The sequence below is a fragment of the Grus americana genome, chromosome 6, assembly GCF_028858705.1.
Source record: "Grus americana isolate bGruAme1 chromosome 6, bGruAme1.mat, whole genome shotgun sequence".
NCBI classification, from domain to species: Eukaryota; Metazoa; Chordata; class Aves; order Gruiformes; family Gruidae; genus Grus; species Grus americana.
Window position 1 is genome coordinate 31,439,899 of NC_072857.1, and position 234,819 is coordinate 31,674,717.

A 234,819-nucleotide genomic window follows, 5' to 3' on the forward strand; every position below is an offset into this window, starting at 1 on the left:
CAGATAGTTCTATTCTTCTGAGAATACTTGTCCGGCATACTTAGAGCCCCCTTATTTCACAACATATAGTTAAAATAGACTGTTTTGAGGGGAGCAAGTTTCTTTCCTACCCACTGCCTTTCATCACCTCTGCTGATCTGTGGTTAGACTTTCCTCAGGAAATTTTACCTAGAGAATTTGCACAAAGCTTTAAGATAGAGCTAAGATGTCACCTATGAAGAACCAGTCTCATACTTAAATTCAGTGACCTCAAAACTCAAACTCCTTAGCTCTGCACTGAGTGGGGAGGCAGGTGCAATGTGCCCCTTGCAAATGTGGAGTGATGCCTTGCATGTGCTCTTGGATGAAGAGCAGTCACAAAAGCATACTTGAGCTTATGGAGCCTTAGAGCCCACCTGCTTTCTGCCCATACCAATGGCTAGTAGCTCAGCTCTACCATGGCCACAATGGCACACTCCATTTAGCAAGAGCTGAGGATATTTGCTAGTAGGTGGGGCTGCCCAGGCCACATATCTGCCCAGCCACAGACAAAAGCAAACCTGGCTGAGGTCAAATACACTCAGGCCTCCAGAAAGGTCTAGACATCAGGACAAAACCTCCTCTGCTCTAGGAAGACAGTGAGCAAGCCTGCCTCAGAGAGCAGGCTTAGATGTTGTGGTGACCGAGCTGACAGCATGGCAAACATGATGGTTTTATGGATCATTGTAATTAAAGCAGGTTCATTTCTAGGAACCTCATTGCAATATTCCAGTAGAAATTGTGATAACCTAGACATGCAAGCTTTCAGGGCTAGGTCACACCTCAAGGTCACCAACATCTTGCCTCAGCCTTCTCCTGAGAAACAAGCAGTGAGCACAGTTCCTGAAACAGCACTAAAATCTGTACTCACATAATGGACATCTGGGTGCCGGGTGCACAGAGCACCCAGGAAAACCTTGTTTCTGACTCGATGGTCTCAAAAGAAGGAAAATTGTAAGTAATTAGGTCCAAAAGATGATCCAACTTCTTGTCCAATATTTTTGTTGCAGAAGACAGATAATTGTTATAATCAGCATTTGAATACACCGTTTCTTGGGGCATAAAACATTGTGTGCAAATGGTGCATTTAACATCAATGCTGAGCCTTGCACACCTGGTCACACAAACCTGTCTACTCACCAGATAATCTCTCTGAACCTTGTGGGACCCTTCATGAAACAGAACCACCACAACCTTTGAGCGCAAGGGCAGCACAACTCAGGTTACTGCTCGGAGCATGGCCCAATCTTTATTAAAGATAGTTCAGTGAGGCTCCTATAGAGTTACTGCAAAGCAGGTTTTTGCCATATAGCTTGAATATTACAGCCCATGAGACCTGGCAGCAAGTTCAAAGGAAGTGAAGCATCCAAGTTCTTTTCCGTTTTGTCTGCAAAATGTGATACATAACATGTTTTGCTTGTGATCTGCTTTATTTGGCAGGCAAGACAAAAGGATTCAGTCATTGTCCAGTAAAGCTTTCAAGCAGGAATAGCCAGGCAATCAGTGCAAGAAGAAAACAAACAAACAAACAAACTGCCTAGGATTCTCCAACCCTAAGGCAAGGCAAAGTTTATGCTCAAAATGCAACTTTTTTTTTTTTTGCAAAGAATATCTTGGCAAGAAGAAATGGAAATTTAAAAGCACCTTTGGCTTCAGTCAGATGATTTCCGTCAAGGCCACCATCTTCTTCCTTTGTATACTTGGTTACTGATGATGTGTTAATATGGGACATTCATCTTGTTTGCTTTCTGAACTGTTTTTGGAAGAAGCAGACACTATGCATGCTCATCCAGAAAGGGTAACGGTACCACAGACAGCTGTGCTGGGCCATATCCATAAGCAGCACAAAGTGGGGACAATGAAGACACCACAGGCATGAATAACTGAGCAACCAGCAAGGCAAGGTCACCACGAGTTTCCCAAAATGAGCCCTCAACACGCTGGCACTCAGGCTGCCCCAGAGGCTTGCCTAGTGCTCATGGTGAGCCAGGCAAGCAGCAGCCCCTCTGCTTCGGTGGCACGAGAAAGAAGTGAAAACTTCAGTGTCTACTTCAGCCGCAGATGCACACAGACTTTTATGTGTTTAGACTAGTTTTTCCCTTAGGACTGGGGCTGTGTTGGAGCTGCTGGCCACCTGTGTCCCTTGCTGCTGCCTTGCAGCATTTTTCAGAATACTCTGGGAGAAGAAATGCAAATATATTCCTGGAAGCTATGCAGTGATCGGTACAGCTGGAACATCCTTCACCCAGCCAACAGAGCTGGCTTCAGTTTTATTTCAGCTCCAGCAACATTGTTCAGCAGAGCTGTGACAGTATTAAACCTGTCACTCCCTACCCTGGTGCTGCTACAGCAGCCAGGGCACTGGGTGCCAGACAGGCTGTTCGAGTCAACCGCTGCTTCTGCTGGGTAACAGGTTGGCCACGCTGGAGGGGACGTGCACACGTACAGCTGTTGTGATTGTAAACACATGCATGACTCCAGTTCCAGGGGAAACATATCCATATCTGGGTTATCTCAAGGCTGTTATCTGTTTGATCTATTTTCTAAAAAAAAAAAAAAAAAAAAAAAAAAAAAAGTGACTTTTTTTTTTTTTAAAAAAAACCCTATTTCATAGTTATAATCCCAGTGGCTCAGAAGCGCTGCTGGGACAGTTTTGAGGCCTAAACCACTCATCCATCAGCCACAGGACAAGCAACAATCTTCAAAAGCACTAAGAGCCTGTAACTCAGACGTAGTGTCAGTTGGCACATGGCTGAATAACCTTGGCCCACAATCCAATGTACTGATGACAGAAGCTGTTTTTATATGAACTAGTTTTGTACTTTCCACATCCTGCATTTTGATTTTTACAGCTATCCTTCATTTGGAGCAAAATGTCTCCAGACGAGATCAGGATCCTGTGGTGGCAGGACCTCAAACATACAGTATTGTCACTGCCAGGAATGGCTTGCCACAGACGCAGCCCAGCCTCATTAGGAAAGTATCAGTCACACTTTGAAGAGGTGTGCAAGGATTAGGCACTTTCCCAAAACAACTCGGGACGTCTCAAACTCGGCTTTATGCTTCAGAGGGCCAAGTCAGTGCCTTCTCTACAGGCAATTCTTCCTCTCTTGAATGACAGAGGCAGATTTTACAAAGTTGCAGCAAAATTTTCTTTGGGTTCTGACTGATTGGTAGAATTGCCCTGCTAGTGGCCACTCAGCAGGAAAGCAAACACTGCAAGTGGGCTGTTCTACATCACTTCAGATCTTTTAATATTTTAGTAGTGGTGTCAGTAGGGAACAGGAAATCTCAGAAGTATTGAAAATAAAACCTCTACAACTCCTTTATTGCAATACACAACTCTGAGTCATCAGTGGAGTTTGCCCTCAGCTCAGAGTTTTTGCATTAAAATAAGCCCACTGAAACCAGCTGTGATCAGAAGGTCTTTGTCCTGTATCTAATTTACCCTGTCAAAGCATCTTTTCCATCTGAGTCTCTGCAGGGAAAACAGAGTCATCTCCCTGTGATTCCACCTCTAGTCAAATCCCCTGTGCTCTACTGAAGATGACAAAGATAATATTTTCTGTAACATCCAACAATTAACTGGTACTGCACATTAGGAGTATCACTTAGTCCATAATCTCCCTCTTTTATTCCAATTTAGGTGGAAGCAGGACAGGTTTTATCCTGCAGTGCTTGAGAAACTGTTCAAATACACTCCCATTTCTGAACTTTTCAAAGTTCTCTGCTGTTCTGTTCATTTTTGCCATATAAAGACATAACATTTCCTCTAAATGTCACAAACACAGGAGGAAAATACAGGCTCTTCAAGTACCTCTGTCTGCATCTGATAAAATGTAGTCTCTGAGTTTGGAGTGGTAGTGTTGCTATTTCTACTGTACTTCAAAAGAATGAAGCTTCTCTTCTGTCAGAAATTTTTCTTAGAAAAGTGTAAAGCAAAATTAATATTTTGCATACCGCATTCCCAGTGGCCAAGCTTTTGAACAGTAAAAAGTCTATGTTTTCTGAATAGTCCAACTGCTGAGATGACTTCTGTTAATAATTTGTCAGAAGGATTTAGGACAAGCTTCTTGAAGGCATATTGATCATTTTGAATCAATGTACAAGATAATAGCTCTGGAACAGCATGTACAAAGCTGCTGAGTAAAAGTCATCCTTTCAGATAATCATATTCATGAGGTCAGCAGAGGACACCAACTCTCAGCACTTTGCTTAGTTTCCACATGATCTCTTCCCCCTGGGGTGTGAGATTAGATGGGAGAAAAACCAGTTACCGCTCATCTCCCAACCGGTCATCAGCACTGAATCTCACAGTACCGCTACTGCGTCAGCTACAGATTGCAGCAACCTAAAGTCACGGCCAGGGCACAGAGGGAGTGAAATGAAAGGACCAACCGTGGTGAAGTGCCTTACCCCTTCTTTGTCCATCTGCCTCTCTCCTGCACATCCCACCCAGGCGAGCAGGGGTTCATGGCACCCCAGTGTTCATAGGTACTGGCACTCACTGCTCTGGCCATTGTACCTGAGGAGGACTGGGGTCTCCAGCAGCTTGAAGGTAGAAGGTGGATTGAGATTTAGGGGCACAGAGCTGGGAAGGGCCATCGGGATCATTGGATCCAGTCACGCCATGGGGCTGCTTGGAGATTCAGCGTCCTCCGTTGTGCACAGATCAGTGTGACTTACTAGGAGCCTGAAGTACAATATAACGGCTCAGCCATCCATCACAGGACAGGGGTACGCAGCTCATCAGTCTGCAGGAGAGCCTGCTCATGTGGCGGGGAGCAGGGCAGGCAGGCACGCACATTTGGGATGATGCAGCTGGCTCAGCCAGCCAAGCTACAGAGGGGCAGAAGTGCCTTTCGCAGAAGGAGAGAAAAGCAGAGGTAGAGATAAGGCTCTGTTATCTCTATGGCAACTGCCAGGGACCTGCACCACGCTCACTGGGGGAGAAGGGAAGAAAGGGAGAGGGGAGAATAAAACCCGGAAAGCGTGGCCAAGAAAATGCTTAGCAGGGACAAATCCACAACAAAGGGAAAAACAGAGCTGGGAGAGGAGCAGTGCAGCCCACTGCTGCTGAAGGGGGAAAGCAAAAGGCTCACAGTAACATCCAGGGAGGAGGCTCTTAAGCTCCCAGCACCAGGGCAGCTCCGCCAGCCTCCCCATCTGCATCCTGTGGCACATGGACTGCTGCAGCCAGGCACTGCTGTCTGGCAGGCCAGCAAAAGTTCTCCATCATTTTCTAGGACACATCAAAAAAACGTGAGAGACTCAAATGACTGCACAAAGGTCATTAAGCCTGAGATGCCAGCAGTGCTGCAGTGCATGCATAATTTAAGGCCTGAAATAGTCATTTTACTCAAGCCACAGATTAATATTAAGCTCAGATAAAGATGCCAAATGGGTGGTGAATAAATTATATTCATTGAAATCCATCTGAAACAATGTAAAATAAATATTGAAAAACAGCAGGCTCAGGATCATGCCAAAGTTGTACAACTTGTTTCATGTTTGCATCAGAGTACAACGAAAAGGCAGTTTTGATTCAAAGTAGCCACATTTGTTCAGCTCTTCCTCATCCAGGAAGGCTTCATTCTGTACAATCTGGAAGTCAAGGTGAAAAATTCATTCCTTGCTTCCCACACAGTCACAGCATGAGAAGTTACTCCCCCCCAAAAAGGAAAGTTACTGTGCTTGCTCCAGGCCTCCAGCAGACTACTGTCCCTACTTATGTCCCCTCTGTTAGTCAGCAGTCATTTGGATGCCCTAATGGTTTGAGAGAAAGTATGGAAGACAATTCCTAGGGACTTCTCTTTACATAGACAGAAAGAGCTCATTTTAAAACTTTACCTGTGTATGTGATATGGGCTCTCTAGCTTGCCCAAGTTTCAGTTACAGCAACAGAGTGGTTTGCACCACTGAACTCTGTGATTCAGAAAACACGAGTGCAAAAGCCTTGCCAGGCAGAGGAATTAATAGCACAGCCCCTTCCCAAACCAGGAGGGCATTCACTTAACACAGAAAGTCTCTCAGCTGCTCATGCAAACAGGACAGGCTGCTCGCTCAGCAGCAGGTCAGACACTTAGTCCAGGCTGAACAACGCATGAAACCTAGAAACTCCAGGCTGAACAACATGCTTCCCCACAAAACCTAGAGCAAGGCTTCACAGGCTGAGGTGCATCTATACTACCCCCAACCTCCCTCCAAGATGAAGGCAAGAAAAGCTTTTCCCCAGAGGCGATGGGAAGCAGCCAGGTTACCTGACATAGGCATGGGAAATATTGCCCTCAACTTGGTGCCAGAGGAGATGGAGAGGTTGAGGTAGTCATATCCCTCGACATGACCATGGGCTGGCTTGGATCCCCAGGCTGCGTCCTTGCTGCTGCAACCTCCTCAGCGGTTGCCTTTCTGTGAGGGAGAGATGCTGCACTTCAATGAGGGCCAGGCTTAGCCAGGGCCTCCTCATCTCCTCCGGAGGACAGGAGCAGGGAGGATGGTGAACACTCAGAGCGCCCCAACCACCAGCCAGCACCTCTGTGCTCCTCTCTTCCTTTGGCAAGACAAGAGCAATGAAAGCATGATACCATACTGACTGCTGGGGAGTAACTATGCAATAATCTGCTGCAGCTTGCATTGCCATCCAATTTATCAACACACCAGCTAATTTACCAGCAGGAGATTGGCATCACCTGTGCCCCAGGGATGAGCTGTGAAAGGAGCTACTGCCATATGGCTCAGTCAAAGCACGAGGGGTTATAGTGACAAAACATGGCCTCACAGACTGTGGTTTCTTTGCCTCAGAGATTTTTGGTTAACTGCCCTGTTCTCTCACCTTTCTGCCAGTTTTCAATCACTGAGCAGCAGCCATGCATTACCCTGCTGGGAGCTGCCCCATATCTATCCATGCTCAGCACTTGTCAAACAAGAAATTTAATCTCCATTAACTAAAAGTCTGAATTTAAGGAAAATTTGTTAAACTGCATCAAACGCTGTTGGGGATACCCACATTCATAATTACTTTAGCCTTAATTAGGTTGATCTTAATTAACTTTCAAACGTATGCTCTGTGGAGAGGACGCTCTTGTCTCAGTAAAGCAAAGCTAGCTGGGGATAGCTTTATCTACACTGAAGCAAGCCTCTTTTCCATGATATGAGTGTCCACATGGCATCAGGCTTTGACTCACCTCCTTCCCCCAGGAAGGAAGACACAATCATGAAGGTACCACTCTGCAGTATCCCCACAAGTTCACAGTATAGGCTCCCTTAAATGTTGGAAGCAGTTCAGGTGCTGGAAATAGCTCTAAATCCCTTTCACATGGCAGGTGAAACCCCTGAACTCTTGTATAACCTTTATTTTTTTTTTATTCTACAAGAAGATTCATTGAGCTGAAAGAAGGATTACTAACTGAAAGACATTAGATTTAGGCTACCAGGCAGAAATCCTTGCTAATCTTGGCTAATCTTATGGCTGCTTAAACTCTGCTTTAAAAAATTTCTGTTCAATCAGTTACAAAACAACCTACATTCAAAGGACAGACTGATGTCATTAATTACCTTTATCCCTCATCATATCTCTCTCATCAGTCTTAAAGAAAAGCTTGACCCCCTACTTAAAAATTTTCCTTCGACTTAGTGGTTCATGGAAGATGGGGAGTTGTGGCCTGCATGGGGAAGGTGAGGGCTGCGTTGCGTTCCCAGGAGAAGTTTGGTTCCCTGCTCTGCCACAGACTTCGGGTTCCTGTTAGTCGATCCCCTGCACTTTCTGTCTGCACATCCCTCATGTACCCAGTGAGGGCATGCCACCTTGCCTGATGGACTTGGGAAGCAGAAATATTGCAGGGTGCAATAGTGTTAAAATAATGACAGTCCCAGCCCCAGGAGTCCACAAGTCCCATGGGAGCCCTTCCAGGAAAAGAGGACAAACCTCTCCACTCCTTGAAATAGGCATTACAAAAAATGGTGATTTCATGGCCTATTTCCCTGCCATCTGGCACAAACCAACCACTCAGCAGGGATCTCACAGGATTGAGGTGCCTTCTCCAAGTGGAAGACATTCACTTGCTAAAATGTATAGCATGAGACCAGAGGCTGCACAACTTCCTCCCCACCACCCTGTGTCCTTGCAGCCCCCTGTGCCCATGCACTGTCCCGCAGTACTGAGCAGGGCACATGCCAGGCTCCACTGCCCCACTCTACCCATGCACAAGGGCTGACCCTCCGCCAGAGCGGGAGGCAGAGTCATGGCTGTGCTTCGCACTGAGTCTCTCTGGCAGAAATAACCACACAGGCAATGGCACTAAATCCTCGTCTGATATCTCAGCCATTCTGGATGCCGTTAGAGGCAATTTTCTGTCCAGCTGCCCGTTTTAATGGGATGTGCAGTTAAACAGATTCATCCTTTCAGCTTCACTCTGCAGAGCCTTCACTTTCCAGCCGCCACCACTCCCATCCCAGGGAATTACAGTGCTCTCTGTGTTTCTCTCTTGCAGGCAGGCATGTTGCTCAGAGAAGTAGCTCTTGCCAAGAAAAGTGTATAATCTAGAAAGCCACCTGCTCAGTGTTCATTCTTTGAACTCCCTACAATCAATTTGCCTTTCCCAGGAGAAGGTGCAACTGTTTTCATTGCAAGAGGAAATAGAGGATTCATGATGTGCTATAAACGTACAGCCAGTCCCAGGGAAAAGGTTAATTTGCCTCACTGTGGGGGGTGAAACCCGTTATGTGGGAGCAGCAGAGACACCCTAGGATCCTCGGTGCTGACCTTCCAAATTTCATGACACTGTCCTTCATTCTCTTGAAGATTATCTTCACGTTCCCATCAGTCCAGGTTGCAATGTTAGCACCACACGAAACAAGATATGGCACTTTACCTTCCCTACAGGTCTCCATTTCCTCCCTGTGGCTTTGCTCCTGCCAGAAACGCTGCTCTGTTGCGATGGGGGTGTCTGGAGTTTGATAGAGGGGATTCTCTTGGCTGGTCACCTCATGGTGGTGCCACAGTCCATGTCAGACCCCAACCTCTAAAGCAGTGAGTACAAGGTCTGTGGAGCTGAAAATCACCTTTTCTCCTTGTCCTAGTTTTTGCAGATGTGAGGGTTCAAACCATTCAGCATCACAAAACATTTTTCAGTGAGCAACAATAGCAGCATCTGCCCCTATGTCTTTACAGGATAACCTGAATCCCCACAACTCCACCATCATCTTTCTTGGATTTTCTTGGTCAAAGAACACAAAAAATGACCAAAGAGATACATCACTTGGCCTTGTACAAGTGTACACCTTGTGACAAGCTGTCACAGCTAGCTATCTTTTATGCAGATAAAGGCTCGATATCTCTTCAAGGGTTTCTACTACAAATACTTGCAGGAAACAGCATGAAGCAGACACTGTTAGGATAAAACTAAATTCTCTCCTAAAGTGCACAGCTAAAACAGGTGGGACAAATTGCTGCCTAAAAATTACCTATTTCAGCACTGAGAGTTTAGCTGCCCAGGAAAATCTGCCTTGCCTGAGATGGCTGGCAGCCCTGTGTGCAGAGTTGCTGCTACAGGCAGTGACCGGCACTGCTGTCCCCAGGAGCCCATGGTCTCCTCAGGGTGAGACGTTGCTAATTGTGCAGCTTCTCCAAGCAGGAGCCCTTGGCCCCCTTTCAGGGAGCTCCCAGTGTTTGGAAGGTACCATGCAGGGATGCACCGAGCCTCTTGCAGCACCGAGCCTCTCCAGGATACAGCTCAGAGCACCATCTGTGTCCTGCTTCCCTTCTAGGAAAAGGCAGGTCTAACTGCTACCTGCTGCCTTGGGTACTAGGAACACATGAGCTGTTTTTTCTTGCTGGATAGCTGGGATCCAGAGGCCCCAGCATGTAATGCTACCCAATAAAAATTCCTCACCAGGCCTAAGGCTCTTTCCCATGCACATCATTACTAAATACTATTTAGTCAATTTTCACATCCAATTTGAATAAATAATAGGAGGAATCAAAACTGGTGCCATTTTGTCTTCATTAACACTGTTGTCTGACTCCACATAGGAGACTTTCATCTGTCCTTAATTTGATGCCTGGTAGAAACATTTTTCCTGTGGACATCTGTGTTCATTTGATGTTAATTGTGACCTTTAAGCATTAACAAAAAAAAATCCCCTGGCAACAGCCTCTGTGCACAAAGAGAGTGTGACAGACCCAGTGTCAGTTTTCACATAACACATCTCAAGACCTGGGAGAGACAACTCCAACTGAATCATGGCTGCAGGTTTATTGCAATCACCTTGAATATCAAGAAAATATCAAGTTAGAATCAATTAAAAAAAAAAATTCTCCTCTATGGAACTGACACATCCCAGCACGAGCAGAAGCATCGCACTCAGTAGTACCATTCAACGGCATTAATACTCTGCGCTCACTGTAGCTCTTCTAACAGACCCCATGATGGGAGAACACCGCTGAAATAAAAGTCACAGTGTTTTAAAAGCACCCAGTGGCAAGGGCCAAGCAAGCCACAACAAGAAATGCAAGCATCAAGTGGCAAAGCATTTAGATGAAAGTCTATGTGTGGTTTTCTGTATCTCAGCAAAGAGGTCAACTGTGCCAACAGATGGTGCCCAGCTCACTGACAAATAGCCCGAGGTAATTCCTCTATCCCAGTACACTGGCTGACAAGTGGAGCAGCACAGACGAGATGCAAAGGCTGCTCCTGGAGGGCTCTCCCTGGCCAGCCCTGCGACACTGCCCCAGGGGCTGAGCTCTGCAGACGGCCTCGGCCCATGGAAAAGCTTTCCTTTGCAAAATGGTCGATATGGCATGGGTCTGGAAGACCAGAGAGGAGCAGAGCATGGCAATGCTGGAAGTTTTCACTGCTCTTGACTCACAGATAGACCTGGGTTTGCTGATCCCCCCAGCCTGCTGGATTGCAGGCGGTCACTCACACACATCCTGTCTCTGCTCAGACCCCAAATACCACAGCAGGCTTTCCAGAAACACAGGTTCAGCATCTGCTTGCTGTAAAGGACACGTGCCTCGCAGCAAGTCCTACCCAGCCTCACAGTTTGCAAACCTGATGCAGTCTCATGGAGTTGGTGTTTTGGGTTTAGTCTGATGTCAGTTCTTCAACTCTGCACTCAATTGCTTCCAAAATGTTTTGGGTGATCTGACAAGGGATACCCTACCATGTCATCAGCTGCCTGTTGCTGTACACCTCTAGACTGTTTTCCTGGCCAATCATCAAATACCTCAGAATAACTCTCCACCCTCCCACTCAGGAGTTGGGACAAGGTACCGCTTGGTGAGGCAGTGAGCACCAGGAGGCTGGGATGGGCCTCAGCAGGAATCAATGGACCAGTTTGTGTGGGTGTCTGGCTACTTACAGACCGGCAAAACATAGTCACAGCACTAGCAGGTGAAATCACAGTTTGGCTTTGGTAGGAGCTGAGCCCACTCACGCTGCTGTTGGTCTGAGCCTCCTAAAACCAGCCTCACTGGGTGGTCTCTGAGTGAACCGCTCCAAAGCAAGCTTCTGCCAGCCCAGGACAGCCCCACACATGCCAGAGAAGGCTCCCTGTGGCCCTGGGCTGGATGCCCACCGGTCCTGCACAAAAGCATTGCACAAATAATCTCCTTCTCACTGTTTGGACTCCATAAAACCTAGAGACGACCAAAGAGCACAAAGGAAAGGAGCAAACTAGGTGTCCTCTGGTGCTGAGGGAGAGCCAGTGGCATGGCTTAGCTGTAGCTGTGCTGCCCTGGCTTTGGAAACACCCTGTGCAGGAAGGCTGCTGCAGACCAGCAGAGCATGGCTGAGTCGGGGCCCATGAATCCCAAAGGTAAAGGCAGGAAGGACAGTACGTCAACACCAGCAAGCAATGGACTTACCAATATCAATATGGTCTTCAATACTCTGTTTCTGCCTCTCCAACACACTCTATTTCTTTATTTTTCACTTTGGGAGAACCCAGCTATGAAACGCAGCAGTGACCAATACCTTGGCCTATTTGCTTAGCGCAGGAGGGAGCAGCAGCACCACTCACGCTCTCCCCTGCGCACGGTATGCTAATGCTGCAACTGCAAAGCTGCAAAACTCCCACTGTGCTTTGCTGCCAGTACCCTTCTCCATCCATCAGCATCATAAATAATCATAGCAGCTCCTGCTGTCTGAATCATAATTTGTATCTTGTTTCTAATTGTATTATGTGTAGCTGGTCCACCAGACCCTATCTGAGGAAGCATATAAATAATTTATCTGTATTCCTCCATTCTCCCCATATGTGCTTCCAGACAAGCCATATTAATACTGGTCTTTGTCTACTTCTAATCTCATCTCCATCTCATATACCTAGTATCTTATTTAGCTGCATTTTCAGCTGCCATCTGAAATTAATACGTCACCTGGCATATTCAATCTCTTCCCATATTCTAAACTCTTGATTAAATACACTCCAGAGACTAAGGATGAACTATAGGCATTCAGTCAGGTTGACTTTGAGGACTAATACTTTTGGGTCAAAAAAGATCATCAGTTTTGTCTTACTAAAAGTAACACCTGATACATTACAGAAGGCAGAAATATCTACAACACTCTTGGTGGCACATTATATCACTGAAGCACAGCAATTTTGTGATTTTGCATGCCAGCATCAAATGAGGTAATTTAATGAGATGTCACTCAAAACTGATTGACACCTGCAGCCAGAAACCATGTTGAACAGCACTCCTACCCACTGGGCCACAGCGACAAGCTGCTTGCATACAGTGTCATCAGTGCCGCAGGCCCAGCCACCGTGAAGCTCCAGGAGGGCTGCGACGGTGGGAATGCCACTAGGTCCTGGGGGCTGTGGCCAGGGACTCTCCCATTCCCTGAGGGTTTCTCCCACAGCCACCCCACAGCCACACTAATCCATGGGTCAGGGATGGGACCAATCACCATGGCCACTGTGGCCCCAGCCCTCACTGAGGTCTGTGCAAACTTTTGTTGGTGGAAACCAACCCCACTGGTTACCAACCTGCTCCCTGCCCAAACAGCCCTTCACCACCACCACAGGGAGGGTGACAGCTCCTCCTGAGGGCTCTCAGCCAGCACTCACACCCACGCAGACCTCCACAACCCAGCATCCCTCCCCACACACAACATGCCGACACGCTACCTCTTCTCCGTGCTCACTTTTGGCCTCAAGTATCACATTTGCTTCCCAACTCTACTGTATTCATATCTTAATAAATGGAGTCTCTGCTGTGCAGTTTAACAGGGAAAATACTTCTAGCACCACCAGTAACTCAAACTTGCCTTTGCAATCATTCATTTTTCTTCCAGTTTCCAGAGTAGGGTAGTGTGGACTGTGCACAGCAAACAGCTGTCAAACGTAACACTGCCTCCTGCTCATGCGGTGTCTGCTGAGATTTTGATTTCTGCACATTTTCGTGAAACTACTCCATGAATATTTTCTGCAAAACCAATTTATTCATAAACTGTTTCAAATAATCAGAGAGAGTGGAAAATCCTCATTTAAAACACGACCTGTTTGATTGGGGGTGTGTTCACACAGTACTTTCTGTTGCAGAGGAACAGCTGGTGGGACAGAGTCTGCATCACATTCCTGGCTCGGTCACGCACATCTTGGTTACTGAACTTGTGTATTCCTCAACATTATTTTAACAAGGAAACTTTTTTTTCAGGAACCTGCTGTGGAAAGCAAATGCAAGACTGCTCAGCCTGAGTCTGTGCAAAGGCAACCCAAAGGGACCATGCCAGAATAGTCTCAAACAGCACTCGCGCTTCAGATCTGGGAAATGCATCCTGGCGGTACTCTCCAGCTGTCTGGGGAAACATACTGCCTTGTGCTTGGTGTGGCAACATGGAGAAATTTTACAGGTACAATATTATGGAAACCCTTGGATTTTCATGCCTGCCCAGGGAGGTGAGAGGGGCTGACAAGGGAGGGCGTTTGGGTGCCTGGTGTTTGCTCTGTTGCCAAGTGCACATTCACTGTGCCCAGATGTTTTCATCCTTCACAATCACCTTTCCCCTGCTAAGCACTGCACTTTCCAAGAAGTAAATCTCAGGTTTATTGAACGTGTACATCATCTACTGCTGTTGCAATATGAGCCGGGGCCACCATGCTAAGTCCCAAAGCAAGTGGTGGAGGCAAGAAGAGATCGCTCCTGTAACCCCCTCACCTTTTTCTTTTTTGAAGCTTCCCAAGTTAGTCTCCTGCACAAGGCTGCTGTCTATTGCTACAGGAGTGGGACAGAGGCCAAGGAGGCTACGACCTAATATTTTAGTCTGAACAGATAGATGGAAGAGATGGATTATTATACAGGAAAGCACTCTCTGTGCATGCAATTATCTGATAACTATCTATTTTGGGAGATGAATCTCAAAAGGAGGAACATGCAGAATTCTCACCTTGTTTGCACTGGGAAGCTGCATTATCCCTTTAAAAATGGAATAAAATGCATGAAAAATTATACAGAAAGCAGCAGAATAGCATGGTGTTTTAACTCGTGCTGAGCTCAGGAGAGAGAGGGGGAAGGGGTCAGTCCTGCTGGTCATGCCAGCATGTGAAATTTGGTAAAAACCATTCCTGCTGATTTAAGACTAATCAGGTCTGTGAACAGCTGGACTAATTCAGCCTCTTCCCGTGCCTCGTGGCTAGATTCCTTCATGTACATTAGAAGCAAAATCCAAGTGAAACCTCTGCATCCACCTTTCTCTTGTGGGTCCCAGTGCCTAACACACAGGCAGAGGTCACGCTGCAGCCTCATGTTCCAGGGAAGGTGCTGCTGGGGCCTCTCTGAGCCACTCGCCCCATCTTTGCTTGGGAAATCTGCAGCAACTTAACACCTTTGAGGTGGCTGCCCCTCTGCCGTGCTTGACCAAAGATGCTGGATCTGAACAAGTATGGCAAGTTTTACTGAAATGGTATAAGGTATCTGAGTTGCAATAATACAGTTCCTATTAAAGCAGGACCTTCTCTCAAGCAATTTACCCAATCTAACCCACCTTTATCCAAGTCTCACTGGTTACCTTCTGTGTTAAATCACTTTAAAAACATGGGTCAAAGTTGTTTCATAGCTTTACTCTCTCAGTAATGTGCAACATGAACATAATAGTGTTATTAAGAAGTCAAAAATAACTTAACACAATAGCTATATAAGATTCTCCAATGGTCAAACTTTCAGCAATTACTTTTTGTTAAGTTCAGAAAATTAGCATATTTGTTAATAAAATTAATTTAAAAAGTAGCTTTTCAAAATAAAAGCAATGCTTTAAATAAATATAGTCTTTTTTTATAACCATAAAACACTTAGTCCTGTTAAAGGTTAACACAAATACTACACTCAAGCACAGTACTTAAACAATTGAAATGAATGTTGTGAGCATACATGAGCTAGACACTGGGAGGAACGAGGATGCATTGCTTCATGACATTCTCTGTCTCCTTTCTACAGCAGCACAAAGAGGCATCCAATTCTCAGAACTACCCTAAGCATATGACATGCGTCAGGACATTGGTAACTGCTGCACAAAAACGCTGGTACCCTGTTTTTACCCCAAGCTATTTCTCTACACTACATCTATAGCAGTTCTGCATCCTTGCTTCAAATTTCTAGCACAACATGACTCTTAACCACAACAACGTAAGGCCAAATGCTGCTTGCTCCATCCAACTGACTTTGACATCTGAGCAGAAGGCAGCAAGCAAGATCTGACCTCTTGCAGTAAAGCTCAGTTTGTAAAATCTGTAAAACCTTCCTTCCAATACTGGCACCACTGGGTGTTTCAGAACGGCCTGAAGCTCACCTTCAGAGTTCATGATCACCGAAGGATATTCACAGCTTTCCTTGTAACTATGGGGCTGACTAGCTATGTTCATTACTACACGAGTTAATGCCTGTCAGCAAAGACTGTAGCTGTCCTGAACATCTACAAGGTAGCAATGATTTACTGGAATGAAATAAATCAGCTAGTTCTTACGTTAGTATGTGCTATCTGGGTGCATCCTGAAGAGCAGTTTGCTAAAATTCAGTGAAATATACACCTCAAATCTAATCATAATCTATCCAGCAACTCTGACCATTTAATATCTCATTTACTTGAATTGTTCATTAAAAATCACATTCAGGATCTGCAGCAAACCACTGGGTTTTCCCCTCACAAAAACAGCTGTCGGTGACATTTGTTGTTGTATTTTGTTTTCTTGTTTAAACAACATAACAGTAATGTAACCTATAAGTTAAATGATAAAAGCTGGAGAGTAAAATAAAGCACAAAACTGATACAAGTATTCTCTATTTGTTTTGATCTTCAGAATGAACAGGCCTATTCAAAGATGACGAACAAATTAGCAAATGGCTAATGTAATGCATGAAAGGGCATCTATAGCATTTGCATGTGCACGCACACATACATGCACTTGTATACAGACAGCTTGGCTTCATTAGAAATCTCACTACCAGAGTTTAACTTAGATAAATTAACTGCATTAAAATACTGACATTGTGAGGATTTTAATACTATCAACACCCTGCAGAGGGCATTCCTGTGTGAATTTTTAAATGCTTTAAAAAAATAGTTTAGAGTTATTGAAATCTGTGACAAATGTGACAGCTCTGCCTCCCCTCACAGTCTCCCGTTCTCATCTCCGGTATCCTTCTCCTGTATTGCCTCCAGGCACCGCTTTGACTTGGCGTCTGCGTGCCCACTTCCAGTTTTGCTCAGTCCGCACGACAGGCATGCCAGCTGGATCTGCTTCATGTTCTCCAGGGCTTCGTTCTTGGCATTCTTCAGGAGATCTCCTTGGCCCTGAGGATGCACAAACAGACACGCAGGAGAGAGTCAGGGATCGCACACATCGCTCAGGACCAAAAGTGGTAACACTCCTCTCATGTCTCTGCCATATTGTTTGGTGCCATGGAACAGGATCCAGGTCTTGTCTCAAATCCTCTCTGCCCCCTGTGAATGCCAGCCCCCGGGGAAGGGACCAAAGCCCCTTCCGCAGCCTGTTACCCAGCTCAGTGGGCACGGTGAGCGGGACAGACACCAGACTACCCCCACTGCCAGGTCACCCCTTGGGAGGTAATTTGGGCCTGGCCTTAAGGAGCCCGCGGGGGAAGGTATTTCCTCTTCCACAGCCAACAGCGCGGACCTGCCAGGGACAGGGTAGTGATGGCACATGGTACCCCTCTCCCTATGCCACTGCTCCGTCCTTGTGCCCTGGCATCAGATCCCACATGGCAATGGCTGCGCTGGCTGCATATCCCCAGCCAGAGGTGCCCTACAAGCTGTGAGACCCCTGGTTACTCACCCCTCCTTGCACCCAGACTTGCTACCCAGCCTTGCGCCTCGCTTTAGCAGAGGCAGGCCAAGCTGCACGCCTGTATGAAACACAACATCCTGTAGTACTACAGTGAATCCATCTGAACCATTTTGTTTGGGACCTTCGAGCAGGCAAATGGGAATGAGAGACTTCATGAGCAAAGGCCTGCTTCTGCATCTTCTCGGAGCATGTAAAGGTGAGGTGACTAACAGGGTGTCAATCCAATTTGTAACTATCAGGAAAAATATGTTACATGAAATTTGTATTAAGGAGTTGGTGTTCAGAAATGCCAAAATGAATATTTATGCAATATTGATATCTCAAGTGCTGCAAAGCGACAAGATCCTGGTGCTAGAGGACACAAATAAATAAAAGCCAGGAGATGCATCTGGTTATTAAAATTCAGTATCACTAAGAACTTCGGCAGCTCTTCTCCTAATGTCACCTGAAGTACAGCTTAAAGTACACCACCCGCTGCAGCTGGTTATACGCATATTCAGATGGAATACCTCCACTGACTGAAATGTCACATTTGCATCCCTGCAACCTAACCTGACCTCCTGTGAACCACAGATGCCTCACAGGGTCTCAGAGGAGACAACAGATACTACAGCAGGACCTGGGGGCACACTGGAGGGGCAAATGATCACCGACCTTCCTTCGGTTTTCAAAACAAACCAGATGTGTCAGAGGAGTCACAGTGCGACACCTTGCAGCAGTGGGAGCATCTCTGCTCTCCCTTTCCCCAGAGCTAAGAGGAAGGATTCATCCCACACTGATGAGCACAGTCCTCTTTTCGCCAGTGCCTGGCACTGGACTTGCACCGCCTGAGCTCCTGTAAACAATGAAGAAACAATGGTGGCTTGAAAGTTCTGCTGCACTGGTAAACACCACATGGGAAAGCACGTCAGCCAGGGATGGCAGCCCGCGCCCGAGAATGTGATTGCCTCATCTCCTGGTGACATGAATTTGTCCCTACTGAACAATGCAAATTGCTACCTAGATGCTGGGAATCCAACTCAATGTAAGAATAACAAAAAGCACTGGGACTGCGCAAGTGGCTCTGTGCTATTTGGTATGAGCCTCTTTTGAAGAGATTTGTATCTCAGCAGCATGACAGTTATGGGAATACACAAATAGCTTGGGATCCATTGAGCACGGTTTGAAAAAACAAAAGAAGAATAATTTACGCAGCACATATTTCACATAGCTGTGATCTTGCTTTTAGGACAGAGGTTGAGCTTATGGTTAAAGGTGGTAGGCAGGAATCCAGGAGCCCTGTAGCTACCTCGAGCACCCAGCACACCCAGGTCTGCTTCCCTGTCTGCGAATGGCACAGGAATTGTGCCAGTGCCGTAGTGGCAAGTATAACACACTGAGGCATAATCAAAGAGATCCAACAGCAGTATCATTAATGACATGATAATGTTATCAAAAAAGGTGGTAAATTCTTTCACTACACAAATGCAGTTTTGAATAATTTGTTTTTAGGATGAAACAGACCCAGCTGCAGTGGGGCTGCTGCTTTTTCTTATCATGCATATGGGACTGAAGGCACCAAAGCCTGCACCAGCATGCAGACAAAAATCGGTGTGATGATGCTTTGCAGCCTTAACTTCTCTAAGTCAAAACCTGGTGCTATGTATTTGTGCACAAGAACAGAAAAATCCTCTCAGCACAACAACCAACTCAAAATAGACATCCCGACAGCACCAAGAACAACTAAGCCCAAAACCTGGGAAAGCCAGTGCAACAGAGAGGTAAAATGATGACAACGAAGGCCCAGTACCCTGAAGCACCCCGGCATCCCCTTAGTTGGGGTGTCCGGGGGAAAGATTTCTAGGAGCTTGTCCTTTGCTGTGGCATGGCCAGCATCTCCCCTGGCAGCAGGAACAATCACCCATGCCGTGCACAGAGGAGGAGGAGGAGGTTTCCTGTCCTGCAGCAGCACAAGATGGATACAGCTCCATAAGCTGACACAAAGACCTTCAGTTGAGTCTCTGTTGCCTTCTTCACATCCTCTTCCTCCTCAGGGAACCTTTCTCAGGGTGGTCCACAAACAGCGTCTTTGCCTAAGGACTCTCTGAGACACTCATTTAAGGGAAGCTACTTAGGATTTGATACACCCCCGCTTGGAGGATGACAGCCTGAGCCCACCCTGCCAAGGCTCGTATCTGAAGTCCCCAGAAGCCAAGGGACAAGCTGAGCCACTTGTTCTCCCTTATGCATATTCTGATTTCACATTTAAGTAACCAGACAATTCAGATTACAGGTTTCATCTGAGACAATGCACAACATGTCTAAGCGTTCCAAGAAGAAAAACACTCCTCCTGAGCATACTTCAAATATTTTGAAGACGTTCTTATTTTACAGCGATCTAAAAACAGAAATGGATTTATCAAAAATAGTGCAATTCCATTCATGTGCAGACCAACTGATTTATGTCTTAGTCTCCTTGTATTTTTTTTATTTTCAAACAGCTGGTTCATTTGAGCAAGCTGAAGGAGCAAAAATTATTTTGAATCATCTATCACAAGAAAATTAACGACAAACTGGCCCCCTCTGACAGAGCTGTCATAATTCTAGAGACACCATAAAAAATAATCTGTGGGCATGCTCTGTTAGAAAAGCCATCTGTTTGCTTTGAAAAACTGGCTGCAAGCATAATCCACTTGAGAAAAATGTCAGCAAAATTGTGTCAACACCTAAACAAACTAAATACTGGATAGAAGCTGGAGTAAACTTTAAAAGTACGGTTGCATTGAAACAACCTTCATATGTCAGTCATTGTGATCATCTCTGTGCACAGAACAACCCTCTTTGCCCTTACAAACAAAGCATCGCTCTTCCAGACAAAGAGAGATCACGACGGTCCACTTCGGCATCTATCCATCTATCTCCCTTCTGCTATTGATATCATCAGCCTTCCTGAAAATAAATACTTGTGAGAAAGGTTAAACTCAGCATTTGGCAGGACACTAAATTAAGCCAGAAGAGATTGATCGAGTGTTCTACTTGAAAAACTGATCAAGGGGACCATTTTTATTTAGAGTTAGGGAACATTAGATGTCAGGTTTCCTACACCTAACTACAACTAACTGTGGAGCTTCAGCACCAATTAACATTACAGTACAAATAATTCTGCTTGTCAAGCAAGTGTAAGATTATAAGCCTTTACCTTGACAGGCTAATACTACCTAGAAAACAGGGATAATCTGACATGACTTTAAATATTGCACAGTTTTAGTGACAACCCATGAAAGGCTTTAAGAAGTGTAAGTAGTTCTAGATAGACACTGGTAACAGCCACAGATTGGACAGATTCTGTATGCTGTTGTTTGGGAGTTTTTTTGTTTGGTTTGTTTTTTTCCCCAAATCAAACTCCTAAGTTTTTATGAGTCAAGACAACAACTCATTATACCCAACAGCAACCCAGACTCTGAGCTTGGAGAAATGAGAGGAAGAGGTGGGTTAGGTAAGAGGCACCATTTTGTGTTTGACTCCATAATTTTAATTTTTTTTTAATATGTTGCATGTATATTTCTACATAAATATAAATATATGGGCAGGGGTATGTACATTAATAAATCATTGCTATTCTATTCCTATGCTTTCTAGGAAACACCCTGCAACATGTAGACACATCATGACACTGCTAGTTCTAGGTACCCAGCAGTACTGGGGACTGCGGCTACCACACAGGTAGGACCCAAAGCCCCTGTGCTGGCAGCCGCCTGCACCAGCATCGGGGGCTGGCAGGAGGACCCCGGCAAATCCCATGTTGAGCGATAGGGCCATCCCGGCATTCAAAACTGGTTGTGTTTTCAGGGAGGCCGAAAGAGCAGCTGCGAAGGCCGTTTTGTAATCTGCTTGCTAAAGCAGACGGTTGCTTATCTCCTGGCAGACACGTTCTCTGACAGCACATTATGGGAGCTTTCCTCTCCGCTCCTCGAGGGCTGAGTAAACAAACAATAAATATCAGAGGTCTTACCGCCCATGTCACATTGTGCTCATGATATTACTGTTATTTTTTAACTTTTTCTCAAAGAAACAAGCTCATACATTATTATTTAATCACAAAGTAAAATCTTCACCCCGGAGGCTGCCAGTGGTTGGCTGAAAAAGCCGGACACAGCCAAATAAAACAACCGCAAGCACTGCATCGCTCCACATTTCAGATGTAACATGGGTAAGGTAACGGCACCAATAGTCAGTGCTGAGGGACTCAGAAAGCAGAAATGCTGGTGAGCTGCTGTGATATTCAGATACTCTGTGTGGAGGTGGCATTGACTGCAAGGGGTGCATTTTCAAAGTGTCAGAGTGGGACTGTAATTGTGTTTAATATTAATAAGGAGGCACACAATTAAAAGATCGCACATGGCTTTCAAAATGTAATCCTGAGGAGGAAATCATTAATGAAATGATTAGACTGGTATCTGAAACTTATTATGAAAGGCAGATATTTTTCCATGACTCTTTCAAAGTTAAATGTGGGAACAATGGATATGAATTTATGATACATCCACATTTCAGAACGGAGTGCTCCAAAAACATACAGACTATTTCTGTATTGATGCAGACTTTAAAAACCCACCCTTTTCATTACTACTGTGTCTTGTTTGTCAAGAGCTTTGCTTTATTCTCTGTGATAGAGATCATAATGCACATGTTGGCATAAAAAATTGCTATACACAAAGATTATACACAAAGCATATAATCACTTCTCGCACGCTGAAAAATAAAGGATTGCAAAAATTAGTTACCCCAAGAAAAAGCAGGGACCCAACATTATTTGCCAATTTATTTTAAACTCTTGCATAGTAGAAATTCACTTCCTGTCAGGTAAATAAAAAGGCTATGAATATAAAAGATGGTAGTTGAATGGCACTCCTCGTGCCACTGGTGTATCATTTAAGGTCTGGGGTTTGGGGTAGCTTCCCACATACTCAGTTCTGAACCAAATACAAGAGCTTGTTTCTACCTGGCTGAAGCCAGCACCAGCTTTGCCACTGAGTAAATCGGGCAATCTGACCAAGTCCTCGCTAGGGCCTGAGTCATCGCGCTTCTCAGTATGTGCTAGTAATTGCAGATGTCAAACTCAGCATCTCATTTTGGTGTATCAGCATGTTACTGACAGGCAGAGACCTTGTCTCCCATTTCCCAAAGCAGGGTCTAGCAAAAATTTGCAAGAAGGAAACAGAGCTGAGAATCAATTATATCACATAGAGAACAGATCTGAGATGCATGAAAAAGAAGATAGCCACCCAGGGAAAGGCAGTCATCATTATATGAAGTGTTAAATCTCTGTAAGCAAGAGCAGGAAAGAGAAACTATTGTGCAATAGATTGTTGTGTGCAGCTTTGACACAAGGTTACATGATTAAAACAAGGTGATGATGACCGTTAAAATTGAATCAAAGGTTGTGCCAAGCAACAAGGTCAGAAGCTCTAGGGATGATCTGCTCAACTCATTGTAGCCAGCAGCTGGGACACCTAGGACAGCAAGGATGAGGAAGAACACAGAGAGGAGGAGGAGGAATAGTTAACAGGAACAATCTCCTAGTATTTCTGTATCTAACCCAGATTACTTCTTTCTTCATCCTTTCTCCATTTACTTCATGAACCATGCTGGCTTCAGGCTTTCCTGCCTGTCTCTTGTTACACAGGGGGCTGAGTGGGTTCAGAGAGCAGAAAAAACTCAGGAAAAATCCAGGAGAAGCACAGAACCAGCCTTGGTTGCACTGTATTTCCCAACTGTTTTACTACTTATGCAGGGAAAAAATTCCTGTTCATACCTGATATTTGCGTGAGTCTCGGAAATTAAACCAGACCCACAGGTAACACTGGCAGCCTCGAGGGCACTCCCCCGTGGCCACGAGTTGGACTACTCTAACACACTCAATGGTTTTGTGACTCAGATGGGTACTCTGACCCAGGTGGGGAGCCTGATGATAAAATAGTAAATGTGGTGTGTTAAGAACAGTATCCAGGTTACCTGAAAAGCAGTTGCATCTGATTTTAACTACTAATATTTAAACTCCCAAACTAGACCAATCTGCCAATTGTTCATTATTAGGCTGTCCCACACAAACCCCCAAACTTTTAAACAGATTTAATTTGCCATTTGGGTCTCACCCCAAAGGTCTGCATTGGAGAGGATGATTAAACAGGGATCTACAGAGGTGCTAGTGGTTACTTTTCTAGGAGACTAGTGACACTTCATTGCACAGCCAAGTAGTCCATCCCAGAGCACAAGGTAGTGACATGAGCAGTTGGGAAGAGGGAACACCAACTGCCTCTGCCAGTGTGGCACCCCCTTGGAAAACAGCCGTGGCATTTTTTGCCTTCTTTTCCAGCTGTTGGAAAGGTGCAGTTAAAATTTAAATGGCTGTGCTGGATACTGAGACAGCCCCCTTGGCACCGCACTAGGCAAGGCTCCCCAGTTTATTACAAAACTGTCAGCCCACCACTTGCATAATCCCAAATCGTGGGACACTGCCAAACGCAAACCTTGAGGGCAGCCTGGGAGATGGAAATGAACAAAACACCTCTGTCCTACAAGGAGAACCTCAAAAACAGTCATGCAATTAGCAAAAAAGCAAATACTTAGAAACCCTTCTGATTCTGGCTGCTGGCCTTGCCTTGTGCTGCCTTGTGCAGCCATGGTAACTTAGGAAAGAGGGTCTGTATTTGTAATTCTCTTACAGGATTTGCCTAATGAAATAAAGGCGAAGGACATACGTGGCCAGCTTGCTTTCTGAAACGCAGTCAAGTGCCCTCCCAAACCCTACTGGCCCTAGACCAAAGTCTGAGAAGGAATTAGCGTCAAGCATTTGCTTGAATGCCTAAGTGGCAAAAGCACTCATGCTGTAGCATTCCCTATTGATCTTTAAACAGAGCTCTCCACTGAAATCCATGGGCTCTTGCAAATCAATCGCACCATACAGCTACTAATCTATTCCTTCAAGCAGGCATTTTATGTATAAAAAGAGTGGGCTTTTATTTTCATTTTTTTAAAAAAATGCCTCTTGCTTCTCTGTCAGCTGGGCGTTTAAATTAAATTACCTTATATCAGGCTGTCAAAAGCAATGAATGTGAACATCGACTGTCTGTAACTGTGTTGCAGCAGGAATTTGCTTTCAGAAATAATGGCATTAATTTGATGTTAGCCATGTGCTGAGCAGTTCAGCTGCTCGTGTCTCTCTCAGGCACTGCATCTAGCAGACAGTTTGCAAGCACAGCCACAAATGTATGGACTCTCGCTGTCAACCCCTCCACGCTAGGAGCCTGTGTTTTTTCTGGTGATAAGTTTGAAATCCAAGGGTTGGCTGGGAGCCCAGGAGTGCACAATCGATACTAAGATAACCTCACATCACTGAAGAAATTGGGGTATTATTTGTTTTTGATACACAGCCATGAGATGGAAATCAAAGCTGTATGTCCAGGCATTTATTTCTTAGTCCTCCTTTGGTCACAAAACCCAATTGCCCACATGTACCAGCACTAGTTGGTAACTCCAGTAAAGTCCAGAGCACCCCAGAAAAACAAAACAAGGGGAAGAAAATTGAGGCAGAAAGGGCAGACTTGCTCTGAGTAAAAGGACCAGCTGCAGGAAAAGCTATGTTTTGCAGCTAGCAAAACACCTGTGCAAAGCAACCCCTGAGCAAAACACTTGGCTGGGAATAGCTGGCACCCCCCACCTCCCTGCTCCCCGGTGCCCTCCGTGCTGACTCACAGCCGCTCAGGCTGCAAGCCACACAGTTAACATCAAAATCATGGCCTCCATCACAAGTGTTGACAGCAAAATGTCCATTAACTTTGTCAGAAGCTGAAAAGGCTTTACTGATTCTGTTTTGGCTGAATACAACAGTGATCTGCATGGTTTTGGGGTTTGGAGATTTTTTGTTTGGTTGGGTTTTTTTGAGGGGGGAGTGTTATAGGAGATGTAGCATAAATACTCACTGCTCTCCTAGGACCACTGCTTAGGAGAATAGCTAAAAAAAATTAAAAAATAAAATACCTGCAGCTGTGTTTAATGCTAACTGAAATAATCTAATTAAGATTAAATGAAATTATGCCAGTCAGAGCACAGAGTTTCTGGACAGGTAACAGAGCATACTCATGCAGTGCTTGCTCCTGCGCACAGCTCCTTACGTTCTCCTTGTCTCTGAGTAACCACCTGGCACAAACACTAATTTCTTAGCAACTATATGGTTTGCAAATCCTCCTGCTGTGGCAGCGGCTGGCAAACATCACCAGCTGACTGGGGCACAGGTATCTGCAGAAGCCACCTGAGCTCCCTGCTCTTACCTGGGGACAGGACACCCCTCTGATTTGGCTGCTCTCCTCCCTTCATGCGAGATGCCATGGGCAGTCAGTTTCTAACTTGTTCGCAAGCAGCACAGACCACAAACAACTTTATGCTGAAGCAGAAAGCTTTAAGCTGAGACCAGAAACGCCAAATCACATGAAAGGTTAAGTGAAGAAAGAAAAAAATAACACAAAACGCTGTCTAACTGCTAGGAGGTTACAGAGTTTTAGCAGATCCCTAAGCAAATGCTCTGATCCACCTCACCCCTGTCAACTGGGACAATCCCTGCCCAGGGACCAGCCCTGTCACTCTGGTCCCCTGCAGCCAAAGGCAGGTTTGCTGGTAAGACAGGCCAGTGAGCTTGGTAAAAGCAGAGCTGAGCCACCTTCTCTGCTCACGTTCCCCTGGCCAGAGGTCAAAGAGGCTCCTGTGGGCACAGCGGCTGTGGGCCCCGCGCTAACTGGGCTTGTTTCCCTTGGGAGAATCCCAGCCTTGCCTGCCCAGTGCAGATGTGAAACCAAGTACAAACATGAGCGGGTACAGTTGTTTTTGTAAGCAGCACACTGACCCAGCAGAGAGCTATCGAAACGAAGTGACTCGGAGAGGAGGACATTATCTGGAGGGGTCAGAAACAGGCATGGCGTGAGAACCCTCGGTGAAAGACAAGAATGGAGACACAAAGCAAACCGAGTGAGCCAAGCACAAAAATAAGTGGTGCAGGATGGGGACCGCAGCATTCACTTACACATTCATTGCCTCAAAATGTCAATGAGGGAAACTGAAGCAGCAAAATTTCCGACCCATTACAATGCCATGCCACAGAAAATAAGAGGCTTTTTGGCAAAATTGGACTGAATTTTTAGGCCTGATACAGAGGGCTGCAGTAATACCTCCACAGTTGCAGGTGAGAGTTGGAGAGGACGACTTTAGACTACCCAGCTTCAGACCACCGAGCCACCCTCTGAAGGAAACAGTCCTCCTGATGTCACTGGCAGCCTCAAGTCTCAGTCCATTGATCCCAGACTGCTAAATCAGGCCCTTCAGGCTGAGCTGTGCAACTCCCACCACCTTTGTCACTGCTTGAAAAGGTAAAAAAATTTCTAGGTGCTTTTCAGTGCCTTCACGTGGCTCTCCCTCTCCCCACTGCTAGGTACACCAGCATCGCCAGGTCACAGGTGCGATGGAGCAGGAGCCCAGGCAACACTGAGTGAGACCACACAGAGCACTTAACTGCAATTATCATCACTCCCTGCTCTGTCAATTCAGAGTGACCACAGCGTATCAGTAAGGCTCCTCCTGCCAATATGGGACCTATGTCCGATCAGTAACACAGGGGATGCTGGAGAAAGAAACTCCTCTTAGTCTGACTGTTGTGTCTTTTTAGTATGCTCTCTCACGTACACAGCCTATCTGACATAAGCAATGCCATCTTTTTATTTTTGTGATCTAAAAATAAACAGCAGCTGCCACAGCAACAGAATCACTGGTCTTGTCTCAGCTTTTCTCCCCAAATGGATCCCACCTGTACCTGGGGAAACAACCCATAAGAAAGGGTCCTTCAGCTCCTGCAGGGTTCATCACCTTGCACTTGATTTTCTCCGACCCAGGAAAAAGACGACTGTACCTGTCAAGTATACAACATACAAGATCGCAGTTTCCCAATCCCTTGTTCATACAGTAAAGCTTTCTTTCACCCGCAGGCACTTGGGCCTCTCATTTCCCTAGCTCCCGTGCAAGTTTTTGGGAATGCCTGCCATATTTAGGGCTTAGGGGATCTACCATGGTTGCTGGGGAAGAATAACTGCAAAGCAAATGCCTGGTTTCACTGAACATCTATAACTTCCACTTAATGTAGTTTGTGGCTTTCAACTAACTGTCCAAGCCCTCCCTGTGGATCTGTATTGCCAATAATCATGTATGTTAACACAGAACTCTTGACTCTGCAGATGCTGGTGGCTCCAGAGTACAAAAATGAATCAATACCGCCACTGAGTTAAACAGCATTTTTCTTTAACCTCAGCCCTCGGAATATGCTAGTCGTGTGGATGAACGTTTTCTTTTTTCAATATCAGGAGGCAGTAATGGAAGCTGGACTGGCACCATGAAACGGGGAAGGTCATGCCAGCAAATCAATGCCTGCTGGATTCAGAGTTCAGCTCCCCTGACTCCTGAACACAGGCAAGCACAGAAGTCGTCAAAGGTCCTGGCTAGCAATGGTACGATGCACATCCCAAAATGTGGAGAGGATTCCTACCTATGCTCAGGAGGGAGAGGGGGAGGACCTGGCATGCACACAGAGACATGCTAGCCCCTAGCTTCAGCAAAGCCCAAGGGTCAGGTGTCACTCGCTTATAAAGTACGTTACCGGATTTGATGAGGCCACTGGCAGTGCCAGGGGAAACCCAACCACCATCTCAGCAACAGCAGAGGAGGAAGTTTGGATGGAGCAACCAGCAGCTTTCATCGCCTCCTGAGCTCCCCCAGGATATTAGCTTAAATTAGACACCCATTCCCCCACAGGGAACGGGGCTTTGTAGATGCTGGCACATAATTCACATAACAAAAGGGGCAGTCAACTTCCCACCATTTATATAAGTGCTGGGAAACGGTACCGCAACAAGCTCAAAATATACCACAACAGTAATTTTTAGAAGACATTAAACCTCTTGGCACACACCAAAGCTTACATTCAAACATAACCGTTTCAGGCTAGCACCAGTTTACAGCTCCCAGAGAACAGCACAATTCAGATTTAACAATAAGCAAATGCTGGAGAAAAAACAATGTACAAGCAATCCTCTCTTAACGTTTCCGCCATGTACAAATCAGTACCCCACTCCCTCCCTGATACTCAACAGCCCTACACAAATTCAGAAAAAATGACTGTGGGTGGAGGCTTCAGGCAGCAATTCCCTCCTGCTCTGTCCTGTCATGGGCCACCTAGAAACAGAGCCCTTCACTCAGACTCACGCTCCTTCGCACGACGGCAATGCATACACAGGCTGCTGAACGGAGAAGCTCCCCGGTGGCACAAAGAGCCATGTTTAAGTGAACCGGGGAATTTAACAGTGTAGGAACACGATTGCTTTGGGTAAAAATCCTCCCAGAGCCCATGGGTTACCCTGACTCAGGCAGAACCCAGAGCCGACACACACAAGCTCCATGTTTGAAGGAAAACAAAGGGAGTTTTCTCTACCTGCATTTCGTTAGCCCTGAAGCAATCATGGCTCCGACAGATCTTTACCAGGACACACAACACTGATTCACAACGGCATTCGACAGTTTAAAACACAAGGATGACAAAACACCCTGGCAGGCACCATCAGTGTCATCTCTAGGCAGGCCAGAAGCAGCAACATGTGCTAGCTGGGGAGGGACAAGATGAGTACAGCAAAAGCAAATTCTAGGTTGTAAAGTGAATTTCCTAAATAATGGAGATTAAAATACAACTGAAATTATTTAAAAATGTAACAAGTCTTTTCAATAATAAATAACCATGCAACTGAATCTCTCTTCTCATGTATTATTTAAGGGACATCAGGAATCCTCCAAGTCGCATGAAGAGACAACTGGAGTTTTCTAAGCAGTAGTCAGTCCCAGAGTCCAAGAAAAACATCCATTTTGTGTGTCACAACACATGAGAAATACCATGCTGCTTAACTGACCACCCTGAAACAACAGTGAATGTAAAGGAACCAAGGAAAAGACCACCAAGGTCTTCAGCATCGTGAGTAATCATCCAGGTGAAGCACCACGGGACACTGCCAACCTGGGAAGGAAGAGGTCACTCTGAGCCCCTCACTAGTGACAAGCGCTGGGGCAGGAGCCCTGTGCCACGCCACGTCCGGGAAAGGACCCGGAGGAAAGGCTCCTGCCCCTCCAGCACACTGCCTCGCTGCTCCTGCTGTGTGTAGCAGAGCTGGCAGCTCGGCTTGGGTTATAATGCAATCTTTAACAACTCGCAGAGGCAGCTGCTCATTTTCTTTCTGTCTTTGTTAGCACAGCCATTGACAGATAAAAGCAAGAAACGTGTGAATCTGCTGAAACTTATACTTTCATTACAGCCCTTTTAATTCCTCTGAATGAGATCATGTTGTCAGATTGGCACAAACAAGATTCCCAACTTCCATGTCTTCCAGGTTGTGTTAATTAACTCCAGCGCCAGGTACGGCAGTCTTTGATATCCGTGTCTCAGATGAAAATGTCACCGTTGCAGGGGAGGGGTCGGTGGCAGAAGTTGCTGAAGTTCCTACGCCACTTGCAGTTCCTGCCTTCACTGTCTTCTCCTCCAAGGAATGGGAGACGACATTGACCCTGTTTTTACACCCAAGCAATCCTCCTTTAGTGGGGAGCCATCTACAAACATTATTCCATTCAGTCATCTTCCCTCCAACCCCCCTTAGTACTGCCCATTTTCCAGCTCAGTTCTGCTCAGGCACACATACGAGCAGGAGTAGCTCCTTTTCCTCAAAAGATGAGTTCCCTCAAGGAACTTGTAATCCTATCTGTTGATTTTTCAAATAACCTCCTCATGGGTGATAATCTTGTTATTGGTCAGAGCAGCAGTTGGAGAACAAACTCTCTCTGTATTCACACATCATCGTTACCTGAATGCTAGTAATTACTTTTCCAGGTGCACAGGCTTTGGATGGGATGACCCACACCCCTGAGAGAAGCTGGCCTTCACACCCCGGTGCTGAAATCCCTGCCAGGTTGGTAGAGAAGAGAGATGCCAGCAGCGCAGCTGGGGCTCAGGCTGTGATGGGGTCTGCCCCACCAGCAGGAGCACAGCAGAGAGCCAGATCCCGCACAGCTACCCCAGGGTGAAGCTGGCACAAATACAGAGCGATAAACTCACGTGAACCGCATCACAGGTAGAGACAGCTTTAGAGTCATGAGAAGTTTAGTCAAAATCAAGGGTGGGAGAGATTCGGACGCACAGGTAGGACAAAGAGCGCGGTGGTTCCCCCACTGCTGTAGCGTGAGGTAGATGATACACACAATTGGGGCGACGCAAAGGGAAGTGGGATTTGAGGCTGGGGAGAAGAGACAGGAAAGATGGAGACGACAGCGCAGCACAGGGGGGTACCTGAGACAGGACAGCCAGCTGAGCAGGGGGCTTCACTGAGCAGCCAGCCTGCACAAGGAGAGGCATCTATTCTGGCAGACTAGTGCTATTTAAACATCTTGACAAGCCTCCACTTGTGAAGCAACGCTAAAATTGGTTTTCTACACACAGCACCTCAGTGTGCCGACCCTCTGTCAGGCTTGAAGCCCATGTGGCTGAGGTGGCCTTGGCACGAGGGGCAACAGGCACAGTGACCCTGCGAGCTCCTGGCCCTGTCCCCACCACCATCGCTGCAATGCCATGCACCTCGCCCTGCATGCACGGCCAGCGGCTTGGCATAGGGTCCATGGCTTTTGGCAATTTGTCACATCTCAAAATAAAAGGCACATCACAAGATTGTTTGCCATCTCTCTCTGGCTTATTTTAGTCAAATACAAGGAAAATGGGCTAAGCAAGGTATCGCTTGAGGTTTCTCATACCATCTCTCATTTCTCTAATCTGTTCTTTTTGTCCCAAAGTTACTGTTGCTCTGCATATATGTTTGATGGCCTGTCTCACCTCCTGTATACATATATGCACGTGTGTTTGCACACATACAAACCCATCCCAGTGGAATTGAAGGAATAATATTTATACCTGAGATGCAGAACTTTGGATTGCAGTCCAAAGGAAAACAAAAAAACAAAAAAAAGGTTTACAACAAAGGAAGGCAGCTCACAGCACTTGTTTTCTGGATGAACTTTGGTGACTCTCCATTTTTGGTCTGTTCTACGCTTGAGTCCCACACTGATTGCAAGAGGGTCTCATCCCTAAACCCACTGTTGTGAAACACCTGCAGGAGCAGAGCCCCCAATGCTGAAGGAGGAAGAGAGGAGTGAGAAAGATGGCAGAGACCCATATTTCTCTCTGGTCATCAGCTCTTTCCCCAAGTGCCAAGTGACTCTGGACCCCTGGGTCCCCCGGACACTGGGTGTCACCATGGAGAACACCACAGCATCATACCAAGCACCTGCCACGCCAAGTATCTGAGCAAGGCTTAGATCCACAGCAGGTAAATATTCACTTTGATCCTGCACTGGGGCAGCAGGAGGAACTATATAGCCTCTCACAGGCCTTTCCTATTTTCTATGCACCCAAATAGCTGTTAAAGGCTGGAGAAAAGTCAGAAAACGGTCCGTGCTCCCTGAATGAACAGAAACTATTAATTGGGCTTGGTCCTGCAGGGGCCGTGCAAGGTGGGGAGGTGAGTGCTGCTCATCACAACCACCAGCACTGCAGGCAGGCAAGCGCAGGTGCACATGGATCCCTGTGCCTGGACAGTTAAGCACCGACTCTGCCTGATCCGAATGTCTGGACAATCACTTCCTGCCAGTATTGGGCAAAAAACCAGGAATAACCGACTAATATGGGACAAAGTCTCTCCTCTTTGTCAAGCCATCCTGGGACTCCATACCCTAACACGGCTCCTCAGAAACTCATGGTATCATGAAGGAGCAAGAGCTGTGAACCCTGGCAGTCATTGCTCTCCCTTCCCCCATTAGTCTCTGCTGTTGCCAGCATTTACTTGCAGATTTAAGATTGCCTGGGTGGCCTTCATGTATATTTTAAACACACGTGAATATTTAATTTGCTCTAAATCCAATTCATGTCTTGAAATTTTCCTTGGCCAAGAAAAGAGAGACCTTGTCAGAAACACCATCAGGGCCTCAAAAGCTCGCAGGGAGCCACCAGGTACCCAGAGAGGCCATGCTGTACTTGTTTGAGACTGCTCACTACTTCCTCCCCGGAGCAGCGCTCACTCGGCAGCATGGCTGACAGCCAAGCAGAACAGGATATTCCACTTGATTAACTCGTACTACTGAGAGACTGGGATTACACTCATTTTACCCTGATACACACTGTTGAAGTAACTTGAGAAGTTTCCATCACCAGATGCAACTGACAAAATCCACCGAGTGTCTTTTAAAGTACTCCGGTTCCTGCCTTTGGGCTTGGGCAAGAAAGGCAAAAGCCACTGCTGTGAGAGCATGGGGGAGAGCTCGAGGAGGCATTTACCAACCGAATCAGCAGAGAACAGCACTCTGCTCATACAAGAAGGATCTGCCTACCTCATAGTTACACAGTTTGGTTCTATTGGCTTACAAAATACACCGATCAAAACAGCTTTGCATGTGAATCACACACTTTCACCTCCTTATCTTGTAAGTCAATATAATTTAAAGGACTCCAAATCCCCCTATCCCAGAAAAATCTTGAAAGAGCTCCCCATAGACAGAGGAGCCCTGCGGCACGGCCTGAAGGCCAGGAGCACAGGCTTTGCCCTCCCATCTGAAGGATCTCTGGAGCTGGGAGCCTCCACTGCACTCACCACGACATTCAGAGCATGCGAAGGGCCCGGGAACGAGTTGCACTCCAACACTGCTCCTCCAGGCCCTTCACATGCTCAGAAAGGAACAACCTGAACCTATCTCCTTCCTCGTCTTTCCTTCTACTTTTAAATAAATCGCTTCAAGCTAAGCAGGTTGGTATTTACACCAATAAATGGATGTTGACCTTGCTGGACCTTTTCACCTTCCCTTTAGCACTCTCTCAGAAAGCTAGCTGTTCTGTGTTATTTTTTTCTTTTTTGTCCTTCACTTCATGTGTAAGAGACCAACCTGATCTAATGACCATGTGAATAATTAAAGCAGCTCTGCATTTCCTCATATGTTTTTAAAATCTGTCACCTCATCAAAGACTGATTGGCTCAGCCAATCTCAACTGCTGATGAGCCAGTCTCAGAGTAAGGCAGCAGATCCTTCAAAAGTAGCCAGGGCACAGTCTGGAGAGGTTTAAAAGTTAGAAACACCACTCTGAACTGCATCAACAAAGGAAATGCAAACAACCTAGGGACTAGATAGCAGGAGAGGCATTTAACCTCTCCAGAAAAAAAGCCTTTGGGGTAACCACATTCAAAATATATTTACCAGGGAGATCTGGAGACAAGTAGACATGGAACAATACAACGAGCCTTGCATTTAAAGAGAAGTGTGAAGTCTCCATGCCACGCAAACCACTCCTGCCTACTGCTCTTGCTGGACTATCACTGTCACAAGATGACAGCAAATCACAAGAACTTGTTGCTAAGCCATTATGGCTTAGATTTCATCTATTTTTGCAGTTTCAAAAATTGAGGACTGATGTGCTTATGTCCACAGAGATAGATATACGCTGGGAAACGGAAGGGCATAAGAGATGAAGAATTTGGGGGCGGGGGCAGGAGGAACCCTAACTGACACTTACAGGGAAAGAAATATACGGTACACAGAATGCAGCAGCTTTATGGGGGCTCGTGAATTCACCGTGCTCTCACTTAAGATCCAGACAGTATAAATTGTTGTGCAAATCCTTTGGCAGCAGTTATATAGCATCTGGTAGAATATACTGTTACCATTGTGTTCAATTACACAAAATGCCCCCAAGATGCTGCCATGCTGCTCTTTTGTCCACTCTGTAGCATGCCAAGGAGCGAAGCCATGGTTCTTGCCTAACTACAGGAAAAAAGACTGATGTGAAAAGACCCAAATAAATCCTACTTACAAGATGGTAAAGAGTACTGTAGAGTATCCATTAAAAACACTCCCATAGCACACTATAATAATCCTTAAATTAAGCCTGTGAATGGACCTAGATGAGCAGCAACTCTGTGTGGTACCATTGTGCATAAGGTGCTTTAGAATAACAATCACAGTCCACTATGTTGCTTTTCTTCCTTAAGAAAACTGCTACTTTGTAGTGATGCTAAATTCAGCTCAGTTTAAGTGAAGCCACGTAAGTCTATGGCTGTCTGTATGTACATCTTTCATCTGGCTTTTATCTCTCCAAGTAACCTCAAAGTGCACATTTGGGGCTCTGCTACCCAAGCAAGAGGTCTGGATGCTGCAGGTCTCCCAAGCAACTGAAAGCTGATTGCCACAAATGACTGCGATGAAGAAACAGGCCAGTTCTGGACATGATGCTCCCAAAGTGCTATCTGTGCACAGTTTCACTGCATAAACAGCAAAACTGGAGCGAACATTGATCACGAATACATCATAAAATTGTGGATTTTTTCCCCCAAAGAGTGAACTGCATTAGCAATTTAATAATTGTACGCCTTCTGCATTCAGCAACCTCTCTCTTTATACATCTAATCAGCATTAATTTAAATGCAGGATAATTAGCACACACACTCATGGACGGGTGCTGAAATGATCCCTGAAAATTTAACCACTTGATGTCTTGTAGCATGCACTAACAGTTGGAGCCCTAGTAAGACAGAACACACGGCAGCAGAGACGAAATCTTATCATGGGCAGCAAAAAAGATTTAAAAAAACAGGAATGCATTTCAGAGCTGAGACTAGATTCCAACATTTGGGTGTTTTGCCCTTCAGTAGAAGACCAAAGCAGTAAATGCCACTTTATCTTTGTCTTCCCATGTTTTGTCTACAAATAAGTCAGTATGTTGGTATATTTACTATCTAGATATTTACTATCAACATGCAGGCAATTATTTGGTGGTATGGTTCCTAGACTTTGTATGTGCTGATCCAGCAAAGCACAGATAGCCCAGCAAAATATGTCTGCAGACAGACAAAGCATGTCCACGTGACAGCAATAAATCTGAACCACAGTCAACACACTCGAACTTTGCTTGGCTTACTTGCCAGGCTCTTGGGACTCAGGCAGATCGCAACTTCTTTGCCCGAGTAAACACCTCCTCGTAGTCCATGACAGTTTTGCCTCAGCAAGGAGAGCAGTTTTTGCAGGCTACAACCTTTTTTCCCCCAAACATTTTCAAAGACTCATAAAGTAGTCATTAAATCAGTGGTCTGCACATGTGACAGATGCTGAGAGTGCCTCAGTTACTGGAAAACGCTTGGGACAAGATCCCACAGGAGAGGCAGACGGAGTGGGCAGAAGGGCCCTGGGAGAGGCAGCAGCCGAGAGGGCTGGAGCAGACCCAAGCTGGCCCTGCACGCACGCTGCACGTACATACGTGAGTGTACCTGACCTGAAAGCCGTCTAGTGCTCTATGGTGGCACAGAGTGCAAGCGTCTATGTCCCAGCTCTCAGAGGATTCATTGGCTGAAGGCCACAGCTGCCTAACGAGGCTTCTCAGCTTCTGCCCTACAGGTCTTGGTGCCCCCCTCTCTCCAGGCGCAGGCAGGAGGAGCTCACGCCTGCCTGCAAAAGCGGCCACACGTGCCAGAGAGGAGGTGACCTTGCCAGGGGAAGGCAGGAGGAGCACCAGCATCTGGGGAGAAACAAGCACGAGCCCGTGAACCCCTTCACTCTGTGAAATGGAGAGCCGCCTATTTTAAAAATGGGCAAACATCTCACGAAAACGAATTGTGAACTTTTGATGCAAAGAAGAGGGTCGGCCAAGCCGGGTGGTTTTGTGCACTCGTTAGGATGAAATGAACACACCGTGGTCCCCATGAGATGGTAAACAGAAAATTTCTTTTGCTACCTTTGCATTTTCCTGGCACTTAATTAAATACAGAAAAGAAAACAGAGGCACAGAAACGGTAGTGCAAGGAAATAAAAATGAGCAAGACTAAATTTGGGATCATAACCTTTCCTGTAATGTTGCTGTGAGAACATGATTCTTCTGTCTTTTGTACTGACATTGTGCCTCTCATTACTGACTGCAAGCCTGACAGTATTTTACATGGCATGGGACCAAATAGGAAGATGTGACATTTAAAAAATATGCATATATGTCAAAGTTGACTGTCACCAAGTTATAACACCCCTGTTCTTAGTAACGTTTTTATGTTCTGGCAAACAGTTTGTCCTTCTAGTGGGTATTACTAATATGTAATTAATTTTATATAAACTAAGGAAGAAAATGACATATTATTTTGATTCATTCTCGTTAGGTACCTCTTAAAAGTACCCCAGGGCATGTTTAAACATGAAGAATGCCCACAGTTACGATTTTTATAAAATATACTTTAATCTTGCACTCTGTAACTATTTAATGATTTTGCCAGTAGCAATTTCTTATTGCATCCCCTCTTTGTATTCAAAGCTTACCTATTGCAACGAGTCTTTATAAAGAAATACATTAATTAAATATGTCTTGGCTTCACTTGCCTAGGAAAAGGCTATTAATCACTTGGCAGGCACAAGCACAACATAATACCTGCTATTGCTCATGGGCACCTCACACAAACGGACTACTGCCGCATGATGTAATTGCCTCCAACCACCCTGAGCACACAAAGAGGCTTTCTCTCATCGGCGTTGTGCCATTCACTCACCTCATCTACTGTAAAGCACCTGATGCATTTGCGAGATGTATTGGGCTTTTTATTTTTTTCTTATATTGTTATACCAACAACTAGTGAAATATATTTGTAGTGATCGCCCTGACACTAGACATACGGAGGATGGGGCAGGGTTGTCAATCTCTCCGCACCAAATCCTCCTGGGGACCTCTCACCAGCACAGAGGGGAGAGTCAGTGTCAAACACAAGATGCAGCTGTAACCAGCAAATAGGTTTGGTATGGGCAGGGCCACTGAAATGCAGTATTCTTTAAGGAAAAAAAAAATAAAAATTGAAAAGTAAGAACAATGACTGATGGTCTCATATCAGACACCTGAGGTACAACCACATTCCCAGTTTTCTAAGGTCATTTCTGAGCTGGACTTCAGTCAGAATGAGGTGTTTCATGTGCATTTATACCCACGAGTAGTTGCCACAAACACTGTTAATATTTTATTATGTGAGAAAGGTAAAAAAAAGTTGTGGCTTAGAAATGAAACACGTCAATTATTCTTTGACCTTGATTAGATGTTTGAAATGCTCTTCAATATGTTGACAATATGTGCTAGGCAGTAATTATTTTTCATGGAAAATGTTTCTCTGATACTCTACTGGTACCTTCATTAATCATAGGTCATCCTCAGAGGTCCAAACCTCTCATAATTTGACAAATATCTAAAAATGGAAAAGTTTGAGAGCAACCCTGACCATGTTTAGAGTAACTCTGAGCACGAGGCATTTATTTTACCTAGCACACCTAAAGGTATTCAGATTACTGTTCAGAACTGCCTAGTCGTTTTTTCTTTCTTTTTTTTTTTTTTTTTTTTGTCCTCTTTACCTACTTGCCCAATTATGCTGTGTGGAAAAGGTCAGTCCCTTCCATCACGTTCGAACTGGTTGCCTTTTCATCAGATGTCCTATTACCTGAACCTGCACTGACTCCATTACTCACTCTCCCTCTCTCTCATGGTGAATCAAAGTACCTGAACCACAGGTGTCCCCCAGGTCTTCTCTAACCCTTCTCTACTACCAACAGCCTCTCCCACTCATTTTTGCCCCTCAGCTTCTTTGTTCCTAACTCCTTTTTTCCCTCTCCTGCTCAGAATGTGTTAGTGTTCTTTCCATCTCCACGACACCGAAGCATGCATCTCCTACTACTCTTGCTACCGCCACTGCATGTTATGTTTAGGTGTGTATTTGTTGAGGAACTTTGTAAAAATTCCCCTGTCATCAGCTGGCTCCCTGGGATGCCAATGAAGGGAAAGGCAGTGGGGGGGTCACAGGGAGATGCTGTCAGACAGAGCAATCTGCTTAATGGGAGCTGGAGGGAGGGAGCAGCAGGGACAGAGTGAGGGGAAATCAAAGTGTGATCTATCAGAGCAAGGTGGGAAATGAGCCTGTGAAAGGCGGCGAGAGCTGAATGCTAACAACCTGAATGCTTGGCTCAGGTCTTCTCCTTACCATCTGTGGTGGCTGCACCAGATCCTCTCCTCTTTCCATCTTTGGCTGTCCCGGTGTAACTTCACCCAGGCTCCGACATCCAGCTACTGTGGCAATTTGTGGCTGGTCGGTGCCAAACCAGTAGCTAAAGCCTGGTGAGTAACATGCTCGCTGTGCAGCGTGTCACTGCACAGCCAGGGTGAAGGGATTTTCATCCTTACCTTTTATAGATGTTTGGATAATGCTCGACTTTTCTGACATTTCTGCAGAATCTACAATATTCCTCATGTTTTTTCATGACACTCCCCCCAGCCCCATCCCTTCCCAAAGGGACGCACTAGTTCTCATTTTACAAAACAAGTATCTGAGACATGGTGACCTCAGAGAGGTCACATTCAGGGTGTGTGGGGCGGAACAGACAACCAAAACCAGGTCCCTGGGCACACCAACCACAAGCTATCTTTCCTCTTTTGTTCAGGCTTAGATAAATTCACTTCCAGAGCTTCCACACCAGACGTGGAATTAGATATATTTGATAAATCTCAATAATTGGGGGTAATTTATACATCCCATTAAAATAAAATGTTGCTTCGGTATTAGTAATAAGACAGTAGAAATAGATGAGCTAAAAGAGCAAAGATTTGGTTATAGAGTTAATAGGAGACACAAGGTGGTGTTTTCTGTGCTTACCTTCAGCACTGTGATATTCCATGCAAAACTCTCAATGGCTTTGCTTAATTTTCTTCCTTTCAAACCTTCCTTTGTCCCGAGGTTATGAAGTTCTTCGTGGAATTCCATTCCTAAAAAAACAGATCACTATATCACCCAGTGCATGATTGATTTCCCCTATAAAATGTTCAGTGAGCTTTTTCAGTCTCAGAGCCGGTACTTCCTACAACCTCATCCCGTGTTTCCCCCCCGTTTCCCTGTTATGACCACATCCCTGCAGAGCATCTTCCAGAATAAAAGGGTCATGTGCAATCTTGCGGTTGTGCTTCCACTTTGCACATAACTCTCCTTTCCAGCGCTGGGGTCCTGCACAAGCACGTGCCTGGTCCTTGCACAAACACTCCTCCAGCGCTTCTGCTTGCAGCCTGCATTGCTGGCAATATCGCGACAAAAGGCAATTGCTTGTCACTCTCCTTCAACAGATGATTTTGTACCTTGGAAGGCAGTCTGACAGACGTGGAAGATACCTGTTCAGCACAGCAAATACAGACTCACATGCACAGCTCCTCATTAATCTTAATCACAGTCATCCAGAAAAGCCCTTGTACTTCACAATGATAAATTATGTCAGAAATGCATACTGCTAATCACAGGATTGCTGTTCCTGCAGCCTAGAGAACTGAGGCTTTCAACCATAGCCCTGGGAATTGTTACATTTCATTGCTAGTTTCTGTAGCAAACGTCTGCAAATCTGTTGCTGGATAGAAGAATTCAGAAAATCTGTAAGCAGATTAAAAACCTTAATGACTCCAATTAGCCCACCAATTCTGCAAGATGTGCACAGTGTATGCAAACATTTCTCTGAGTCTGGTGTGGATTAAGAGACAAAATGGAGAGCAAGCTGCTTGTGTTCCCTTAATCTGTACCTTACAAAGGCCAAATTGACACTCAATCACTCCAAAATGTCTGAAGCCCATCCTGGCTGAACAAACCAAGTTCCATCTCCAGTTGTTTCATAGCTCTCCCTCCCCTAATGTTTTAAGGCAAATGTCACTCCCAAATCCAAGCTTCATTGAAATGACATCAAAGAAATGCCCATCGAGAGAACACCTGCACAGAGTAGACGCAGAGGGCTGTTTAGTGGGTTGCTGAAGGAGTCAGTCCTTTGACAGCCCAAGACAGGCTTGCACTCGGCATAGCTTGCCTGAAGCGCTCCTGGAAGACTAACAATAGGTTTCTTCTTGCCTTGCACAGACTCCAGGAGCTTGACAACACTGAGGCAGTTCAACCCCACACAATGCAAGATTTCTCCACTGTTTATTCTCCAAAACTTCGCCCACTCACAGGTTTTGCCTGTCTAGGGTAACAGAGCTCCTGCAGCACTTCCTTTGGAAAACAGTCTAAATAATTGCACCCCAAGCAAGATTCCCCTGCAGGTGTGCCTCTGACTTACAAATCATTTCACTTCAGTAAGTGAAAGAAAACCTTCAAATGACTCGCTCTGTCCTGCAAAAAATATGAAGGCTAATGGTGCTCAGCTCCGCGTGGACAGCCCTGCCTTTATGCAGCATCCTTTTAGTTATTTTTCCCTCTGGACCTCACTTCCCCACCTGTAACTTGGAGACAGCGCTGCCCTGGAGAGAGGGAGCTACAAACATTTGTTATGCTGTGGGTAGGAGCACCAACGAAAACGTTTAGCAGTTCAGTCCTCCAAACTGCTGCTGACCAGGGCTGAGACTGCAAATGAAAAAAACCAAAAAAACCCAGCCACCTGAGAAGCAATCTGGGGGAGCAGGCAGGACCCTGTGACACAGGGAGCCCAGACCAAAACAGGCTATGATGTGAAACAAAGCTCTGGTGGGAACAGGTGTTCAAAGGGAGCAGGACTGGGGTGAGGTGAAGGACAACATCACAGGCAATTCTACCTCTGACACCTCCTAATTTTGAATGCTTCATCTTGCCACATTGAAAATGTTATTTGAACAATTTGCCCGGGCAGCATTTGCAACAAACTAATTGGCAATTGAGCGTGGTGAGAGATTCTCTCTCTCTCTCCTGCTCCTTTCCACTTCATATCTCTCCAGCCTTCTTCTTATTTAGAAATGATATTTTAAGGCTAACAAAGCAAAACAAATGAAAACACAAGTAGACAGAGCAGCAAAGAGAACAAACTTGAGAAATTAATCTTTTTTGCTGAGGGAAGGAAGGAGAGGGGAACTGCATGAAACTCTGGACATCAGTGTGGTGGCATGGTCCTGTGTTGCATTCTCTGTGCACATCTCCAGCCCTCTGCTCACAAAGACGCCAGTGCCCAGGCAAGTGTCACAGGTTCTTCTCCCTGTGCACAGAGCAGAGTGGGCAGAAAGCTGGCTGATGCTGCTGAGGGTCTGTATAATTTAGTGCAAAGTATTGCTCTTAAACGACACCAGCTAGAAAGACCCCCGGTGCTGCATTTTCCTGCCATTAACCCATTCCTAAACCCTCTGCACCTGATGAAGGCTTTGGGCTGAGGATATTTATGCTGCTTGTGCAGATATGCAGGAGGGGGCAAGGCATGACACCGATGAGGCCCATGAAATCCAGCAAGACATAGCTGCTTGTCTCTCCTCCCTTTGCTACCACAGCACCAGCATGGCTCCACAGCTCTGAATTTCAAAGAGCAAGGACTAGCTTCCACCCTGGTCTTGCACCACAGAAAAATCAGTTAAATGCTACTGTTGAAAAGTTTCCAAATTTCCTCTAATTAAAAAGATGAATTAAAGGATTTACTACAAAACATCAATTTCATTCATTATTTACATTTAATAGAAGCAAATGGATGTAGCCTGCATCTCTTGCCAAATCCAGAAATGCCTATCAGAAACAATAGTATTTATGATTGTTGTGGTCCCAGAAGACTATGCCCAAGGACACAAATTAAATGCAGTAGCAAGCGTTTGCATTACTGATGTTCAAGGCTTACTACAGGTTAGGAAAGGTGCAGCTGTACAACTAAATGAACTGCAAACAGATTTAATTTCTGCAGTGTAAACCCCCAATAGGAATACACTGCGTGTATTTATTCAGCATGGTTTCTGATATGTGAAAGTTGATGGATTTAGTTGTAGAGGATTACCACTGCCAAATTTGGATTCTTGTATCTCTAGCAGGGCTTATTCTTGTGTATCAGTGGAAGCTACAGGAGATGTGTCCCTGTTCAGAGCCTAGCCCGCTATCCTGAACAAGTGATGAAGAGCGGTTTGCATGAATCAGCTGAAGCGGGTGGCCACTTCTGACACCACCTCTTCCCTGTCTACTGGTGCACACGAGACAGAGCCCTAGTTCAGATAAAGACATCCAGTACAATACACCAGCAACATATGATCTACTTTAAGCCTACTCACAGTGGTTTGCACCCATATACCTGATCTACATAATGCATAGCCACACAGATTCACTGTGATACAACGGAATTATATTGGCATAAGTTTCCAAGGTCTAAAACAAAGTTAAACAGCAACAGTAAGTAAAGGTAGACAACAGAGCTTGGTCCTGTGGGTTTTGAAACCTCTTGCTACCTGTGGTTTTAAAGGAACGATTGTGGTAGAGAATGGAGGTCAGTAAAGGCAGCGTACCTTCTCACTGCCTCTCTTTAACTGAATGCCTTTCTAGTTCATTTGACTAATTTAAATGCTGTCAGACATTTCAGAGCTGTAGAGCAGATGGAGCTGTGAAGGTAAAAGCTGAGGATTTTTCACTGATCCCATGCCTGCATTGCTCCTGAAGGATGAGCCTTCAGGAGGGTGGAGTCTGCCAAGGGAAGACCAGGATGCTAACCTAAATCCCAGGTGAAAGATGCTGCATTAGTCACAAACTATAAGTCAATCATGGCACATCGTTTTCCATCTCCCATCCAGAATTGCACAATAAAGAAGGATTACCTGCTTTCTGGCACTGAACAATCTTGTCGTGAGTGATGTCTGCCGTCTCAATGAGAACCCTGCTCTCTTGAATCATCTGTCAGAAGATAAATGGTAAAAAAGCAGCATGACTAGGGTTTCCTGCACCCTCTAGTCCACAGAAAAGTACAATGGTTCAAACTTAAAAAGAGCTCTGCTTTGCAAGTAACACTATAAAGATTGGATCATTCCTTTATATCAGGGCTCCGAGATCTGTATCAAGCTAAGTGACAGTTGCTCAGAAAACGTTTTGCTCCAGAAGTTAAAGAACAGCTGTTCTACATCAGTGGGATACCACTGCAAATAACGTGAAGGAAACAGAAGTGATTTCAGGAGAAACCAGAGTTAGCAGACAAACAAAATTCATTCTACGTGAAACTGAGCCCTTTCTAATTAGAAATTTTCTTGAAACAAAGAGACAAATAAGTATAGTCCTTGACATTAGTGGTTATCAAAAACGTTACCAAGTCATGAATAGTGCTGATTTCAAGAGGTACTTATGCCTGTGCTGAACTTTATGCACTACAGCGGTTCAGACAGCTACAGTATTTCTTAGGCTTCTCTTTTTTGAGAAATTCAGATCCAAATTCTATCCTATCCTCAACATTTCTGTTGAAGTTTAAAAGAAAAAACAAAGTCTTCCCAGAGTAGCCCATTAAGAGCAAACAGATGAGGTGTCCATTACACGACAAGTTTTCTGAGCCTCCCTTCTTGCAAATGCTATTCTCCTTTGATAGTAACAAACCTTCCAAGCCCCTTCAGAATCCCAGGCAAGCAAGCAAATTGTTCCAATGCTATATTCTGTGAAATTGCAAGAGGTGGCACATACATCTGTTACAGAAGGCAAGAACATGCTGTGTAACAAACTATCCCTGAGAATAATCTCACTCTCCCGGGACACACACGACAAACCTCAACCAAATCCAAGCAGCTTGAGAGCGGTGCCAATTAGAAATGAAGCAAACTGAATACTGCCTAATGTTACATCCTGAAAATACAGAAGCCGCCATCTGAAAGCTTTGCCAAAATGCTAACTACTACTAAAAGCCTTCCTACTTTCAGACACACTAAATATGAAAACACAACCAGTAGGTTTCGATGATTTTAGTGGAAGACAGTGTAACAGTATTAAATTAGCACTTACAAATTAGCATGTCTTATTATTTTAATTAGACACAAGGGAGGAGAGATGCTTCCACTTATCACACCCAAACTCCAAATTCTGGAGAAACTCAGACCCAAATTTTGTTCCTCATGCCATCTTCATTTCTAATTAAATCTATTAAGACAGGCTTCATTTAATAAAAATACCTATGTCTTTGCTTTGATATAAACAAGAGCATGAGAAAAACAAAATCCATTACCAGCTTCATGGGCAGAGAGAAAAAGGCCTGATACATCTATGGAGTGCAAAATTGTTTTTTAACAGAACATGCCCAGTGGATATGCCAGAGATTGAAATTGCTTTTGATAGTATCCTTTGCCTTTCATTCTTATTACTCGCTTGTTCATGCATCACATTGATTTTTTCCTCTTTGATATTTTTGCTTGTCATCTAGAAAGAAATGACAATTTCTACCTACCCTCTGGCTTTTCTGTACCACAGCACATAGTCATTTTGTGCTGAAGGAGCCGTTCAGCTGCCAACTACAAACACTGAAGCTGGTCTGGGCAGTAAAGAGAGTAAGAATCCCGATAAAACCTGCACGTCACTACAGAGGCAGCCAGAGGCTGTAGACGCATCTCCTGCACTTGCAGACACAGGGCCCATGAGCCACTGCCCACGCTGCTCGGTCCAGCCAGGCACTGCCGGCATCTCCATGGCTGCTGCCCCCCCGGGCACCCATCACCCTGGGCTTTGCCCCCCCATGGGTCTGTGCCTCTACTTCCTACCCAGCAGCAAGGTTTCGCCCAGCAAGGTCAATATGTCCAAGCTGGGACAGGATATCCAAAGCACCTGATGCTCTTGTGCTCAGGTCTCTAAAGTAGAACTTGACTTGTGAGAGGTTTTTTTTTTAATATATATATATACACACACACACACGCGTGCATATATATATCTATATGGCCACAGGAAATTATCCTACCATGCACCAAAAAGAAAAGAACCTTGAGAATCATGCGATTTGGTAATCTAAGTCTGACCATACCTTCCTTCAACTACTGGACCCGCTCCCAGGAGTTTCTGGCATGCCTGTTTTAGGATTCTCAGACATGAAGGTATTACATCCATTTTTTAAGAGAAAAGTGGCAATAGGACGTCAATTTTCCCTTACTGCAGAATAGGTAGAGCAGCCCTCCGCTCCTTTGATGCCAACATCAAAGTCTCACTGCTCTCAGCTCAGCCAGAACAATTAAAAACAGATCATATAGCAGAATTTAACCTGTTCCTGTCTTCCTACTCGGCAGTAATTTTGACAAAAATAAGCAGCTTTTGTCCCATGACAAATCGTGACAGTGGATTCAGAGTTCCTCAGCTCAGTGATTGGGGTCAGGGGATGCCCTTAGTGCACTACCTGGCATCCCCCCCCAACAGGTTCCTCAAGGAAATAATGCACTACGTAGAAATAATACACCCTGTGCCAACTATGATATATGATTTCGGCCGGCCTATGGTGTCTTTGCCACCTGCGATAACAGCGTGCAGGACCCGGTGTGTCTACGTGACAGGCCAGACCCTGCTCCCAACAAGAACCGTATGTGCATTTTCAGCGTGCACGAGATCCTGCTCCTAACGCTGCCGTAAAAGGTCGTAACAACGGGCTAGTGCAAGGACGAAGTCTGGGTGTTCACTTTGAAGAACCAGAGACTGATTCATACAGGTAAGAGTACAACGGGCAAGTAACTGCCATCCAGGAATAAAATTACAGCATAGAGTGTGGGGTATTTTTTTTGTTTGGCTTTGTTTGTTGTTTTGTTTTTTTCTTAAAGCACATCACCATAGATGCTCTTGAAAGGATTCTGTGCAAATTCTGGCAACAGAACTAATACAAGCCTCAAAAAACAGCCAACGTTATCTGAAAACCCACTTTTTTTTTTTTTAATTTTATCCACCTGGGGCATATTTACTAAGTAAACATTGCAAAGGTCACCTAAAAAGCTAAGTTACTAGTAACTGTTTACTGGAATGAATGTTAACAATTTGTCAGTATTCAATCTAATGTGGGTAAAAGCCTCAGCTAGAAACTGGGGCCCCGCACACCCTTTCAGGCTGGACACAGGACAGTTCTGGCAGGACTCCTGGCTGCAGTGGAGGGTGCTGGCCAGGGATGCAGCATGCTGGCCATAGACACCTCTGCTTGGTCCCGTCCGTCAGCCACTGGGAGACTTTGCTACCATGGCTCTGCTCATCAACAGCTCCCGCTCACAGTCCTGTGTCACGGCACCTAGATACCCTTTTTCTTTTCTGGCACTGGTTCTGAAATGAGTTCATGGTCTCCCAGTCTGAATGGTGCCCAGCTTTTCCACCTGGCATCACATCCAAAACCCGGCTTGGGGATGCCACCTACTTCTCGCGGTGCCAAGACAAGAACCAGAAGCCCCAAACACAACACGGACGGCTGTGAGATTTTCTGCTGGGAAGGTAACCTCATAAATAACACGATAGACTGAGACTTCCAAACCCAGTTTTGCCAGTAATGTTTCAAAATCCACCAACCTGTCCCAAACGTGAAGAGTGAGCTTTCTGATGTTTGCAGCATGAACTTCCATGCACCTTTACTCTGCTCAGACCCACGCTGAGTTGTGTAAGTCCCAGCCATCTGCCTGGAGCCCGTCAGGCTGCTGTTTAATGTCAGCTCCCAAACGGCAACTCGCTTCGGTGAGTGACTCTTGAAGAGCGAGAGACATCCTACTCCCTCAGGAGACTCATGCTCCACCAGAGTGTTAACTCTTGAACGTTGAGCTTTGAGGGATTAACCTCCACGTAACATATACTAAACAGCAACCTTTAGGGGACAGATGCTGGTATCTGGGTCCACTTGGCGTCAATGAGGAAAGTTTTAGCAGCTGCTGAAGCTGGCAGGATTGCTCAGAACAACTTGCATTTTCCATGTCAGAAAGATGATGATAAACTTTAATGAGTGATGTGTTTAACATAATTACAGGGGGGAAAAAACCAGACAAAAATTGGAGTAAAACCACACAAAACCTGACTCGGGTATCAGGATTTAAAAAGCTACCTTGCTGACCAACAGTATATACCTATTAGAGTAAGCAGAAAGGAAGAAGGCTGAATGGGAGAAACTACCACACACCTTGACAACATTTGGGATCCCGCTAATGTCAGTACTGGGCTCTGTGTCCTGAGGGCCAAGACCCGCGGGGAGGGCGCGGGGTCCCTTCTGCACTCGCTCTGCAGCTGCAGCGGCGCAGAGCTCTGCGGGAACAAAGGACGGCTCCGCTCCTCCCATGGGGACCCCTGCCACGTTTCCATGGGAGCAGGGACACAAAGATTTTTGCAATCCTGGAGGTGCTAACCCTCCTGGAGAGGCTGCAGCGCCAGAAACACTCTCACAACAAGAAGTGAATAAGGGGTTGTTCGGATTGACAAAAGATGCACATGGTACCAGTCCCAGAAGTACATGTCACATTTAATAAACTAATGGGAATGAGGAATACAAAACCTCATCTGCATAGGTTAGGTTAGCGTTTTTCCTGCAAAATAGCTCATTTAATTTAAATATTCTTATAGAAATGCTGAAAGCAAGAAGCCTAAACTCAATTTGTCTCAATCCACCTGAAGCACCCTGTTACCATCATGCTGGTTTCTCACAAAGGCACGGGAAGCAAGAGCTGGCACAAACCTGGGACCTATCTCTCGTCCCGTATGTGAGACCCAGAAAGTGGAACAGACCATGGACTGAAAATACAACTGACCTGTCTGCTTAAGGGTCTAAATATAGCATGTAATATCAAATTTAAAATTACACTGCTTCACAGAAAGAACTATGCTTTACTTTGTCTCTTAAGTGTTAATTACAAAGATAAATTAATTTTAAGTGAAATTTAAAATATCTTAATACTCAATGCATTGGTTTTTTACTCACAACAAATTAACAAGCTTATTTCTTGTAAGCACTGAAGGTAGTTTAATCATATGATCAGTACAAATCAAACAAAAATGTTATTTCTTTTTACTTTAATGAACTCCTGTGATAGAGACCAATTTCTTCCTTTCTACAAACTGAAAAGGGGAGAGGAAATTAATACAGCGGAGTCTCACAAAAAAAAACCCCAAGCCCAAAAAGACAGGAAAAACTCCTGGTGGCAAATTAAAGCACTGCTCCTGCTGGGAAGATAAATGATACAAAAGGGACAGTTCAAAGAATCCTCTCATAAATATTGCAAAGTTTAGAACAGAAACCAACTGAACGTCAAACTGAAAAAAAATAATAAAAGAAGCTTTCTCTCGGGTGTCGCCTCATGGCCATTGTCCCAATCTCCTATGCCTTCTATTGACAATGAAGCGTTTTGCCTGGCTAAGGAATACCATATCGTACCTCTATAGGTAAAAAACCCCACCCAAAACCCCAAACCAATCCACAGCGACTGCCCCCCCCAACCAAACCCACCGCCACCAAAAATAAAAAAGCTACAAAATCGCAGCCAATTTGGAAAAACAGCTGAAGAGCAAATTGAGCTCATGCAAATTTGAACAGGATTCCCTCTTCAGCGTTGAGCATTTCTTGCAGACATTTGGGACAAGAAACAGCCAGGCAATCAGTCGTGTGCCAGCAAGCCTTGTAAAAAGGGAGGATGTGCACGTGGTGCCAGGACGTGGGAAGGAACACTGGCCACCAGTCCACCTTGTCTCTGCCCCAGTAAGCTCCAAGCCAGGTTTCCGTATCTGAGCCTTTTCCTGCAACAGCCCAGTAAGAGGAACAGTTACCCAGGATGGTCACATCAGCTGGAAACACCTTATGCACACACATTGCAGAAGGAACTGAATAAAAGTCACCTTAAATTCTAGTTTCATGTTTTCACTTATAAATATTTCTGGGGAAATATGGTGTCAGAGTGTTGTAGGATGTGATCTGGTGCACGAAGACTAGTCGTCTACAAAAAGGAGCAGTAGAGGAACAGGGAAAGGGGTCAGCTTTCAATATGCTTGTGTTAAAACAGAGCAACTAAAGTACCCACGTGGAACTTCATTCTGCAAGAAAAGTTCTGATCTGACTATTTTCAGGTCCTATTTTAGAAGGGACTAAGGGACATGGCTATCAGAGACAGAAACTGAGAGCGCGGTGGGTAAATGAGAGTGAATTATAAGAGTGGAGAAAGAAACAGTATAATTGCTTTCCCAGTCTATGTCCAACTTTGGACGGAAAACTCTTTAAAACAGATACAAATTCAAGACAATGTCTATGTACTGGACTGTGCTTGACGTCAGTGCATTATGACACTTCCTTGGCAGTGGATGTTCTGCTCTGCCTATCCCTTGTACTTAGCTGCTCAGAGAATTGTGAAAAACGGTCCTTTGGGGATGACTCTGTCCCACTTGAAATATGAATTTCAGTGGAAAGGCTTACAAAAATCTGTTTAGTCATTTTGCATTGATATAAACTGGGAAAATAGATTTTCTCCTTGGGAATAAAGAGCTGTCGTGCCTGCATCAAGACAAGGAAACCCAAAAGACTGAGTCTGAAAGGACAGCAGACAAAGAACAGTTCCTCTCCACACACACCGCAGCAGACTTCTGCTAGGGTGCATGGACCAATACCTGTGTCAACAAAAACACTGCCATTAAATGCATCGACTTATTCCCCAGCAGCGTCACAGATATTACTTCTCCAAAATTCCAAATCCATCTCCGTGCTGGCCGAGACATTCTTAACTCTAACTTGCCATCTCTCAACAGTACCTACAGGCATGCTGTCCTTCCATACCTCTCTGTTCCAAAATAACAAGATCCATTCCAGTAAAGAGACTTGAATACAAAGAAAAATGTTAATGTCAACATGAGTTTATATAACAAATTACTTCTCTGCTCAACCTTTTTTTTTTCCTTCACACTTTTTGTTGTTTATGATTCAAAAACATGTAAGGATACTTGGGGAGCTTCTATTTTTGTAGAAAAATTTCTATATGCACACGAGCCAGGAGACTGGGTAAAACCAAGAACATTTATTATCACTTGTTTATTGCTTTTCATTTGCAAATGATTCCATCATTTGATCTTGGAGGAAAAATAATACTGAACTAATAACCGAAAAGCAAAGTGCACAAGTGTCCCCGAGTTCATGCATGCTTGCATCAGCAAATGAATATATCATGCAGACAGAGAGACCACAATCTGTTGGTGAACAATTCTCAACCAAAAAAAATCCTAACTTCACAGAATAACTGTTTGCAATGAATAATTCAACCATCTGTCACGTCCAGCTGGGCCCCGTCCCTTCTCTTCACATTGAGTTTCTCCTTTTTTTAGGTGTGATCAATGAACACCGGCACCAATTTGACAGGTTATAAGGCACACCGCATGCGCTGCCCACCTGAGCGATTAACTTCCAACGCCCAGCCATCGATGAGGGGGAGAATACAAGCAGAGGGGGAGAGACACAGTCTTCCTTCATGGGAAAGCAAAGGTCTGAAGAACAGCTCTGTGAGTGACACACTACACTTCCCTAGGATGTATGTGTGGGAGTCAATGACAACATTACCAGAATCCATTCATCATACTCTATGTATGGTATCTACCAAAGCTGTAAGTCAAAATAAATCGTTCTAAACTGTTTTTCTGGTAGTTGATATACTTTTCAAAAATGTTTTCTGTGAATTGTCAATGGTCCACCTTATTTTCTTGTTTTCAGCAAATCCCACTCCCTGTTCCCTGCAGAAACTCCCATACCACCCAGTGTCATCAGTGAAGCCTCTTCCTCCAGAAGACACGGCAACAGTCAAGTTCCACTAAACCACTGCAATGCGATCGTAAAAAAAAAATAAAAAGAGTCTTGAAAAATCATTCCAGTTCCTTAAACAAAGCACATTACATTTTATTCTAACAAGGCCTCTCTCAAAAAAAAATATTTAATGTGGAACACAATGGTGAAATTAATTGCCCAGGAAAAAACAAACAAACTGCACAAACCGGTCTTTGTCTATTGCGCCTGCTGACAAAGGCCGAGCAGGAGGGAACAGACAGTTAATTGTTTTCCACATCATTGTGGCAGGTCTCCGAGCATTTGCACCTCCATTTGCCTGGACTGTCAGCCCTGTCTATGCCCCATTAAACACATGGGCAGAATTTATACTTTCCATAAAGGAGAAAAAAAAAAAAAAAAAAGTCTGTTCAGTTGGCAATTCCCTGTAAAGGGAAAAAAATCCAACACATTAGGACTGTTTTTATCAGAGATTATTTTCAAAGCAGACTTTTTAAAGAATGTGAAATACGTGGCATTTTCAGAGGTGTCGAGGAAGGGTTTGCCCAGCACTCACACTACCTGTGTGAGTGGAGCTGTGGAGCCCAACAAGTGAGGCAGAGGCAGACCTGCAATCACAGTTTCCCACTATGAGATTTAGGGCCAAACTTTTTTCCATTCTACCATAAAAGGAATTAAGAAGTACAGACCATTCATACAAGAGAGAGGCCAACATCAACAGCTTTTGTTTTATGTATTTAAAATTGCTCTCAGGCCTATTCACTCAAAAAGTGCTTTGAGGTGAAGAGATGTTTCTGGGGAATTAAAGAAAAGCAGCAAGCAATTGTAGATCCATTTCCTTGAAGCTGTATTTGTCAGTAGCTTAAAGGTTGAACTGTAGCATATCTTGAATAGAAACTAATAAATAAAAAGCTAAATTATTTTCTATTGCTTTCCACCAACATTTCCTTGTGCTCTCATTTGCACCAAAAAAAAAAAAAAATTACCATTTAAAAGAAATACACCCTGGATTATACCAAGTCACTACAAACATCATAACAAGGAAGAGTCCTTTCTCAACATTAAAACTGCATACTGTATTTTCAAATATCAAGATTGATAGAGACAGTTCATTTTTTTAAATACAGAAAAGACTAAACAGATTTTAAAATTCTGCTGCTGGCATTGCCTCAAAAGGCAAATATCCAAAATGTATCAAAAACATTTATTAAAGTTGGCTTTTGCTTTTTCAGAAGCAAATAGTTTTAGCAAAGTAAGAGGCAGTCGCAGCCAGACAAAGAGGGTAAAAATAATTTAAAGTAACATGTTCTCATTAACCAGAATTACATCTCAAATCAACCCTTGCACAGGCATGGAAGAATTCCCTTCTCTTTCTCAGCTCTCTGATTTTAAACTTTCTGCACTGACATTCAAGGTACATCTTCCTCCATCAGAGACAAATGTGAGAGCAAACATTATTGAAAACAGTTATACAAGTGTTTTTGTCTGCATCTGAAAGATGCCTGTCACCTATTTAAATTGAAAAACTGTTTCCAAAGCACAAGGAGGCCTTGAAACATCCCATGTGTACTCTTCAGTATGTAATTACAAAGATAAGAGGTGACACATTCATTTTGGTACAACTCCATTAAGGAGGCCTCCAAAGACAGAAAAATCTCTTATTTATGTATTTGCTCCTTCAGGCAGACATCACACCATGTAACAAATCTATGCCAAAAAAGTCCAATCTAAAATATGGCAATCAACAGGATTTACAAATCCTCATTCTAGTGGTGTTACAGTTGGTATTTTTTTACCACATCTTCATCATCTTCAAGTAATATGAACTACTTTGGAAGGAACCCAAAGGTTATTTCGGAGTATTTTTAGTATTTCTCTTTTAATCAACATCAGCATCTCCCTCTTGCCTCCAGGCTGACTTTCTCCTGAAAAGTGTGTTATAACAGCAAAAATGGGAGAGGATGCGAGCATTTGGCACATTGAATAGCTAGTCAAAGATGTGATCACTCTTTGCAACACTTCAGGGGCTCTGGCAGTAATTTGCTACCCTCAAAGTTATTCACCTTTTTATTCCTTACAATCATAAGCTGCAGAAATAACCGCCGTGCACTGAACATTCATCGTGACTTAGTCTGGTTGCCACAGCGCAATATTTAAGTCAGGGTTTACAAAACTACGCAGCTTGCTATTGGTTGCTGCAGACTGTCTACTAAGGACGGGAAGCGACGGGGCAGTCTCGTAGCCCGAGAGGCACAACGTGACGGCAAGTCCTGCTGCTGGAAACCGCGCACAGCTGTTGCTCAGTCACACACAGCAGTGACATATGTCATACAAGGCTGAGCAGCAGCATTCACCTGGAATGACTTTAGCTTGTCTCTTTACCTTTCTGTAAGTATTCCCGTACCATACTGACCTCTCCTTCCCCATGCAAAAAAAATAATGGGCGTTTTAAAACTTCCCAATGCCCTTCCCAAGGGCAACATGGAGTTGGTTTGGCAGGGACACGGGCGCTACTTAACAGTGCTGCTGAAAGGCGTCAGGAAGGGGATGGCTCAGCTTTGCCTGGGAACTCCCACGCTACAGCTCCCTGTCTAATGGCCTTGCCCTCTGCTGCGGGGAGGCGAGCGAAGGGCAGTGCACAAATCTTGCTGCTTCTCAAGGACAACAACTAACAGCTGCCAGTACACGCTGATTTGCTGCTATTTTTCTAAATGAAATCCCTCCTCAAGTGCCAACCTATGCTAGCCACAACTGTGTTTAAAAAACAAACAAAAACCCCAAACCAAACGAATAACCCCCAAAACAAACAAACAAACCAACCCCAAACAAACAAAAACCTCCAAAACAAACACCCCCCAAACAAACAAACAAACAAAACCCCAAACACTAAAAAGCCTAGTGTGGTGATTTTTGGTGATTAGAGGACACTTTTGCATAGCTTAAGTCATTCGAAGAACCTCATTCATTTACCTGAAACATCTGGGTGCGTGAAAGCCAGCGAGCATCGCCTGCCATGTTCAGGAAGGTGAGGAAAGGCTGAGGTAGCAGTGGTAAGTACCTACCAGGTCGTACGCTGCCAGCACCTTTTTCTGCACATCGGGCATGGTCCCCAGAGGCTCTAGGTAAGGAAACGCGTCCTTCATGCAGAGGGTAACAGAGGGTGCGTTGTCGCTGCTCACGAGCCGCGAGGACAGAGTCAGGATGCATTGCTTCAGGCTTGCGATGGGCGGTAGCCCACACAGCTCCTTGACAGACACCATGGCGTTCTGGGAGAAGGAAAAGAACTACTTAAGCACATGTTTCTGCTTGCCACTCGGTCCCACCTGCCTGCCAGTACCCCATCAGCGCCTGCCTGCTTCTCCCCGCTGATGCGGGGCAGTGGTACCCCACTGCCTGCTGTCCCTGGACCCGCCATGGGCCCCGGGATGCCAGCGCACTCAGCAATTCCTGGTCAGCCCCATTCTTGGCTCCCCAAGCCTACTGCCAGCTCCAGCTTTCCCCAGGCCCAGGTATCCCAGCTCTGCAGCTACTTTGCATTGCAAATCCAGTCCCAACAGGGACAAGCTCTGGTCCCCAACATATTAAACCATTAGCCTAAAACGCTATTTCTCTTCCCAAATGTGCAGACTCCAATTGCTTTTGATGCTGTAATTGCCTCGTCCTCCCATCATTATCATCCTCCAGCTAGAACAAGTTCGACAGACCTTGTATTTCCCATGGGAAAGGCAAGCAGGAAAAAACCACTTTGTTTTCAGCCTTGCATTACCATATCATAAAGAAACACAAATACTCTTTCCCCTTCATAGCTCACATGTAAGAAAATCAATACTGGATATACAGGTCAAACCAAACTAACATACCAGGATTTATTTATTTATCAAGTCAGTGGATGTACGGCTGGCATGCCCTCATCATTTAGCTTCTTGAGTCATACAATGAGTGACCAAGATGCACAAAATCTAAGAGACCCGTACCTTGTAAATGTTCCCCACACATCTTGCTGAAAAAACAGTCATCAGAAAATGCCCCGCTAATTCGTAGAGGCCTTTCTCATTAATCAAATACATTAGCATGCTGTTAAATCTAATGACTGTGTCTTTATGAAGCATTCCCCAGAACAAGATCTAGTACTGAAATTTCACTTGGAAGGCACATTAATACTGATTCCGAGTCAGATTCAGAGTATTTTCTTTTATATAGTTCACATACATAAGCCTGACCTAGACAGAAGGTGGAGTCAGCGGTTCAAACTAGTTACTTTCAAGGCCTGCAGGAAAGGAAAGGCTGGGAAGAGTTTCCCATTCTTAAAAATATGCGCAGACTATTCCTTTGGGAGTGATTTAAAACTTATGTCATTTTGTAAACTTTTCCAGCTGCCAGCATTTAATTTGCTTTAGACTCTGTCCAGAAGAACGGGGTCAATGAAGTGCTATGCGTTTTTCTCCTGTTTTCAAGAAAGAAAAATGAATTGTTTCTGTATCTTTACCAAGGAGATAGTTATGGATGATTTCAGCTATTTATTAAAGAAAACTCATTGTTTAATGCTACTCAGTTTTGTTTCTAGGCAGCGCCTGGACCTCTGAATTGAGCTGCCCCTTAATCAACACGCAGAGTCACCCCGGCCACGGAGAAGAGCACCGGGCACGCTGGTTCTTGTTTGGCCTCGCTGCCACTTCACCTCCTGCCGACCATGAAGGTCTAACCCGGGGAGTTGTGACGATGCTGTGCACCTGGGCCCTGACACCCCCTGGCTGCAGTGGGCTCCGGCTGCTCTTGGAGCATCACAGGCAGGTGGACGCGGTGCCAGCAGACTGCTTGAGCCAAGATATGGCACCGGTGTCTGTGCCGGTGCTCAGCCAGCCAAGATAGCACAGCTATTTAGCAAGGAGGAAATTGCAATCCAAGTGGCATTCAGTGCCCACCTTGAACATCTGCAATCCTCAGGCAAACGGTGGCAACACGTGCTGCTCTCTGTACATTGGGTTTCTCTAGTGTAGGCAAGACCTTAATGACACATGCACTGATTGCTTCTTACACTCACCTAGACCAAGAAAATTAAGAGCATAGCCCTCGCTCACTTAGCAAAACAGAAGTTTGCTCATGTTTTCCAGAACCAGCGAGGAAATGAAAATTTTGAGACCTGAGGACACAAATGTACCCTCAGACAAAAACAACCAGTAAAGCATGTGTTTAGAGAGGGCATATTGATTTTTAAAACATTTCTGCCTAATCCCACATTTGCTTTTTAGTTAACACCTGTAACTATGAGCCTTCTGATGTCTAGTTAAAGGCTGACAACAGCTGTGGGTCTGGAGCTTCACCAGCTTCAGCACGTTTGCCTTACCAGCAGCTCACACCAGGACTTTCACTTCCCCATTCAGGACACACTAATACACATGATGAAATTGTCATACCTGCATATTTTCTCTCATGTCAGTAGCCTCTCGTAGCGGATGCACTGCCAGCTTAAAGATGTCATCGATAGTCTTGAGACCAGTGTTCCTCAGCATGGTGTACTCTCTTGCTTTCTTTCCTATCCTCACTGAGAGGCTGCGCTTCTGGGCCTTTCCACCTCCACTTCGGTTGGTTATTGCAATGTGAACAAAGAGGGTAACGTGCTCCATGATATCACCAACAAAAGACCGCAGCGGTATGTGCCTGTAGCCAGGCTGTAAGCACTCCAGCGGGATGGTATACTGCCCTATGAACTCATCCCCAATGTAGTCATCATCCAAAACAACAAAACGGATCATGGCCAGTTCTGGTAGATTGATCTGGAACTCAAAGCTTTCATCAAAAATGGGGTTATCACTGTTTTGCTGAACAGTTTTAGTTCTTTGTTCAGTGCAGTCTGCAGGAATCCCATGTATTTCTATGCAGACATATGGGTCTATGACATCCCCTTTTGCACATGCACCCTTGGGCTTTGGAAAGTTCTGACCACTGATTATTTTGACATGTAGGACTTGGGGAGAGACGCCCGGAACAATGCCCTTGGTATTTGCGCTGAAGTAAGACACTTCGTCACGCATCACTGAAGGCCTGAGAACGTACCCGCATCCCCCGTTCTGTAGAAACCAGCCAGTGTGTAGGTCCATCATGGGCCCCGGGGTCTGATAGTTCATTGCCACTATCTGGCAACCGCAATTCCAAAAATCTTGCGGATTTAAGTTACTGGAGTCTATCCTCATAGCGCTCGGGTACACCCTGGACAGAAACTTTTTGTTGTAGTTGACAAAATCTTCAGGGTATTCATTTGCAATCCGGCTGGCTTCTGCCTCACTGAAGGAGCACATTTCCCAATAATTTTGAGCTTTCATGGATGTCTCAAAGTCTTTGTATTGGACAGATTTGCATAGGGACACCAAGTCGGACAATTCCCTGCAGAGCCAGATCAGCTTCGGTTCCCTCGAGAAGTCCTCTGAGAGTCTCCGGGATATTTCAGCTTCTTCATCTTCATCCGTGACTTCCCCTTCTAATATATCCTGATCACAGGGCAGCTTCTTCCCCTTCACAATGATCTTCATTTTCAGTTTCTCGGGTGATGGGAGGTAGACTTCCGAGGATAAAGGTGCCTCTGTGTATAGTTTGTTTCCAAAGATCCTTTTCATGTGCTGCACCACTACCTTCTGCTGTTGTACTGAGCAGTGGTTCCCCAAGCAGAGAATAAGGGGGTATTCTGAAGCAAAGAAGGCCAGTTTGTTTATTACCTCAATAACATTTCGAAAGGCAAGTGGCGATGTCATGTTGTTACGGTTACAAATAATGGGTTCATTATCCGGGCCGTCACAGACGTCTAGTTCAATACTCCGACAACTCATTTTTAATGCTCTGACATAACCATTGATATCAGCTGGCCCTCTGAGCTGGTCTTCTATTAGATATGTATTGTGGGATGCGTTGATGTAGTAATGTGACAAAGGCTGTGTCATGTCCTGGACAATTTTTTTGTGCTCTGGGTCAAAAATATCACATTCTGGGGACAACAAGTATTGAGTAAATCCATCAATTGCAAGAAAACCTTTCAAACGCCCTTCTTGAGAAAGCTCATACCTGCGTATAATATCTAGACACATTTCTTCTGTTATGTGCGTCACTCCTTGCTCAGCCTCTAAAAACAGCATGAGGTCATTGGCATCTAGATATTCTTTGTTTTTAGATATCTGCACGAGTAAGAAATAAACTTCAGGTCGTGTACAAAGTTCACTGAACGCTTCACAAAATTCCTCTTTCGTTACTCGTGTTGTCAGTTTCTCTTTGCTCTTCTGGATTTCCTTAAATTTTAGTCTAATCTTTGATTCCTTTAAGGTGGGGTTAAGCTTCTTTATTAGCTCCACAGACGTATCTTCTAACATTATGCCATTACCATCAACATCTGCTGCTTCAAATACAGTTTTTAGCCAGGCAAAACGTGGGGTATTATGGCTGCTTTCCATCAAATCCAGGGGTTGTTTGCTACGAGAAACCAAGTACCTTAATCCTGATACCCAAATATTGGCCACATCAGCTGAATTGGCAACCAAGTCAAGGGACTCATAGTTCTCTCCATGAATTACCGACAGTGCACAGTCCTCAGAAATCTGGTCTGCAAGTCCATTATTCCTGAATGTTTCTGTGTTCTTCCCTAGTCTGATTTCTTTTATAGCAGAAATATCAAGCTTGGCTTTCTCAAGGTCCTTCTTGGAAGGCTCCCAACGAAGAGCCTGCATGTCAGGATCCAGAGTAAAAAAACGGTTATAAATCCGGGAATTTGGACGAACTTTCTTCAATTCACACCCAGCCTGCATAAAGCTGATACAGTCGCTGGCGCTGCTTATTTTCTTCTCTGATGGCATGCTACTGAAGGACACCGTCTTCTTTCTTCCACATTTTTGGTTTGAAGGATCCTGTGGAATAACAACATTAAAAAAAGAGTAAGTTTTCTTTGGCCATTCCACAAGTGCATAAATAATAGAGAAGATATGTTTATGTAAAGATAATTCATGTTCTTCTGAACCTCAAAACACAACATATTATCCCTTCCCACAATTCAGTTCCCTACTGAGCTATAAAATATACCGAGCTGTACAGCGACTTGATTGATTGCAGCATTATTGATACCAAGTTTTCATGAGTGACATCTGCAGCTATTAAACTGCCTTCCAGATCTCAGCAACTCGCTACAGCTGTGAGGAGGTGGTATCTGGTTCTGTCACGTACATTTTCAAAACAGATATATATGTGAAGAGGGGTTTCATGGGAAGCTCCAGCATCTGGTTAAGGTCTGCACCACCAGAAGTGGGGTGGATCTCACCAGGATTTGAGAGATATGAATAAAGGAGGAACTTTGGGATAAAAAGGCATAGGAAAAGTGTCTCAGCTGATGTGGGAGGAGAAGGGGAAGAAGTCTCCGAGACAGTGCTGGGAGGAGAGCCTGGGACAGGTCAGCATGCCTGTGAGGCACACATGACAGCTTAGTGCTCGGCAGATGAGCGTCCTGCCTCAATTCTGCCTCTTTTTTGCAACCTTGGACACCTCAAGCAAAACTAAAACAAAAACCAAACAAGTCATGAGTCAGACCCCTGAGATACACACCCAGGAGAGAGTCTGGGCTTTCTTATTTGTGTGTTTTAGTGTCCTTTGGCAAAGGACATTCTCACTAGGCTGAGAAGCCCATCTCTGCTGCATGCACAACCACAAGGCTCTCATGGCTGCTCTCATGGGAGCCTCACTGCTCAGCCCTAACCTACTTCACACTCTCTTGCCTCCCCATTTACTTTGAAAAGTAGCTATTCTGGTCATTTCTGTGTACCAGGACCACAAAGTGCTGTGGGAAAACGGACAACCAAGCAAGAAACCCAAAGCCTTTTTCTCCAAGGCATAGATTCTAACTCCTCTTGAGAAAACACTTAGCCAGGCACGTGTGACTGTCTTTTCAGTATCAACTACCTGCTTGCTGCTGGATGTAAACCCAGCTGCCTGCAAAGCTTTGTGTAATTTTAGTGCAGCAACTAAATTTAAATCTTTTCCCACATATTATCAATTAAAAACATTTCACAAGAATTATAAATTGCAAATAATTCTTTTTTCTCTGCATATTTTCTATCTACTGCATTAGTATATAAACTATCCAACAGCTACCAAAAATATTTTAAAACATCATTCAAGGCTGTAATTAATAGTGAGACACTTGTTCAAATTGCTTTCCCTCCTATTTCCCTAGCCATCAGCAATACTTTCCCAGTTCTCTGCCTTCTGCTGTTGAAGAGACTTTTGCTGCCTGGATTTTGAGTAGAAGAGGAGTCCCGAGGTGAGGAAATGTTGATGCTGGGTATAGGCACACAACCCTCTGCCACGCTGCCCTCAGGCCCAGCCATGAGATGTGCACCAGGGACCAGCTACCCAACAGCCCCTGGGGACCTGCTTTGAGACACCAAAACCCCTGACTCCCAAATCCTTTGCAGCCTGGACTGCTCTCCCCTACCCCAGGAACTGGTACCCTGCAGGGTCATTCACCCTTCCTCAAGTCATAGTTCCCTGCAAATCCTAAATGCAACCCCTGTTCTAGCAGTGCCCTCCATCCACCCATCTCTGTCCTACTGCTGCTCCACACTGCCAGTGCCCCAGCAGGACTTTGTGCAGCTCACCCAGCCACCCAGCATCAGTCTTGGTGCCTGTAAGAGCGTCTCCACTCATTGTTTGCATAGATACTTTCAGCAAATTAGTCAGTATAAATGTTTCTACAAAATTGCTGTTGTCTTTCACTCCATTCAATAACATCCAAAATATTTCCAAACCCCAGCCAGCCAACAACTGGATTCAAAGGCATGGAATCTGCTGGGAACAAAATCAAAACCTCTAAACTTCTTATGCTAAAGATTTCTCATTAAACTGATACAGCAACTTCTACTGACAAGAATAATTACTCTAGCCATTTATTGTAGTACTTATTATGAGAATTGGTCTTAAAAAATAGGAAGAAAGTCAATGAAGTGAGTGCTTTGGGTCAGCTACTTTTTTAATTACAGTTTTCTGCTAAAATATTCTGTTCCTGCATTAACATACTGTGTTTTAATACACAGCTATGGCCATGAAAATCTTCAAGCAATAGTTGCTAATGAATACAAACGAATGCAGCCAATTACCCCACAGGTTCTAAAAGGGCCTTTTCTTTCTTATTTTTTCAGGTTTACAGGAGAAATATTTAGGTTTAAGGTTGATGATTAATTAAGATTATTCTTCTCATATAGGAGATGTATTAATGGCCTTTGAATCTGCAGTGATTCATTCCTTGATGGAGAGTGGTTCCTGGGGGCCAGACCTGGAAAACTCACCAGAGCAGCATAACTGATTTAGCTACAGGTCTGCTGTTTTTTCTTTGCCAGAGAGGTGGGAATTGTTACGTGACTAATTTTTTTCTGCAGAAAAATAAAAGCCATTTATTTTTAGTTCCAAGATACCTGTAGTTTTTGATGAAAATAAGCCATGGAATTAATTAGCTATTTTCAGGTATTAAGGTGGGAAAAAACCTAATTTGCCACATGAAGAATCAACAAAAGTTGCCTTTTAACATTCAGTCTTAACCTCTCAGGGATTTTGGAGGGAATTAGATTACCCTCTGCATCCTCTTGCCCTGCTTTTATTTTTGATGGATACTTCTGGTTTCATAGTTAGTGGTATGTAAAGAACATCAGAATTGTATAACAGCAGTTCTTCATCTCTGAGTAGGACTTCCCCATATCTTTCACTCAATTGAAGAGAATTCAAGTCTAATCCATGGACTAACTGCCTAAAATTAACAAGATTTTATTATTATTGACATTGACAGGATTATTTCAACTAATACAAACAACTTCCCCAATCTACTGTATAATACACCCAAACCCTGCAAAACTGCAATTGCTAACTGAGCTTATTATCAGCTATTGCCTTCTGGGGCTCTACAGAATAGGAACATACTTAGTCTTTCAAAGTGAGAGCTGTTAATTTAGATTTAATGTGACAGTTTTCATTCATAATTATCAAAAAGTTATTTATTCTAGTGTTGCAAAAACTCAAAATATATTTCTGTAAGCTCAAGTGCTGTCTTCTCAGCCTGACGAGCCAGGCACTCATCTTTGTTCTACCACATTCATGTTGCTTGAACAAGCACCTCCAGATCCTGACACCACGGTTTGGCCAGGCCACACACCTCCAGGTCCGAGGGATCACCCTGGGGAGCAGAGGAGTGTTTTCTTCAAGAAGTGTCCTCCCTCCACTGGGCTCCACCCACATCAGAGCCTGGAGAAGATGATTTAAATACACTTTGCCTCCCCATTGATCTTATGCTGAGCTTAGTTCAACTGGGCCTACAGACTTAGGTTGCTAATTTTAGTTTAGCTATTATCTGTCTTTAAGTCTCTACCTTAATCCAATTTTCACACATTGCTCTTCTAAGACAAGACATCCAGCTAAGAATACTTCCGTGCTGCAGGGTCTCCAGTGGCTAAATTTCTGCTCCGTTTTACCTTTCACTGGATACTAAAACAGGAATAAGTACTAAACTAAAAGCTGCCAGCATCTTATGTGAATAAATAGCAAACCTGCTCTCTTGCACTACCTGCCAAAAACATTCACACTGCAAATTATCAAAAAACCTCTCTATAGTGTTCACCCACACAAGAGCATTTGTTCTCCTTCATTAACCAAAGCAATAGGAAAGCACGATAAGGTCCCTGAATCTTGGAGGAGAAAAGTCTATCTTTTTCCAAGATGCTAAGTCCATCAAAATTGATCTTGCCACACAGTAACTGGCCTAGGACTGCCCTTTATCCTCAGTCACTTGTACTGATGCCACTGAATTTCTTGTGGCAATGAAAGAAGGAAAGGATGATGTTTGCCAAAAAAATCTACATCAGTGTGAAAACAAGCAAGTAACTTGTAAATTTTCCACCCTAAGACCTTCTCTACCAGAGATAACCTAGCTCTACACAAAACACTGTTATTGGAAACAAACACAGCCAGTTTGCATGCAATTCACACATACAAAAAGAAAATCCCTACTTATATGGGAAACCTTGTGCTCTCCAAGGCAAGACACTTCTTTCATAGTGACTCAAACTATGGTTTCCTTCAGTTCTTTGGACACAAGGTGAACTAACTGGCTGACTCCACCTCCTGCTCCTGAGCCTGCATAATAGCCATTATGCAAAAATAACCCTAGACCTCAACCACAGAACCACTTCAACATGTGCTTAGCTTTCAGCGTATGCACAGCTGCTCTGAAATCAGCTAACAGCAAGGAGACATATCTGAGTGCTGCCCTGACTGCATCCTAGCATTTTCTAAACATTTCTAAAGGAGGGATTCAGAGCTGCAGTCTAAGCACGGTCCCAAAATAGGAGAAGCTCTCCTGTTGAACACATCAGCCTCATCAGAAAGACTGGATGTGTAAACAGTGGGATCAGTAAGCCATCAGCTGTTGTGGGAAAACTCCACCCCATCCACCCTGACCTTTGACTGTTCAATCTTCTGCTGTTTAAATCAAAGAGCTAACAGAAATAAATATGTGGGATTAAAAAAAAAAATGAATAAACATGCTCTCCACCTCATCCCACCCCCTTTGTCAAAACTACAGGACAAATTGTTGAGCTGAAGTTAAGAAACAGGGCAGTAATAAGAGCTGTATAGCAACCCTCCACACGGAAGTCAAGCTCATGAATTATTTGTCTGAAATTAAGTTACCTGAAGGGCCTCTGAAGCATTGACAGCTTTCCAGGGTTCTGCTAAGGAGGATGAGGATAAAAAGCATCACTTATCCAAAGACACGAGAAGCCCTTAAAGAGCTGCAGGGCTTCTGTGAAAGGATGTGAAATTCAGTAACAGCTAAACTTGTTAAGTGTGGTTAAGAGCCATTTCCCCAAAAAACAATTCACATTTTCACCAGTGCATATCACCGTTGCTAAAAGAGAAGCTTTATTCTGATCTTTGCCATTTCCCATGAACCTAGCACTAAAAAAATCAATAATAGACAGCTTAGTCTGTCCTCACAAATAGATTATGATAAATGGTGCATCCTAAAAGCTATCTGCTCTGGAAACTCCAGATGATCCACTTAATTGGCCAACTGATTACCCAAGTTGTTGTTTTGTTGTTTGGGTTTTTTTCCAGGAGAAACTAATTAACTTTACAGGGTGAGGTTTTCTAGGATGCTTCTAGATATTTTCGCTATACACAGACAAAATCCCAGTCCCTGAAACTCTTAAAGTTTTACACTACTTGTGGTGGGAAACTGTACTTTTAAACATTAAATGAAGAAGTCAGTGAATCACTAGTGGCACTCAAAGCACCGTGTTGACAAACGATGATGTAATTTTTCTATAATGAAGTCAGAGCAGGGAAGGTTTATATAAGCTATCCAAGAGAACACAGAAAGCCAATGTTAGGGCCAGGGCTGCAACCAGATCTCATGCGCGTGTGAGGCTTAGTCCATCTGATCAGAGATGAGACTCAAAGCTTGAACCCACAGTACCAGCATGTGATTGCTACAGGTAGCAATGATCATCGGAAACCGATATGCATTACTAGGACACAAAGATTTCTTCTGTGCATCTCAGCCATGTTCTGGCCATCCTCAGAGAGCATCCCAGGATTGCCCGCTTTGCAGATTTTATTGATTCTCCTCACAGCCTCTGCTATCACAATAAATCATTGAGTGGAACTCCCTCTAATCTTCCTTGGCAAGGCCTGTAGGATATAAGTATCAGACATCCACTGTGACGACCCACAGGACAACAAAGAAAAGGTTACCTACTCAAAATTCATCCATGCTGACAACTCATGGCACAAAGCAGCTACCTTTGCACAGGGGCTGAACAACCAAACAGCCTCATCGCTGGCGCAGGCAGCCACAGGGACGCTGCCAGTCGCACTTGGGCTAACTGCACAGCTCAACAGATTGCGAGAGCAGATGCTAATGCTGTGGGATCGACCTCCGCAGCCTCTTCAAGGCAAAATTCCTGCTAATTCAGGGATTTGAGCACATGTGGAATAAAGACTGGATCTGAAGTTTAACACACACGCTCTTAAAAGCACGTAATGGAAAAAACAGAAAATTTAAGGCAGACCAAAAATATGACATGGACAGAAACATGAGAAATAGCTTCAGAACGCAGTGTCCAACAATTTTCCAAATACTAAAATAGTTATGCTGGCATGTCTGCAAATCCAGCTAGTTGTCACTAACCAGGAGTTTAACTCGAGCTCAAGCTCCACGCAGAAGCCTGAGCACTATCATCATTCATGAAAGAGCAATGACTAAGGGATCTCAGACACAGGGGAAAGAAAAGCATCACGGGGAACAATAATATTAGCATTTACAGGGAGCTTTTCTCAACTCCCCAGGATTACCCAAACATTGTGTACAGGTAGTGGACTCTGACCAAGATCTATCATAATGACTTTACAGTCAGCTTTTCTTCAAAAGGGGAAGAAATATCGCCCTGCAAAATGGGCACCCTGAGGGCCGGAAAACAGAGTGAAGACAATAGTTTGACTATTCTGGGATGCTGAATAGTCCCTGCTGGAGAAGTTCAACAGGAGCTTGTTTGTTTTCCTCCTTCTCTCCATTACTAAAAATCCCTTTCAAATACTGGACTGGAGGCTGGAGAGAGATAGCGAACGTCTGGAGGAGATCTTTTAGAAAAACATCTGAACCAAAATGATTTGCTGTTCAAGGAATGCTTGTTGTATGTTTGCTTTTTTCCTTTTCTTTTTCTTTGAATCACTAGCATTCCCAAATTTATTCAATTTTACCTTGAAGAAAATTTACCTTTGCTGTTTAAATGACAAATGAGAGCAAAAGAAAAAAAAAAAGCAGCACATAAAGACTCCATCTGGAAACACTTTTTGGAAGTGAAATCCATGCAATGCAAGAAGGGTTTCTTTTCTGGCATGGTACCACACTGAAGTTACTACTTCAACTTGTTTCTATAATTAGGGCCATGAAACCAAAGTCAAGAAGCTTCAAAGAGCACAAAAACATGAATAACTTTTCAATGCCTGTAGTGAAGCTACCACTTCATGACTCCTTCTGCCATCATTGTTTCTGAAGTTTTCCCTTTACACTTCATCATCCAACTGGTTTCCACAAGGACATCCCTTAAATAAAGGTGCAAGTGTCTATCCCTTCATGTATTAAGCAACAATCTACAGTGAGAAAAAAATTCCTGTATGACACTTCAATACATACACATGGCACCTCTGTATAACCCTATGGAAGATCTCACCTGATGCAGAAGATTTTTCATGTTTCCTCTTCATTCTCCCTGTGGAACAAAACCTTCACTTATGACACCCTAAGTTCTTTCAGTTTGGAAGGGACTGACTCAGCCCACCGGACGTAATGTCTCCAACCACTGCCACTCCCAACCCCTCTGTTATTTCCAAGTATTCGGGTTCCTTGCAGGCTGTAATGCTTATGAGTCTCTGAGGGCACCTTGGACATGGATTGAATTTATCCCCACCCTCTAAGGGAATATAAACCTGAGAAAGACAGAAAGACACTTTCTGTCTTCAAGCAGAAGCAGTCACAGCAAGCCCTGGGAAAATGAGATCTTGGCTGCAGCATTCCCAGGAGAGCTCCATCGTACAAACCCTCGTTCTTTTAGAGATTCTTCTTTGAATGCATCTGAGGCAAAAATTTAAAAGCAGTGCCTACTTAAAGCAGCTAACCCTACAGCAATGACACACCTGCCTTACAGAGCTCCTCCCTCCACGCAAAGCAGACCACAGCTATCAGCCCCATCTGCAGATAAGCAAGCTGTACGGAGCGGTCAGTACCAGAGCCCAGTAGATCAGTGCTGTTTCAGACCACAGAGGAGAGGTGAGTAACCAAACCAGGGGTCCTCGTTAAGTATCCATTTTGAGTATTTGAGCCAATCACTCTTACTAGGTAGCACAGCAAACGAGAGCTTCTTAGGTCGGAAGGTCCCAAGTTATTTAGATATAATAGATCAAATCTGTGCCTTCAATCCAATCTGGAGACAAGTCAGCACCAAGAATAACTGGTGGCGTTCAGACAACATGAACTTCCCCCATTTATAACTACTTAAAACTCTTTGATTGATTTCCAGTTTAAAAAGGTGACTGCAGTGATGGGGCCTTGTACCGACCACAGCTTGGATCATGGTAGAAAGAGCTACATCTGAAGAAAATGGCCCGATGCCCCACGGAAGGGATGGATGGGAAGCCATGCTCCTGGCCGCTGCTGAGGCCATGTCATTTAGTGAGGCAAACCAGAGAGGGAGCCCTGCTCTGAGGTACATTTCTAAAACTGAGTAAGAGGACTTTCCCTAAAGCTTAGTGAAACTTATTGTGGCGACAGATTTGTGGGGCTGCATTGCAAGGAATGTGAATCCCATTCATTATTATACCTGGGTAAATGAGCAGCTGGGTTGATGCTCCTGCAGGCACAATAAGCAGTGTATTTGGAAATACACAGCCCTTGCGTTTAAAAATATACATCCACTCTTCATAAAGACATGGAGCAAAGGCATTACAAGTGCACAGGGCATGTAACCTGTCTGAACCTGCAGCAGAAACAAAGAAGATCCAAGATCAAGAGTTGGGAAACACCAAAGATCCAGCGTCTCAGCGTTGTCCCAACAGCTCTGAGCACTGTAACCGGGGGGACTCCAAAACATCGCTAGCAAACACTGTGCAGGCTCACTGAGAGTCACAGCATTACCCTGACATAAGGGTTGCCGTGGCCCTGGGGAATACGAAAACGAGTACTGCAGTATCTGTACATCTCAGCACAGCGTTAATTGTTCTCTTCTGCTAGTCAGAGATACGACAGCTCTGCAGCAAGTGCAGAGGACACTGCCACAACGTCCTTCCAAAACACAGAGACCGGAGCAACTTCCCACTGTCTGTAGTTGAAACAAGATCTTGACCTTGCTCCGTACGTTAGCACAGGGCTGGGTGCAGTCACACCTACACCTGTGAGCTAAGATGGACATAGCTGACCCAACTTCAGGGCTGTCACCCACAGTCCTGCTAGCAGAGAAGCCACAGCTTGCTGTGCATGCTGCCATGGCCACCCTCCTCACAGTGCCCAGGTCCTGGTGTGATTGCACAGGCTGCACTCCCTGTGCAAAATAAATGGTGGCAGTAACCCCAGCGATCCACAGGACTCAGCGTGCTAGCAGTCAAATCAGAAAGAACCTACAGGGCTTGCAGCCTTTGAAACTATAGAAGATGAGCTTTTTATTTCCACGTCACCTGGGAGTACACATCGTGCACTACATCATGCTACGCAAAAATCCAAATGTGAACACAACACACTATGCATACACCTTCCCGCAGGCTTTTACCTGCAATGATTTTGTTTATTTCTGTATCTCTTCAAAACAACATATGCTTTAAGTATTTTGAAGAAATTAGTTATTCAGACATGGACATTAAATCAGAGCAAGATCTTCTCTGCAACCCTTGTTCAGAGGAGGAAAAAAAAACCCAACCAGCCAACCAACAACTAAAATTAAGGACTTTCACTGAGAGGGAATTGCAAGAATCTGACCTAGCTGAATTTGAAAGATTATTTTTTAATTTTATTTTAGAGAGATCTCCACTGCATCTGTGGAAACTCCTCCCTCAAACCTGACAGAAGCGGATGACCTGTAGGTAAATCTTCTAAACTTCCTTCAATTAATCCATGGAAAACACTACCTGAGCCAGCCAAGAAAGAAAGAAAGTTGTGCTGGTTAAAAACAGCTACAAGGAAGCAATACATTACAAACTGAAAATAAGAGAAGTTGTTGGTGTGGATTATAAAGCAAAGTAAGGAAAACAGGAAATTAGTAAAAGATGAAAAAATAGCAACCAGAGGAGTTGATATGAGCAGGAGAAGGGTTTGGTGGCAGGTGGTAATTATAGCAAAAAAGGTCCAGACAGTTGATTTGAAAATATAAGGAAGAGGCAGAATCCCACCAGCAGTCCATCACTGAGTGGGAACACTGGTGGTGTTAACAGCACAAAAGAGCACTGAATCATTAAACAACAGGAAGATAACTCCAGCAGTAACTCAGGAGGAGAAGCCAAACGAGTTTAAAAAGACCTGGTTAAGGAAAAACTTGCCCCACTGGTGCTTCCCTTCATTACCCCTCTGAATGCTGGATTTGCAGCATATCTGTGAGTGGATATTTCACTGTCAAAATAATGGAAGAGTTGAAAAAGGATTTGATTAAGAAAGAATAAAAAGATGATTAGCATTAACTATTTCCAACATTATGGAAAACAGAGCTTGTCAGACTAACCCGATATCTCTTTTTATGAGATTAAAAGTTTGGCTGATACACATAATAAAGTCATTGTAATATACTTAGACTCTGTAATATATTATGGTTTCTGCAAAGTATTTGACTTGGTACTGAATGACATTTTGATTAAGAAGATATAACAATAAAAATAGACTCAGAAGACGTTAAATGGATCAAACATGAGATAAATGATGTGTCTCAAATGTAACAGTAAATGTGAAACACTCGTCACGCAGATATGCGTCAAATGGGATCCTGCAGGGACCTGTTCTTAGCCCTGTGCTATATGGCATTTTTAGAGTGACCTGGAAGAAAGCATAAAATCAATATACATGGAATCTGGAGATGATACAAACCCCCAATATGAACAGCAATGAATAACAAAGAATACGGCTCAGTGATCAAAAGTCAAAAGACTGCTTGACAAGAAACCCAAATATGTTCCAATAAGAACCAAATCATGAGGTCATAAATGTAGAAACACAAGGGGCAGGCCTTATTTACAGGACTCTGATCCAGGAAACAATAATTTGGGGGAGAAACCCTAACTTTGTCATCACAGACGATCAGCACAAAATGTAACAAAAAGACTGCAAATGGTATACTTGGTGGTATAAACATAATATCTGCTAGGGTTAAAGAAGTTCTAATATCTTTGTCCATCATGTGATACCCTCAGTTTAGAAATTGCATTGAAAACTGGAGAGAGTTCACAAGCACCACAAGAATCAGGAAGATTTTGGCAAACACATTCAAGAAAGAGATTCCAGATTCTTTTAGTTCGATTTAGTTCTATTGTCTGGTTGAGAGCAATTGCAGAAGCTCAAATTAATATAAGGAATAACTTTAAAGGACACTTCTTATGTCCTAATAAAGGCTTACCTGGGCACTTTTATTCAGAATGCAATGGTTTCAACTCAGTAGTTTAATTAAATAGTGAATCAATTTTTTTTAAGAAGTCCATTAAATTAAGTTTCCTTATTGACCCCACAGAAACTCCAGATGTATACTGACGTTGTCACAGATTATAGATGTTTATATAAAGATCAGTACTGTCAGGCGATACATCCTTTCACTACCTGAAAGTCGACACATTCAAAGTAAAGCTAAAACTTAAAAGAAACAAAACCAAAACTGAATCCACAAAAAAACCACCCCTAAAACCAAACCAAAAAGGATCCACAATGAGGACAGCTGGCGATGGTCACAACCTCCAAAGAATAGCAGGAGAGATTCCATCACTACAAAGGCATTCATCAGCACCTGACTCCTTCCAAAAGGATGTCACGTGAGATCAAACGTGATTTCATTTAAGCCCTATATAATGGAGAGCAGATCAGATTTCAGTGGCATCTTCTGGCCTGATTATTTGGGTATTTACTCAAAAATTCAATCCCTTATTTTGCCAGAGAAAAAACTTGAATGTGACTACACCTTCTGGTCTGGTATCGTGGCACTGGAAACTACCAGGCACTGGGGGCCCAAAACAGGATGACCAATTTAATTTCATTCTGAATCTTACAACAATCCTCCAGGAATAAAACGTGTAATCCAATAAGCCACCCAAATCTCCATGGTCTAATCACATTATTTTAAGCCCTTTTTAATCAACTTAAATTATTTCTTCATTAATCACATTTAATGCTGATTCAGATCAGCCCAAATCCTTAAATTTTGCCATGAAGTTACAAAAATCAATAGAGTAAGGTAATCAAACTGTTTTAATGGGAATTTTTAAAAAATTCTGATTGTCATTCATAAACGAATTCTTAAATAAGCGGAGATAGAATACATAAAGCCAAACAGGAACTACGTGGGCAAGCTAGCAGCATTGTTTTAGTTGGTCTATAATGCACTTGTGGGTGAAATTTTGCCTCAAGTGTGCTGTCTAAAGGTCCCAGCTTTCTGTGAGAGAGAAAAGCAACTTTCAGCATACTCAACAAATGCATCAGCTCCTCCAAGGAAATTGTTTATCAATTTAGGAAAGTGTCCTTGAGGTGTAGGAGTCTGTACAGCTGGTGTGCAGATTCTCCGCGGGGGTACAGGCACCACCTCCATGGGAACCCACGAGACAGATCCCTGCAGCAGCCCCAGCGCTCCCCAGCTCGCCCGGCATGGGTGGGCGTGTGGTCCACCTCACCGCACACGTGGCATGCCCATGGACTTGGGTTGTCCTATTTGTGCTTTACTATACCTTGTCAACAAGCTTCACCACAAAGCCAGGATTCAGCAAAAATTCGTGATTGCTCCTCTACAAAGCGTATATGCGGGTATCAAGGCGTGTCTGTATGTATACACATGCTCAAAAAATTCAAGTATTTTACTCCCATCTACAGTTTTTTAGCTTTGCAACTATGTGCACAATGCATACAATATATTCACCTTCAACGTCCTTAGGCTGAAAAGCTAGGTTGTACGTATAAATCACACCTGCTGATATAAGAGCAGATTGTGCCAAGCCATGAAAGATGCCGCTACACTGACAGAAGAGCTGACAGGGCTAAAAGCGACATACAAGTGAAACAATGATTTCAATGGTCTACTTAGCAGCAGGATAACAAATTAAATGTCTCTCTTAAAAGCAAAACACAGATTTCCCCAATAATACAAAGGAAATAAGTACTCAAGAGACAGCTGTGGTAGCATCATTAAATCATATTATGTGAATCTAATAAGTAGGCGTATTCCAAATTTTTACCAATGCAGACGCTGAATGTTTGCATTACTCATCAAAATCAGGAGTAAATCATGCAGGTTACGAGCACTTTGATAAGCCTTCACAGCAAACTGCAGCATCATAAACATCCAATTTATTTAAAGAATAACTGATTTGGTATGGTGATGTGTTACAATTTTTATCACATTTCTTCAAAGCTATCCACCTTCATGGGCAGAACTCTCCTACTTCCAGGAGCTCAAGTCTTAGGGAAAGAAAAATTGGTCCTTTTTGTTTTAATAAATACAGGACTGCAATTGTAATATAATTTTATTCTGGTCATATATTTTGCTAAATAATTATAATTATTTTTTCTCACAAGTAAATTAGCTGCATGCCTGAATATTATGGTCCCTTGGGTTTCACACAGCACACGCATTGTTAGGGTTTAAGTATATCACCAACCTGGCATAATTGCTTCCATCCAGCTAATATTTAAACATTATGAATTAGCGGCAGTAGGAGTATTAAAAAAAAAATCTAACCACAGTATAATTATAGTATAACTGCAACATAACTTAGTACTTTATGATAAGAAAATAACACCTCAAATCTCCAACAGTCCTATACACTTGCAATGTTTAGAAAATGTTGTGCAAGAAGAAAAATGTTGGGTTTGCTACCGGAAAAGCAGGAATCCCCCGGCTTCTAGTTCTGCTCACAACCCCAGGAAGACCCCTTAGGAAGCACTACCTGCTCCAGATTTGGACTCATGATTTCCGTAAGACTCAAAAAATGTTTCTGAAGCACAAAGCTCAGTATCTTCAGAGAGAAGTGTGTCTCTGCCAGGGTCTCCGTCCTTCCCAGCACGGCACCACGATGCACTGCGAGGGGATGCACCACCACCCCTCTGTCCTGCACTACCAGCTGAGCTGCTGCCACCAGCCAGGACCAGTCTGTTGTTTCTGGTTTCAGCTATAAACACTTCAAGGCTTTCAGCCAAACAGCACCATTACAGAAGAACTGCACTACTGTGCTTAATGCACCCAGCTCAATATTGCAGATGTTACGTGGATTTTATTAAAGAGGAGGTCACCTGTTGTGCTGAGACACATGAAGGTAAGCCACATTTTATCCCTGAGCACTGTGGCATGTCTCCAGCTGCTGGGAGGACTCACATCCACACCAGATGACTGATCCTTCCCTGCAGCACCTGGGGGGAGTTGGGTGCATTAGATGGGGAACCACAAAAGCAGAGGTGTTAGACAGGAGTTTCTTAACATGTGAAGAGAAATACCAGGATATTAATTAAGCCCCACTTCAGGTGTTTGCTCCATTATTACAGATACAAGAAGAAGTCTTCTTCACTTAAATCAGAGCTTAACTTCATACAAATTTGATGCCTAAACATTGCTTTCAAAGACAAGCAAAGGGTCATCTCCTCTGTCAAAAGACTGAAGTGACAGCAAAACCCTTCTGGGTGGTTGGCACCCAGGCTGCAAGGGAGTTGGGTTTATTACTGCTCGAGAGCTCGTAAGCCCCTGAAAGCAAGGCCTGATTCACCATCTTTGACATACTCTGTAAGGACAGCTCTTTAACTCCTTGCTGGTGATACTGTGCCCCGTGTCTGGAAGTGTGAAACTGGCACTGTGGTGCACACAGGGTAAGGACGGGTCCCTACCACAGCAGCTGCCATGCTCCCCCGGGGACACGAGAGTGCCAAGTCTATGCTCCTCACAGCCCCCATCGCTGAGGCTCACATTCTCTGAGTGGGTGCCATCACCACTGGACTTCGGTCACACTGAGCACAAACACCCCCAATTCACACTCCCCTCCCTCACAGCTGTGTGGCACACACGTCTCCAGCCGTGGTGTGCACTGTAGGAGTCCAGGGACAGCCACAGGAGCACCCTTTGCCTGGGGGTGATATGCACGGCAGGAAAGGGGGCAGTTAGCAGTAGGGACAGGAGCAGCTGGGCCAGTGGTTTTGGGAAGCTTTTTGTTTCGGGAGGTCCAAGTTTTGTACCTGCCTTCTTGAGGACAGAAAGCCATTGCTCGCCACTGCTAAACCACAAGCTTCCCTTATCATCTTGCATAGCTGCCATTAACACCAGCAGGCACACTTCCCAATGCAATTCGAGAAGGACCTAAAAGACATCTGTTAAATACTGGCAATGTTTAAATTTGCAAGTGTGCACAAACGATGGCAGGAGTGTGGCATAAATGAACTACGGCTCAAAAAGCTGGGGCAAGATGAGCAACTTACAATTATGCTGCAGAGAATTAAGCCAAAGCCATGTCTGCCAAGCAAACACGACGCTTTCTATGTTACTACACAGTCACAACAAGGAGGGAGGCTATTTACAAGAAGCATAAAAAACCTGAAGGAAAGGTATTCACAGGAAATTGCCGCTAACCACTAGGAACCGCTTTTCCATGGACAAAAATCAGGTCAGAACTCACAGTCCATTCAATGGGCCCTTTAAAATAGATTATGATTTGCAACAAATGTGTGATTTAGCAGTTGCTCATTTTAAGCTTTAATGTTACAAACACTTACACGCACATTTAGTCCCTGTGGTCACACTGTTCATTTGTTAATATCCTATTCAGCATAAAACAGGTGTGCCTGTGTATTTGTTCACCCAACATCTCCTCAAGTCCTTTTTAGACATCAGTGCTCTGGCTTTGCAAGACTTTTAGAGCTAATCCCTCCCACCAGGGAAACACAGATTCTGAGTTTGACAGTGTGGTTTTTACATAAGCAGATATGGTGAAAAGATAACTTTTAAGGAAAAGTCTTTTTTTTTTTTTCCCTCTAAAAGAATTAGCTCCCTCTCTTGTTTCTTGTTATTTTTCATCAGTTCCTTTAGGTGGGTGAATGAACATTGAACACTCCCCAACAAGTTGCTCCAAGGTAAATAAAGGATAAAAGAATACACCTCCATTTAGCTGCAGGACTTGCTAACTTCTGGAAAAAGAGACCAGAGGTGGGCAAGAAAGTGCCCTGGCAGGGAGCCGGCAGCAGTGAGTGCTCCAGGGAGCAGGGGACATGCACTCATTCTCAGGCTGGACTGCTCCAAATCCAGACGACCTGGGAGAAGCCAAGTTTTGAGCTCCATTTTTACAGCTGACACTTTTTTTTTCTAGCTGATGGCTGCAGGAAAAATCACATTGCTGTAAATATGCCATTTTGCTATTTTTTAATGTTTCTGTCTTAATGGCAGACTAAAAAGGACAATAATTAAAAAATTATATAGTTTTCAGAAAATTATAGAATTCATTTGCTTTGCCTGTCAGCTTTCAATTTCAAAGCTCTTCATGAAATTTCCAGTCTTAACCCTAAAGCAAAGCTTTATGCAATGAAGGGGAGATATAATTTATATCTGTTTAATTATAATAATGAAGACTTTGGTAATGCATTTAAAAGAACTACAGTATAATCAGGGCTGTATCCAGAGAACTGCTTTGTTGTACCCAGGAGAATTTGTCTGTCTTAATTAAGTCTCCTCTCTCAGACACAGAACACAGAGACTCCTTCATCTGAACTACCTTATGTAATTGCACAACAACTCTACATTGTTTTTCAGTGCAGTTTCTACCACTATCATCATGCTTCTTAAAGCAAAAATTAAGAAAACATAGAAACCAGTCTGGACAATGTCTTTGTACACACTGAATGACACGCACATGCTTCAGTCTTGTAGTTCAGCAAGGGGGGGCAGAAGTACAATATGAATGCCCTAATGCTATTATTAATTTGAATCAGAATAAATTCTCTTAGTTCACACAAAGCAATTTCTCTTTACGTATCTGGATGTAAGGGAAGCAGAAGCTAGCCCACAGGAGCAATGTATGAGGTTCATGGAAATCCCACTCTTAATTATACCATATTTTCTGGCTACATTCTTCTAAGGTATATTTGGAGTCAGGAAAACAGTACAAACCACTGTAGTAGCACCAGATAATTTAAAGGTAAATTTAAAAAAATAAAATCTATTAGAACTACGATAGACAGTAAACTCCATAGCTCATTAATTTCAGTGGGGTTTGCCTCTGCTGTTTTCTGATTTTGAATCAATATTGAAGATTATAGAAAATATTTTCCTCCTGCCTATACATGAACAAAATGAATTAAAGTTTTTTTCCAGACAATGTTTTCAGCTGGGATCATTATTAACTGAGAGAAGAAAAATAATCAACTCTCCGTATGTAGTAAAGCGGCAAACATTTTTTAACTATGGACTTTGGAAAATAACACATTTCTAACTCATTTTCCAAAACCAATTAAATTATCTGTCAATGAGTTCTTCAGCTGCTAGGTAAATTGAGGCATGTCAGATACTCTGCAATTGCTGAATGTTCTCTATTGATCAAAGTACACTGTTGTAGCTCAACGAATAGAAATGGCATTATTGCCCTCATGAAAAATGAATGCTTCATCCTGCAACCGTTTGCCAGTATCTGAAAATGCAAACACCAGTCTAAGTGCTCCAAGTGAAGTGCAGTCATTCGGCAAGCGCTGTGCACCACCACACCAAACACAGAGATATTTCGGTTGTGCTGTTTCTGTGTTAAAAGGTCGGCACAACCCCACCTCAATCATCGGTTCCTTCCTAAACCCTGACAGAAAACATAATTTTCTCCTATCAATAAGAACATGCCCCAGAATAAACTCAAATACATTAGAAAAGTATATGAGACTACGAAAACCACACCATCCAGAAATTAGCCAAAATATTAAATTACAAAGGATAAGTTTGGAAGGAGTCTAAACACATCCTTTGATTTTAGGGTCAACATGGCTATCGATGGAAGTGGTAGATGGGAAGTAACTAAACCCGTATAGAACTTTAGGGTAGAACATTTTTAAGAGTATTAGCTGAGCTGGGCCGTTACTTTCCAGGGTTTATAGCTTACTTTTGGTGGCACGCTCATTCTGGATACCTTAACGCTAAACTTGAAGAGTTTTCTGTTTCTCTGCTGCCTGAAAACACAGGGCTTGAAATCAAATTCTGAAATCTAAGTTGGAGAACATACAAGTCTGGATATGAAGCAGGTTTTCCTTGCACCCCATTTCTGAAAAGCTCCGTACAGATGTCACATGTCATTGTACATGGAGTTAGAGGTACTTACATATCTACCACTGAAGCAACAGATCCGACTCCAGAGTAGCATTCACCTAAGCAGAAGTTCAGTTACTCTGCTTTGCATGAAGCGTAGAGCTGATGATACATCCCCAGCTCCTGCTGAGTCAATGAAATGTTTAAACACAGATCTACTGTATTCAGTGAAACTTAAAAGATATTTTAGCGTTTTGCTGATCTCAGACTCACCCACAGTTGTGCAGGAAGTAGAGGGCAGAGTACCATGAACGCTGCTGACACGTTATACGGAGCCACAAAACCACCCCTCTGTTTTCAGAGATTGCTCTAAATGTATGAAACCTACATGTTTCCTGAATCATGTCTTCATGGTGGGATTGTATCAGCATGCAGTAAAAATAAGTCAAACAGTTGTCTTAGTAAAATGAGGCATTTCTTTGAAAGTGCAGAAAAGACACTGCACACCATTCCTGAATGCTTTTTCAACTAGACTGCTTCAGATACCTACAAAAAAACAGGCTACGTATCTGAAGATAATCCTTTTGATTTCTGACGATAAACATGATCTGAGGGCCAGTAGGAGAAATGGACTTGAAACTTAACCTAAACCATATTCTTTGACCATAAGTTCCACAATAATGAAGCAAGATGTAAAAACGGTTCAGTTTGGATAATACCAAATGTTGGTTTTGTACTTAAATGTTTCAGTGTAATTGTTTTGGGGTTTCTTTGAGTGCTCTTGTTCATGCAATACCAGAAGAGATATAGAGATGTGCACTGTTACCTCTGCCGTTTCCTTTTTATATGCTTCAATAGTGATGACACAAAAAATGTTTATTTCAGCAGAGTTTTGTGTAGAGCTGGTCCAATGCAAAAGCAAAATGAGGTTCACAAGCAGTCCAGATGTACAGCCTCACTCAGAAAATGTCACGCTGCCCATAGTTTAACCAGAATTTTCAGAGACAGAAAATGTCTCTTGGTCTACAAGATGCAGGTGTTTATGCAACAGGGAAGAATGGGACTAAAAGGCCTGGAAAATCTTTTTCTATTTAAGCCTGTGCAGAGACAGACAATGTTTGGCAAATAAATGTATTTTAAATACACATCCTGGACATGTTTATATTCCATTTGTGAATAACATAGGGAATTGAGAATAAAGCTGTGTTAAGTCCTGTGGCTTGAGACAGGACACGTGGGTACGAGCACACAGGCAGGAGCAGAGGTGTGCAGCTGTGCGAGCACACGCCACGCACCAACACACACCTAAGACAGAGCCATGAGGGGATTTCACCACCTGCTTTCCAAGTGCAGCCTGTAAAATTATAAAAACCTTGGTACATTCTGAGCCATTTCAAGAGCAAACATTTTCTCCCACACAAATATCTCCTTGAAGCCCTGAGAGCAATCATGTCTTGCCGGGATGATTAAGCAGCATCCAGAAGGGGAAAAAAAGGCAGAACAAGAGAGGAAGAACTCCAGCAGACACGAACTGGGAAAACCAGCACAAAACTTCTTTTAATTACCTTAGTAGAATAATGGCAGAATTATACAAAAGGAGCAACTGGAGCCCCTTCTAGCATACATTGCTACTGCTTGGATTAATCAGATAGAGCTGTTCTTGAAACCGATACATAAATTGACATTAGTTCAATCTGCATGTATAATTTCAATTCACTCTCATTTTTCACACCGAATGATGTCAGATTTTAATTAAAATCTTTTAACTGAAAATTAAAATGTCAGTGGTGATGCACAGATGCTGCTGAACAGATTTATCTTCTCCCTAATGTAAATAAAAAATACTAAAAAAAAAGGAATCACCTAAGAGCAAGAATTTCAAGTGATACTTTGCTCAGCCAGCATCAAGGACTGAGCACCACTGAATTGAGCTCCAGGGCTGTATTTTCTTTCTGAACATACCTCTTGCTGCCAGTTACATGCTTGCAGGATCAGGAACTACCCAGCTAAACTCTATTATTCAAATAGCAGGGGAATGTAAAAGCAAATAGCTCCTAAATGCAGTATATCAGCATGGTGCGTGCCTAATGCATGACTTAGAAAACTCCAAACAGCTTTTTCACTCATCAGATAAAAGATGGCCCCTTAGCAAAGCTGAAGCCTTGAACTCCACCGCTGGTACATCACCCCACGCAAACACACACAGGTGTGCGCTCATCTGCCTCGGCTTCCCCCAGCCAAGGCACTGCAGGCCCACGTTTGGGTGGGACTCAAATGCGATGGCTGAACACTACCTTCCATCTCTTCAAAAACACTCATCAGTGAGTTTCACCGGAAGAGGTGACAATGGAAAAGCCACGTGGTGTGACACCCATTTTCCAGAGCCGCTGCTCTAATGAAGCCTGACTCCACTTCTTCTGACTGCTGATTGCTTCAAATGAGCTAACGTGGTCTGACACACCAGCAGTCATTTACTAACAGCTTCCAAGGGGCTTTCCCCAAGGTCCCTTTTGGCCCTGCTACTACCATCAAACTCACACCTATTTTAATCAACACGCTGTTCAATCTACATCCAAGGTCCACAGGATCACTGGCATGAAGTGAGACCTGCAGCTCTTTTCTCCAAAAGCTGCTGTTTCTGATGTTTCCAGAGGTTCTTCTGTTTGGTTCAAAGGAGGCAGTTATAAACTTTGTTCATCCACCTCAAAGTAGCCACCAGCTTCAGCCTGAGTCTCTAAATTCACGCATGGTTTGGCTGGACCCAGCATAATACACAACCAGGCCCTACTGACGTTGCTGGCCATTTGCAGAAACACTTTCTCTGATTCCACAAATAAAGCCCATCCCATGGCTTAACTTCATTTTCTGGCTACAAATTAAATAAGAGAGATAATAAAATGTTGTATATTGCAATGTACTCTTACAGTGAATGGGGAGCCCTTAAGCAGAGTGGGAACATAAACAAAAATTAAGGCATGAGTCATAGAGAGCAAGTCAAAGAAAAAAAAAGGAAAAAAGAATACTGATACGCAAAGGAGGTGAAGAAATTATAAACACAAGAGAAAAGTCATAAATGGAAGCCTGCGTAGAAGTGGCTCTCAGGCATGGCAGCACAGTGCAGAAGTGGACAAGCTACAGAGCTTTTGACACCTTGCTCAGTCCAACCTTCCCTCCTCATTAAAAAAGCACCTGAAAAAGGAAACCTCCATTCTCCAAGGAGCACATTTACTTCTCAACAAATGCTACTGAGACTTGCAGTACTGACGTCAATATAAGGAGGGTAGTTTAAGCACTAGAGCTAGTTTTGATTGCTACTGATTTGAACCTAATGGTTTGAACCTAATTTTCTGATAATTTGTTTCTGTGTTCTCAGTGACTGTCTTTATCCCCCTTTCCTGATTCCTGAGGTATCTAACATCACCGTACCTGTCAGGTGCTGGGAACAGAAAATTATTTCTCTGCAGTATTAAAAAGGCTGTAAAAAAAAAAAAAGGATATTACTAATGTGCAGCTCCGGCACTGCTGTTCATACAGGATATGGCAGTTCCACAGAGCTGAATTACATCACATACTTGCACAAGGCAATTTGCACTGTACAGGAAATACTCTTCTCCATAACTGAATCTTGCTGTTAAAACAAATCAGCCAGAAAAAAAAAAAAAGAAAGAATATAGGTCAGAATGAAAGAAAAGCCAGCCTGATCTTTTCAGCTGTCTGCAGAGCACAGGCACATCCCCACTAACCCCTCCAGCCAGTGCGCTGCGGTACGCACCACGCAGCCGTGCACAGCAAAGACGGGGAATGCAGAAGGCGATCAGCAGTTCTCGTCCTTGAGACCAAAGGCCAAATGGAACCAACCCCTCCGGCGGCAGCAGAGGCCCATGGCCCCAGCGGATCCCCAAAGACAGAGACCCACCGGGCAGCCAGGCAGCACGGCGACACCCAACATGCCACCGCTTCGCCAGCGACAGCTCTGCCCTAACCTGTCAACTAACCCAAACATTTTGTGCAGGAGTGTTTCCCAGGGATGGTTCTCCTACTGCTCATCCTCTGCAGATGTAAAGTGTCGGCCAGCCGAGGGGAGCCCGGCAGCCAGCACAGAGACTGCGGGCACAGCCTGGCTGGCCCATGTTGAATGGCAAAAGACATCCAAGACACCCCGCACTCCGGCATGCACACAGTGATTCACAGCATCCATTTCGGTTGCCAAAACTATTTAATAAACCACTAGTAGACTTCAGGCTTGAAATTTCACAGGGATGTTTAGACTGAGAGCTCATACAGTGACAAACTTCTGGCTTTGAAAAAGACTGTTAAAACCTATCTTTGGTCGTTTACACATCCTCTCTTTTAGTGTGAGACCTGCCATCTGCCTACTGCAATTTGCCAGTTAGGCTGCCGTATCACCAGCCACTGTGCTGCTGTCGCCGTGCTACTATAAAGCAGACAAAAACCCCTCTTGGTGTTTTCACCCACATACTGCTTTTGGACTGTTGCCTGAGGAGTGAGTGGCATAGGGTTAGAGGCAGAGAGCAGGGGGATTTGGTCATTTCTATCCCAAGCACTGCCATACAGGTAGGGTCTTCCTCTCCAGGAGCAGCGAGGAGCACCAACGCCCCTGAAGTCCGAGCGGGGAATCTCAGTGAGCTGACACCCCTCCGCTGGCACTGCAGAGAGACTGCACAGCACCAGCCCCTCCATCACGACTGCAACCACCCCTGCATCTCCTCTGCCCTGCTTTCGGGACACTAACCAAGGCCCTCGAGAGCTGATAAAAATGCCAGCCCTCCCACAGACCCTTCATCTGACCTTAGACACAGTCAAATTCTCCCTCCTTGCATCACTTCATAACCTGTAAGATAAAAATCACTCACGTGATTTCCCCCCCGCCTCCCCCCACAGAAGCCAGGCTGGGGGGAGCAGCAGATGAAACAGCAGCGGCTGTGTCTTCAGACAGGGGCTGTGCCTTCAGACAGGGGCTGATGCACATGGCACACATTAAGTTCATGTCCTCTGCTCCTTCCTCACCTGCCTGAACCCAAATGCATACAGCAGACTGTTTAAAAACAGAGGTAATATGAATTAAATAGTAGTCCTAACACATTCCAGGAACATTCCTGAAAACCAAGCATTTGGATTAAATTTATTCAAAGGCCTCTGAACAAACACCCAGCTCTGCTGTAACACCGCCGCCCTCGCCTCGCCTTAGTAATTCAGTTCCCACTGTGGGGGGCTATTTATCTCATTCCCCTTGCAACATAAAAGCCATTTCTCCAGTCAAACTTCTACATTATAGATGGTTATTTTCTCCTTTATCATAAGCCCACTAATAGTCTATTTCATATGGAGGCAAAGCACACAGCTGAATGATGAAGGCAGCAGCAGAGAAGCAATCTTGCTTGTGCAAGGGACCTCTCCCAGGATTTTAAGCTGTTTGAGAAGGCCTGACTCCAGTGCCACACTGGCTGTACATCACTGTGATTACACTGACTAGGTTATTCTGATTTACTGGAGAGAGAGAGAGAGAGAGAGAGACGGAGAGGCAGGAAATTGGCCCAGCAATGATGTACTAATGTATACTCCTCTCCAGAAGCTCAGTGCCTCTAAATATGAAAATGTTAAAACCATGTTTTTGATAAGCATGACAAATCACGTAAAGTCATTACAATTTTATTAGAGGAAACATTTTCAAATGCATTGATTAAATTACGAATAATGACTTGGACCAAAAGATATAAACCTCTAATCTCATCAGCACTAATGACCTCCTGAAATAGAAGGGAGGAAGTCAGCATCTTCAGGGCCGAGACAAAGAGCACACAGCGCATGACACCAGCCCTTTATCAGCCTCACTGCAAAGGGTAAAACTGGGGGAGGAGACAAAGACCACGGACAGTCAACTCACAACCCACATGTTAAATTGCTTCAGCTATCTGTGATTTTAACCGCTGTTTAAAATGACTGAAGTCTTGGGCTCCAACAAACATTGAGACACAGTAATAAAAAAGCAGCCTATCTAAAAAGCAGTAAGCGTTACTCCGTACATACTCACAATGAAGCATATGGAAAAATAAACATGTTCAACCTGTAATTGTTTTCCCAATGCAAGTGGCTTCTGGTGTGCACCTTCCAATGTATAAGTTGCATGCAAACATCCCACAGAGCAAACTGCTAACCCCAAACAAAGAACACACAGCAAGAAGCTAGTCGTAAGGTGGCATTAACCTTCCCACTCTGCCGTACCACCACTCTTCTCTCACAAAAAAACCTGCTCCTCCCTGCTATAGACCCCAATCTCCCTCCAGAAGCCTAACGAGAGGAGGAAGACAAGGGAAGGTGTAGACCTTTCATTGCACGTAGAGCCCAAGATTGATCTAATTGCCCCTTACCTCCCTGATACTGACTGGCAAGGAAAAGACATCATCATGGAGTGGGCCTAACCTGTAACCTGTATTTTGAGATACCATTGTTAAGATCAGGGAGACCTGAGTTTGGTAAAGAGCAAGAAATGAGCAAAGATGACTGTGCACCTTCTTAAATGTTCTTCTGGGTCCTGGAGGTGGCCAGGGCTTGTTCTCATCCCTGCTATGGTTGAGACAATCTCAGGGACATAGGCAACCTAAACTCGTCTCCAAATGTCTGCGCACACTCAGCAGACCAGACGGAAAGCAGAGCACACCAGCAAACAAAAGAAGCTGCTGATGGAAGAAGAATTGTTTTAACAAAGGTTGTATCTTTAAATTTAACATTACTAGGAAAGAATAAAATAGCAAATAGTGCCGTCATTGTGGAAAACCAGCGGAATTATCTGAGTGCTTTCCCCCACCTTCCCTCTTTTATGCAGTTTGTAGATTTATGTACTGCTCTTTCTCACAAGGACTACATCACAGGATAATGCATGATTCTTTCATTTGTTCATTAAACTTCAGCAGTGTAGCTTCATCTGTCAGGTAAATGGGAAGCACATACTGACAATATACAGCTGTGCATTAACCCTATTTCTGCCTGTCTCACCATGACAGAGCTGAAATCCAAATAATTAGCCTCACCTCAAACAGGGTGCAATGTAGCTTAACCTCCCTTCAAGACCCAAAACTCAGGCAACACCCTGGGCCCCCATATCAGAGTACCCTGTATGGTGAAAAACTGAGTTTCAGAGGTTGGCCTCTGAACTCCTGGGACGCGTGAGAAGCCAGGAGCTTGCTGGCTACAGACACCTTCCTGCATGCCAGAAGCTAGAGTGACGCTCTTCTGTGCACCCCTGTAATTTCCCGGAACACAATACAGAAATATCTCATGTGTGTATCCAGGAACAGGAGAGAATGATACACCTTGCACATTTTATGCAAATTGGGTCTAAAAGTCCACACAACTAACTACTTGAAGTAGATCGCTATTCTAATTTTTTTTTTCTTCAACTGTAATTCCAGATTCGAGGTACGAGTTTGGTTGCTTTTTCTTCTCTTTCCTTTATTACAAGAATAAAACTTTCCATTATTAGTCTGGATCTATCATTAAATTTGTAGCGTGTGCAAACACTGATGGGCCTTTTTTTGTTCTATCAATTTCTGTTCTGTTGTAACAACTGGGAATGACACCTTATACTGCATTACACATATGAAATATTTAGAACAAACAAAAAGAGAACACTGGCTACCCACATACATTAAATATCTGATAGTAAAGTGAAAATAATACATGTGGTAGTGCAGCTGCACAACATTATGGTAATTGAATCTGTCCTCCACCTCTCAAGCCACGGAGTTTCAGCCTTTTTCAGTACTCTTGAGTTATCTTTTTTATTCTTGGTAAGTAAAGAGACTTCTTTTCTAAGCTCTTTCCATCTTAATTTTTTCCCTTGAACGCACCTCTGAGAGGCTTAATGAGAACAGAAAATTGATCAGTGAGTACACTTTATGCCTTATTTGAAGGCACATAATGTTTCTCACAAGTCCTTTTTGTAGATATAGATGTTTCCAGCAAGTCCTTCTCTTCTATAAAAACATTAAGAAGAAAGATGGAATAAAGAGACATTGCAGCCCAGGACCTAGGAACAGACCTGTGCCATTCAACTTCCACAAAAAGATTCACTCCAGGTCTACAGGTTTGGTGGGCAAACCACCATAACATAACACCGTTGTAGCTGCCACTGCTAGAAACCATGACCGATCTGTTATCATTCCGGGGTTCATGGCTCAACTGCTGTTGTCTCACAGGCACTTTTAACCACAGTGACTGCTCACGTAGTAAATGGTGCGATGGCAATCAACAGATCACCACCGGAAAGGTCTGTGCTCACACCTGAGCTTGCACAGGTAGCTGCAGAACTCCTCTGCAACTTTCATGATACACATTATCTTGGTTGTTTACAACTGGCAATAAGGAAAACCCACCTACCAAAACAACTCCCAAATCAGCTGGTCATGAACCTCCAGTGCCCCAAGTAACTCACCTGTGCTGAAACGTGGCTCCCTTTGAGAAGCACAAGGCTCAATCCTGTTCTGTTTTGGGTTTATTAAATTAAAAACAAAACTACAAATAATGGTTTGTGTTCAAACCCAAATCTTTACCCATCTATGGACCACTATTTACACGTGGGGGTTTTTTTCTCCTAGAGCTGTCCAGTTCAAAATGAATTCATAGTCTTGTCTTCAGAAACAAAACATTAACCACAGAGTGACAAGACATCAGCATGGGAGAAATGAACAACCTTTGGCAGAACACACTGGGGTCCAAGTTAGCTAACATGCAACTACAGGAGTAGCAGGAAACAAAAACAGCTAGTTACCCTTAAAAAAAAACCTCACAGTGTGCTTAAAGCTTTCTTTTCTATTGCTTACTGCTATAATTAGCGGGTAGTAAATATTTGTGTGATGGCAGCATCCAGATGTTGCAACAGGGAGTTGGACAGCACTGGGGAGATACCGTATGAATAAAAAGAGGCAATAGTTGGTCTAAAGGGTTGACTGTTAATATTGCTTGCATCATTCCCATTTCTGAAAAACAATCTTACTCAGAAGGAAATTTTTAAGAGCACTTAGAATATACATTGTCTCATCAGTTAGGATATTAACGCAGAATAACTGCGTTAATAATAAATAAAATTTACTCAGAGCAGTAACAGTAAATTATATAGTTTGAGATAAAGCCTAATAATAGCAGTGGTTTTCTTATCCATATCACTACATGCACTGTTTGTTGAACAGGGCGGAGGGTTTAAGACATTCCCCATGTTAGCCAGGAGTCATTTTTAAATTAAACTGGAAAAGAGTTCGTTAAAAATGAAAGTATATTTAATTACAAAATGGACTGAAGACGTGCATTAAACCACCTAATCTTATCAGGCTCCATTCATCTGTAATTCTCACCGGCAACAAAAATGGAAAGCGGGTAGGAAGCTGTTTAAAGTGCCTTTAAGCTTCCCACTGACGTATTTTAAACAAAAGGTTCAAGGTTTCTGCGGGAGGAGTAGCGAACTCACCAGGACTTCACGAAGGGTGCGTGTCCTCCGTTTTCCCATGAACCCCCCTGTGCTCTGAGCGCCACGGCTGTGGGAGCGAGGTGGCCTGCCTCATCCAGGGCTGCAGCTGGCTGCGGCCGCGCAATGGGACCCCCTGGCTGCAGGCAGTGCTGTGTTTAGCATGACCGTTCACAGCAGCCTCCAAACACACTGCTTGCGCTAAATTTAACATTTGTACTAGACTGTTCAAGATCTCCTTTTAAACAGATTGCTACATGCAAATTTTTATATTAATTTGCAAGTTACAAAACCCAAAGGTTTAAACCATGAATTCAGCTATGATCATTAACCTGTAATTGATTTTCCATTATGCCATTTTAATCTTTTCATGCACCTACTATATCGTAGACTAAAACTTAGTCTCTTCAGCAAGCCGAGTGTGCCCACAGTCAGTCTCTTGAGCAGAGAGAAAGCCTTCACTCAGCCACACGTACCGTTTGTGGAGGTCAAATGGCACAGCTTAGGCACGTGCTATACCAAAGTGGTTATAGTCAAGGATAACATGAATATTTTAAGAAAGGACATCCAAGCCTCTTCACCCAAAGTAAACCCCATGCCTGGAAGAGATAAGGGAAGGAGCAGGAAGTCTATCCATCCAGTGAGGATAAGGAAGGGAATGGCCTTGGTAGCTGGTCGTGCTGCAGCAGGAACACCCCTGCCAGACTGATGGCAAGTCCCAGCCCAAGGGCTGCAGTTCCACAGCCACGAGGGAGCAATTGCAGGAGGACTGAGGGAGGTGAAAGGTAGACAAGGATGCACCATTCCCCTTCATATGGGATTAAACGCAGCCCATGCGCAAAGCAGTTTCACAGGTGCATTGCCAGGGTGCAGCGAGGGGAACACAGCATTTGGCCCGCAGGATTGTACCTTTGGAAAACGTGGGCATCGTTCCCACCCATCTGCCGTGGAGTGCACAGGGCCTTCAAAGACCAGGAGGAGCAGCAGGAGCCCGGCCCCACCACTGTGCAGCACTTGGGCAACAGCTGCTGCCGGGCTTCCCAGGGGCTGCATCCAGCTGCACGCACCAAGACACCCTGCTCTTGGTTCTGCCGGCAGGGAGATTTGCCAAGGGGAAGGCAGCTGGCAAAAGTCAGTAAATCCTTCAGCTGAAGCTAGCAGAGATCCTGCTGGGCCCCTGCCAGTTCAGATGGTGGGTCAGATAAAGAGCTCTGCGCTCCAGGTAGCTCATAAAAAGCAATTAAAGCAACACAGTCAATGAGACAGTTTCCCTCTATTTACCTACTCGGGCAGAACAATTTCCCCTCCAGATTAATTTCTGCCTTCCTCTACTCAGTGGAGGCCTTGATCGGGAGGCACCAGTGTGTCCAGGTGGGAGGCATGGGAAAGCCGCAGCCAGAACAGAGAGGGGCACAGCCAGGGAGGCTCTGCATCCCTCCTCCGCAGTCATCCTTCTGGCACTGGACCATTCCTACAGGATGAGTGTACTTCCTGCTGTGGCAGGGACACAGACCCATAGGCTGCCATGCAAATGTAAATGAGTGATTATAGAAATAATTTAAAAAGCATTTAGTTGTCACACAACTAAACAATCATTTCCATGGCGTTTAGAGAGTCCATCCAGAATGACTGTGGAGGTCCATCAGACTGTGAGATTTTCTCCGCTCCTCGCAAGCATGGCTTTGACTGACGAGGGAGCACGAGACAAGCATTAGCAACGTGCCTTGTTAAACTTTGTCAATAATGCAACAAGGAAACCAGAAGACACAGCTGAGATGTGGAAAAAACCAGACAGAGATTCTGCCAAGATAATGCTGCTTTCCTCGAAAGACAGCCATGACCTACCCAAGCTCCAGGGATGGTCATCTATCATGTCAGCATTCCCATCTCCCCCAAGAAGGGCAAAGCTAGCTCCCCAGGGCTCAATATCCCTTAAACCTCTCCATCAGTAGGGATAAAAGAAAAAAAAGAAGTGATAGAGCAACACTGTATACCAGCCATGCAATTACTGATTGTACATGCTTTTCCCTAAAATTTGCAGAGCACGACCCAACTGAAGTCTACATCAACAAAAGCACTCGGCAAAGGGAATCCGCTGACCAAGCCTCATGTATCAATCTGCACAAACAGTTTTAAAATACAGAGTTCTGCAAAGGAGCATACACACCTACTCTTACATCCACGTGCCTAACATCTGTGTTGCACTTCATACCAGGCAACTAATTACAGCAGGACAGAAACACCAACACCCCAGTTAACCGGCTACTTAATGAATCAAGGTTTTGTGGGTGTTAGTTGACATTTCCAGGGAAATACAGTGTAATCATGAAAAATGGTATGTTACAGGATTCTCTTCAAAAGCATTGTTTGTTTTTCCAAGCTGAATAACTGATAGGTTAATACCTCTAATGCACTGAAAATATTTGCTGAATAGTCCCCAAGAACCCCTGCTCCCTTTAGCACAATCTGAGGTTTCTGTTACTGCACCAAGAGTCTCAAAAGAACAGTAAGATAAAGAATCTACATTCTCCTATCTACAGCATCTCTATTGTAACTGCTGCTTACTATACTCCCACACAGTGCCTCAACATATTTACACCTGGTTTTGCATTTACTGTAAGTTCTTTAACAGATCATATTTCTGAACTTTATTCCCTGTAGAGAAACTTTCATCTCCCAATCTGATTCGAGCTTCTGTCATGTGAAAGTTAAGTACAGCATCTGAGCCCTGAGGTCAGATTATTAAAATTTATTTCAAGATCGTGCATAACAGAAAGCATCAGCTCACAGCAGAAGCCTATGTGAACAATTAAAAACACAACAGAGGTGCCTTTCTCAGCTGTCAAGTGGCCATTCATGTTTTATTTAGTCTGTTAAGCATATTGCTGCTGGTTTGAAATGATGATCAACGGTTTGCGGACAAACATACTTTTGTAGAAAGTAACTCCTGTGGAACTGCAGAGGCGTGACACAATAGGTTTGGCCTCACCCCACGATAACGACAGGCTGTTTTGCCCTAACCCCTGCCTAACACCATCTTCTGCCATGCACTTCACCTTCAGCTCCACCTTCTGGGAAGAGCTACAGTGTTATTAATATACTTAATATACTTCAGATTCACTGAAACCAGCTGTAGCAACTCTTGAATCGTGCATCTTTCAGCACTCCACTCCTGTGAAAGCCAAAATCAGAGACTTCCCCCGAGCTGTCTCTGGCCCATGCTTATCTGGAGCTGCTGCACTGCTCCCACAGCCGCAAAACATCCCCTGTACAGGAAGGTCACTTTAATTAGCAGATGACACTGAGATGGTTTTGGAAATGGAGAAGTCTTACTCTCTCGTTTTCTGTTTCACAGCCTGTCCCCAAGTCTCTAATTATATAGATTCACACCTCCACATAGAATTCAATGGGAGTGGAAAGAGATTGTTCATCTGCAGGCAGCACATCATTTTTCTCTAAAATGTGGAAAGTTAAGTAAAATGTCACTAGGAAAGGAATTCCAGGTGAGTTTAGATTATTTAACTGTCCACGCAAAGTCTTTGCATACACCTTGAAATGAAAGGTTCCTTTCCATTAAAAAAGTACATATAATTTTAAGAGTTTGCAATTAAAAATGAATTGAGAGAATGCTCTAAGCTGTTGCAAATCTTCATAGCTTTGCTCATTTCAGCAGAGCAGCATACAACAAAAATACTTTTAAGTGAAAAAAAGTCAGTTAAAAATATTTATTCAAGTCCTTTATTTCAAAGTTTGGGGAAGAATTACTCACACCTAACTCACAGGAGCTTTGCTAAAAAGCCAAAACAAAACCAAAAACCACCCCAAGATGGAAGGGCAGCAGCAGCCTCAGAAAGCCCATGACAAACAAAATTCAGCAGAATTATTTGTTTTGCTTCTAGCAAATTAAAATCCACCACTCATGTTCTTCTAACAAGTAATTCCTGTCAGGTGACTCACTAGTATTTTTACAACTTTGTACAAATTTATTTTTTCATCTGGAAATGTTTAAGGGAAGGGGCACTCAATAAATATCTCAGTGAACTACACATCCATTTCTTGATAATTTGCTGAAGAGATAATCCCTGCCAGTTACAGAAACCTAACCTCCACTCTCTGAACACTCTTTGAATTGGCTGGTTTTTGCACCTCTGACCAGCGTGGAGTGAACAGGAGACCGAGGAAGGAGACATCAAGCAAAACAGGAAGTTTTCTTTACCACAAACTGCTTTCTGACACAGGCTGTTCGAAAAGAAAAAGCTACAAAGTGGGAGGACTTCACTGACAAATTACATTAGAAGGATTTCACTGAAAGGGGACGAAAACCAAGGAACCAACATCAAACAAGAGCCTGCTACCTCAACCTCTACCTGGCACAGGGGAAAGGGATGCCTGGGGGCACTCTGCGAACCGGGGCTCATGGCAGGAGCGCGTTTCTCCTACAGCCGGAGCAGTGCTCACCGATGGACAGGAGCCACCGGTACCCCACCGGTGACCCTGCAGCTTCCTGAGGGTCATTTCCACCCCCCCACCCCCTCCCCGCAAAGGGTCTGGTTTTGGTTAGCACAGCTATAAGCTGCTTCTTTCACACAGACACTCTGGGACATGTGTCCCTCTCCACCCACGGTCCTCTGAGCTCCAAACACAGCAGGCACCTTAAGGACTTATAGGGCGCATCTGCAAGCTCCACTGAGACGCAGTTGCCACAATCTATAAACACAGTTTTTACAATGCAAGGCAGGGCCAGCACCACAGAGCACTTGTCATGGACCTCAGTCCCGTTCCTCATTTGGCAAAGTGGCAATGTGTAGACTATCTGCCTCCACCCCACCACCTTTCCTTGGAAATGGCAGCTGCAGCCTTCTGAGAAGACGGGTGGTCCCATCACACAGCTGAGAGCTGTAGGTCCTGGTCACCTGCACACAGGCTAACAGGAGGATGCAAAACTGACATCTGCCCTCAACCACTTCAACATTGGGATATTCAGGTTTGAGGCATAAATTTTACAAGTAATGGTTTGCTGGTTTTCTAGTTGGGTTTTTTGTTGCAATAGCAGGTTCTGTAGGTCCAGCTTCCCCCAAAAACCCTTCTCAAAAAAACCCCATTACTACTGCAAGCTGAAAAACAACAGCTATTACTACGACTGTTCAGCTACTCAAGTGACTGCATGTTATAGATGGGTCATCCTGAACTCTGCAAGCCAGAAATACATTTGCAGTGCTTTTAGTTTATTCAAAAAAGGTCAACTGCAGTTCTGTGGACAGAGCCTACCTCCAGCAACAAGGGCCTAAAGTCACGAAGTGAGCTGGAATATGCATCTCCCAACTACAAATCCCTTAGTAATCTCAAAAACAGGAAATGAAACAAAAGCCCACAAATAAATTGTATTTCAGTCACTGGTCAAAACATTGGAGATTTCTTCCCAGAACCTATGACCTTTACTCAATATCTCACGGAAAATAAAGATTCAAGGGATTTCTGCTTAGGATCACATTTTCTTCTCCTATGCATATTTTCAGCCCTCATGTCAAAGAAACCTTCTTAGGAGCCAGAAACTGCAGTTGCCTCCAGAGCTCAGCTCACTCACGTTGTTCCTCCAGCTGCCTGGAAGGAAGCCCCTTCTCCCACCCGGGAAGCCCTGCATCCTGGCCTCGGGGGCTTCCACCCAGGCAGGCGGCTGCTGCTCCCTTTCCTTTCATGATGCTGCCACAGCAGGATGAAGGCAAAAGTCACTCTGATGTCTCAGTCGTCTACCACGTTCGTGCCCGGCTACTCCACACCCATATGGTGGACAACAAAGATACCAAATGAATCAGGCCTTTCTCCTTCCAAGTGACATAAGCTTTTAGCAATATTTTACCAAATTCCTGCCAATATCTACATTGCAAGATGTCATCGTACTACCTTTAAACTATCTACTCATAGGATCATTTTCCAGATGTTCAGTGATTAAAATGAACTTGCTCTGCTAGCCTCCTTCTCAAAGACACGAGAATATGAAGTATTAAAGTATTATTGAACCCAATACTTAAGATATTAAAAACTAATTTATTTTTGTGTGTGTGTGTGCAAACACTTCAGTTTAAATGTAATTTGGGCTTTTTCCTCCCTACTCGCATGGAACATTCTCCCTCTGTTTTTATTTTTACAGGAAACAATAACCTAGTGTTTTCCCTGTGCCAGAACAGTCTCCCTGCGTGCTATTAATGCTGCAGGTTCCTCCTGTTCACTGCAAGTGCCCTCCACAATGCGTCTGTAGAAGGGAGAGAAAAAAGCTTTTCTTTACTCTAACGGGGTTGGCATCCGTTCCTCGTGTTACCACTTGCTCAGAACTACACTTCACAGATTCATCTCTCTTGCTCTTTTATTCCTTCTCACCACTGCTGACTGAGACACATTCACCTACTTAAATTCTGCTTGAGCAGTAGTTGTGAGGCATTTTAATTTCCAAGGAAAGGAAGATTTAGAAAGACTGTTCTCACTTTTCCAAAGCACATGCACACACAGAGCTTCCCCTGGTTAGTACATCATTAGTGTTTCTTTCCAAGAATTTCATTGCTTGCAAATAGATTATTTTCGGGGAAACGTGCTTGGTGTAAAATCTTGCATGGAGGTGTTGATTAGCTAAATGCCACTCATTTTGCATGGTCTTTTTTTTTTTTAGCTCAGATCTGTAGGAACTTCCTGGGAGGTTAACAGATGTAAGAAAAGTTTGTGTAAAATGAGCCAAGTGTTTGCTAGAAAAGATAGGCAAATGGTCATAAGCACCAGCTGCCATGGAGGGCTCAGATGCAGCAAATGTGGACGTGGCAGTGCCCAGAATAAACACAAGGTAACTGCGTCTCTCGGCACGTGTAACGGGTGTCTTCAGGGTCACCAGTATCCAGCCAGCCACGTACCAGGCTTCCTGCCAAGGCTGGGATGGATGGGACCTCCTGGACAGCTGCAACTTGTATCTTGAGCTGATGAGGAGGAAAACGGTCTGTTATTGGGCAGCTCCTAAAACAGATTAACCCACACACAGGAAAAAAGGAGGACTAGAAAAAGCCTGTTCTCCCATGCTCATTTATGTGACCTTCTGACAGGAAATTAATCTCCTGACCCCATCCATTTAGAAATAGGAAGGAACAAAAAACGTTTCAGTTAGCAAGGAACACGACAGTGTCAACCACAAATACTAGCCTAACTCTGTTTCTGGAGAACTTACATGTAGGAAAACTGGGTAGTTTATTACAGAATATTACAGCTTTGGGGAGGAAACAAACAAACCCACACCCCCACCCCACCCCCCAAATTAGTATTAGTTGACGTCTGTTTTGTTTTTACACAAATGCAGAAAAAAGAGTTAAGATGAATGTTTTCACACTTGGAAAGCCAAAGCCATGCATCTTAGCCCATGTTATATGTCCGTATTAAAACCACAGTCTACAGCTGGAGCTGCAAGTACTCAGAGCCTTAAGAAATCAGGTCACTTGTTCTCAGATCCAAATTTTCACATTTTCATGTTCTAAAACCGCTTTTTAAGTGGTTTACCAAGATTGCACAGCACTTCAGAATTTGTTTTAAAAAACTGTTTCAGCTAAGATCAGATTTGACTTCAGACTCTGCTCACATACCTAAGACTACAGAACAATTCAAAAATTGTCCATCCCATGGCTAATCTGTCCAGGAGCATGAAACGATTACACTCTGGTGTAAAACATTCCTTCTAATTTATAAGCCTTATCTGAGGTAGCATGGTGATTGATCCTTGAATATAGAACTTCTTCCAAATTTAATTTTAGGTTAAGTATCTGATTTTCAACATATGTAAAAGCTTAAAAAAAAGTATTCTAGTTGTAACATGAAGCTGACATTTCTGAAATGCCAGCGGACTGGTTTCTAATTTTTGCCAGAGGAAAGACTGCCAATATTTCTTTGCTTCTTTCAGCATTCCTAAATTTTCCCTGTCATCATTTTGAAATAGTGGGAGTCATCGCTCACAGCACAGCAACTCCCAAGCCTCTCTGATACCAAAACTAATTGCTACATAGCAGAAGCCGTGAAAACTATTTTCCCTGTCAGGTGGAAAGCAGAGCATAGATATCTTAAAATAAGTCAAAATCTAGAGAGATTTAAAAGTGTTTTGAGGCTCTAGAAAAATACCTGAACCAAACCTTGGAGAACAGCCAAGAAACACCCTAGTTCAGATGAGTTGTGTCTAAGTGACTCTGAAAATTGAACTTAACCTAGAAATCCTCTGAAAATGAATAGCTGCTGTGCTTTGTATGCACAGCCAGCAGCACCAAGACCCCCCCTGAAATACACCTGGCCACAGAGACTGACAGTTTGGCGCATGAGCATACGCCAGGCTAATACCTCTTGCTCCATACTCACTTATTGTATGGTTTAAACTCACCATATAACAAACATCTCCGTTCCTCCATGCAGCTACCTACTCAAACCCTCAGCTATTAGGGCCTCACAGAGGCTTTATCTATAGGAGTTTTAATACCTTTGGCTAAAGGAGTGCTACATAAGGCAAAAAAAGGGAGGGGTGTGTGTTAATCTTGCTGATTTCCTTTGCACACCCCCTGCACACCACCAGAAAGGTATCATGCCCTAGCAACCTCTCCACCCCCAGGATGTTGCTCTCATGTTTCCCCTCTCCCTCCCTCAGTGGAAGCCTTTTAAACCACTTTTAATATCCCATTAAAGCCATGCATCTGCCTACAAACCAACACAGCACTACACCTATTCACGTGAAGGAGGCTTCTTTGGGCATCGCTCTCCCAACAGCAACCTGCAAAGCCAGTTCTTACTTGAATGGCATGAATATAATTGAAATTTGCAGTCCTAACCAGCCACGAAGGCTGAGCATCCAGCCTCTGCTTGGCTGCTGCTGGAAGGAAACAAAAGCCTGTGTCAACAGAGAGGAATGATTTAAAACGTGTTCACTTTTTATAGCGATGCACTCTATAGCACCACTTGGTAAACAAAAATGTGCCATTAAATAGCTACCAGTAAGCAATTCTGCACTTGACAGGTACCCAATTCTTTCTTCTGGCCTAAAGAAAAAAGACTTTTTTACTATGTCAACAAGGCAAATAAGCTGGAAACACAGCAATTACCTGACTCTATAGAGCTCAGTTCTGCTCCAGCCACCCTCTGCAACCACAGCAAAGGCAGAAAGGGTGACAGAAAGCTAAGATTGGACCTTAAGTATTTAAAGATGACTCATAAGTCACATGCTTGATTATGGCAGAAATTTCCATTAGTACTGAGGTGTGGCTCTGACCTCACTGAAACCAGTGGAAGATTCGCAGTAGATTTCAGGACATCCAGGAGGTGTCTCTTCAACGAGACCTGTGAGGCAGCAGTGGTGGCACAAAGTTTATTTCTGATGCGGTGTCTTGAAAGGGTGAAATCTATCTGCACCTCTTCTAAAAACCTCTGTTTTCTCTTATTAGGTATCTCTGAGTCTTTATTACCAGGGGCATAACGAGCCTCCTGTTCATTGACAATTGCCTCCCCCCTCTAAGAACACCACAAAAATGGAGAATAAATAATGACAGTATTTATTACCCTTGAAGGCCCATAATAGCATCAGGTGCCCGAGCAATCATGAACAAACGATCCCCTAGCCACGGTGAGCAAGTGACAACAGAAGGGACAGCCACACTTTCCTATGATGCGGTATTTGATGTTTTGAAAGTACAGTGCCAGACCTTTTCAAATTTATTCTGTTAAAACCAACATGAAATGAATATACATTACTAATTCTGCATATGTTGTACATTGAAATTGCTACAGGAAAAGGCTTAGCGATATGAAAGTACCAAGGTTCTCTCAGAGGTGTAACCTCTGTGTTTAGCAGCCATCAACTGCAATGTTCCTATTACTCTTCAGCAGAATTAAAGCCATGCAACCTCCCCTTCCCTCCGCTATCCTGAATACAGAAAAGGAAAGGGTGTAAAAAGGCAATAAAGTCAGTGTTGTTCTCTTTGCTGGTCCAACACCCTTCACTGGTCCACATCCCTTCACAGTCAGCAACCTTAATTTTCATCTGATACACATGAAAAATCAAAGACGTCGAACACAGAAAGGACCAAATCTCTTCCCCAATCAACCTGCAACGCACTGACGTCAGTGGCTCTGCACTGAAAGCAAGCCTTGCCCAGGCAGAGGAACGGCACTGCTTCAGCAATCAAGTTTCAAATCTCATTTTGGCCAAACTGCTGCTGACCTCGGTCTCAGCAGTGAAAAGCACAAAAGGACAAAGGCTGCTCACAGCCCATGTGGCCAGGCAAGCATCACCCAGGGACAGAACAGCCAGAGGGATGCAAAGAGTGGGGGCCTGCACCCCTCTGCTCTGCCTGGTGCACATTACGGTTAAGCACTGCTGCATAGACAACGCAGTTTGCAATCAAGTTCTCTGTGATACAGAAATCCCCTTCCTGATGGCAGAAGCAGTACAGGGATGGCTCCTGCTCCGGTGGATGACAACACTGAGACAGCAACACCAAGGAGGTAGGTGAGCAGAAGAGGTACTGCAGAGGTAGGACAGTATGAACTCACGCATACCTTCACAAACCAGGACAAGTTTGATGCTGTAACGAAAGGCAAGGGAAGCCCTTAGTGGAGCACAGAGGGTCGATGAGATCTATCTTTTCAGTTTACCCAGCTGGCAAGCAATAAGGACAATCTGTTCATCTCCTGCAGAAATTAAGTGAAATTGCAGTGTTCAAAAGCATTTGGGTTGGATTAAGAGTAACTGAATGAAGCTGGCTGATTAGGAGTGACTTGCATTAAGCACTGAGGTGTTTAAACAAAGATTAAGAAAGAGCACATGCATTTCAATTGGGAGAACCAAAATAATTAAACATCACTAGTCCCATTGCATGGTGCAGCACAGATGACAGCACTGGAACATCAGACCACAAATGGAGACTGTACTAGGACTAACCTGTACAAAATATACATCACAGAGTTACTTCCTGGCCAACACAACGTAGCCTAGGATTTTCTGGGGAAAAAAAAAAAAAAAACAAAAAACCAAAAAAACCAAAACCAAAAACCAAAACACCCCCAACAAACCCAAACCAGATTAACAGATACTTCATACAGGTCTAAGAAATTCATCCTCGGGGCACTTTCTTGAGCATTTCTCCGGGTACTTTGGGTGAAGTTAAGAACACAGGGCCTCAACAGGTTCCCTTGGGTCCTGAAAACCCATTCCCTGCTACAGCACATAAGCATATCAGGTATCTAACCCTGCACCTCCACCCTCTCACTTCCACCCCAGCAGCACCATGGAGTGGTGGGAGGGGGGCAGCAAGGGACGAAGAAGCAGCAGTGAGAGAAGGCAGAACTGGAAGAGTAAAAGGAGAATCACAACAACACTAGAGGACAAAACTGGCCTCTGAAGGGCTGCAGTGAAAGGACATCCAACCCTAATCGGGTTAAAATACACAAAAATCTCCCTGTTACCAAAAAATAAACCACAAGTAAAGGGACAATGCTGTGGAGGTTGCTCCTATAGCTGCTTCTGGGGCTGTCACCTGGGGAAGCCTGACACCTGCCTCTGGCTCAGAGGCATGGCAAATACCAAGGGGCTGGAAGACAGCAATTTATTCTGCAGAAAATCTCAAAATTTATGTGATTTCCATTAATTCACCCCACAAAAATTTCTCCTTCGGTTCCAACTCCAATATGGAAGATAGGGAAAGTTGAATATGGAAAGGAAGGAAAATTTTTTTTTTTTTTTTTAAAAAAGGGGGGGGAGGGCAGGACACAGGGAAAACCTTCATTAAATTTAACAATATGGAAAGGAGCTTAATTTGTGGAAACAACAATAGGAGGAGGTCTTCCCGATGACCCAAGGCACATCCCCAAAAGATCTCTCCCAGAGGCATGGTGAAGTAACAGCATTTTTTTCAGCATGGCAGCAGAGCAGTTGCCAAGTCTGTTATTGTAATCACTCTGTTAACCACAAATCCCCATGACATCTCTTAGCTACATAACTTTTTATTTTTTTAAGAAGCTTTAGAAATAAAGACCTTTTCCATTTGGTCTACATGGTATTTTAGTTCAACTGATGAGTCTGGTATTGTAATTTCTACACTCATTAATGCAGACTACATTCAAAACCAAAACCTGCTCTAGAAGCCATGGTTCCTGTATATCTAGGAGCTGCGTTTACCACAAGAATGCTGGAAATAAGAATAAATTTAAACGCTTCTCTGTTCATTAAAACACCTAATGAGAAAATTGCTGCCTAGAGCAGTAGATGGTAACTTGTTACTGCTGATGAAGACAGCAGAGCTCATTTGTAAATACAGTAAATGCTATTTCAGCTACTCTGGCCTTGAATCAAAGAGCCAGCGTGTTGTTCATTCACAAAGAAAAGTGATAGGATTTGTACGGTCTGCAAGTGCCTAAATGTTGTATTTATCCCACTGAAGTGAAAAGCTGTACAGAACATCCTCTTCTCATTGAGGTCAGGACAGCTTTTGACTCAAATGAAGCATATTAAACTCTGTTGCCTCTAAGCTGGTAGACCAGTCGAGAGGACCTATTGCGTCTAGAGCTTTAGGAGCAAAAATAAAGCAACCTGGACTGAAAAAACACAAGCGAAGTACTATGTTGTCTAAAAGCTGCATGCCTCTTCAGAAAGGAGACGTGTGCCACCATGGTTGGAAAGCACAGCTATTCATATTCAGTCAGGCTTACACCCTGGCACCATTTTTATGGTCTCGACTGAGCCAACAAAACCTCAAAGAGGCAACATGAAAGTCATGCAGATTTCAACCACGGTTATTTCTGGAACTGCCAAAACCAGAAGTGAATAGCTTCTCCCACACGTTTTTAATCAGCTTAGAAACAAAACACAGGAGTATTTTCTCACCATCTCACAGCACTGAACAAACAGTTTCGTCCCAAAACAAATGATGCTACAGGAAACTATTCAGTCACCAGGGCAATGAGAGGAAACTATCACTGAGCTGCTCCCTAGTCTGTCAGCAGAGCCTGTAGCTTCACGTTTGGGCTCTACCACACACCGCATACACTTGACACTATGCCAGTGCCCACTCTTAGATAAACCATTCAATATTGCATGATGGTTCTTTGTAATTTATGCACGCTGATATATCTATTACCATTATTGCCATTCAGACCACTACAGACGGCAACTGGAACCACCGAGCCCTAACCAGGACTTTGATCTGCTATTCCTTTTGTACAGGAACTTTTGTAGCAAAATCCATTATAACCAGTATCGTACAAACTGGCAGGTGACAGCAGAGCGAGCCCTGAGAAACATTCATATGAACCTGAACTGAGACAAAGACATTTATTTCACCACGTTGAGTTTAATATGTTGCCTTTCACCTATTAAATTAAGCAAGGGCAAGGCACTTTCCCATACTCATAGCAGTGGAGTTAAATTATGCATTCAGAGCTAATTATCTGACATGCTGTTTAAACCTTGTCATTATACATGTCAAATAAGGAGAATGCAAAATGTAGCTCCCAGGCAAATAAGGCAGACACAGGGTGAGCATGAAAGACACAGACTTCCCCTAAAGGACTGCAACACCTGAGACACCAGCTGTCCGCCTCCTGCATCTGGACAAAACTCTGGTGTACGGCGAGGACAATGCAATGCTGGTCAGTTTGGTCTCCTAGAGGTGTGTTAGCAGATGTGGGTGCCTGTCCTCTCCAGTTCCAGGTACTCTCTTAACACAAGCATGACTGATGAACCATCTTGCAAGGCAGCATGGCAGGCAGTTATTTTTTCCTCCTCTGGTTTTCCTCATTATGCACGTTTTCTGTAGTTCTGGAGGAACCGCAACATTTTGAAAGCCACAGAAACCAATGCAGCCCCAAACTTGCTAAGGGACTTACTCCAGCACATACCAGGAGCAACAATCAGTGACTGCTTTGGTTCCCAGCTGCCCTCCTGCTCCCCTGGGGTGGCAGAAGCATCCCCGCAGCCTCTGGAGGTGGCATGGGGAGCCCAGCTGGCAGCCTGCTAGCGGCTGCCTCTCCTCTTCTGTAAAGAGCTGGCAGAGCTGCAGAGAGCTTCGCTGGGGAAGAACGGACAAGGAGGAAAAATGTTCTCTCCTAGCACAAATACAGCTGTTTCCACAGATGCACGCCTGCAAAAATGCTGCTTTTGTTTCAGGCGAGAGTGCAAAATCTGACTGGCCCAAGGCCAGAAGTTGTGAGAAGAGCAATTAATTTATGACCTGGAAAAGTTTGTCAAGAAATTATGGCAAAACCAGACTTCACCTGTACTTAACAGTCATGACTGGCAAGGACTAAATGAAAACAATGAAATTCAGGAAAGCCCCCACAACCGGGTGGGGACGTGGAAGTGTGGGACCACCCCGTCATCATTACTGGGGAATTCCTGTTCCCCAGGAAAATAAATTTCTGGCAGATGACGTTGCCGTGGCTCCTGCTGATGGCTGCTCCAGTCAGGATCCCTGCTGCTCCATCCCAAGCCTCCCTATCCAGCTTGTAGCCAGCACCACTCCTCCCCTTACAGAAGCGAGGGTGGGCAGGTCCCGCAGCACAGTGAGCCTGTGCCCTCCCGACAGCCCAGCCAAGCTTTTGGGCCCCCACAAGTTTTCGTGGCACTTTCTGTCTGCAGCCGGATGCATCCTCCCCGCACAGCCAGCTTAGTCCTCCAGCCACAGCCACGACAAGCACCCCACTGGCTCTCACGTCCCACTGCAGGCTTCTTCAAAACATTTCCCTGGAGGTTTGCCCAACTTGAATGAAGCCATTGCAGTTCCCCTTATTTACACCAGGACTGACACCAGGTGAAAAATGAAGCCAAGCTTCTGGATAACAATAAACAAAGTGTCCTTCAGGGGGATGAAGTTGAACTCCAAAACTCATTTCATCTAAGATAATGACAGTGATTAATGATAGTCCAAAAGGATGTTGTACCTCCAAAAAGATACTTTTTTAAGTCATTAAAAAAACCCCTGAAAACGTCTGCTTCTTTGTCACAGTGATTATGTACATGATTAAAAAGCTGACCAACCAGCGGGACACCAGAATTGTTTGCTCTGTCCTGGTTTGTGCTGTGGGTCCAAACGGCTACAGACAGTGCAGTTATAGATGGTCCACAGGGTAACAGGCACTGTGCAGAGGTAAAACTGCCAAGCAACAAAAGTAGCCAAGTTCCATTAATCACTGACAAAGCATCCTGATACTAACTGCTTCACATTCATCCTTTCCTGAGCTTTTCACTTCGCAGTTTATTATAAACAGAGCTTGGCTCCAGAACCTCAGTAAACACCCATAACAAAGCCACATTTTTCAAACTGTCATGCCTAGCAGTCCTGTGCTCTCCTGATCATCCACAAATGTTCCTCTGTATTTACACTATGTACGTTAAGAACATTTTTAATTATTCTTCCAGCCCAACAAACGAGCACTCACAATAATTTGGATGGCAGCACTGTCTATCTGCTGCAGGCAGATGCTACTGTGTTCAGTAGAAGAGGGAGCTATTTTTATTTTAGCACATGGGCAGGCAAAGCTTTTCAGAATGTGTTGGGTTTGCGTGGCAGGGTTTTGGTAGCGGGGGGGCTACAGGGGTGGCTTCTGTGAGAAGCTGCTAGAAGCTCCCCCTGTGTCTGACAGAGCCAATGCCAGCCGGCTCCAAGACGGGCCCGCCGCTGGCCAAGGCCAAGCCAATCAGCGCCTCTGTGATAACTTATTTAAGAAGTAGAAAAACACTTAGAGGGGGAGAGCTTTTGCAGCCGGAGAGAGAAGTGAGAAGATGTAAGAAACTCTGCAGACACCAAGGTCAGTGCAGATGGAGGGGGAGGAGGAGCTCCAGGCGCCGGAGCAGAGATCCCCCTGCAGCCCGTGGTGAAGGCCATGGTGAAGCAGGCTGTCCCCCTGCAGCCCATGGAGGAAGGATGAGGGGGTGTAGCGATTCCACCTGCAGCCCGTGGAGGACCCCACGCCGGAGCAGGTGGAGACACCTGAAGGAGGCTGCGGCCCGTGGGAAGCCCACGCTGGAGCAAGTTCCTGGCCGGACCGGTGGACCCGTGAAGAGGGGAGCCCACGCCAGGGCAGGTTTGCTGGCAGGACTTGTGGCCCCGTGGGGGACCCCACGCTGGAGCAGTTTGCTCCTGAAGGTCTGCACCCCGTGAGAGGGACTCCATGCTGGAGCAGGGGAACGATGAGAGGAGTCCTCCCCCTGAGGATGAAGAAGCAGCAGAAACACCGTGAGATGAACTGACCGTAACCCCCATTCCCCGTCCCCCTGTGCCGCTGAGGGGGGGGAAGGTTGAAGCCGGGAGTGAAGTTGAGCCCGGGAAGATGGGAGGGGTGGGGGCAAGTGTTTTAAGAGTTGATTTTATTTTCTCATTCCTCTACTCTGTTTTGCCTAGTAATAAATTAGATGAATTCCCTCTCTAAGTTTGGTCTGTTTTGCTCGTGCCAATAATTAGTGAGTGATCTCTCCCTGTCCTTATCTCAACCTGCAAGCATTTCGTTATGCTTTTTCTCCCCTGTTTGGTGAATGAGGGGAGTGAGAGAGTGGCTCTGGTGGGCACCTGGCCCCCAGCCAGGCTCAACCCACCACACAGAACAAGCAGACACTAGAGAAATTTTTGCTCCTTTTTTTTGCTGCTCCCTGCCCCTTGCTCCTTGGGGGAACAGCACTGCCTCTGTTTGCAGCAGGGAGCCCACCTGGGGAGGTGCAACGCCAAAGGACAGCTGCCTTTCAATGGTCCCCACGTGTTTATATGAGAAGTACATACTCCTTATTACAGCTGGAAAGCCAGCCAGACCAAGTTGTACATTTTAGTGACTGGAAAGCAGTATTTTTAAAGGATGGCAGGATCCTTTGCTTATATTAAGATGTTGGCTATCCTGCGGATCAACTGTAATTATCTTATGACTCACCTTCCAGTAGTGGCGTGAATTTTGAACAATTATGTATTTTAACTAAGTATGAAGATAAGAAACCTTTGGTTTTCCACAGAGCACTATCATCTCAACAAAGGCTCGAGAAGTTTTTGTATCTTCCCTTGCCTCTCCATCACATCGTTTGTACCACCCTTTTCCTTAGATCTTACATTAGGAAGTACTCACCAGCAAGCACTTAAATTCTCTTTGTTCCTCTATCCACACCACTCGATACTCCTCTGCCTTTCCCACGTCCATTGGCCCACAGTTACACAGCCTGGCTCTCCCAGGTTTCCATGGAAGTGACTGCAGCTTAACATACAAAGTCTCCTGTGGGCCCTTTTCAACCTCAATTCATGAATGCTTGAACCATTCCCCTCACCTACTTGAGTTTTTCCTGTCTCCAAAATGCTCAGCAATTACTTATGTGCAAAAGCACTGCACAGGAAAACATTTCACAGAGTTTTAAGCTGCCACCATAGCGAGAGAGGAGCTGGAAAGACCCATGGATGAGATACAAACACCTCGCAGTCCAGATCCCTGGGGCAGATACAGAATGCATTCAGCAGCTGCTACTTAAAGGGTATGAAGACAACCTAACTGATTTATACAATAAAAGCCCCTGTAACTATAGCACTGCTCTATCAGCTGAGCCATGCAGAGATGGTTCTTCCAAAGCCACTTGGGTTCCTCATCACCATGCCATCCCTCAGCTCTGCACGCAAGTGTTTCTGTGCTAGTTACTGAATTAACTGGCAGAGCCCAACAATAGCCATAGATGGTAGATATCTGAGTTGCGAGGTAAAGGTGAAACTGCAGCCCAGAGGTGTGTCTGTTCACTGGAAGTGCCTGCACCATTCATGACAGATAACGCATGGCAAAAGTGGTCCCTGACAGGAAAAGCTTCCTCGTGATATTAGATAAGTTAGGCCAGATTCTTCCTTAGGGTAAGTCTGATCTGCAAAATGGAATTGAACGAGAGACTGACTTACTATTATCATCAGTTTGTCATAACTTTTAGCTACATTTCTGCTTATCTTCTTCCCAGGACTTCAGCTCCCTGGTGGTGATGACCATGAGAGCTGGAAGAACATGAAGTGCCTTATAACACATCCATCTGCACATTTTCCTGGTGAGAAAGGCTTAAATGCTGGCAGTCATGTCATAAAAATTACCAGGGACATAGGGCATAGGGCAGTTCAAAAGAAAAGACATATTTCTCTGCCAGTGTTCAGAAGTCGATAGGATGCTGAAAGCTCTCACAATTTTCTTGCCATTCAAATGGAAGTCTCAGCTGTGCAAATTCAAAATCATCAGACTGCAGCAACTGCAGATAAGAGAGTCAATGTACCTTGGTTTCCGAGTCAGGGCTATTTAAGCCCTAACTCAGTAAAGTACTTGTGCACTCAGCATCTTGTGATTCAGTGGGCTGCTTGCTCTCCTAAAAGTTAGTGCTTCCTGAGAAACAGCCTCTACCTTCCAGAGGGAAGGGGGAGCAAATCTCCTGTTTGCTTAGCTCCATTGAGACTGAAAACTTCCTGGTTTTGCCAGGGAAAGATTCTCCAATAAAGACACTGAAACAGGCAACAGAACTTCCCTTTTGAGGACTTTTCATTCCCTGGTGCAAAAGCCACCACCCTGGCAGAACAGCCCACTGCGAAGCATGTGTAAATTGTTCTAGTTGTTCAACTTAGGTTGTTCTAGTTCAGAGTGATTTCTGTACTCAGGCCAGAATCAGCTAAGTACAAAAACCCTCTTAAAATAATCACCATGTCTTTATAAGTCTTCATCCAGGCTAAAATTCAGCATAAGGCGTTTTAATTGCTCTCAGAACAGGCACTGCAGGGCATAGTCCAATGGTCCTCTACTAAAACTCCAGCTGCAGACCACAGGCATCTTGTGTCAGTGACAACTGAGCCATTCTGTTGGGCTCTAAAGAGACACTTCATATACTAAATGCCTGTGCATTCATGATGCTAAGTATGTATCCAGGCTGGAGCTTCAATGCGTGTAGTAACAAGCTGTAAAAACATGTCAGCAGAATTTGAGCTAAAGTTGCCAAGTGTCAAAATAGGATAGCATTTAAACATTTGCACATTTTGCTTATGATACAGCAGCACAAGGCAAATATACCACCATTAGCATTTCAAAAATAGTTTCTGAATGAAAGGAAGTTTTAAAAATAACTTTGTTTTCTTCTGGCATCCCTATGCTAATAGATTCTACTTTTAATTAAAAAAAAGCTTCTTGTATGCAGGCACAAGGCATCACCATCTCCTTATGCAATTTAAGTTCCTCTGGCAAAGCAAATCAGACTGTGGCCCATCTCCCACTTCTCTCAACAAACCTGGGAGGTCTTGTGCACAAGTCGGTGTCATGACACTCCAGATGTCCACATTCCATTCAGAGGTGACAGTAAGCTAAGGGCGATCTCTCTGAGAGAGTTCTTTCAAGTAAACTACATCACATTGCTGAGAAACATGATTAACTTCCCTTACAGATAAATCAAGCCAGAGAGAATTGAATTTGTTTATCCAAAGTCATCAGATTACCATCATTAGTACTATAGCAGACAGCAAAGAATTAAAGCAACAGGATCAACATAAAACTATAAGGTAGGAAAAAGAAAAAGCAAGATTCCTATTGAAAAAAGAGTGCAATTATGTAATAAACAACAGTACCATAATGTATAACTGCAGAGGTGGCGAAGTCTAGTTGCACAGCCCCTCCTTATCCATAGGATGCTTTGCTGTGCAGCACCAACATTTTTCCAGACCATTTTATGCATGTGTTGCAAAATCCACTCAGCTGTTTAATCTATCTTTCAGCACATTGTTTTTTTTCCTTTTCCTGTCATTACCTTCTCAGGTATCCAACCCAGGTCTATGGTTTGTAAACACTGCTAACTAATTCAAGAATTATCTACCTGGAAATCTCATTAGCTAAGATAGAGAAAGCATTGCTGAAATAAAGATGATTCGTTTTGTTTCTATTAGCCAAAAGGACACAACAAACAGCTGAGATGATCTAAAATTACACACTTAACGTGTAGCAACACTAAATCTGAGTATGACACTGAAACAAAAACCCTGAACAAGTACAAATTCTGCAAATAAGGTCCTCTGGAAAGCAAGTTATTAACCTGACTTTTAATCCGTTTGGCCCAGTATAGCTTCAGTGTTAAATATATTCTATCACTGTTTTCATTTCTATAGACTTCACCACTCATTTTCCCTAATACCTCCTTGCTGTAGTTTAAAATATTCCATCTTACTATATGGCCTTTTACTTCCCAGCTCGACACAAGCAGATAAACAGCAGCACTGTGTTGCACCACTGGTAGTAAAAAGACTGCAAAGTTTCAGCATATTTTGGAGCTGGTCATTTTACAGCATTTCTATGTAAGAGCGGTCATTTAGTGCGGTGGTGCTAACAAGCAGTACCGTGAGGAACCAGTTAGAAGAACTTCAGTATTTCTGCTCGTGTTTACATCATGACAGGCCAAGTGCTGTAACAGTGCTTAGCACCTCCAGGCTACTCGACAAGCTCCAGGCAGCTCCAAGACCTAATTCACGCCCAAAGGAGGCATACCTCAAGCTTGATCTCAAATTCATCAGACTGCGGCATCAAGATGGGGGAAGGAAGTATTTTTCCCACCATCTGAAGTAAGGCGAGTAGCAGAAAAGGAAGGATACTGTACAGTAAAACCAGAATTAAGATGTGCCCTGGTGACAAGACACAGCCTTTCCATGCTACCATTCACCAATTAGCACTACAAAACACTATGCCTAGCTTTAGCTTTAAGGCTTCTCATAACAATATATTTATGCACATGTTCACACATTTTAAGAAGTGGGGCCAAATTAATACACACTGATTAAGTTCCTTAACTTCAAAAGTGATGGGCAAGTTTGGGCTCTTTATTTTAACATCCCCTCCCTGCCCCACCCTGGAGGGGCCTGATTTTCATGAAGTACCACTCACCCTCTCTCTGGGAGATCCCTTCCTGCCATGACTCAAAACAGCCAGGCAGAGCTGCGGGTCACGCTGGAGAGCATGGGGTGCACTATGCCAAACACTACGTGTATCCGACGCTCATCTTCAAATCCCGACCAACTCGTTTCCTTCTCAACTGTGTGTTTCCGAGCACAGAAGCTGGCTCGCTGTACCACACAACAAACCTACCTTGTGCTCCTGAGCATGGCATCCAGAGAGCTCTCCTCCTTTTTGCTGGAGCACAGATACTGAATTCCTCAGCGTTCACAAGAGGACAGACAGTTTCCAGGCTGCAGCCTCCTGTTGTGTAGACCTGGTAGGAAAACTATGCCCTGACACACAGCACCTCCAGGTGTTGGAGCCCAAAGAGCACTCACCCTGCCAAGAGCATAAGCTGCATTTCTTATCACCGCTAAAGGAATTGGCTGTATAGGTTTGAAACCCTGAGGTTTTATACCACATCATCTGCCTACAAAAAAGCCCAAAAACGCCACAACCACCACCACCACCACAGAAACCCACCTAAAACATACAGTCCTAAGAAAGAAAAAGAAATATAAGCAGAAAGACATGAATTTTAGTCAAATCATGCGGGGAGACTGCACAGACACAGAAAAGGAAAACTTGTATTTTGTTTACACTAGGGAAATACCTCTGGGTAGGGGCACCGTTAAAGCAGTGCTGGCTGGAGAGACTGTGTACAGGTGCAAACAAGCAGTGTAGCTCGTATCATTTCAGGTAATGAAGAAAGCTATAGCAGGAGCAAGACAACTTTATTTTCTCTCTGAACATGTAGCTCCATTCTAGCTACACATTTTTTGGGGAGGGGACAGTTTTGCCAGTCAAAAAATGTCGAAAGTAAAAAGAAAATAATCCCATACGCAACCAACAGCTGCAATACAGCAAATTCAATACAGTGAGGGTTTGTACATCTTCAGCTGGTATAACCAGACTCGTACAGTCAAAAATCTTGTAAGAAATACATCAACCATAATACTCATAACCCAGGAGAGTGTCAATTGATTTCAGAGGCCTGTGATGCTCTTCAGTTCAGAGCTTCCCTAGACTTCAGAGGCTCTGAAATGTTGGCAAGAGGGAAAGGCTTTATTCTCCCCCAGCTCTGAACAGCTGGTGGTACCCTACAGGAACAGTCACACCGCAGAGGCAGAGGGTCAGTTCCATGGGTGGCTTCAGCTGGATCCAAGCCCAAACTCCTCCCACATGAGGTGTTCTTGTGCTCATGTCCCCCCAGCCCCAAACCAAACGTTTCCACAAACTCTCTTGTATCAGCAGTGCAATCCTACAACAATGCAGTAAAGCAGGAAACTGATCCAGGTGAAAACTCATCGCTAGTGTAGTGTGTGCTAAAATATATGTAATTATTGATGGTGCAAACTTGTACGTAAGAGTCAGCAGCATCCCTGAAGGAGTATCAAGGGAAACTTTACCCCACAGAACCAACAGAACTTCTCTAGGAGTTTCAGAAATTGTTCATCTGTATTTAACTTATCTTCCTACTTATTAATACCCACAAAACACGTCACCGGCACTTATCAACAGATTAGACCACAGTCCTTCCCTAAAGCTCTTAAATACTGTTATTGTCATCTTTTAGGAATTAGTACTAAGGAATATAAAACCCACTGCTCCTAAGCCCCCAGCCAACCCGCCAAACAGAGCACGAGCTCCCTCCCTCTGGCGACACGTGGCAAAGGGGGTTTCTCGGACCCCCACCCTGCCCTCTTTGCACAGTAGTGGACGTGCTGCACCAAGAGAGACAGCCCGGTACAACAGATGAGATTGAACGTGAGGATTATGACACTGCTTTCATGTCTGGCCTTTAAAGGTCCCCAGACAGCACCCGTACCAGTGCTGAATTGAGCCTCATAAATGTAACCGCTGAATGCATTTTATGGGCATAATTCCCAGGGTCTTTGAAAACAATGCATTCTGTCAAAATAGCATCTGAACGAAACAGGCTCTTTAACCACCCAACAAAGCCCTGTTTGATGTGCCACATTCCAGGAAGCACAGCTCAGTATGATTTTATCTCTGTGTTGTTGGGCCCCTTGTGCCTTTCACTGAAAAACTAATACAGCTCCACAACAGGGGAGAAAATATTCCTAATAAAATATTCAGCCAGAGGAAAAAAAAAAAAAAAAGAAGAGTTTGTATTAAAACCAGAACCACCATACCAAGTTTCTCTGGTGTCACGCTTTCTGTTTTCTTCCTTCAATGATTTAAATGCTCACCTCCTAGAATCAGGGGTTTTTTCCGGCCACCTGTAGTGACCAAAATATTTGCACTAATCCAGCTGGTAAGGCAAAAACCGGAACGTGTTTTGTTCAGATGCATCCCCCTTCAACCTCCAATGTCTGTGCATTGCCTAGTTTGCTTTTAAGTCATTAGTCATGATGATCATCTCACTGAAGTCAGTGGGAGGCCTCACAAGAGAGAAGGATGCTTCCTTTCTCCTGAGGGCAGGATGCTTACGCCTTGGGATAAATTTCATTTGTCATGTCCGTGTAGGCCCACACAAGCAAATAGAGTATGTTAATCTCTAAAGACAGTGCACATCCAAGAGAGAAAAGTCAATACAAAAGAAAAAGAAGTCCTACCCAAGCTTCTCAAGCACTCAGAAATCTCTGCATGATCACAACACAACGGCCAAAGTAGGTTAAACAAAAGGTCCGTCTACCTGCCGTGTTTTCTTTGACAGCTGCTAAGACAGGAGACTTACAGGCAAGCATTAGGTGGTGGCCAGTGACACTTTCCTGGTACAGGCTCTCTGGACAACTTCTAGGTATCTATGACTGAGAGACTTCCTGGGCAGCAATAGCATTTTTGTGTTTAATAGCTCCCAATCGATTTTTATATCAGGATTTTGCTTTTTTTGGAACCAGCTCTGCTTTTGACATTTTTATCAAAATATATTTGGCAATATATTTAAGCTTAATTTCTTCTTGTGTGAAAAAACATATACTTTTCGGTCCTGAAACTGCCGACAGTTTCATCTGAGGTACCTTGGCTTCTTTACGAGCAAAAATAAGCAATTGTTTCGTTCATGATGCTCACAGTTTGTAGATCTCTGCATCTCCTTTCTGAAGTCTTTCCTGGAAAGAACAACTTTCACCTTGGAAGTCTGTGGTTGTTTAGCAGTCATCCCGTACCTGGGACCATTCCTGTCAGCCTGCACTGTGCCCCTTCCAGTACTGCTAAGACTAGTCCAACCTGGCTGAGATGAGATGGCCAGCTACAGTCACAGCCTGAGTCACTGCTTAGCAAGATTTTAAAGCACAGTGAGAGCTGATGACTTACTTCACATCCCTCAAAGCAACATTTGGCAAATGCCTTGTGGCCATTACTAATGGCTGGAAGCAATCAGCACCTGAGGGCCACGTTCTCTCCCAGTCTGAAGTTCCAGCTCAACTAATAAAATGACACCCATGACAGCCTGGCTTGTTCTGTTTAATGATTTCTTAGAAAGGTATTGACTAAATCTTCATTCCTGCAGAGAGCGCGCAGAGTCAGAGTGTTTGTACATCTTGGTACCTCAGTGCCCAACACAGCTGTCATGACAGGGCAGAATTACCACTTTTTTCTTCTCTTTTTTTTTCTTTTTTTTTTTTTTTTTAATTTCGATGTCAGCACTGAGCTCAGGAATGGAAGATTTAATCTGCCAGCAAGGCACCCACTGAGCTGCAACTACATCCATGGCAGCCCACCAGCATGCTGGTCTCTGTACTCTGTTAAACTGGCTGCCCAGGACTGAAACCCCATTGCTGTCCGTGGTGTCGTGCAGCTGCCAAACCAGGCGGGTGGCATGAGAAGAGCCTGCCCAACATCTCCCCACTGCCCTGCTAACTGGCGCACATAGCTGTTCTGGAGCAGACACTGACATACGCTCTTCACAGATGTCCTCAGTCAGCAAGGCCAGCAGATTTACAGAGAAAAAAACCCCAAACCAAAAAACACCAAACAAAACCAACCAAACAAAAAAAACCAACAAAAACAACCCCCAACAACAACCAAAACCAAACCACAAACAAGAAAATTGTAACCATGTTGCTCCAAGGCAGCAAGCTGAAATTCCCTCATATAAGAAGTGAGAGAGGAAATGGGGGAAGAGGGGAAGTGTTTAATTAAAGCTGGCACAAAAGAGGCTGCCCTTCCAAGAAGTGACTACCACTAGCAGGGCCTCAGAAATGGCCATTTAAACAATAAACTGTTTTATAAACACCTTCCCCAGAGTTTGTGCACAAAGAGAAGCGTTTCAACCCATGGAAGCCGAGTCCGTTGAGCTAAAGAACAATGTATTTTGTACTCCCTCACAGCTATTTTATTCACAACACATGCACCCGTTGGTCAGCATGCCTTTGGAGCCACGGCAGGGAGGTGAAGCAATCTTGACCCTGTCAGCCACTACTGCACTGCCAGCCATTAGCTTCTGCACACTATCAGGCCGTGCTGCCTGTGCTACTGTGGTCTTTGCAATTCAGTTGCTGCTCCGAGGAGAGGATAAAATTGAAGCACTTGCACATTAGGAATAACTTGCACGGTTCTCTATACTACTGTATTTCAATAAGGTACAGATGTGATTCCTTTTCTACCTCAGCACCTCTCTCCCTGCATTTTGGTCTGCACTTCTGGCTTCACTCACTGGATTGCTTGGAACAGATTTTTTTTTATAACAGCCCAAGCTAGACCTAAAACCTGCTTGGTGAATATTAATGTATAACAATTACAGTATTTCTTACCTTATTTATGTAAATGGGGTTCTTAGTTCCTTGTTATATTATCTTACTTTTGGCTGAATGAAAACAAGAGTGATTTACATCATTCTGTAAGCTGACATCCTTGTTACTTGCTTGCACTTCCATATGCAAACTCTATCAACAAAACCTTGCATTATCAACAATAGGTATGAGAAGACAGGAATGGGTCTCGTTCATATGTACACGTTAAGAAATTCATTTCAAAATCTCAGGTTTTAAATCCACTTAGAAGGTTAATTCAATACAATGTGAGTTTTTTGGATTTTGCTTGTAACCAAAAAGACATGTATTATTAGTGCAAACGATTTTGAAAAATCCAAGCGTATTATATAATCGCTTTTTTTCTTTTAATCATGAAAGCATATAACCCTACCAAAACAAAAAACAAATCGACAAATCTACCAGTGGTTAAACCATACTAAGTAGGAATTATATTTTTAGTCTTTAATACTGTGGAGTATTAAACTAATACAGAATCCCAAACAAACTGTCCCGTCAGCCCGCAGCTAACATCAAATCAACCTGACCTACTAACTAGGGTTACGCTTTTGGGCCCTTTTTAAACACCGGAAGGGCCTGAGAGTCCCACAGGCCTTTGGAATTTCCCCAGTTTCCCAAGATCTGTTAAAAACTCCACATTATTGTTTCCAAGAGCGCTGCAGCCAGCTTCCTGAGCTCTCCTGGGTGTTACTTCTCAGCACTGGAGGATCTGAAAACATCCAAGTGGACACAGCCTTGCCACCTCTGCTCCCACGCAGGACCATCTTCCCTTTTGCATGAAACCACTGCACGAGGGGAGACATCCTTCTGCTTCTGTAGCATTGTTTATAATTATACAAAACATCTCCCCTTACATGTTAATTAGCTCTCTGGAAAGTGCCATTTAGCCTGTTCTCTCCTGAGACTGAGTCACCTATAACAAATCCCCATCTCAATCTTGTGTTTACTGAAATATACAGCAGACAAAATAGTTTTCAATATGTAATTTTTATAAATACTACCTCACAGATACAGCTACTTCTGTACTGGTACATTATCTTCTTGTGTAGGCACATAAATCTATGAGTGTATATATAGTCCTGTGCATATATGAACAGGAAATTGTGGCTTCTCACATACAGATATGGAAGAGATTAACCCAACGCTTGTTAAATAAGGGACTGCTTTGAAGTACTTCATAAACATACTTAGCATAATACAGTTTGCACCCTGACTGGGGCTTCCAGAAACTACCAGAATATAAACAAATTATAAAGATAATGTTTCTAGAAATAATTGCGAGACTTATGTGTTCTGTTTTACACAGCACCAGTATAACTCAATGACCTGGCATCTAATTTTTCCAAAATGTGACATTTACTTAACATCGTTTCCTCTTGCCATCCCATCAGAAAGCTGTTCTCTGCACAAGATAGCTGTAATCTCTAAGCATGTGTGCGTGTGTACAAACACGTATCCTACAGAGGAATTTGCATGCATTAACAGGTAACTTGATAAAGGACGTTAAGCCGCTGCGCTGGGATCGCTGTAATTGCTGCAGGTCTATTTGAGCTGGCTCGCCAGGCACTTGGCTGGGGTATTGCCGAGCAGACCTGACACAAGGCTGGGGACTGATCTCCCCTAGGGGCAGGGGACCTTGCCCAGCTAAGTGGGAGCTGCCTGCTCAACTATTTTGAGTGAATTGTCCCTCCTCCTCCCCTGGGTATGGCTGCACTAGCTACTGCTGTATATGCTCCCAGATGTTGTTGCCAGATGCCTTTAATGGTCATTTGTGGTCTATAAAGGTAGCTAGAAGGGGCAACAGACGCTCTTCTGTTAGTTTTACAGAGACACAGGAATACATACAGTAAATAATGTATCATATTTCAGACCCATCTTTTGCATTATGTAAGCAACATGACTCCTTCCTTTTTCTGGAAAACTTCCAGTCTCTCTTCCATGCTCCAAAATAGCAAGGGGTACACAATTAAATTTGAAGAGCTGCAGCACAAACTTTCTAAATCTTTGCTCTCGCCTACAAACTTAGGGATATTTGTATCTGGAAATTCCAAGATGGCAAGCAGTCCATACCTACTGCTATCATTAGCTAAATCTGTGCCTTCTGATATCTCTCACTTTCCACCCTTACCTATTATTTTCCTTCCTCTCACTTGGAGGAGCAAACAAACTCCCTGACATGCTGGAGAAAAGCTGAAAAACAGTCTGTATTTAATAAGCAAAGCTGTGCCCATTTTATTTATTTAGGTAGTTTCTCTGAACTCACTGATCATATTTGCATTAGTGCTCCTCATCTGCGCTAGCTGGATGCTACAGAAAAAACCCCTCATAAATAATTGATATTCATTAAAAGCATACACTTTGGGAGCTATTCCGCTCCTTGAGACCTTTTCTGTTTCTGTTCTGTTCTTATTTATTACTAGGGACATTTGTAGACAACATGATCATCACTTCTTAAGTGAACATCTGCTATTAAAAGCTATCTCCCAAGTGAGCCACATCTTGCTTGCCTTGGTCACACAAATAGTTTTATTGACTTCAATAGAATTATTTGTGTGAAGCAGACAGGACTTGACCTCTGCCAATAACTACGTGCCATGTCCCTGGAGGTTGCTCTTGATACTTTGGTGAGCTCACACACTCAAGTTTTAAAGTACTAGTAGTTTAAACAGAAAGACACTAAGGAAAACAAGTTCCTGATATCTTGTGCAACTCTAAAGAAGAGAGTCAGGAGAGAATAGCAGATGATAAAGTGTAAGGCCTTTTTCTTACCAGTGCCTGTTTTGCATAGATAAATTTCTCCCAATATTGTTTTTCTTCCCCATGCTTAAAATAGGAGAACGCTACAAAGTCAACCCTCTCGTGTGGGGTTTCTGATTCCAGTTTGAGGCTAGCGAACATCACTTGTGGCTGTGCTGGGACATGGGGTGCGAAATTACTGCAAAAGGGTAACTAAGGTGAGCCCAATGACACCAGCTGACAGATCTGCATTGTCTTAGCGGGTGTTACAAAACCCAAGTTTTACACCAAACTCACGTGCCACTGTGTCTTGCACCTGGCAGTTTTTCAAATGTCTGTCTTGGTTCAAAATTACACACGCACAACATCTCTTTTCTACTGCCAGCTCATGCTGTCGCAATGGACACGCTTGGGTAATATTCTTACTGCTTCTTTGCATTTGTACAACTGGTAAGTGATAAATCTAATGCTTACAAAGAGATTAACCACACAGCAGACAGTGCTGAACTCCTCCATTCAGCCATAAACCACAGCAGTCCTATATCGACAACTCCACTGTAATGCCACATCCTGTTGGAGCTGGACTCCTTCTCCATGTATTTTAGTCCAGGCCTGCTTTTTTGTTTAAGCAAATATTGGAAAACAGCCCATTGCTGCACAGATGGGTACATACAACATGGGTATACTCCACCTCTTTAAAGCGCTCTCCTTGCATGGCTGATTCATTCAGAAATTATCCAAGGATTCAAATGTGCTCCAGTCACAACAAGAGCTGGCCAATTCCTCAGAAAGCGACAGCAAATCCACTGAGCAACATGGTCTCCCTGCTCAACCTTCCTGTGAAGGAGTGAATTTGCTACTAATCCTTCTAAGACTGTCTACCCCGCGTTGGCTCGTAAGGACCAGTGCTGTCACAGCAAAAAATGCTGTCATCTGCAAAATATTAGTTGCTTTACTTCTGATGATAATAGTTGTTTTCATACACCTGACACAAAATCGACTTTAATTTATCTAGGCTTTTAAACAGTTTGGAGTTTTATTTTAACTACAGAATTTAACATTTACCCTAGAGGCTTTTTTTCTGGTAGTTAAAGCACTTACAGTTTAATTTCCTTAATTTATGAACTGTCTCAGAAACAGCTATTTAGGACACATGCTTTACCTTAGGACCTTCATTCGGTTGTGTTCTTCCTGAGGACTATTGCACTGACACTACCTAGATGACACCACAGCACAGATTTTACCTGCTCTCCTATGTTTCCAGCATTCCACTCATACTTACCCTGGGAACAGGGAAGGCCCTTTCATTCCCAGGAAGGGATACCTTATGTTTAAAATCACCACGATTACTGGGCTGGGCTCTGGCAGGGCTGCCGAGCCCCCCATACCTCTCGCACCCTGGGCTAAGCAGGGGCTATACTGAATTCCCCGGATAAGGGGGGCAGCAGTGGCACCTGGCTTTCCGCGGACAGCCTCTGTGCATGCCCTGCCCATGCTGCCTGCAGCCTGATAGAAGAGGTACGACAGAAGCACCTAATGAGGGGAATATAATGAGGAAGGGAATGGGAGATAGGCTGAGAGATGGAGGCCATGGTATATTTGCAGGTGTCCGAATTATCTCGCAGAGTGAGTTGACTACATCTCTCCCAGCTCCTTTTAAGGTATTCTACTGTCCAACTGGTTCCAAAACCAGAAAATGAAATGGAAATAACTGGAACACAAGATATGATGCAACTAGTGAGAAATTACCAACTCCCTGACCTGAATTCCCTGTACATCTTTAAAGGGGATTACTGATAGCTCTTCTGAAGTCTAAAAGAACTGACAGACATTTGGCTTAGAAAACACATACTTCCTTGGAAAAAAATAATTATTTATCACTTTCTCATTATTCATCCACCTCCTTTTTTTCCATGTTGGTAAGACAGGGAAGAAACACAGCTGTCTGACAATTCATTTGCTCTAGTTTATTGATTTCTCATATGAAGCCATGTTCCCCAGACTGTGATGTCATTTATTTCCATAGCAACTGTATAACATCAGAGGACTATACCTAAGCAAGTGGAGAAAAACCTTTATGGAACAAGAATGTCTTACATTCCTGCAAACCTGCCTGCACCAGAAAAGGGCTTTTAGAAGATGTCTGAAAGCTGGCTCTGAATGCTCTTACAAAAGACTGAGCAGTGACAGTATTATTAATCATTTTTCATTGGCAGTGGTCAAATCAAATTCAGATGTGCAAAGCTTTCCGCTCTGCAGCGTGCTACTCCATACATGCAGCATTCAGAGAAGTGGCAGAAAGACACAGCTTTTCACCAACCTACTCCAACCAAAGTCCCTCTTCCCCTGCAAAAAGCGATGGTCGCCAAGTTATCAAGGAACCCAGGGTGGTTACCAGCTTTTCAGAAGCAAAATTTACCCTTCCAGATCAATACTTAAAACCTAAGTCATCCATCCTGTCAGCGACAGCCATCCCTATCCTTTGCAGGATGAACTTGTGCAGCACTTGGCTCCAGCCACACCGCAGGCTCTGAAGTTTCTCATTTTGCAGAAGAGATGGCACAGAGGCTGTCCACAGAATTATTTGATTGCATTATTTGATTACATGAATTACTAATTACATTCATTACCTATCCCAGACGGTAATTGTTACCCAAAGTACCAGAGGTTCAGGTCACCAAAGCCTCCATGGCTCAAAGTCCTAGATGTGGTAGTAGCTCCTCTTCAGCAGTCACAGTATTTGAGCCAAATCTGATCTTTTTTTCCACCTAGCTGGTCCATTCATTTTCTCCCCAAAGGCACAGCAGCCTCACTCACAACCACAAGAAAATGACCCTGCTGGAGCCCCTTCTTCACCACGTAAGGAAGTGCACTGGTGTCAAGGAGAGGGACACGTCCCAAGGTCAGCCCTCAGGGGCAGACGGGCAGGCTGACTCATGCCTCCAAACTCATGGAGATACAGAGCAACAACTGACAGTGCAAATATATTTTTCTTTTTTCCTATTACCGCCACATTAGGCTGTGCATACAGCTTTCTTTTGACGTGTAAGTACTTTCCTGTTGAGGTAACACAGTATGAGTTCAGATTATTGCTGCTGATAACCAATATCTTCCTTTTTTTTTGATCTCTCTACCCTTCAGAGGCTTCTCTCTGCTTTATAATTTCATTGCCCATCCATTCTCAGTTCTCTCCAGCATTTGCAACCTGTTGCCAACCATGATGTGATTTACTTTGCCAGTAATGCCCCTTCTTGTGCCCTTCAGTCTGTACTTAAACATAAACTATATTGACAGCTAGAGACACTTGACTGACAGCTCCCCGAGCTTCCCTTTCTGAGTTTAGCCTGTAAACGTTGGTTATAGTCTCGTGAAGGCACACAGATGAGGAGCTGACATCACGAAAGATGCCTCAGTGGCAGGCAGCCTCCCTGGAATACTTCACATATATTCCCACACTCTCAGATGTGCCCTGAAGACAACATGAATATTATTCAGCTAATGGTCCCTGCATGGATGCATTGGAGAGCACATAACGAATTTAAATAGACTGGTAACTAGCCATACCATAAAATGCTGTTCTTCCTGCAGAAGAATATGTAATTTTCCAGTTAAACCCCTAATCAGTTTAACGAGTTGACTAACATTTTTCTACATTAAGTCCTTGGTTTGTATTTGAATTGTACCAGACATCCTGCACACTGAGGTGTTCAGCCTGTGCTGTATTGCCCTATTGCTATTAGGTCCCTCCCTTGATGGCAAAGCCTGCAGGACTGCATCCCTTTTCCTCCTCTCCCCAGGTACCCCAAGAACTAACTGTTCAGCTGGGAGCAGAGACCAAGAGAAAGAACATCTTCCTCTTTTGGCTGAGGAACAGCTATTACGGAAAGACACCAATAGCTGTTCCTCCCACACCTGCAGCTGCAGAACAGATATTGTAGAGATCCATGCCAGATGCAACGAGGGGAATATCTTCCCAGCTTCCAGAGGAGGGCGGGTGTCTAGACACGATGCCTGGGGACTGACGCAGAGGCTCAGCCCCTGCTCACAGGGCCACTGCGTGGCAGGATGCCCTGTGCCTGGCCAAGAAGTGTGTTCTGAGAGGTAAGAGTTCCCCTCCACTAGGAACACATCTGCAGTGGGATCATTGAAGATGTCTGCAGTGATGATATTCAGATGCACTGAAAAACTGATTTTCCAAAACAGAAACTCACACCTAGACAAGGAGTTATTTATCTGGCCAGATCTTCAGACTCAGTTTCCATTAGCTCTACTGACTCAAAGCTTAATCCTTCAGCGTCTTTGCTACACCGGTGGCCAACCCACACAGATCCTACCTCTGTGCTCAATCACTGCAGTACCTCCCTGATCACAACAGAGCGACGGGGGGTGCTGCCCAAAGCTTACCTGTGTCACCTGCTCCACCTGGCCTTTATCGACACCCGTGGGGTGAAAAATCTTGGTCCACGTTAACAAATCATTACTTAACAGATTATTCCATATGAAATATCAGAAATTAACTTCAACTAATTCTTACTTGTAATTAAATTCCAATTTAATTAGATGTCACTAATTTGGAATGCAAGAACATACTACCTTTCCCAGCTACTCACTCTCTCTTACATATCACATAAATACCAAAATAACCTGGAATCTCATTCTAACCCCAACTGAATTGGTGTACATCACTATTACCTCTACCACTGTAATACAGACCCATCCAGGTGTTTCAAGAGCATAATGAAATTTACAGTCTTTAAGATCATGCTAGTATTACCTAGAATGGGAAAGTGAAGCATTTCAAAAGTATTTTCAGTTCTCCATTTAAACTTAACATGTGGAAAACTATTTTTGCTTGTGCAATTAGCTACAATCCTAAGAATATTTTCCTACTGTATTCACAGAGCAACAGTGAGAGCTCAGCCAAAACAGGAGCAGAAACAAAGCAAGTTGAAGCAAGCCCATTTATGTCTAGTTCTGTTCCTTCATCTTTTGTAAGCAGAAGGACCACATATGATGGACAGCTAACAGCCTCTTGAAATCAAATCAGTTTCTTTCAAAGAACATTTGTATTTTGTAAACCAATTAAACCACATGAATAGTACAAGCATGAATAGGCTTTTGTTTTATTCAAATTAAGATATTTTGGATTTGTGAAGATGCAAATAGATATGACAAAAAAGGTAACAAGGATACAATAGAAAATTATGGAGCAGGGAGAAATTTAATTACATGCTTGTTTGATTGAAAGTTCAAGGTTCTTGTTATGTTGCTTCAAATTTAAAAATTCACAGATCCCTTCCCTCTGTTTTCCAAATATGTTCAGGAAAATAAGTTGGTTGAATTTCTCCTTCCATGGCTTTTTATTTCAGTTGCATGCTATTTGGATCCTTTTATTTCTATGGAAATGCAAGACCAGTTCCAAGTCATAAACTAACACACTTCCTTTTAATGAAGACTGGATCAAAATCTGCAGTCCTCCTGCAACTGAAAAATCCTGCTAAGTCTAACAGTGCACAATAACTCTTCTAAAAAAATGTTTAAAGAAAATCTAAGTATTGCTCTTTCAGCCAGAGCTCTACAACACTGTACTTGACAGCTGAAAGAGCAACCTTCTCCATCAAATACTGGAATTTTTTTAACCAGTTTTTAGAACACTATTTCATTCCCATAAGTGAAACCCTACCACTCACAAACTCCTACTGACACAAGCAATGGGTTCTGCTCACAGCCCCACTGCAGCCTGACCCTGTGGAGCCATCCACCTTCATCCTTACCACCTCCTCAGGGCAATGCCCCAGCCTCCTTCAGCACCACCCCCTAATTCCCATTCACTTGAGTTCACTGGGATTTTTTGCTGAATTTAAAAACAAAACAAACAAAAGAAAGGATAGAGGGGCCAATTTACAAAAACATATGGATGACAATAGCCTTCCTCATTTCAGGAATCATATTCAGGATGAGGAAAGTAGTCCAGATATTCAGTTCGGCTGTATGAGTCTTGAACAAGGACTTCAATCATTTGGGTCTGATCATATTCCCATGAGAATCAACAAGAGCTTTGTCAGTTTTACTGGGAGCCACATGATGCGCATGACACTGCTGGGGGACAAGACACCTATGGAGAAAGGCACTGACCTAGGTCTTTATCAACTTCTAGGTGAGAACTCACTACAATGAAATGCATGTGGCCATTGCTGAGACCTACAGGGCAAGTGAGAATAAGCATTAGGAACAGGACTCCAAGTAATAACCTAGTGTCACAAAACACAGAAAACTGCCGCTTTCTTTCAGCAAAGCAAGCCAGACCACAGCCTTTAGGAGTATCTATTCTGACTCTGCCATCTTTTTTAATGCAATCCATTGACCTCTGTAGTTCCAGCTGTACAGGCAAGCTGCCTGATCACCTAAAGGGATCCACACAAGTGGTAACTCGATCTCTACAGGTAAATAGTCAAAATATACAGTTTATGCTGTGTAAAAGGTAAAGACATACAGGACTTATCCAGCCCCTGATGTTTCCCCACCTCCTGTCAGTTATGGGACACAAGCCAAAGAAGCTAACAGTGCAAGGTGCCAAGTATTTCCTGTAAATTAACTCCCTATGTTGTCAGTCATAACGGGACACAGCAATGCAGGCTGCTGTTACTGGAAGGATACTCACATCTGTCTTCACACATTTTTCTACCCCTCCATGTGACTGAAAAACTGTACAAACAATGACTTACAGCTCAAAGAAAACCAACTGCAGAATTCATGCTGAATACAGCAAGAAGAACTTGATGCCCATTTTGGCTTTCTCCACGAGACTGGCTCCATGATCACTCCTGGCTGCTTTGGCCCTGGCAGCTCAAGCCACCCCTTGGAGCACCTCGTCCACGGCTAACAAGACCAGCTGAAAGACGGGCAACTGCTCACCAGAGCCAACCTTTGCCTTCTGCCGTACTGAGGGCACAGGTCAGCAAGGGCCAGCCAAATAGCCAAATCCCCGTTACTGCTGAAAATAGCCAAGTCAGCTGAAAATGAGAAGGGAAAAAGAAAAAAAGAAAAAAAAAAAAGGAGCAGGGGGATGAGGACATGAAGCTGGTCTGACTTTGACTTGTGCAGAGGTTGCAGGTGACCTCTCTGTACAGTGTATTTGAATCCAGCTGGCAGTGAGGACACAGCCCTGGTATGCTATCATGTCATTTCTACAGAGAGTTGTTCCAGAGAGGAGCTGCACTTGAAATAAACTAAACCAAAGGAAAAGTGAGAGCACTGGAAAGCTATCTAGCTCATTGGCCTGCACAATGCAGTAGCTTTATAATAGCTCTTGCAGGGTAATAAATGTGCTGCAATTAATACCAATGAACCTTGGAGTATACTAAAGCACATTTGGAGTGAATTAAAGCTCCAACGAACCTTGGAGTGTACTAAAGCACATTTGGAGTGAATTAAAGCTAGTGGCACCCACAGACAAGGAAAGGTTCTGGGCTTAGACAACCTTCTTTAAATTTTAAAGAACAGCTGAAGATTTGGCCCAGCAAGCATAAAGAAAACTCAACCAAATCCATCATCTCTGGCTTCCCAACAGATGTTTGTGGGATGGAACAACTGCAGTTCATAGTTTTACTTTTGGATTTCCACTGAATAAAACAGATCTAACAATTATAATGGAATAAATTCAAGGCCATGATAAGGTGTTGTGACAGGAAAACTGTAGCTGGCCAAGGAAACTATTCAGAAATATTCAGCGCACAGTTCTCCATTACAGGACCTGTGGATGGCAGCTGACCCTGCGTTCAGAACAACAGGTTGTACATTCAAGCATGAGACACAAAGGGTCCTTGAATAAGCTCTTTTGATTCTCCTAACCCATCTGAGCTACGTTTGCATTACTCTTGCTTTTTCCAGCAAAAACTGTTCACGTGGCAATGTGGGCTACCACCAATACTCCCACAACAGCATCCACAGTCAATGCTAGGCATCTTCCAACAGGCACTGACACTGACAAATAAAAACTGCCATTTGAAAAACAAAATTAAATCATGCCCTCCATGGCAAAGAGGAACCATTTAAAATGTAAATTTCACTAGGAACTTTGTGTTAGCTGCTGCTTTTAAATAAAAAGACACACTAGGAAGACAAGCAACTGTTTAGTATGTTCATGCACTGTGAATGTAACTGTCACCAGCCTGTTTCCTCTTTTATAGCCAGGTTACATAAGGCTATTACTCATCTTTCACAATAATGTTTTCCTATTCAAACTACAAATATTCATAAAATGTGGCACAAAAACCATTCTTTTACACTTCAGTTACTTGATAGCATGGTAACACTGCTAAATCATTTCGTACATTGAGTAACATACATGTCCAATGTATTTTTATAAACAGTTTCCTGCTGCACAAATGAAGGAAAACCTGAATTTAGGAATTGCATAGAAGTAATTTATAATTCTGTCTCAAAAGGGGTAATGCTAACATAATTTGCCCCTCCTTTATTAAGCTTTGGTATTTGTAAGCTTTGGGCCATAACATGTCTGACAATCCATTTCAGGGGCATGCTTGGCACATGAGGGAGTAGCTGTGGAAGCTTGGTGTCCCTCTTCATGCATGCTCCACAGACCTGATAGACGACTACTTATGAGTCCGCAAGAGGTTACTAAGAAAAGTAAACCTGCTGCAGGAAGCTCACTGTCACTATCCACATCTGCCTCTCTGCTGGAGAACTGCTACAGGTCTGCAAACTGAAACGGATTGAAAATCTCTTTCGTGTTTTACTGTGTCTGCATGAAGTGACCCAGATCTGAAGCAGCATAATCATGCCAAGTACAGAGTCACTCACACCATCTGGGAAAAGGTAGGTCCTGCAGCACACAAGAGAAAACGGCAAGGAAAAAACCCTCCATTACAGTTACGTCTATTGGTAATACAGACTTTCTGCACAGAGGAAAGGTAGGTATTACTATCTTCCATGCAGTACAACTTCCTATTTACAAGCTCTGCTCCTTCCTTTCTTCATTCCTACATTTCCCTATAGAAATTTCCAAGTACTTCAACAGCCGCAGGGTGAAATCCTGCTTCTACCAATGTTCATGGGAAACCTGCCATTGACTCCAATGGGATTGTTATTTCATCCTGTTTTGGGATGGATCTTTGCCTGAGTGAGTGCTGCAGGACTTGGTGCAGGAAGAGCTAGCGCTGTCTTGTCAGCAGCACAACTCCTCCCTTTGCCTAATTTCAATAACAATTCCAAGACAGCAAGACTTTTTTTTTTCTTCTTCTTCCTATTAATTCTAGCCATGATGGATGCTCTGTGGAAGCTGAACATTACCTCTGCAAAATGATCTCTGGAGTAATTGCAGAATTTAATGCCCTTACGTTCCCCAAACAGGCTGTGTATACAGGCAGTGCTGCCTGCCCAGAATTGGACAATATTTCTTTAAAGTCACAGTATTATGCTTCTGTGGGTGTAAATTACAGTTCTCTTCACTCTTCCCAGTTAAAACCTTCTCTTTGGATAAAGGTCTAGATCATCAAAAAGGGCAGTTCTAGTCAACATGCTTATTAATAATGACAACGCTAATAACACAGTCACTTCCATACAATGTCCATCTCAGTGACTTCACACACATTCACTCAATAAACATTCTTACACCTTGGTAGTCAGTGAAATATTGATTATCTCCTCTACTTCATTTTGTCTTTTATAAGCTAGAAAGTACCTGTGAAATTATGTGACTTGCCTGCAAAGTCCAGAACTCAAATATTTTCACCTTCCAAATTGCTCAGGCCCCTTCCAATTTGTAGTCACCCACACAGCTGCTTTCCTCGTTTAAGTCATCTTTTGATTTAGTTTAAAATGAGACCATAATTTAGGTAAAATATAATTCAGGAACACCTCCAATAAGCTTTTCCATCAGTACTGACACCAGCTGAAGAAATTTTACAAGACAATCGCAGCCTAGTATTGGCAACACTGTAAGGGCACTTCAGTCCTTCAAGTGGTTCACTTGCTCACATTAGCTAAATTTATTAGGAAAATGTTAATCAGTCTGGTTGTCAAATTCAAACAGACAATTGAAGTCAGATCTTCTACACCAGGTCCAGGAGACAGCTCAAACTTACTATTAGTACAGAAAGATGGAAACTTTAATTATTACAACAAAGACCTTTCCAAGCTGAGCATGACATAAGTCATTCTGATACCTTTGGCATTTTGTAGCCTTTCCCATTTTTAAACAGATGCAACTCTCTTTCTGTGGCCTCCAACATGCTTGTCTTTTAAGCAGCTAGATGTGAAAGTCAGATATGCCAATACTCTGCCTTACCTCTTTTAAGCAGAAATTACCCTGGCACCATAAATTTCAAAATCCACAACCCTCATTAAAAACAAAACCAAAATATGCACAAGCAGTAAGAGAGCAGAATCTCTCCAGGAAGATATCATACTCTACAGGCTTTACAAGACAGCTCACAAACGTAACATTTAAGCCACTCTGTGGAGAAGGACTTGCAATAGAGAGCTATTGCATAGAAAGAAGTGGCAAGTCACACCACATTGCTTTTAAACACGATCCCAAAATCATAGGCTGGTTTGATAGGAGAAGAAATGCTATTGCACACTTTATAGAATGACAGAACATTCTAAAGCTTCCTTTTCAAAAGCTCTGTCTGCCAATTACTGTTTTGGAGACTAACAATGAGCAAAAATCAGTGCTGCTCTGGAATAGGGTAGGCTTTGTGGAAGGTGCTGCAGAAGCCCTGGGTACTGCACATGCAGAGATGAATGCCTAACACCTTCCACTGGAGAAAGCTGAAGTGTCTTTGAGAAAGCACCTACTCATAACTATATTTCCCCTGTTACCTCACACTAACCTGCAAGAGCTGCTGTATGAAGAGCAGATGTTCGTTAGCCATCAGTGCTTCAGTAGCTGGTAGAGGAGTGTGAAGGGTCCTGCCAGAACTCACTCTGCCCAGCAGAGTCTCCAATGGTGAAATCCAGCATCTCATTAGAAAAAAGTTCTTCTGCCTTGCCTGTGACCAGAGCAGACACTCTTTGGGTTACTTCATCTCCCATAAGACAAAAGTTCATAGAATCATAGAATCCCAGGTTGGAAGGGACCTCAAGGAACATCTGGTCCAACCTCTCTTGGCAAAAACTCTGTCTAGACAAAAGCACCGTCTAGACAAGATGGCCCAGCACCTTGTCCAGCCAAATCTTAAAGTGTCCAATGTTGGGGAATCCACCACTTCCCTAGGGAGATTATTCCGATGGCTGATTGTTCTCATTGTGAAAAATTTTCCTCTTGTGTCCAGACTCAGAGACATGTTGACTAAAATATAATGAAAGAAGAATTGCATTCAAGAGAATAAATTCAGTTCCTTCAATGGAAGATGCAAAGTAATCCAACTTACCTCTCTGCAGTCATGATCCAATTTGCTGTACTAACACACATACACACCCACCTTTCCTCCTCTGCTTTTGCTGTACGGATCAACCTGAATACACAAAAGAGCCTGTAAGCCTGAACATAAACCTTTGGCACTACCTGTGCGCTCTGCATGGGCACATGAACTTTCAACTCTGCAGCTGGAATCAGCCAGAAAGCATAAGGTTTCACACATATTGTGAAGATGGTAAGTTGTGATGATTTTTCTGCATTTTCAGCCAGCACTTGCATATCCCTTAACAATGAAGGGGCCAAAAGGCATGGCTCAGAGCCAGAGGAGAAACTGCCATCATGCATAGCAGTTTTCAGATTCAGCCTACAGATTTTGTGACATTATGAAAAAAAGGGCCAAGGGCCCTACAGAGACAAAGTCCCTCTTTTTCTGCGCTGTGCTGTATATCATGCTGTAAGACAAGAATGCCGAAAGGCCATTTTACATGTTTACATTATAGAGCAAACCAAGGTCTTGAATCTTGGTTGTGCGAGAGAAATAAAACTGTTGCTCCAGCAACCTCAAGGTGAGACATGTTGTCCCTCCCTGCAGAAAAATGACATGGGAATGCATAGGCATGTGCACGGGCAGGTTTCACTATGGCTTAGCTCAAATACAGCTTCTCATCATTTGTGAGTTTAAGAACAGTTTATTGAGGACCCTGAGGAAATGCAGGTATTGCAGCAGAGTTTAACACTGGAGCAGAGACTTCCCCAAAATGGGGGAAGACGACTGGAGCTCCAAGCTCATCAGGTTGGTAAGGAACATTTTAAACACTTGCCAAAACTTTACAAGTCTCTAGTTCTTTAAGGTTAATTCACTAGCAGTAAATCAACATGAATTTTTCAGAAAAACAGGAAAAGGACACTAGTTGGTACTGAAAAAGACTTTCTGAACAACAAAAGGATAGGGGAAAGTCTGCTTTTTCCTCTTCTGAAACCCTTCAACACAAGAAGGATATTGTCCTCTGATTTGTAGATGTTAAAGCAAGTTAGGGCTTTCAAAGTAAACATTGGTCATATGCTACTTGCTGGAAATAAGACATCACATACACACAACTATCATAACTACATAAACACAGCACAAATTGTGTAATAATGCTGCAAAAATCCGCTATATTAAAAAACCAGGATGAGTAATACTTTCAGTACTGGCCTAAGAGCAGTACACAGTATTTCACTTCAACACATTCATTAAGGCTCCAAGATTTTTTTTAAGCTATCATAAAAGCAAAATTAATGGATATTGCTGAAACAATAAGTATGATCTGATCTTTACAATAATAACTAAAAAGTCTTGTAAAGCACAAGAGCAAGCAGCAAAGAAGCTGGGAACTAGAAAGCATCAGGCTTCCTATTACTCTCAATTAAATTGTTAATTATGTCATGTACTCACTTTTTAATCTCTTTAAACCAATACAGCAGTATGATAAGTAATAAATTTGTTTTTATGAGAAAGCTTCTCATGTATCCTTGGTTGCCAGGAATGAAAATTGTTTATGAAAAAGTAATTTACAGCAAAAGCTTATATGAAGAATAGAGCTTCATGGACATCAAGTCATATGAACAACAATTCAGAACAGAAACATAAATATGCTAAAGTTTAATCTTAAATTCCTCATATTTCTGGGACCTTTAATCTATAGTCTGTAAAGCTTATGTTTATAATACAGTTTCTACTGTTTCATAGTAGTTTATATCTTTTCAATTCTTCCAAGATTGGTGAAATCCTGTTCATAATGTGCAATGAACACTATGCAGTTAGTATGTTTTACAAATTGGGACTTCATTATGGAATACGTTGCCTTTCTGTTAAATAGGTGAAACACAACCTGCAACAAAATTAATCATAATCTACCTGCCTTTGACAACAAAAGTGTTTTTCCTAAACCTGCAGCCCAACAGGATTCAACAAGAACATGAGCTCTTCCATCTCTTTTCCTACACTTTAATCCCCATCCCAGTGAGACCTGCAGCAGGCTTAATCCCAACTCCGTTGCTTCCTCAGGACCTTGTGATCAATCAGTTTTTTCATACAATCTTTTCCTTATCCTGAGCCTAAGCCTACCCCCGGCTGTCTCCATACACTGCACAGCTCACACCCAGCATCAGGCCTGAGCACAAGCAAACTCACCACTGCCAACAACCCCCCATACCTGGCCCTGCAAACCAGGAAAGTTTCTCCAAACACACAACCTTCACCTCACTTCTTTTATCACACTTTTTCTCTTACTTGGATGTGAATCCTACTCCTAACTATACCTCAATCACCAATACCTTTGCAAAAATGATACACAAGGCATTTGCGTTTGATGTCACCAATGTGATCCATGCAGGATTCAAATTATACTGAACTTTTTATCCCTTTTATACCCCACAAGCCCTCATTTTCTCAATCACAACTCCAAATGTTGTCTGGAATAAAAAAAACAAATGCCATTCATGTATTAATGTGGCATTAATGGCTGCCAGCCATCTCCTCAACCACCCTAGCATACAACGTAAGACTCGGACAGAAACTGAACAATTCTCTCACCCAAAGTTGTACAAATTTTCTTCTAACATTAAACACAGTCAAGTGATTACCACCTGCAAAAATTGAAAAAAGCTTATTTGAACATGCCAAAGCCAGCCCACACCACAGCTCTGGGATCTGTTAATTTCACAATTGCTCATCTCTTAACAAGCCCTCACACTAACAGTAATGCCAATTGTGTTGGGTTTGCATGGCAAGGTTTTGGTAGCGGGGGGGACTACAGGAGCAGCTTCTGTGAGAAGCTGCCAGAAGCTTCCCCTGTGTCTGATAGAGCCAATGCTAGCCGGCTCCAAGACGGGCCCGCCGCTGGCCAAGGCCAAGCCAATCAGCGCCTCTGTGATAACATATTTAAGAAGGAAAAAAAAAAAACAGTTAGAGGGAGCTTTTGCAGCCGGAGAGAGGAGTGAGAAGATGTAAGAAACCCTGCAGACACCAAGGTCAGTGCAGAAGGAGGGGGAGGAGGTGCTCCAGGTGCCGGAGCAGAGATCCCCCTGCAGCCTGTGGTGAAAGCCATGGTGAAGCAGGCTGTCCCTCTGCAGCCCATGGAGGAAGGATGAGGGGGTGTAGAGATTCCACCTGCAGCCTGTGGAGGACCCCATGCTGGAGCAGGTGGAGGCACCCGAAGGAGGCTGTGACCCTGTGGGAAGCCCACGCTGGAGCAAGCTCCTGGCAGGACCTGTGGCCCCATGGAGAGAGGAGCCCATGCCAGAGCAGGTTTGCTGGCAGGACTTGTGACCCCGTGGGGGACCCCACGCTGGAGCAGTCTGTTTCTGAAGGTCTGCACCCTGTGGGAGAGACTCATGTTGGAGAAGTTCGTGAAGGACTGTCTCCCATGAGAGGGACTCAATGTTGGAGCAGGGGAACGATGAGAGGAGTCCTCCCCCTGAGGATGAAGAAGCAGCAGAAACAACGTGTGATCAACTGACCATAACCCCCATTCCCCGTCCCCCTGTGCCGCTGAGGGGGGATGAGGTTAAAGCCAGCAGTGAAGTTGAGCCTGGGAAGATGGGAGGGGTGGGGGGAGGTGTTTTGAGATTTGATTTTATTTCTCATTCCTCTATTCTGTTTTGCTTAGTAATAAATTAGATGAATTTCCTCTCTAAGTTCAGTCTGTTTTGCTTGTGATGTTAATTAGTGAGTGATCTCTCCCTGTCCTTATCTCGACCCATCAGCTTTTCGTTGTACTTTTTCTACCGTCTGGTGAATGAGGGGAGTGATAGAGTGGCTCTGGTGGGCATGTGGCCCCCAGCCAGGGTCAACCCACCACACCTATGTAGTAAATGCCCAAATCACTAACCGTGGCTGACTTCACTAACAAAGTTTAACACACCTCGTCTTCCCAATTCAACCTGTATCCTAAAGCTGAGGACCTCAGAAGAGTTAGCAAGAAACAAAGGCTCACTCCCGCGTTTTCAAAACTTAACCTTACCAAACCCTAACTCCAGCCTTAAGGTGCTCAGATCACCAGCAGCTACGCTGAAGATAACCTGGCACATTCACTCCCAGCACCAGCTCTCATCCCACTCCGGTGGTTCATTAAAGATATGGGAAGAAAGGGGCCTCTGCTCTTTCCTCACCAGCACTGCCTCAATGCCCACACCTACCACAAACCTAAACACCCTGTAGTCCCCTCCTGCCAAAACTCGCTCTCATGCCACACTAACTGCTCCTGGAGGGGATTCAGCAAGAAATCAATTGTCCTCTTCTCAAGGGGAGAAAAGGTGGTAGCTCTGACACCAGCCTAGAAGGAAAAAAGGGGCCAGAGAAAGAAAACACAGAGACTTTGATGAATTTGTCATTACTTCAGACCTAAAGCAGGGAGCAACTGTCAGAGCCTGCCGTGTTGACTGTTGAGAAGCTATGGTAATTCTCCATGCATTTCCACATGCTCCCAGGCCTTAGGCAGATGATTAATAGCCTTCTCTCACAGCTCTCTACAAATGGGAAGGTAATGACAGTGACAGATCACTCTGGCTAAGACTCTCCTAGTTGCCGCCAGCCTTCGGAAAGTTATAAATGCTGCAACTTCTTCAAACCACAGGTAAAGTGTGTCAGCATCCCTGCCTCTAGTTAGAGCCCACAATTATAGCTTCATGCAAGTAACTCACAGCTGAGCAAAGATCTTTTAACAGTCTGTCAAAGCACTGATCAGGGTGAGAGAGCTAGAATGTCATCACCAATTAAGTCATAAATGTTTCATTGGGAAAAAATTAAACAATTTTTTACTTTAAAAAAAAAAACCACCTCTGACTGTGTAGGACATATTTACCCTTTCAGTAAGGCCTGAGAGCCTGTCACTTCTCTCACTTTCTCCCTGGCACATCCCCTCATGATTCTCAAAAGCTCTGAACTCTAGTAATCTAAATTCCTAGAGGCATCTTGATAGCTAATAAAGGCAAGTCATTCATGCTATACTCTAGAAAATCAGGGCTTGCTTTCAGATATCTTCCCTGCTCTGAAATCCTTGGAAATTCAATTTGCATGCCTAATTAGCATCTCTGCCCTCATGCTGCACTGTTTACAAGAAGCAGTCCTCATTACACAGTTATGCATCTGTATTTCCTCCACTTCTGAGTATACATCGTGCATTTTAATTCTTGAATCTGTTTCACTTGCTGGTTTGGGTGCAAGACACACACATTAGCACTTTGAAGAGCCAGCCTACCACTTTCATATCTGTTTTGCTCAGTTGTAGTTATGATCCAGCTCTTCCTTTCCATAAAGCTTTTCTGAAATACCTGCAATCCACCATAGCTTCACCCACGCAACTGTGAAAAGCCACTTGATATTAGAAGCAGAAATGTCCTTGGAAGCTCACGCAAACTTGAAAGCTAACACATCGAGGGACATAGGGCAGGGCAGCTGAAATCTGAGAGCTGTATCAAAAGAATGATTTTTTTTTTAATGAGCATTTGTACCTGTGTTCTACTCTTTCTATTTGGGCACAGATTTAGAGCTCCTGTATACCTGCAGCTCTGCTCAGCCTCCAGTACCCTCTCTCACACACACTGTTCAGGCGTGCAAGGGAAATATCACCTTGCAGATGGGGAATGGGACAGACACCGCAAAGGTGCTGGAAGAATTAAAGATATCACACAAGTAATGCAGCAAGGTATTGCAAGAGGCAATTAAGAGTGCCATTAACATATCCTCCTAGGCATGTATTAGTTGGCTATTTGTGTCCATAATGGCTCAGCAAAAGTTGTTTGGGAAACAAATTTAACACAATTTGCAAATAGCCCAGATGCTGTGCGATGCTGCTGATGAAACTGCACCGGACAAGCTTGTATGGTAAAATTGTTTGAGCAAGACTGGCAAACTAAGAAGTAACCCTAGCCCTTTTATATCCTAAGCTTAATGCCTAACAATTTCATTTGCCTTTTCTTCATTTGCTTACTCTTTGCAACTTCCTCATACAATGTCCATACGCCAAGCCATCACTGTGCATGCCAAGGAATGCCACGTTTGTCTGGTGACTGGGAAACACACATGCAAAGAGGCTGCAGAAACTCTTGGGTGTTTTCATCCAGGCACTGCTTGCAACTCATTATGGATACCCCCACAGGGGGGTCGTCAGGGGCCTCAAACTTTTCAGTTCTGTGGCAAAACACCATCTTTGGATCTCTCCAAACCCACAGCAAGGGCAGGCCCAGAAAAGAATTTCATGTCTCGTCATGGCCTCTCTCCTACAGCTGCTGCACTTCTTATTTTCACCCTGACTTGAAAACCCAGTGTGATCAGACACACTTCTTGCTGCTATGTGTAAATACTGACCTGGAATTACCTGCATGGATGGCCTACTATTTGTTTTTACATGATGTACATTTTAAATTTTCTTGTCTGATTTATTACTTGTTTTGATGGATGCTTGACCATTTTGATATGCTTCAGCCACTAATAGAAGACAATATCGTTTTAAGACCAGGCAGAGCAGGTTCAGGTTCCATCATGGTACAGTCCCTCAGTGATTAAAGCTTGGAAAAAATTGTGTTAAACTGTAGTAAAAAAAAAAATAGTCAACCTCCATCTCCCAATAAGCAAAGCCACAATGTATTGTTATTTGCGCACTGGACTGCAGAGTACATGTTGCTACAGTAAGGGTGAGCTCCATCAGGAGTGACCAGCCTCCAAATTACTTGGTGATCAAGCAAGAGTTGTGGAGCCATTCAATACATAGCACAGTACGACACAAAGCATGCGCTGAACACTGCAATCACTGAAAGAAAGAGTGATATTCCACAGAGGGAGTAAGTTTTCCGGCATTTCCCTTGCCCAAGAGGGACACAAGCTCTAGTGGAGTTGCTCTAACGATATGAAACAGCACAAGGGCAATGAATGGGTCAGACTCAACACCCATGGAGCCCAGACACTGGACGATCAGCATGCAGCTCAGTACGTACAGACCCAACTGTTCTCTAGCGTACACCTTTGGGATTTAGAAATCCAGTGGTTACAGGCTCCCACATAGACTGGGAAAAATGCACCTTTGCAGAGACTGGATGAATTTTGCATGCAGGCCCCTGTTATTAATGCTCTTGTTTCTCCAGCAATCAACAAAATATGTTCCTTACAAGTAGCAGCACTTTTGACAAATCAAAGGCATGACCCCTGCCCCAAGCAGTTTACAGTGGAATGAGAAAACACGGTAAGAGGCAGGGAAGTGGAACAAGAGAATTGATACAGTATAACATCAGGAGGGCGCCTGCTTTCACGGTCCAAGCGTCCTGCTATTTCCATCTTTTAAAACACTGGCACAAGCCTTCAGGACCATGCCTGCCCTATTATGACTAACATGCCAGCATGGCAAGCCTAACTTTCGCATGAATGATTCCTTTCTCTAAATTAGTCTTTTCCTTTGCTTGCAATGCTATTGTTTCCGTAAGATCTCATTACATATTAATAACCATTCACCCATTCATTCTGATTCCCGATGGGACATACCAGCTATATAGGGGCTGACAGAATGAGATTTTATTCACAGGTCTTAACATTTCACTCATGTTTTCAACTTCACCATGGTTTTCGAAGCAAGGAGAGAAGAAACAGCCTGGCACTCAGCCATGCTAACAATCCACTTGACTTTTTCCAGGACTACAATCTAATTCTGTGCCTGCTTAGATTAACCAAGAGTTTGACTCTTCAATTGTCACCTCATCCCTTTGCCAGCTACATTTTCCAGCCAGCTATCCCTTCATGCCTTTTCGTCTCCTCCTGTTTCAGGCAGGAGAGCTATTCGCAACCAATGCAGTAGGCTTAATCACGATGCAGCCTCCTGTGATTAATAGTCATGAAGCTCAAATAAGGATACTGATGATAAGCATATTAACCACCATGTGAGAATTTTAATCATTTCAGAGTCTTCTGCACCGGAGATCTGCTTAGCGTGTCTCAGTAAAATATAACGGCCGCATATACTGTAGCTTTACAGCCCTGTTCACTTCAACTGCTTACACCAAACACAAACATACATCACTGCAATTCTACATTGTCTCTTATTCTTTCTTCCTCTTTCTCTGCCACCATCCTGCATCATGACCCTGGTAGTCACTCAATGACAACGAACAGTATTTAGAGTTCAAACTCTTTGACCTGAGTCTTTTATTATCTGGTTGTAGAGCCCCATGCTGTCTGATTTCTCTGCTCTTTCTTCTGTTCTCTCTTTGGAAATGGATCAATAATATATTTTCAACAACATGAAAGGTAAGTCTGTGCAAAAACAAATATCCATCTCCATATTAGAAGGCAATTATGTCAATTTAGTGTCTCAGGTCCCCAGGCAAGGTTCCTATCTGATAATAAGAAAAGCTAGTTACTGGCCAAGGTTTGAGCATACTTACACCTTAGCTGTGCAAAATGACCATTCTGAATAGAGATGCTCTATTAAAACAAACAACCCTTTTAAACTTGAAAAAAGTACTTACTGGGACAAAAGGGTTATTTATGTAATGGATCACATCTTCAATATTTTTTTTTAAATTGTTGCTGTGATTTTAAACAGCATAAGGTGTACACACAAACAGACCATACTTGCCAGTATGCAAGATGCACAGATGTGGAAACACACACATAATAAAAAGAAGATTCAGTTACAGATAGAAATATTTTCCATATATAATTCATTTTTATTAGCATGTCTTAAAATTAAATGTTGAGTAGAATGTACTTTCTTGCATATATTTGGAAGTAAAGGCTAGCACATCCTTTACAACTGGTTTCCATCCTTCAGTGGCCTGCAGGGTTTAGTTTATAGTTCGTTATTAAGGAGACCACAAAAGCCACCTTCATTCTCACAGGCACTGAGCCCACACAATTCTCTTCCAGAGCTGAGGCTGTTGACTCACCTCTGGCTCACTCCACCTTCAGTCCCACCAAACATACCGCTCATTCCCCATTTCTTAAAGGGCTGACCAGCTGCTTTAACTTGATACCCAAAGATGGTGATCCACTTGCATACCTGTGGGACCAATTCCATTCTGTCTGGGAGCCACTAGGTATTTAAAACTTTCTTCTCCATGTTCAAAGCATTTAATTAACTTCCCACACATAGCATACTACACTACTTGCTCTGTTGATTTTTCAGGAAGTCTTTTCATTCTCCTGGCTCCAAACCAGACTGCTTTTCTGCAACCAGGAGACCAAAATCTCTCTACCATTGTTTGCAGTTTCCTCTGTGTATACCTCTGTCTTGAACTAGAAGAATATGAGAGAATACTGTAGATGCTATACAGAAACCGAGTTGCCTACATGCTTGTACACGCATAGAACAACTTGACAATAACCAAACATGTCTCTAGAGGATATCAGTACTTGCAGTTCTAGGGAAATTATGTTCTACATTTAGGCACCACTAGATTATGCTTTCATGCTTCAGTTCATGAAGATGCCCAGAAAGACAAGACTGCAAAGTCTTTTTTAAGTTACTGATAGGTGATTTCAGTTACAGCAACTTTCACTGGCATATTAAATTGTAAATATATCTCATACTGAAAAATACACAAAGTACACAAAGTGGACTACAAAGAAGGGACATAGATTCAAGAAAGTTCTCAAGTAGAAGCATTCCTTAAGCATAAAAAACCCAACCCGACCCAACCATTTTCTCTATTACCTACGCCTAGAAAGCTTCCTTTAGCAAGTCTACATTTTGTTGTTTATTTCTGCAGAATTTAAACTCTCTCTACAAAACATGAGTTAATAATCTTGGCAGGTAAAAGACAGGCAATTTCCAAATATGAATGAATGCTGGGATTCTTCCAGAGACTGCTGGTATCTCTGGTACCTCCAGTGCTGCCTGTCACTTTGTCAATAGAGTAAAATTGGAATGTCTACAATTCAGATCCAGCAGGATCCAACAACACTGCATGGGGACATGACACACAGAAGTTAAAAACAAAGCAAACACATCAACTTCAACCCGTGGCTTGCAAGAACACGGAGCAGTAGGTGAGGGCAGACACAGGAAACACTGCAAAAGAAAAATCAGGAAGACTAGTACCTTTTTCCCAAACTCTAGGACTCCAAACCAACTCCCACTGAAGGTGGCACTGCTGTCAGGAGAGGCAGAAGGAAAGGAGCTCTGCCTTGCCCCCAGCCCTCTAGCAATGTATTCCCACCCCCTGCACTCTTCCAGCACAAGCATTTACGTAACCGTACAATGAGCTAGAAATAACCCAACTACACAATAAATTACTATGGATGGGGTCTTCAAGGTCGATGAGTAAGAACAAAGAAAAGCGGGATCATTTCATCCTCCTCTCCAGTAGCTGAAGGAGGAAGTTAAAATGCCCAAATTGCAACCCCAGGGAGGCAACACATGACATTCCTAACACATAACATTCCTCCCTGTAGCTGCAACTCCACAGCATCTCAACCACTGTCACTCACTGACAGAGGTAATTCATTGACCGTAAGAATGCCAGAAGTATTGACTGGCCCTGTATATTTGAAGGTTCAGAGCCCATCTCCAGTGTTTTTCATGCAAACATACTGCTTTCAGCTAAGTTTACAACCAAGACATCTTTGCATTAGCAAGCATATAAACAGTGATTGCATTTTAAATGGAGCTGTAAGCAACTGGAGAGGAAGATATCTCCCTCTCTCCCTGTGATAGCTGAGCAGTTGACACCAACTGAAACAAAAAAGAAGTGAAAAATCAAAGTGTAATAACCTATGTTGATGTGAGGTGAGCTCTTTAACCTCTGAGCAGTCCGTTCCTCCTGATATTTAGCACACAGCCAAAGCTTATAATGGAGGATTAGTGGAGAAACACTTTTCAATGGGTATTGATTACCAGGGTTCTGCTACATCGACTTTCATCACTTGCTCACAAGACAGACAGGCAGGTTTTATAGCCAGTAGTACTTCATAGCATCTGTTCAAACACTTCTGCAGGTAAAAAATAATAGGTAGAGGCAATTTGTAGCTGCTAGTCTCAATCGCAGCTTCAAGATTTCTTTTTAAATATTATTTCCTACTCAACCAACATTTCATTCTCTCCCCCAATATGTTATCTTTTGAGAAACTTCAGTTCAGTCATTTACAACCTTCTACTAAAAATCCACTGTAGGACCAAAATCCACTTTATGTACTAAAAAAAAAAATTAATCCAGCTTTAGTGATGTGTGCCCAGTCTTCTGTATACTCATGACAACTTAAAAAAACTGAAGCTGTTTAATACTTAGGTCCACTGGGACTTGTATACAAATAAATCCATCAGAAAGCATCATCCTTATTTTCATTCTTCCTTATGCTAGGCCATCTGTGCAACTCACTGCACAGCTAGAGCAAAAAACAGAAAGGAGATGGTCTAACATTAAAGGAAAACAGTTATTAGAGAGAAAAACATTTTGCTGGTGGTAGTGTCTTCAGCAGACAACACTTTTGAATTGAAGGAGAAAGTAACACTTGCTTCAGGGGAGGTTTGCCTTTATCCACATCCTGATGGAAATTTCCAGCACACAATCATAGCTCCAAAATGCTTCCACCACATTCGGCTCTTAACCACACTAACAGATGTTTGGACCATTATCTTGTATAGAAAGGTTACACCATGGCCTTGCACGTTCATAAGGACAGAAGTTGGTAAATTCTTTGAACCAGTCTCACCTTTATTTTTCCTGCTCATAACCCTGTTATCAGGGGAAAAGAAGAGGCTGGTTTTATGCTCTTTAATTTTGTTTCATGGTCTTAATAGAAAACCTGAGCACTTGCTGCTTACCTTAAAACACAGGCAAAAATTATCCCTATTTCAAATGGCAGTTTTGTCATCTGAAATTTAGCTATACACTGAGTGCCACCTTGAAGAACAGCCAGGTCGTGCAGTGACAGCAAATATCCCAACAGTCCTCGCATACCCGACAGCGGCAACATCTACGTATAAACACCAGCAACCAGAAAGAAACCCAGCCTCAGTGCTTGTAAGATTGCCAGATTTTGAAAGATGCATTGGGACTAGTCAAAGTCTAAACCAGTAGGGTTTTACTCACGAGAATCAATTTAATGACCTTTCATGCCATCTGTACTGGGACTGATGAATATATTTGCACCACTAATTTATTACTCTTTCTTCTACCTTAAATTTCCCATGTCTCTTATTTGAAAGATGTATCAACCTACCCAAAAGCCAGCATGTTTAAGAAGAGTTTTCCTAGTTGGCCCACCAATCTTTGAGAATTATGAATTGAGGAAGCTTAATTGGACATTTACAAATATTTAAGTCATTTTTCCCCATGATAATACAATTTTTTATTAAAACAATGTTTAGTCCAGTTCAAAGGGATTTGTTTTTCCTGAAACCAGCTTTTAAAAACTATCATTTTAATCAGCCATTTATTCCCCTCCCCCCCCATTTCATTTGAAACAACAATTCATTTTGCATATATTTTTATAAATTATATTAAGGACTGCATCACAGTAGGGATGACCCCAGCAAGTCATCCTCATTTACAGCTGCTCCCTCAAAGGAGAGCTAATCACACAGTGCCTTCTCCTCACACTGAGGGTTGTCTTCTACAGAGCACAAGATTTCTCCATACAACTCACCCACTGTAAATCAGCTCCCCATTACTCCTCAGTCTCAGCTGAAAACGCAGTAACTTAGAGACCATCTTTTCTCTCTTTGTCAATACTAAATCCAGTTGTCAAGAGACAGCACAGAGCATTAGGCTTTAAAATGGTTAGTGAGTCATTTCTGCAAAGGCAGTTTGGGTCCCTCTTCCTCAAATAAGTTTTTCTGGATAATTCTATTTTAGAAGGAAAATAACATCCTTTAAAATCCCAGCAAATGCAATACAGGAAATAGCCTGGTTGCACCACCTCAGGACCAGCACAAGGCAGAGTTTTGCTCCTAGATCCACACCCCTCCTTTCAAGGATTAAAATTGGCATTAACCTGCCCCATACTAGTTAGCCAGCCCTCCAGCACCCTCTCCCTTCAGCTCCTGGGTCTGGCTGTGAGAAAGGGAGAGGCATACAAGGAGTCCAAACTCCCAGAAGACCTGCCTGTTTTCCAGGGAGGGATGGGGCAGAGGAAGAGCAAGACCCATTTACCTCGATGCCTCCAGCCTCCGCTGACAAAAGCGATCCCCAAACGTGATGCCCCATCATGGGGGGAAAGCAACCAAACTGCCAAATAATCAGATTGGTACTTGCTAGCTTGTCTCCGCTTGTTACATATGGAAACACTGCAAACATGGTGGAAGCCTTATATGAAACTCTTAATGAGTTAGACTCCAAATTCTTAATGAAGTGGTTGTTTGATCTACATTGTGTCTACATCGAAGCCTTATATGAAACTCTTAATGAGTTAGACTCCAAATTCTTAATGAAGTGGTTGTTAGATCTACATTGTGTCTACATCACTACATGTGGTATTACAAATAAATTAAATGAAAAATTAATACAAAGATGACGGTCCAGCAATTTAAGCCCTTGCTTCCACTTGCAAGCAAAACTAACTCTTCATCCAGAGAGCAGTCTTGCAGGAATATAAATTGCCACTGCAGAAGCAGTGAATATTTTTTCCATATAAAACAAACTAACCTTATTATACACCAAAAATATTCCAGGTTTCCACATTGTGTCACATTTGTGAAAACCTCTACTGAACAGATCTTCATTTCAGTATTTACAGGATGTTTCTTTAGTCTGTAATTAAAGTGGAACTGTTTTCCACTGCTGTCATCATATGAAGTTGCAGGTTTTATTGGAGTTAGCCTCTACCTTATTGGCCTATTTCAGCTGCTTTGGGCATAATAAATCTAGATTTCAGTTTCGCTACAGCCCAGTCTAACAGACCCTGGATCTTGCCCTACTAATAGGAGGTAATGGATGGGTAAGCTAGAGCATGTAAGAGAGGGGACATAAGGTGACAGAAAGTCTGCTTGTCAATCTTTATAACTGTTTCATTATGATAACTGCTAATTTCTGTGTTGTCTTTTTTTTTTTTCCCCCACAGTAGATGGGCAGCACCACAGCAGAAAAAGGGCCACAAGTTCTCCACATGCTTTGCTGTGATCCAGCCCTACACCAGGTCAAATTGACATGTGAATCAAAGAGGAGCCACCTGCACAGATCTGCAGGCTGTGCTCACTGACTCTCTTCAACCTTTGCTTGGTACTGTGCTTTGCTTTCTCCTTCACTGCCTGCAGCTCAGAAAGGCATCTTGAGTTTCACACCATATGCAGATTATGAGCAATTATTATGGGACCTGTAACGCAGAAGCATTTGATATGGCTTGCACTACCTACAGTAAGATGAATGTCTGAAGGATCCCACAAGGTGGCCTGAATCCAGCCCTCCCGCTAATGTGATAAATGAATCCTGTAAATGAAGGTCAGAGTGGCAAGCGCTTTTTGCCTATAAGCAGCTCTGGTGCCACTGTATTCTTTCTATCTGCTGCACTCTACTTTTAAAAGAAAACCTGCTTTTCAGTCTTATATGCTATATTGCAACAGAAACGTGCTAGATGGTTCTACATTTCAACCCTAAATTAAAGCACGAAGGAGTTAGTTTGTTAAGGCCCTTACTCTCCGTAAGAGCATGCCAAGGGTCCAGACCTTTGCCCCTGGGAAGGCAGGGCTGGTGCCCACTGGGCCCGGGAGGCTGACATCTTTTCTTCCCAGCCTGCTGCTCACAGCCACCACTGAAGGGTCCTCTCTCCCAGCAACCCTCTCCAGCAGTTCAGGCACTCCTCGGGTTCATATGTGCTATTCCATGCTCATGCCTAGATAGGGCTGGAAATCTACTATATGTACTACGCATCCACTACTGAGTAGCAAATTTCAAAGAATCAAAAAATGAAGCTTGTTTGCTTGGCAGAATCACTCAGATTTTAATGGATAAAGTTTTTCAGTCCCTGATGACCAAATGCTTAACAGTCTCGTTCTTGGGCTACTGAAATTATAGCGTTCAACTCTTATCTCTTTTAAATAAACTTGAGAGTGGGGGGGGACCAAAACAAAAAACATTCCCCATATTTTGTCACAGATGGGAACTTTCTCCCAAGAACATCTACTCAGGCAAAAAGTTATTTTTCTTCTAAAGATGTTCACCTGAAGACTGCCAACCATCTCCCCCACCCCATGCCTCAGGCAGCTTTGCAGCTCCTCAGTTTTATGATGACAGTGGTTTACCGAGTCAAAACCAGATGTCTATTGAGCTTGGAAAGCTTTTTAGAAAGATGTGTTTGCTTTTTTCCAACATAATTTTTTTTACACTTTCATTGTATCCTCTGACTAATTAATCTTCTCATTTACCGTGCTTTATTATCCCAAACTCTTTCAGTAAATATCTACCAGCCAGACCTACGAGTACTCCACGTGGGACGACTGGAGCATTTACTGACTACCCTATAATTATTCTCTGTAGTCGAATGGGTTTCTCAATGCAGGCTCACCAGCCGTGATCAGCCTCTACGGGAACAGCCTGCTTTCAATGTCTGGTTCACACTTCTCTGTATCACTCATAAGAAATAAAATCGAAATAAAATTAAAATTATAGTGTATAAACAGCATGCAATTTTTTCCTTTTGATTCTAAATAACAATTAATTTAAGGCATTCCAAAAACAAGCCCTCTCCTCTGTATAGTAAAAAGGAAAAAGCAACAGTAGAAACTTATGCTTTGGTCTATATTATTTTTCAAACTGCTTTTCAAAACAAGCCAACCATATGGACATAATTTATAAAAACTTGAGTCATATTGTCACACACTATTCAGCATGACCTACCATAACAAATGAAAATCACTTTCAAACAAACATGAACTAGCTCTTTTGTTCCAAAAAGCAAGAGACAAGAAATTGTTGGCTGTTAAAACAACATTACCCAAATATCCTCTAGATTGAAATATAGCTATTCCCACACCTCATCATTACCTAGTAATGCAAACCAATTATGAAGTAATTTTAATTCAGATCTATATGCTGCAGGAACAGTAAACAAAAATATCATGGCTGAATAAATACATGAAATACATAGATTGTGCATATTTTTCAACAATTACAGACTAAACACTGAGCAAACATCTGTGCTTTCATATAGTCTGCCAACCCAGGAGGACCTAAAGGCTCAAATAAGGCTACAGAACAAAGACTGTCAACCTTGGAATCTGAAAATATGAATTTGAAACAGCTTCAGAGGGAACCAGACTCAGGTTTGACTTTCAGGAACACAGTTCTCCACTGGAGTTGGTGCTACATTCACTCCTTGGTCTGTGAGAATACATCAACTGGATCCTCAAAAGCAGCCAAATTCCCAAAAATGAGCTTTCATAAAACAACTGCCCACAAATCCACCACAGTCACTCCCTCCACAAACACCCAAGATGTGAGCAGCTAACCAGCCAGTAGCATCTGTGGGATTAACACACATGTAAAATGTTTATGACCATTAACCATGTTCTGCAAACCTTCCACAGAATTTTATTGCATGCCCTATACTACACTAATACTGCATTCGACTACCTGAATACTTCTTTTCCCTTAATTCTATTAGTGATGAGAAGGAAGAGGTTCATGCATATCCCGATTAAGATGTGTTTCAAATGTGAAAAAAGAGTCTTGTTTTCTAATCAAAGAAAACAAGTCCCCATGTCCTTGTCAGCTGTACAACTGGCTAGAATATCTCAGTCCTGAGGTAGCTGGAAGGTAAAAATACAGGGTGAAAATGGTCTCCCTCTACATTAATACGAGGTCCAAGGCACAGAAATATAGCACAGCCATATCAGCTTGTATCAGGAGATATCTGAGGCATTGCAGTATTTTTGTACACTAGGAGCAAAATAATTATGATATGCCAGACTTCACAGCGTACTCTCTGCTGACACAGTAAACATGGCCTTTTCAAACAGTCTGAGGTTATTCAGTCCGTTTTACTACTAGTGCTGGATTGCTCTTGACAGGGTTTTTTTCTAGTACTTCATCCAGTTTAGTTTCAGATACCCCTAGATGGAGTGTGATTATTTTGCTTGGGAGATAATCCCCAAACTGAAGGGGTCTCAGTGTCTAAGAAGAAATTAAGCCCATGAACCCTAAGAGAAATTCAACCTGGCTTTCTGCTTTTTTTAATTTCACCTAATCAGTCTTAGTCAGAGCCCCTTCTAAGTATAAACTGATTGTACCCGATGCTTTCATGATAAAGCTTGTAATCCATTAGAAAGTCATCTGCAACCACAAAACTCAATTTACGTATGACCTTTTAAGCCATCCGATCAAAATTATTCCAAGTCACTTCAGTTAATGTCAGGTCTGACCTGCAGACTAAGGAAGCTCATTAAGTGACACACTCAACTGTACATGTTGATGTTTCTCTCTGAAAAGGGAGTATATTTCTCAAAGGTTCCTCTTCCATCCCCACATGAATCATATGCTATGTCATACGTTTTATCTGCAGCTGTCATCTGCTTTCGAATTATAGCATGAGGAGAGACAGTCAAGGATACAGCCACGGAGGCATTAAAACATTCCCCTAAGCCAATTCATAGGAAGATCTAACTCCTCTGTGATAACTAGCACCTCGTGGCTTATTGTGAAAAGTAGGAAAATAATACAAGGGCAGGGTATAGCAAACCAAATACGGCATTAAAAACACAGAAAGAATTCACTGGGCCAGTTTATTACCATCACTGTAACATAGATACACCAGCCTACTTAGCATCTTTATTTACTGAACTTTATATCAAATGTATCAGACCAATCAATTACCTAACAGTGTTTCTAAATTAGTCTCCTTGAAAGACATAACTAATTTTCTGAGAGCTGGGGCTCACTATATACCAATTTATACTTTTTTTTTTTTTTTCCAAACAAGAGCTGAAAGCAAGCTGCTTGTGTTCAGCCCAGTTACATAACTGCCTGAAATGTCATTAGCAAGTTAAATGTTTATAGGGGCCATAGGATTCATAATGCAAAAACAATCTGCTCCAAGAGGTGGTCACCATATAGCCTGGAAAGAAAGAGTTATTATCATTCTGCTTCATTTGCTAAGAAGCGCTCTTCTGCTTGGCTAAACCCTGAACAGACTCAATTTAACTGTCTAGGCAGTTTCTTATCTCATCCAGCCACGTCCAAGGGACTTGAAAATTTCCCAAAGCAAAAAAGGGCAGCCAATTAACTACTGTGAGGGACTCCAAAATATCTTCCTAATCAAAGTAAGGATTAAGAAATTCCCAAAGGAAGGTTTTGCATCTAAAAAAGCCCACAGCTGAGTTGGAAGCCTAGAAGGGAGCCAAGACTCCACAGATCCAGATCATCTTCTGCAAGCACAATACCTGGATGAAAATAAAGAACATAAGAAGCCCCCACCAGGAAGCCTGAACGTGCTGCGAGGAGAGAGGAGCCTGTGGAGCTAACCCAAATAGACAGAAAGGTAGATAACAGGATTATTGTGCAGCCTTTTTAATTTCTGTTTGTCCCTGCCTTTGTAAAAGTGTTGCCCCCTTTACATTTCATAAACAAGTATCTCTATTTCCTTCTAGCTACTCTGAGGTACAGTTGATTTCCACTTACTGCCAAAGCCTTCTGGGCAAGGCTGCCATTCAAACCTGGGCTGAAATAGCCTCTCGGTGCCTGGGGCTCCCGTGCTTTCCTCTAAAGTCCTGAGCACATCCTCATCTAAGTTGCACTCACCACCATGAGATACGCCAGCTCCTGTTCTACACTGAAAAGGTCTCAGGTGAGCTGTGCTGGCTGGGCACACTCCTGGGTAACAGCACCCCAAGCAGCCAGGCAGTTTGTAACAGGCAAACTGGAATAGGACAGTGGTCACGTAGATGAGGATTTTCCAACCTGTACAGCAAAAGCACAAGAGAAAAAGCCTAGATTGAACACCATACAAAAATGCTTATTAGGAGAGTTTGCCACAGCTGTAATGAAACACTGCAATTACACATAGCTGCTGAAAAGGTCCACTTGACCGCTAAGAGCCTTGCAAAGTAATAGCAAAACACAAGGCCAACTGGCTGGAGTGGAATTTGCACGCTCCTGCTAAACATAAAAGGAGTTTGCACCATATTCACAGTTTTCAAAGAACTGTGAGTGTTAATACACAATGGAGCACTTACTTGTAGCTTCCTGTTAAAAAAATCCCACAAAACCAAACAAAACAAAAATCTTAAATCACATCTCATCCTGAGATAGGAATACAGTAGTGTTGAAGCCTGCCCCAACAGGTTAGGTGTCAATGTGGATAAAGAAGGCTGCCCAGTGTTTGTGGCATCCCTTTCCTGCCATTTATGACTACTTCTGCCTATTTTCAGGCTACCAGATCAGTCAAAGCACTGGCCTAAAAACATGTCACCATCTCCTTCCCTTTCCCAGGCTCACTTGTCCGCAGCCCCTCCACATCAAAGGATGACTTTTATCTGGCTGAGGATGTAAAGAGGAGATACCCAGGCCCACTGCCCTCCCTGAGCCCAGCACAACAATTAGTCGTAAGGCAGCTCATCCTTTGCTGCTTCTCATCAACAGCTTTTCCTACCTGTCTCTCTGCCCCATGCTGCTCTGTGCAGCGATCTCCCACCACCTCTGGTCACAGGAGAAGACAACCTGTCTCAAAAGCCAGAGCCAGCCCTTGGGCTTGCGGCTGAACCACCCTGAAACACAGCTATTGCAGCCCAAACTGCAATAAAGGTCACTTACTCCTCTGTGTCCCCAGGCAGCTGAGGCCACACTCTGGGAAATGAAAGCCAGGAAGAAATCGGTTCTTCCAAGTGATTGTCACTACACAGGGGTGCAGATTAACAATAACCAACTAACACCTAATAGAGCCACGTGAAATGAAAATAGGAAGAGCAGAGAATGAGGGACATTTAAAAGTCAGAAAGAGACAGAAAGAAACCAGAAGGACAGAGGATAGGAGGTGCATTTGCTTAATTAGCAAAACAGTCAGAAAAGCAGGGCTATGGAAAGTCTAATAGCAGCCCTTCAAAATAGGAACGATCCCTCTCCAACCTGTCTGGGAAGCACCTCCCCTCTTACTGCAGCATTCACAGTACTCATTTCTTTTATCTAATTACCACCAACAGGCATCTGCTGCTGTTTGCATCCTTGCTCTAATGAGCAAAAGCAGCAGCCAGACCTGGCTGGAGCTGGGGAGGAGGAACATGACCACAGGCATTATTTTTCCTGAAGTTCATCAGAAGCACCTGCTCCTCAAGGAGATCCAGAACTGTCCCAAAATTGGGAAAAGGCGGGGAGGGGGAATGCATCAAAGAGATTAAAGAAGAGTTTTAAAAGGAGGCAGCGCAACATCGACAGGTACATCCAGGGCTAAAGGCTAACCCCTACTGCTCAGCTGGAGGGAGCTATTTTGGTAGGGACCAAAAGCAACTGCTGCCTTTTTTAAGGCTGCCAAATTCAAGCAGGGGTAAATTCACACACAACACAATCTGAAGTTGTCTTTTCTAGTACACCACAAGGGAGCTGTATCCTATTTCCAGTGTAAACATGGGACATGGTGCTCCAATTAAAGGTGTCTCTAGCCCATAATAAAACTCGTAAGTGACATTTCTGGTTTACCGGCTTTAACAAAGTCTATTTAAGAAAGCCTCACAACACACAAGGTGCTCTGGGAATAATCTCAGATAGCACAGAGGCAAAGAAAAGATGGTTAGAGTCAGTCATTCAAAAAAATCAGTTTTTTTAACTTCTTTACTAAGACAGTACTAGAAAAAAATGTAAACCTGCCTTTTGAAAAATGTATCAACTACCCCATAATTTTGTTGAAAATCTACATTGGCACATGTATTAAGGTTACTTACCTTACAGGGAAAACAGAGCCCTCTAACAAATAAATGCCTAGGAAAAGCTATTACTGACCCTGACAAAAAGGCACAGATGGTGAATTCAGTTCCAATGAGTCTGATAAAATGCTGCACAGAGTCAATAGATGGAATTACTCTTTTTCCATTTCACATCATTTAGACCATCAGCTCTAGACAACAGATGTAAAACATTTGCCTCAAAAGGCAATCGCTTGTAATGCATGCTAGCAGGAAACACAGACTGAGGTTTTAGCATAAAAGTAGTATGGGATTTTTTCTTTTATTTTATTAGAAGTATAAACCTGAATAACCTGAAGTATTTCCTCCATATTTTGAGAAGCTCCTACAGGCCTTGCCTTAGCAGGAGTTTAATTTGAGTCAGTCAGTTACCTCAGGTAGGATTATTCCCATGCTTATGGGAATTGTCAATCTCCCTCTCAATATTCTAAGCGTTTTCCATGTCATACTTACGAAGCCCATCATCATAATTTCTTTGCGCAAGAGCCTTGCAGAACTAAGCTTGACCACGAGTACCAATCTGAAATGTCTTGCCTGTATTTATCCCCTTCTTCTAATCACATAATCTAGTGGCAGTAGGGTCCACCGACTATGCCAAGGTGAAGCCCTTTTAGCACCCACGCAGATACCAGGAATCTAGACTCTGCAGATATAAACAGGAGTTGCCGCAGGGCTCTAACAACAGAAGCATTGCTCGCTACAAAATCTGTGTGTGCAAATACATAAATACCAAAGGAGAGCTCTGGATGCCCCACGCTGATTTTCACAAACCTTTTTCTCTAATACAGTTCAAGATCGGTAGCAAACACACTGCAGCAGTACCCGCACTGTGGGTATGGTCCAGTTCCATGAACAGTTATGTGTGTCCACAACTTCACTACCAAGAGTAAAGGTGCAATGTATGGCAAAACTATTCTTCATCAATAGTTTAAGGCAACTTTCTTCTTCTCAGCAAGAAGTACAAAGTAAAAGTGGTTGAAACACCTCCCTCAGAACACAGCAACCCCCATCCCGCTGTATTGTGGAGCTGTTGGTTTGGTTTTTTAAACTTAGATGACTGCTTATACTGATAATAGACTTTGCTGTCTTGTCTCCTCAAGTTACATTTACCCCCAAAAAGAAAAAATACTTTTGTTTATTGCCATGTCTAAAAACCTAGCTTAAAGATGTTTTATATCTTGACTTGAATGTTTGCATAACGTTTCTCTAAAAATGCTCTCAAACTGTATGCACACTCATAAAAGCTGTCAGAACATGATGAAACTGTTCTAAGTGACAATCCGGAAAAACGCAGAGAGATTATCCTGCTTGGGCTGAACCACTTTATTTCCAAAGGCAGATCATGGGCAGGAGACAGATTCTTTCTTGTGAGAAAGCAAAAGGGAAAGAAAAAAAAAAAGTGTGGATTATCAATCCCTGTCTATTCCCAAATGACGGCGCTTAGCAAGAGCTGTGTCTGTGCAGTTATATCCAGCAGTAGCATTCCCCAATTTCCATACGGAAGACCCTCCACTTTCCCAGCAGCAAGAACAGCAGGCAAATACTTGGCTTTGGGCTGCTGAAAAGAAGCCCTCATCACTACCAACCTCAAACTTGAAACAATCATATCAGTATGTTGAGAAGAACATCTACTACACTGGGAATTTCCCCAAATACTATCAGAATTATGAATGAAGTACAGATATTTACCATTCTACGATGATGTGACCTGCTTCATAAACTTAACAAGAATTTGGGGGACCACTGAGGCAGAACACTGTTTTCTGCACAGAGATGATGAAAGAAGGTCAGCACCACCCCACCTCCTGCTGCTAAGTGCCTGATCCTTGGAAATGCATGCGCACAGGTTGCTTAGCTCTTGGTAGTAAAATTACTTACCTAGTGAGGTGTTCATTAGAGGGCTGGGTTCACTAAAATAATCCTTCCCTGAAGAGTGAAGGCATTCTCTGCTCTTCAATGGCAAGAGTTGTGATTGCTGAATGTAAGAAACATTTGCAATTACAGCTGGATTACAGCCATGCCCTTTGGATATATTCTTCTCTGTGAAGGACAAGTCTGCTAATTAGAATTGCTACAGCTCTAAAATAACAAAAGTCTTTCAAGCAGAAGCTTCTGATGTTTTTAAGTACTTCATGCTTTTATTTTAATGCCTGTTTCAAACTAACCACACAGTATGCAATTTGGATGCAAAACCACTAGTATCTGCTCTTTTTGTGGGGCTATATTTAAGCTAGCTGAGGCCCTTTCCTCAATGACAGTCACACACTGTAGACCAGACATTTCTCCAAAAGAAATAAGATCTATTATAAAACCAAAAACTTAGTTTGCAGATGGATCAGTATCTGAACTTTAAAGACCTTACACACAAAGCTCCTCACATACCAACTTAAGCATGTTAAGGTTTGACTGACATGCACCAACTAGAGTACCAAGGAGTTGCCTTAAGACCTCTGTATTTTCAGTTGCCTCAATTAGCCTAGTTTTAGGGCAAAAACTGACTCTTCCATGCCTGACATTCTGATTCTACAACCTAGAAGCTATCACTAAAAAACAAGCAAGCAAACCTTTTTATTAAAAAACAAAAAAAGTGCTTTTAACAAAGCCAGTAGAAATTTTTCTACTAACAGCCCACTCATTAAAAAATATTTTGAAATATGCAAAACCCTAATTTTAAAATCATACTTCCTTGCTAATCTTGGGAAGAGCGTCTGGCTTACAGCAGGGTCATCCAGAGCCAGCAGGAAACCCATCAGGGACACTGGCTTGTCTTGCCTGTCGCACACCAAACTCCTATTGATCTCCCTCCCATGATCAACTCTAGGTCCTTTCCGGCACTACCGCTTTCCAAGGGTCTTCTCCTTTCATGGAATATCTGTGTTATGAATTATTTCCCCTCAAAACATGCCAGCTCGTGTTTTTCCACTTTGAATCTCATTTTATTTCTCGAGTGTGTTTTTAAGCTCTCTAGAAACTTTTCTCCCATATACATTATTTCTCTGACTTGCCAAGCGGTGTGAGCAAATTAATTCCACTGCTGAGCTTAACCACCTCTGCAGCTCACCTCTGCTTTCACAGAGTAACAGTGTTAAACAGCACGTGGTATTTTACAAAGTCGCCATCAGTCCAGGTCAGGACTTTGCACACAACACAGTCTAGTCAGCCTGGGAAGGAAGAACCCGAGTCTTGACCGACACCATCAGTCAAGAATCAGTTTTTCTTTTCTTCAACTAAGCCTTTACACAAAACCTGATCCCTGCATACTCTTCCCAATGCTGCATACTGCTCTTCTCCACTCCTTGTCCTGAGCTGACACTCAGCCCCATGCATCCCATAGCTCGAGGCAGTACATACCCACATACGAGCCAACCTGATAGCTACGGCAAGAAGCTTCTGCAAGACTGTCCCTTAATTACAATGCAGTTTCATCCTTTCCTAGATAGAGCAAGCACTTCATCGCCTACTTCTGTAATTTGATCTAAAGTTTTGATCAAATCTGCCTCGCAGAATTTGTTCTTTATAAACTGATGCTGTTTATTGCTCCTTGATCTTCTCCAGACTTCCCCTCCCAGCTCAGAGCCAAGAAACTGTCTCACAGCTACAGAGCTATACATATTTCATGACTCTGAGGCCTGTTGATTTTATTTTTTCCCCTCTGAGATCCTCCTTTCTGAGCACTTCTTCCTTCTTTTCACCCAACTTTCATCTGGCTCTATATGAAGTGTGGTTTAACACTCATTTCTGAGATGTGGCTGCATAAGGCAGGGGTTTTTTTGTGTTTTTGAAAAGAAGGGTTCTCCAGTCTGTTAATGTTATTGAGTTATAGATCATTCAAGGGCTGCTTTGAAGCTCCTGCATTTAAGGGACAAACCTGTCCCTTGGCCTGTGTGAAGAAGCAAGGAAATATAGGTCACCCCTAGCTCATTTGAGATATCTCTGCTAAGCCATTGCAGGCCATGCCCCGCTCCCGGGACTGCCCTTCAGCCCCTGCCCAGCAGTTGGAAATGGGGGTGGCATGAAAGGTGCCTGCACTGCCCCCAGTCCCTGCAGGGTGCAGGATGGGGGCTGCCCCGCCAGGTCCCCGGGAGGAGGCCATGCCCCTGGCCCTGCTTCCCCACCACTTCCCTGTCCTTCCCGACAGGGCACTGCAGAGCTAACGAGTTTTCTAGGTGATTTTCTACAGGTAGGCCAAATTCCCATAGAGTCGCTGGTGAAATAGCCCAGAGTCGTCTTCCCAAATAGTACGCATTGTTTAAAAACTGGCTCATACACTGTTGGCAAAAAGGGATTTTCTGGTACAGATAGAGTTTTTCCTAGAGATTTTCTCTGAGACCAGTTCACAGTGTAACTACATTTGGAGACAGTCATAACTTTTACTACTTTCCACTGCACTGGGGATTTTTTAAATTTTTAAGTTAGTTAAAACTTACTTGGTGTGTGTGTGGGAAGACTCTAAAATGTAAAGTTTTACACACCCTACAAAATCTTCTCACACTGTGTGTGTAAGTCTTCCTGATGACAATGAGTGTTCTTCACATATTTAATGGAAAAGTGACATTGTTTAGCAGGTTAAAAGTGCTTTTAAAATAAAAAGTACACTAAGCCAATAGAAAAATTACAAACACTGCAAAGGACAACTCCAGGAGTAATGTCACAAAATACTCACATGACTTTAGTATTAAGTGTGCATCATTCTGAATGTCAGGTTAGTATGATATCTATGGCACTTTCTTATTTTTCCTGATTAACAGGGTCATGAAAGACTGTTCAATGCTAATAACAGTTTGTGTTAACCACGGGGAGCACCACTCAGTTCTTTCCTTGCCAGTCGTGGCTCTGCTGAAAACAAGAGCCATTTGCATGTGTAGGAACCCTGAATGTCTCCTCTTGCCAAGACTCATTTATCAGTTTAAGTAAATGATAATGTAATTTCTAACAAAACAGTTTTTCAAACTAGTAGCTGGAATATGTCAACAAATATCTAGACTATTTTCCATGGTTATCTTGTAGCACCTTTCAAGACCAAAAGTAGTACAGAATATGCATTTTCTCCACAAAATAATAATCTTTAGGGAGCTCTTGTTTTGTTTCTGAGATTATTGGTCAAACACTCAAGTGCAGAAAGTTGGTATGGAGCTATACAGCTTTACTGCAGCTAGAATTCCCACAATAGCTATGCTATATATTTTATTGGTTAGTGTGTATTGCTTTGGATTAATCACACCAAAACAGGATGAAAAAATGTGTTATTGTTGAAAAGAATCATGTCCTGATTCTCAATCCTTTCGCATAGCTCTATTGATCATACAGCTTTCTCAGAGTTCATAGACTCACAGAATGGTTTGGGTTGGAAGGAACCTTAAAGATCATCTAGTTCCAACCCCCCTGCTGCGGGCAGGGACACCCTCCACTAGACCAGGGTGCCCAAAGCCTCATCCAACCTGGCCTTGACACTTCCGGGGAGAGGACATCCACAACCTCTCTGGGCAACCTGTTCCAGTGCCTCACACCACCCTCACAGTAAAGAATTTCTTCCTAATATCTAATCTACCCTCTTTCATCTTAAAGCCATTACCTCTTGTCCTATCACTACATGCCCTTGTAAAACATCCCTCTCCAGCTTTCCTGTAGGCCCCCCTTTAGGTACTGGAAGGCTGCTATAAGGTGTCCCCAGAGCCTTTTCTTGTCGAGGCAAACTTGCTGAGGGTGCACTTGATTCCACTGTCCATGTCGCTGACAGAGATGTTAAACAGTGCTGGTCCCATTACTGACCTCTGAGGAACGCCACACATCACTGGTCTCCACTTGGACATCAAGCCATTGACCGCAACTCTGCGAGTGCGACCATCCAGTCAATTCCTTATCTACCAAGTGGTCCATCCATCAAATCCATGTCTCTCCAATTTAGAGACAAGGATGTTGTGCAGGACAAATGCTTTGCACAAGTCCATGCAGATGACATCAGTTGCACTTCCCTTATCCACCAACACTATAACCCTGTCATAGAAGGCCACCATATTTGTTAGGCACGATTTGTGCTTAGTGAAGCCATGTTGGCTGTCACCAATCACCTCCTTATTTTCCATGTGCCTTAGCAGAGTTTCCAAGAGGATCTGCTCCATGATCTTGCTGGACACAGAGGTGAGACTGCCTGGCCTGCAGTTCCCTGAGTTAACTCACAGCATCTGTTATGGTCATTTTCTTCTAAAAATGTATGAAAACTACATCTGTTGGCTTACTCTATACAATGAAGTGCATCACACAAAATGTTGCTATTTCCATATAAATACAGTTGTTCCATCTTTCTCCTGGAATATTAACTTCCTCTAATCCACACTTACCTGAATCACAAGATTCAATCTAACAATTTATACCTGCTGATAGCAATTACTTGGAGAGGAATTATTTCAGCAAAGCCAGTATAATTACTAATGATCTTATGACTAGTTACTCTCTTCAGATGCTCAGTAAACCATCCATAAATTTATTCCACCTACTATCTGTTTATCTTGTCAGACAAGCTTACTGACGGAGAGTAAGAACGGCTTTTAAAAGGAAGGAACCGAACCAAGCACATATGCCTTTGCCCCGAGAGATAAATGCAACTGTCGAGGCAAAGGCAAAAAGAAAAAAATCTTTTAATCCAATGGTTGCTGTAAATGCCTGTTCCACCAAAGATTGCTCTAAATAAGTGTGAAGCCACATGCAATGTCCACATGCCAAGTAGCTTAAGTTATTGGGTTTTTAAGTTAGTGGGCCTCTGAGCTACTCCTTGCCCTATGCAACCTCTTTTTCCTTGATTCAGGAGAGCAGGCAGCAGCTCAGTTCCTCCAGAGTAGGGAACCAGAAGCCACTTGCAATTACAAGCTGCAAGTGCAGCTACTCCCCAGCTCCTACCAGACGGAGCAGATGAAGCCAATTAAAAACAATCTGCTCTTTCTTGATCCATTTAAACACTTTGTGGACTCCTTTAAACTTTCCCACAGCTCTGCTAGAGGATACAACCCACTTTGACAAAGGCAAGCCTGAGGCAATATTTCTGTCTCTTCACAAAGCAACACAGAGTATTGCAAGGCAGCAAAGCAATTACTCTATACTCCTGCAGACTGCTTGAGTTTTACAGCTATCAAAAGCCCCCTTAATCTTTTAGTTGCTTGGATTCCATATTATTTTGTGTTTATTTTTTTAATAATTCAAAGGAAAGTTCTATGGGGTTGGTTTTTTGTTTTGTGGTTGTTGGTTTGTTGGGTTTGTGGGTTTTTTTTAAATAACCAATGCTCTTGCTCCAAGACTTAGTCACAAAGGACTGCTCATTTTTTGGCATGTCTTCCGAGTATTTTGCAGCACATTCTCAATGGCATTATGCAATCATTTGATTAGTCTCAACTGTTTCAGTTGGCAGTAAGATACATTATAAAATGATGTCATCTCTTGGAAAAATATGTAAGTCAGAGAAGGTGACAGTTTCAGGGGTACACAAGCCTAAAAATCATAGCCACTTGGAATTCAGAAATCCACTTTTGTATAGCTGTTACCTCTGTTTTTCACCAGTCAGCCACGTCATCACATCGCAGTTATCAAACATGTACAGAGCTGCTCCCACCACCACCCCAAAAAAGAGAACATTTTGGACCCATTTTTAGAGAACTTTTTGGACTACCACACGTGAACTCACATCCAGTTCAGCACACAAGGCTAAGCAATGACATACAGCATGCTCCGCTGTGCTCTTCACTATTGCAGTATGACATGATATGCATGACATGAGTCACCACAAGGTAACAAAGCATAATTTGTCATCACCTTGCCACTTGACAACACTACTGAGTGTTTTTTACTCCAGAAATAAAGACCTAATTATTTCTTCCAGATGCCTGAATACAGGTAGTCTTTCACAGAGGACACACATTGTGTTCTTGCCTTAAGTGAGCAGTGGCTCCTAGAAAGCCAGGTATTTCCAGGACAAAAACTAGCCTGAAATTTTGCTGACAGGAAGAGCTGTTTCTTGAGCAGGAGGTCTCCTTCTTCCCCCATCTCCCACCACGCTGTATGCCTAGTGAGGTCCTCTCTTCAGGGGCTGGGGAAAAGTGGCAAACCTTTTTAATTTTGACCATTGCAGTTCTAATTTCTCAGACTGCTTCTATCGCCTTGGCAAGCCTCCTTTCTGAGAGGTCACATAACCAAAGCAGCCAGTGCACAGAACTGCAGCTTGTGAGGAAACTTAATTCTGCCTCTAGTTTCAGTATGGCCTCAAAAAAGTCAGTTATCTTCATTCTGCTCAACTTCCCCTCTCTGCAAAACAGAGCAATGGCCACAACTGTAAAACACTTTAAAGAAAGTCACAAACACAGTATTTCTTAATAATGGTAGCAGGATATAGATCGAACCACACAGCCAAATAACAACTAACCAGTCAATATATACAATACGAAAATCAAACCGAATTCTACCAATAAGCAGTAATAGTGGAAGATGGTTGTGTGTAACTTTCCCTTTCTCCACTTCTCAACCAAGAGGGTCACTTGCCCATTACCCTGTGATAGATACTACACAATCCAGGAGTCCAACCTGTGTGCCACTGTAGGAAAATTTCACATTATGCAAACAATCTTAATGAACACAGTCCCCTGATTCTCAGCTAATTCTTGGGTAGCTTTCCATTAACTTAATAACCCCTCATCACAGTCGTCATTGACATATGAGCACAGCATGTCAGCATGCCAGCCTGGCATCCTCTTGCTTTGGATGCTGTTTCATACCTCTGAATGCCGGCTCCAGGCATAGCTGGGAGGAATTGGAGAGCCAGTCCTACTCTGCAGAAGGCTACATTTTGAATAAGCAACCTGCAGTTCTGGGGTGCTCTGAATTATAAACTGAAATGTGGAAAACTTAATTTTATCCATGTCCAGTTATCTTATGACTACGTGCCACATTCAAGCAATTGCTGACAAGCAAGAGAAATAATGACAATCGACATGTTGGCCCTCTTATCTCTAGACATCTAAGATGAAACCAGTAACAGAGTAGAGCCTCCATAGCATACAGACCCTGAAACAATCCAATACTAGTGCTGTTGTTGCAAAACAGGCTGCTCTGAGCAATTGGATCATTTTCCCAGCTCCAAAGCAGCTGGCATTGCAGTCTGGGGATCACATTGCTTCTGTCAGCATCAGGGCTTGTCATTAGCTGTTAGCGCACCAGAGGGGATAGGGTAATCTTCACAGGAGGAGAGGAAAAAAAGAAAGGGCCACGTGGGTGGGGGAGAACCTCTCACCCCCAGTTCAGCCCTTCCAACACAGCCTGCCAGAATATGGCAAAAAGAGGATGAGGAAAAATCCCATTGTCGGGGAAAAGCCTGAAACCAACAGAACCCAGAAATGCATCGTGCTTTCTAATACAGCAGATCATGCAATTTTATAAGCAATAAGCAATTAGAAACAGAACAATGCATAATACCCACTAGAGCAAAGAATTGCTGACAAAAGCTATTTCACCTATATGTGTCAATATTTTTCTGACAAATATTTACAGAAGTCTCTGTAAACTCCTGTCAGAATGAAATATGCCATAAACAAGAATTCACATTTTTAAACAATGTCACTGAAATGAAATGCCATACATCAAGTGGATAAATAATTATTCAGGGAGTCTACAAGTAAAATTTGTAGGGTAAAGGGAAAGCAACCAAAATCAATGTCTCATTTTTGTAGCTAGAAGAAACTATTGCTCTTTTTTCAATGGCTGCATTCCATTTTTAACACGTTAGACTCGAAGAAGAAACGATCCTGAAAGTCTTTAAAAATAAAATTGAGCTAACATTTGTACTTTTCCTCTAAGCCAAGCTCTGTGAGCACTAGCATAAGTATTTAATTGCAGTTTCATGCATATATCAAAATCACTGGGAGCACAGAGAAGAAATCAACAAGTATCTGCAAGAACCACAAATCAAAAAGTAACAAAAAGTAGCTAGATTCAGTTTCAAATGCACCTTTAAATGCTGCCAATATGCATTCAAAATTTTTTTTTAAAAAAGCTATGAAAAGCCAAGAGAAGATGTAGAAGTTATTTATAGCACTACAACAGCATTCTTTTTTCTTCTTCCCTTTTTTTAAATACAGAAGCAGCACTGGAAGAATAGTCTATGCTTACAATGTCTATTGTACCATACAAGTCACTGCCAAATCTGCTACAGTGATGCATTTACTACACGTATGCTGACCTGGATTTTCTTCTTCGAACTTTATCATTTTGCCTTCAGCGCATTTCAATTCAAACCCTGTTCAGAAAACCACTACTCAGGTAAGCATATCTTCGCTGTGTTTTGTATAATAATTGCTCAAAGGAGAGCAAAGTAAGCTCTGGAGCAAGAATAGCCAAGTACTTTTACATGCTTGGAGAACCTCAGCAAGAACCATGACTTTGTGCTGATAGGAAAAATTTCAGTGATCACTATTGCATTAACCCATGCTTCGCTAGTTTAGAAGCACTCACAGAGTAAGTCTACAGGGGATGCCCAAACTAAGCGAGACTCAAGCCAGATAATCCACATGGTGCAGTGCTAAATTCATGCTACCACTCTGATGGTTATCATGGTATCCAGGTCGCTCTGATGGGCCTCCAAGAAAGGCTACAGACAGCTGGGATGCTGGCAGAGCCCTCTCCTTGCAGGACGAGATGGCAACTATCAGAAATGGGAGCAAGGGGATTATATGGGGTAAGGCAGAAATAGGGGAAGGAGAAGACCCCAAAATATTTCTCAGAGACCTTGTTCCTCAGGACTTTCTGTTCTAGTATTCGTCTAAATGGAGCCAGCAGACACTTCTCTGCACTCACAGCTTTGATAAGCTCTCACAGTCTGGTAGCTTCAACAAAGCAGAGAAACAAAGAGTGAGCTTGCCTTTATTTTGGCACTATGCGATATGCCATAAATAACTGCTTAGGAAGAATAACTAGACAAACACTTCGAACTATATTTGTCAAATAAACTGAGTAGAATACATTTGGTGATCACATCAGCCTTGCTATTGTATTTATTAATTTGCTTTTTAATCCAGCAAGCAATAGCACTGACAAGCAGGTCTCTTAGTCATTAGTGAAGTCCAATTGTTCTTTTTACACCTCATCCCCCACAGGGCCCACTGAAAAGAATGGGGCATTAGAGAGAGGAAGGATGGCTAACCCAACCAAATCCAGAGAGCGCAGCCCAGCCAGCGGGACACGCAGGGCTGCAGGAGAGCTGGGCTTCATCTCTGGGCCAGGGTAGCAGCTCACTTGGGTTTTCAGCACGTATATACATCTCAGGGCTGGCACAGCAAGGAGGAGACACCTCCACTCAACACTCTGCAGGGCCACGGGGACAGTGACCACAGGAGGACTTGAACCCATTTGTAATTTAAGCCCTGTACAGGATTCACCATATAACAGCAGCAACAACTTAGCTTATATAAACTTCCACAAACAGAACTACTGAGATGTAGTAGCATAGCTGTTTAACTGAAAACATACAGAAAAAAATTTTTCAATAATCAGGTCTGCATAGCTGGGAGTTTATGGGGAAAATCCTATGAACAAGACAGTTGTAAACATACCTAAAGTTTCTGAAATTGAATGAGCTGTTTGCACTACAGGCAGCACCACAGTACCTCTGAGCTTCAGCATGAAATTCATTCAGTATACAATAGTTTTAAATATTCTTAAACTTTCTGAAAACCATGTTTATCTCATACCTTTTTAAAAGAAGTTCAAGAAAGCTAAAAATAAGCACCATTGCTTTCTAGCGGAAACCTTTGCGTGCCTCATATACCCACCTCTGCTAGGCTGCACTATGGAGGGGGGGGGCTAGAAAGTTTTTCCTAAAATCTGATCCTGTACCCACTGTTTTGAAGAGCAGACATACCCTTGGAAATGTGAAAGACTATTAATAAAGGTAACATTCCACCTTTTGCCCAAGCATCCTAGAAACTTTCTCCTTTCCAAAGGGAAAACATAAGCCAATTCACCTATTACCCTGTTATTTCTGAAGTCTCATTCTCTGATGGATCTAAGCATTATCTCCTTCCTTTTGGTAGACTTCCATTTTTCACTCATTCATGTCTTAGAATGAAAACAGCATCACAGATTGATTTTTGCCAGTCAGTGGCATTATTTCTTAAGACTACCTCCTATTGTTCACAAGTCACTTGGAAAGCATCAGAGTCAGCTCCTCTCTCTCGTTGCTTTTCAGTAATAGTGCCTGTGTGCTTTAGATCCCTAAACATAAAAGGGTTCAAAAGTGATCAGACAAGTTCATGGAAGAAATGTCTATCAAAAGATATCAAACACGATGGGGAAGACATAATGGTTAGCTTAGAGAATCACAATGCTGCAAGAAGACAGAAACATGTCCTTATCTTATACTTGTTTAGTCTATAAGAGTTGTTGCTCTTCCCCATTCCCACTATCTCCCAGGTAGTGCACATCTTTGTTTCCACACTGGTTGAGTTGCCACATAAGAGGCTTGTGCCATCAGCAAAACTGAAATCTTTTAGCACCATTTTTAAGCTATGTGACAAACATGCTGTGTCTGTCTAGGATTTTCTACAATATAGTCAAGAGCAGTATGAAATAGGAGGGTGAAAGGAGGCTTTTTTTTTTTTACACCAATGTTTATGTTAAATTAAATACAGATTTGAGTGACTGTGGAAGTTGCAACCTGATGTGCCAGAGCAAATTGCAATAGAAAGTCAAATGCTTTCTCAAACCTATGCAGTTAGGAAAAAATTGTTTCATTGCCATGCATTACTCTCTTTCATGCTAATTTTCAGGGTGAAAAACTGGCTAACATATCACCTTCTATGCTGAAACCAATTCACACCCTCCATCAGCTTTGCTTCAACTGGATTTTCTCTGCGGGAGAGACCAGGGAGCACGCAGAGGCCAAGCAGCAGCATTGCACCCGGCGCTCCTGGGGTGCAGCACTGCAGCTCCCCTGCTCGACTTCAGCAACAAAACCACAGCTCTCACATGGGTTCAGCTGCACCTTCTTCCACTCTGAAGCATCTACTCTGTCAGTGTGTGACAGCCATGATCTGGCTAGCTTGGAGTCAGAAGCCAGGCGAGAAAAATTATTAAGCCTTGTGCTACAAAGCTGAGATTTCTCCAAGACAGAGGATTCAATTTTAACAATGGCATTAACAAAGTAACATCTACCTACAGCATTGCCTTGGATGGAAAGGGACATTTGTTTGCTGAGTTATAGTTAGCCGAGGGAGTAAAGGCTCCTGTGTAGTTTTCAACTGGGGTAACTATTTACTTAGCACTAATCCTTTAAGTGATTGAAGTCACTCACCTTTCCTTTTGAAACAGTAATTTTATATTTCATAGCCATCTTATGAAAGGAGCTATGTGACCACATTCTAAGCTCTAATGTTTGGAACAGCTTTACTACCCCCTGCATAGCCTTTCTCAAGGCTCAACCAAAGAAGAGCATCTCTGTAAACCATCCCAGAGACATGCATTTCAGTCACTCAAATCTTTTTAAAGGCTCATCAATTGTAATGAGCATCTTTATTACATTTCCCAGCAGTAACTGAAGCAATGGCTTGCAGTTAACTATTAAACATTCACCTAGAAAGTAACACTTCAGTTTCTTTTAATAATGCATCACTATTAATTTCCCAGTAGCCTGATAACTTCAATATTACACTCTTTTAAAAAAAGGTAATAAGCATCATAAGGGAAGAACTGCCTGTATAAAAAAATTTGGTGACTTTTCTCTTTTAAAGGGACTCAAAGGAAATTATATGCACCCCTATGAATTCCTACAACTTGAAAAAAGTTCCTTCAGGAAGGAAAAAAAAAAAAAAAAAATCACTCAAAGTTAAACAGCCATCACTTCTGCTTGACATTTTCAAAACAACAAATACATGAGGTAAGCGCTCCTGCCTTCCAGCCACTGAGCTCTGACTTGTTACCACTAATTAAAACAAACCTACATCATAAGAAACATCTCAGCAACAAGCATAATTTGAATTATTCAAAGTCAAAATGTGAACTAACAAATTCCCCTTATTAAAGAATAAGTGCTAATAAATTATCCTTTCCAACATGGCACTACAAGCAAGAGATTTTCTGTGATTTTTAAGGCTAACAGCCTTAGCTGAAGGATGGAAGGGCTAATCCTTGAGCAAGCCTTGGAGTTGTTCTGGCTGCCTCTAACCGCTCCAGAGCATTTAGCATCGGCGAGCAGCCCTAACAGCGTGCAATGTACTTGAATCCTGCAAATACCATGGCAAACTTGTTCTTATTAGAGAGTCTTTTCTTCAGACTTTTGAGGGGTCTGTAACCTCACGTGAAAGGATTTGGATTGTGGTTCCCTCTATACAAATGCTGAACAGTGGATGGATGACACTCCATGTGGCCTCCCTTCAATACCTGTGTTTGCAGAAATCCCCAGTCCAGTAAATTCCTTCAATATACACATAATCTTAAAACACTCTACAACTGTTTTTAAATTATGCACATGCTTAGTTTATCGGATCAAGGCATGAGTATCTATGTCTATGCCTCTAGGCAGATGGAATATTTTCTGTGGGACTTGCTTTGGGCAAAATTCCTAAGCTTTTGCATTGAAGTTTTTTTCCTGCACTGTCCAATAACAGTAAAAGTGACTGTAAAATAGAGTACATGAACCATTTCTTCCTCCTTCCCCTCAATCACCTTGCAAATCCAAAAAAGGCCTGAACACAGTCTGTTCTAACAGGCACAAGTTTTTTTCATTGCAAATATTTGTTTAGGCAGCCAATCCAGATTTGGTATAATTTTGATGAGATACAATTCTGTTCACTTCTGGTCTCTGCCAACATTATATCCCTTTGCTATGTTGCTTCCATAGAAGAAAGTATTTAAATGAAAAGCACACTAATCTTCTTATGCTCTGAAATACACACATCTGTTACAAATACCTAACCTTTCTGGAATACACACCTTCCAAATACACATTTCACACAATCCAACACCCCTAGATTTCTCCTTGGCAATATGCAGCAAACCAAATTGAACAAAGCTGATCTTAACATAGGAAGTTATAGTAAACAAAAATGTTCAAGATCTTGAGCTTATTCTCGGCAATTTCATCAGTTTAAACTTTTTACACCCACTAAACAAGTTAGAGCTTGCCAAATAGCAACACACATTTGGAAGTCTCTACAGAGTCTTTCAAGGGTGAAACAACATCCTGAGGTCATGTAACTGCTCCATTTTTGAGGAATGTGAAAGAAATGTATGAACAAACAGCAGGCATACCTCCTCTATAGCATGCATATGCTGTCTTAAAAAGAAAAAAAGGGGGGGGAACCAACCCAAAACAATGGTCACCAGCAACATAAACTCTTTTAACCCAAGTCATAAATGATGTATCATTTATCAGCATAAATGATACACAGTTCTGCAAGCTCCCAGTTGTTGAATGTTTATGTGCATAATCATTACTGCAACTATTATTTCAAAATAAGCAAAGAAAAAACTGAAGAAGTGTTAGCTCTGGAGGTCAGAAAAACAAACCACTTTCAGAAAAGGCCAACTGAGTTCTCCCCTACGCATAAAGGACAAGTAATATGCCAGTGAACTTTGTGGACTACTGGATCTGCATGTTGTGTTACAGGCAAGAGTCCTGTTGGTTTATAAGTCTTGAGAACCTGATCCTAACTCAGAACTGCTGGCTCTCTTTTGAATCACTAGATGGTGGCAGCAAATACCACATTGATAAGATTTTGCCACAAATACATTGAGGTGCTTGAGATTTACAGCAGCTGTGTCCCAATGTCCTCGAGGTGCCCTTCTCCTCACTCTTAACCTGTCACTCATTGTACTCATCCCAAATATAGAAGACATCCATGGGTTACCTAAAGGTTGTTTCCCACCAAACACCCTCCAGATCCTCAACACACACAACTGTCCCCAGTGCCTGATGGCATTTTAAGGAATACAGCATTCTCAGGGCTGCACTGTTTTTATGACCTGAAGAAGAGGCATTTTAGGTTGTGACATTCACTGGAAACCTTTCCAGGAGGGTGGGTGTTGAGAGACCATCAGTTTTAAAGATCCCACTCACACTGTCCCCAGACCAATCCCAACAACGCTGTTATCCTAGGACATATTTTCGATGGTAATACTACTTCAGTTTGTATAGGTCAGGTTCCCACAAGACTAGAATAACCAGCATCTCCTTCACAGCCTCAGCAAAGGGACAGATGATTGATCAAAGTCAGAACTTTGCTTCTTCCACCCACCCAATCAAGTACCAAGAAAAGGGTACTTGCATTACATGGTGGATTGCATTGCTTTTAGCTGAATTAGTAAACATACAGTATTATTTCTTCATATATCTGACAGCAGATTCATACAGAATCTCAGGCTGTACAGCTAAGTACTCAATGTGGGCGTTCAGATTTGTACAGTGCTTCTCTCTGTTTTTCCAAAGTGCTTCTTTTTTTTCCTTCTATTTCCCTTTATTCTTTATTGATGCCAACAGTGCAAGGTCTGTGGCAGACAGACAGATGCGTGTTTCAGTTTGCTCCAAAAATGGACAGGCTTTGACTCAATCTTATCTTATAGGGTAGTTCAGCCCAGGGTCAGTGCCTTTGGTAGGAGAACACACTTTGAACCCTGCTTTCACCAGCTCCATTCCGGCCTAGGAGCACCGCTGTCCTAAAAAACGTTTTTCAATCACACAAGCAGCTTATTATCTTGACCCTGACTGCGCACAAGAGGCAAATTCTCTGAGGTTTGCCTGTCCAGGGGAGCAGGGCAAGGATGGCAGGAGTCTATAGGTGAGGCAGCATTACTCAAGCCCTGTACAGTATTACCAGCCCAAAGATTATTGTACTGGTTTCATTTCTCTTTACAATCAGATAATAAATAAGAGCAGGATGGCTTCAGCCATGCATACAGTAAAACACCACAGGTTATCTGAAGATCATGGAGGAGATCTTGCTTCCTCTTTCTCCTGTTGAAGCTGTGGGTGCCTTTGTCACGTGGGTACAATATTAGGGACTGTGCCAGCCCTGTGCCTTGCAGGAAGGAGGTATGGCATGGCCATAACCCAGCTCGATGAAAGGCAGGCATCTGCAGGCAGTCTCTGGAGACAGCTGGCTGCTGGCTGGGTGGGCACAGGCAGAACTCTGTGGGATTCCCCCGGCGCGGCACAGGGAGCCCTTGGCTCTACCCTAGATAGGCATCAGCGCAGCCAGCACACGTCTCTTAAGCTGGCAGAAAAGCTTGTTTGCTCTGGACTTGGATTTTTTTCTTTCTTTGTTTTGTTAGGAAACAAGTAAAAGCCTTACTAGTGGCAAACTTCACACAAAACAGAGAAAGCCTCTTGGACTGCCTCAAAACTCACAGTCTCCACAGCAAAAAGAGTTTTAACATCAAGATTACTTACCTTGCTAATTTCAATCAAGATTTACTATAACGTAATAGTTTTAAAAAGCAGATTTAAATCACTGTGCTATTTTACCAAGTCTGCTTCTTTCCTTAATTACTTATCTAAGGAAAAGCCCATTCAATCTGTGTAAGCATACCTCATTTCAGTAATGAAATTACAGCTCTGTACATTCAATCTAGCTCTGTTGATTTTCCAGCTTGTAAAAAAAACAAAACCAAAAGAAACAACAACAAAAAACCCCCCAAACCACTCCCAAGTAATATTTCCTGTAGTACCATGAGCCATATCTGCAAATACCTCCACATAGAAGAGTAAAAAGGCTATACAGTCAGTCTCCTGCATTTCCCAGTTTTGTTTTGTTTTGTTTTTTTTTTTTTTTTAAATCCTCATCCCCTCCACAAGATTCTTCTCAATATTTGGTATTTTATCGTACTTCCTCTAGCCTAATTCTAAGCTAAACCATTTTTAAACAGTGGAATCACTCATTTCATTCTCTAGCAGCTTTGCATCTTGTTAGACTTTATGATTGTCCATGCTGTCGCTTCACGGAGGCCCTGCTCCTGCAGTCTGACCTGTTTAGGCAGAGCCCTGCAGACCCAGGCCTACAGAGCTTCATCATACCCAATGGCCAGAAGAATCTGCTCACACACACCCAACAGCAATGCTGTATTCCCTTCCTTGCTAGTACTCTCAAAGGAGTGTAGATTTATAGCTTTCCATAGGTTACAATTTGCCAAACTAATCTGTAGTTGCTTCCTTCTTCAGACTCCCCTCCAGTGTTTTAATTATTTATTGCTCTCTTATCTAAACGCCTTCCAGTTAGTCTATGTCATTCTGACACTGTAAAAGCACAGAAATAAAACAGCATTTTAAATGCAGGCACCACAGCTTTACAAAGGAGGTCTATAACCTACAGGCAGACTCTCATTTAACTTTCACCTAAGTCTCCTTTGCCATTATTGCTAACCAAATGTCTTGCCCCAGTTAAACATCTACTTTGGTTTACTTCTACCCAATACACTTGCTTACATACAAGTCTGAATTTCACTGTTTCTTTTTCATGTTCCTCATGTTTCAAGTTGCCATATTTTTCTATTTTCTCCATCTTTAAATGCATTTGCAATTCTTGTCAGTATGCCCTGTAGCCTGCAAGTAGTCTCATTTCTGATGCACCAGCCTGGAAGACTGGTCTCCATGCTTGCTTGAGACTTTGCGGGAAACCTCTGCCAGACCGAGGACCTGGAGAAGGTACACAACAGCTTCCTCCCCACTCTTGATGTCTGAATTTCCTTCCGACAGAGATCAAGCATCACATGCAGAGGCTGGCAGTCATTCTCAACTTAAAACATTTATCTTGCTGTCCCCACCAGCAAGTCACCTCCACACCAGACTGAGTAGCTTTTGCACAAGTCCTGTACAGCAGTAACACCTCCTCAGTGATGTCTGTATGACACAACCCAAGGAACAGTAGTACTCAAACAATTTGGATTCCCCTGCCCTCTCCATGAGGCACTTGTATTACTACAGCAAGCTCTGCCCAAGCGCAAGCAGATGAATTCCTCACAACACTATTACCCAGAAAACATTTCATCCCCCACAATCATTTTGCTGTGCTTTTCCAGACTTCCTAATTTACCAGTGTTGCAAATCCCAGCCCACATCAGCAGCACCCATCACTCTGTGTGGCTCTGCCAGCTCAAACGAGCACCAGGCAGAATGCAATGCCTCGGTTTCACTGCTGCTCAGCACACGGCTGTGTTTGCTCAGGCCTTCAAGGAGAGCACCCACACCTGGTCCCTGCAAAGGCACAGGACACAGAGGTCTCCACAGCCTGTGCTCAGCACCTCCTGCAGAATGTTACCTTGTGTCTGCCACCATCCCTATTCCTCACTTGTTTTAGTATGGACAGAAATCCCAGACTCTTGCATGCTCTAAATAATGAGAACTCCATTGAACCGAGCAGGTGAGGATCTGCCCCTCAAAATGGTAATAGTTTGGTAAGGAAATTTATTAGTTCAGCCCAGCCACACATGCACCTGAGACTTCGGTTGAAATAGAGTGCTGTCAGCAGCCATGGCTCTTGTACTATCTCCTTAAATGCTAGCAATCCATGTGTCACACAAGACAACCTACATTATCTTTTCTCCATCTTTTCTACAGTCACTCCTTACTGCAGTAGCTGAGTATCTTCTTGTAAAAATCAATTCTAGAAAACTCCCTGATGCATTAGTGGAAGCCTCTGGCACTTCTTTTTTGGGGAATAATTACTTACCGATGTAGGATGCAAAGCATTTATGTTTTAATAATAACAGTTTCTCCTATCTTGGCTACATTTTATGTATTCATTTTTTTGCTTCTCATCTTCACAACATACTTTCTTAATAAACTTAATGGCAATACTGTGATTTTAATTTCAGTTGGAATATAGCCAAACCACTAAATCTACTCTGGAGACCTACTGATTTATGGTCATCTTTTAATAAGTTGCTATTGGTTTTATTAAAGCACCTCTGGGTGCTATTGCAGTGAAGCTATTTGCAATTGCAAATGAACAATGAGGCAGATTTTCTAAGAAAAAAATCCAGAGAGCTGTGGAAAATACACACAAGAGAAACAGCTTCACCTACATGATTGCATATAACTCAGTGAAATGCCAAATTGCTACGTACTGTGTTTAAACTAGACTATAACAGCTCTTAAGAAGAAATGTGGGGGTTTTATTGCTTTCGTAGACAAATCTGGACAAACCTGTGTCAGAGATGCATTATTCAGAAGATGTATAGCAAAATTATAATACAGGAACATTTTAAGCCCTTAAGATATTTCTAAACAAAAAAAAGGGCTTTAATATAGCCTGTGAAATGAAACCAGCAGTGCCAGGAAAGGAGACAGACCTCCAAAAACCAAGGGCTAATACACTAACAAAGAGATGGTTGGTAGTGAATTTGTGTACAGTATACCACAAGTGCTGGCCACATTATATTTACAACTTCCTTGGCAACAACTCAGAGGAAGCTATTAAATAGACCTCTGTCAAAAGCGGATACTTCCCATCCTAGCATCTTCTGTCAAACCACATGCAGAAAATAATAAAGGAAAGAGGAAGTAAACCTGGAAAAAATAGCAAAAAAAACCCCACGCCATGGATTGATTAGACCTATTGTGTACCCCAGTGCTTTTGGTTTTTTCCTCCTTTTTGTCATGATTAATTCTTCTGCAGACACTCTGTTGCTTATTATGGTACAATGGGGATTTTAGAATGAAAGAAACTGTTGTTGCAAGCAAGTAAACGTTGAATGGATCATTCTGGTTTACTGTATTTTGAAACTGCAAAATCAAGACAACCAAACTGGCAAGATGATGAGGAAGTCAGATAAATAAGTATTAAGTAAAAGCCACAATCTGTACTATAGACTAGCTACCTGAAGTAATTTTGATCCTTCTCCAAAAACGCTCTGCTTCTGCCTTCCCCCCCAAAAAAAACCCCAAAACTGCTTATCACCTATAGATGCCTTTGACTCTTCTGTTATGGTGCAGAGAAGGTGCTAAGCTGCACCTTGGGATTTGGAAAGATTATGTAGGATGAAGAGAGGATATTTCAAAAACTTAAGGTAGGATCCCAGACAAATGACCTGTTTCTCAAGAATGCTGCACACCTAAGAACTCCTGGGTGATTTCTGCCTGCCAGCATGAGGATCCAGGCACTAGCTCCACTGTGAGGAGCCATGCCAGGATTTGTCTCAGGAAAATCAGGGCAGGGCTCTGAAAACAGCCATGCTCTGACTTCAGTTCACCTGCTGCTTCCTGGTGTGAATAAGGCAGTCTGTAAATAATTATGACTTCTAGCAAAACTGGAATCTCAAAAGACACGGAATGTGGGAGGGGGAAATCCATCGGGAATTAAAGTTCAGGCCTCTTTTTGACATTTACTGTAGCATTTGAATGACCTGTCGTGTTCAGCAGGGAAGCAAAGGCAGTGCCAGCAGCAACAACCACATCCACAATCCAGTCATTCTTAGCCTATGGAACAATTTAATATTTGACATAGGTGTCCAAAACCATCTTAAATGTTAAATTAAGTAACACAGAAATTAAGTCTGAGTTATCACATTGCTCAGAGCATAAACCAGATGCCTGGGGAGGGGGGATGGAGACAGCAATCACATCATTAGAAACAGAAATGCTGAGTCAGACAGATCTTTTATTCCAGTGAAGCAAAACCTGATTGCATCTTGGCATGTGCCCCACTCAGCCCCTCGGCAAGAGAAACAGATTTATTCAGACAACAAGTAGCAGGCAGCACGTAGAAATGCATATCCACTCCTCTCCCACAGACACATGTCTCATTCAAGCAGAAAAGGGAACATTCTGGATGCTGATAGGAAGCACGAGGCAAAATAGCTTCGTATAAATAGTGGGTTTCAAAAATTATTTTTTTAACATCTAGACTCCTATACTTTTTCCATTGGCAGTATGAAGTGCTCTGAAGCATATTTAAGTCTGACTAGGAAACTTGCTTTTCCTTTCAACAGATCCCTTAGGAGTAGTCTATGGACTTGACCCATTTGGACTCCCCCAAATTCACAGCATCTCACCCATGCACAACAAATGCTAACAGTAATACTCCATTTCCTTATTTAAAGGAATAACTTCAGTGCATGCAGAGCATTACATAAAAGACTGTTTCAATTTTATTATGGCTGTCATAGGCTTTGGATAATTGTTGTCTACTAATCTCTCTAATCTTTAATTTTAATTTCATAGAAGACCAACTGTGTTTCATGGTTACTGGCAGAAGTAGAAGGAGGATGAATAGGAACAGGGAATAACTCAAAAATTAAACTGGAAAAGGGATGCAACACCAAATCTTACTCTTTCCTATTAGCACAGTTGTGTCTCCCTCATTGCTTTGAGCTAAAGCCAGACAAAGCCATGGGAAGCCTTCCTTGAATGCACATCAGACCAAACGCTGTTCCCTTCCTGCAGATTGAGAGATACTCAAACTATATACTCATTTAGTGCTAGACCTAGTCTTTATCATGCACAGGGTGGGTGACTGAAGTATACTAGGACTCCTTTTTGATCTGTCTTACCATCAGCAGTATTTCTTAGAAGTCAAACTGGCTGGTCACTACCACAACCATCATACACCACATCCTCTGAACGCTTACTAGACCCCAGGCCCATTTCGATTGCAGATGTCTACATACACGATGTGGTTTAATATAAACGCCTGTTTCATGGCACAGACTAAGTATAATTTTTTTGAATCATCCTAAGATAGTTTTGCTGTCCATAAAATACTTTTATTAGCTCCAAACATTTAGAAGATCACATAATCCAAGCACAGGCCACGATGTGTTCAGTGTTACTAGTTAAAATGCACAAGGTCCATCTAACATGACCATCTGAAGTCTGTGCAGCATCACATAACCCTACCTACCCAATTTTATCCTAAGAAAATAGAGCTTGGTAGTAAAACATTCAGTGTAACCAATACTGATATGAAGAATTAGAGACAAGAAGCTCTGAAGAGACAAAGATACGACCACAGCACAGCCAGACGCAGCAGCATCTTTATCACAAACTTACTCCAGAACACACTCGGAAACAAACTTTTGGTGCTTTTTTCCTGCTTTCAGGTTCTGACTGCAACAACAAACCACACTTAGGGGACTGAAATCCTCCTCTCTACTGAGAGTAATTCAGTTCCAGGCGCTGTGCTGAATTTGGGCATGCGCTTTTTAAAAAATGAGATGATTCATTTCTAACCAAGAAAAACAATGTAATCTGGATACACAAGATGTTCCAAAGCTGTAAAGCCAGAGCAAGATGTGTAGATTTCTCCTCCCTCTCCCAGACTAGATGAATACTAGGCAATGGTTCAATGGTTGTAAGCAAATTCATATACACACCAAGATCCCAGAAGTGACTTAAGAAACATGGGACTCCACGGCGCAAGCATAAGGGTGATTACAAGAGAATACATCTTTGCACCTTGATTTATGACAAAAAGGAATCGAATCTTTCTTACTTCATACTGATTTTTATACATCAAGCTCCAAGCAGCAAATATTCTAATTAACTTTTTTTGAAATGCAAAACAAAACCTATGTTTATGTGCCTATTTGTTTTCATAACATTATCCTAATTTTGAGCCAACTTTCATTTCTAGAATACAGGTATAGAGGCAACGCTCTAGCAAAGTGCTCTAAAAAACAGGCATCATTGCCTCTATTGCTCCTAAGAGAGAAGCCCAAACAAGCCCTTACTATACCCAGTGGGAATCCTGGTCTGACAAGCAGGGATAAGTATAAAAATCATGCAGTGCCCAAGGTTATAAACACAGTGTGCAACTACTGCTTGCAAAGCTTCTGATACACAGGACACTGACCATTATCACCACGCTTTATTTTCCCCATATGCCATCTGTGAAGCAAGATAAAATGGTACCAAGCAAAAAGAGGTGTGATGTCTTCAAGGACAGGTTAAATCAAACCGTGCCATGAAAACACTGTTTTCACAAATGTATTTTTAGTATAATCCCAAGGATGTAATTTTATCTTGCTCCCACACAGTGCCTTCTTATCAAGTCCCACAGGGTGTTATAATTCAGGGCAAACAGCCCCAACTGCTGCATTCTGCTGTCGCAGAGAAAAGCCAGTACAATTCACTGGCTTTTAAGCACCACAAAGTGAACCACATTGCTTGTACAAAAAATGTTACTGAAAATATTCTTAGACCATTTCAATTTTATTCCAAACAGGAGAGAAATCACTTCAAAGAACTGCAAATTAAGAGTAGGACCACCAAATCTAAGCACAGTTCATAGAGTGATGTAATATCTTGAAAGAAAAAAAAAATCTCAGTTTTTAGTTATAAAAATGATGTTGTAGCCGTCAAACTGGCAAACTGGAAAGCGTGACCTACGTGTAATCCCTACAGCAGTATTTGCCCAAGTCCGCAGCTTTGGTGGTTCCAAGTAGAGTGAAGGGTGCTGTGTATTTGTATCTGTCAATACTTCTTAAGAGTCAGTAGTCTGGCTGACAGTGGGGAAGTCTCACAAAACATTAGCCTCTTGAGAATTTTACTGGGTTGGATGGCAGCTCCATTTCCTTCTCCGAGATGGGCTGATTTCTACAGAACACAGTGTTCAGATGGAAACAATAATTAGATTTCACTTTGGTGGTCTGGTTTCTAGACCTGTTTATAACATTGGGTTTTTGTGCTAAACTGTTTGTGCACATCCTTTTACAATGCAAATATTTAAGAATTTCGCTGCAAGCGTGGCTTACGGCAGATCCAGGAAACAGATCACTAACAGGGGGCATGAGTGACAACTCCCCCCCCACCTTCTTTTTAGCCATACACGGGGAATCTGGATATTTCCATAGCTCTCCTCTCTTACTGTGGGAAAATCCCTGCCATAGACAAAATGAATACAAGTTGTAATATTTTACAATGAGGTACTGTAATGTACAACCTTAGGATTAAAACCTTGGAGAAAGAACAGGATGTAAGCTGAGGATTCACTGTTAGAAGTGACAGCTACAGGGCCACAATTCTCTAGGAAAAATCTAAAGCTCATTATCTTACTACCTGAGTAAATTCTATTGCTCCAGAGTGAACTGATGGGATCACAACACTTTTATTGCCGATTAAAGGTAAAACAGTGTTCCCCTTTAAAACGTTAAATATAAAAGCAATTAATAATTGCATGCTTGGGAATAAAAATGACTGGTACATCTGGAGATCAAAGAAGAAAGCAACAGCAATGTAACTTCAAAGCGTTTTCTAACTGCTTAAGTTTTTTCAAGGACATTTCCTTTCTCTTTTAATCCCTGATTAAATGTTGCCAAATGGTCTGGCACAAACTCCATCACCAAACATGGAAAAACCATTTGATGCAGGTCCGTGTATACACGAGTGAGTGCACACACATTTCTGAGAAATTTCTCAGTTTTATCTCCTCCCAGAACCAGCAGGGCCAGTCTCACACAAGACAAGTTTGCAGATAAAGTGCAGCAGTAGGATTACTTGCAACATTTCTGTTCTGTCAAAAGTCCTCTTCTAGATCTGGTTTATAGTGGTTTCAAAGTGCTGGGCCAGCATCAGTTTGGCATGTGCCTTCACCAAAAGAGGTAGCTCATAGAACCAGACAGCTGTAGCTGCAAAAGCAAAGCTGTCATGCTGCAAAGTAGGCTTGACTGCCTTGGTCTCTGCTTACTTCCTTTCAAATGGGTAAAGGAATTCTTAGAAACAATACTTTCCTGATATGATTTTTTTGCTAAGACAGACTTATCTAAGGGATGCCGATGGCTTATCTTCCTAAACAAAAAAAAGTATTAGTACCATACTGGTACTGAGAAATGCAAAAATGTTTAAACAGCAAAAGCATCCAAGGGCTTACTGTATTTGAAACTTTTTCTTTCTCCACAGCAGAGTTTGCTTCTACCATCAGTGCTCAAATCTCCACCAAGGCCAATGCAGTCCCTTGCTTTTCTTTAGAACATGCATGCAGCTTGGCAAATCTGCCATCCCAAGCTTGCTCTCAAAAATCATACATGTGGCAAGTACAAATGGCAATCCCTTTGCTGAGACTGGAGTTTCACTGACAACCTGAGCCCCTGTCCCAGAGTTAATTTCCCTTCCTGAAGCAGCCCATACATCGCTGCAGCCCAGGCCCATTGCTGTATTTTGAATAATCAGGCTTTGAATCAGGCTGTGTGTGGTTGCTGACCGAGCTAGCACTGCTGGGCACTTGGACAGCTTGAGTGGGCTCTGCACCAGTGGATAGAGGCCCCTTTGGCTCATCAGTGTGGCAGTAAATTAAAAAGCAAGTGAACACTTATTTGATGCCTGTGAAAAGTCAATAAACCTTCCATTGCAAAATCAGCAGTAGGTAAACTCCTTTTATCTTAGCACTAGCAATTTTTCAGCTCTACAATAAGGAAAGCCATAGAGCTTTTCTACTTAGCAAGCCTTTTGATCTGTGCCTTCTTGGTTCTCAATTATTTTAACAGGTACATGCAATTTTAAATCACACAAGCCTACAAACTGTGTGCATGGCTCAAGCATTTCCACTACTCAGATTTTAAAATGTACCAGATGTCAAGACTTAACATTTTCACTGTGTGTTCAAGATATGGGTCATCTTAGATGTGTTACCAACTGCTTGCTTCTTCTGTGGTCTCCACCTGCAAACAGCAGTAGTCTCCAGAAAGTCTTCAAAAGGTTTTGGGTTTTTTGTTCATTTCGAGGGGTTGGTTTGGTTGGGTTTTATTTAAGAAGTGCGTGAATATTTTAGCCCACTTTTTGCCTACTTCCTACAAAAGAAGAACAAGAAGAATGAAGAAAATACCTTCTATCATAATCTGGTAGTTCACATTTTTAAGTTTAATTTAAATACAATTATAATGCATTTGCTTTTTTAAATTAAATTATTGATTTTTGGGGGGGTCTTAATTTTAAGGCAGTTGTCCTTCTAAAATAGCAAATCCTAGCACACTCGATTTTAACAAGATGTGAAATTATGTGAACCCATTAACACACAGCATCATGTTCATAAAGCATACATGAATGGAAATTAGTATGTGTTCTATTGACTATAAAATCCAAAGAATTGAATTAATCCATTATTACATTTCAAACTGATAGTGAAGTGGCACAAGATATTATTGGACCAGCACCCCAGCATTACTTTAACTAGGTTTTATTTTGAAGGAGCTAATTTGCAATAAAAGGGGAAAAGAAGAGACCTAAGCCTGTAATCACAAGTGTATTGCCAAATTTTTGATGGCTGTCTTACATGAACACCTAGAAATTAAAATCTAGCAGATGGCGAATCAGTCTGAGTAATAACAAGGCCTTTTCTTGACGAGTGGTTAAGGTCTGTATGCTGTAGTCGTCTTTACTGCTTGATACTGCTGAAAGTTTTATCTAGTCATAATTGGAAGAAAAATAAATGTTTATTTTTACTGGCTCTCCCTGTTAAACCAGAAGACTAATACTAAACAGTCACTTTCTGCCACCTCTCAATATACTTTTTGCCTCCACAAAGATTTATATAAAACTGGTCAAAAAAACCCCAAAACCACACCACTAAAACCATGAGTGTGATTACCACATACACACAAAAAAGCCTTATCTGGGAAAAAGCTAAAAGCATCATGCATGAGCACAGTACTCTGCCAATTTAGGTGAAGAGGGAGGCCCTTAAAAGGAAGTTTCATATTCAGACTTCACTTGAGAAATACCTTTAAAACTTAAAATTAATCTGCAGGCTGGAAAGTGAAGCAGCACAACTGGGAAGGCAAACCCCACCTTCAGTTACAGTTAAAATACCATTTTGCTACTTCATCAAAACAAGGATTGGGTGAATGTGATCACAGTTAGAGCCTCTCTTTCTCCTCCAGCTGCTGAGCTCTGACTGGACTGATAACCAAGGCACCCTGCTAGAGCAGTGGGAATTGTTCAAATACTGCCCAGCCTCATTTCCAAGGCAATAAACTCCAAGTAAAAAGAGAAGCAAAGCGTTCAGTGCCCTGGTCATCCTCAGTGCTCTCTTGGATGCCTGGGAACCTTGCTGGTAGTCTAAGCTTTAGCCATATGAGAGCATTGACTATCTGGTTTACCATATGCTTAAAACAGCCTTCCAAACTGGGTTGAATTTGAACTTTCAACCTAGAGATAAAAGGCTGATTTCTGAGCCACATTGTCCCTAGGGTTTTCCACTTGTAAATAATTCAGTCATGCATATCTTAAGTGGATCATGAAAGGGACAATAAATACTAATGTCATTTAACAGTGTATTTAAACCAGAAGAACAATCACTTGTGGTTATTTTTATACCTTGCCCAAAACAAGGACTTGCCCACCTGTTGCCACCTCCTGTCCATGACCCAACAGAACAAAAGAAAACTCTAAGTTACATTTAGCACTTTCAGAAAATCTGAGAGGGATATGAATATTTTCTCTCACTCTCAAATTCATGGTAGCACATTAACATTTGAATATTGATGTCATGAAAAGAATGAGTAGTTGACAAGTCTTGTATTTTCAAGGGCACATGATCAAACTTAGCACTACAGTTTATCCACATTTACCTCTAAATTTCTACTTTCATATTCATGCTAATCTGAAGTTCTGAGAGAAATAAGTTATCTAAATAGCTAAATTCAAATCTATCTGAATCCAGATTTCAGTGGAGGTAGAAGGGGGAGCAAAACCAGAAAAACACCCCAATATGCTAACCAAAAATTTATCAAGTTCATCATTCATTCAAAGCATGTGATAAAGAAATACAAAAAATTGGCACTCTGGAGTATAGCCTGCTTACATTCCTACAAAGAGGCTTTTTTATAACAATCAGTCAAGGACCAAACTATGCATCGCTGGGATTTGTGATCCTGCAGTAACTGTTGGTCTTCAGTGTTTTCAGAGATCATTAGCACTAACAGCCAGGACATGCACAGGGTACCAGCCAGCTATGCTTCACAGCTGAGAGGAATGTGCAAGAGGTTCTTTTTTTTTCCTCAAAATACAACTGAGCTAATTCTAAAACTTTTTTCTTCTCTAAATGAAAAAAAAATTATTAGACTTCATAATAAAATGGAAACCATCCAATCCCTTCTCCCACATCAGTAACAATAAATACTATCCTCAGGGGTAAAGGGGCAACACAGCAACTGGAACTCACTGGTTAAATGCTTTCAGGGAGAAGTCACTGCAGTGACCTGGGTGTTGCCCTACAGCATTCCCTGGGCTATGCGGTGGAAGAGGAACTGACCGCTACTCTTCACTGACAGCAGAGGTGTGTTTTCCTGCAAGATGACATTTGTGGATACAAGTCACATTAGTTTTATTTCAAGGTAAACTAAGTAAGGAGAGTGCTCAAGACTAATTTAGTAGCTACCTTCAATGGTGATATAAATGGTTTACCTTTAACTGCAAATTCACAGTGAGGTTCCTATCATTGTATTTCTTACCTTGTTAGAGGAACCTCCCCCAGGCTTTACAAAGAAAATTAACTTTCTGTTATATGTCAGAAGCCAAAAAGGGGTTGTAAATTCACAAGCTAAAAATGACTCCCTTTGTAGGATACCCCTCCAGGCATCTCCATCGTACTAGAAGTGTCCTGGGGTAGCTGGAAGGATCTTTCTCATGGAGCGATCTGCAGCTGTTACCTCTCTTGTGCATTCTCACAAGATTGAGCTATTTTAGTTGGGACTTTCAATAAACTCTTTTCTTAAAGATTTTTGACCTGACTCTTGAGCCCAGCAAGAAGAAACTGAACCCAAGAAGTTAAAGTCCAGGAAAAAAAAAGAAATCTATACAACTAAAGCACAACAAGCAGTGAATTTTCAGACAAACTTCTCTCCTGGATGAGTCACCTTTGCCTGCCTTGTACAGTGAGCAGACTACTCAGATGAAAACAGGTTTAAACCACTGTATCTATAACAACAGGATCAACTGCACCTTGCACTACTAGGAAGTTATGATACCAGCCAGTACGTGCAGCTCTGAGTGTTGAGGTTCAGCTGAAGTGACCCCAGTCCACATGCTTGCTTCAAACACCTGCTTTGTCTGTTCTCTTTGACTGCAAGCTCTTGGGAGTAAAGGCAATTCTCTACTACATATAGGTACCAGGTTTAAAGGGATGTTGAGACCTTTGGGCTATAATTAAAATGTCAAACCAAAGTAGTTACCAAGGAGCACTGCAGGAACGTTTTTTTTAACTTCCGATATTTAGGGGTTTTTTTGTTTGGTTGTTGGGGTTTTTTTAAAGGAAATGTAGTACCATGTGCCTTAAAAAAGGAGGCATGGCTTTAGAATAGACAAGTAAACAACAGCTTTAAACAGCCTTAGCCTTTATTAATCTAAAACTTGATTAAAATCTCCTCATGAAGATAAGACTCTGGTTTTTGTTAGGGGACCTCTCATCGTAAAAGTTTCCTGCCAAGAAGAATGCTTATGGTATTGCATATCAACAACTCGATCTACTTTCTCTTCCTGCTGTCAAAAAATTAAACCATTTTATTATTTTACAAAGATTAGTATCATTACTATGACAACAAACCTATGACCTGGAGAATACCATAAAATAATGTGGCAAGAAAAAGCAACAAAAGGAAATAAAGAATGAAGAACAATTCTGGCAGCATTCCTCTCTCTGGAAATACTCCTTTTTCAGGAAACTCAGTTCAAGAAATCTGTAGGTCCACTTAAGAAGGAAACAAAGAGAGACTCCAAGTACAGTCCAAGATTTCACCCCAGACCAGGCCTGCACTTCTCAACAGTGCAAGCAAAGCCTCTGAAAGGGCACCTCTGATTCTGCTGCAACAGGATGGGAAGGCGCGTATGCAGATAAGCCATCAAAGGAAACTCACACCAAAGCTACTTTGTTTTGCTCTCAGAACACAAGGGACCCATCAGGTAGGACAGAATGTTAGTCAAAATGTCCCCTTCCTCTAAAATGGGGAAAGCATTGCTTCAAGCTATCTCTCTGGAGCTCACAAAGAACAATATTTCTGGAACACTCTGGATATTGAAAATACAGTAACAAGGCTAAATATTACTATTCTGCCCTTAATGTTCTTTCTTGTTTTTATCTTTTCTAATGGTCTAAGACATTTATGTCTGCACAACTCATGTACTGGGATTATTTTGCACACAAGAATGATTAAAGACACACAAGTAACTCAGATTAACATTTCTTAAATACTCTTAGGTCCTCTTTTGGCAGCCCATTAGTGGTAGCAACCATCTGATTCACTCTTAAACATAGAACAAAATAGTATCACTTACTATGTAGCCTACCTTATAATGAGAACTGTTAACAGCAACATAAATAACCAGCAGTTTTGACTGCGTACTGCAGCATCCAACATAGTCCAAAAGCAACAGGTTAGAAAATAACTTGCCTTTAAAGTAGTCAAGGAATCAAAAGGTCACTTCTGAGTCATTTTGGTTCCTCAGTTAAGGCTTTGTGTGTGCTGCAGTAAAACAAAGCCTGTACTTTGCACGTGGGCATTTTCAAACTTGAAATGATGCCTTGAAGACATTTGACAAACAGAAAGAAATCAAGTTGCATTCCCTTTTCATTCAGAATGGGCTTTGACTCCATTTATGTAAACGCAGAGAAGAATTTGGCCCTACTTTATATACTCTAAGCCCCAATTAACTCTACATTCAACCCTCTTACTTTTTCATAACTTAAAACCTTTTCATATTTTTTCATACTTTTTTATTTTTAAATGGCAGACAGAAATATTTCCTAAGGCTATCCAGATGTAATAAAGCATCTTTGTCATCTTGAGCAATTCCACTTATTAAATGCTAAACCAATGTCAAATTAATATTTATGAAAGAAGTAGATCTCCATGAGTATTTCACAGCCAACACTATAAATGTCATTCCCACTCCATATTTCTAATTCTTCAGTCTCAACTACTTTGTGAATGATAATCAGTTCACTACTGTTACTGTTCAACAACTACTGTGTTGTGTGTACTACAATCAAGGAAATGCAATGGAGACAAAAAGGGTTTTTTTATATTATCAGAAAGCTTTATGCTAACAGACAGTCTTATTTTTAATTCATGCAACCACTGAATTAATTTATAAAATGCATAGCCGGTAGAAGAGACAGTTGGCATTTGTCTATAAGATTTAATATTTTTCAGCTTTTGTTTTAGACAATTCATTTTGTCAGGACTGGTACTTCAGGGTAACCAAAACAGCAGGTACAAGTGGATTTTGCCAAACACTTTGGCTGCAACAAAAGGAAAAGTGTTTTCAAACTCTTGGGCTTATTTGCTTCAGGTTCAGCAAAACATTACCAAAAAATAAATATCTTTAAAGTGTATTCCAGCAGTTCCATAACAAACTACCCTGATATTTGCACAACATTAAATTTTCAAGCTCTTGTAATGAACACCTGCCCACCCCCAAATCAATGTTAGATTTGCAAACCACTGTTCCCTTTTACCCAACAAGCCTGGCCCCTCCACGGCTGTGGAGGACCCACATTCTCCTGTTCGCACTGCTCTCATCCCCCACGTGAGAAATCTTGGGGATCCCAAATTAAATTCCTGCTCTGAACCAGATAAAGGATGGTGGCTGCTCAGTGGCCTGCCATTGGAGCACTGGGAGCTGGCTCCACAGCCCCTCCAACAGGAATGAAAACCCTGCCCCGTGCCCTCAGTTCAAGCTAACTCAGGCCCTGCACAAAGGGGAGCATAGCTCCTGGCCCTGTTTTGAGAACTTCACTTTCCCTTGCAAAGGGAAACCAACACATTTTTGCAAACATCACCACACTTAGTTTCAGATACATCAGAACAAACTATTTTGATACATCAGAAACACTGCATTTGACCCAAAATGAAAAATTCAGTTTCCTTTCATTTCAGTAAGAAAACATCTTTGAATATTAATCAGACCAGCCCAACCTGACTTTTTCTTTTTTCTTCCCCCATTCCCCCAGTTTGATCAACTGGAAGTATCAGGCATTTGCATAAAGTAGATGTTTTCTGACCCAAAATAAAGAGAAAAGCCCAATGAGAGGAAGACTAGGAGTTAAAAAAAACAAGGAAAACAAAAGAATGCTAGCATGTTTCATGGTCAATATTCTACAACAAAAGAGGAAAAAAAAAATCCTCTTTTTCATTTGCATTAAGATAATACTTTGATGACCAATTTAAGATGAGCTTCCCATTGTGCTCAATAAAAAGATACCATCCCAACTAAACAAACAACAAGGCCAAAGAGCAGGAGAGGAAACAAAAGCATGAAGATAATAAGCCACTTATCCAAGGTCACCTGAATTTATTGAAAGTGCCCAAGATAAAGCCCATGTGTTGTGCTTCCCATGCTGAGCCCAAAAGCCATCCCTAGGAAACAGTTCCTGAAGAAATATGCCAGATGCAAAGACTACACCCAAGAAGTTTAGCAAAAAAAGAAGTCAACTGTCCCCTTCCACTGGCACTGCTACAATGCAACATCCAGCTTCCAACGAGGGGGAACGATGCAGAGAACCACCACCTGGCTGCCTTACAAAGCTCAGAATAATAATTACAACCAAGGGCAAGTCTCTGTACCTACTGGAGCTTCCTATACCATCTCAAACCCATCATAACACTCAAGTCTTAGATATTGTTAAATCTTGCTTAAACTCTTAAACCTAAATAACAAAAAGGTGATCTCTGTCTAGTTTTCAGAGTGCCTGTAATCTAAACACTGCCCTTCCAAGCTAAACCAGGCACACATGTCTGGAGACACCACTTTTGTCTGGGATAAGAGAGTGTATTGAAAAGCTACACAAATATGCAAACACAATATTGTCTTCACCATGGCACCTCCCTCTCTTAGGAGTTGTGCTTCTTAGTTATTTTCATTTAAACAAAACTCAGGGTTTCTTGGACAGCAATCCAGTTTTGATTATTGAAATGACAGCTTTGGAAAAATCGGTTCAAAACATGTATTATTGCATTCATTTTGTGTTGCACAATCAGAGAATAATCCTTACATGAATAATATATGAATAAAATGAAGAATCTAAGAGTAGTAAATCTACAGTTTAAGTTACATGAAAGAAACTAATGTGTAATTGCACAGACCAAGAAAGCACAGGTCAGAGTCTTTGTCTTTCTTCACTACAGATCAGCAACACACTTGGGAGTGTTCGACTTAAAAGCAGTTTTCCCCCTTACCAGACTTTTTAATGCTCATTCTCCTTTAGCCATGATAAGGATGAGGAAATACATTAATACAAAACTAAGTTCGCTTACAGATATTGAGAGAGACAATATAAAAATTTCAGGTTCTCTTTCAGCTCTATTTATCTAGCTTTAATTTTGTCAAATGTGTTTATGGCAATTTCTCAAAGTTATGTTGATTTTACAAGTAAACAAGTCTGCCTACTTACAAATATATCTCTGACTAAAGCAGCATTAACTTGATATTTAACAGGAAGTAACCAATTTTCTCCTCAGCCAGTAAATTGTTCTACAGCCGTTAACTTTTTATAAATATACATTGATGTTGCTATTAATCATTAAATACAGCTTCTAACACAATCAAACATTAATCATTAATGACAGTAATTGCCAGTTTGTCACAGCCTTAGTAGTCTCTTAAGTGAGCAAAAGCACTATTTATTGTAGACTCTAGGCATTGATTCCCTGGATGATGAATACATAGTTTTCTGATTCCACTAGTGAAAGCATTATCAAGGTCTTCACTGACAACTGTCTTCTCTGAGTATTATAAACCAAATGCATCTTGCATTTTTTCCTCTGAAAATTGTTTAGAGCATGATGTGCATTCATTCATGCTCTTCCTTACAACAAGGCAATTTGCCTCTAGATTTCCATCTTGCAAGACTTGTAGAACTTAAAGCGACATGAGGTAAAAAATTGTGAATCGGTAAAGTCAACTTACTAGTTTTGTAGCGCCTTCCTTCTCCCTCTACATACCAAATCTCCAAGAGCCCTCACTCCTATAGCTCTATCTCCCATGTTAGTTCCATCTCTCCAAACTATCCTTCTTGCCACATATCTTTCTGTATACCCCTTCCTTGCTAGAGTCTCTTTTCTTTGGACAGCAGCAGCTAGTTATCTTCCAGGATATTTGCCTTTTTACCTTAGTACTCAGATCTTGCTCCAAAGCTCCTCTACCACATTGATTCTGTATCGCAAGCAGTTTTCCCCTTCCAGCACCCATCTGAGCACCTCTTTATTTCAGATTACAAGATGCCTATGGTAAGACACTGAGCTTTTCACCCTCACCAAAAGCTGCATGTGCCACTCTGATGGGGCTTCTCAGTTTGCCCCCATTCCTCTGCTTTTCCAACACCCCCTCACCTCCTCCCTTCATTTTCTTACCCTTGCTTTTGAGAAATAAAAATTAAACATAAAGGTGCTTAAAATTTGTGAGGACAGTTTCCTTCTGCCCACACGGCATGCCTAGGTGGGTGATAGCAGCAGAGCAAAACACGCTGTCTATCCTTATTGCTCTCTGGAAATAAGACACACGGCACAGGAGTCTCAGGAACTCCAGGCTTCTGCACCATAGCATGTCTCTCTTGTGATTCGGGTATTTGAGTCTAAAAAGGAAGCAGTGCCAAACAAGGCAGCAAAGCCATTCCAGCCAGATATCTACATTAATCAAAATGTGAGCAACTGCACAGCAGTTGCGTACCTGTATGCAACATCTTCAAACCCTAACAGCAACGAATGCTAACAAATGTGTAGCTACATGCATTTGGTTCACTTGATTGGGTGCACAACACATTAAGAAACTTTGAGATATATTATTTCTTACAAAAAAAATCTGAACAGTACAGTCTGCAGCTGTACTGCATAAACAGCAACTTTGGAAGAGAAACGTTATTGCAAATACTTCTATCTTTGTTTCAAAAAACCAGAACAGCTAGGAGGACCAGACAGCATTTGCAACAGGACCAACTGTTAACCCACCTAATTAACACACAGTTATTGTTCTATTGTACCAACTGGCTCCCCAATATTCTTTCCATTTACCAACAGAGGACATTAAAAAAATATATCTAGCTTAAGCAGCAATGGAAACCAAGGGTCTTCACTTAATTCAGAGGGCTCCTATTTAAATCAGAGAACCAGTCAGAACAGCTAGTGACTTGAATACTAATAGGGCAGAGGGGTTGTAAAGGAAGCAGGAGATGCGGTGATCCTGGCCTGTAGCAGTGCCCTCCCAAAGGGATGGCAGCCCTGGGGAGCGAGGACCGGCTGGGGTGCATGGCAGGCTTGCGGCAGCAGCTCCCGGCCCCTCGCGCACCCACCCAGCCAGCCCTGCTGCCTGCCTCCCCTACCCGGCCAGGGCATTTCAGAAGGGATTTCTGGGGAGAAGGGCAAAGCACACTCATCTGTGTGTGTCTTATTTTAGCGTTGTAACCTCTGCCTATGCTGCAAAGATCTCTGGGTACTATTATCAACAACATCATATGTAATAAAAAGGTAAAATTGGGAAATGGAAAAAACAGCTTTCTTGTTAAAGATTACTTTTTCCTTTCTATACAACAAAATATCAGATAAGGTCTAAAGAAGTATTTTCCCCCCACAGTTACCCAATCAGGTTTCAATTTAAAAAGCATCTATATTCAGGATAGCAAAGGACATGCTAAAGTTCAGACAGGGGATTAAGTCCCGTTCTCATGGGGTTTAACACTAGGAAAATATTAAAAGGCTTGTCTTGAATAACAATATCCTAAGGCCAACATTTAACTGCTTTCTTGAACTGGGGCTATGAGGGAACTGTAACCCTGACAATCCGGCGGGTGGACTGAGAACTTAAGAAAAAACAATTGTAAATTACTATTAAGATCAGTGGCTGCAGGAGTGTATTAGTGTGTTTTGCTTCATTTTGGTACATATATTTGCAATTTGTGTGTCTTTTGTGATCACCAAGAGGAGATGTATTCATGCAAATGAGTGACTTGACTCAGTGAAGAGTTTTAATCCTCCCTGCTAAAAGAAGATAAAACCGTGCAGTGAGTGACAGTGAGCAGCACCTTGAAGAAAGGCACCCAACTGGGCCTCCTAAATGCTTCACAGCAAGGTGCCTGTGACTTCAGAAGCAACACAGCTACCAAAGGTTCAGTACCTTAAAAATTCAGTGATTCAGTGAGAGGTCTCCCAAGTATAAAGGCAGAGGAGTGCCTCAGCTTCTCAGTCAGCTCCTCAGGCAGAGAAGGTGGCTTGACCTCCCCAGAGCATCCCTAGAAAGGCTGGGGAAACACAACTCTTGGTGTCACAGCAGCAGCCTTCCAGCTCCAGGTCACTGCATGCCAAAAGCAAACAGATTCAGGACAGAGGCAACTCAAACCCTCTTTTTCAGCCATGTTCAATCACTCTGCTTTTTCTTAAACTATGCTGCACAAAACTTGAATACAGCGCTCTGGTGAGGTTTCATTGATACTACACACAGAGTTACACCTGAATCTCACATACACAGCTCCTGCTAATACCCAGAATAAAATCTTCCATCTTTAAAGCCCCAGTACCACTGTGCAGTTGACTCATTCATGATCTCAAAATCCCTGGATTCTGTTATTCAATATACCTGTCAGGCCAGGAGGCCTACTTTTTGCATTCACACATTTTGTTTTTCTTTCCTTGGGTTTCCTTGTTGAAGTCAGCATGGCTTTTGCAACACTGAATAGAAACACCACTCACAGAGCACAAAATGCTTAGAGGAAATACATGACAAAGTTGTACTTTAACACACCCATATCTCACTCTCTCACAGCACTACAGAAATAAATTTTTGTGTTAAATAATCATGCATTTACAGCAAATACTATGTTTTGCTGACTTAGAAATCTGTAGGTAGGCAATTCACATCTTTCTCACTTTCTACCATGTGAAATAGTTAGCTTGTGACTGTGTCGCAATAAGAGTTTTCCTCTATAAACCAATTTCAGTATCCTCTACTTGAAGCTGTCACAGAGGTACGCATGCAGGAAGAAGCAAAATAACAGAACAACAAATCTAAATTCATGGTGTTAAAAGACTACCTAAGTAAATTAAACACTGTACTTATATTTAACTTGTCAGATAGCCTATTCTAATTCACCTGCTGGAGGACTACTTTAATTTGGGGAAAAAAATTAAATGCTCCCAACAGGAGACTCATCTTCCAATCTTAGATGAGACTGACTGCAGTCAAAGCCATCAGTTTACCCAAGTACCAGAAGGCCAAAGCCAGCTCTCACCAGCAGCAGTGCTTGCTGTTGTACACACTTCCTGTGCTGTGGTCCCAGACAAAAATCGAACACCACAAACACAACCCTCCACCAGGAACTGCATCTCTGCCACTACCCGTAAAGTGCTTGCTTTTTTGTCCTGGCATCCATAGCAAAATAGCCTTGGAGTCCAAAACAAGATACTTCTTCAGATATCCATCAGGTCCAGCCTTGCCACTGACAACAAAACAAGATATATTGAGTTCACACCTGGTTTAATCTATTTCTTCTCAAAGAGTGGATGGACCACAGCAGAGTATAGTGTAGTGAAAAAACACCACTCCCTTTCCCCATTGCTTCGTCTCAGATGGACATTGTTACTTTAGACTCTCTTTTCTTTGAATTTTGTACTTTTTCTTGACATTTGTGGGTTTTCCAATTTATTTCTTTTTCTGTATTCATTGCTTGAAAAGGAATAGAAAGAACAAATGTCAGTGAGTTACAAAAACTGGCACCAAATAAACACATGCAAAGTACACATCCAACACAGTTGCAAAGGTACAGGTACTGTGAAATCTACAACTCAAGAATGTAAGCAAGGAAATTGATGGAACAAAACACATACACTTAATTTGGTTTGCCCTGCAAACAGCCTTCCTTACCTGCCCAATCTACATGAAAGATTAACATATTAATGCATATTAAAAAAATCATTCTTTATATCACTGCACTACACATCTCTCAATTTACTCACAAGGACACATGCTAATACAGTCATGCCATATCCACTGGCCTTCACAACACGGTTCACTGAGGAGAACTATGATTTATGTTTCTGCACTGGATGGGTATTGTGGTCAGAAAGCACTCATAACCAGGCAAGCTAGATCTCTTTGGCTATGGCTCTCCTTAAAGCCCTTTACATTCTTCTAGCTGCAAAAAGAAAAGTTATAGCAACTGTAAATCTAACTGGTCCCCATTTAACTGCTTTATATCCATATGCAAACATCCATTTTCACATTGTCACAGTCACAAGGCTGGACTGAGATGCTCTACCCCCACACTGAGTCCTTATGCTCTTTTTTAAAAAAAAAAAAAACAACAAAAAAACCAAAGCAAAACCCAAAACACTTTGTAAGGAAAAAACCCACAGTCAAATGTAATTATTACCATTTTACTTTAGGTCCCTGGAAAACAAGGCAAAAAGCCTTAGGAGCTCCAGCAAGCAATGTTCAGAGGAGGGAAAAGCAGGAAGCATCCTAATGCCATCTCCTAGACTTGGTTGCTGCAAGGATTGTAACTCCAGCCTGGGTTTGTATGGAGGGGGCAGCAGCCATGTCCCTCCACAGCCACAAGTGAATGCACCGAGTATCACTAGCTCAGGGCAGACACAAACAGCAGAGAAAGAGCAAACACCTTCCTGATAAAAAAAGGCCTAAATACTGATGGGACTGACTACTTTTAAGGTTCCTTAACACTCTCCACTATGTGACCTTGTTTAAATTAAATATTATCTTTCTCCAGCTGAATTTCAAATTGGACAGATCTGCAATTTACAAGAATGACATTAGAAGGAAAAGACCGCAGCCCTTCTTCCTTGTCTTCACATGTCAGAAAAATGCGATGACCCTTTCTTTGATCCATTCCTGAAGATATGTAATACTAAGGACTCTTCAAAATAAAAGCCTTTTAAATCAGGCATTCCAAGTAACACTTTCTCCATGTCTCAGTTACTCTGTCTATAAAATTGAAGAGATGCCCTCAGTTTGCAGGTGAGGAAGGTAAAGTAATTATTGCCTGAGAAATCCTAAGTTATTACACTAATGAGAATCAAAGGAAAGCTCATGAGTTATTTAATAATCCTAACCTGAAAGCACCACTTCAGCAGCATGTAGTAAAAATAGCTTGGGGTACACACACAACAATGACAAAAAATACCAAAGAGCTGATCATTAGGTAGAGAGTCCCTCCTGTGTGCTGGATAAATAGGAGTCTCAGAGAAAACATTGTGTGTGGCCAATGTGACTATAAAGGAGAGCATTAAAATGTAAGCCATAGCATGACTGCCCGGGCAATCTTAAATCTGCCATTTTCTCCTTTCCAGGAGCTGACTTCACTCTACTGATGGTCCTTTAATGCAGGGAAAGCTGTATGTTTATGGGACATAAAAATATATCCATCCTCAATTCTTTAGGAAAGTTTTAAAGAAAAAGAACCACACATGGCAAAACGCCCCGTGTCCAAGCCCTCCACGAGGCTGAGAACTACCTCCCTGAGCAAACAGGAACAACGATCACGCTTGCTCCGCAGCCGTGGGCCAGCCCTGGAGCACCCTGCCCAGCACAGCATCCCCCCAGCCAGGTCAAGCAGCAGCACTTCTTTCCTGGCTCTCATGAAGCAGACACAAATTAAATGGAAAACAGCAGGGAGAGAAACACCCAGAATGTTCTTCCAACTCACAAGGGAGAGAGAAGAGCCAGAGAGGGTGCACTGTGCAGAGAGCTGTAAAGAAAGATGCAAAACAGTTCTGGCACAAGCTTCCAATGCTACAAGACAGCGCTCCCAGCACAGCTCTCAGTAAATAGAAAAATGCCTCAATACTATACGGTATGCTGTTGGGGCACAGCATCAGACAGCTCCACTACATACCTCAAATACTGCTTTTCTTTAATTAGTGTAACAGGAATGATGGAACATAATCAACAACCCAAACCCGTTCTGCAAGATTTAATGGCATACAATACAGAACAGAGTAATTTTTCCAGTGGATTAACCCTCACCTCTAAAGAGGGGTCAGACAAAGCTTAGGCAATAAGTGAAATTAATTTGAGCATCTGGTAATCCTGACCAGGCAAGAACAAGCCCTAAGCAGCAATATTTACTTTACTTTTAGCTTTCCCAAAACATTGCTTTTAATTCCTCTCTTTAAAAGCTTCAAGGAAAGTTATTTCAAATGCGTGTAAATGCAAAGAAAAGAATCTACGTTTACCTGTTCCTTCCTGAGAATCAAAATTATTTAATTATAGCTTCCCATAGCTTATATTAATTAGTGGTTAAGATACCTAGCTGAGTCTGATTTGCCTCAGCCATATAAATCCACTATGCAATCATGTTCGTGAAAACACCAAGGAAAAAAAGTGATCCACACCTTGTAATAGAAATTTAAGGTAAAGTACCTTGGAAGAAGGAATTAATTCAAAATCTGGCCCAAATTAATTACAATAAGATTTTTTGATTGACTTAAATGGACTTTGAGTCCAGTATTTACTAGCTGTGCTCTTAGAAACCAGCAGTGAACATCAAATAACAAATGTGGTTTGATTTAGAGTACATTTTCAGTGTACTGTTCAGCTCCATTGCACTGTTCTCCCACAAGTACTTACAACCAATTTTACACTTGAACTCGCCAACAATCAGTGCTTTCCCACTTAGAGGATTTCAAACTAAAGTCTTTCAGCAAGTTAAACATTTGAAATCCTAGGGAACCAAAAAAAAAGCACAGAAGTCATTAGGAAGCATGCAGTATTCAAACAGTCCCTCCAATTTTGAGAAGCAAACAAAGTAACCACAAAAGGATTCTTAGTAGTTTCCCATTCATCTCCCTCACCACCAAGAACAGTCTAGGTCAGCTCCTGCTGACTGCCTCTGCAGTAATTTATAGAGCGATACAGGTTTGAATATTGTCCTTTGTACGTATGGGATGAAGTCACAAGAACTGCAGATGTGACAGTGCTGTGCTATTTCTTTCTTATCCGTAGCTTTTAATGAAACAAAAAAAATATTTACAAACCCTGTTTCCTTTACCCAAGATGAAAAGAGAAAAAACAAAACCAAACCAAAACCTCAACAAGCAAAAAGCTGTCTTTGTCCTTCACAGTTCAAGTTAAATTGGAGAAAGAAATAGCACCTGATAAGGTATACAGTGATTACTTTGTTCCTTAGGAATATATATGTGACAGCTGCAGGTGCTTCTTCTAAAGAAGAGAATTTCATCTCAAGAGTTTTTGTAAGAGATTTTCAGTAACCAATTTGACTATGACCATACAGGTTCGCATAGTGGGTGCATCAGTACCACGCTGTGTATCTTCATTTGGCAGTGCTTCTGCATATCTAAACACCATGAGGTTTCTGTCATCAGCCCAGACAGACAATTTCCAATTTAAGGTTAATTTTTGTGCAAGAGCCAATACAGAGCCTAGGGTACAGAGCCAGGTAGGCAGAAGCACAGAAGCAGCCGGGATCTCACAACTGCCTAGCTTCCCAAGCCCCAGTGGCTCCACGGTACTTCCACAATTATCAACCATTTGGTCAATGCATCTTCGCTGCCAAATGATCCAAGGAAGATGACAGCAGTCTCAGGGAAGGACTATTCACCACTCACCTTTGCTATGTTTGCTGCCTTCAAGGAAGGAAGAAAAAATAGAACTGAAAGGGAACAGAACTGATTTAACAAACAGAGCTGGAAATGCTTTCTATGAATCTTTGACTGGGTTTAACCATGGTCTTACCTCAGATATCCTGAATACAGCCAGAAAAAATATTAAGGTTAGTTATTGCACTCAGGTTTGGAGCCAGACCTAAACCACCATGCTTTAATATACATGTTCCCTCTGCCAGGCTGCAAACAAACAAAATACTAATACTTCAGCCTCTGCAACTGAGACTAATCCAAAAATCAAACCACAGCAGGCGTGCTGCTCTGCCAGAGGGCTCTCACCAGCTCCAGAAAGCTGGCAGAGCTGGCACCAGGCAGAGGAATACATTTGCACAGAGCTCCAGTGGTCCATCCGCAACTCCACATTGCTATGAGGATGCAGCAAAGATCCCTCCCTCCCTTTGGCAGGATGAAGAGTCTCTTTCCACCCTGGAAAGGGAAAACACCAAAAGAAAAAAAAAATTCTCTGAAGTCTGACTACATAACATTTTAGATCCCTGGTCTATGCCCAGCCTACTAACCACAACCTAATCCTCACAAAGGCATGGGGACACTCTTCTTAGGAGAAAGAAAATGGTAAGTCAGGTAGCGTCCTGGATTCGGCTGCGTGGTGCTCAGCTGCTGGCTGTGGCTAAACCACGACAAGTAGGAAGAGTTGAACTCTGCTGTTCACAGGGGAAAGCAGCCTCACTTCCCAAGTAAATTTCCCCAGGCCATGCTGCATCCTACTGACTGTATAATAGCCAAGGTAAGACAGGATGCTAGGCAGCACTGATAAGAGAAAATGCTGTATCAGCTTTAAACTTCTGCCTCTTTTGGGAATGCTGTCATTGCTATTATCACAGGTTTTCTTCCAATATTACCAAAGAATGATTAGGCAGGTGGAAATCTTAACTTTTCAGTTTGTTTACATTCTACATTTGACAACAGTTTGTTCATAGCCAGGACTACTCCCCTGAGGAGCACTGATCAATTTCCTTTGCTGTATATGGAGTTTTCACACAGCTTGCAGGTAGAAAAAATATTTTCAAATGAGATAAAGTGATTGCAAGAAACCCCACAAATCAGAGAGAATAACTTGGATACTTTGGGTTTCTTTGCCTAGTATGAGGAAAGAAACCCCTGACAATACATTGCTATACATCAATTTGCTTCTATCCCAGCACTGTTAAAGGATAAGAAAGTAGTAAGACAGGCCAAGAATAATAAAAGTAAATAGGTCTCTTAAAGGCTTTTTTCCCCCATTGAGGACACTCAGAAAGGACTTGACTAAATAGCTTTCTTGCCCACGTGTACAATACAAGTAACTCAGCAGAATCAGTTACCCAAAAACAGGCTTTATGCCACATTAGCGCTTAATTCACTATAACAAATTTTAATTTAAATTCTACTGTGATTGTGAAGCATTGACCATCTGATATCTGCACCAAAGCAGTTAGCTACCTCCCCCTTTACACACAAGAAAATCAAGTTCTCTTCATTTAGATTTTTGGGATAGCTTTCCTCACTTCACCATCCACCTCTTCTCCTCCTTTGGCGGATGGACTCAAGGTACATGCAGGAGTTAACAGTTCCCTGACATTGAAAATTTATTCCTCACAAAACAGACTATTGCAACCACCACATGAACCTCCTCATCAGTTAGCTAGCCACTACCCAAGAAACAGTCTGAAGACATGGGGGATATGTGTGTGTGTGTGGAGGTGGGAGTACAACCAGCTTTTAAAAGAAAGAGCAGAAGAGTGGAATTGTTTGGGTTTTTTTTTTTTCCCCCTCTTACAAGGGAAGAAAAGGCCAGGGGACAAGGGACATATCCAGGCAAGGCAACACTGTGATACCCTACTACTCTTTCTGTTTTCAAGGCTCATAGGGGTGGGCAGAACCAGGGCCTGTACAGAGAGAGGCTATGAGTGCTCCCAGCTGCCTTGCAAGGCACAGCACTGGGGCAGGATTTACGCTGAAGCGGTATCGCATCGGCCGCTTTGATGTACCCAGCTGCCCATCCTCAGTTTCAGCAAGACAGTCTGATACTGACACAACTGACCATGCAAAATCCTACTGTGTCTCAGCAGAGGAGATGGTGGCATGCATTTCCCCAGAACTCCTGCAGTGAGGACAGTAAACAGGATGACGCTGTTAATGTAGAAGTGCACATGGTCAAACTGAACTGACTCAATTGCTCAAATTCAGACCTTGGTGACTGCTCAGGACCCAGGGACCAAGTCCCAAACCAGGAAAGTTCAACACCCGATGATCCTTTCCCTACTGATCTTAAGCACAGAGTAAAGCTCTCGGTATTTTGGCCCTGCTGGTGTTGCTTCTTTTCAAGTCATTACTGCACAACAGCCATATCCTGCAAAGCACTGAAGTCCCCAAGGTACTCTTACTTTGTATGCATGGCTTGTCTAAGATCTCCTCAAGCAATACTGCACTCCAGGATAGTTCTGTCTTCTACATTAGCAGCCTAATAACAGTCTAATTAGTTGCATTTAGCCAAAGAGAGCAAGCAAATCTATTAATAAACACAATTTTAAAACAGAACTTTGCATAACTCAGGCTTCTTAATAAAACTTCTACATAATTGAAGAAATAGCTACATTACACTCAAATGACTAAGTTTGAAAAATGAGCTGTTCAGCAGCACTCTGGCAAAATTACCTCAGATTTTTATTACTTGTGAAAAGTGTGATTTAATTTTTTAAAATACCAGTGATTATTACAAAGTATCTATGCTGAAAAATAACAATAGCTTCTTGCAAATAATTATGCAAATAATTATGCACACAAGATCAAAACACTACTCCAAGTATCTTTTGAAGATTTTTGCTTTATGTATTATACTACAGTAGTCTCCCCTGGTTCTGTCCATCTTTAAAACCCTTCTGACATGCAAACACAAGCTACCTGTACATCAGCAAAGCAGCATGGCCCAACCGGAATAAGTTTGCCGAGCAAAACAGCTGGAATTGACGCCCTGCCCCCCCCCCCCATACACACATCAAGGGCTTGCTGGGACTAGCTTTTACCTGGCCCCAGGCTGGACACTCAGTAGGAAAAGGAGCATCCTCGTACCTCCCTGCCCTCCCCAGAGCCCAGCCATGCTCCCCCAAACCACTCTGCAGCGAGACCCAAGGCTCAGTAACAGGGAACCATCCAGGGGCTCGATTCCAGAGCACTCTCACTCTGAGCTGAATTGCTAAGATAAATGCATCTGGATGAAGCTGTTAATTATTTCCCAGAAGTGCAACAAACTAAGCACAATATTAATCTATGTGAAGAAATATTGACCAGTTGTAGGGTTGGGTTTTTTTAAACAAACCATTAGGGCTTTGAGAAGGGGAAAAAGTGAATGCATTCTCCCTTATCTTTTAATCTGCTTGAATTTGTGAAAAGCTTTTAGTGCTAAGATGCATTGTCTCCACGTTAGTTATCTTTGCTATAGATTCTGAAAATTCTGTTAAGAAATTTACCATATCTCTATTTCATCTAAACAACATATGCTTATGAAAACACACTGCCCTTGGGGTATGCTGAGTGGAGAGTGACAAGGTACTCTATAAAAGTCTTATTTTTGCTCCCAAACCATTAAAAAGAAACAGCTTTATCCTTAAGGGGAAGACAGCTCCATTCACAGGGTGATATTCTCTGTTGTGAACAAAAATCTGAGCTGTGCCTAAATACCACCCTGATTCTCAACACACTGTCACCAGAGCCACCCAGCTTATCTTGGTGATGCTACCTCAGAGGGCCAACATTCATTTGATCCAGTAAACCAAAGCTTGTTGGTGACAGAGCCGTGGTTCCCAGAAAAGGTCTAGAAGATCAAAATGACTTTACAAGCATGACAGCGTATTTTCTTTGCATTTTTCACACTGAGAAGTTCTCTAGTTCGTTGCCTGTGGAATCAAATAGCAAACTCATGTGTACATGTGAGCAAAGTAACTACCCTGCTCACCCCTAAAATTTCAGTAGAAAAGAGAATTTTTGGGAGACAATAGGATTGAACGGAACCACAAACACTGTCCTAAAGTTGAGATGATGGAGAGGCTTTTTGCAGTTGGGTTTAGATGTTTTTTATTTCTTGTTCTTTTCATCATGTAAAAGCTTTATAATGTTAATGCAAATACATTACTCATGAAAGTGAGAATCCAAGAGTATCAGCCTGACCTACACAGGCTGTGAGCTAACTGAAAGAGAAAACAAACGGATGATGACTTGAGACTGTCAAGATTTTTTCAGCAGATTAGACTGCTGTTAGGTAAATGCTGACTAAATATAGAGCGTTGAGGAAATGTTTTTAGCTCTGAGCTCTATGTTCAAAAGTCACGCATGTTGAAGGCCAAGCCAATGAAACCATCTATTGCTAACTTTACTCATTAGCAAGAGCTTGCCTTTTTTCAGTTGCTTATACACTTGCCAACTTTCAACTCTTTGAGCTGAAATTTTCCATATCAGGCACCTACCTTTAAAGAAGAAAAAAAATTTAAAAGTATCAAAATAATTCAGCAGTTCCAAGAGCAAAGCCAGGAAAAAAATAAGTTGCCTTGCCAACATTTGAGGAGGGGTCAGGAGAATGTTTAAAAGACATAATTGCACACAAGGACCTACATTTTGAGTGCCTGACTTTGCGACCTTACCCAAAGTGCATTTGAAGACGTTTTTTGTGTTTAACATACTATTAGACAGGGAGTCATGTATCAGTTAAGCTCACCTCAACTTGTAATTTAAATGTGAAAAGTATATGCTGTTGTTCTTGCAAGTTGTCTTTTCCCATAGAAGTGGACCAGGAGGGCAATCACTTGTAGAAAGCTTGTAAGAATCAGGCCCTGGAGCATTTGTATTTTCTTTCTGGAATCTGTCTCTATTGAAAAAAAATTATTATGCATATAGCCAAGAGCTAAAGAACTCCCTAGTCATTCATGTTACACAGCCAATACCTACCCACAACCAAAAAATGCAAAGTGGAGAGTTCATCTCTGATGTCTACCCTTCCCTGTAGTCTTCCAAGATCATCTACATGAAACAATATTCTCGCCAAGCATGAACAGCAAATCAAGGGACAAGGAAGTGAAGAATCGGCTCTCCTAATCTTTGTGCTGTAGCAAACCCAGCAGAAGCTGAGGGTGTCAAGAAACAGAATGAGTAAGCAATAAGTGGGTGTTTCAATATGTTCATTTTCCTCCACTATTTCCATTTCAAGTGTCAGCTTCCCAAAGTGTATTTAATTTGTACTATAAATTTTTATTCCAAAACTCTTGCCATGCTATTCAACAAAACAGTCTGCACATACACATGTAAAAGGAAATATTGCACAATACCCCAATGACAGCAAGGGCTCTTGTATGAAACCTGTTGCAGCTGCATTTGCTTCCAGATCTGAAATAAAGTGGTAAAGTTTTTGGCTGGATGGATCTAATGACACATGAGAAGCAATCCCCCTACCATTTTTCCTTCACTACACAGTCTGCACCAAGCTTTCATCCAGCAACAGCAGCAGACTGCTGACAGTGTTATCAAAGAGGTTCCTGTGGGCTCTTAATCACAGTTGTAGCCTCTGTTATGATAATATACTTCTGACTCCTCATTAAAGCCCAGCATTATGTTGGAATAACCACATTCCACAACTCCTGATATTTAATCTTTGGTATCTTCTGTAAATGCAATAGAACTAATAAAAAATGCTTAGCCTTCGTTGTAAGATGCAGAACTCAAAGAAGGGCTGCTTGTTGGAAAAGACAGGTGAAAATCACCTCCCATAGCCCCAAAAGGAATGAGAGCATCTGTATACAGCTCTCTCCTCTTTGTCCCCTGCCATGGCAGGGTCTCACCAGCCCCGCTGCTGGCTACAGTGGCAATATGCATCAACTAGTTTAATGAAAGAAAAAGGGGTCAAGTGTGCAAAAGCATCTGTGCCTGGGCCCAGGTGGGCAGGAGAAAAACGAAGAGGAGGACAGAACACAGCATACTATACCCAGTAAAAGAACACAGCAGGAGACTTTGCCAAGCAGTGCCCCTGCACACATCATGCCTACCTCAGCACATTTCCGCAAGGCCATACAGCACCGCAATCAGTCCCCTCTGCAGTCAAGGGTGCCTGCTGCAATCTGGTCCTACAGCTGCAAACCATAAATATCTGCCTACAGGAATAGATGCACACCCACTGCAGTAGGATCTCTGTAAAAATCTAATATGATTCTATGATTCTTCAACCAAAGCTTCAAGAGGTTCAGGCTGGTATGGCAGTCACTGAACTCCTCCTTTCATCTAATAGTAGATTAGTTTCATAATACAGTTTCATAATACTTCAGGATGAAGCACTGAGCAGATTGTCCACGGCTGTGGCCCACCTGTACTTACCGTCCCAGGAGAGCAAAGCACCCCCAGAGGCTCTAACTTTGAACTGGTCGCTATGCTCACGATAGTAAAAAGCATCTCTAAAACCAGACAAAGGAAAAAAAGCATTGCCAATAGGAAATTAGTAACGCTAAACAAAAGGGCCATGACTCCTGTAGTTAATGCCATAAAAAAGCAGGTTCTTATAAGTATGAATTGTAACTAATGGTAAAGCAACATTTAGTAAAAGGTAGGGAAACTTAGATTAACTATTAGTTAATCCTAATAGTTCCAAGCTCAGAACACACCCCTACAGTGATAGCAAAGGGGGGGAAAAAATCCCCAATGATATATTACACACCCATCAAAAACCATTACTCACTATGGCTGAGTGGGAGAGTGGAATTTTGCAAGCTTGTCACAGACCAGGATTTACTGTGTCAGCTCTAATTTTAATTGTCACTTTGCTCTGGAAATGTGATTAAAATGGTAAATAAATATTAAATAATGGATTGCAGACTTAAAGCTGTTATAATTGCAAAAACTGTTAAACTCCTTGCATTTATGTTATTAAAAACCATATAGTCTCTCTTTGCACCCATCCAAATACCGCTGCAGAAGTTAATTATTTGAAAATGTGCATGGAGCAGGCGGGCAAAGCCTGTAATTATTACTTATTATCAATCCTATGGTCACTCCTTCAGGTCTTACTCCAGATCAAGTATGTACTGTGGCAGAAACCGTGCACACAGAACATCCGCCTGCATTAGGAGAGCTGCAGGCTCACCTCCTGAGCTGGGAAGTCCAGCAAGAAGAGCAGGGTGCGGGGGGGGGGACGGGGACGGACAGGATGGGGACACAGAAACTGCATGAGTAAAGCCTGAGATTTTTCTCAAATGCAGATGCAGCTCTTTTTGAGCAGTCTTCAGCTCTACTGACTTTTCGCTTTCTGAGCATTACAGACTGAGCTGGAAGGTAACAGAAAGTAAAGGCACCATTTTCCTCACTGGGGTACGACACAGCATGTTCTCCTCCCTGCCCATCAAGAGACAAGGATGATTTGCTTCCTCGCTGATAAGGCTGGAACACAGCCTGAGGAACAGAACTATTAGGATTAACTGTGTGTTGCATAATTAAGAGTTTTATGGGCACCCCTCCTTAGTTTTGCAACATACATAAAACCTTGAGGTCTCCTGAGAACTACTGGCAGTTTCTAGCAGGTCTTCCCTGCTAGCACTACATGGTATCTACTGAACCATGAGTCTTGCATACAAACCAGTTTATTTTTATAATGCCCACAAACAGAGAAATCTACAAATCTGTTTGCTAGCAGTTGCTGCTAAGCTCTAGTCAACAATTATCCCATTACTATACTTTAATCATTAAAGTTGATGAAAATTATTTTCTCTAAGTATTTGCAACAACCTTATCAGCAGTGCATCTACTATGGTGGTTTACTGTTCAGGTGTCAACATCTATGCTAGTCTGTGACCTCAGCAATGTTGCAGGTCCTGTACCTGGGTGCATGCTTCAGCTGATACAACTTCTGTATGTGATGAACCCCCTGATTTGAGACTGAAAGATTCTACTTTGAGAAAACATTGCCATCTGCCTAGTACCGCATTTTCTGAAAAGCTACAAAACTGCTCCTCTTGCAGTACTTCACCCTTTCTATCCTGTTTGTATGAAAATTGGACAAAGACGTATAATGGCAATTGGTACAGAGATGAGCCAAATAGTTCAGTCCTCAAATAGATTTTGCTTTAGTTCAAATTCTAACCTGCCACTTATTCCTAAAAGCTACGCCACTTCTTCACAAAATCAAGTTATTGCCCACAGAGCCACAAAAATCACACTCCTTTATCATGACTGACTCTGAATTTTTCAAATGCAATACTAAGTTGTGAGCTTAAAAGCTGTCTTCAGGCTCCAGTGTGTGCAGTGAAAAGATAAAGAATTTTTTTTAAGAAAAGAGCAAAGTAGCTTTTCATAAGCCTAATTTCCTTACCAAGTGTATTCCAGACTTAAGACCACCAACACTCAGTGGAAAACAGCTAAGACTGAAGCAATCATGCCATTTGTTTTTATTTGTAAAGAAAAACGTAATTTTCTTATGTCTCTTGCCTGTTGCAAACCCTCATTAAAAGTGTAAAAGGGTATGTTATCCTTAAAGAGGTGCCACCCCAAATGACACTGAACATCTTTTGCCTGTCTTTTAGCTCAGTGGAAGAGCAAGACGCTCAAGCACACCTTGGAAGCTGGGCCACAGGTACTTATGCAGTCCGTGTATCCAGAGTGCCAATAATTTCTGTAGTGCTGATCAAGTCTGTACTCTTCACACTCATTCATTTAGTCTCATACTGAGCCATTTGACTTTGGATGTGCGAAGAATCATAAACAGATTATCTGCTACACGTGGGCTCACAATGCAGAAGCTCCAAGCAAAGTCCTGACACAAGCGATGGCAAAGACACTTTTAGATCATACAACATTTCTATTTTCTGTTAAATCACTTGTTTGTGTTGATATCAGAAAAGGGCTAAACAAATGCAGCTGCTTGGTTTTAGGTCTAAATACATTGGGTTTTAAATGAATGTTTGCATAAGGCAGATCAATCTCACACCCTTTCTTTACTTATTGCACATCTCAAATAGTCATCTCATATACAGAACAGCTTCACTGCTGAATGTGTGGTATATGTAGCTAGATTCACACAAAGTGGTGTGGTTTTTTTATCCTGAGAGCATTAACTCACTCAAATCAAATCAGTTTTGACTGGAGCATATAATGTACTTTTTACCTCTAGAAAAACAGGCTTTTTGCCAAATGCAAGATCAAGATTATAAAGTTGCATGAAAGCATGTACATTTTTATCCTTTACATGGCATTTTCTGTATTTATTTGTCGACATACAGTCACTTTCTTGACCAATCAGAAAATTGCCAACTCTGAAAATGAGTTTCACAAAGATAAGCCTAAATAGCATTATAGAATCATTTAGGTTGGAAAAGACCTTTAAGATCATTGAGTCCAACCATAACAACACATTGGGATTACAATATAAATGTTTACGCTTCACTTTATAAAATTATCATTCCCACTATGACAAATAGAAGAGTTGTTTTCCCATCTCTGCTACTTCTCCTTTCTGAAAGGAGCTGTACACAACGGGGTGTGCGTGTGTATCCTTTTACTTCTTGCTTATATATACAAAGGCTTTAGATCACAGGGACCACTATGGGTCAGCAACAAACCAGCTTTACTGAATCCATAGAGTGTTTGTTGCTGATGGTGTACAGAGCTGAATTTACTAGCTTCTAGCACCAGGAAGCGACACAAGATTTTACAAAGGTGACATATCTAAAACAGGACCTTTGCACATGTTAACAAAAGATGCAGCACAGAAGGGTAAGATCTGTATTCAAACAACGTTGAGTGTGCAGACTCTGCATCAAAGACATACCTTCTTTTTCAAACATTCACCAGGGCACAGGGAAGGCTCTCCTTTTAACATGAACTATCATAACACTAGAGCCACAGTGTCATAGAATTGATCAGTAAAACTGTCCAAAGACAGCTGAGATGTAAGCAACCTAAAGATGACATTAAGTGTCCATGTTGGCATGTTGGCTGTTTCAATGCCCTGTCTCATTCTTATTTTAAAAACTGCCTCCATTAATATCCATGAAGCCCCATCCACAAGTTTGCAGTGGATAAAGGAAGGCAGTATCTGACTCTGTCTACTTTTGTAGTTATTTACAGCACAAATTCAGTGGGAGGTTGTCTGGCTGACACTGAGAGCAAAGAACGGAGCCACGCATACAAAAGTGGTGCTTTAAAAGTCCATTGCTGTGATTAGAACGAACAATCCAAGAGATAAGCCTCTCATTTCTCAAAGTAGTCTAGCCCGTATTGTATCACTTCGTAGTACAACACACTAAGCTTCTGTTTACATTACATTAATTGCTTAAGTAGGAATAAAAATATTTATGAGCTATTTTCGTATTTACAAACTAACACCTCTGTGTCTCAATGACAATGTTTTCTTCTTCACATATCCCTGATGCACAGCTGTGACAAATTCTGGATCTATCTGGTACCAACATTTTTCAGCAGAGAAGTATCATTTGGGAGAATTGTATCACCTTCTTTTTATAACATAGTTGCCTCCCAAAAAAGGTTTACCTAGTCCAAATCTATCCTTTAAATTGACTTTTATAGAAACTTATATAATAGCAACACAATTTAATGCCCCAGGCTTAGCTTTCTTTCCAAGGCTAGACACTGCTACTACAGTAGGGCCTACGATCATTTGTCAATGCCGTGAGGTCTTCGCTACCTTATACTATTTTGTTTTATATGTTTTTAAAACCATTAGCATTATTGAGAGAGTGATGAGGAGACTAAAAGTCAATCAGAAGCATATTACAATAAGTGGATCCAGCAGTTTCTTCTGCAGCTAGTTATCCTGAGGTTGCTTCAGCACAGTAGCAGTTATCCTTCACTGATGCCAGAAAAACTCATGCTTTAAACCCAATCTCTAATTCATCTCGATCAAAATGCATAAACATTTTGTTAAAGCACTCTCATAAGGTCCAACTAATCATTTAAACATCTTTCTTGGATTAAGAGCCCAAAACCAAGGTTTCACTAAATATGAGTATTTTAATACAAACAACATCCATGAAAAGCCTGAAGCATCTTATTTGTAACCAAGCCTGCAGTTATCTCTCCTTCCTACTTTCACAACAAAATTGACAAAATGAAGACAGGAAGAGGAAATAATAATTCATCCATAAGTTCTGAGACCTCTCTAGACCTTGGAAGAATCACTGAGACAGTATTTAGAGGAAGGTCCCACCCAGCACAAGAAAAGCTGGCTTCTGCAATCCCTCTAAAAACAGAAACCAAAACCTTGCCACATGAACCCAAAACAGAGCTAAAGAAAAGTAAGCAGTTTCCATTGATATTTACGAGATAAACTGAGAAATAAAACATTTTGTTTTCAGTTAATTGGATTTTTAATATGTTTTAATATGAAATAATAAGCTAAAATACATCTTACCAAATTGTAACTGGAGGAGAACTATTAATTGCATCTAAACTTAATTTGACCCAGTGGTTTCTATTGGACAGGAAAGGAGTTACCAATAAACTAACCTAAGGGAGGGTGTTTGTTCTAAACCATCACACACTGTTAAATTAATAGTTATGCTAGTCAGGAAAGCAGTGCATTGCTTTACAATACTGCTTTACAGTAGGAAGTACATTTGACATACAAAATTCTGTAGCTCCCAGGGAAAAAGGGAAAGCATGTTAGCTTCTTTTATTTGGAATTGGAAGACTGCAGTAAAATGTTCTGCAGTACTATGTTGCTTAACAAAGATGCAGTAAATATATTTACAGTTTCAACTATTAGAAGGCTTGGATCATCAGAAAATTGCTATCATAAAACAAAGCATCTGGAGGGACAGTGAGCAAAAGGACACTTCAGTACATAAACTCTGTGGTGAGGCCAAACATAACTCTGTAGTGAGAAGAAAATCAAGGCAATTGGGATGGTCATTATAAGCCACTGCAAAATAAATGAGCGTGAGAAAGACAAGAAACAACACTTTTGAATAAACATCCTCTGAAAATTAGAGGTGAAAGTCACTTAAGTCACTGTGCAGAACAAAAAGCTTTGAGGAATGAACACAACTGAGTATCCTATATGCCTTGCCCCATATCCCCACAGCTCCACAGAAACACCCTCAGCCTCCACGTCCTCCTTTGCTTACAACTGCAAGTCCCTACCCCGAGAGCCTGAAGTCGCTCCTCAAATACCCTCAACTCCCAGCCACATCCCCTCACGCTGAGCAGGGCCAACTGTCCCACCGCAGGAGGGAGAGCACCGACAAACAGCTCCCTTGACAGCCTCCCCACCTAAGTGCAGACCCGCAGGGACTCTGCCAGAGGTTACGAACTCCGCAGCGTCTGCCTCTCTGTCAGCATCGGCAGCAAGTTCAAAAGGACGGTCACAAACAGTGTTAGTAACGGGACCTTGGTAAGAAAATCCTGCTTAGAATATTATGCAATATGCATCTTGCACAGCTTTTCCTCACGCAAACCACATATGGTAATTAGAAATGAAAAGAACACAGTGCTCAAAATTAAAGCCTCTGGAAAATACATCCCCTTAATTACCTGAATTGTTCTAACGACCACTTAAAGAAAAAAGTGAAATTAAAAAAATCAATTGGTAACTAGAAATTGCAGATAGGACTTGAGAATTTCTTGGCCTTAAATAATGTGCTGGTGGCAAAAATTAGTAATAGGAAGTTAGTTATAACTCATCTTCTTAAGAAGTGCCACAGTTACAGCTCTGTCACTCAAATTAAAGTAGCAGTTAACACTTTTTTTTATACACTCTAAGCTCATACCTGCACCATTTGCTTCTTCAAAGGAAAAAAGAACTGAGAAATCTACTTTTATTTTTACTAGTGGTATGTCATTACTGGAATAGACTTGGGTGGTGTTTTGGGGAGGGGATTCTTTTAGCTGATATTTCTTCACCTTTTAAAAAAAAGAAATGAGAGCTTTTACATGCAAAAACACTCATGAGAATGAGCATCAGGAAGAAATTAAACCAAACTCAATTGCAGAATTTTCAGTTCTCACTACTATTTATGCTCAACTATAGCCTCCAGCCCTGGGTTTTGATTTGTGTAACAAAAAAAGAACACATTGCAAATGCACGTGGGCTTAAACGTGTCTGCATGCTGTCCTACTATGTACCTACAGAGGGTGACTTGTTACTGAACACCATCTATACCTGAAATTAACCTGCAAAGCAAGGTGATGAATACAGAATTAGGTTGTTACCATAAAAATGTTTCAGCACTTGGTTCTACAGGCCCTGCTCAAGACTTCTGTCAAGCTCTGCTCCAAACAATTCCAGAGATGAAACAATAAAATAGGAGCAATATATTGTGTGTAAAACTTCACTCCCCCTTTTGTATGTCTCAGCAGCTTCAGGCAGAGTAGCCAGACTGTGTACTTCTCCCGTATATGCTGTGGGAAGCGGTGATACAAGGGAAAACACAGTACTGAATCCTTTTCTCTCCAGGAGGCCCAGGCAGAATCTGGCTCACAGCAATGTTCAACCACAATCCTGCAATTAGTTATGTGCATGCTTAACCAGCCTTTATTAAGGGTCTTGCTAATATATAGCAGGAAAATGACAGGCTCGTAGGACCACAGCATTAATAGGTCTGAAGAAAACTTAGAACCAAGAAAGAATACAATTTACGGTTTTTTCTTTCATCAAGCAGTTCATGCTATGAAAGTGTCACTTCAACACTCAGACCCCATTGAAACCTAGACTACACTAATTCAGAGTCCTCCCAACGCTTTTCATGTACCTTGTAATTACATCTTTTAATGAGATTATTTTTCAATGAGATCTTATTTAGACATGACAACCCACTAAAATAAATGTTTTCCAGTAGACTAGACCCTCTTATAGATAAAAGAATCTTTGAAGAATAAAACAGGTTACCAATTCAGAATCTGTAAATTCTGGCAATATATAAATTTATATCCAACACATAATATGCAATATCCAGAATAACGGCTGTTTGGTGCCCAACACCAAGCACGTTTCTCTTGATAGTCTCTCTTGTGGGAAAAGGATGTTTCACCACTCTGAAAATCTCAAGAGTTTTGAGAAAGTAATCCATCTTTTCTATAGAAACACATGTCAAAGTATTTTGCAAAAGCAGCAGGAATTGCTATTTCATAGACAGCAGATTTCCGTTCCCATGGCTGTAACCTTATAAAACAAGATATATTTGAAAAATAAAACAGAACTACACAATTTTAAGTAGAATAACAACTTTCTGACTTTGTAACAGTAGCCTCTAAGGAATGATATTTTTGCTTGGCTGCAGAAGTGATCATTCTGAAATCCTTTTCAATTTCTATCCAAAGTAAACCTCTTAGGAAAGTTTACTTCCCCTCCTAAAAAATGCAGGTTGAGATTTTTTTTATCACTTGTCAAACACATTATTCAAATAACTCATTACATTGTTCAATCAGTGCAACTCTTGCCATTGTTTTCTATGAAACTGACTAGCATAATACTACTTGTATCTTTCAGTTATTCTCCTCATTCATTTCAGTATGGATAATTTAAATCTGAAAATGTTTTCAGCCTAGTATTTTTCTTTATAGTCAGAAATTGTAATTTATAGGACCCATAAAATATAACACAATTTGGAGGCTTCTCTCCAAAATAATGGAGTATTAACAATGCTGGCAAATTTCAAAGGGAATGTGGGAAGACAGCAAAAATCATCTTTGATACAACTCTACAGGGTGGAACAGGAAAGAATGAAATGATGGGCAGCTCTGTTTTCCTACACTGCAGCAGGAGGTCTTGATTTCAGGAACCAATCAAGAGTATGTCTATGAAATGTCTTTTCCCCTCAGTTCCATCCTTTCCTTGGGTGGTTTTCAGCATATGTGCAGAAGGCCTCTTCCTCACAGAGAGGAATTTTACATTGGCATCATAATCCTTTAAAAAAAAAAAAGTAAAAGGGGAGTGGGCTTCCTGTAAAAGCAACAAACTGAGTAGTAAAGACTTGAGAAATAGAATTAAAACCATAGGACAGGAAGAGAATTGGTTCTCTGAATGAAGGATTCCCAAAAAGCCAAGAAATTAAGTTTCTAGCAAGGCCTCTGTCAAGAGTTATTTATGACCTGCCTGGATTGTCACACTGCCACACTGTATATAGCAGCTTGAGGAGGGGAGGGAAAGTCCAAAAGGGAAGGTATCCAACCCGCCAAGAACATACAGATTCCAGCAGAGCCAACCAAATCCCAAGGTGAAATTGCTTCAGCCTTGCCAAAAAGAAAAAAAGGTATAAAAAGTATTTCCAGTAACTGACTTCAGTAAAACGGTGGAGAACAATGAGGCTGAGAAAGTGTCATTATTCCACTGAAAATTCTAGGAAAATTCTAGGGCTGAAGGGATTCCATCAGTCTGGAAAAATAAGAAACCTAAATAGCTTTAGGACACAGTCCAGCAAAACGTGAATACTGAATACTAACTAGGATCGGCATCCAAGACTCTTCAGCTTTTCATGTTAGTTGGGAGAGTAATGCATATATAATCTCCATTCTTATATGCAAAAAGGAAGAATCATTTGCAGAAAGATAACAAGACATAAATATACTAAGTTTTAAACCCAACTGTTGCTATAAGAGTAACTAACGACTTGTCACACAGGCAATCTTTGTCATATTTATGACAAAGGTGTTAACATTGATTTCAATAAAAACTATTCCAAACGGAGCAATGCTTTCCCCCACCAGTCACACAGACTGGACAGCCGTGGCCAGCCCAGAGACTGGCTATCTTGGCTAGGGCTGCAGCCAAGCAGCCCAGCACAAGAGACATTGCATCCTTTTTACCCTCACTGTTAGCAAACACAAGAGAAAAATCTGACAGCCTCAAAGCTGGATGGAGAAGAAAAAAATTATTTCATTTCTGTTCTAATGCAGTGATTTAAAAGACTCATGCTTCTGGAGAGTGATGTTCCTTCATTGCAAAGAATCCTTTCAATAAAAGAATCTCTTTGCTGTCTTTTCTGTGCCTTCTCATTTCTTTCTCCAACCTTCTATTTTTAATCAGTGTTGTAGCCATATTGCTTTTTTTGGGAAGAAGCTTATTAAAAAAACCTGAACTTTTATTGTGCTGCATAGCATCCTTGTAAGTGTTAAAATTGGAGAATATCTGCCTCTCTTGCCATCAATCTTAAAGTTAAATGCACACAAAGCATTTTATCTTCTTTGTCCAACACCTTGTATTCCTTCCCAAAAAAGCAAAGCATTGGGTTTTCAAGTCTGAAATTATCGTTACACCCTTAAACTAAAGATTCACCACTATGTTATTATGGCAACAAAAATAATATAGCTTTAAACAGTAAACTATGGGGTTAAAAGAAATAAACACAGTACCTCCTACGTGATCCAAACTTAGTTGTCATGCAGAAACCATCATTTGATATTCTGAAGTCTTAGGACACCAGTAAAGGCTACTACAGAAAGAGTAATCACAGGTCCATACTTTTGTCAAATATAACAAAAGTTTTAAAAAGAATTATTAAAAAAACCCAACATACACTAATATTCAACAAGTCTGTTGACAACACAGTATTGTCACTCTTACTGGTCCAGTGTTAGCACCACAGTGAATCGCTCCTGCAAGTTTTGGCAAACCCTGATATTGTAACGGTGGTGCAAGGTGATCTCAGGCAGAATCCCAAAAGCACTGAAAGAACTGGTTCAATACTTAGCATTGAACTAATGGGACAGCACAGAAATAAGATTTACTGGCAAAAGGCAAGAAGTCAAAACACACGCTACTAAGAGTTGAACCTGCACTAGCAGGGAATCGCAATAGCGGTAAACTAAAAGCACTATTTTTTCTGACAGTAATAAATGGGATTTAATCTAGACTTTTGTGTGTTGTTTTTATATCTTTAGTCAATTTGTCTTCCATTTCCCAATAATTTCCCAGTGTAGGCAAGGCCACAGATCAAAAATCAATGGCCAGATTCTGAGTTGACAGTGACAAGGTTATGGTGGATAGTGAGTGGGAAAAATAATATCAAAAAAACTGTATGTCTGAGTCAAAATTCACTGGTTGATCAACATCACTAGGCCTTGACCAGTCATTTGGAACAGTGAGCACATTCTCAATAGTTTCAAAGCAGCATGGATTTAATTCCAACATACAGGGCAAAACACATTACGATGTGGACAAAAGGTTGCAGATGCATGTTTTTTAACTTGACAACGTAATTAATGATCTTTACCATTAACTGATGACCATTTGCTTTGCAATAAAATAAAAAGTTCTATTTTTAAGTGGCAAGATAAGATTGAAAAAATAGGAAAGAGCAGAAGTATTTGGCCATAAAATGAGGTAAAGCAGCTATTTAAAAATAGCTGGCAGACTCCGGCAAAGGTTAGAAATACTTAGTCAAGGCCTCATTAAGTCACACGGCAAGCTTTCTCCACTGCTCCCCTGCTTTACACATCCAACTATTCCCCAGAGCTGGCAGACACATTCAATGATGCCAGCCTCCTCTGTTCCTGACTTTTAACACCAGACATTGGCTTCAAAGAATGGACAAGGTATTGCTAAACAGGATTAAGTTTTCACACACAAGTTACCCTTGCTTACAGAAAAAAATTACAGGAGAAACATTATTCAAAAATTTGAACTGGATTCATGACACATTTCCCCTTTCCCTGTGCCCCAGTCCAAGGGAAGGATTCTGTAGGTCCATCACAACCTTTGTAGTCTATATTAATAGATACTCCAGTATCATCCTGTGTGTCCCTGTGTTTTGGTTCCAAGTATATACTACCGTAATTAATACAAGCAGCATCTTCTCCAGCAGAATATTTATATAGGATTACATGGGAAAGGTCCCTGCAGTTAACTCTCTACAAGCTCTGCTTTCTTTCTGGCCAAACAGTCCTTCCCCTACAAACACACTATTGCAAAATACACAACATACTTTAAAGGGATCAGGAGAAGGGGATTATTTCCTAGTCTGTTCTCCTCCAACTCTTTGAATGCCTCTAGTTGCAGTTACTTGGCAGTTCAACTTCCATTCTTGCTTTTCACACCTCCCAGAACAAAGTACAGTAGCGTCCCTCAGGGACAAAGACACTCAGACAGATCTGTAAAACCAAATACAAATCCGTCATCTTAACAAGTCAATTAATTAAGCAGCTAGGCATGGCTGGAAGTGACCTGCTGGGAGAGACAGTGGTAAACTTCTCATGCATGTAGTATACAAACTATGAAGGGAAAAAAAACCTAGACCAGTCAACAGCAAAGGAAGCATTAATCATTATTATCACTGGAAACACCATGAAGCTTATCCTAAAAGTTAGCAGCCACTTGAGAAAAGCCACAGTTCTCCCTAGTGCATTGCCTGGATTATTTTAATGCTATTGATCACTAAATCATAGAAAGAGAGAAAAGCTTGGCATTCTTTCATTGTTAGTGCTCATCTGACATCATTAGAAGCTCATTTAACAGCTCTGCAATGTGTCCAGCCATCTCAGGTCCTTCCAGAAGGATGCTTAATACTTCCCTAATGTCTGCAGTTTAAATGCTCCTTAAATTAGCTTCTCCAGCCTTTTCTAGAAGGGATTTTAAATTGTAGTTGCAGTGGAACTGCCACTACCAATACAGCTGAGTACCAATACAGCTGAGCATGTACCACAAATATTTTCTCAATGTAGTAAAATCTTTTACACATCAGCCAAAACATGCATTGTACATGCAGTGGCAAAACACTAGAACAAACAAACAAGCAAAACCCACAGTAGTTTCAAAAACATGGAAGAGGGAGGAAATCTTCAAGTTTTGCAACAGAGCAAAATCTGGTGTACAGATTAATGAGTAGCCAAGACCCCTGAGAAGTAACTGCTGATACCAAGTTATACAAACATGCAGCATGTTTACATCTTTTCTACAATATTATTCTCTTTCATATCATTTACTTCCATATTTGCATTCACCCATTAATTACTTTATTGGAGCATAATAGATCCAAAAGGGTAATGCAGTCTTACACCCAAACACTGCCCATGGATTCAGATATCAACCTGTAACTGGAAATGCACAAAGTTCCTGAAAAGAAAAATGCACTATCAACAGCCACTAAAAATACAGATAGGCATGACAACCAAACACTAAAAAACCCCCAGTCTGCCAAAAAACCCAGATTCATGTACTATTTTATTAATTCAACAGTATAGCCGACATTTTATATACACAGTCATGAAAATTAAAGAAAAATTTCCATTGTCCAGACTGCAAGTACCTTAGTATTTTTCCATAGGGGGCATTCATTGGTCCTATCCTGAAAGATGCCATTCATTTACAGCTACCAACATTCAGCACTTGTGAAGATAACGTTCACTTCTGATACCAAGACTTTTGCCACAGGCTCCTGAATAGTCTTTTCTACCTAAATACAGTATGGATTAAATCCTACTTTGATGCAACAGGCCTAAATAACATTAAAGAAAGTCTCAGGCCTGCAACACCTCTATGCAAGCAATTCTGTTGGTACAAGGGAGTGCTCTGCATTGCAGTTTGCCACATCAGCACAAGATAGTCTGCACCTCTCCTTCCTCAGAGAGCAACGCAAACCACAGCTTTTTGTGCAAAGTGCCACCTGAGACTGAAGGTAAGCACACCAGTTCTCAGGCAAACCCACCACTCTATGGATGTGACATTTGCTCTTCTGCATTCTCTGGTTGGTCTGACTTTTTTTTTTTTTTTTTCATCTCCATCTTCCAGGAAAAGGGCCCTTGGCCTTTGTCCACACAGAAACTTATTTTAATTAAGAACTAATGCAAATCACTACATAGACAACCTAGTACCAGCTTTAGATTCAGCTAACTTCTGATGACTGTCAGTTTAAAACTGAGACTTTTCCATACACAATTTCTTTTTTAAAAATCCTTTTGAATAAACCATTGTAACTCATATTTACAGTACACCAAAAAGAGTAGGAGATAACTAAAAAAGTACTTGCAATATAGGCAAGTTATTTGGCAGTGTAAACCATACTTTGCCTTCTTATACATATTTCTGCTGCAATGCTGAATTAAAATTGTCTTTTTTTCCTTTTGAAAAGAAGTTGTATTTTGCAATAATTACCAAGTTTAGCTCTTGTGTTCATTAAAGGAAACAACATTACAATTTCCCACTGCTAAAATTGTGTAATAATGCAAAATATAGCCTAAAAAGTCAAGATAACGCAGTGTGAATTTCTATTATCATGCAAAGTATATGTCATACATAGGTAGATGGATGGGAAGATAATAAACTGAGCAAGTGGAATTATGTTCTTTAGACCATACAGATATCTAAACATGTAAACGCTTCAGTGTTTTCCTTGAATTATATTTGGAGAACTGTGCAATATGTGCTCCTGGCTGCAATACACCACAACACAAGTTAGAGACATTCTGCGATCCCTGAGTAGGTGTACAGATAGGTAAACAAATGGCATTTCAAATGAAATTAAGAGAGTTCTGGATTACATTGCATCCACACCACATAAATGGTGCATCTCAGCAGGGTCATGTCTTTTGCCTCACAACTGTTCAAACAAGACAGAAAATGCTGTAACCTTTTTATGTTAGAAAGATGATCTTTCCTCTCCTCACCCAGTGAATGGAACACTGTGCCCACACTGTTCCTTTCAAATCCTCAAATTTCTAAAAGCAATGCCAAATGCACTTGCAGTAGGATATAGCTCAGTTTATTCAAGCTGAGAGCTGAATATCTTTGTGGAAGTTAAAAGCTGATCTGAAACAAATAGGCAGTTCCCTCTTTGCAGAAAAGGGGTATGTGGAAGCTAGACACCAGCTATATGCCAATTTTCTTAACAAAAATGTATGGCCCTCTCCTATTTGGAAGGCAAGGTACTGCTGTAGCATCTGAGTGTACTCTTAAGCTTCGGCGGTTTTACTTCACAGAATTTAAGTCCTGATTCTTTGAAAAGCAAGAAAATTGCTCTCTTCTCCAGACATCATAGGCACCAACCAGGGGCAGCCTCCCAGCACCTCACTTCTCCGCACTCTACAGTCACCCCGCTTAATGCGCTCTCCATTCCTCTTTCAGTCTCATCTCTTCTTGGTAAATGGGATTGTCCATCCAGCATGGGCTCACATCTAAATGTGAGTCTGGGCATTAGCCATCAGAAAGGCAAGCTCTTTGAGCAAAGGGAAAGTCCTCTTAATGACTCTCCAACAGCCACAAGCTTTCATCACAAGTGTTTGTATGTCAGCTTTTCATAGCACATAGGACATTGTTACAGCAAAAGATACAGTCTTTACATTGATCAAAGCAAATGAGGATATTAACTTTATTTCATTAAATTAACCTTTTTTCCTATCACTTAAGCTTTACCTGCTCCCCACACCCATACCCTCCCAGCAAGACTACTGAGCCTAGGCAAAGCATGCGGCTTAACACAGTCACATTTCACTCTCCCAAGCCAAAAAATTTACTTATCCTCCCCCTCTACTGCTGCAACCCAGCTGCTTCTGCAGAAGGACACAGTCCTTGGACTGGTCTACGTAATCTGTGCTCAGGACAAGAATATAACATAATTTAAGTAATATATAATTGTTAAAAAAAAGCAAGTCTTCAAAATCAGGAGGTATTGCTGCAGGGAATGCTCTTCCTTGGCGACCAAGGGTACCAATAGAATGTTCTGAAGTCTGTGAATAGGCTCCAATTTGATCTCAATGAGATTTGGATCAGTCCATTGAAATTAATTCCTTCTAAGCACTATTTCTGTCCATCAGACTCATGCATCTCACCACTATATATGAAGGTGCCTCCCCCTCATCCACAGAGATGTAGCAAAAAAAGTATTGAATATGAACAGAAATGTTAATACGCTTTCTGCACACAGACCCCACAGCAGCACTGCCAAGCAAATAACTCACAGCAAGTGCACTTGTTTATAAAGTCACCTCTATCTTTTTTTCTCAGGTCTAATAGCAACTTACTCTTTTTTGTGTTTTTAATAAGAGCAACTGTTATCTGGAAACAAACCCCTAAAATTCATTCTTCAGCAGTAATTTGTTCAGGTTTAAAGCAATATAGTTTTGCCAAACAAACATCATCCAGCTCAAAATAGGATCAGCAAAATTAATAACATTTTAAGTCTTTAAGAGCCTGAAAAAGAAAATCTCAAAGTAAAATACCTGGATTTAGTGATTGTGTATTTGTGTGCAGCCCAATCCTTCCTCCATTGACGGCAGTGGGGAAATTGCTGCTGATTTCAGAGACTGCAGAAACTATGTTTATACTCAAAATCTGCATTGCTTTAGGGAGCAACTGCCACTGTGAATCATAACACCCTGTGAAAGAAATTCACAAGCTCTATATACTATGACTTGCATTTTCAAATCTTACGCAAGTACAACCAATTTTACATAACGCTACAAGACAGGACTTCCTTCAGGATGCATCCACATACATTTCCCAGAACAAATCTTTATTTACCCCAGCATCAAGACTCGGGTGTTACCTGTGGAGCAAGGCCTGCCCCAGCAGACCTCATGCACAGCCTTCCTGTGGAAGGCTGTGCAGCTTCCAGGCAGTCTTCAGGACAGGGCTCTATCTACCACAGAACACAAAGTGTTTGCAGAAAGTCTTTTTTCATATGTTTAATGAATTCCAATGTCTAGTTTTTAGCCAGTGCTCACAGAATTTTTTTATTACAGTATTTATATCAGGTAGCCTGGAGGTGTGTCATACTCCAATGGAATATAATTCTTTTATTAAACTATTACATTTATTAATTTAATAAGCTCCTAAATAATCTCATTTGGAAAAAGAAAAGAGATCTTACAGTAATTCACTCACAGTGCTCTCGCCTGATACTCTGGCTTGAAAAGATCAGTAGTCACTTCAGCTGAGCAAAATGCAACTTCTAATCAGATATTTATGAAAATTGTTATAAAATTAAATTAAAAGAACAAAGAAAATCAAATTGCATGGCTCTTCCAAACAAAAGTACAGATTATAAAAAAATTTAATGCAAGAACCCAGAACTCATCTACATTTACAATGAGAGTTGTCTATACTTTGCAAGTGTCTTAAGAGAAAATCTAATGTTAAGTAAAACATGATGCTTTTTATTCTTCTATACAAATAGCAACAGTAGGCTAAAACTAACAGAAACCACCAAGAATATCCTTCTCAAAAAGTTATCCTCACAACAAAAATGAAATTAAAACACCACTGCAATATTAAGTTACAATGATAAGACTTGCCTAAACACTATGGGGGTGTGTAAAGCTTAATAGGAGATGCCCAAATGGCTTTGGAATTGCCCCAGAACGGGTGCCAAGCTTCACTCAGCGGGAAAGGGATACAAGGAATTAGATTCAACCACTGAGCTAGCAAGAGCAGGACCAAAGCAGCCTTCGCTCATCCTCCTCTTGTTCCCTCCACCAGAGCTGCCGTAAGTGCTTGTGGGAAAAAAAAAAACAAAACAAAACAAAAAAAACCCCAAGCCACCAAACCTAAAACCAAACAACCCTCTGGCCTTCTGGCAGCTACCTCGCACCCTCTCGCAGGCCCCTCACTCTACCCCAAAACTTTACATCATTCAGCCACCCCTTCCCTTAAATACTTACAATACCACTAGCTCTGTACATGCCCAAGAGACCACTGTACCAGAGCAATTCAGCTCAGGCAACAAACTATTATTTTTCTTCCCTGCAGGGGAGCTCAGCACTGGGTCTGCAAATGGGATCTCAGTGGCTGTGCTCCAAGCTCTTGCTGAGTTCTGCTTGCTGCCCTTCACCTTGTCCCTACCCTGCTAGTGCACTCTTGGCTAACTCCTGACTCCACTGCCCAAGCTCTCAGCCAGGCTCCCCAGTTTTATTTCAGCCTTGTCTGCTCCCTGTGACAGCCTCCCCTCCCAGTAGTGTTCGGATTACATATAATCCAATTTTATGAATTTCACTTGAGCTTCTAGGCATGCTCCCACTCTGCTCTGCACCACGGCTTCCCCAGTTATTTGAGTGCTAGCATCTGATTCCTGATTAAAGAGTTTTACTTCCTATTGCTATTTACTTCCTACCTTTTTCTTGCAAACATGGTGTAGCTAACATTCTCATGCGGTCACTACAGCGCACATACTCCTCAAAATGTATTGACTTTCCAGCAGGATCCAATGTTACAAAATTTCTTACATTCAAGGGATCTTTTTCATCAATACTCCTCGCAGAATTTTTTGTTGGTTGGTTGTTCTTTTGGTTTTCCTTGGTTTTGATTTGTTTGGGTTTTTTTAAGTTGATACACTTTCTAGGAGGTGCGTCAACACATAACACAGAGAAAGGTACATCAACATACACAAAAGCAAGATGGATATAGCCATGTTTGCATAAGCAGCAGGCCTCTCAAACCACAAATGCACCCTGCATTTTATTTAAGCAACAACTCCTTTTTTGCTGTTTTCCCCCAAAGCTATCTGAAAGAGCTAAATAAGATAAAAACTTTTTAGTAGCTTACAATCAAAACAGATTAGCAATTCATCAAAACTGTCTAATGAATTAAAAACATGCTATGCCTACCTATAATATAATACAGGTAATTAGATCCAAATTACACTGGGAGGATCACTGCTCAACATAGCTTGACAGACTTTGGGTCCATAAAATAATAAACACTTTATAAATAAATACTTTCTCTGATTCTAGACTTATTTAAAAAGTATGTAATTAAGTAGCCAGCATCATAGCTAATAGCCATCAAACAGAGATTATTATTGCCCATTCAGAAGTTGTATCCAAGTTAACAAAACCTTCCAGTGAAGAATGATTTTGGAGTCCTAATTACCCACCACCCTGCTTCCTCTGTAATCATTTACACTCATGGAAATCAATACATGACAACTTTGCAGTACATAAACTAATTTCCACTTTGTATGAATCTGAACAAGGTTCTGGTCAGCAAAGATGTGCTCCTTGAAGTACCAAAGCAGTATGACATAGGTCAGCCAGAAGGGATGAGATCTAGCAGGATGAAGAACCTCTGGGGGATAATCAGTATGAATATAACAAATGTTTTCTATAGCTGTTTTGCTATAGAATGTTTTTGCTAGACACAGTGTGAGTGTTAGTACTCCCTTGAGCATATAACTCAGGAGGAGAATCAAATCTTCATGGGAAACATTTAGAGCTAGAATATTTTTTTAAAATCCTCTCAGTACAGTAGCAAATTAGTAATACTTTGGTGTTAGTTACCTTTTAGACTTTCATGCACCTTTAAATAGGCATGTCACAATAACATTACCTGACACATGCTGCCCAAAATAATCCCAAGACTAATTTTTTTATTTAAGTGGCTCTGGAATAGGAATATTTTATCTCAGTTTGATTCCACTTAATTAAATTAGGGCCTGTACACAGTCTTAATGGTCAGAGACTTTCAACTTAATACATGTGTTAACAATGAACAATGAACCACAACTAAAGTCATTACAATAATCTCAGTAATTTAAATATGTTTCAGGAAGGGGCTCAATAATCACTAAAACTGCAAATTTCTGGCATAAAAAGATTCCCCCAGAAAACAGTATTCTACATAAGTAGGCTTCAAAACCAAACATGTTTATGATACAGAAAGGTTTAAGAACAAGGCTTTGACTGTAAATGTGCTTCTATACTAATACATACAAAGATATCAGTCTTCAGAACTTGTTAGTATTTGGTAAAGGCATTTAGCCTTTTGCAGAACTTAACTTTTTAATCCAGCCTGAGTAGCTCCTAAACTGTCATGCATGTCAAAACCTCCAAGTCATATTGGCTGAAAGAAAAAAATAAGCTAAAATACATGCATAATAAAAAGTTATATTAATCAGCATTTCCCATTTCTTAGAAAAATCACCAAGGTATTACTAAAAATTACCTACCAGGTGCATCCTGGAAAGAAAAAAATTCTGGTGATACTGATTAGGTTGCATGATCAGCTAAATGTTTCACCACAGAGGATGCATTACTGGTTCTACAGTAACTGCCTGCATTTTCACATCTACTGTGGTGAAGGACAGGAAAAAAAAACAAACCAGCTCAAAACATTTTTGTTAGAGATGGAGTTGATTTCAGTGGAACTACAAAATGAATAAAATATTATCAAAAGAAACAGGATTTGCATCTCTGCACAGATACGAAATCTGAGTTCTATTAATGGCTGCTTAACATATTTGGAAAACAGTAGAAAGGATTCCTCTGCCGCTGCTCTACCCACCAGTGCCATTACTCTAACAAAACATTATTTTTAATTGCTATTTATTTACTTCTGCACAATAGCCTTTGTGCACATAACATACTTTAAAAACAAATCAACCAGTATCACCAACTTCATCTCTTATTCCTGACTGTAACAGCTCCAACCTCTTACCCAGAAAACCCAGCAAACGACTTCCTGAAAAGGCCTGCCAGAACTTGTGATTGCAGGTTGCTGGACTTGCTGATATCCTACAGAAAGGATATTGTCCTTGTCACCTATTATTCATAGATTGACTTGGTCATGAGGTGCATATTAAAATGCTCAGCAGCAAGTGTGAGTGACTCCTGACTCCAGGTGTGCACAAGAGAAAAACCTCTGTAAGAAACTTTTCTGGCAAAACTTAGATCCCTGAACGGCATAAGCAGCTAGGTAGGCCTTCAGGACAGCTTCATGGGACCCATATGCCTAAATCCTACACCTCAATCCCATTTTATACATTTAAGCCTTTGGTGGATTGTGGTCTGTGTTGCTACAGGTATTATTGATAGCTTGACACAAAAAAATTCCACAAGACCTAAATCTTTCTCACTACAATGTTATCATGTGAGGTACAGCCATACTTGATTTACCAATGTTGCTTTTTTTTTTCTCCAGGGAAGATGTGGGGGTTAAATCCCAGTATGAAATGCCTACTGCCCTCCATGAGAAAGTATCTTGGTTATAAATCATAGAATGCAATAGTTCCATAGAAAAACTATCCATCTTCAGTGATACTAACTACTGGATATAATTCATTTGACAAAAGACAGGTTTGAACAGAACCTGTACTGGTTGTAGACCTGTTTAAGTAGATGCTTATGAAAAAACAGTGGTGTAGGGAATACAGGTGCAGTGTTATGAAAATATTATAAAGACTACAAACAGCTATGCTGAAGCAATCAAAAAAATATCTCCAAAATGCTTCTCTCCTGTAAAGCCAGCAAAAAGAAATAATTAATTCTAAATAACTAATTAACAAAGAAGATTATTTTCATTTCTAAGAAATTTTTATACTAGCAATAATGGAAAACAGTCTTCTGTGTCTCTTAACAGTGTATTTGAGTTTTTCTTAACAAATAGATACCAGGTTAGATAAAAGTCAATCTAGGCTGGTATCCCAGCTACAAGAGTACATGCATGGGGAGACACGTAAGAAGCAGGAAAGTACAAAGCAATCAATCCTCTGCTGTAGCTTCCCAGTGTTCAACTGCTTGTAGTTTAGGGACTTTGTAAGCCAAATGCTTTTGGTGCATTGTGAAGCTCTTTGCTATCAATTTGCCATTTTGAACCTGCTTGAACCCATTTACATTTCTGACTGCCACAGCTTTCTGTGGCTGTTAAGTGCATGATTTAATCACATGCTGTGTCAGAAAATACTTTATTTTAAACCTGCTGCTATATAACTATCACTGGGTTTCCCCTACTTAACATTCTGTGAAAGAGAGTGAATATCAGTTCCCTGTTTCTCTCCACAATGGGAATTTACATATATTAAAATATCACCCACCAGTTACCTTTTTCCAGACCAATCTCATGAATTTCTCATTTTGTGGCAGTCTTTCCATGGCTAGGCATGTCATTCTGGCCCTTCTCTATACCTTTTTAGGCTCTACTGTATTCTTTAATGTTTTCTCTACCTAAATATTTTCATCTTTTTCTAGGGTACTTATGAATATGCTGAAGAATGCAGTTGTGGTAAAATCACCATTGGGCTACAAGTAATTAATCAGCTTTAATTAATCTTACATAGTCATAGTTTTAGATTGTTAAGAAGCAAGTATCTAAATGTGAGCTTACGCAGCAAAAAGCTAAGTAAGAGTTACTGGAGAATCATTACAGTCCTGAAAAACTCCAGTGTCTTCTGAAAAAAAGTCTTAAATAGTCATGTTGCATAGACAGATGTATCATGTATTTAAAACACTTAAATTCTGTCACCACACTTCAGAATGCAAGCTGAAAGAAACTAAGCCTCATTCTTTTTCATTGTAGGTTTGTTGTTTTTTAAAAGCTAACAATGTCACTAGGATAAATACAACTTCTTGAAACAAGACAGCTGGCTATCTTGAAACACTTCCACTAATGAATTCAATTGCAAAACCCTAATCCTTACAGTTCTTAGACTAGTAGCATGCAACAGGCAAGGACAACCCAACTGACTTTTAAAGAAAAAATATCTATGCATGAAACAGAAGCAAATAGTCTTTGGAGGAACTTCAGTGAAAGGTTCCATAGCTCTATTGTGACTGAAGTTAAAGTCTGACTCTGCAGTTCCTACTTCAAGTTCACTTCATTGGCATAGTCTACTGTTAGTAACATAACACAGAGCTGTGTTATCTGCTATAGTATCTTGACACAAAGATCCAGGAAGAAAAAACCCCACATGGTCCCAAAAGTTTGTATTGCATGCAAACAAAGCAGAGAGAGAAGCCTGATAAGAAATGACAGAGAAATATTTTGGTTAAAAGTTACAAAACATTTCAGTAGGTATTACATAACAAATTACACAGCCTTCCTACCCGTTTATAAAAATGCTTGTGCGTGGCAATGTCAGAAGGAACACGCCAGAAGGAAAACAGCATCAGTCAACTCTGTTTAGAACCCCACACAGGAAAGCTTGCAAAGCATTACATGCAGAGAAAGAAGAAATCCAGTTCTTCAAGCACTGTCTTCTGTTCTCCTGACCTAAAAGTGGTTGTAATTAACATGTTATTTGCAAACAATTAGCCCTAGATTATTCACAAAGAAAAAAAATGGAAACACTTGGCAAATAATTTAGCTAATGTATAGTCCATCTTTAGGCTTCTTTGAAAACAGGTCAAGTTCTATGCTGTCTTGCCCTTTCCCTAATTTTGTCCCCCAACCATTATACCCTGCTGACTTCAGGCTCCTTATGGCAAAACCCCTTTCTTGCTCCAGTTCTGTAGTAAGTCCATTTACCTCTTCCTTTCATTAAAAAACAAACAAAACAAACCCCCCAAAAACAAGAAGTAATGCACATGTATTAGGGAAATTTTCTAAAGCACATGAGTGGCTACAACTATTTCTCATTAATGCTCTTTCAAGTTTACCTCAATCTACAAAGCTGTGAACATGAGCAAAGCAAAATAGGAATAAAAATATTCCAGCTACGTTTTGTTCTTTTTATATAAATGAGTTCTTTTGTTTCTGTGGCCAAATATAGAGCACATGAATGCACTGAAGATTATCTAGAAGGGTTCATATTCTGCTTGCAGTATATGCCAAATATAATTTGCTGCAGGAAGAGTTTTTAAAGTGAGTCCCTGTTCAGTCCTTTATACTTCACAGTTATACTGTGGATGCCAAAACACTCCAATGTAAGCAAGCCTGGCTTCCACTGGAATTGCACTCTCGGATGCTAACCTTGAAACTTGTAGAGTTCTAAAAGATAGCCAGGGAAGAAAAAGTGCTATTAGAAGTATACTTTCATCATTTAAATCTACAGAATTTTAACTTTAAGCATGAGTGGTCTCAATAAGGCAAAAAGTACACCTTTAAATAATTGGGAGATAAATGGGAAAACAGGGCAAGAGTGTTTAACTCCTGCAGAATAAGAGCTTGTCCTTACTGTACAGCTTCCTTTGCTTTCTTAAATCCCATTTTTCAGCTGATAAGATCAGCTTAAAGAAAGCAGTGGAATACTATTCTGACTATAGATTTATACAAACATATAGACTTCTTAGAGTAAAATAAATATAATAAAACATAGTAAAATTAATTCCCCTGCAAAATGTACAATGCTTAAACAGAACTCCTGTACATTAAAGTCAGGAAAAAACAGAAAAGGTAAAATAAATTTTTTTTAATCTTAATTCCATCTAAAATTTGCATTCAACACCTGATGAACATTTCCTAGGACATCAGAAATTCCTGAAAGATGCAGACAAATAAATTATTTCATTCCTATCCCAAGTTAAAAAGTATTTCCCATTTACTAGTATAATGCCAAAGGAAAACTGTGATTCAAAACACTTTTACACACCACTGATACAACCTTATGGGAAAATAAACGTAATGCTCTGCATGGGGTCCCAACAGTATGCCTTAGAGATGCACAGCCTGCAAATTCTCAAGTTCAGATACCTGCTATCAGCCACAACCATGTTATCTAATTTAATTAATCAGCCTAACAACTAAATGTAAGGTGAATTATGGTATTTTTCATTCCATTTCTATCAGAAGACCATTTCAGACCTTTACAGTGATTGGAATAAATTTCTAGTTTCTAGACTGGATCTATGCATAGGCATCTTTTGTTCTAAAGGCAATGCTGTCCTAGAAATCAAATTTTCCCTCAAAGTATTCAATCCATTGACCGTATCAGCCCATCCTACTTACTCTTCTTTGCACCTGTTCCAGTTTGAATGTACCATTTCTAAGCACAGGAAACTAAGTTTACACAGTATTTCAGAAGAGGCCTTACCACTTCCTTATATAGCAACATTAATACTTTCTTATCTTTATCAGAAACCTCTCTACTGACAAACACAATCCCAGGATGTATCTTAAGAAATTTCCTCCAGTTGGAAGACATCATTATCACTCTCAGTAGTATTGCTAAATATCAACCTGTAGTGAAAATGCTACCCAGTCATTAAAACTTATCTACCATTTGTGACATTAAAACATATATCTATCACATAGAACTGGCATAGTCTGTAAAAACAATGATATGTTCTTTAATCTAAATCAAAGATTATGTCTTTTCAATTTTTGAAACCTTCACACAATTCCAAGAGAAAATACCACTTCCATACACAGAACACTTGCAGAACTTTGGTCCTGATTTAGTAAAACATTTATGCATTTATGTAACTTCAGATTGGAAGCATTCCCATCACATTCAGTGGATGCCTTTAGAAGGCAAAAACCACACTTCAATGCTTTGTTCGACTTAATGAGTTAATATTTCAAGGTGGAACTTTCAAAGTATCCTCAAGGCTCTTTTGCACTTAACCACCTCGGTCACCTCTGAATGTTAAAGCTTTAAAATACAATAAGCAAATGTTTTGTTTATCCATTCCTCCTTTGAATGGATATGCTAAGCTCTAAGAGCTAAGCATGTGTTCTTTGCTTCTTGCCTTGAAGAGCGCTGCCCAGTGCCTTCACACATTTACAGAAGTGAAGTCTCATTTTCCACTTTTCTCCTGAAACCTTCCAAGTACAAATCACTACAAGAGGATCTTGTGCGACCATATGCTAAATTAAGTTTGCCCAAAAGATTTCATTCATCGTCTCCCCAGAAACCAGCGATTAAGCCTACGGACTTGCAAGAAGATACCATTTAATTCAAAACCACATAGTTTAGGAAAAAAAAACCCAGATAAACATAATCATAAGGCCATTTTTCTTACCAGATTATAACAAAGACAGAGGCTTTTAAGATCACGCGCAACCTGTTAATTTCACATAAAGGGTGTTAAACACACGGTGCTGCTCCATAGCAATCTGTACTACATTCAGTCTCCAAACACGCCTTCTGTTAATTTGTGACACTGCATACTTTGCTAGTCAAGAGCATAGAAAACCATCGCTGTAGAAGCTATTTATTCTGCCTCCAGGTGCTTCATAAATATTAAATAAGAACAGATAGGAGCTGCTACACAAAAACTTTACAACTCCGTGGGAAGCTGTCCCGCTGCGAAATTCACGGGGCACGCACGAGTGCGGGCGGGACCCCGACACCTCTCAGCGGCGGGCAGGAGCAGCACCCCACCACAGACCGCTGCTCCAGGACCAGCCGGGACCCCGAGGACACCCTCCTTCGGCAGCCGCTCGGTCCGGGGACGCGCCCTCCCTCTGGGAAGGCAGCACCGCAGCCCGGTCGCACTTGTTCGGTGCAGGCGGGGCAGCTGCTTCACCTGCGCGGAGGGTGCGCGCAGCCCCTCCCCGGCGGGCTCCCACCGCACCTGTGCCCCCCGCCCATCCTGGACCCTTCCCTGCCGGCCCCAGCTGCGCCGCGGCCAGCGGCTTCAGCCTGGGCAACCCAGCGGCGACGGGACCCGCGGAAACTTCCTTTCCTTACCTTGATGATGCTGCTCCTCCGCGGGGTGGCCTTGGCCGCCTCCAGCAGGCAGGCGTCGGGGTCGGGCGCTGCGGCCGGTCCCAGGCTGCCGCCGGGGAAGCGCTCGGCGGTACCGACGGCCGAGACGCCGCTGCGGCGCTCCCGCCTCCTGCCTGCGGCCGCCGCCGGGGCGTCCAGCGAAGCCGTCTCGGGATCCTCCTCGGCACGGTGAGCGGCGTCAGGAGGGGCACGGCCCGCCGCCGGCTTCTCCTTGCTGCCGGCAGCCTCTGCCATCGCCCCGCCAACCAGTGTCAACTTCTCCGGGGCCGCTGAGAGGACGGGAGGACACAGGCACGGACGGCGTCCCGCGCCGCTCCCCTCACGGCACGGCGGCGGCAGCGCCAACTTTCCCGGGAGGAGCCATCCCCATTCCCCGCAGCTGAGTGTGCCCGCGCGGGACTCGGCAGCCCTCGCGGTGCCAGAGGAACGGAGAGGGTGACGCCGCTCCGCGCCGCGGGGACAGCGCAAAGTGGCGGGGCGGGAGAAGCGGGGCGGCGGGGCCGTGCGCCCGGCGGAGTGCGGGGCGGGCGCGGCCGCGGGGAGCGCCGTGCGGGCGGCGCGCGCGCAGGAAGTGCCGCCGCGGCACCGCTCTGTTGTGACAGGAGCCGGGCGTGTTTTGACAGGAGGCGTTGACGGACGGGGCGCCGGGCCACTCAGCGTTCCGGTGACCCCCTGGGGGCGCCGAGACGGCCAATAGACTTGGCGAGGGGCGTGTCCGCGGGACGCCTGGATGGGCGTTCTGGGCGGCGCGCAGCGGCGAGCGGCCGAGGGGCAGGTAGAGCTGTGAGCGAGTGCCTGGGGAGCTATAAAACCCGATCGCACCCGCCGCGGCGCTTGTCTGTGGGGAGCGTCCGTGTGTGCCGGGGCAGCCGCCTGAATGATTCCCTGCGCGTGCTTTAGGAAGATTTGGGCTGCACCCGTGTCAGAGTAAAAAGAAGCGTGTGAGGAAAGGCAGTTTAGGATGACTCCCCTTCAGACCCGCAGCACGCGTAGCTGCAGCGTTCGCGCGAGGCACTCGCGTTAGGAGCGCGGCCGGGGAGGAGCAGAGACCCTGCCAGGTCGGCGGCGCGCGGTTACCGAGGGAGCGCTGCCACGGCCAGCCGCAGGGCCGGTGTTGTGAAGGGGAGCGCCGCGCTCGGGCCGCGGTTGCCGAGGGCGGGCCAGCAGAGCCGGGTGAGAGGGGGGTCTCGCAAAAGACGGCAAAGACTCACGTTGGGACTCTCCATCGCTTGAAAATGAGCCCAAACCACGCCAAGTCATGCGAGGCTGCCGCTTCGCCGCCGTCTCCCCTCAGCTCGTTCCCCTCACGGCCGCCGGCCCGGGGCAGGGGCTCGCACGCGCCGCGCCCCTCACAGACCCGGGCCCCTCAGGGCTGCCGGCGCGCGGCGCCCGCCGTTGCAGGGCCAACACCGCCCCCTGGCGGCGCGGAGCGGCAGGGCCGGGGCAGCCGCTGCCCGCGGAACAACCGCTGCGGCCGGACAGCGGCGGCCGGTTCCCGCGCCCCGCTCCCGCAGCGGCCCCGGCACAAGTACCGCGCGGTCCAGGGTGCCGTGCCTCAACGGGAGGCGGAGAAGAGCAGCCATGCGGGAAAGGTCATTCACTAGCAGCCAGGCCAAGAGCCGTGGTCCGCCATGAGGCGTTATTGCGAGAGTGGTGCTGTCCTTCGCAATTCTTCAGGTGGTATTTAGTTACGATGAGATTATCTACGTGGGCACCTCGGGGGAGACAAGGTAAAGGGGAGTGTATCAAGGGTAAAAGCATAGGAAAGAGGAAAGCAGGCAGGACAGATGAGAAATAAATTATACAGAAAAATGAAAAACAGGAGGGGTAGGGCTGGGCAAGCTGATAGTCACTGGAAATGTAAGGCTATTAAAAATTACAGCTATTGGCTTTAAAGGCAGTAAGACTCGGTGGAAAATTTCATTTCTCTGATTTCTAAAGTAATTTCCTAGTGAATGTGTTGTACACCTGTTGGCCAGCAATGATTAAGCAGGAAAGAGTAAGAGGTAACTTCCTTACCCCAGCCAGTCATTAACTACTAACAAATGCCTAGCTACAGAATATAATTGCCACTTAAAGGATGTGATATTTTAATATATATACACATATATATACACAATAGATAATATTTATAATTCCATGTAAACCCCTAGAACTTCTGTCAAGGTTGCCAAGGCATTTATCATGTTCAACACAAAGAAATGCTAATTGAGGGACAGATCTAAATACTGCTCAACTTTTTATAAGCTTCCATCTAAATTTGCTGTAAAAAATGTCATAATACATGTATACAACAGTTGTTTTGTTTGTTTGGGTTTTTTTTTTTTCAGTGAGAAAGGCCACAAAATAAGGAACCTTAAAAGAAGAGACAAAATATTCACACTGAAGAAACATTGATCTTAAAAATACTGCAGACAAAAGACTGGTAAGGGAGTGGAGGACTCAAGCCTAGCCTGCACTGTGCAAGAGAGAGAACATGATATCAAGGGATTGCAAGAAAGAGGGGGAAAAAAAAGAACTAATAAAAGCTTATAGTTACATATCAACATACTGTCACACAGACTGACCTACAAAGTCTAAAGACAATAGAAAAGGTAATTACCATGCAGTATGTTATCAGAGAGAATTATTACTTTATGTGCAAATATGTTGCAGCTTTTTCATATATTTTGTGAAATCATATGAAGTTTAATTACTGGTTTAATTATTTGGGAACAGCAAAGTAGTCTCATAGCTGGATTCTGCTGCATCTACCAGAAACTGTCTGTAGTGTGTTGCACAGATGGATGCAGGTAACATATTAAAGACCTTTATCCTTTCTATGATGTCTTACACATTTCAAATTGGAGAGATATTTGTTGTCAAATGCATTTGTCTTCTGAGTTCAAAAGTTTAAAATCATTTAAAATCAATTAATTCTTACCTTAAATTACAACATTTGACATCTGAAGTCTTTAACTGAAACCTACAGATTTTAAGTTTCATAAACATCAAGCCTACAGGGAACACAAAACAAATCATATTTGTTTTGTCCACAAGATGCAGAGGTTTTAGAATTATGTATGGTACAGCTAAGAGAGACTTTAAACTTCTCTCCAGAAGAAAATAAGAGGTTGACTATTTTTTAGTACTATATTTCTGACTATGCATCTCTGGATGCTTCGAGGCATCTGTATCTATCTGCTTCTGTTTGTGAAGAACTGTGAATTATGAAGGAAAAGAGCAATTGATTTTGATACTTAAAAAAGAGTTAACAAAAGGAAGCTTTACACTGCAAGTGCTTGCATATAAAGTAAAAAAAAAATCAAGATTGCTTGGTGATAAGTGTATTTAACAGGTTTCCATATTCAGTTCTAAGATGATCTGATGCAGCCCACTGTACAAAGACACTGCAGTGTTGTCTACAATTAGTTGAGGAGACATAGGGACAGATTTTCAAGATCAGTCAAGGAATTCAGAATTCACTGACGCTAAGAAAGGCAAGATGATAGATTTAAAAAATCTATTTGTGTTTGCCTGAATACAAGTCAGCAAGTGCCTGCAGTGACTATTTTAATGTGGTTTTTTGTACACTCAACTTACTCCATCCTCGAGGCACACAATTGTTCCTTAGTGGGTGTATTTTGTATCATAAACCAGCTGAAAATACAGTCATCTTGGAGCTGTGCTGGAGTATAGCTTACATAAGCCAGTAGTTTCCACCTAGACAGTGCATTTTGGGAAGCTCTTAAAATTAAGTGTTCTGCTGGGAGCTGAAAGTGGTGCTCCTGTACCAATTGACCATGGCTGATGAAGTGTGAAAACTGACATCTTTTCCTGTGTCAGGAACATCTAATTTGCAAGACCAGGAAAGAGCAATAGGGAGCAAGCTGTAATTTCTTCAAGTATGCATTCACAATGATAGCAAATCACAATTCATTTTAGAATTGATGAGACTTATGCAAAGCTATTGATGAGAAAATGTATTGCTAGGCAATTCTTAAAGTAGTGAATTTTTTAAGACAGTGGTTATTGTATCTGTGCTGTTAGATCCTGAATATGATATTATAAAACAAAAAAGCATATTAATGGTATAACTTATATATACAAAGATGTACTTGTTGCTAAGCTTCACTCAGGTTTTGGCAAGACAAAGCCAAGTCATATTTTGCCTATAAAATTATTATTAAGTTTTTAGGCTGGGGGGAAAAAAAAAGCAAATTCAAGTCACTATGAAGCAAATATAGTCAAAAGGTCATAATCTTTAATTTAAAACATACTGTGCATTTTTTCAATTTTTGTTAAATTTTTTAAAAAATTTACACTACTTGATTAAATGCCTCCTAATTTTTTTGTTAATTCTTGTTTTGTCTTGCCTCCTACTTTGTTGAAAAAGCCTCGCTGTACTTACACATCTTATCTTATTTTCTTGGTGGTATAAATGTTGTGTCTTGTCTAACTTAGCAAGAAGTACTTTTGTGATATGCTTCTATCTTAATGATGTTCTTGTTCCAGCTGAAGTCACTGATGAATTCTTTTCGCTGTCTGATAGTCCTTTCAGGCTAATCCAGTGTTTTTAATAATTAGAATACTGTGGTTATGGAAGATTCCTGCCAATTCTTAGCTCCGAAGAATAATCCTTTATTTTAGCAGTATTCTTTGCCGAAAGAGATAAACCAATTAAGTATGAGAAAGGGTAAAATCAGGACCTCAACTAGGTCATGTTTAATCCTATTTTACAGCCACTGCTTACTATATAGACACAGGCCTGAGCCCTTTGAGTGGATTGATTTCTATATGGAGATGAGTGCATATGAAAAGATCATTAGCACTGCAAAGAGCCACCCAAAAGTTAGCAAACACCAGAATTAAGATTAGTGAGTGGTCCCAGTGCAGTTTAATATCCTTTGGCACGAACGTGGCAATCACGTAAAATGCTATAGGGCTGTGGCTCCTCTCACTGCATGGGATAATCCTTGTGAATGAGACTGCTTTCCTCACCTTGAGCCCTATACCAGTTCTTCTCACCTTCTTCCAGACACGGCATTTTACTGTCACCCACCTCCTTGTTCTCCAAGTTGTAGCGAGGTGTGCTGGCACTCAGCGTCTCTTCTTCTCCCTCCTTCCCCTACCTGGATCCTCCTAGGTACCGCTGCCATCTTTTGCTCACCAGCTGCCGTGGACCACTCAGCACAGGAGACCTGAGGGGACTACTGGACACCCTTGCCAAAATGGTTGTGGCATTTTTTGCCACTGTCAGAGGTATTTCTTTCATTGCTCCTGCTATGGACTTGCTTGACCCATTTGCTCCCTCTCCTGCAGACTCAGCTCTTATCACTGTGTATTTGATCGACATAGCTTCCTTCTCTCCCAACCTGGGCGTAGCGATGGGTCACTGCAAGCAGGAGGGAGAACGTTATTGCTCATGGCACTGCTGGTTGACTTTGACCATGGTACAGCACAACTGCTGCACAGCTGCAGGGAAGACTGAATGGAGCTTGGGTAAGGTAATGCCTGGCATGAATGGGGGAGTGAAATCTGAGATACAAGGATTCTGTAAAAAATTTTTTCAGAGGCATAGCAGGTAGCAACATTTGAACCAAATTTTGTAGACAGGAAAGAGCACATCCCTGATAAGGAAGTGATTATTCTACCAAATTCAGCATCAGTTGTAAAAGAAGATGACATTAGAATTTTTTTAAGGGAGGATGGTAAAATGTCATGTGTTGGTATGTTTTTGTAAATAATTAAACCCCTTTCTGTTTTTCAAGGGTAGATGTTTGACAAGAATCCATTTCCCTTACATAAACAAAGAATTACAACATGAGTTATACATCCATCTTCAAGTTTTTGTCCAAAATGATTGAAGTTTGGGAAGTTAACCAGTAATTGAAAATAAGGTTTTTAATGGACAGCATTAGATAATCCCAGAAGTGGTGCTACAACCTAAGCAAAACATAAATAAAGTTTATTAATTTGTGCAACTAGTGAAGTTTTCTCAAGTTCCCCATGTTTACTTGCTAGTAGCTTAAGTTTAGGGAAGGGAGAGAAGGCATGTTGCATACATTGTAACAGAAATTGTCTTGAGGATTTGGAGGAGTCTTAAAGATCAATTCTTATTCAATTCTAATGATACTTAATAATAATGGCTCTTGTTTAAGGTAGGTGGTAATTCCACTTAATGAGAACATTTACCAATGGCTGTCTTTTTCACAGAGCTCTTTTTAACTCCTCTGATCATTGCTTTTAGTATTTCTTTGGTTGTGACACTTCTATAGAAATCTAATTGTAGTTATTGCTACTTTTCAGGCTATGTGAACTTAGTTAACTGCTATGAACAGTATGATCCAATAGGTGTATGCCATTTTCCCCTTTCTTTGGTAACTACCTATCAACAGGTACAATCTGATGCTAGAGCACTATGTCACAGCCTTTCACATCCTTGCTAGCTCAATGGATATATTCAGTGTTAGAAATAGACGTGGCACCACGGTTCCCATGTACTTACATGCAATTTTTTGGGAACATTTGGATTATCATGAACTGTGCAGCTGCTGGGGAAGCAGCATTAGTGTTAAATTATATCTGTTAGGCAGGAATTCTTACTGAGGATAGAAAGCATTTTGGTAATATCCCAATTAAAAAGCTACTGTTATGGTCTCTAATCTTGCCACCTCAGAAGAAAATTGCTGGCAATATCAGCAGTAGCCATACTCGTATTTACTTTGCAGTTAAAGACTTTGGAGGAAATACCAAGCATGGAATTTAGGCTCTTCTTCTGCGTGTTAATCAGACACACAGCCTTCCTCTTAACATGCATTCTCTTAAAGATTTTGCATTGCTCAATTAGGTTTGGTCATAAACAAGCTAATCATGTGCAGCCTGGACCACTGTGGGGATATGCACCAGCCTGACCATCGGGAGAAAAGACTATTCATTTGGAATTCTTTCTGGGGGCTCCTGATAGTGACGTGAGGAAAAGTATTAAATAATCTAATAGGAGTGGATCTGTACAGGGAGAGCATTGGCACTGAGAGCCTGACATCCATACCACAGGCATTTTGGGTGGGGGTTACTTGGGAAAAGCTCTAGTCCAGTCCCATGGATAGAATAGCTGCACATGAGAGCACAGTAGTGGTACCCCTGGGGCACAATGTCTCTTTTAGTTTGAACTGAGAAGTTTGCATACTCAGAAACTGCTCTGTGATGTGAACCAAGTAGGTAAGTTAGGATGATCAGGAGATTTGCTTCAAAATTGCACCCTTGATCCAAACAAAAATGCTAAACCAGATGCACCCAAAGTATCTCAGTGTTAGAAGCACATTGCTACCTTTAGATCTCCTGTACTTGACTGGCTACCCAGGGAAAGAGTGTCAAGAGCTACATCCACATCTGCCTCATTTCAAAGAAAGCTGGTTTCCTATGAAAAAAGTCAAGGCAGTGTTTCCCAGCAATATTTTTAAAAGCTTCTCCGCTGGCTTAAAGTGGTAGTAGATGCGAGCAGAGAACAGGTATCCTGTAAAGACTATCCTTTTTCTACTGGAAATAAAAGTTATAGGCAGACTTTGGCCTAGTCCTTGATACCACTTCCAAATACAAGCTTATATGTGGCTAGATAGATGTATTTGAAAACTTGCTAAAAACATTTATGTCTGGTTGTTTCTCATGCATGCAAATTTGGCTCATCTGTCTTAATTCATCAGCAAAAGTCATCTCAACAAAAAAAATTATATGCTATATAATTATGATCAAAATGTAATCCCCAAAATCACTTAAATTCCTCTGGTATTAATTGAACAGGATTTTAAAAAGATTCAAAATACTTTCCATCAGGGATGAAGTATATTTAATCTTTTATTGCAAAAGCTCTTCTTCCTTAATGTCGGGTTAGAAGATATTCTAAGGACAGGGAAAAGAAAGGCTAATGACTAATCTATGTAAGCTTATTTTCCTGAAATTTGCCACTGTGGGAGTACTAATGTGCATAAATTGAAAGTATTGTTAACCACTGTTTATCTGTATCTTTTCTGAGTGGGGTTAAATAAGCAGATAGTTAAAATCCATAGCCTATACTAACTCCCACAACAGCTTACAGCAGGATTAGCAAAAGTGAAGCATTCTGCAAATGAAAGGCCAAGAGAGTTTTACTCCCAAATGCAGATATTTACAGACAAATCCGCAATAAAAGTGGAAAAATATACCTGTGTTGGGCAAACTTAAAAGGCACTTATTTACATTGTGTTTTGGAAGAATCCTCTATTTCTAACCAGTTACCCTCTGTTCATCTAATCTCAGATGTACAGTCAGACTCAGTAGCAAGATTTGGGGAAATTCAAAACTCAAGAATATTAACTCTTCAGGCTGTGTTGCTGTGAAAAGACAGCAGGACTTTTACCATATATACTCTGCAAGTGTCACGTCCAAAGATGCGAAGAAGTGTTTTTATGAGCAGATATCATACATAATGAGGCTCAGTGAACCATACTTGAACAGAGCATTACTCAAAGGTTTGTGATTTGAGGGAGGATAGGAAAAAGCAAAGGAAGAATGATGTTTCTTGTTTTGTAAATCCCCAGGTCCATAGTGTGGGCCAAAATTTGCACTGAATTATTTCATAAGAGACAACTAAATCGAATTGAATTTAAATTACATATCAGTCCAAATACTTTGAAAGCCTTGATTTGAATGGAAGGCAAAAGGTAAAACTATTACAGAGCTCACAAATGCCAGAGGAAGAGATTGTATTCTACAAAATGCAGAAAAAGAGTGAATTGCAAATTTAGCAAAATAAAAAAGAAACAAAGAAAAAAATTCATTAATCACACAGGCAAGATAAGTGACCTTATAAAGTTTGGTTCTTAACTGAAGCATTAATGAGGAAAAATCTCTTCATGTTACATAAAACCAACTCAAATTTAGCCCAAGTAGGGAAAGATTAGCAATCCTTTTTAAAAACCAGTGTTTTGAGTTCTTGATCTTCCTGCATATCTAATAATATTTTTAAAATAATGGAAATTTTTAGAGGAAGGGGGCTTCTTTGTACAGTTATTTGAGATCTCCAGATGAAATAGTCTGTTTCATTATACAAGTAGATTATGATGAACTGCTGCCCATTAAGGTTTGCCAGGCTTACTTCTCTAAAATTGATTAATAAATATCAGAAACCAAGTATTTTAACAAGGATATCAAAGTCTGAGATTGTAAAATGTACTACTTTCATCTCTGCAACTGGTATTTTACAGTTGCAATTCTCCTTTTCACCATTAAATTCCATATTAATTTCATTCAACTGACATGGAAGGTAAATCAAATCATAATGCATAGAATGAGACCAAGCATAAACTTTTTTTCCTGTACTCAGCTGCCTTTACCCCATTTCAGTTCTCTTTTGATTCCTGTTAGGCACTTGGCTCATGTAAAGGATGATGGAAAACTCTGGAAAAGACAACACTTCTTGATATGCTTGATATCTTCATAACCACCCTGAATTGATGCTGGTTGGAGTTGCAAGGACAGAAACTCTTCATTCACAGGCGAAAGGTAGATGGTAGGTTGGTATATATTCTGTTCCATAGAGTTCTATACAGTATAGTGTGGGAAAGACAAGACAAAATGAAGGAAAGGTTAATTATTTTACTGCTGTGTTCATCTATTCAGAATAGTGTTTCTGAGCAATAGCAATTACTTTTCCTTCACTTTTACATGTAGAAGGTTTGAGTAGCAGGTAGTAGAACAAAAGCAACAGAAATGTGTAGGGATATACATAAGTATTCCCCCATAAATGAGGTACCTGCTAAAACAGAGCAGCTGTCTTATCTGAATCTGAAAAATACTGCATGTTAAGGACTAAATTACCACATGCACATAAAAGAAAGAAAAAAAATTTGCAATAGGCAACAATAAAATGGCTTGGCTCTTTCACTGTATTTGTATGGCATTCTACTTCAAATCACTGAAGTCAATAGAGAGAAGAGCTCCTGGCCTTTTGGACTACTGGATCTAAAACACAATAAAGAATAGAATAGAATATTAGCATAGAAAATTACAACATGAAATTGAAAGCAGGAAGTAATCTTTCGTCAGTCTGGATCTCCCTGTCTGACAACAATATATTAATGTTCATATTTCCATGAAAGGATCTGAAAGCTAGCATTACTATCTACAGATAAGTAATAGAAGCAAAAAAGGTAGTGTGTCTTTTCCAAGGTCAGGGAATCAATCAGTGAAATAGCAGTCTGTTGCTAGGCCCTGTATTACTTATAAAACCATCCTTGTCTTTTTGTGCCTGGAGAATTCTTTTCCTCCTTTCTTCTCCCAAATAATTTTCTGGCCCTATTTTTCTCTCTTGCCTTTTTAAGTTTATCACTCCTCACTTAACCTCTGACTTTCTCTGATGCTATAAAAAGGGACAAAAGGCAAGAGGAACCAGCACAGTCAGACTCTTGTCCTTGTCCAGCACTGCCTTTTAATTTGTGGGAGAGAACAGTAGGGAAAGATAATTTCATACTGTGTATATTGCTGACATGTGGAGTCGGGAAAAACAGACACACTCCTGACTTCGAGAGTAACTTCCTCAGCCAGGATACCATTCCCTTAATGAAGCAGCCACACAATGCTAGGGCAGGCCAGCAACTTTTGTTGTAATATTTAAATCCTGTTTGCATGGCAACATTTTTTTGGCAGATCTGCTAGTACTCTTGTTACATTTATAGATGTGTTGGATTTTCAGGTTTTCAGTTTTTAAATTATCAGAATAAAAAATAGCTCAATCTTTCTCATTTATTTGCAAAAGTCCTATTTTTGTCACAACTGCCATATTTAAAAAGTAAATGTCCCAGATTTTGTTTTTTTGACTTGAAGAGGAGGTGTAATGCAGAAGATCCAACAATTAAAACTATGCAAAATACACTTTCATGTCTCTGAATGTTTCTATATTCTTTCAACTGTTCTGACTTTAAATTCCCCAAATCAAGATATGAAGCACATGAAAGGCTTGGCCTGTTCTACCTTTCACATCATTAAAATGTAGCGCTCTTCTTAGGATAAGCTTTGTTGCTGTCTGATAAATATTCATAAAAGTCAATGAATGCAATTCAGCAGAGTTCTGCAATCTCACAAAATAAATATTTCTAAAAATCTCATCAGCTCTGCTAAAATTGCCTTTACTTTTATACAGTTTTCTCAGCTAAAAAAAAGTCACTACTAAGAGTTGAGCATTATATTGTTATATATTACAGGCACAGAGTTATTAAAAAGTCTCTTTTAGTTTGGGGTTGGGTTTTTTTTTTATTCCCTGTGGTAACAATGATGTTGCAGAAGCTGGTAGATGTTGAAGCAACACCAGATAAGTAAGGAGTAGCGTAGCGTCCTGTAAGGACTGCAGGTCTGTGCCCTGCCTATACTCAGTGAGAGTTAAATGATGTAATTTATATGGAAAGTGCTGTTGGGTTTAGGTTGGATTAGTATAATTTGCATAAAACAAACTTACGCAAGACACAAAGATTTGAGTTCAACTAAAATATATTTTATTGTAGACATTATCAAGATAATCTTCCTTGAAGTTTTTATTTTAAAGCACCCAAAAGAGTAAAACAGGAAAGTAGCCAATGATAAATGGACCCTACAGTGATGCTGACATTGTGTCTTGGGGTTGACCTGCTGTGACTTAGCCTGTGAATGTTTGATCGCTTTAAAAAGCAGCTTTCCCACTGGGGTGGTTCTCCCGGCACACATTTGTCTGCGTTCCAGCTCTTGCTGTCATCAAATCAGCATTTTTGTCAGGCTGTACCTTGTAACCACGTTGATTATGAGCTTGACATTTGAATCACTCTTTTTTCCAGACCTGTTCAGCAGCAGAGCTATTTTCAGGGCAATCTGTATTTGCAAACAGGATGGAATTGTGGAACAGGGCAACAGGTCGTAGTGCTGTTCATTAAATGACCGCAGAAGTACACCTGACACTAACTAGTGCTTCTCCAGTTCGGTAAGGGCTGAAGAAAGAGCTGGAATATGTTGAGAAGCAGTCATGAATAAGCGATATTTTCTAGTCCTCTCTGCTAGTAGACCCCAAATTGCATCTCTAAGGTTATCCCACACCTGGTGTTGCACAGACATTTCCAGGGCAGCCTGCCTACCTGAGCACGAGAGTCTCTTTGGGAACCTCAGGAAGTCTCTCTGAGTTGAAGTAAGGACTTTCACTTATTCATGCTTGCAGTCATAAAGACTAAACTATGTTTTTGCCTTCATCATGTATGGCCTGGTGAGTCAGACCCCAGGAAGAGCCTTACTGGGTATTTTTGTTTCTCCCGCAGAGGCCAGAGGACAGGTGAAATGCATCACCCTATTTTCCTCCCCGTTTCACTCCCCGGTTGAAGGGATAAAGACAGGGCTGGAGGTTACTACCTGTCTCCTCAGGTGGTGGGGACGGACCTGGAGGGAGGTCCTCCCTTCCGCCTCAGCGGTCTCGTGGTGCCGTTCAGGGGGCAGTGCCGGCAATCTCCTTTTCCAACCTCCCGGGCGCCCTTCCTGTGCTAGGGCTCGCCCGTGACACGATACCCGCAGGGATGGAAGAAGCAGCAGGCCGCCGGTGACTAACGGGCACAGGCAGCTGGCAGGCCGGTGGGAAGCCCCGAGGCCAGCGGCGATACCCCGCTCCCGGGGCGGGGGGACCGGCAGCCTCCCAGGGGCTCTGAGGCGGGGCGGGCGGTGAGTGACGGCGCTAGCAGAAGCCGGGGGAAGAAGAGGCACCCCGGGCCGCCCGCTCGCCGCGGGGATCCTGTAACTGCAGACGAGGCCCCTGGCGCACCGAGGAGAGGGCGCGAATTTGCGAAGGGGGCGATTTCCCTGGGGGAAGGAGGGTTGGGGGGCGCTGGGGAGCGTGGGGCCGTCTGCCCTCTCAGTGGCGTCTCCTCCGG

At 42.4% G+C, this 234,819-nt stretch overlaps 1 protein-coding gene across 2 annotated transcripts; it reads right to left on the reverse strand.

Annotated features, from left to right (window-relative positions):
* Window positions 1-15,068: 15,068 nt before the first annotated feature.
* Window positions 15,069-222,498, reverse strand: PLCL1 (phospholipase C like 1 (inactive)). 2 transcript variants are annotated; one of them, XM_054830787.1, is made up of 6 exons: window positions 221,888-222,498; window positions 56,340-58,811; window positions 53,988-54,191; window positions 43,028-43,103; window positions 39,129-39,238; window positions 15,069-16,811 (listed from the first exon to the last, which is right to left on the reverse strand). In XM_054830787.1, the coding sequence occupies exons 1-6, from the start codon at window positions 222,158-222,160 to the stop codon at window positions 16,629-16,631; spliced, it is 3,318 nt and encodes a 1,105-aa protein (XP_054686762.1). In that variant the 5' UTR covers window positions 222,161-222,498; the 3' UTR covers window positions 15,069-16,628. The 2 variants fall into 2 exon arrangements, with proteins under 2 accessions (XP_054686762.1, XP_054686764.1); XM_054830789.1 differs by lacking the exon at window positions 221,888-222,498 and adding an exon at window positions 195,665-195,692.
* Between the last annotated feature and the right edge of the window lie 12,321 nt (window positions 222,499-234,819).

Excerpts from the sequence above, each read along its gene's own strand:
- PLCL1 (XM_054830787.1), bottom strand. The coding sequence starts at position 222,160 with ATGGCAGAGGCTGCCGGCAGCAAGGAGAAGCCGGCGGCGGGCCGTGCC. Across the intron at positions 43,104-53,987 it reads TGCTGGCAGCGTACGACCTG|ATGATTCAAGAGAGCAGGGT; the intron begins GTAGGTACTTAC and ends ATCTTCTGACAG. Across the intron at positions 16,812-39,128 it reads GGAATATCACAGTGCTGAAG|GGCCAAGGAGATCTCCTGAA; the intron begins GTAAGCACAGAA and ends GTGCATCCTCAG.